The sequence below is a fragment of the Myotis yumanensis genome, unplaced genomic scaffold (genome assembly GCF_028538775.1).
Source record: "Myotis yumanensis isolate MYYU_CA2020_CCGP unplaced genomic scaffold, mMyoYum1.0.hap1 SCAF_5, whole genome shotgun sequence".
Taxonomy (NCBI): Eukaryota; Metazoa; Chordata; class Mammalia; order Chiroptera; family Vespertilionidae; genus Myotis; species Myotis yumanensis.
This window is the reverse complement of record NW_027223756.1, coordinates 90,429,241-90,704,697: the sequence shown is the minus strand read 5'-3', so window position 1 is coordinate 90,704,697 and position 275,457 is coordinate 90,429,241. Positions and strand designations below refer to the sequence as shown.

The 275,457-nt window shown below is 55.2% G+C and overlaps 13 protein-coding genes across 37 annotated transcripts; 6 read left to right on the top strand and 7 right to left on the bottom strand.

The window, feature by feature from the left end:
• Nucleotides 1-6,176: 6,176 nt before the first annotated feature.
• LSM4 (LSM4 homolog, U6 small nuclear RNA and mRNA degradation associated) lies at nt 6,177-17,208 on the top strand. The gene is made up of 5 exons (XM_070414061.1): nt 6,177-6,284; nt 10,223-10,264; nt 11,600-11,698; nt 14,770-14,953; nt 16,347-17,208. Exons 1-5 carry the CDS (start codon nt 6,282-6,284, stop codon nt 16,436-16,438), a joined length of 420 nt encoding a protein of 139 aa, XP_070270162.1. The 5' UTR covers nt 6,177-6,281; the 3' UTR covers nt 16,439-17,208.
• A 13,578-nt stretch (nt 17,209-30,786) lies between these two features.
• On the top strand, nt 30,787-32,608 carry JUND (JunD proto-oncogene, AP-1 transcription factor subunit). Its single transcript, XM_070416431.1, has one exon. The coding sequence runs from the start codon at nt 30,923-30,925 to the stop codon at nt 31,961-31,963; it is 1,041 nt and encodes a 346-aa protein (XP_070272532.1). The 5' UTR covers nt 30,787-30,922; the 3' UTR covers nt 31,964-32,608.
• A 13,221-nt stretch (nt 32,609-45,829) lies between these two features.
• Nucleotides 45,830-52,670, top strand: IQCN (IQ motif containing N). The gene is made up of 2 exons (XM_070414060.1): nt 45,830-48,982; nt 51,739-52,670. The coding sequence occupies exons 1-2, from the start codon at nt 45,854-45,856 to the stop codon at nt 52,654-52,656; spliced, it is 4,047 nt and encodes a 1,348-aa protein (XP_070270161.1). The 5' UTR covers nt 45,830-45,853; the 3' UTR covers nt 52,657-52,670.
• A 7,044-nt stretch (nt 52,671-59,714) lies between these two features.
• Nucleotides 59,715-91,808, top strand: PDE4C (phosphodiesterase 4C). Of its 5 annotated transcripts, none has more exons than XM_070416427.1 (17): nt 59,715-59,797; nt 60,819-60,879; nt 73,715-73,920; nt 83,586-83,765; nt 84,279-84,315; nt 84,406-84,479; nt 84,621-84,673; nt 85,028-85,140; nt 85,220-85,313; nt 85,778-85,941; nt 86,134-86,232; nt 86,645-86,809; nt 86,893-86,992; nt 87,638-87,792; nt 89,342-89,464; nt 89,820-89,900; nt 90,418-91,808. In XM_070416427.1, the coding sequence occupies exons 2-17, from the start codon at nt 60,838-60,840 to the stop codon at nt 90,802-90,804; spliced, it is 2,073 nt and encodes a 690-aa protein (XP_070272528.1). In that variant the 5' UTR covers nt 59,715-59,797; nt 60,819-60,837; the 3' UTR covers nt 90,805-91,808. The 5 variants fall into 5 exon arrangements, with proteins under 5 accessions (XP_070272528.1, XP_070272526.1, XP_070272527.1 ...); XM_070416425.1 differs by having other exon boundaries at nt 89,718-89,900; nt 90,418-91,807; XM_070416426.1 differs by lacking the exon at nt 59,715-59,797 and adding an exon at nt 60,394-60,454 and having other exon boundaries at nt 89,718-89,900; nt 90,418-91,807.
• A 3,906-nt stretch (nt 91,809-95,714) lies between these two features.
• Nucleotides 95,715-100,895, top strand: RAB3A (RAB3A, member RAS oncogene family). Its single transcript, XM_070416423.1, has 5 exons — nt 95,715-95,849; nt 96,927-97,154; nt 98,151-98,269; nt 98,962-99,086; nt 100,088-100,895. The coding sequence occupies exons 2-5, from the start codon at nt 96,927-96,929 to the stop codon at nt 100,276-100,278; spliced, it is 663 nt and encodes a 220-aa protein (XP_070272524.1). The 5' UTR covers nt 95,715-95,849; the 3' UTR covers nt 100,279-100,895.
• On the bottom strand, nt 100,401-103,735 carry MPV17L2 (MPV17 mitochondrial inner membrane protein like 2). Its single transcript, XM_070416424.1, has 4 exons — nt 103,467-103,735; nt 102,728-102,898; nt 101,996-102,072; nt 100,401-101,898 (listed from the first exon to the last, which is right to left on the bottom strand). Exons 1-4 carry the CDS (start codon nt 103,651-103,653, stop codon nt 101,713-101,715), a joined length of 621 nt encoding a protein of 206 aa, XP_070272525.1. The 5' UTR covers nt 103,654-103,735; the 3' UTR covers nt 100,401-101,712.
• A 5,413-nt stretch (nt 103,736-109,148) lies between these two features.
• Nucleotides 109,149-112,469, bottom strand: IFI30 (IFI30 lysosomal thiol reductase). The gene is made up of 7 exons (XM_070414059.1): nt 112,317-112,469; nt 111,256-111,438; nt 111,091-111,165; nt 110,781-110,873; nt 109,842-109,994; nt 109,608-109,661; nt 109,149-109,535 (listed from the first exon to the last, which is right to left on the bottom strand). Exons 1-7 carry the CDS (start codon nt 112,425-112,427, stop codon nt 109,473-109,475), a joined length of 732 nt encoding a protein of 243 aa, XP_070270160.1. The 5' UTR covers nt 112,428-112,469; the 3' UTR covers nt 109,149-109,472.
• Nucleotides 112,470-114,812: 2,343 nt separating this feature from the next.
• On the bottom strand, nt 114,813-127,026 carry PIK3R2 (phosphoinositide-3-kinase regulatory subunit 2). Of its 3 annotated transcripts, none has more exons than XM_070416420.1 (17): nt 126,587-127,026; nt 125,463-125,496; nt 124,194-124,968; nt 121,205-121,297; nt 120,887-120,937; nt 120,675-120,806; nt 120,380-120,593; nt 119,854-119,939; nt 119,594-119,702; nt 119,403-119,501; nt 119,090-119,270; nt 118,878-119,003; nt 117,481-117,623; nt 117,076-117,252; nt 116,484-116,555; nt 116,157-116,327; nt 114,813-115,886 (listed from the first exon to the last, which is right to left on the bottom strand). In XM_070416420.1, exons 3-17 carry the CDS (start codon nt 124,513-124,515, stop codon nt 115,679-115,681), a joined length of 2,184 nt encoding a protein of 727 aa, XP_070272521.1. In that variant the 5' UTR covers nt 124,516-124,968; nt 125,463-125,496; nt 126,587-127,026; the 3' UTR covers nt 114,813-115,678. The 3 variants fall into 3 exon arrangements, with proteins under 3 accessions (XP_070272521.1, XP_070272523.1, XP_070272522.1); XM_070416422.1 differs by lacking the exon at nt 125,463-125,496 and adding an exon at nt 125,078-125,128; XM_070416421.1 differs by lacking the exon at nt 125,463-125,496.
• A 1,140-nt stretch (nt 127,027-128,166) lies between these two features.
• On the bottom strand, nt 128,167-165,160 carry MAST3 (microtubule associated serine/threonine kinase 3). 11 transcript variants are annotated; one of them, XM_070416413.1, is made up of 28 exons: nt 165,118-165,160; nt 160,057-160,088; nt 150,533-150,621; nt 150,380-150,452; nt 150,192-150,212; nt 149,425-149,503; nt 148,857-149,017; nt 148,611-148,686; nt 148,137-148,346; nt 147,946-148,047; nt 147,589-147,721; nt 145,898-145,959; nt 145,440-145,525; nt 144,458-144,666; nt 143,620-143,758; nt 139,431-139,563; nt 139,047-139,212; nt 138,387-138,488; nt 137,627-137,749; nt 136,835-136,944; nt 135,502-135,635; nt 134,754-134,998; nt 134,153-134,359; nt 133,621-133,847; nt 133,115-133,237; nt 132,460-132,596; nt 132,150-132,331; nt 128,167-130,407 (listed from the first exon to the last, which is right to left on the bottom strand). In XM_070416413.1, exons 1-28 carry the CDS (start codon nt 165,154-165,156, stop codon nt 129,887-129,889), a joined length of 3,921 nt encoding a protein of 1,306 aa, XP_070272514.1. In that variant the 5' UTR covers nt 165,157-165,160; the 3' UTR covers nt 128,167-129,886. The 11 variants fall into 11 exon arrangements, with proteins under 11 accessions (XP_070272514.1, XP_070272515.1, XP_070272509.1 ...); XM_070416414.1 differs by having other exon boundaries at nt 150,380-150,449; XM_070416408.1 differs by lacking the exons at nt 160,057-160,088; nt 165,118-165,160 and adding exons at nt 157,644-157,733; nt 157,990-158,099.
• A 7,022-nt stretch (nt 165,161-172,182) lies between these two features.
• On the top strand, nt 172,183-188,874 carry IL12RB1 (interleukin 12 receptor subunit beta 1). 2 transcript variants are annotated; one of them, XM_070414058.1, is made up of 16 exons: nt 172,183-172,329; nt 173,391-173,456; nt 174,362-174,488; nt 174,982-175,151; nt 176,860-176,999; nt 179,521-179,554; nt 180,033-180,158; nt 180,906-180,988; nt 182,054-182,291; nt 184,627-184,794; nt 185,347-185,484; nt 185,772-185,927; nt 186,275-186,409; nt 187,231-187,336; nt 187,670-187,751; nt 188,428-188,874. In XM_070414058.1, the coding sequence occupies exons 1-16, from the start codon at nt 172,272-172,274 to the stop codon at nt 188,785-188,787; spliced, it is 2,187 nt and encodes a 728-aa protein (XP_070270159.1). In that variant the 5' UTR covers nt 172,183-172,271; the 3' UTR covers nt 188,788-188,874. The 2 variants fall into 2 exon arrangements, with proteins under 2 accessions (XP_070270159.1, XP_070270158.1); XM_070414057.1 differs by having other exon boundaries at nt 180,783-180,988.
• Nucleotides 188,875-216,042: 27,168 nt separating this feature from the next.
• ARRDC2 (arrestin domain containing 2) lies at nt 216,043-222,731 on the bottom strand. Of its 2 annotated transcripts, none has more exons than XM_070416407.1 (8): nt 222,238-222,731; nt 219,384-219,450; nt 219,026-219,173; nt 218,440-218,542; nt 218,095-218,351; nt 217,767-217,929; nt 217,360-217,514; nt 216,043-217,177 (listed from the first exon to the last, which is right to left on the bottom strand). In XM_070416407.1, the coding sequence occupies exons 1-8, from the start codon at nt 222,488-222,490 to the stop codon at nt 217,124-217,126; spliced, it is 1,200 nt and encodes a 399-aa protein (XP_070272508.1). In that variant the 5' UTR covers nt 222,491-222,731; the 3' UTR covers nt 216,043-217,123. The 2 variants fall into 2 exon arrangements, with proteins under 2 accessions (XP_070272508.1, XP_070272506.1); XM_070416405.1 differs by lacking the exon at nt 222,238-222,731 and adding an exon at nt 219,540-222,191.
• Nucleotides 222,732-224,195: 1,464 nt separating this feature from the next.
• KCNN1 (potassium calcium-activated channel subfamily N member 1) lies at nt 224,196-255,911 on the bottom strand. 6 transcript variants are annotated; one of them, XM_070414054.1, is made up of 11 exons: nt 255,644-255,911; nt 252,299-252,414; nt 252,006-252,159; nt 243,794-244,276; nt 242,913-243,008; nt 239,819-240,237; nt 236,567-236,708; nt 234,305-234,415; nt 233,814-233,941; nt 227,435-227,504; nt 224,196-224,760 (listed from the first exon to the last, which is right to left on the bottom strand). In XM_070414054.1, exons 4-11 carry the CDS (start codon nt 244,193-244,195, stop codon nt 224,512-224,514), a joined length of 1,617 nt encoding a protein of 538 aa, XP_070270155.1. In that variant the 5' UTR covers nt 244,196-244,276; nt 252,006-252,159; nt 252,299-252,414; nt 255,644-255,911; the 3' UTR covers nt 224,196-224,511. The 6 variants fall into 6 exon arrangements, 5 of the variants coding, with proteins under 5 accessions (XP_070270155.1, XP_070270156.1, XP_070270157.1 ...); XM_070414055.1 differs by lacking the exon at nt 252,006-252,159; XM_070414056.1 differs by lacking the exons at nt 252,006-252,159; nt 252,299-252,414; nt 255,644-255,911 and adding an exon at nt 248,523-248,684.
• A 5,125-nt stretch (nt 255,912-261,036) lies between these two features.
• On the bottom strand, nt 261,037-270,499 carry CCDC124 (coiled-coil domain containing 124). Of its 2 annotated transcripts, none has more exons than XM_070416403.1 (5): nt 270,432-270,499; nt 264,626-264,795; nt 262,138-262,327; nt 261,588-261,702; nt 261,037-261,491 (listed from the first exon to the last, which is right to left on the bottom strand). In XM_070416403.1, the coding sequence occupies exons 2-5, from the start codon at nt 264,782-264,784 to the stop codon at nt 261,284-261,286; spliced, it is 672 nt and encodes a 223-aa protein (XP_070272504.1). In that variant the 5' UTR covers nt 264,785-264,795; nt 270,432-270,499; the 3' UTR covers nt 261,037-261,283. The 2 variants fall into 2 exon arrangements, with proteins under 2 accessions (XP_070272504.1, XP_070272505.1); XM_070416404.1 differs by lacking the exon at nt 270,432-270,499 and adding an exon at nt 264,876-264,899.
• Nucleotides 270,500-275,457: the final 4,958 nt, after the last annotated feature.

The window sequence follows — 275,457 nt, the reverse complement described above, 5'->3', positions numbered from 1 at the left end:
TTAATAAGTTTTCTTAGGGAGAAAATGGAGGGCAGCAAGTATGGTGGTTAGAGCTGGCTTTGGTTCAAATTCTGCCTGACTCCTTTTGTGTCCTGTACCCTCAGATGAATTATTTTCCCATTTCAAGCCTCAGTTTCCTCAACTGTAAAATGGGGATTAAAGACTACTGAAAGCTGTTTATCCTATACTAGAGGCCCGGTGCACAAAATTCATGCAGGGGGCGTCCCCTCAGCCCAGCCCGCACCCTCGCCAATCCAAGATCCCTCTTGAAATCCGGAACCACTGGCTCCTAACCACTCACCTGCCTGCCTGCCTGATGCCCCTAACTGCTCCTCTGCTGGCCTGATAGCCCTAACTGCTCTCCCCTGCCAGCCTGATCCCCCTAACTGCCTATCTGCTATCCTCTCCTGGCCTGATCCTCCTAACTGCCTATCTGCTCTGGCCTGATTGCCCTAACTGCCTATCTGCTCTCCCTTCCTCTCCACGCCCTTCGGCCCCCTGAGCTCTCTGCCATGGCCCTGCTCCCATTCTGATTGGTTGTTACGTGACAGCGTCCTGGACAATTTGCATATTCCTCTATTATTAGTATAGATCAGTGGTTCTCAACCTTCCTAATGCCATGACCCTTTAATACAGTTCCTCATGTTGTGGTGACCCCCAATTTCATTTACAAATTGAACATAATTAAAGCATAGTGATTAATCACAAAAACAATATGTAATTATATATGTTTTCCGATGGTCTTAGGTGACCCTGTGAAAGGGTCGTTCAACCCCCAAAGGGGTCTCGACCCCCAGGTTGAGAACCGCTGGTATAGATAATAAAACCCTAATATGCAAATCGACCCAATGGCGGAAAAACCAGCGAATGACCAGTCGCTATGACATGCACTGACCACCAGGGGGCAGATGTTCAATGCAAGAGATGCCTCCTGGAGGTCAGTGCGCTCAGCCAGAAAACGGGCTCATGGCTGGCAAGCACAGGCGGGCTCCCTACATCTGCTGCAAGCGGGCAGTAAGGAGCAAGGGGTCCTGGACTGCACAAATTTCATGCACCAGGCCTCTAGTATTGTAATAAGTTCAGATCTACAGAAAACTTGCAAAGATAGTACAGAGACTCCCCTATACCCCTCACCCACTTCCTGGAATGTGAACATCTTACATTATCAGGTGTATTTGTATAACTAAGAACTCGACACTGGTGCATTGTTATTAATCAACCTGATGTTATCCAGATGTCACCAGGTTTTCCATTTGTGTCCTCTCCCTGTGCGAGGACCCTGTAGAGGAAACCCCATTGCATTTTGTGGTCACATCTCCCCAGCCTCCTCTGGTCTGGGATGACGCTTGGGTCTTTCCTTGTTCGTGACCTTGGCAGTCTGGAGAGAACTGGCTATGCATCCTGCAGGATGACCTCTATCCTGTCGGTCGGTCGGTCTAATGTTCCTGTCATGATTAGAATGGGGTTATGGGTGTTTGGGGAAGACCACAGAGGTGAGATGCCTTTCTCATCCCATTATATCCACACGACTTATCACCGACATGTAATTTGGATCATTTGGTTCAGGTGATGAATGTCCTGGGGCTGCCATAACAGATGACCACAAAGTCGGTGGCTTGAAAAGACAAATTTATCCTCTCAAAGTTTGGGAGGCCAGAAGTCCAAAATCAGTGTCAGCAGGGCCACATTCCCTCTGGAGATGCTAAGGGAGGGGTCCTCCATTGTCTCTTCTAGATTTGGGGGGTTCCTAGCATTCCTTGGCGAGTGGCTGCATCACCCCAATCTCTCCCTCTGTCTTCTCTGTGCCTCACATCTCCCTTAGCTTTTCTCTTAGAAGGATAGCAGTCACTGCGTTTTGACTCCATCCTAAATCCCAAATGATTTCATCTCAGGATCCTTAACTTAATTACAACTAAAAAGACTCTTTTTTCAAATAAGGTCACATTCACAGGTTCAGGGAGTTAGGACTTGGACAGACCTTTAGGGGGTCACCATTTAACTCACTGCATGTGGTATCTGCCAGGTGTCTCCACTATTCAAGTCTCTATCAACCTACTATCTTCCCCTTTCTCTATCGACACACAGAGTCCAGAATGGAAAATATTCTGTCTAGTGGATGAACCAGAGCTTACTCAACCAGTCCACTGTTATCGACCTTTATGTTCTTTCTGCTGGTTTAGGGTTGGCAACATTGCTGCAAGGTCTGGCAGAATGGTTCCCTACATTTGCAAGACCTCCTTAGTATAAATTGTCAGAAATGAATTACTGAGTGGGTGTGACGCTTTTACGGATTCTGACACATAATGCCATTTTCCCCCACTTAGAAGAAAATATATGTACACTGGTTTCACCATAACCTTGCTAGCACTGGGTTTTACAATGTTTCCCCCTCCTTTTTTTTTTAGTGGAGGGTAGGATATTTTTGTTAATTTGATAGGTACATTGGTCCTCACTCTTAAAGGTTTTGCTGTCAGAAATACAATTTCAACTGGAATGAAAAAAATAGGAGTATTGGTTCAAGAGATAAGAAAGCATAGGGATAAAATAAATAAATAAATAAATAAATAAATAAATAAATAAAAAGCATAGGGATTCACGAAGCATCGGGTACAGAATTAAACAGGGCCAAGACTCTGAAGTGGAGCGGTGGCCATGTCTGTACCTGAATGACGTTACTCTGACGCTGCAATTCCAGCACCAGCCTAGGACAGCCCTCTAATTGGCTGAGCCAGGGACATGTGTCCATGCGGAGAGGGGAGAAGGAACGATGCTGACTCCCTCAAATAGTGGCCCATGCAACCTCTCATGTTTTTGCTCCTACAAGCCAGAGTCCAGAGGCCTAAGTGTGCAAAAGCACAATTAAATGTGCCGCACACCAGGTAATAATGAAGATCTATGCAAGGTACCAAAGTTCAAAGTGTAAGAGAGGGAATGATTAGATTTTGGGGCCAGTCATTGAAGAGTCCACGAAGCAGCTACGCATCAGTGCGGGTTCATTGCGGGGGACAGAATCCAAACTCCAAGTGGATGAAGCAATAATGAACTTCTTGGGCTCACGTAAATGGGAAGTCAGACCTAATGGCTTTAGGCAGAGCTGGATTCAGGGGCTCAAACCATGCCACCCTGCCCACCAAGCAGCTGTTATTTATGTTGCAACCTCATGGCACTGGCTTTTCACTATCTCACTTGTAAATTGCACTATTTCAGTAAATAGGAATAGCTCACTATTTCACTTTTAACAACCTTCATGGAAAACACTCTTCTCCCTCCTAACCCTCAGTATCTCTCTCAAGGGAGATTCTTTTTTTTTTTTTTTAATGTTTTTATTGATTTTTAGAGAGGAAAGGAGAGGGAGAGGGAGAAGGGGGAGAGAGAGAGAGAGAGAGAGAGAGAGAGAGAGAGAGAGAGAAACATCAATGAGAGAGAATCATTGTCATTGATTGAGAGAGAATCATTGATCAGGTGCCTCCACCCCACACTGGGGATCAAGCCAGGAACCCAGGCATGTGCCCTGACCAGGAATGGAACCATGACCTCCTGGTTCATAGGTTGACCTCACCCACTGAGCCACGTCAGCTGGACTCAAGGGAGATTCTAATTGGCCTTGCTTGGTCATGTGCTTCCCTTTTAATCAATCACTATGCCCAGGGGAATGGAGAACTCTGGCCACCCTATGTTGAAAGGACCTACAAAAACCGCAGTGACCTCACTCTACCACACGGGGTCACCCAAGTAGAGTTTTCAAGGGTGAAGAGGAGTTTGCCAATTGGGCAAAAGAAGAAAGCCTCCCCCAGCTGTTGTAGCTGGGTGGTTGAGCATTGACCTATGAACCAGAAGGTCAGGGTTCGATTCCCCGTCAGGGCACTGTGTGGGCTCGATCCCCAGTATAGGGCGTGCAGGAGGCAGAGGATCGATGATTTTCTCTCATCATCGACATTTCTCTCTCCCTTTCCCTTCCTCTCTGAGATCAATAAAAATATATTAAAAAGAAGAAAGCCTCTGCATAGAAAAGTCAGAAAGGAGTAATGCAGCACAAGATTTTCTTCCTACTTCCACCACCATATTAATGCTGGGGCACTCCATGCACCCCAGTTTCTGATGTTTACATCAAGTAGCCTTTACCCTAACAAACCAAGTTTGGCAGTTCATCCTGATCCCTCTACCACAGTTAGGGCATCACTGTTGGCTGCCTGTCAACATCCTGCACACACCCCAGACTTCGCCAGCTCCCCTGGGGGAAGCCTTGAACTGATGATAGATGGGACTTGGATAATAAATGCGTCAGCTGCCCTGACCCTGGGTGGGACCACAATGAGCCATGAGCTCTTATGCTGTTGTCCCAGCTGGACTGACCTCCGCTTGCTTTCTGTGTCATCTTCTTATTGGTGCCCCCAGCAGGATCCTTCCCTTCCTGTATCAGGTCTCCACCCCCAATGGGGGCATCCGGAGTCACCCCCTGAACACACTATGTGACCTTGAGTACTCATCTCAGGACCCCTACACTAAAGTATGAAGGACAACTGTTGGCAACAAGTGTCTGGCACTTTATATGGGGTCAGTCATTGGCCAATCCACTAACATAATGACAGATATGTTCTAAGCCCCGGTACCTGTAAGTATGACCTCATTTGAAACTAGTGACCCAGTGCATGAACTCGTGCACAAAGGAAATTAATTAGAAGAAAGATTTGTGCAGTGATTACATTACTGCAAGAAACTACATATAAAAATAGTATAGATAGTATTATAAAATTAAAATACAAAATATTTTAATATCACTATTCACCCTTTCTCTATAATATAAATGTCAAGATGAAAGAAAATTAGTAAAATGTATATGAAAATAATAAATTGATTAATAAACAAACAATAACAACGATATAAAAACATTGACAAAACAATAATTGGTAAGTTGATTAATAAATAAACAACATGATATAACAACAACAAAGTGCCAATAGTTGGTCTTCAGATACATTCTGGCGTCGCATGCGATTGGCGAGAGCGAGAGCTTTATATGTATCGCACATGTGCGAGTCAACGTTTATTTTTAAATTGCCAGTGTGCATCATATGTATCGGTGGGTCAGACAATCGGACTTACGTACCATCAGTCACTTAGCCTTTTATATATAGAGAGATAAGGTCTTTGCAGATGTAATTAAGGATCTTGAGGTGACATTAACCTAGATTTAGAGTGGTTCTATTAAGAAAAAGGAGTGTCCGTGTGATAGAAAGGAGAGAAAGATTTAGACACAAGCACACAGAGAGAAGAAAGCCGTGCGAAGAAAAAGATATTGGAGGGATGTGTCCACAAGCCAAGGAACTACGAAGCTTGCCAGCTCGCAGAAGCTGGGCGAGCAGCATGGGATGAATTGTGTCTCTGCGCCTTCAGTAGGAAGCAACCCTGCTGACACCTTGCTTTCAGGTTTCTATTGTGTAATTTGTTACAGCAGCCCAAGGAAAGAATACATTTACCCACTCATTTTGTTTACCATCTGTCTCCCCAACCATCTCCTAAGCCCGAGGAGAGCCAGTTCTGTCAGGTCTGTTCACTTGTGTTTCCAAGAGTAAGCAAGTAGTAGGTGCTCAATAAATATTTATTGTATGCCCATGCATTCATTGTGCTTAGTATGTGCCAGATGTTGTCCAAAGTGGCTTAACTCGTTTCATTCTCACTGAAACCTTCTATAGAGCAGACTCTATCATTACACTGGTTTTATAGGGTGGATAACTAAGGCTCAGAGGGGCAATTTACCAAAATATGTGCCTTGGATAAGAACCAACTACAATAGTATCAGAAGAGTAGGAGCCCCCCCAAAACAAAACAAAAAAGAAAGAAGAGTCAGGAGCCCGAAGGCACTTCCTAATAACCATGGAGCCTCGGTTTCTCCAATTGCAAAGTGTAAGGAATAACCAGTTTTGTCCACAGTGTGGAGCCCACATCAGCGAGGGTTTCACATGAGCATGCGCTCTTACCCACAAGGCCTCCAGTGCCGGCGCACGTTGTTCCGCCCCGTTTCGCAGCACTCACCGCGGCACTTTACGGCTCTTTCCCTCATTCCTTCGGCGGGAATACGGCACCGCCCGCCCCTCGTGCCTAACAGGCCCCGCCCTATTCCACACGGATTGGTTGCCCTACCTTTGAGCCCCGTGCGGACTGGCTCTCGTCGCTGCCATTCCATTCAGTCTAGTGGCGCGCGGCGGGACGGCTACCGGCGGGCGCGTGAACGGAGGCGGCCGCGGCGGAAGTGACCGGCGGGCCAGGTGCCTGCCGCCACCATGGTGAGGGCAGGGTGGTGGCGTGTTCTCGCCAGGAGGCGGGGGCGCGGCCTCCAAGGCCCCTCGGGGCTAGCTCTGGGGCAGGGGCGACGCGGAGTGAGTGTGTAATGGGGCCCGCCCGCGGCCCAAGGAGGAGAAACTGAGGCCCGAGAGGGCAGGAGGCCCTCCTAGGGTACCCAGCGCGTCGGTCTCCGAAAACTTGGGCTTGAACGAACGTGTCACCATAGTATGGCGGCCTGGCCGCAGTCCTCCCACTTTGTAGATGGGGAAACTGAGGCTGGAGAGGACGGGGACCCGCTGAAGGGCCCGGTGAATGCAACAGAGGGAGTGTGGCAGGGAAGTGTCCCGAGTGCCCCCGACCACCCTAGCCTCCTGTTGGGGAGCTGGAATGCGAGGAAGGAGGGGGCCCGCCCGAGTTCTCACATTAAACCAGTTTTGGGGACTTCCGGGGGGTTTGCAAAGCCCTAGAATGCAGCGCAACTTCCGGTGCCTCGTATTGAGGCTGAAAAGCAGATCCAGAAAAGGGGTTTTCTTCTCCCCGGGTCACAAAGCAGGGGGGAGGGCATTCTGAGCCGGGAGCGGACCGACTGCGCGCTCTCAGTTCCCGGAAGGAAACATTGAGACCCGGACAGGGACACGGAGGCCCCGAAGACGAATTCCGAGCCGGGCTTCCTGGGGGAGTGCGTGGCCGGGAGTGCGTGGCCCGGAGCACCCGGGTCGCGCTGCGACTTGAGAGAAGGGACCAGGTTCCTCCCCGCTGGAAGGCAGAGTCCTCCCGAGGAGATGAGCAGCATGATCCCTCTTTTAAGCTCCATGGCGGCAAATCTTTGTACCTGTCCCTGGTACAGTCTCAGAGTCTAGAATGGAGCCCGTGCAAAGTGCAGGCCCATCGTTTCCACTGACAGCGCCCAGTAGACGGGGCATGACACCTCCCCAGTTCCCTGTGGTCCCGGCGCATGGAAGCAGGGGGCTGGGTGTGTACCGGGGATGGTGGTCCATGCCGGCTTTTTGCATTGGGAACCTCAGGAGCCCATTGGGTCTGGTCCAGGATTGGCCCGGACCTGACAACCAGACTCTAAAGGTTGTGAGAAAGCCCAGAGGAAGGAACCCTCTTTCCTTTCGCTTTTCTGACTTTCCCAATTCCAGTCTCCCCCGGAGCTGAGTGCTTGACCCTCTCCCATTTCTTTTGACACCTTCACGTATCTTTCTCTTTCCCGTTTTAAGTTCTCCAGCATCCCCCCCCACCCCCCCGCCCCCCAGTCTCCAGCACAGTTTGGGGATGAGGATGGAGATGGCAAGGCCTGGCCACTGCTCCCGGTCCTTGGTTGCAGCAGTGGAGGGCTGTCTGGATGCCACCTCTCCCTTGAGCGTCTCCTTATTTGAGGGGTGGGGTGAGCATTCCGCCCGCCCCGTGTGCCTTCCTGGGCAGTATGTGTATTTCCCTTGTATTTATTCAGCAAATATTTTCTTAGTCCACCTGGTGTGCCCGGCCCCGTGCTTGGCATTGGACGAAGCCCACACCTTCTGAGTTTTCCAGTCCAGCAAGAGGCGTGGTGTTTCAAGTCTAGCCAGGGAGACAAGTAAACAAGATAATTAGAGACTGGCTAAGTGCTATCATGGAAACAGCCGAGGGTGGCCCAGGTGGAAATCTCGTTTCCTAAATGGGGTTATTATGAGGTCCTGGCAGAGGGAGGTGATGTTTGAGTGGCCACCCCAGGCAGAGGGAATCGCAGGAACAAAGGTTGAGCAATAGGAACCTGCCTGGCGAGGAGCAGAATGGGCCTATTTGCTGGAGCCTTGTCAGGTCTGGCCCGCCTGGGGGGTGAGAGGGAAGTCAGGGGAGGGCTGGGAGCAAGTGCTGGTCCCTTATGTGTTTCAGGCATCCTCGGCTCCTCTGTGGATGGGGCACAGCCAGTGACAGCTGTGGAGGATGTGGGTCCTCCAGAACGGTGCTGCCAGCAGCCGTACAGCGTGGTGACCTGAGAGAGGCCATCGTCAGCCTAGGGCAGTGATGGCGAACCTGTGACACGCGTGTCAGAGGTGACACGCGGACTCATTTTTTTGGTTGATTTTTCTTTGTTAAATTGCATTTAAATATGTAAAATAAATATCAGAAATATAAGTCTTTGTTTTACCATGGTTGCAAATATCAAAAAATTTCTATATGAGACACGGCACCAGAGTTAAGTTAGGGTTTTTTAAAATGCTGACATGCCGAGCTCAAAAGGTTCACCATCACTGGCCTAGGGGCTGTGTATGTCGTAAAATACATGTGTGGGTCCCTTGCTGACAGGCGTCCGTCTGCTCTCACTGGCTTATGCCCTTGCTCTGTGCCCCTGGGCAACTCCTTCCTCTGACCCTCCCTCTACTTCTTGGCAACTGAGGCCATTTTTCATTGTCACATTCCAGGTCTAGCCGGACCCTGTCCCCTTTCCAGTGATCTGGGAGCAGAACCCGGTGTCGCATCACCTTGGTTCAGATTCCCCCTTGCCTGGAAAGCCCACAGCTTCTCCATAGTAAAGGCAGTCTGGGCGCCTGGCCCCAAGTGCCATTCTGGTCCTCCTGGGAGTTTCCTTCACGCCCGGGGCAGCGTCACACTGATGCACCCAAATGAGAGGGCAGGAGCAGTGGGTTGGCCATGGTGTCTCCAACCTGCCCATCCTCCCCAGAGCAGCTGCCTCTCCTCCACGTGGCTCGTTCTTCTTATCTTGCCCGTCCAGGAAGCCAGTGCAGGAAGTGGGCTTGGGCCTGGCTTCCTGTTGTCGCTGGACCTCCCTGGTGACTTCTGGGGAAGGTCTGTGGGATATTGGATTGGCCCCCAACCCAAGCCCTTCCATGGAGAGCCACCCTGCGGGGGTTGAGGGCCATTTCCACCTCCACAGGAGATGCTTTCCATTCTGCCACCTGGAGAAACGGCTGCCCATATCGAATGAGTAGTGTGAGGCCAGGGCAGGATGAAGCAAAACCTCTTGCTCCCTGAGGCAGTTTCCTGTCTGCAGGGTCCTTAGGCCAGAACCTTCCTCTGGCCGTACTGATTGGCTACCATTGGACCTGGACCCAAGCACCACACCTGAGTCATTTTCTGGAGAGCCGGGGGTGGCTCCAGTGTATGGGTCCTGATTTGTGTTTCCAGAGTGAGAAGAGCTGATTTTTTTCCAGTTGCACCATGTTTGTTATTAAAAAGAAATTCAGTAATGATGGAAAAAGAAATATCTTAAAAGCCCACCTATCTGGGTGAGCTTTAAAAGATTCCATCCTTTATCTGCCATCTCTTGCAATAACCACAAACTTTTTCTGGAATGTTTCTTCCTCTTACCTGGTGAACTCCTGTCTCTGAAAACCCAGTTCAGTGTGGCCTCCAGATCAAGGTGGACTCCCCATTGTGCTTGGCCGAGTAACTCTTGGTCCAGTTGGGGCTGCCCTCCGGCTTCAGAGAGACAGAGTCCAACCAAGCTCTCTCTCTCACTAGCTCTAGTGCTGGGCAGAGTTCTCTGAGCCTCAGTTTCCCCATCTGTAAAGAGGGTGTGACAATAGCCATATGCAGTGCTGGGAATGAGACCTGGAGTTGGGTGTATTCATCTTAAATATCAGTTGAGCAAAACAGCAGCAGAGGGACCTGTATGCTGTGATGCTGCTGATAAGCATGGTGGGTGTGAGGACAATGTACAGTGTGAGTTATAAAAAAAATACCAAATAAACAGCACTGGCCTAGGTGTCAGCTGCCTCTGGGAGGAAAGAGGGGCCTTGAGAGGGTTCTTTCCTAAACTGGGAAGCAGGTGTGTGTCCTGGGGTTGTGCAGAATGAGGAGACTGCCTCTCCCTTACGGGGTTAGGCATGTATGCTCCTGTACTCCTGGTGCTATTGTGGGACCCTCCCCAGAGGCCTGGGGCTCCCAGGAGCTGATTAAACAGACAGATCTTGTACTTTTGCTTGCATTTCAGCTCCCGTTGTCACTGCTGAAGACGGCTCAGAATCACCCCATGGTATGTACCATCTGGGACAGCGACTTTCAGTGGGGACCAGCCTTAGCTCAGGGATGGGGACACTGGGCCAAGGGTGAGGTGCCTCTAGCCAAACCTGCTTCCCCACCTGTCCACAGAACAGCAGCTTGTTCTCTTACTTCCCATACAGGTCAGGACCAGTGTCATTGTTGCTGCTTACAAAAGTAATATGTGCTTATTATTAAAAAGGTCAAACAGAAAGAAAAGTCAAACACAAGAGAGACTTATAGTGGAAGCTCCCTTCATTCATTTTCCCGGCGGGTTAACTAATATATGTGTGTTCTTTTTATTCAGTGTAATTCAAATACCACAGAACTCAACCCTTTAAAGTGAATAATGCAGTGGCCTTTAGTAAACTCACAATATTGCACAACCGTCACCTCTCTCTGGATCCAGAACATTTCCGTCATCCAAAAGGCGACTCCATGCTCATTTGCAGTTACTCCCCATGCTTCTGGCCCAATCCCTGAGAACCACAAATCCACCTTCTGTCTCTGTGGATTTGCCTCTCCCGACACTTCGTATAAACGGGGTCATATAACATGTGGCCTGTGTGTTTGGCTTCTTGCACTCAGCATGTTTTCAGGGTTCCTCTATATTGTGGTATTTTATGGCTGAATAATATTCCATTGTGTAGATGGACCACAATGTGTTTATCCATTCATCAGTTGATGTACATTTGATTTTTTTCTATCTCTTGGCTATTTGTGAATATTTGGCTACTGTGAATGTTCGTGTATGCATTTTTACACGGATGTATGCCTTCACAAATATCTGAGTTGATTCTTTTTTGTTGTTGTTAATCCTCACCCGAGGATATTTTTTTCAATGGTTGTTTTTGTTTGTTTTTAGAGAGTTTGTGGGGGGTGGGGGGAGAGAAACAACAATGTGAGAGAGAGACAGAGATTGGTTGCCTCCTGCATGCACCCTGACCACAGGCTGGGGATCGAACCTGCAACCCAGATATGACCGGGAATAGAACCCTCGACTCTTAGATGCTCAGGCTGATGCTCTAACCACTGAGAACATGGGCCAGGTCTGAGTATTCTTTTGTTTGTTTTGAAATCACAACCTTTATTGATTTTATTGGGTTTTGGGTCTTTTTTTTTCCTCACCAAAAACAAAAGGTTTCCTTGTAGAAGTGCCCCGCAAAGTGTACAGAGAACGCAGAACATTTCCCTGTAAGATAGGATTCTCTGGGGCCCTGGGTACTAAAAGGAGCTGAGGACATATCTGAATGAGGTTGGGGCTACTCTTACTGGCAGGGCTGCACCTCCCTTGGGACCCCTGGCTGACTTGGGACCCGTTTCTCTCCAGTTAGTGGAGCTTAAAAACGGGGAGACATACAATGGGCACCTGGTAAGCTGTGACAACTGGATGAACATCAACCTGCGCGAGGTGATATGCACATCTAGGGTGAGTACCCTTGAGCTGGAGTCTGTGCCTGACACCTGGGGGCATTGGGTGGGGCGGGCAGGCATGGGGAGTAGAGGCAGTGTGGCCAGCAGTGCTCGCTTGGACTGGAGGCTTACAGAGCTTCAGCATTCTGGCTTCCCCATGAAGTGAAGGCCTTTCCCTGCACCTTTTGGGAGGAGTAGGGGGGCTTCCTCAGCCTACCACAGGTCATCCTACCAAGGGTGGGGCCTAGGGGAGGAGCAGGGCCTCCCAGTGTCCTGGACTCTGCACCTGTGAGGACTTTGCACCTGTGGGGATGTTTCCTGATCAGGTACTGATCTGCTATCCCTCTCCTCCTGCCCCTGCTTCCACCCCTGACAAAGAAAGACTCAGGCCTGAGCGGGTGCTTCTGGATACAAGTCTACGGGCAGGCAGACCCTACCCTCCTGTCAGCCTTGGCTGCTGCTGTTCCAGGCTGCAGGCCATGGTGGTGTGGCGGTGGGGTATCTGGGGGCAAGGACAGCCCTGTGGCCCCAGAGGCTCGCTTACCTCCCCAGGCCTGAAGCCAGGAACTACAGGGCCAGAACCTGAGCTCCCAGGGCTGGGGAAGTGTCCCTGGGGTCACAGGCTGGGAAGACCCCAGAGCCATGAGGATGTGGACGGCGGGGGAGGCAGGCGCTCTCCCACTCATGTGCATGGGCTCTAGCCTTCTGCCTGGATTCCAGTCTTAGTCCCCATGCCCATAATAGCCCCCCGGGTTAAAAAGGAAGAAGCTGCTGGGGGCCTTAGCCAGGTTGGAGCTGTCTTGAGCCTGAGGACAGCATGCCCCTCGGGTTTGCCATGCCAGAGTACAGCACAGCATAAGACAGCCCCCTACCCCTGGTCCATCCTTCTGCATGGTTCACACTCCAACGGGCAGACTAGTGGGCATGACCCCTTCCCTCACCTACACGGCTCCATGACCTGTTTCTTGTAATGGGACACTGTGGAGCTTCCACATCAGCTAGAAGCTCTCTCCTGGTTTTCTTGCCACATGCCAGGCAGCAGGTGTAGGGGCAGCTCCATTATGGCCTCAGCAGACAGTGCTGCAATGCATGGCCTGGCGTGCATGTGTCTTTCTGCACATGGCCAGTAGGTCTGTGTCCACTTGTAGAACCAACTACGGGGTTCGGGGAAAGTTTGGTCCAGCCTCCAGAGTCAACTAAGCCTAGAAACATGGCTCCTCTGGGAGTTCCCTCTGTGACCAGGTGGTTGGGAGGAGAGGCTGGGATGAGGTTTGAAATCCCTTGGGCAGTGGGTGGGTGGCAGAGTCCAGAGACCCCAGGGGCTAAGGTCCCAGGGGAGCCCTGGTTGGCGGGCGCTAAACTGCCATGGAAAGCAGAGTGAGGTTCCTGCAGGGAGCGTACTGAGCCTGGTCTGTCCTTGGCTGAGGGAGAGCCAATCAAGGAGCAGCCAGCCCCAGCCCTGGCCTCCAGCTTCCATGGAATCCTTCTGTTTCTATCTGGCTGTACTTTGCATCCCCATGGACTTGGCCCCTCGCCCACTCTTTCTGGGAAAGGAATGTGCAGGGCCTCGTGGGGTTCCTGTGTGGGATGGGAGCTCATGTGCGTTCCTGGGAAGAGTTAGCCCTCGAATATTCCCTCTGACCCTCCGAGTGCTTATACTGGGCCAGACCAGACTGCTGGTGAGTGTCAAGTGAGAGGACTGGCGATTTCAGGGAGCCTGGAAGGCAAGCCCTGTCAAGGACCAGAATTAGCTGGACAAGGAAAGGCAGGAACGGTGTGTGCAAAGTCCTAGAGGCAGGAAAGCCCTCCTTGTGTGTTCCAGAAAGTTTCATCTGGAAGGTGTGTTGAGTACCCAGAGAGGGCAGCCAGGGTGGGGCTGGATCTTGGGCGTTCAAGAGCCATACTGTGTTTGGGCCTGGTCCTTGGCCAAGGGGACCCTGGCTGGGTTCTAAGCAGGGAGAGGTCTTGGTCTGATTTCTAAGGGTGTTGGGGGAGGAAAAGGCTACCCAGGCTTCTGGCTCTAGGCAATAGGGGTGGGGCTGGGAAACTAATATGAGGCCCTAGGCTCCTACCCAAGGGCAGCAGGAGGAGACTTCAGGGAAAGGCCTTGTGCTGGTTCCAGGATGTGGGGTTGCGGGGAGGGGTAGTCTGTATCCTAGGAACCACAGGGTTTTTTAAAAAACATACATTTCTTTATTGATTTCAGAGAGGAAGGGAGAAGGAGAGAGAGAGAAACATCAATGATGAGAGAGAATCATTGATTGGCTGCCTCCTGCACACCCCACACAGGGGATGGAGCCCGTAACCCAGGCATGTGCCCTTGGCCAGAATCGAACCTGGGACCCTTCAGTCCGCAGGCCGATGCTTTATCCACTGAGCCAAGCCGGCTAGGGCGGAACCACAGAGTTTTTACTTTGCAAGCCCCCTATCTCTCCAGCCTCAATTAGTTCCCCTGAAAATTGGCATCTTGGGGAGCTAACCCTGGCGAGCACCAAACCTGCCTCCCCATTCCCCTCCTGGACCTCTTCACCTGTCACATAGGATCTCTTCCTGCTGGCCTGTGTCCCACACCAAGCGCAGCCTCTGCCAGGAGACAGTTGGATGAATGAATGAGTCAGCTCTAGGTCCAGCCCAGCAGATTGATCTGGTGCCCACACAGACCTGGGCTTTAAGCCCTCGTCTCCATACCTACCTGTGTCTGGGCATGGCATGGCACCTCCCTAGAAAAGGTTCCAGAAGGTGTGTTCTAGAAGGCTGGGGACAGGTGCAGACAGGAGGTGGGTTGTGGCAGCACCTGGTGCATGGGGCAGCTCCCCACCCTGGGCTTTGGGCTGCAGGCAACAAACCCCATCCCACACTGGAGGACAGATTGACGCCATCTCCCATGTAGCTCTGCTGCTCTTCCTCTTGTGCCAAGGGTGCTGCGGGTCTGTTAAGACCCCCTTTAGAGAGGCCTCGTGTCATATCTGGGACTGTGAACTTGGCAGCCTACAGGGGGGATGCCAGAGATACAGGTGGCACCCAGCTGTCTGTACCCACTCTGAAGGGACCCGCATGGATCTGAGATCCCCACCCCCTGTTGTGCAGGATGGGGACAAGTTCTGGCGAATGCCCGAGTGCTACATCCGCGGCAGCACCATCAAGTACCTGCGCATCCCCGATGAGATCATTGACATGGTCAAAGAAGAGGTGGTGGCCAAGGGTCGTGGCCGTGGGGGCCTGCAGCAGCAGAAGCAGCAGAAAGGCCGTGGCATGGGGGGTGCTGGACGAGGTAGGTCCTACACACACACACACACACACACACACACACACACACACACAAGTGGCTGCAGCACGTGGCATCTATTTCAGCCCAGTGTTGACATTCTTGGCTGGTGCTCTCACAGTGCAGCAGGCCTGGCTCTGAGCCTCTCCCCTCAACTCCACCCCCACCACCCCCGCCCCCCGCAGCAGAGCCAGGGGAGCTGTGACTCACAGGACTCTTCTGTGGAGTGGCTATTGCTGCTGACTGCCATCTGTCCCAGACCCCAACCCGGGGTCCCAGCTGAGTCCTTGGTTGTCCAGTGGATTGATCTGGTGTCATGCAGACCAGGGTGTTCAACTCTCATCTCTGGGCATGGCACCTCCCTGAGTCTCAGTTTCCCCTCTGTAGAGAGGATCTGGCAGTGCCCACCTGCTCAGGCTGCGGGCAAGGACCCCAACTCAGGGCCTGGCACAGAACCCTTCCCTGCCCTGACTCCTTGATGCCAAGGTCACACCTTTTTTATAGACTCCCCTCACTGCTGCGACATGACAACTCTGGCATACAATTAAATTTGTTGTGCAGTCAGCTGGGGCCGGAGCCTAGAGGCCATCTGTACACCCCACCTTCCTGGTTGGGTTCCTGTTCTTGGAGTGGCCTGCCCTCTTCTCTTCTTATGTGTGGACCTTCTGAATGCCAGGCCTGGAGCCAGCTCTCAGCCAGACTCGGGTGACAGAGTGAACCACAGGAAGAGGGCACTCCAGGTGGAGGGTTGACAGAAACTGGGGGTTAGTGGGCCCTGAATTCTCAGGGCCTGTCTGATACCTAAGGCCAGGCTCTTTGCACTGGGGGGTACCACTGGTGACTAAGCTGCAAGGAGGGTGGGGGGAGTGGCCTGCGCAGGCCACTCTGAAGAGAAGCCACCTTGGCAAAGCTGGTCTTGAGCATGAGAGGTGATATGGGGCAACCCGTGCCAGCATTGGTCGCTGGGCCTACAGGATGGTGTTAGTGTGAGGGAGGTCCTGGGTCCCCAGTATACACCTTAGCCTCAGAGTTGGGGGGGTCTCTGCTCCACCCCTGGCCAGAGTCCTGCCCCTGTCCTGGCTCCTGCTCCACTCACTCCATAGCCCAAGCCCCCACCCCAGCCCCCGTCCCTCTCTCCCAGGAAGCCTGACCCAAGCCTCGATGTGACTTGTGGTCCTCCTCTATCCTTCCTCATACCCTTTGCAACCTGGGGGATCTGGTCTCTTCTGTCACACTGAGGAATTCTCGAGCACCACCCATACCCAGCTCTGGTCAGACACTCCACCCCAGATTTTCAGCCTGCTTTTCCCCACTTTACATAGGGGGGCCACGGAGGGAGACTCGGGGTTAGAATACCCTGGAGCCCGGCTCCCATGCAGCCCCCACTTCTGTCCTGCAGGTGTGTTTGGCGGCCGTGGCAGAGGCGGGATCCCAGGCACTGGCAGAGGTCAGCCAGAAAAGAAGCCCGGCAGGCAGGCGGGTAAACAGTGAGCTGGCCCTGCGTTACCCAGAGACTTAAGCCCTCCCCCAACAGGCTGCATGTCTGCTCCAGTCCATGAGTCTGTTCAGAACAGAAAAAAAGAGGCAGGTGTTGGGGGGACCCCACCTGTGCATTTTGTGGACCTCCTCTTTATGTTGTCTTTTTTAAAATTGATTTTTAATAGAAGAAGGGAGAGAGAGAGAGAGAGAGAGAGAAACATCGATGTGAGAAAAACATCATCATTCTACTGCCTCCGGCATGTACCCTGACTGGGGATGGAACCCGAAACCTGGATATGTGCCGACTGGGAATTGAAACTGCAACCTTTTGGTGTACAGGACAGTGCTCCAGTCAACCAAGCCACACCGCCAGGGCATTAAGTCCTTTTCTTAAGCCAGAATTTCTACAGTTGAAAATATTATTTGGTGGTTTTGATTTTGTGAAGTCGCAACCAACTTGATTCCTGGAAGGTTCTGTGTGTGAATGCATCTGTAGAGCCTTCCCCCTTGTGTTAACGGGGGCATTTTCCAAATAGGTTTGTTTTGTATCTCTTGTTGGATCCCTGTGTGGCAAACAGATGGGAAGTTTTCATTTTAAGGTCTTTGCACTGAGATTGACAGTCCAGGGAGTTTTCCTGAGACAGACCTGAAACTTTTTTCATAACAAACCCGCACAGATATGTGCCTCAGATGCTGTTGTGGGGCCTTGGTTGGGCCGTTCCTTTGCCTTTCTCCCTCTTTTGTGTTACAAAAATAAAAACAAAACAGCCACAGACCACCAATCCGAAGTTTCTTTTGAACCGCTGGGCATGCGATAGCATGTGGTTTCCTCGGTAAGTCACAGCCCTGTAGGAAGTTTCCTTTCTAGGCCTGCAGCACATCTCGCCGAGGGTAAGCGCTTTCAACAGGACTTTTACCATGTCCTACATTTTCTTATGAAAGGCAAGAGTTTCACGCATTGTGGATGGTGATGCCTTGGAGAAGAGGGGAGAAGCTTAAGAAAACCCAAACATTACTCGAGGCAGTCGCCTTCTCTGTTTGGGTGAACTCTGGTGTGAATGGTTCTTGCAAAACAGCGGAGTGTTGGTGGCAAGGCTGGGCCCTGTCAGTGCCTGCTGGCTCCCACCGCCACCTCTCCTAGCATCATCTCTCTCTACAGAAGGCCTCTGGGTTCCTGGTCTGCGGGGTTGGGAACAGGGCTCCTGCCACAGGTGTTCTGTCTGGTGGATCTTTGATGAAATGGGGGCTCTGGGACCTAGTGTCCCATGGGCTGTGATGGGGAGTCTTTTGGAGGCCTGCTCCTGGCAATTTAACTGTGATTTGGACTAAGAGCGTCCGGAGGCGCCCAGCACCTTGTATCCTTCTGAAGTTCAGGGATGTGAGCCTGTCTCTGCTCACCACACTGCCCTTAGCCCCAGCCACCTGGCCCTGACCTTTCCAAAGGGCAGCTTGGCTAGCTGTCCTGTCATCTTACCCCAGACATAAGCCACTGCGCTGGCCCTGCACTTAGGTGTCTGGGCTTCCTGAATGCCCTGTCTGGAGCTGGCTGTTAGGACAGCTCTGTTTGTCTTCTTCCTTATTGGTTTGAAGAAACCAGCCTCAAACCCTCAGTAAGAGAAACCAAAAGTAAGGGGCCTCACTCTTCCTGTCCTGATGGTCTGTCCGCAGACAATGCAGGATCCTCACATGTAGCAGTGACCTCCTCCCCCTGGAGTTGGCTCCTGGTGGCCATCTGGGAGCCTCCCTCGCTCAGGTGTGATTTAGCCTGGGGCCAAGAGCCCGTTTCTGGGACATAGACACAGCTGTTTGGGAGGCGTCTCTGTTGCTTTTCTGTATCACCCTTGCCTGCACACACCTCCAAGTCATCCTTCCTTGATGCCTGCACTGAACCCACCACCACCACCTCCAGGAGGTGTGACAGCAGCTGTCCTTCCCACCCTCCAATTGGACCTTGGTGCCAGGCACCTCCTGGCATTGGCACTAAGTGTCTCCGGTGGCTCAGCATGTGCCCCGGGGTCCTCTGCCACCCCCCTGTGGACAAAGGGCTGGCTGCTTAGCCAGGGGAGGGGGTTCGGGAGAAGGCCTGCTGCCCACTCAATGGGAGAGGCCACCTGCCACAGCAGGAGCAGAGGGCTGGCTTAGGACAGAGGAACAGGGACCACACCCCATCCAGGTGCTTTTGGAGGAGAAAGTAAAGGTGGGAAGTGGAGGTGGTCAGAGAAGGCAAGAAGGTGATGTGTGAGAAGGGCTTGAGGGAGGCAAGGGAGCCGGCTATCTTGGGGGAGAGTTCAGATGGAGGAACAGCCCATGCAGAGGCTCTGTGCAGATTGGTGATGGGAGCAAAGTGAAGGGGGGCAGGAAATGGGTTGGTGCAGGCCCTGACTGAGATGGGAAGCGACAGAGGGCTCTGGAACACTGAGGGCCAGGGTGAAGCCAGGAGACCAGGGAGAGGTAGTTCTGGGGACTTGGAACTTCTTTATTGGTTTTAAGAAACCAGTAAAGCCTCTCATGGAGGCCATGAGGTGGAACAAGGAGCAAGGCTGCCATGAGGACCCAGGCATATGAGCTGCCCATTCCACAGTAAGCTCAGGACACCGAGGGACCTTTCCACAGAGTGGGGGGGGGGGGGGGGGGGGGGGGGCCTCAATGAAGGGACACAGTCAAACCAGCTCTGGAAGGACAAAAAGGCACTGGTCATGGGAGGAGAGCAGAGAACAGGTGGTGGGAACAGCAAGTGCAAGCTCCCTGAGATTCTATGGCCTGCTGCCGTACTTAGGCACAGAGAGGATGGGTACCTGACCCAGGTCACACAGCTCCTCCGTTTCGTCCTTGAACTTAGGGGATCCGTTTACCTTCTCTCAGTTCTGTTGTGTCAAGCACAGTCAGGAGTCTAGAGTCAGTTGGGGTAGGGAAGAGGCAAGATAGCCTCCTGCTTAAAAATTCACTCCCCTTACTGTGGTTTCAACTGAGAGACAGGGTTCAAGGCACATAGGGGCCCTGCAGGTTTAACCATCCCCCCTTCCTCATGCCTGCTGGTAATGAGTCTGAGTCTACCTCACGGGGCTGTTGGGAGAGTTACTGGAGGGAATGCTTGGTATACAACAAACGCTCTATTCATGCTCGAAGCGCTCAGTGGTGCTTCAATGAGCACCTGTGGAGCGCCTGAACCCCCCCCCCCCCCCCCCCCCCCCCCGCCCCAGGACCCTCTTCATCCCTGTAAATCTCCAGGTCAGGATGATTGGCCCATTGTCGGGGGGGTGGGGGGTGGGGGCAAGCAGTGATGCCATCCGGTGGGCAGTGGCCAGGCCACTGTCCTCTATGCCCCAGAGGCTGGCACCAGATGCCTGGCCTGGTGAGCAGTCACCTCACAGGCCCCTTCCGGTCTAGGCCCAGTCACCCAGGGGTGACTCATCCTTGCCCCGCCTCCACTGGAACCAGGCACTGAAATAGTCACCCAGCTCACTCTCGGGAGTGGCCGTGGAAATACTTCAGGGCTACATTCAGTGCCTAAAAATACTCTGGGTCCTCATGAGCCTTCCCCTCCCTCATTCCCTTCTGTTCCTTTGAAAACCATTCCTGTGAGCACCCCAGGTCCTGTCCCTCCATGTTGTGACCCTCTAGCACATTGAGTGTCCCTGGTGACCAGGGTTGGAGGTTGTCTCTAAATGCATGTGGACTGTGGCGCAGTGGCTGGCCTCCATTGTCACCATGGAGACCAGGATGCAGTTTCCCCGGAACATTCTGGAAAAGCAACCTTTCCTGAAACCCTAGAAGTCTATTCTTGGAGGGGGATGTCTGGATGCAGCAACACTGTCCAGGGATATCTTAACTGTTTTCCTTAAAAATGAGAAAATTGTTTTTTTAAAAAAAAATATTTTTATTGATTTCAGAGAGGAAGGGAGAGGGAGATAGAAATATCAATCATGAGAGAGAATCATTGATTGGTTGCCTTCTGCATGCCCCCTACTGGGGATCAGCCCACAACCCAAGCCTGTGCCCCTGACTAGAAATGAACCAGAGCTGGGCCCCTTAAGTCTGCAGGCCAACGCTCTATCCACTGAGCCAAACCAGCCAGGGCGAGAAAATTATTCTTGCTGTTTGTGTCCACAAGTCTGCAGAAAGTAGGCTCCCCAAAAAGCCCTCAGCTGGACTGAACCCCATAGCCTCCCCTACTTACTGTGAGACCCCTCATAGATTGTAGGTCCTTCTTTCTCCCTCTCCCCTGGGGGGCAGACTGTCCTCTTTAAGGCACCCAGACGTCTTTGACATCATCCCAGCCATTCAGCCTCCTGTCACACTGTGTCCTAACAGAGAAGATGGGAGAGGGAGAGAGAGAAATAAGCGGCTACCTCCTGCACCAGGGATCAAGCCGGCAACCCCGGGATGTGCTCTGACCAGGAATCAAACTGGCAACTTTTGGTGCAGGGACGACACCCAACCAACTGAGCCACATTGGCCAGGGCCAGATTTCCTGCTTTTTCCCAATGTCCTTTTTATTATTTCTAAGTGGGTAACATTCACTAACATAAAATTAACCATTTTAAAATGAACAATTTGGTGGCATTTGGTGCCCTTCACAATATTGTGCAACCAGCTCTATCTAGTTCCAGAACATTTTCATCCCAAAAAGAAACCATATCTGTTCCCACCTCCACCAGCCCCTAAACCACGAATCTGCTTCCTGTATCTATGGATTTGGTTGTTCTGGACATTTCATATAAATGAAATCATACAACATGTGGCCTTTTGTGTCTGGTTTCTCTCAGCATCGTTTTCGAGGCTCATCCACATTGTAGTGTGTCACTCCTTGTTGTGGCTGAATAACATTCCACTGTGTGGATGGACCACATTGTGTTTATCCCTTAGCAGCTAGCTCATGGAACTGTTTCTAAGTGCTTATTGAACGTTTACTCTGCTAGGCACAGTTGTAAGCGATTAATCTGCACCTTCTCGATGAGGTCATACTGTGACCACCATGCCCAGTTGCCCATTTCCCAGTGAGGGAAGTGAAGGCAGAAATTGGCAGGCCTCCAGAGGAACCACAGACCATACTCTGGAGGTGGGGATAGAAACAGATAATAAGGAAGCCAAGAGAATCAAGCAAGATAAATGCCAGGTGAAGACCCTCAAGGTCTTCCAGGCAGACCAGTATGTGCAAAGGCCCTGAGGTGGGAGTGGGCTGATGTGCTGGAGGAAAAGCATAGGCTAGTGTGGCTGGAGAACAAATGACTGGGAGAGAGGAAGGTGGAATGGACAGCCGCTACAGGTTCTGGGATGTGTGGGGAAGGGTTTGGACTGTACTCTGAGATGGAGAGGCAGAGAGAGATGCAGGAAGAGAGGATGAGAGACTGGGAACAGGAGGGAGAGACTGTCTCAGATCTCACACCTTTCAGCAGGTGCTGGATGGATTGATGCAGGAACTGATCCAGCTACCCCAGGGTCTTAACCATCCTCCCAGTCTCAGAAGCCACTTCTAGAGTGGACCCTGCAGAGTAGGGGCCTGGCTGGGTGCTGTGAACACGGGGACAGGCCAGTTGGGTACCAGATGCTGCTACCTGCCTCTGCCTGAGTCAGCATCGCCATGGCAACGTGGATTCTACCAGATCCTCCTGCGGGCACATCCCCCATCATTGCAGGCATTGTCACGTCATTGCCGGGGGCAGGGGCACAGTTATTTTTACCCAGGCTGCTGACAGCACTCAGGGACCAAGATGCCCATTCCCCCATGCCTCTCAGCCCTTTTGCCTCCTAAGCAACCAGCTCCCTGCAGACTTTCCAGGCTCTGCCTGGAAGGGGGCAGGGACTGTAAAGCAGTGGGGTACTGCAGGTGAGGAAACATACTGTGCAAGAGCTGGCAGTGGACAGCTGGAGTGGTTAGAGCTAGGGGATGACAGGGAGACTGGCTGAAGCAGCAAGCCAGAGTGTGGGGAGGCCAGGGTGGCACTCAGAGGGAAGATGGCCCCTGAGCCTCCCGGACCATGGGCACTGGTGGGGAAAATGAGGTGGGGAGGGTAGTCATGGGCTCCACCTGGGTTGGTGAGGACTCCAACTACCCATCACCCCATCTGCTTATGACGGGTGCTCCTGTGATCCTCCCACCCTTACCTTCCCCCATCTCCCCTCTTCTTTCCCCACCTCGGGCCTCCTCCTGGATCCTCCAACATACTGTGCATTCCTACCTCAGGTCTTGCACGTGCTACTCCGGCTTTCAGGTGCACCCTCACAGCACCTGCTTTGAAGGTGGATCCTCTGCACTCGCTGCAATTTCTTCATAACTCTTAGCACTACTTGACATTACATGTTATCTGTTCTTCCAGCTGTTCCCACCCTAAGAATGTGGGCCTTGGTTTACCCAGCTTGTGAATGGCAGTAGCCAGTGGGCAGAGTGAAGGGGGAACCAGGCAATGAAAGGCCAGTGTCTGACCCAGAACTGCAAGGACAGAGTGGGACCTTGGAATGACCTACAGCTCACCGGGCAGGTTGGCCCTCAGTTCAAGCCCACAGTGGGAACAGCAAGTCAGTGGGCAGTGGGCAAGCCAGGCCAGGGTGCCTGCCGTGGAGCCTAGCCTCCAGGACAAGTTGGGGTGGCCTATGAGCCCCCCTCCCCCCATACACACACCATCGCCACATACTGATCATCCGTGCATGTCACCACCAGCTCCAATTGCACTGCCCTGGGAGACAGTCACTCCATCTTCACTGAAGACTGGTTCGTTCCAGTCCCAGCCAAGAACGATGGATCCCAGTGAAAAACATGATAAACATGTTCTTCCTGTCTCCAGCCTTTCCCAGCTGTCTCCTTCCTCCTTTCCTCTAGGTCGCGGGCCTTCTCCCACTGGCTCCACCAAACTTTTCTTCCCTCCATCTCTGCCTTTCGCTCTTTACATCAGCTACTATCTCCCCTTTCTTTCCCCATAGGTCTATGCTCCCGGTCCCCCAACCCCCATTAATCCAGCCTTGGAACCGGGCCCTTGGCCTTGGTCTATCTATTCATCAAATGGGCTTTCCAGGACCTTCAGTCCTGGGCGGGGGGTTCAGCACCGGACACTCATGCCCTCCCCAGAGCCGGGCAGGCTTCCAGGGACCAGCGGGGAAGGGGTTAACCGCATGGCTTCCCCTCCCCCCCCAGCCCTGCATTTAATTAGCGGCTCAGCGAGGCAGCCAAGCTTGGCGAGAGCGGGGAGAGGAGGAGAAGTGGAGGGGAGGGCAGGAGGGCGGAGGAAGTAAAGGAGGTGGATAAGGGAGGAGGGGCGCCGACGCCAGCCTGGAATTCGAGTCCCGCATCGCAGGGTCCCCACTCAGGATGTCTGGGCTCCCAGTTCTGACCTTTCCACACCCGCCCCTTCCACCCCACCCAGGACTTCCAAAGACCGAGCCGTGGTGCATGTAGGCTCTTCCTATCGTTCGGTGGAGGAAACAGGCCCACGCAGATGTGGCAACCAACCGGGACTCAGCCCGGCCGCCCAGCGCTTCCTCGGGCGGTTCTGTCTGCGCGCTGGGAGCAGGACAATGCGACCAGCCGGCTCCAGCCGCGCGACCTCGGGGCCGTCTGGATGTGGGCTTGGGCGAGCGGGGCCGGGGCCGGGGCCGGGGCCGGGCTACAGCCCTCCCCGCGCCTCCAGGTCCCTCTGCGGGCGGAGCGTCGGGAGCCTGGAGGGCGGACCCGACCCCCAACACACCCACAGCCTCCCGCGGCCCCGGTGTCTGGTTTGCACAGCCCCGCCTCCCCCTGACGTCAGTACTGACGCCCCCGCCCCCACCCCCGCCACCCGGTCCAGCAGCTGCGGAGTTAACGCTTCCGCTGCCGCCGGCCGCGCCACCCCCACCCGGGCCGCCGCGGAGGCTGGGGGGACGGAGGGAGGGCGGCCCCGGGCAAAGCGAGGCCACGCGGGAGGTGCCGTCCGGCCTCCAGGCCTTGCCTGCGCCGAGCTCCCCGCCTGGAAGGCGTCTCCCGCCCATCCGAGCCCTGTTTACTGCGCTCTCCCTCCCTCCCGTGGCCCAGAACCTTCCAGGCGGGGTGGGTCCCGTCCAGCTGGCCTCTCCGCCCCGCGGGAGCTCCCGGAGCCCCGGGCGGGGTCCTCTCACCCAGCAATTCTGTCTCGAGGTTGAGTGCCTTCCCCCCATTTCCCCGATGAGAACCGGGGAGGCCCGAGCCGATCACCCAGCTCCTGCGGCTCCCGGCCTCCCCCCCCGCTGTGGAGGGGCCCCCATTCCCACCGCGGGGGGGCCCTCAGCCCGCCCTGCCCCAGGGGAAGTGAGAGTGAGGGGCCCTCCCCCGTCCTCACCACTTCCTCCCCGGAGGCGGGGGAGGGGGACCGGGAATGGGGGTGGGGCGCGAGGAGCTTTGCAGAGCGGCCTCTGCTCGCAGGGTTCGTCCGCCCAAGCCAGAGGGGGGCCGAGCGAGTGTTTTACGAGTCTCCCTTCCCGGGGGCGGGGGCGGGCCCACTTCCCTCCCGGGAGCCCCTACGCGATGGACCCGGACTCCCTGCTCCCTCTGTGCTGCCTGCCGCGCCCCTTCCCAACCTCCTCCCTTACTGGGGCCGGGGCCCTTACCCTGAGGCCCGGGTCCGGCTGCAGCTCTGTCCAGGCCAGGCCCCGGGTTCCCGGCCTCCCCTTCTCCCGGAGAGATGTGCCTGGATTCCAGTCTGCCTTCCCAAGACGGGAGCCAAGCTTTGCTCAGAGCCTCGGTGTGTCCATCCGGAAAATGGGGGCAGGTGTCCCTCCTTGAGGGGCTGCTGTGGGGTTTTAAGGGGAAGTGTCGGGAGTGGGTTTGCAAACTTGGCAGCATTGCTGCAGCCGCTCATTAACTGCGTCATCCATTCATTACTTCACTAACTCATCCATGACTCCATCCACTCGTTCACTTAATTATTCATATTCATTGATTCACACAACCCCTCCCCAACCCCCAGATAGCCAGGGAAGGCCATCAGGGGCCCGCAGCTCCTGCGAGAAGGACGTCAGGGTTCATCGGGGGCCCACTGGAGCGTGGGTGGGGACAGCCCCAAGGCTCTGAGAGGAAGTGGGAGCTCTACTTCGCTGAACCAACCTGAAGCCTCCCTTCGGCAGCCCAGCGGGGTCGCTGCCTGCCACCACTACCTGCATCTGCCCCTGAAAGGGACTAAGTACTCCACAGGGCCTTGGGCGGGTGCTGGCTGGTGCAGGCAAACCTCAAACATAGTAGGTGCTCGTGTTGCTGAGCTGAGACTGGACACATTGACTGAGCGTCAAGTGTTCTGGGGCCTCTGGGACAGAAACCACCAGCGGGTCCTTATGGTCCCTCCTGAAGTTTTCTTTGGCTTGGTTTGGGGCTTCCCTGCCTTTCCTGCTCTCTGGACGTGTGGACATTCCTGATCTAGGCCTGGCCCAGAGTGTCCCTGAGCTGGTGGGGAATGCCTGTTTTGCTCTCATTTAATCGGTTTTTGGATTTCCTTCTATTTATGGCAAGGGAAACTGGTTTTCCATTCTTGGTGACACGAAGGTTCCCTTTTGAAATATACTCACGGAAGTAAAAACAGAAAAGGGGGTCAAAATAAAGGAAAAATAGCGAGTGCTTATGTGCTTCTTATGTTGTTTTCTGTCGATAAGAATAACAGCTCAGGTGGTGATGAGGGCGGCCAAAAACCCATGCCCAACACACAGGTGCTCACAGTAGGTGCTCAATGAGGGTGTGGAATGGATGGATGCTGGGTCTTGAGGTTAGCCCAAAGGAAAACAAAGAAAAACAAGTCAACTTCTGAAGCTGGTCTGATGAAAATGAATTCACCAACTCTCTGATCCCCAAACCCTCTGGTTCCCCCAACATCCACCCGTGAAAGGGCCTCATCTGGGCCTGGGAATACAGCAAGAACACATTACATGTACACTGGGTGAGCCTGTCCTGGGGGGTGGAAGTGGCTGGTGTGAGATGTTTTCTCTTTGCAGGAGCCCTTGCACAGTAGGTCAGTCAATCAACAAACACTGACTGGACTGAACGACTCTCCCAGGCCTGCAGGAGGCTGAGGATACACCACAGCCTCGGGGAGCGAGCGGTCAGCAGGGCCACCAGTCATACAGCCGGTTCTGCCAGATATCAATCTGGCCCCATCCTTGCGGCCGAGGGTTGACGTGTGAATTGCAAAATGGCCTTGTGAAAGACAGAAAGGTAGAGTGCCAGCCCAGAGGGCAGGGCCTGGGTCCTCTCCCTGCGGCCGGAGAAACACCTGCCCTGGACTGGGGAGGTGGCTGCCCATCAGGCTCCAGGCAAGGGCAGGAAGGGAGGGAAGTGCTGCGGTCTTCGCCAGTAACCTGATCCTCAGGAATGCGGCGGGGCCAGACGCACCCCCTACCCGAAGCCGGTGCCTCTCTTCTGGTTGCCCCCGGGGTCCTACCACCCGGGTCTCCGCCGTCCCTGCCCTCTCCAACCCGCGGAGCCTAAGCTCCCCGGGACCGCCCCTACTAGCCGCATCCAGACCTGCGGGGTGCTGAGCGCCCGGGACCATCCCCGGCTAGCCTCACCCCCGGAACGACCCTCACCTCACCCCTTTCAGCTTCCTGCTTAACTCCTTTTTTCCCGTTTTATTCAATAGGTTTTAAGTTTCTGGGTCTTCAAGTAAAGACCAAACATTAAAGCGAGTTGCAGGTTGCTTTAAACAAGAAAGCAGATCTCTCTGCGCTGGCCAGAGGCCAGAGCCCGGGCGATGGGGGTGGGTGGGCTAGGATTAAGCCTCTGTAGGGAAGCGGGGGGGAGGGTGGGAGGACCGGCTGAGTTCTGGTCAGGTATGGGCAGGTCGTGGACCCCCTCTGGACACTGCTCTAGGAAGTGGGATAATGTCCCCAGACTCTTGAAGCTGCTGGGAGATTAAAGCTGAAAATACAGCCCGGAACAAATATCACCCACCCCAGTTTTGGTGGAGACTCTGCCACCTCACTTTCCTTCTGTCCCTCTGTCTCTCTGGCGCCCCCCAATCCAGCTCCACCTTTCTCTGCTCTCCATCAATGTGGCCAACTGGCTTCTGCCCCAGGGCCTTTGCACTTGCTGTTCCCACTGGGACACTTCGCCCTTGATTATCTCCTGACTTGCTCCTTCATTCAGCACCACCTCCTGTGATTCCTCTCCCAGATTACTCAACTCTAAAAAACATCCTCCTTTACCCTCCATGGAAAAGCACCATTTATTCTCCAGGAAGCTGTTTGCCACCTTCTCTTCCTTCGGATCTTGTGCTGGGCGGGTGGGGTTGTTTGTGTCATTCATGTGTGTCCCATCACTGGGCTCACAATAGGTGCTCAATCAATGTACATGGAATGGATGAATGAAGGAATGGTAGTTATACCTAGTTCACTGGAAGGGGCTGGTTGATGGACTTAGGGCCTCCTTGATCTGCCCAGGAAGCCCCCAGTCTCAGGGACAGATCTGGACACAGCCCCTCTTCCCAGCCCTGTGGAGTCAGGGCTGGCCCAAATGGAGGGGCAGGGCTGGGGTATCCCAGAGAGCTCCCTGGTTGGAAGGAAGGAAATGGTAGGGAAGGGCATTAGGTCAGAAGGAATAGTAAGTGCACTGCAGAGGAGCCTGGGGGGTGGGGGGTGGGGGGGGTCAGGCCTTAGAAAGTGGGGCTGGCAAAGTCTGCCATTGCACTTAGAAGCCAAGGTCCTCCCCTCCCAGCTTCAAGGACCCTCCCCCCTCCTCCCCTGTTTGGGGTATACTGAGCCAGACCCAAATGGTGGACAGGGTTCAGACAGATGGAAGGGGTCTAGGGAAGTCCCCAGGGGGATGGCATGGTTAAAGAAGGCTTCTTGGAGGAAGGAATACTGGAAGTGGGTTTTGAAGGATATGTAGGAATTTGCCTGGAAGCTACGGAAGGGCACTCCAGGCTAAGGAAACTCCAGACCAAAAAACAGCCGTTAAATTTGGCTGCATAATAATAAAGTAAAACAATGATAGAGAACATTTGTTGAGCCTGTACTGTTTCTGCAAATCCAGTGAAAATCCCAATACACCATGAGATAGGTAGGAGTATTTGCTCCATTTTCATGAAGAGGAAACTGGGACTCAAAGAAGTAACCTGCCTTGGCTTCCATATGCCTCCATTTCTCAAGGTCTGTCTGCTGGTCAGTCTTTCAGCTCAGGCTGCCTCTGCCCACAGACCACCAGACATTCATCTACCTATTAAGGTAAAAAAAAAAAGCCCTGGCCGGTTTGGCTCAGTGGATGGAGCGTCGGCCTGCGGACTGGAGGGTCCCAGGTTTGATCCGGTCAAGGGCATGTGCCTTGGTTGCGGGCGCGTCCCCGGTGGGGAGTGTGCAGGAGGCAGCTGATTGATGTTTCTAACTCTCTGTGTCCCTCTCCCCTCCTCTCTATAAAAAACCAATAAAATATTTAAAAAAAAAAAAAAAAAAAGGTCAGGACCCACGGTCGGGGTGGAGCCTCCCTAGGCCACCCAATCACTCTCCTGCCTTGGAGAGAAGCATGGCCCCCTCTCTTCCGATCTTGCTCCAGAGAGGGCTCCCAGGATGGGGTTGGCTACAGGTTTGGCCTCTACTCCCTTCCAACAGGGGTCCCTTCATGCCCAGGCTGGGACCCAAGAGGACAGGTCAAGAGGGCACAGAAACTTACATGCCTGGAAACAGGCACGCATGTACACAAGGTACCCTGCTCCACACCTGCACACACACACAAGCACAGGTAGACAAGTGTGTACACAGACACACACCCACATGCCTGGCCCTCTGCCTGCCAGGCCAGTCCAGGCCTCTTGCTCATAATCACAGTCTCACTCTTTGCCTTTTTGCTCCAAGGCCATTAAGGGCAAGGCCAGGTGAGAAAGGGGGTTGGGGGAGGGTGCTCCTCCCCACAGGCTAGTCACACAAACCAAGGCCAGAGACTGCCACAGCAAACACAACCAGGCAGTGTTCTCCTTTAACAGTCTGCATCCACTGTATGCTAGGTAGGCCCTGTATAGGGAGCTGCGGAACTACCAGGCCCAGGAGAGACAAGGTTCTTCGCTTCTTGAGCCTTATGATCCACTCCATCTGGATAATTCCAAGGTAATGAGAACAAGGTGAGTAGGAAGGGCCTCTCTGAGGACACACTTTTGCACTGGGCCAAGGAATCACCAGAGGGCATAGCAGGTACAAAGGTCCTGGGGTAGTAAAGATCCGGGAAGCCAAGGTTCAGAGAGGGTAAGGGTGAAAGGTCAGAGGAGGAAGAAGGGTGTGGATTCGGAGCCTCCACCACCTGGCTGAGAAGTAGGCTCCATCCTGAGTGGGGTGGGAGCCAAGGAGGGGTTGTATGCAAGAGCTGTCTGTCAGACTCAGATATCCCAAGGATCCCTGGGGAGTGTTGGGGGAGTTGTTCCCTCCCTCCTTCCTCGTATCCCATCCCCAGCCAGCCTTTAGGGCGGCTCATTAAGCCCTAACAGTCATGATAATGGTAATAAGCAGGTAATAATTACCAGCTGGGATAAGAGAGAAACAGGGAGGGGGGAGGGGAAGGGGGGAGGGGTAGTAAAGGAAAAACTGTAGGGTACCCTAACCGGAGGACCCACAGCAGGCCTTGGCAGACCTAGAGTTAAAATGTATGCGGCTGCCCAGGGGCATGGACGCCAGGGTTCTACGGGCTGGTCACTCGCTGAGCCTGATTCGCATCTGTCAGGAATTTGGACCCCGTGCTTTAGAGGGTTCCTAGTGAAAAATATTAAGATCAAAGCGCGTCCAGCAATTTCTGGCAGCCTTCCTTTCCCCTCCTCTGTCTGTCTGAGGCACACACACCACCGGACATTGGAGTGAGGGTGGGTGAAGGCAGACTTGGCTCACATCTCCGGAGAGTCAATGGCCACCGCTCCCCATCCCTTCAGGCCCCAGAGCGCACAAAGACTGGCCGAGATACGTCAGGGGAACCACCGTCTGCGCAGTGGAACGGGAGGCGCCAGGGAGTTATTTATCCATCTGGGACCCCATATCCCGCACCCCCGTTCCCCGGGACCAGCACCGCCCCAGCCGAACTGGCCCCACGCGCAGACGCGGGGCGGGGCTTTGGAGCAGGCGGGCGCCTGGTGGCCGAGCCTATCACGCCACCCCGGACGTGCCTTGGCGGGAGGCGGCGCTGGGGGCCTTCGTTGTACACAGCGATCCCGGGGCGGGGTGACCCGGCCCAGACGCGCGGCCCACCCCCATGATGTCAACCCACAAGGCAGCGCGCTGTTGTGCCGTTTACCGCGTGTCACCGGGGCAACGGCAGCCGGGGAAGCGTCGATGGCTTGGCCACGCCCCTCTATGTAAATGAGATACGTCATCCGCGCCCAATGGCGAGCGGGGGCAATGAGCTCATCGCGCTGGGCCGAGGCTATAAGAAGGCGCGCGGGTTGCGCGGCGCAGGAGCCGCCGCCAACGGAGGGCCGGGCGCAGCGGCCGCAGCCTGGGCGGGCTCAGGGCCAAGCGGACGGGGGGGGGCCCCGGGCCTCTCGGGAGGCCGCGGCCACTCCCCTCCCCCCCGGACCGGCGCGGCGGGGGAGGCGGAGGATGGAAACACCCTTCTACGGCGATGAGGCGCTAAGCGGCCTGGGCGGCGGCGGCAGTGGCAGTGGCGGCGGTGGCAGCTTCGCGTCCTCGGGTCGCCTGTTCCCCGGGGCGCCCCCGACGGCAGTGGCCAGCAGCATGATGAAGAAGGATGCGCTGACGCTAAGCCTGAGCGAGCAGGTGGCAGCGGCGCTCAAGCCCGCGGCCGCGCCGCCCCCGGCCCCCCTGCGCACCGACGGCGCCCCTGGTGCGGCGCCCCCCGACGGCCTGCTCGCCTCGCCGGACCTGGGGCTGCTCAAGCTCGCCTCGCCAGAACTCGAACGCCTCATCATCCAGTCCAACGGGCTGGTCACCACCACGCCGACGAGCACGCAATTTCTCTACCCCAAGGTGGCGGCCAGCGAGGAGCAGGAATTCGCCGAGGGCTTCGTCAAGGCCCTGGAGGACTTACACAAGCAGAACCAGCTGGGTGCGGGCGCAGCCTCCGCTGCCGCAGCGGCCGGGGGACCCTCGGGCACGGCCCCGAGCGCCGCGCCTGCTGGCGAGCTGGCCACGGCGGCGGCCACGCCCGAGGCGCCGGTCTATGCGAACCTGAGCAGCTACGCGGGTAGTACCGGGAGCGCGGGGGGCGCTGCGACGGTCGCCTTCGCCGCGGAACCCGTGCCCTTCCCGCCGCCGCCCCCGGGCGCGCTGGGGCCGCCGCGCCTCGCCGCGCTCAAGGATGAGCCTCAGACCGTGCCCGACGTGCCGAGCTTCGGCGAGAGCCCGCCGCTGTCGCCCATCGACATGGACACTCAAGAGCGCATCAAGGCGGAGCGCAAGCGGCTACGCAACCGCATCGCTGCCTCCAAGTGTCGGAAGCGCAAGCTGGAGCGCATCTCGCGCCTGGAGGAGAAAGTGAAGACGCTCAAGAGCCAGAACACGGAGCTGGCGTCCACCGCGAGCCTGCTGCGCGAGCAGGTGGCGCAGCTCAAGCAGAAGGTCCTCAGCCACGTCAACAGCGGCTGCCAGCTGCTGCCCCAGCACCAGGTGTCCGCGTACTGAGCCCGCGCGCGGGGCGCATGCGCGGCCCCCCTCCCCGAGAGGCGGGCTCGCGTGGGGGGGGGGCGTGGGTGCCCCGGACTTGGAGAGGGCGTGGCCCCGGGGACGCCCCCGATGGTGCCAGGACTTGGAGCGGGCGCCTCACAGTCGACAAGCTGGAACCCCTGCTGCCGGGGGGCCGGCGCATGACCCCCCCCCGCCCCTCCCTCACGCTGCCTCTACCCTCTGCGCGTGGCCATCCCGAGTTGCACAAACCCGCGCGCCCGGCTGCCCCTTTGTATGCACCGCCGCTGAAGAGGGTTCCGAGGGGGCGCAGCCTGAAGCCCTGCGTTGCCTTTTCTTTTACTTTTTTGCATTTGGAAGAGAGAACAGTGTTCGATTCTGCCCTATTTATGTTTCTACTCGGGAACAAACGTTGGTTGTGTGCGTGTGTGTTTTTTTGTGTTGGTTTTTTTTTAAAGAAATAGGAAGAAGAAAACTACTCCTCCCTTTCCTTGCTTTCTGCCCCCGCCCCCCCCCCGTTCTTCCGACAGACACCCTCCCACCTCCCCCCCCCCCCCCCAGTTTTGTTTTGCTACGAGTCTACATTCCTGTTTGTAATACTTGGTTCGCCCGGTTTTCTGTTTTCAGTAAAGTCTCCTTATGGCAGCTCGGCTCTCCGCCTCCTCCTTCCCCGCCGGGGCCTGACGGGCTGCGCGAGGCCTGGCCCGCTCCCCTCCCCCCGCGCCTCCTCTCCTCTCCTTCCCGGCTCGGAGGGGGGAGCTGGCGCCGGGGAGGGGCCCGCACCTCTGGCGCGGGGCGAGCGCCATCTAGGCGGGCCTGGGCGCCGGGCCGACTGCTGTCCGGGCTGGGTGGGGGGATCGCTGGAGACGCCAACCGGCGATTGGAACTGGCAAGCTTGCGAGTTGTCCCCTTTGGGGAGGAATGACTGCGGGTTGGGAAGGGGACAGCCCCAGCCGGAGGCAGGAAGAAAAAGGCAGAAACTTTGACTTTCTGGGCCTGTGTTTCCCTGTCTGTGAAATGGGCAGAACAATCGTAAACCTCCGTAAAATGGTGAAAATTAAGTTTGTTTACAGAGCAATGTTTGGCTTACAGTCGGTGCTCAATCTGTTTATTATTGATTAGGGGCTGGAGAAGCTGAGTCTTGGGGCCGGAAGGAAAGTGGCACAGGGATCTGAGCCAGGTGGTCTTACCTAGAGCCGGAGGTGGGGTACTGTCTGTGGGACCTCCCTTTTATGGCACTAACTGGAAGCCCAGGATTTTCCACATACTTCCTGAAAGCACCTCCCCCTACATTATATTCTCCCATTTTGAGAAAACTAAGTGTTAAGAGTGGTTGAGTGACTGGCTTGAGATCGCACAGCCTTTTTGTTGTTGTTAATCCTCACCTGAGGATACTTTTCCCATTTATTTTATTTTTTAAAGAGGGAGACATTGATTGCTTGTCTCCTCCATGTGACCTGACTTGGACCTGGGATCAAACCTGCAACCAGGTATGTTCCCTTGACCAGGAACGGAACCTGAGACCCTTAGGTGAGCAGGCTGACACTCTAACCACTGAGCTCACAGGCCAAGACCACAGCCTTCTAAGAAGACTGTACAGGGACTTTTGGACCTGGGTTTCTCACCTCCAGAGCCCTGACTGCCAGGCTGCCCTCTTCCCTGGCCTCCTCTAGGCTTTGCTATTGTGTGGGCCAAAGACCTGGGCTTGGGCGTCTGCCTTGGGGCTACGGGGGGATGTGAGCATTGGTGGCCCAGGACACAGGGCAAGCTGGGCTGGTAGTGTGTGTTGGACACTGACTCTCCCCAGCCCTGCTCAGAAGGTGACTGAATTATGCCTGATTTGCAAGTACAAAGAAAGAATGGCATATGCCCACAGTCTCGGCTGTCGAGAGTGGTACCTCACCATCTACACGTTCCCTCTAGCCCTGGTCATCCTGTCTGCCCACTTCTTGAGGCTTTAAGAGCTGCTTTGGGGTTTGGTTTTAACCATGTGACTTCACCTGGCACCACCTTCTGGCAGACATTTCAGGAGGGGCGCCAGAGTGAGAAGACGGGTGATGCTGAGATGGTGTCTTGACACAAAGTAGACCAAGAGCCATGTTTTGAGGGTGCCAGTTTGCCATCTTGTGACCTCTGACAAGTCTCTCCACTTTGGCCTTTTCCTGAGGAGCTGTGATGTGGGTGTGTTCACATCCAGGTAACACCTCCCAGGGCAGAAGTTGGAACAGCTCGGGGCATGAACAACAATGACAGCTGATAATCACGTGTGCCCAGTCTATAGAGGAGGCCTGGGGAGGTTGCAAGATTTGCCTAAACTGTTCACTCACACTTCTGATGACAATTGTGTGTTTTTTCCCTCTACACGAACCCATTCTCCAACTCTCCAGACATCAACCGGTTCCCTCCAGTTTAGTTCTGACAGATTACCTGGAATTGGCATGGACCCCACAGGTGAAGGGCTCAGTCCCACAAAACTGCCCCCACTACGGACACCAGCACAAGACTCAGGTTGCCGCTGTACTTCTGACCAATCAGCTATAAATTGGGGGCTTCCACCACGACTTCCTGAGATTTGATCATTTGCTAGGACAGCTCACAGGACCCAGGAAAGCATTTTACTTACTAGTTTACTGATGATAAAGGTTACAACTCAGGAACAGCCAGATGGGAGAGATGCACAGGGCTCTAAGCTTCTGTGCCCCCTCTGGGCTGCCACCCTCCCAGCACTTCCCCGTGGTCACCAACCAGGAAGCTCTCTTGAATTCCAGAGGTTCCATTGTATAAGCACAACTGATTTCATCTTTGGCCTTTGGTGGTTAATTCAATCTCCAGCCTCCCTTCCCTCCCAGAAGGTTTGAAAGGTGGGGCTGAAAGTTCCAACCCACTAATTAAGCCTGGATCCTTCTGGAGACCAATCTGCAGCTGGACTCTTGCTCTGGCGACTCCCCTGGGAGGCCCAGCTGAGGCCCCTGGGCCTGGCTGTTGTGGCTTTGGCGGGACCCTGCTGAGCGGAGGCCAAGGTGTGTGTCAGCCTCAGCCTTGCCAGCAGTGATTCATTCACACCAGGCCTCGGCCGGCCTAGCCCCAGGAGGTGACGGGATGGCAGCTTCACTTCCTCCGCCAAGACTGTGGCTAAGAGTCAATGCCCATTTCCACCAGGCGTGTGTGGATCCCAAAGGGGCCTTGGGCCCAGCCCCACCCTAAGGTGCCTTTGTCCTCAGAGCCAGACACAGATACCAGCTTGCTTTCTAAGAAGCAAGCCTCGCCAGTGTGGCTCAGTGGTTGAGTGTCAACGTATGAACCAGAAGGTCACAGTTCAATTCTCGGTCAGGGCACATACCCAGGTTGCAGTTGTGGGCTCAGTCCCCAGTGCAGGGCATGCAGGAGGCAGCCGGTCAATGATTTATCATTGATGTTTATCTCTCTTCCTCTCTGAAATCAATAAAAATATATTTAAAAGAAGAAGCAAGTCAGAGTTTTCTTTGTTTTAAACCCTCATGGCTCCTAGGTGCCTTCTTAATAAAACCCAAACTGCCCTATCCTCTCCTAGGCCCCAATTGTGACCCCTCCCTGCCCTCTTCTCTTTCCCCTACCTCCATATCAGCTTCCTCTCTGTTCCCTCATTGTGCCCAGCTTGCTCCCACCTCAGGGCCTTTGCCTATACTATGCCCTCCACCTGAAACACCCTTCCCCCAGTTTGCGCAAGACCAACTCCTCCCCTGTGGGTCAGCCCACCCACCCCCTCTTTGATCCCTTCCTGAGTTTCACAGCCCCAAATTACTTGGGTTGTGTCCCCAGACTCACATCAGATCTCAGCCCAAACTAGGTGCTCAGCTAATGCCCAAGGGACAGGCTGCTTCCAGACGCATGGAGGTAGAGGTGGGTCACTTCTGTGTTCAGAGCCCTAACTTCTGCTCAGGATGGGCTGGTAATACATAGCAACCAACATGACTCTCGGCTCTGACCCAGGTCCGGCCCACCTACTCCTGAGACTGCCTTCTTGAACCCCCTCCTCCCAGGAGCTGGCATTGATTGGCCGGAACATGGCTGTGAGTCACAAAGCCACCCTGGCACCAAGGCCCCAAGGTTGGCCATTCAGGCTGTTGGGTTCAGCTTCAGGGGCAGGTGAGTGGAGCTTTTGGAGGGCTTAGTGGGGGTACATGGGGACCTGATCATTCTTCCCTGGTCCCCAGTGTCCTCAGAACCCCCTTGGGCCTTCCAGGCCTCTCAGAGTAGGGGTCAGCTCCCCTACCCCTCAGAGCAGAGCACTAAAGTCCCCCAAAGGCCTGATGGTGGGTTTGTCTGCCTCGGGGCCCAGCCTGGAGAGTCTACCACATCTTGGGAGCCTAGGGAAGTGGGCTGAGCTTGTGTGACACATAGGCAAACTGAGGCTCAGAAGAGTTTACTCAGAATTGCCAAGGCAGTCACTCAGCTTGTATGTTTGGGGGGCCCTATTCTTCCTTTATATCCCCTGTACTCCCCTTTCTCTTACTCTGTTGTCTGGTTGAATTCATCCAAAGGGTTGGACCATGTAGTTGCTAAAGCCCCAGGATGGTCCCTAGGATGGACCAATTCAGACCTTAAAGCTGCCAAATCCAAGTTTTGAAGGTTGGACTCCATCCATCTATTCATCCACCCATTTATCCATTTCACCCATCTATTCATGCATCCACCCATCTATAAACATCTATTAAGCATTCACTTTGTGGACTGTTCTAGGCTCTGGGGTCCAAAAGTAAACAAAAGAGACAGCTATCCCCACCGATGGGTAGCTCAGAGTCTTAATGGGGGAGGCAAACCAGAAACAACATAAAGAAGTAAGACACATAGTATGTTGGCTTCTCCAGACATCAGGTTCAGTGAAATGGGGACAATGGCTGGGCCCACCTCAGGGGAGCTGGCCTCAGCCCATTTACTCTTATGACTCAGTTCACATTGCCCCTTGTTCTCTCTTTTAAAAAAATATATAATATATAATGTTTTTATTGATTTCAGAGAGAGGAGGTGAGAGGGAGAGAGATAGACACATCAATGACGAGAGAGAATCATCAATCGGCTGCCCCCTCCTGGGGATGGAGCTGCAACCCAGGCATGTGCCCTGACCAGGAATTGAACATGACCTCGTGGTACCTGGGTCAAAGCTCAACCACCGAGCCACACCAGCTGGGCACCCCTTGTTCTCAATGGGCCTGGCTGTCTTGGCCTGGGGTGAAGGTTGGGCAGGGTGCTGGACATTCAGGCTATCACACTGGTGAAGCCAGAATATTCATCATGAAAGGAGGGGTTGGATGAGTCTTTGAAAATTAATTGACTCTGATCAACACTCTTGAAGTGTCTAGTCCATTATCATCTCAATTGATGACATGGCTGAATTTAAGTCTACCATGGTACTATTTTTCTTTCTGCCCTCTCTACGTTTTAGTCCTTTATTCCTCCTCTTCTGCCTCTTTTTGGATGATTTGAATCTTTAAATGATCCTCTCAGTATGTACTCTGTGATAAAGAAGTTCCTTGGTCTCCTTCCAAGTGAGTACAATGTTCATCTTCATCAGGAGAGGACACTGTTGAGACATTGTAGGAAGAAGAGACTGACCGGCAGGAAGGGTCCGTGGTGGAGGTGTGGAGACTCCACGTGGAACTTGCCTCAGTCAGGGGTACAGATCATCATCCCTCTGTGATTTTTCCGTCCTAACCTGGTGGAAATCTTTCTCCCGTCTTCTCGACCTCCAAACCGGAGCCCTCATGGCGGCCCATGCACTGTGGGCCTCCTGCCCCACCCAGCACCCAGACTCCCAGCGTGTGCTTACATCACCAGTTGCTGATCACCTGCTCCTCCCCCTTTTCCTTGCCCAGCAACTCCAGACCAGCTACGGCAGGGCCAGACCAGCAAGCATCTCCGCTGTTTGGTAGGCCAAACCACATACGCTCCGAGGAGGTCCAAACCTGTTCCAAATGTGCCCGTCCTTGGAAACCACCTGGAGTTTCATTTATCTTATGGTTTGTCTTTTATCATCATGAACAATTCTTTATATTAAACTTCCCTATTTTAAACCATTGTGTAGTTTCTACCTCCCGATTGAGCCTAGACTGCTACAGCGTGGCTCCACTGTCTTCTGGATTCTATACTTTCGGATGAAAACTTGGCTGATTCACAAAGTTGCTTGTGTTACGTATTATTTTTCTCTGGCTGCTTTCAAAACTTGACCTTTGTTTTTCAGGACATCGACTGGATTGAGCTCTGGTGTGTATTTCTTTGTATTTATCTTTCTTAGGGTTTTCTGAGCTTTTTAAATCTATAAAAAAAATTTTCAAAAAATGTTGGGCATTATTTCTTCACGTATTTTTTTATGCCCTTCTCTCTTTTCTGGGACCCAGTTACATGTATGTTAGACATTTTGATGTTGTCCACAGATCCCTAAGTCTTGCTTTATGGCCCAGTTTCCTCCTCTGTGTTCTTCAGATTGGACAATTTCTATCTATTTATATTCAAGCTCACTGACTCTTCTGTCATCAGTTCTCTGCTTGTTGGCCCATCCAGAGAATTTTGAAATTTCAGGTATTGTATATTTTCAATTTTAGAATCTCCACCTGTTTTTTTTTCTAATATATCTTTTTCTAAATGATTTTTAAATCTATTTTTTTTTATTGATTTCAGAGAGGAAGAGAAAGAGAGAAACATCAATGGTGAGAATCATTGATTGGCTGCCTCCTGCATGCCCCCTTCTGGGGATTAAGCCTGCAACCCGGACATGTGCCCTGACTGGGAATCGAACAACGGCCTCCTGGTTCATAGGTCAATGCTCAACCACTGAGCCACACCAGCTGGGCTCACTTGGACTCTTTACCACATGCATTGCAAACATTTTCCCCAGTCTTTTTGTCTTTGACCATGTTTATGGCATCATTTGCCATACATTTTTTTTTCTCTTTATGAAGTCTTTTTCAGATTTTTTATCTTTTTCAGAATTTTTGAGTTTCCTATTTAGTTCTATAAAAGCTCCCTAATTCACATGTTATGCACACATTCTAATATTTGTTCTCATAATTTTTAAATCCATCTGGAAATTTTTGGACTATGGGGTGAGATAAGGGTCCAAGCTGTGTTCCCCAGATGGGTTGCCTCATACATTTGTTTTGTTCCTTATACCATGACTTTTACCTCCTGAATTAAAATACAATGTACCATTGTTACATTGGGATCAAATTTGGTTTCATCCTTCTGTCTCAGTGGTTTGTCTAGTTCTGGGTGGGTACCACGCTGTGATTATGATGGCTTTTGAGTATATTTATATATCTACTAAGTCAGGGTCCTCTTTACTAGTCTTCCTGTTCATGATCTTAGCTACTCTCATTTATTCTTTTATTTGAACACTGAAAGCCTGCCTTCGTTTTCAAAAAGCTCCCTATTGGGATTCTAATTGGACGTGAATTGCTCTCTGTGAATTGTGACATTGTGTAATACTAAGTTATAGAAATTCTCTCTTCCTAACCTTGTGGTACATCTTTCAGATGGCTTTCGTCTCCTTTCTTGGCCTTCATATAACTCCTTTGACTTTTGTGTAAAATTTGTTTCTGTGACTTGTATAATTTTTGACATTACTATGAATGGTATTTCCCCCCTTCCCATTTTAATTTACAGCTCATTTTGCATCAAATGCAGAAAAGCTGCTGGTTTTTGTATGCAGCCATGTGCCTTAGGAAAGACAGAAGATAAAAACATATAGATACAGCCCTGGCTGGTGTGGCTCGGTTGGAGCATTGTCAGTGCACTGAAAAGTCGTAGGCTCAATTCCTGGTCAGGGTGGGGATCAGAGTGTGTACGGGAGGTAACGGATCCATGTTTCTCTCTCTCTTTTACTCTCTCCCTTCTGCTCTCTAAAAATCAATGAACATATCCTCAGGTAAGTATTAAAAATTTATGTATATATAGCCCTGTCTAGTGTGACTCAGTGGTTAGAGTGTGGGCCTGTGCACTGAAGGGTCAAGGGTTCAATTCCCAGTCAAGGGCATGTACCTGGGTTGCAGGTTCAATCCCTGTGCAGGAGCAACCAATCGATGTGTCTTTCTTACATGGATGTTTCTCTCTCTCTCACTCCCTCTCCTTCCCTCCCTTCCATTCCCTCTATAAAACAATGAAAAAAATATCCTCAGGTGAGGATTAACAACAACAAATATATATATGCTAGTGGCTCAGTGCATGAAAATCGTGCATGGGGGGGTTGTCCCTCAGCCTGGCCTGCACCCTCTCCAATCTGGGACTGCTGGCTCCTAACCGCTCACCTGCCTGCCTGCCTGATCACCCCTAACCACTCTGCCTGCCACCCTGCTCGCCTCCAACTGCCCCAACCGCCAGCCTGCTCACCCCCAACTGCCCCTCGTTGCTGGCCTGATCACCCCCAACTGCTCCCCTGCCAGCCTGCTCACCCCCAACTGCCCCCCACCCCTAACTGGCCCCCCCTGCCAGCCTGCTCAACCCCAACTGCGGCCCCTGCCAGCCTGATCACCCCCAATTGCCCTCCCCTCCTGGCCTGATCACCCCCAATTGCCCTCCCCTCCTGGCCTGATCACCCCTAATTGCCTCTGCCTCAGCCCCGCCACCATGACTTTGTCCGGAAGGATGTCCAGAAGGTCTCCTGGTCTAATTAGCATATTACCCTTTTATTAGTATAGATTTTTTGTTACACACACACACACACACACACACACAGGCTGTCCAAAAAAATATATACATACTTTAATAACTGTGTATTAAAATGAAATTTTGAAAATGAAATATATTTTAATAAACACTTTCTTTATAATTATTCAAAGTGTGTGTATACATTTTAAATGTATACACAGATTTATATAAATTACATTTCAAAATTAAAATATTAATGATTAATAATATATATATTTAAATATAGAATATATAAATATATATTTATAGATATACTAGAGGGCCAGTGCATGAATTCGTGCACGGGTGGGGTTCCTTATCCTGGCTGACGAACAGGGCTGATCAGCACTGGACGGCCGGGTGAAGGGACCGGGGGATGGCCAGGGGGGAGGGACCATGGGAGGTTGGCTGTGGGATCACACTGACCACCAGGGGGCAGCTCCTGCATTGAGTGTCCGCCCCTGGTAGTCAGTGCACGTCATAGCGACCGGTCAATGGGTCGTTTGGTCAACCGGTCTTAATGGTCACTTAGGCTTTTATATATAGAGATGTTTGTTTGGTTTTTTAATCCTCATTCATTGATTTTTCAGAGAGAAAGGAAGGGGGAGAGAGAGAGAGAGAAACATCTATCAGTTGCCTCCCACATGCCTTAACCAGGGCCAGGGACCAGAGCTGGGGATCAAACCTAAGACCTTAACATGTACCCTTTTTAAAAAATATATTTTTATTGATTTCAGAGAGGAAGAGAGAGGGAAAGAGAGATAGGAACTTTAATGATAAGAGAGAATCATTGATCGGCTGCCTCCTGCACATCCCCCAGTGAGGATGGAGCCCACAACCCGGGCAGGTGCCCTGACCAGGAATTGAACCATGACCTCCAGGTTCATAGGTCAATGCTCAACCACTGAGCCAAGCCGGCTGGAACATCTGTGCATCTGTTCCTTTAATGGAAACGACTTTAGGATTTCACCATTTAAAGTGGCATTTGCTGTGGTTTTGTGGTTAGCCTTACCATCTTTAATACTATTATATTTTTATAAGTTGTTATTAGAAATAGCCATTGCAGCCCTAGCCGGTTTGGCTCAATTGATAGAAAGTCATGGCCCGCGGACTGAAGGGTCCCGGGTCCTATTCTGGTCAAGGGTATATACCTTGGTTGCAGATTCCCTGGCCCTGGTCAGGGTGCATGCAGGAGGCAACCAATCAATCAATTTGTCTCTCACATCGATGTTTCTCTCTATCTTTTCTTCTCCCTTCCACTCTCCCTAAAAACCAATGGAAAAATATCCTCAGGTGAGGATTAACCACCCCCCACCCCACAAAAAAAAAGAAATAGCCATTGCATTTGATAAAACACCTTTTTTAAAAATATAGTTTTTAATTGATTTCAGAGGAAAGGAGAGAGAAAGAGAGATAGAAACATCAATGATGAGAAATAATCATTGATTGGCTGCCTCCTACACGTCCCCTACTGGGGGGGATCGAGCCTGTAATCCAGGCACAATGAATCGAACTTGGGACCCTTTAGTCTGCAGGCCAATGCTCTATCCAGCTCTATCCACTGAGCCAAAACGGCTATGGCCATAAAACACCTTTTTGACATTTTTTTTTTTGAAAAACCATAAGCTGCCCTTTTAATTTCTAGATATAATGAATTACCTTGGTGATTTATGCATATTGAGCCATTCTTACATCCTAAGACCTGCTTGCCTATAGTATTCTTTTGAGAACTGATCATGATTTTTTAGAATATTTGTATTTTATTCATGAGTTTTCATTTTCACAATCCACACAAACCCACACGACTATCTCTAAGGCCTCTTTTTGTCCCCTCCCAGCCACCCATGTTTTAACTGAGAGAGAGAGAGTGAAAATACCAACATGTCCCGCTTACGCATTCATTGGTTGCTTCTTGTATGTGCCTGACCAAGGGATGGCACCCACAACCTTATTGTGTCAGGGATGACACTCTAAACAACTGAGCTACTTGGCCAGGGCCTATACTGACTTCTAATCGCAGAGCTTAACTTCCGTTCCCTTTTAATTTCTTAGAGTTGGAATAACCAATTTTTTTTCTTTCACTCAAAATAATATATGTGAGATACATGTATATCGCTGAGCTCCTTTTTTGTAGCTGTGTTGAATGTGATACATTGATTTACAAATAAGTCAATAATTATAGTAATATTTATTTATATTGATACCAGAGGCCCAGTGCATGAAATTTGTGCACAGGTAGGGTCCCTAGGCCAGGTCGGTGATCAGGGCTGATTGAGGCCTTCTGGCTGCTGACTGGGGCCTTCCTTCCAGCTGCCAACCAGGGCCTCCCTTTCCTGGCTGCCAACTGCCAGCCAGGGCCTTCCTTCATTCTGCGCCTCCCCCTGGTGGTCAGCGCATGTCATAGCGAGCGATTGAACTCCTGGTCTCCGGGTCAAACTCCCGAGGGGACACTTTGTATATTAGCCTTTTATATCTATTGATTAATATGCAGTTTATTTATTTATTTTTCTGTTGATGGGTATAAACAGTTAGACCTCTTAAGTATATTCATCAGTGTGGATTATGTTGCCTTCAAGATACTGACAATTTCCCCAAGTGGTCCATATTAAAAATGTATGCATTTTCATTGATTACAGAGAGGAAGTAAGAGGGAGAGAGAGAGCCGAAACCGGTTTGGCTCAGTGGATAGAGCATCAGCCTGCGGACTGAAAGGTCCCAGGTTCGATTCCGGTCAAGGGCCTGTACCTGGGTTGCGGGCACATCCCCAGTAGGAGATGTGCAAGAGGTAGCTGATCGATGTTTCTCTCTCATCGATGTTTCTAACTCTCTATCTCTCTCCCTTCCTCTCTGTAAAAAATCAATAAAATATATTTAAAAAAAAAAAAAGAGGGAGAGGGAGAGAGATAGAAACATCAATGATGCAAAAGAATCATTGATTGGCTGCCTCCTGCACACACCACATGGGGGGTTGAGCCTGCAACCTGGGCATGTGCCCTAACCAGGAATCGAACCATGACCTCCTGATTCATAGGTTAACGTTCAACCACTGATCCATGCCGGCTGGGCCATATTTTTTATTTTAGCCATTCTTGTGGATCTGGATACTATTTCTAATGACTGGATAGCATACAAGTATTCTGTTGATGAATTTAAGCAACATCTTGTTGATAAGCATTTGGATTGTTTTCAGTTTTTAGTCTTCTAAATAATATTGTGATGAACATTCTGGGACACCCTTCTTCATGCATTTGTAACTGACCCCCTAGCAATCACCTCTTTGGTTATTTCCAGTTGTTTTTGTTTTACAAAATAACACCAGAATGCGCTTTCTTGTGCATTCATCTTTGTAGACTTAAAAGTTTTGGGTTTTCTTGAAATTTTAATTTTTGCTTTTAACATCTCTCATGTTGGTCTTGAGCACAGAGCCAGCCCAGGGCAGTGTTGTTGCATGTTGCATGGGATGAAGGGCTGAAGGCTGCTTACTCTTGCAAGCTGGCTTCTGAGATTGCACCTTCTCTTCCGGCTCCTCCTCCAACTCTATGACCCCCTAAGGCAGTGGTTCCCAAACTTATTTGGCCTACCGCCCCCTTTCCAGAAAAAATATTACTCAGCGCCCCCTGGAAATTAATTTTTTTAAAATTTTAATAGCAATTAAACAGAAAGATATATGTATTAATGTTTCTACCTTTTTTGTAAAATATAGTAAAGAAAGGTGTAAATTAGAAACATTGAAGTTTGAAATTATGAAACTATTTATTGAACTCAGAATAGAAAGGTAATACAAAAAAAGTTAAAACAAATGCACCTGTGGCCATCACCGCCCCCCTGGATCCCTGCAGCGCCCACCAGGGGGCGGTAGCGCCCACTTTGGGAATCACTGCCCTAAGTTATGAAGGTGGCTGGGCGAGGGTCTGACTGGTCCAACCAGAAGGGGGCGGGGACTTCAGCTAGACAGGCTCCAGGTTGTGCATCAGGATTGCTTGACAGCATCCCAACCCTCTCTGCACCAAGGTACTTCTGAAAACCACAGTCATTTCCTCATTCTTCTTCCACCTGCCATTAATCTATCCATTATCTGTCAGTCATGCACCATCCATTCACGGATCCATTCATCAGTCCACCAATACCTTCAGCTCTCTCCATTTGCACACTCATTATCTACTCAGATTTTACCTATCCATCCACAAATCCATACCTCTATCTTTCCATCCATTCCTCACTCCATCTACCACCCATCTATCCCTCCATCCCTCCATCCCTCCAAATATCTATCCATCTACCTACTCATCCATCCACCAGACACCCACTTACCCATTCACCTACCCACCCACCCATCTATTCATCCATCCTATACTCATCCTCCTACGTAGTCATACACCCCTCCATCCATGTGTCCATTTAAAAAAAATTTTTTTCAAATTGATTTCAAAGAAGAAGGCAGAGGGAGAGAAGGATAGAAACATCAATGATGAGCGAGAATCATTGACTGGCTGCCTCCTGCACACCCCCTACTGGGAATCAAGCCCGCAACCCGGGCATGTGCCCTTGACCGGAATCAAACCCAGGACCCTTCAGTCCGAAGGCCGACGCTCTATTCGCTGAGCTGAACCGGCGAGGGTGTCCATTTCTTTATGTATTGATCCGTTCATAAATTCATCAGCTTCATTTGCGCATCCATTCTTTCATCCAACCTTTCATCCATCCCTCCAACCGATCTACCATTCATTCACCCACAGATTTACCTATTCAGTATTAAGTCATGCATTCATCTATCCATTCGACTTTCAGTCCACTCACCCACTCATTTATTAATCAAGTTAGTCACTCACCCAACACCTACCCATTCACATCCTGAAACCAGACTCTATGACTGAGACGGGGACACAGAAGTGACTCAGACCTGTTTCTTGCCCTCTAGGAATTGATAGTCATTAGGGAGAGGGAAATAACCATCACACACACACACACACACACACACACACAGAGGAAGTTCCCAAAATAGTGTGTGATCAGTGCTGTACTCACAGTATGTTCCAGATACAGGTGGCCAGGAGGCCAGGATAGAGAGGGCTGCAATGGGCAGGAGAAAGATGACAAGGTACCAGGCACAGGATCTAGGTCCCGGGGCAAGCACTTGCTCCAGCCAGGACCCCTCCTGTCTGCACAACTCCTCTCTCTGACTACCTCCCTGCCACCCCACAGGCAGAGTTGATCCACCTAGGAACCAAGACAATGCCACAAGCAACACAGTTACAGTTTTCACCTAGTGGGCAGAGCTCCGACCAGCCCACCCCCAATTACCAAGACAAGGCAGAGACACCTGAATCCAGGGAGACCCTCCCGCAACAGCCTGACAAGGGCAAGATTCCACGCCTCCGGAAGGTGGTCGAAAGCAAGACCTTCAGGAACATCCTGGTGGACGAGATGGACATGATGCAGTCTCGCGCAGCCACCCTCATCCAAGCCAACTGGAGGCGCCACAAGCTCCGGCAGAAGCTGATCTCCCAAGTGATGACGGCGAAAGGCGTCCAGGAGGCCTGGCGGCACTTCAAAGCCAGGCGCCGCCTCAGGGCGGAGAAAAAAAAGTGTGTGGACGAGGAGAACATCCCTTACCACCCCCCTCAGCAGGTGCGGTTCCACCCTTCAGAGGAAGACAGGTATCTTCCGGCCCCACCTGTCATGGTGAATAAGGAGACCCAGTTCCCTTCTGACGACAGCTTGGCTGCCTGTGCCCACGAGCTGGCCCTGCTGCAGCCCGCAGGTGTTCCACCGCCTGGCATGCCAGCTCCTGGTGCCACCGGAGGCCCTAGCGTCACTTTCGTGCCGCACCAGACTGTTTCCGTCAGACTTCCGTGTCCAGTGAGTCTGAGTGCAAAGTACCACCCATGTCTGCTAACAAGAACCATCAGAAGTACCAGCCTTCTCCACTTAGAAGGGGACATGACGAAGACCAAGCCAGCGACTGCCAGAGCCAGCAAGGCAGGAGCCCTCGGGCCACCGTGTGAAAGGATTGCCCAGACACTTCATGGCCCCCCCAAGGCCCAGACCCAGGCCCATGTGGAAGCAGAGGTCCTCAGAGCCCCACCCCAGACAGGCCAACCGTCTGTGATGACCAAGACTCCGCTCAAGTCGTGCTTGGCATCCACGATGAACAAATCCATACCCCAGCCAGGCCCAACACCCACGGTAATAATAGCCAAGACCCCACCTCAGCCGGACTCAGCAGTCCCAGTGGCCAAGACCACACTCCAGTCATGCCTGGCAGCAATCTTGAACAAGATCCCAACCCAGCCAAGCCCGACACCCACAATGATAATGAGGTCCCCACCCCAGCCGTGCCTGGCAGCCCCGGTGACCAAGACCCCAGCTCAGATGCGACCAACAGTCTTGGTGACCAGCACTGCACCCCAGACACAGCTGGCTGCCATGACCTCAATTTCCAAGCCCCCAACACAAACCTGCCCAATTCCTGTGATGGCCAAGCCCCTGCCCCAGGTCCACCCAACAGCCACGATGGCCAAGTCCCTACTGCAGACATGTCCAGTGGCTACGACAGCCAAGACCCCATCTCAGATGCTCCCAGAAGCCTCAACGACCAAGACCCCTACCCAGACACGTCTGGCAGCCATGATCACCAAGACGCCAGCCCAGTTACGCTCAGTGGCCACCGTCCTCAGGAACCTCTGCCTGCCTCCTCCTGCAGATGGAAATCTGAAAGCTTCACCTCCAGCAGTTGTGGAGGATGGGATTCCCAATGCCTCGTCACAAACAAACCTAAACAGACCAAACGCCAAGGCTGTGGTGAGCGGGAGGCAGACGGCAGGCACGGTCAAAGTCTCGTCCCATTCACACTTGACTGAGGGAAAGGTGAAATGCTGGCCCCCACCACATCTGGGGGCTGGGGCTCCCAAGGCTCCAGCGAGGCCTTTTTCGGAAGCCGAGAAAATCAGGGCCTTCTCCCAGAAACAGGTGAGAATAGCAACCATGTCTAACACCAGTGTGGCCGAGGACAGGAGCAAGGTCTTGTCGCAGGCACGCCTGAAAACAGATGTCACGAAGGTTCAGTCCCAGGTGGGTGTGCCTGTGGAAATGGCTGTGGTTCTGCCCCAAGCACGCCTGGGCACCTGCCCAGCCAAGCCCCTGCCCCGAGCACAGAAGGCCACCTATTCAACCACAGCCTCGCCCCAGAGACATATGCTTGCCAAGCAGACGAGAGCCCCGCCCCAGGCAAATATCGCCCGGTGTCTGTCCAAGCCCCCATCCCAGGCACACCCACCTGCCAAGCTAACCACGGCCCCGTCCCTGGCCCATCCGGGCACGTGTCCGACCAAGACGCAGTCCCAGGCACATCTGACCACAGAAGTGATAAAGGTCCAGTCTCAAGCACATCTGCCTGCGAGGCTGACCAAGGCACAGTCCCAAGCCCAGCTGGTCACAGAAACAGCCAAGTGCCTCTATGCTGCCCACCAGGCCGCTGAGCTCAGTAGCAAGACTCGGTCCCAGCCACTCCTGGCTGGGTTCAAGGCCTCCACCCAGCCCCATCAACACGCCGGCTCTCTTGGCACTTTGTCCCGAGCAAAGCCAGAGGACGGATTTACCCAGCTCCCAGCCCATAGCTGTGCCCAGGGCAAAGCTACCAAGGGCCCATGCGAGGGGGCCTCCAAGACCCCGAGCATGCTGGTGCCTCTGCTGGCGTCCACTGGACCTTCCGCATGCAACGTCGAATCCTGCGGTGACAGGCGGGCCACCCTGGCCCCGCCATCGGCCACAAGCCCAGCCGCGCCCTGCCAGGAGGAGCTGGGGGCCGCCCAGCTTGCCTCGCTGTGTGCTGAGTTGGCCACTGTGCTGGGCTCCCAGGAGGACATCCGTGCTCTGCTGGAGAAAGCTCTCCCCCAGGGGGAAGTGAGGGCGGCACTGAACCAGGCCCTGTCCAAAGAGATCCTAGGCACCACGATGGCCAAGGCCCTGCCCCAGGGCATGCTGGGCACAGCACTGGTGAAGGCCCTGTCCTGGGGCGAGCTGGGCACTGCACTGTCCTGTGCCCTTTCCCGGGGTGAGCTGCAGGCAGAACTCACGAAGGCCATACAGGGCAGACTGGTGGATGTGCTCTGCAAGGCCCTGACAGAGGAAGACCGGGCTGCCCTGAGCCAGGCCGTGTGTCAGGGTGAGCTGGGCACCGTCCTGAGCCAGTCCTTGTCTCAGGCGGCCCTCCTGACTGGACTCGTCCTCCCTAAGGCCAACTCGAAAGCATTGGGAAGTGGGATGATGGTGACGCCGGTCCCAGTGGAGGTGGACTCCAGGGAGAGCCGGTCAACTGCATGGGGGCCCACCGTGGGCCGTGTGAGACCACAGCTCAGCAAGGTCAGGGTTCTCCAGGGTGGGGCCTGGGAGGGCGTTGTCACAGGCGGGCCAGCCGGGCTGTTGGAGGAGATGGGGGATGGGCCCGTGGTCAGGAGGTCACCCTGCTTGTCCGGGGTCTATGTGTGTGCCTCCTTGGTCACTAGGTTGATCACCACCATTCTCCATTTTCCCCTGATCGGGCATCATTTCTGGCACGTGCTGCCTCAAGGGTGGGGCCTGGCTGCTCTCAGGCTTTAGTGCCCAACAGACTGGGTCTGAGTCCATCCAAATTTTCCCTGGCCAGTGTGGGCTCCAGCATATCTCAGGTCAAGGTTGATCAATGGGGACCACCAGTGTCTTATGTCCACAGTCACCACATCCAGTTACCAACAATCAAATGCTTTCAGCCAGGAGCCTGTAATGGGCATGGCCCGTCTTTTGGGGCCAGGTTCTGTAGCCAATAGGGTGACCACAGCTGGGGCCCCAGGTACTGTGGTTCGTGGCAAGGCCTCCAGCTTTCCCACAGGGTCTGAGATCAATTGTGTGGCCCCCAGGCTTCCACGAGGTTATACGGTCAATTGTGTGACCCAGACCCTTCACCCGTGATCTGCGATCAGTGGCCTGGGCCGGGACCTTCCTCCAGACCCCATGGCCAGGGCTGTGGTCCACAGCCTTTCTCCAGGCTCTGTCATCAGTGGTGTGGCCCAGAGCTTTCCTCCGGTTTTCGTGGCCAGTGACGTGGCCAGGACCCTAGCTCTAGGTTCTGTGGTGAGTGGGGTGGCCCCCAGACTGATTACAGCACCTGGTACAGGTGGGAAAAGGCAAAGTCTCTTTGTAAGACCCTGTACTAGTACCCTCTCCAAGACTGCCCCAGGTTCAGGGGTGAGTGGGGTGGGCCGAAGTGTCTCTTCTGGTTTTGTGGCCTCTAGTGTGGTCGCAGAACTTATGACTGGGGGACTGAGTCAGAGCCTGGTCTAAGACCCATGGCTAGTGTGGCTAGTCCACCCTCCACAGTCAGAAGCATGACTCACAGCCTTCCCCAGGGGTCCAGACTCATTGGACTCACCTCCCATCCCTACCATGGAGGGCCCTGAGGACGGGTCTGCATCCCCCTTCCAGGCATCCCATGCCACTGGCCTGCCTCAAGCTCCTCCCCAGGCCTTAGAATCTAATGGCGGAGCCAGAGGAGGGCACCGAGTGCCCATGGTGGCAAAGAGCCTCACTGTTGAGCCACGTTCATGGGACAATAGCCTTTGAGACCAGAGATGGCCAGGCCATGATGAAGCCAGAGACCTGGACGAGGCGCTCTCCCAGGAGTCCTGTTCCAGTAGGCCAGTGATGGCGAACCTTTTAAGCTCGGCGTGTCAGCGTTTTGAAAACCCTAACTTAACTCTGGTGCCGTGTCACATATAGAAATTTTTTGATATTTGTAAAACAAAGACTTATATTTTGATATTTATTTTATATATTTAAATGCCATTTAACAAAGAAAAATCAACCAAACAAATGAGTTCGCGTGTCAGCTCTGACACGTGTGTCACAGGTTCGCCCTCACTGGTGTAGGGAGTCAATGGTCCTTGAGGCAACCCCATGGATGTCTGAGAGTCCCCGGCCCCTGATGGCGACTACGACCATGACTTCCTGGCAGAGGACAAGACTCCAAAGGCCGTCGGAGGAGGAGGCAGCTCCCGGCTGAGCCGAGCCTATGATGAGTGGCATCGCCCCTGCCCTTCCCCAGCCTCCAGGCTTTGCACACCAGGGCCAGCAGTGTCCCCCGAACTCTGCCGCAGAGACAGACACCAGCTGGAGGGCCCCTAGTTCCCACTTTGTGACTTCTCATGGGGTCCCCGGTGTGCAAATGAACACAGGGCCCCCTGAGCTCATAGGCGTCAGTGGCTCACATCATCCCCCAGAGCCTCTTGGCTGCTCACATGCCCGGGAGTCATTCCCATGGGATGGTGGCTTCTACAATAACATCAGGGTCGCCCGAGCTGGCCCACGACAGGACTGTGGCATCTAGTTTGCTCCTGAGGGCTGCATCTGGGATGGGGGGATCCCAAACACTTCCCAGAGGTCAGAGGCCACCGTGTGGCCTCGTGTGCTGCCGTACAGTGTAAGGCCAGCGGGACGCCATCCAGTGGTTTCCAGTGCATTTTGGAAGCCAGTGTCGGGGAACCTGGCTCAGAGCAGCCACCATGACCTCCTTGGCCCTAGAGCAGCGGTTCTCAACCTGTGGGTCGCGACCCCTTTGGCGGTCGAACGACCCTTTCACAGGGGTCGCCTAAGACCATCCTGCATATCAGATATTTACATGACGATTCATAACAGTAGCAACATTACAGTTATGAAGTAGCAACGAAAATAATTCTATGGTTGGGGTCACCACATGAGGAACTGTATTTAAAGGGCCAGAAGGTTGAGAACCACTGCCCTAGAGAATCCTACACATCCTTGCATAGTAGCTCTGCCTCCTGTGGCCAAGACCGAGCCCTCCCAGTAGGTGGCGGAGCTTGCCTCCAGGTCCCTCAGGAAGGCCCCAAAGGCTCCATGGGTGCGCTGCCGTAACGCCAACGATCCTACGGCCATCTGGTGCATGACATGGCCATCCCTAGGTTGCACGACGAGGTTCAGAGGGGGTTTCTTGGTTATGAATCTTCACCAAGTGGTTCCTGGCAGCCCCCTTTTAACGGGAGTCGCTACGGGGACCTCGGGATCTGCTTAGCACCATGGCTCCTGTGGACAGTCACAGGGCACCTCTGACTTCTGCTTTACTCCAGGGCCCCGTGGACGCTGGCGTGGCTGGTGGCCAAACGTGGAATTCCGCCATCCCCGGTGCTGCCGTTGGGCCCATGGAGGGGGCCAAGACCCCCTGTGGTGCATGGAAACCAGCCAGGTGCGATGTGCCATGGGCTGCCATGGGCAGGGAGGCGCTGGTGGATCCCAGACGGCGTGGGGAGCTGGTGACGTCAGTTCAGACTGTGGAGAAGATAATAGTGCAAGCCGTGGTCGTCATACAGGCGTGTGCACGTGGCTACCTGGTGCGCCGTACCATCAAGGTGTGGCACCGGTGGGCTGTCGTCATCCAGGCTGCCTGGCGTGGCTACTGCGTGCGGCGGAACCTGGCCCAGCTCCTCAAAGCTGCCACGGTCATCCAGGCCACGTGGCGAGGCTACAGCTTCCGCCGGAACCGAGCCCGGCAAATGCTGCTCCCCCGCACCTGGGCTGAGGCGAGTGGCAGGACCACGTCCACCTCCGACCACCGCTGCTTCCAGTCCTGCCAGCCGCACGACTGCACCCTCTGCCAGTCGCTGAGGCCCAGGCTGGGGAGCCCACCCAGCGCCGTGACGCTCATGGGTTCCAGCCCCCGCACGTGCCACATGTGTGGCCACACCCAGCCCACGAGGGTGGTGCAGGGCACGGGCCGGGGCACCGCGGGCCAGGCGGGCAGGCTGCGGGACCAAGACACCCAGCTGAGCCCCCAGCAGCCCCGTGGCCAGAATAAGGCGGCCACGGTCATCCAGTCCATCTGGAGGGGCGTCCAGGTACGCCGCCGGCTGATGGAGAAGCAGGCAGCGGCCAAGATGCTGCAATCCAACTGGCGTGGCCACTACACCCGGTCCTCCCTCACCACGGATGCGCTTTTGAGGCCAGCGGCGTGGGACAACCCACAGAACACGCAGTGGCCAGGAGTCTAGGACCTTGACCGCCCAACGGGGGACACAGGGGCGGTGCCATGTGGCTCTCTCGGTCTAATGAATAAAGTTCTCCACAGCCTGGGCCTTGGTTTCTCCGTGCTCAAAGCGGGTATCTTGGGCCTGGGTGTGGGGGGCGTGAGGGGAATCTGGAACACTCTGGACTGGGGGGACCCTAAAACTTTCAACCACTTAGTTGGCACCCAGGGTCTGTGTCTGGGAGAGGGACCCACGCCCTTCTCGGAGGTCAGGGGCCTCCCTGTGGCCGTGGAACCTGTCCATGACTAGAGGGGCCGTGTCCGTCCGCTCCCCGTGGAAGGTGTCCCTGACACACTCCAGAAGCCGGTGTCTGGCCCTCGTCCCTCGGCCCTAGAAAACCACATGGTGGCTGCATGGGGCCTAATTCAGGAAACGCTAGGGCTTCCCAGCCAGGTACTAAGTTGGTGGGATGCTGGGCGCACCCGCAAGAGGCTCCAGTCTGGGTGAGAGAGAGCTGAACACAGATGTTCCCAGCCTGTGGGTGTCAGGGACAGGGCAGGGAGGGGGGAGGGGCTACGAGCACCCAGAGGGGGCAGCCTGCTTGGAGGAGTGGCAAAGGGGAAGGTAGCATGGGTTCAGGTAGCTATGGAAGGGGCCATAGAGTGGGTGGGGGCTGCTGTGGGGAGGGGTCTGAAGGGAGCAAGGGGGTCCTGAAGGGATGGGCAGAATTTGAGGGCTTCTGGGTCATGGTTCAGGTGGGACTTCTAGGCGAGGTGGGCATCCAGGTGGAGAGGGGGCAGGTATGGCAACCCTGGGAAACGGTAGCACCCATTGGCCCTGTGTCCTGCGGCCCCACTTCCACCTCTCCCCTGGGCAGGTGTAAACACAGCCACCTGGCCACGCCCCTGGCCCCACGTCACACCTGTGCAGAGCCGTCCTGCACCCTCCCCACCCAGGAATGGCAGGCTCCCAGCGGCCGCCGCCTCCTGCTGCTGCCTCCGTGCTGCTGCTGCAAACTGATGTGAATTTCTCTGCTTCTGCGGACACCCCTACAGGTGAGAGCAGGTCAGGAAGAAGGTGGGCCTCTCGATAGCTGGAGGGGGCCGTCCTGCCCAGCCAGACACCTGGTGTCTGGGCCCTTTCCTCAGGCCAGGCTGGTCTGCCAGGCCCCCGCCCCCAGAAGGGCTGCTCCCCCCAGAAGCAAGGTGGGGGGTCATGAGGACAGCTGCAGCACCCCCACCCCTCCACCGCCCCCACTCCAGCCCTGAGGATGCCACTTCTGCAGCCCCAGCTGACCCGAGCCAGTGAGAAGCTGTGGCTGCCTCATACCCAGTTTGAGGTTCCATGTTCAACCTGTTCCCATTAGCCAGCCTGCAAGGGAAGGAGGACCCAGGGCCATGGAAGGGGGACACGGGCTCATTTCCTGGTCACGAAGCACCTGTGGCTCCCAGAAGCTCCTGGTGCCTGGTTGCCTTCTGCTGCCCTGCAGGACTGTTCCCAGGGTAAAGAACTGAACTCCTTAGTGAGATTTATTTTACAGTTGACATACAGTATTATTAGTTTCAGGTGTGCGACAGTGATTCCATGAGGGTTGAACTCTTGCATTGCCCTCCCACGAAACCATCACTCTCTCTGACCTGTGTACCTGCCCCAAACCTGTAATAGCAGAGTGGAGGCCACCACGCATATGACATGTTTTGCAGGCAAGGGCTTCACTCGGAAAGCACCATATTTATCCCCATTTTATAGCTCAGGGAATCGAGGCTTATGCTAGTCTCCCAGCCTGTGCCAGAGCTGGATTAGAACCGGCTGACTTGGCCCCGGCCAGCCTCCTGGTCTAGGGGTTTCTGGGCAAAGCAGACTCATGGCACAGTCCATAGAATAGCTCCAAGCCCTGGCTGGGTAGCTCAGTTGGTTAGAGTGTAGTCCTCATATGCCAAGGTTGTGTGTTCGATCCCCGGTCAGGGCACATACAAGAAACAATCAGTGAATGTATAAATGAGTTGAACAACAAATTCTCTCTCTCTCTCTCTCTCTCTCTCTCTCTCTCTCTCTCTCCCCCTCATCAATAAAAAACAAACAAACAAACTTCATAAAAATAGAAATAAAAATAAACCCACTTTACCTCTGATCAGCTCTCCAGTAGCTCATGAGCTCCTGCCTACTCTGTGCCAGGCCCTCAGCAGAGCTTGTGTCCTCCACTACCTCCTCTTTCAAGAATCACTAGTTTTCCTCAGTTCACTTTAAATTTTTTAAAAAATATGTTTTCATTGATTTCAGAGAGAGGAAGGAAGAGGGAGAGAGAGATAGAAACATCCATGATGAGAGAGAATCATCAATCAGCTGCCTCCTGCATGCCCCCTACTGGGGACTGAGCCGACAACCCCAGGCATGTGCCCTGACCAGGAATGGAACTGTGAGCTCCTGGTTCATGGGTCAATACTCAACCACTGAGCCACACTGGCTGGGCTTCCTCAGTTCACTTTAAAGGTTCAGCTCCCCAGAGTCCTGGCTTGGCTTCAAGTCCACAGTGGCCCTTGAGTCACCCTCATTTCAGCAAAAACTTCTCATCATCTGGATTCTTCCTCAAATGAGGTGAGAGGCAGTTTGGGAAGGCGGGCCTTTTTTTTGTTTTTAATATATTTTATTGATTTTTTACAGAGGGGAAGGGAGAGGGATAGAGAGTTAGAAACTGGAACACTTTTTCCAGATGGATACGACCAGCTGCCTCCTGCACACCTCCCACTGGGGATGTGCCCGCAACCCAGGTACATGCCCTCTACCGGAATCGAACCTGGGACCTTTCAGTCCGCTGGCCGGCACTCTATCCACTGAGCCAAACCGGTTAGGGCATGGGAAGGGAAGGCTGGCCTTTTAGTCCTTGACTCCTTGGAGGTCCTTGAGGGGCCCTCTTCCCACCTTCCTAGTTCCCTTAGGCCTCAGTTTCCCATCTGTAAAATGGGGATAAAGTTAGGCCCGGGCACAATGCCTCTCCTAGTCTCAGCTGTCATCCCCACAGGGCCTGGGAGACTGGACAGAGCAAAGTGGGTCTGCGTGTGGACCCAGACCCCTGTTGAGCCTAGTGCTGGAGGTTATTTCCACATCTCTGCCACCTGGGAGGTAAGAGAGGAAGCACGAAGATCCACTCAGGGCCGCGTGGACAGGGTCGATGAATGAACTTGCAAGCAGCTAAGGTGCCCAGCAGCCTGGACCTGGGAAGGAAGTAACTGTAGGAGGTGGCCCATGAAATATTTACCCACCCTCGGCCTGGCCCCAGGGCTCCGTGCTGGGAGGGTCAGGAGCCAGGGAGCAGCTGGAACAAGGTTGGGGGCAGAGTTTTTCAGAGCTTTGATCCCCTGACTATTCCCAGTGCCCAGGCCTCTACCCCCTCCCCATTAGAGCTCTGGGTTTGTCCTGACCAGAGCTGAGCACTGACCTATGAACCAGGGATCAAGGTTCAATTCCCGGTCAGGGCACATGCCCAGGTTGTGAGCTCGATCCCCAGCGTGGGTCGTGCAGGAGGCAGCCGCTCAATGATTCTCTCTCATCGTTATTCTCTCTCTCTCTCTCTCTCTCTCTCTCAAATCAATAAAAATATATTTAAATCAAACAACAAAAAGCTCTGGGTTTGGCCATGAGGACCTTCCGGGTACCTGCAGAAGATTAGGGATGATCCTCTCTGGGGAGCTCCGAGGGGCCTGGGCACCACATGCGCGGGCCTGTGTAGCTCTCAGAGGTGCTGGCTGCCGGAGGTGCCCATTTTACAGACAGAAAATCTGTAAAATTGAGTCCCAGAGGGTTTGAAAGAGTCACCCAGAGTGCTGCCTGGGTCCAGCCATTACTTGTACCCAGAGAGCTTCTGGGGCCCCAAAGCAAGAGGGGGGCTGGGAAAGTATGACCGGGACTGGAGCCCGCACTGTGGGTTCAGACAAAGAGCTCCCGTACAAGGGCACCGCCTTTCCCGCTGAGCACTCAGGTGGCGAGCGAACTCCCCCAGGCCCCCTGGGCGCAGGCTTACTCTCTGAGGGAAGAGGGAAGAGGCATCCAGAGAGGCTGGCCCGGGTCCCCCACCCTGGCCCCTCATCGTCCTCTCCCTGTGCCCACTGGCGTTTGCTTTCCGATGTTGGGAGGGAGCTGAGACCTCGACTTCCAAACCCTGGTCTCCTTTCCCCTCCAGCGGCAGCTCTCCTAGTTCAGTGGAACCCGCCACCACTCACTCCAGCCCTAGTTCAGGGGCAGACTCCCCGACCTCCTCTACAGCCTCTTAAATTCAGAGGTAAGCCCCACCATCCAGTCTAGCTCCAGCTCCACAAATTTAGGGTGGGTGCCCATCGCCCCACAACCAGAGACAATCCCCCACCCCGATTCTGGCTCTCCAGCTCAGAGCTCACCCCCACCTCCCACTCCTGCCACCCGAGTTCCACCTCCTTGACCCTGCACTCGAGCCCCACTTCCGGTGCCCTTGGCCACAATTGACTGTACCTCTGTGGCTCTGTGCTTCTGGGCAGTTGAGCGGGGAGCGGGGGCGGCATGGCTGAGGTTACCAGGCTGCAGTTCAGGGACCAGCCTCCAGGGAGAGACACAGACCTGAGAATGTGCTGGAAAGGGCCGCACCCTCCCCTCCACTCCCGGTATTGCTGAAAGCTCTGAGGCCTTCTTCATTTCACGCACATTTATTAAGTGCCTAGTGTATGTCACATACACTAGGGGACACAGCTGTGTTGGAAGATGGGTTATAAGTAAATTCCATATTTGTTTATCAAATAACAAAATAGAACAGAATAAAGGGTTGGAATATGAGTACAAATGGTTTAAATGTTTAAAAAAGTGGCCAGTAAAGGTCTCGATTTGAAAGAGTTGAGGGAGGAGCCACAAAGTTACCTAGGGGAAGAGCAGCCTAGGCAGCAGGCACAGTCTGTGCAAAGGTCCCTGAGGTAGGACTGTGCCTGGTGCATTTGAGGAAGAGTGAGGTGGCTGGAACTGTGAGTAGGGTACTAGCGGGGAGGCCGTGAGGGTGGGAAGATTGTACAGTGTGACCATCCAGGACCCCAGGGGTTCAACAGAGGCCAAGAATTTTTACAGACAGAAAATCTGTAAAATTGAGTCCCAGAGGGTTTGAAAGAGTCACCCAGAGTGCTGCCTGGGTCCAGCCATTACTTGTACCCAGAGAGCTTCTGGGGCCCCAAAGCAAGAGGGGGGCTGGGAAAGTATGACCGGGACTGGTGAGGCATCCAGAAAAATTTGTTACTCAAACTACCATGTTATCTCTGGAATGTTCAGAGAAGAGTGCAAGCACCAAGTGTGATGAGCTTTTGCTTAAAGTCACAGGATAGAAACCACCTTCTCAGGGTGTCCCATTTCCTAGGATTACCAGAAGGCCGCAGCGATTGTGAACGGAGTTCTAGATTTTTCTCACTTTGTAAGAACTCCTGAGTGGCCAATGAGAGCAGTGGAAACTGCTGAGCTGAGGCAGCAAACGGAATGAATTCCTCATAGACAGATATGTTCACAAGCAAAAGGATAAGAAGGCGCTTTAACAAGTTACAGCAGCGACCAGAGAGGGAAGTGAGCGCTTCTGGGAAGGGGTTTAAAAGGTTCTGGGCCCTGAGGGTATCACAGCCTGGGGAGGGGTGGGGTCCAGGGCTGACTCAGGGCTCCTCCCCTCAGCTCCCGGTGACACTGGGGCCTGAGTTGCACAGGAACCCGGTGGTGGGAGAGACCGTGTATCTGTTGGTGTCCTTTTTGCTCAGTGGGTCTGTGGTAATGGCCGTGAGGTGCTGCCACCAGGGTGAGCCTGAGTCCCAGAAGCCAGATGAGATGTCCATGGTGAGACGGGGGCTGGGCTGGGGGGCCGCCATCCCAAGCAGAGCAAGTCCCTGGTGCCTGAACACTCCCTTGTGTGTGTTCTTTTTCCAGGGAGCCATGGGCCAACGGTCATCCTTGCCCATCGCCCGCCAGAGCGATCCCTGTAGGGTGCGGACTTAGATGGGCCCGGGCACCTGGGGAGGGGCAAGGTTGGAAGAAAGCCCCTACTATTCCTCTGAGGCCTCCTGAATGATGGATTCCTGTCCTACTACACGCTAGGGTCACAGTGCGGACCATTTCTCTACCCTCATGGGGCCCACAGCCTTGAGGGATGGAGACAGACGACAGCCAAGGGGTCAAATAACATTTCAGATGGTTCCGAGGGCGAGGGAATCACATGTTGGGCCTGTGGCCAGATTCCGGTGGCCTGTGTGTCCAGGTTTGCTGACCGGGCAGGGAGGCTTCTCCGGGGAGGCAATGATTGAGCTGAGGCCTCAAAGGTGGGAAGGAGCACCCTGGGGAATGCTGGGCAGGTGTCACAGAAAGCAGGCACAGCAAGGAAAAAGGCCCTGGGGTAGGAGGAACTTGGGGTGTTTGGGAAACAACAAAGAGGTGTGTGGTCCCTGGGAAGGAGGGTGGGTTTAACCTGAGCACCTGGTGGAGTTTTCAGCCAGTCAGTGGTGGGGTCCGGTTGGTGTTTCTTCTGGTGTTTATGGGGCAGATAAGCAGAGGGAGAAGGCGTTCCAGGAGGCAGGGCTCACCCTATGCAAAGGCTTGAGGCAGGAAAGCCCAGACGCATGCGGAGAGCACGGAGTCAAAATGCCCCTCCCCTCATGCCCAGTCCTGCTTTTCAGGTCTGAGCTGGACCCCCACTCTTTCCCCTCCCATTGGACAGGAGGGAAAACGGAGTGTGGGAGGAGCAGGCCTGGGGCTGGGGACCCTCGGCAGGTCAATGGACTCCTCCTGCTGCCCACTCCTGTCCCCACCAGGGCCTGAAGGCTTCTCTAGCCGGGACATGGAAGCTTCGAGCCCCCTGGCCAAGACTGGGGCCTGGAGCTGCCCCCTCAGGGCTGGGTTTATCCTGCTGTAAAATGAGTGGTCAGAGAGCCTGGAGTCAAGGTCACCCCACACATGGGGGGAAAGCCGCTGGAGGGACAGTCATGCTCTAATGGTTCCTGGGGGCAGCAGGCAGCAGTTCTGGTGAAACATTAACTTGTGGCGGCTCAGGAGGCAGCAGCACCATAGGAACTCCTGTCCCTGCCACAGGCTCCCATGCACTTTCCTGGGGCCGGGTTTCAGCTGCAGCTCCAGCCCCTGATGTTTGTGGAGGGGTTATTGACCGGAGAGGCAGCACAGCGTGGTGAGCAACTTCCCCGGAGCCTCCAGGGACCCCTGAGGGCCACCCCCAAACCCTAGAGGGCTTTGCGGTGAAGCAGTTCCCGGACCCCAAGCTGATAAAATCTTCCTGTCTTACAGCACCTCTCTCTGTGTCCTCCTCTCTGTCTCTTTGTCTCTCTTCTCTATCTACATCTCTGTCTCTCTGTTCCTCTCTCTGTGTCTCTCCATCTCTCTCTCTCTGTCAATGTCTGTCTCTTTCCTCTTCCTTTCTCTCTCTCTCTCTCTTTCTCTCTCTCTCCATCTCTCTGTCTCTCTCCATTTCTCTCTCTGACGCTCTGTGTTTCCATCTCTCTCCCTCTCTCATAAGCAAACACAGGAACAATTAAACTTAACACCCACCTGCCCTGTTCTCCCCCACACTAGGTCAGCCTCCTGGCCACTCTCTCTCTTATACCCATCTTGGTGATACCTCCCGGTCACTCTGCCCGCAGCCTCCTGGCTAGGTCCTAAGGGTGGTATGCAGGTGTGTCCAGTCTGGGCCTGGTGCTCAGATAGTTAAAGGCCTCTGCTGAGGGAAGCCTGGACCGCCCTCTTGGGCAGGGCCCGTCCTCCCCTACCCAGCTCCATGGCAGGTCACAGGACTCCTCAGTGCCAGGCCTGCCTGGGCCTCACAGAGCCGGTGTGAGTCTGGAGTGCTCTCAGGTGGTGGGCTGGGGTCTCCAAACCCTCCAGAGCTGGTCTGGGAACTAAATGGCTCCCCCAAGGGACCAGGGGCCAGGGGACTTCTTCCTGAGGGACCTGATGGTCCCAAGCTGCTGACCACAGCAGGGAGCAGGGAGGGGGCTTGAGGAGTGTATGTGGGCACCCAGCCCCTGTCCCTGGACGAGGCCCCTGCAGAGGTCCAGGTGGTGTCCACACTGGTGGCTGTGCTGCGGCCTAGCTACCTCAGTTGAGTATCTGTGGGTCCCAGGAGAGGGTGCAGGGTGTGGGAGTGAGCTCCCCATCTAGGGGGCATGGCTGGGGTTTCACATCCATCTCCCCAGGTTCAGAGACGCCTGCAGCATGAGGCGCAGCGGAACAGCACTTTCCTTCCTGCTAAGTGAGGTGAGTGGTAGGAGATGGCCTTATACAGGCCATGGGGGAGGGGTGTCCCAGCAACCCCCTACTCGGAAACACCCAGAGCTGCCTGGAGACCCACTTCCAAGTGGGGAAACCAAGGCCCAGAGAGGCCACTCGAAGTCTGAGACTCAATCCAGGTGTCTAGTCCAGGGTTGCAGCCACTATCTTTGGGTACAAGGGACCAAGGGGGCAGGGGAGGCAGAGACTCTTGGGTCTGGAACCAAGGTTTTTTATTGCCCAAGGAAAGGAGGCCACACTTTTGGATCAGAGCCAATGGCTCCATTCATAGAGACTGGAGCAGGCTTAAAGGTGACAGTGAGCAGGATTTAGGTAGTGAGTTCATTCAGCAGGAGCTGGGTTTGAATCCCAGGCTGGTCACTGACACCTGAGTGGCTGATAACCTCTCCAGGACTATTTTCTTGTGTAAAAAAAAGGGGGGGGGGGGGGGCTAAAACCTTGAGAGAGGTCAGGATGAGCCAGCAGGCAAGTACCCACATATAGGTTTTCTCTCTTTACCATGACCAGCATGGCTAGAGAGTGGATGAGTTCCTGAGTAGGGGCGGCTGGGGATTGAGAAAAAGAAAGAGATAGACACAGAGACAATAGGGAAAGCTGGGACCGGGTGGGACAGCTGTCCTTGGATAGAGAGACAATGACCCAGAGCCAGTGCAGCACGTTTATTTTATACAGTATGATTCCAGGGAAGTTTTACTAGAGTTTAAAACAAAGGAAATTATGTGAAATCATAGTTAAAGATCAAGCTGTAATTCTTCATTCTTGTGACTTCTTTGTAATTGTCACTCCTGGCTGAGCCCGGATAATTGTGTCCGTTCCTTGCACCTGGCTGAACTTAAATAATGAAAGCCACCCCCTGGCACCAGAGCTAAGGGTTAGGCTGACAACATACCTGCATCTGGCATGGTATGTTTCCAGGACGTGGCTCTGCTGACGTCACTGGACTCAGCCGACAATCAGCTCAGGTGCCTTCCCAGGTGCTCTCTACATCTCCCCCTTTTTTATTTTTAAATGCAGCTTATGGACATCTAATTGGAGCCTTCAGACTTGAGATCACAGGAGCTTGCTGCTGACTGAAAGAAAGCAGGATAAAACTAGTAGTACACAAAGGAATCCTATTAGGTACCAAGTTGTGTGTTTTAACATATTCCATGGATTAAATCCTTTTAAATCATCCAGCAATTCTTTTGCCAGTTTTGCAGGAGATATAATTTCATCATGACTATTCTGAATGGCTTGCACATGTTTGTGTAGCCACACTAGGTCTATACTGATATTATTATGATGCCATATTCCCTGTAGGTGCATCTTAATTTTACTCCAATCCCATAGAGAACTGTTATAGCGGGCTGAAGTCACACAAATATGTGTAAAAGCAGCATGGTATTACAGTTGCTGTTTAGTCTTGACACTTTATAATTGATTACCTACTCCTATTACTACAGTTTCCAAAGCATTTAGCTTTGTTTCTAGCTTTTTGTTTATATCTTCTTGATCATAAAATACAGTCAAGGTGTTCTGAGCCAATTCATTGACAAACTCTGCATTCTGGATGCTTTGGGTCAATGCAAGAGAAGCAGTCACAACAGATGCAATAATAGTAGCTAGGGTAACAAGACCAAAAATAATAAGTCCCAAAGCACGCCTTTTCTGGGACAGCTGATTATGTAATTCCTGCAATGCCTACAGGCCCGCATCATGATACCATTTTCCTGTTATATTGGTAGGAAGCATAATAAAAGAAGGCTGCTTTAAAATTAATATATCTTCATTCAGATTACACCTGGAAACACAGCTGGTAAGGTTACACAGTGATGGTGTTGGACAGCATACTGGGTGTGGGACAGCATACTGGCTGTCTAATCTGGTGATGTTTACATTTCCAGTCACCAATACATATGGGGGCTGGACACAGGCTTGTATGCCATAGCAAGGGCTTGATGAACACGCTCCCTTAATATCAGCTAAGAAAGAGCCAGTAAAATTAAGAAAGTCAAGGTCAGCGGCTAAATGCCAAAGATCTTTCTGTAAATTTCCTGTTTTCGTGGTCAGGGTGTTACCCACAAACCCTCCTGGTGACATAGGCTCGTGATGGGGATGTTTAGCATCAAGCCTGTGAGACCAACCCAATACATACAAGTCAGAGCCAGAAATAGTATGTCTCACTGGTACAGGGTTGGCGCAATCTTGCCATTGAGGAAATGCTCCCAGCTCAGTAGTGGTGCTATCAGGACAGTAGGGAAGTGGGGGGTGCTTATCAGACAGCCATCGGGTGGTCTTAGGAAACCCTAGTTTAGTAGCTGTCTGAATATATTTTCCCACATCCCAGGGGCCCGAGACGTTAGCAACGTCTGTACCTCCCTCCGTAGGACGTCTTATTTTCTTGGCCAAGCTGCAAACGTTCTGAAGTCCCCTTTTTCCGTAAACAAATAGGGAGCTCCCCACTAAAGCCATTATAAGTATAATTACCATGGGAAGAAGGAGTTATGGCCTTGTCGGAGCTACCCCCAACCATATTGGTGTTGTTAGTAAACACTGGGACTGATTCCCCGGTCCAGGTGGCAGGATTGACCACAGGGGGGTCTGGAACATATGTCCAGTAAGTTTCTGCTGCAGCCATACTTAACCTGGCAGCTGACAAGTGCCATCATAGCAACAAAAAGGGTGGAGGGGGTTACCTGAACCCCCTGTTCTTTCACCACCTGCCGAGCATCGATGGTCAGCTTCTTCAGTTGACCCCATGTGGGGACACTAGCTTCTCGGGTGGCCTTGGTCACCCGCCTTCTGCTCTCCTCCTTCTTCAGGGCCAGTGGCTGAGCTGGCATCATCACGGGAGGTGTGACCTTCAGCTTCTTGAACGGCGGGATGAGCTGTTCTCCCAGGTCCATGGTCATGACGCACCACTTGCTCTGGCACCCAGATGGGGTTAGAAGCACCTTCTGGGAAGATACAAACGTGGCCCCTTCCCCACATCATTACGGATCTGGCCCTCTCCACGCCCTGTTTGTAAATCCTCCCATCGTGCCATACCGGCAGATGCCATGGCACCAGGAGCTTGGTGCCTCTCGGCTGCTGTGCGACCCTCATTGTCACAATTTAAAAATTTAAAGTATAAAGAGCATGATTTAACTGATTCTGTGGAGTAGGATAATACCCATCTCCCCCTTTCTGTTTTTGTAATGAGTCTTCAAGGTTCGATTGGCTCTTTCTATAATCGCCTGTCCCTGAGGATTATAAGGAATTCCTGTTTTATGTATTATTTGGAATTGCTTGCAAAACTGCTGAAAGGAGGAGCTAGCATAGGCAGGTCCATTGTCTGTTTTTATTTATAGGGGCCGTCCCATGACTGGAAAAGCCGCTAGGCAGTGGTTAATTACATGCTTTGCACTTTCCTTCATGAGAGAGAAAAGAAACATTCGAGGCCTCTTAGAGCCTATTGGGATGATGTAAAGTCAAATCTAGATCAAGGGAAAGTTTCTTAAAATTCAAACCCTTGAAGGATCGTCAAACTTGATTTTACCAAAAGATTATATATTCAAGTGTATTAGACAGGAACATAGGCTAGTAAACTTCAGTTCCTATGATTAAAAGATGTTTTTTAAAATACCTGATTAATATAACATAATTATTTTACTAGAAAAGAACTAACCAAAATAAGGTTTATTTTTTAACTTTATTTGTCCTTGGATATGGACAGCAAATGACACTAATTGGATTTCTGCTATCAATCTTCTTAAATATTTTGACATAAGTTATTTACTCTTGGTTTAGGGAGGCAAAATGTAAAAACCTTAATTTTTCAATGATGACCAAAAAATAAATAGCCAATATTTTTTTAGATTGACATTTATGAACACACTTTAAATGTACTCTTACTTTTAAGAAAATATACCTTTGGTGCGGTGGTGCGCGCGCAAAGCGGGCTGGTGGCTGAGGGCGCGGTTGTCGTTTTCACTCAGGAGTGAGTCTCAGACTCTGGGCTACAGATCCGGGCGAGTCTCTAGGGACCCAGACTCAAACGGGAGAAGCGGGACTGTCTGGCTACGGCCCCTCCGAGGTTTGCAGCAGTTGCAGGGACAGAGAGGCAGAGCCCCTGGGGACGAACTGAGAGCGGCCATAGCTGCTCCCTCCCCCCACCCTGTTGAGCCCGCCCCACCCAAACCCTGCGCACAGCCATTTGCCGATCGCCTCAGGCAAGGGCTGGACTAGCCCCTCCCCAGAAGGCAGACGCTTTCCAATCAGCTGATTCCTACAGCCAGTCGGCCTGGTGGTCAAATCCCTCTAGTGTTAACTACAACAATTAAGGCTTGGCTAGAACAAGACTGCGCACAGAGACCACAAGGGGGTGCACCAAGAAAGCATAAAAGATGCGGAGACAAAAAAACATGACAGAAATGGAGGATATGGAGCTAAGAATCGCAATTTTGAGGGCTTGCCATAAATTTGTGCAGAGCCTCACGAAAACTAATGAGACCCTCGATGCTACGATAAAGAAATTAGAAAGTAAGCATACACGGACTGAAATAAAGAATATTAGGGGGACCAAGATGGCGGCGTAGGGAGCGGACCTGTGTGTGCTGCTCTCTCACAGCATCATTGAAACTATCAACTATGAAGTAAACAACCGCCACTCAGAACCATGGGGAAGTTGGCCCAGTGGGAGATCTACAACTGGAGGAAAAGAAAGAAGCGCAGTGAGACTGAGTGGGAGCTACGGAGGCACCAAAACCAGAGCCTATCCCAACAAATTGCAGACTTCAACTGCTCGCAGCCATGAGAGACACACTCAAGAAGCAGACCCAGGAGAACCAGGATGGCGGCATAAGGAAGAGACCTGTGCGTGCTACCTCACACAACAACATCGAAACTACCAAATATCAGACAAACACCTATCATACAGAACCATGGGAAAGTTGGCCCAGTGGAAGCTCTACAACTGGAAGGAGAGAAAGAACATTGAGACTGAGTAGGATGTGACACCAAGTACAGAGCCCAACCCAACAAACTGCAGATTTCAACTCCTCGCATAGAAAGAAGCGCATTGAGACTGAGTAGGATGTGCAGAGGCACCAAGTACAGAGCCCATCCCAGCAGGCTGCAGATTTCAACTCCTTGCATCTGGGAGGGACGCAATCGGGGGGCAGAGTCGGGTCCGGGGCCGGCCAGGGCTGGGCCTGACTCGGCCGGCACTGTGGAACTGCTGTACCAGCAAGCGCACAAACATGCCCACTGGTCCCAGTCTCTTGTGGGGCGCTGGGGGACAGCAGACAGGCAGTCTGTGCACTTGGTGGAGGGCAGGAGTGCTGGATGTTCAACCACCAGGAACCCCTGGAGATTTTGTCTAGTGGGGAGCCGCCGGCAGGGGACAGAGGGCCAAACTTCCTGTTTCCCCGGTAAGGCTGGGATGGCCCCGGTGAGGTCGGGATGGCCCCGGTGAGGTTGAAACGGTCCCGGTGTGGTAGGGACAACCCCAGTCAGGTTGAAACAGCCCCGGTGTGGTAGGGACAACCCCGGTCAGGTTGAAACAGCCCCGGTGTGGTAGTGACAACCCCGGTGAGGTTGAAACGGCCCCCGTGAGGTAGGGACGACCCCGGTGAGGTCGAAACAGCCCCGGTGTGGTAGGGACAACCCGGTCAGGTTGAAATGGCCCCCGTGAGGTAGGGACGACCCCGGTGAGGTTGAAACGGCCCCCGTGAGGTAGGAATGACCCTGGTCAGGTCGAAACGGCCCCGGTGTGGTAGGGACAACCCCGGTCAGGTTGAAACAGCCCCGGTGTGGTAGGGACAACCCCGGTCAGGTTGAAACAGCCCCGGTGTGGTAGTGACAACCCCGGTGAGGTTGAAACGGCCCCCGTGAGGTAGGGACGACCCCGGTGAGGTCGAAACAGCCCCGGTGTGGTAGGGACGACCCCGGTGAGGTTGAAACAGCCCCCATGAGGTAGGGACGACCCCAGTCAGGTCGAAACGGCCCCGGTGTGGTAGGGACGACCCCGGTGAGGTTGAAACGGCCCCCGTGAGGTAGGGACGACCCTGGTCAGGTCGTAACAGCCCCGGTGTGGTAGGGACAACCCGGTCAGGTTGAAACGGCCCCCGTGAGGTAGGGACGACCCCGGTGAGGTTGAAACGGCCCCCGTGAGGTAGGAATGACCCTGGTCAGGTCGAAACGGCCCCGGTGTGGTAGGGACAACCCCGGTCAGGTTGAAACAGCCCCGGTGTGGTAGGGACAACCCCGGTGAGGTTGAAACGGCCCCCGTGAGGTAGGGACGACCCCAGTCAGGTCGAAACGGCCCCAGTGTGGTAGGGACGACCCCGGTGAGGTTGAAACGGCCCCCGTGAGGTAGGGACGACCCTGGTCAGGTCGAAACGGCGCCGGTGTGGTAGGGACGACCCCGGTGAGGTTGAAACAGCCCCCGTGAGGTAGGGACGACCCCAGTCAGGTCGAAACGGCCCCGGTGTGGTAGGGACGACCCCGGTCAGGTCGAAACGGCCCCCGTGAGGTAGGGACGACCCCGGTCAGGTCGAAACGGCCCCGGTGTGGTAGGGACAACCCCGGTGAGGTTGAAACGGCCCCCGTGAGGTAGGGACGACCCTGGTCAGGTCGAAACGGCCCCGGTGTGGTAGGGACGACCCCGGTGAGGTTGAAACAGCCCCCGTGAGGTAGGGACGACCCTGGTCAGGTCGAAACGGCCCCGGTGTGGTAGGGACGACCCCGGTCAGGTCGAAACGGCCCCGGTGTGGTAGGGACAACCCCGGTCAGGTCGAAACGGCCCCGGTGTGGTAGGGACAACCCCGGTCAGGTTGAAACGGCCCCGGTGAGGTTGAAACGGCCCTGGTGAGGCTCAGACGGCCCTGGTGAGGTTGAGACTACTCCAGTGAGGTTGGGACAAATAAAGGGGACCAGTATGGACTGATGAACAGGGGTAGATACAGAAGCAGAGCAACATTGAACAGAATGTTAAACTACAGTGGGAAGCCTGGGGAGGGTTGGGGGGGGGATTAAGAGACCAACTGAAGGACTTATATGCATGCATATAAGATTAACCAATGGACACAAGACACGGGGCGGGGGGGGGGGCGGGGGGTAGGGGCCGGGGGAATGTCAAGGGGGGGAAAAAAGGAGACATATGTAATACTCTTTGTAATACTTTAAGAAATAAAAATTATTAAAATAATAAAAAAAATAATAATAATAAATAAATAAATAAATAAATAAATAAAAAAAGAATATTATACCCAATAGCAGAGCAGAGGAGCACAAGAATCAAACCAAAGATTCGACAAAAAACACCCAATTGGAAAAGCAAAATGAAAAAAGAATCCGAAAGTGTGAAGATAGTGTAAGGAGCCTCTGGGACAGTTTCAAGCGTACCAACATCAGAATAATAGGGGTGCCAGAAGATGAAAGACAGCAAGATATTGAAAACCTATTTCAAGAAATAATGGCAGAAAACTTCCCCCATCTGGAGAAAGAAATGGACTTACAGGTCCAAGAAGCGCAGAGAACCCCAAACAAAAGGAATCCAAAGAGGACCACACCAAGACACATCATCATTAAAATGCCAAGAGCAAAAGACAAAGAGAAAATCTTAAAAGCAGCAAGAGAAAGAGGCTCAATTACCTACAAGGGAATACCCATACGACTGTCAGCTGATTTCTCAACAGAAACTTTGCAGGCCAGAAGGGAATGGCAAGAAATATTCAAAGTGCTGAATACCAAGAACCTACAACCAAGATTACTTTATCCAGCAAAGCTATCATTCAGAATTGAAGGTCAGATAAAGAGCTTCACAGATAAGGAAAAGCTAAAGGAGTTCATCACCGCCAAACCAGTATTATATGAAATGCTGAAAGGTATCCTTTAAGAAGAGGAAGAAGAAGAAAAAGGTAAAGATACAAATTATGAACAACAAACATGCATCTATCAACAAATGAATCTAAGAATCAAGTGAATAAATAACCTGATGTACAGAATGAACTGGTGATTATAATAGAATCAGGGACATAGAAAGGGAATAGACTGACTATTCTTGGGGGGAAAAGGGGTGTGGGAGATGCGGGAAGTGACTGGACAAAAATCATGCACCTATGGATGAACACAGTGGGTGGGGAGTGAGGGTGGAGGGTGGGGTGGGAGCTGGAAGGAGGGGAGTTATGGGGGGAAAAAAGAGGAACAAATGTAATAATCTGAACAATAAAGATTTAAAAAAAAAAAGGAAAAAAAAAAAAAGAAAATATACCTTTAACAAAGTACAAGAGACCTTCTGTAATAAAAGCTAAGAGCAGGTGAATTAAAACTTGTCTAGCAATTAATGCTTCAGTATTTTGTGTTATTTAAAAATATTTAGATGTTTATTATTTAACCTAGCAATGCTCCAAAGTCAGTCCTGGCTGGGCGGCTGCGAGCTAAACCTTTCTTATCATCTGAGTCACCCCCATCACGGTGACGCTTGTCCCGCTCTGCCTCGAACTCTAGCTCCCGCTCCTAATTAGGAGGTAAGTCTTTATCCGGCGGGCTTTTGACTGCGGCGGCAGGAGTGGCAGGCGGAGGAGGAGGTGGCGCAGAGGGGGGAAGTGGTGTTTTTTGAGATTCGCACCCCTCCACTGTAGGCTGTAAAGCCGTGGCCACATCCTGCTTAGACATTCTCAAACTCTCCTGCTCTGGATCAAGGCAATTACGAATTAAAGGCCATAGTGTGAATGTAGGGATAGGAATCTTCTCTGGACCTTCTGCTGTGTATCATCATGCAACGGCTTTCCAACCTTTTTCGAGGTGTGAAAGTTGACAGTTCCCTCTTCAGGAAACCAAGGGCAAGTTTCATTAACAAAACCTAAGAAATCAAGAATGTGACTATGCTTACAGAGCATCCTCTAGCTTTGAGCATAGTTTTAAGCATTTGTGAGTAGAGATCTCTTTCCTGAATTTCCCATGTTTACACCCAGCTCTTTCAATCCGCTCCTTACCTTACTTCTTGAATTCGTTGCGTGGCCACTCCTGGAGCATCCCCTCGCCTGACTTTTGAGAGTTCCCCTGTACTCAGGTCCCCGATTCCGGGCGCCAGATACAAGTTTTTCTCTCTTTACTGTGACCAGCACGGCTAGAGAGCAAACGAGTTCCTGAGTAGGGGCAGCTGGGAATTGAGAAAAAGAAAGAGACAGACATAGAGGCAGTAGGGAAAGCTGGGACCAGGTGGGACAGCTGTCCTCAGATGGAGAGACAGTGACCCAGAGCCAGTACAGCGCGTTTATTTTATACAGTATGATTCCAGGAAGTGTTACTAGAATTTAAAACAAAGGAAATTATGTGAAATCATGGTTAAAGATCAAGCTGTAATTCTTCATTCTTGTGGCTTCTTTGTAATTGTCACTCCTGGCTGAGCCCGGATAATTGTGTCCGTTCCTTGCACCTGGCTGAACTTAAATAATGAAAGCCACCCCCTGGCGCCTGAGCTAAGGGTCAGGCTGACAACATACCTGCATCTGGCACGGTATGTTTCCAGGACGTGGCTCTGCTGATGTCACTGGACTCAGCCGACAATCAGCTCGGGTGCCTTCACAGGCACTCTCTACACCCGCACACATTAATACATTTATCCACCCCCTATCTCTGAGCCACATCTTCCTCCTCTGTAAAGTGGGGACCTCTTGGCACTCCCCCAAACATTCAGTTTACAGCATCAGTCATTCCCTTTGCACATGGAGCACCTAGTGCCTGGCCTAGTGCTATGCATGGAGGCACAGGGACTCATAGACTCAGGAGACAGATGTTAAGCTAAGACCAAAAATAAAGCAGGTGAGTATGAGTGAGGCTGGGCTGGAAGGGCTTCTCTGAGGAGGTGACAATTGAGCTGAAGAATGGTTGAAAATAAGCAGCCAGGCCCAGCCTGCATGGCTCAGTTGTTGAACAATGACCTATGAACTTGGAGGTCATGGTTTGATTCCCAGTCAGGCACATGCCTGGGTTTCAGGCTCTATCCCCAGTGTGGGGCATGGAGGAGGCAGCTGATCAATGATTCTCATCATTGATGTTTCTATCTCTCTCTCCCTCTCCCTTCCTCTTTGAAATTAAAAAAATATATCATAAAGCAAATCACATCCCTTGAAAGCTCTCAATCCACTCTCAGAATTAATTCCCAATTCCTCACCCCACCCCTGAGGCCATGCCTCAACTCTTCACTCCACACCCACCTTCTGCTGTTCCTCTAACCCACCAGCTTATTCCCACCTCAGGGCCTTTGCACCTGCTGTTCCTTCTGTCTGGTGTGCTATCTCCCAAGCTCTTCTCCTCTTTTCAAGTCTCAGATGAAAATTACCTCCTCAGAAAGGCCCCCTAACTATGTCTGAGTGGCATTTATCCCCCCATCACTCTCCAGGTCCTTACGTGGTTTCATTTTCTTTCAAGCACCATGGGAACTAACTTATTTATCTGTCGACTAAATAAATGAATATGAATGTGGGCAGTGGTTTTGCCATCTGAGCTCAATTTCCCCAAGCAGAAAATGGGCAGCTGACGTCAGTGGGCTTCCTGTCCTGGGAGGGGCCTGCTTTCCACACACCCTCTGCTTTCCCCAAACACCATCCCAGCTGCTGGGAAGCCTCCCTCCTGGGGGAGGACAAGCATCGACTACTTAGATTTCTGCATCAGAATTCAGGTGCCTGTGGGAGAGGGTGGGGATGGTCAGTTATGCTCAAATGGAGGGGGGAGGCGGTCAGGAATCCTGGGTCCTAGAAGGATCAAATCTGTGCAAAGAGCTGGGGGAGAGGGTAGCTCAGCAGCCCCCAGCTGTGTAGCCCACAGCAGGTGATTTCTCTCTGAACATTAACGTTCTCCTCTGTGGCATGGAAAGAAGAGAAGAAAAGGAGCTATGCAGTTTCCCCGCACCTAGTAGAGGCTCTGAGGTGTGAACGGGTGTGCACTGCCTTCAGCTTCTCCCCTGCTCCCCTTGCCCTGGCTCTGGCCCTGCTCAGCCTTGCGGTCTTGGACCTCACTTTCTAAATCTGAATGTTTAGTCTGATGGTGGACACAGACTCATTGGTGAGGCTCAGGGGCAGAGCAGAACACGGCTGGGCCGCCCCTGTGAGCTCCACTTCTCCCGCGCCCCCATTTACCTCTTTGACCCCCCAGCACACACCCTCCGCTGTGGCTTCCAGTCTGGGTGCCACTCCCTGGGGTCAGCACCGCGGACAGCTCCCAGCCTGTGGCTGGCATGGGCAGCCCCCTATTCTTTTTTTTTTTTTTAAAGCAAAGGTGGAAATGTATTAAAGAACAAGCACAGACTCCCACGTGGGAGAGGGAAAGAGTCCCCTGTTCCTTTTTTTTTAATATTTTTTTTAATTTTTTACAGAGAGAAAGGGAGAGAGAGAGAGAGAGAGAGAGAGAGTTAGAAACATCAATCAGCTGCCTCCCGCACACCCCCCACTGGGGATGTGCCCGCAACCAAGGCACATGCCCTTGACCGGAATCGAACCCGGGACCCTTCAGTCCGCAGGCCGACGCTCTATCCACTGAGCCAAACCGGTTACGGCCTTTTTTTTTTTTTTTTTTAAGACAAAAATAACAGCGATGCAGAGGGCATGGGCACAACCCGGACGGTGGCCCTTGGCAGCAGCCGCAGCAGGAGCTGGGCCAGGAGGCCGGCGGGGTAGGGGCAGGATGCTGGCCGGGAGCTGAAGGGGGCCTGGGTGCGGCACCGCCCATGGGGTTATGGCACCTGTGGGAGTGTTCACTGTGAGCCGGGAGGGACCCAGGCGGGTCAGGGTGAGCGGGAGGCAGGCACACGGGCACGGGGCGGGGGGGGGGGGGGGGGGGGGCTCGCCGGCCCGGCCACCTAGATCAGCAACCTCTCTGAGTCCGGGAGGAAGGCAGGGTCTGGGAGGCCTCTGTGGGAAGCTCCTAGGGGTCAGGGCCCCCTATTCTTTTATCACCTACGACCCAGAGGAATTGGTGCTGTTTTCACACCACCACCCCTCCCCCATGGGGAAACTGAGGCATGCTTGCCCTAGACCAGGCAGCATCTGTTGGGCTGGAGAACTTACTTTCCCGACTCATTAACTGATCCTGATTCTGTTTGGTGTTTAAATGCCTCTAGTGTTTACTCGGAGCATGCTTGCAAACAACATTTTATTTAATTTCTCCTATCCAGTCCTTCCTTAAGAAATGAACTGAGGTTCAGAATCCAGAATCCCATCTCCACCACTTATTTACCAACTGTAACCTTGGGCAAGTTGCTAAAGCTCTGAGACTCGGTTTTCTTTTTTGTAAATGAAGGTAATGGTATAAAATGGCCTCACTGTGCCTCATGAGCTGACCCACAGGGGTGTCTTAGAACAGCACCTATGTGGAATGAGTGTGCAAGAAAGGTTGTCTATTGGTACTGCCATTATTATTCACTTGTTTAGTTACTGCGTGTTTTATTTTTATATTTTAATAAATAATATGACTTATGAAATACCTTTAAAGTGCCTATTATTATAACAAACAGCAGTATATATTACATGATGTTATAAGTAATGAATATACTGTGTATACTGTGTATTAATTGATTAATAAATAAATATTGCTGTAATACCTACTATAGGCCAGGCACTATTCACATCCGGCAAGGTTGAGGTCCATCTCCCCATTTCATAGATGAGGAAACTGAGGTTCAGAGAAGTAAATTCACTCGGGGGGGGGGTGTAAAACTGAGGTACAGCTCTCTGGGCCAGCCCAGGTTTCTGGGGGAAGGAATCTCAGAGCATCATGGTCCCAGGGAGCCAGGAAGGTCCGTGCCTGGGAACTCACTCATGTCTTGTTACTGTCTCCCTAGCAGGTCCGAGAGTCTGTGGATTCTAGCTCAGCCCCTGTGAGTCCCCGTGGCAGTGGTGTCATCTGGAGACGCTTCTCAGGGACCCCATTGCTGCCACCGCTGTCGAGCCGCCTCAGGCCCCCTGGAGAAACGGAGCCCAGCTCCTGTGTGGTGTTCACCATCGGGGCTCGAGGGACAGAGCAAAGCCATGGTCCAGCTTCAAGCAGGTGAGGAGGCAGATGGGGATCAAGGGGGTCAATCCCAGAAGAGGAAATGCCTCGTCTAGATGGACCTTTCTTTAATTTGTTCATAAAGCACTTATTAAGCACCTATTGTGTGCTGGGCCCTGTACTAGGGGCACAGCCATGGCCAAGTAGGTGCTCATAGGCTGACGGTGGAGACAGAGTTATGCCAACTGGAGAGATGAAGGTGCCCTGGAGCCCAGGGGGCTTCTGACCCAGCACTGGGGAGTAGAGGGTGAGAAAGGACTTCTTGGAAGGAGTGGCATCTAAGGATGCAGAGGTGGCTTAAAGGATGAAGAGAATCAGCCAGGAGGAGCACAAGGGAGGAACAGATTGTGCAAAGCCTCAAACTCAAGAGGATCAGGTGTATGAGGAGTTGAAGACAGATCAACATGGCTGGAGGGTGGGAGGAGAGCCTGGGGAGGTGGGTAGGGGCTGGACCACACAACAACTCAGGGTGTAATGGGGAGCCATGGGTGTGTTTTCAAGAGAATGAATTGATACAATTGGCATTTTAAAAAATGCCTTCTGGCTCCCAGATTGGGGGGGGGGAGCGGGGAGATTGTCAGGGGCAGGGTGGAAGCAGCAGGAGCCCAGTGAGAAGGCAGTTCTGGGCAGGAGACGGTAGTGTCTGAACCAGGGTGGGAGCCATGGGCTGAAGAGAAGTAGGCAGATTCGCATCCACTTCTTTTCAAAAATTGTATTTATTGATGAGAGAGAGAGAGATTTGTTGTTCCACTTATTTATGCATTCATTGGTTGATTCCTGTATGTGCCCTGACCAGGAACCCCCAACCTTGGTGTATCAGGACAATGCTCTAACCAACTGAGCTACTCGGCCGGGGTGTCCACATCTACTTCTCTCAATCATGATAGAAAATGTTCTCACCCTTCCTTTTCCACTTCCCAGGAAATTTCTCCTGAGATTCGAATGCCTGGCGGGAAGGGCCTTGAGTTTCTAGAACTGGGGAAGGGAGAGGCATGCCTGTGAGGTGGGGCCCATGGTGTGTCCCAGAACAAATGAGATTCTGCCATTTCCACTGGGCATTGGTGTGGCGATGAAAGGGTGCCCTTCTTTGCCCACTCCCACTGTTGGCGGCCCTGACCAGAGGCAGCTTGTGTGCCCGCCCCAGGCATGCAAGTTTTTCTGTTCTCCCCTGATCCCTACCCTGTGTGAGTGAGGAGTTTTCGGACTCCCAAGAGACCCCATGTGGGTCTGAATGGCTAAGCTTATCTTCCTGAGCTTGGTGGATAGATGGCTGTTTGTTACTACCTCTGAAGACCAGAGCCTTTGACTCTGCACCCAGACTCCTTTGCTACCGTCACTGGGGAGGGTTGAGGACCCGCCGCTGTTCAGCCTTCAGCACCGCCTGGGCGGACGGCGCCCTAGTCTGGAGGTGTTCAGGAACCCCGGTCTCCCTGGTGACTTCAGCACCAACAGGTCGAGGACAGCAACTCGCTGTCTCGCCCACCCTCAATCCACTACCTTCTTCCCTTTCAAAACCTAAAGAAGGGACAGTGCCTTCACGCTGGGGGTCTCCCAAGGCCCCGTCTCTCTGCTCTCCATTTGGCAGCAACCGGGAGGACCATTTCTGTCTTCTCCGCTCCAAGTCCGGTCTTACAGGAAAACTACAGGCCATTCTCGGCGCTGGGGGGTCTCCCCAGCCCCTGTCTCCAATCCCCACGCCCAGGTTTTCCACCCCCGACGCCCCGCCCCGCTATCCTTCAGCACCACCGGACACGGACAGCTCCTCGGTGTCCGCCCCGCCTTGAGCCCCTGTTGACCACCGCTGGCGCCAACAGCTCCTCGCCTCCACCCTCGCCCTGGCAGACCAGGGCGCAGACTCTGACAGTCCTCACTCCGGGACGGCTCCCTCCCCCTCCTCTCCCTGCTCCACTCCTCTGGCGCATGGAGACCCAGGGGGTACCAGAAGGGGCGCGGGCACCCAGCGAGCTGAACCGCGCTCTCGGCGGCCAAGGCTTAGCCAGATCCCCGAAACACCTGTGGTGGCAGCCGCGGCGCCCCATCCGTATCCAGCAGCGATTCCACTCGGACCCGGACAAGTCCGCGGGCCGCAGCCAGCAGAATCGGGGTCCGCGGCTGGGGCTCCAGAAGTCAAGGTGCTCCTGCCCCACTTCCTTCCTCAGGTGATAGGTGGGCGGGGCAGGGCCCTCCCGAGGCGTGGGGGAGGGGAGCACGGGCCTGTGGGAGTTGGGAAGGGTCCTTGCTTCTCCAGGGGGCGGGGTCTCTACTGTTTGGCTGAGGCCCGTGCTTTAGAGGGAAAAACTGTTTTTACATGGGGTGACGCTGGGGCATCGTGATTGTTTATGGGGGGGGTGTGCCTGGGTGTGCCAGGTGTGGTTGCATCTCAGTGTGTGTGTGAATCTGAGCAATTGTGACCCTGTGTGTGCTCCGACCTGCTGCGTGAGTGTGCACAGCCAGCTGTCTCTCTGTGGGTGACCAGGGTGCTCGGTTGTATGTACACCAGTTGTGTATCTGCCTGTGTGTCTTGCCCTTGTGGTCCTTGTGGGTATGTGGACCAGCATGGCTGTCCTCGCTCTAACACAACTGAGGTTCTTTAGACCCTGGAGTGTCCTCGGATGTTTGTGGGGTGTAGCCACCTCGAGCTTCTGAGAGAGCAGGTTGGGCTGTCCTCAGCCCCGGGGGAAGGAGCTTGCTCTGTGGCCTGCCTTGCCACCATCCCTCTCCCGTCGCCAGAAGCAGGGGAAGCCTCTTGGGAGCCTGAGCACAGGATGTTTCTTTCCTTAAGAAAGGAGGGGGTGGAGAAGGGGGTGTTGAAGTGGGAAGGGCTGCTCCTCCTGTTTCCTATAAAAGGTGAGTGGGACGATGAGAGAGAGATGGAGAGAAACAGCAGGTGAAACAGGGGCTCGAGGGAGCCAGAGGTGGGAGTCTCAGTGGCTGGGCCAGGGCTGGGGAGCCCAGGAGTCCCAGATCTTTCTTGAGTGGGAGGGGGAGTTAGAGGAGGTCAGATCTAGAGTCCTGGGCTTGGTCAGGCTGGTCACCTTGGGGGAGTCATTTTCCTCTCTAGATCGTCATTCTCCCACCGTGGTCCATGGCCCTCCTAGGGTTACTGGCTTCTTGACCTACAAGCCTGGCCTAACTCCCCAGCCCCAAGGCATCTGCAGCAGCTGGGATGGGAGCACCTCCCAGGTGACCTAGCAGGTCCACTGTCCCCTTTTCCACTTCCCAGCCCTCAGCTCCTCCTGCCTCCCCCCTCCCAGTGACTCATAATTTTCCATCTTCAAGAAAGAACAAACAGAGACTGGATTTGGGCCCGTCTAGGGGGAGAGCCCACGTGACTCTGCAAGGTTCTGGAACGGGTGTGTCCCTGTGAACGTGGACTTGCGAATCCTGTCCATGCATGTATGTGCTGACGTGGGGGAGGGGCTCAGCCCTTAGGCCAGTCTGCTAGGTGCTCCCCAGAGGGCAGAGAATACTAATGAAAGGCAAACCCACAGCTGTACTTCCTGTATTTTGTTGAGAACTCTCTGTGTGGGAGCCTGGTCCCCCACTGTGGCTCTTCTCCCCACTGTCCCGGGTGGGTCACTTGGGTCTGGGAGGGTCCTAGCATCTTGTTCAGCAAACATTTATTAGCTACCTACTGTGTGCCAGGGCCTGTCCTGGGGACACAGCCACGGGCAAGCAGGTGCTTACAGGCTGATGGTGGAGACAGACTCGTACCAGCTGGAGAGAGAAGGCCTCTGACCCAGCTGTGGGGGGTAGGGTGTGAAGAGGGCCTGCTTGGAAGAGGTGGCATCTAAGCTTAACCTGAAGGTTGAAGAAAAATCAGCCAGAGGGCAGGGAAGGGTATACCAATTAGACGGAACAAATTGTGAAAAGCCTCAGACTCAAAAGGGTCAGGTATATGAGGAACTGAATATAAATCAACTAAAGGCGGGGTGCATGAATTCATGCACGGTTGGGGTCCGGCCAACCCACCCTGATTGGGGCCAACTGGGCCGGGCTGGCCAGGGGGAGGGACTGTGGGTGGCTGGTGGGCCGGCCCCGCCCCCTGGTCGAACTGCAGTTCGAACTCCCAGTGGGAGGGACAAATTGCATATTACCCTTTTATTATATGGAGAGTGGGAGGGGAGACTCCCTATTCATCTCCCAAGCATTAATTGAGAACCTATGGTGTGTTGGGCCCTGAGGCATAGCTGCTAGCAAGGCAGACCTGGTCCTACCCTTGAGGGGCTGGTGGACAAGGCAGAAACAAATCAAATAATCATGACAATAAATGTGAAATTGTACTTGTGAGAGAAGGTGCTCTGAGAACATTTACCCAGCTGGTCAGGGAGGGCTTCCTGGAGAAATGATCTGAAAGATGAAGAGTCAGCAGGGGAAAGGTGTTGGGGCAAAGGCATGTGTGAGAAGGAGCCTGGCTGATTCAAGGAACGGCAAGGAGCAGGAGGAAGCCGCCACAGAGTGAACCAAGAGGAAGCGGGCGGGAGGCCAGCAGGGGTCAGGCATCACAGGGCCTCCAGAGAGGTGTGGATTCAGATGAGAGGGCAGTGAGGAGCCAGAGGAGGGTCTGGAGCAGAGGAGGGGGAGATCAAACTCATGTGAGCATCTATACACGTGGCACCGCCCCTACTCTCTTCTCTCTGTCTGGACTCCATGGAGACTTGGGAAAGTCATTTCTCCTCTCCTGTTTGTCCTTAAATGGGCACAACAGCACCCACATCCTGTCTCCCTGGGGCCGCCTGGTGGCAGAAGAGAAAAGTGCCTGCCCACAGCAGGAATGCTCAAATCGGGGGAGTGATGTGCTTAGGGCACCAGTGCCTGCCGGGCACCTCCTCAGGTCATGCAGCACCCAGGGACAAAGTCAGGATGGGGGCCCCCGGGTCCATCCATCCTTCAGCCTCTGCCCTTTACCCGGCAGGGCTTGAGGCCACCCAGGGTCAGGCAGGCCGGACTCCAATGCTGACTTTCAGCGATGAGTCTCAGTTTCTCCAAAAAGCTATTAATAACACATTACTGTTAAAACTGTTAATGAAATATTTAAGGTTGAATCTATTAATGAACATTAATATTAAACTATTGATAAAACATTAATGAAGTCTGGGACTTCAGAGGGGATGGAGCCAGTTAAGCATTGAGTGGGAGAGAGCACCGGCTGGGAAGTCTATGTGGCAACTGAACACACCGCTCTGTGCCTCAGTTTCCCCACCCCCAAATGAACATAATAGTCCTCATTTTCAAGAATTGCTCTGAAAACCAAGTGACTTTTAGGTGCACAGCCCTTGGCTCAGAGCCAGGCAAGTAGGAAGTGCTATTGGTATTGATGTGTTTAGTCTTAACCTGCCATTTCAGGTCTGTGACTTTAGGGGAAGGACTGAATTCTTCTGTGCCTCAGTTTCTCCTTGGGGACATAAGACTATTGCAAGCCCCTCTCATGGAGCTGGGATGGTGTCGAGGCTCCTGGGAGGGATCCTGGCCCCAGCGTCTCCACCAGGCCGATCCTGGCAGCCTCTGTCCCCCTGGGATCGGCTATAATTAGGTGCAGCCACAGCAGCTACAGAGGGTATTTTTGTCTTGGGGACAGCAAGTCTGGTTCCCATCAGGTGTCTGCTTGTAGGGCCACAGATGGCAGGAGGGGGTTCCCGGACAGACCCTTGAGACCCCTCATCCTCCTGGGCCCCAGCATGACCCCTCTCTGAACCTCCATTTTTCTCATCTGTACAATGAGGCCAATAGTGTGGTTAGGAGGTCAGGAGAGGGTCAGGATCTCCTCCCTGTGGTGCCTCAGGCTCCCTCCACTGAAGCCCTGATCACCCCAAGCTGTATCTCATATTTCCCTAGGTGTGCCAGAAATGTGGGTGCCCCACAACTACTGGTATAGTCCTCCCAGAGGCAAGGCCTAGACAGTGGGGAGGAGGGCGGGAGGTCCAGCCTCCCTGGACTCAGTGGCTTCTGCCTGTGATGTGGGCATTTGGGGTCCTGCCTCCAAGTGTGACACCCTCTGAGATGTGGTTTCCTTTCCTGCAGTTCAGGGCAGGGCGACCAACCCCAGCACCTGGTATAGGCCCCTGAACTCTCCCAGACACCAGCGGTGAGGGCTCCCTTTGCAACTTCCCCCCAGGTCCTTCCTGGTGGGGGTGGGGGCGGGTAGCTGATGCTTCACAGAACAGGAGATCTGGCTGGAATGGAGAGCGGATGTTTGTCCAGTGGAGACAGCAAGCGAGGGAAAAGGATCCAGAGACAGGGCCTGGGGTATGTCAGAGCAGGGGGGGGTCATGCGGGGACCTGTGGAGGGGAACTGGAGGAGGGGGAGCCTTGCCCAGCCCTCTGCCCTGCCATGAAGTTATGTGTCTGTTACCACCTTGTTGGATTCCTGTTTCCTCACCTGGCAAAGGAGTAAGGCTTTGTTGCTGCTGGGCAGGCCCTTTGTGGCTCCAGGCCTCAGGTTCTCCATCCGGAAAACGGGCAGAGTGGGACTGGAGTTTGTTGCTTCTGGGCAGCCCCTCAGCAAACTCCTGCCCCGGTGCTCTGCTCATTATGGACGGTGCTTCCCTTTCTGGCTTCTCCATTTCACTCTTTCAGCCAAGTTACCCAGACAGCTGCACTATGGCGAGACAGGTTGGCTGATGGAAGTAGAATAATATCCGGGTTCTAGGCCGCAGAGGGCCGCCCCGCAAGGGGGGGAGCAGAGAGTGGCACCCAGCTCCGTGCCTCAGTGTCCCCATTTGCCCGGGTGGGAACTGCCCAGAACGGACCCGTGGCGAGGCGGGGCGGGGCGCGCTGTCCCCTCTCCGCGGCCCCGCCCCCGCGGCTGTCCTGAAAAGGTTCCTCGGCCCGCGCTCCGTCCTGCCTGCACGCAGTCACGGCGATGCAGGGTCCCCCCGCGCCCGCCCCGGCCCCCGGGCCTGGCTCCCCCCGGGACTCCGCGCGCAGCTCCCCCGGGCTCTTCAGGAAGCTCCTGGTGAACCAGAGCATCCGCCTGCAGCGGCGCTTCACCGTGGCGCATCCTCTGTGGTGAGGGGACAGGAGAGCTGGAGGGGTCCGCGGGAGCGCCAGGCTGGAGGGGGGGAGGCCGCCGTCGGGGCGCGCTGGGGCCGGGGCCGGGGTCGGGGCCGGGCCGGGGCGTGGGCGCTCTGCCCCTCCTGCCCCTCCTCGGTCGCTGTCTCCCCTGTCCCGTCTCGGTCTCCCTCCACGCGGTCTGCACAAGCCGGGTCCCCGCGGCTGGCCCTTCCCAGCTGGGTGGCCCAGAGCAGGACGAGCTGAAGCTCACGTCTCCTCCCGACCCTCCCGCCTGGGCAGGCGGCCTGAGCGTCCCGGAGTGAGGGGAAGGGCGAGGGCCACCCCCTCCCCTTGGTCTGCGCTCCTCCCTCCGTCCCGGTGCCGGCCAAGAGGTGGCCTGGGGGCTTCCCAGGAAACTCTCCGTGTCCCCGAGGAAGACCCGGTTTTATGAGGCGCCCACAGCCTAAGAGAGGCATTTCGCGTCCCAGACGGAGAGCGGATCCCCCAGCGCCACTCGGCCGTGTCCTCCGAGGACGTCACCTCTCTGGGTTCGAATCCCGCCCCTTCAGGAAGCGACTGTGCGGGTGGGGGCGAGGCTAGGGGCGGATGGGCTTGTGGACGCCGACCCCGTCTGGCACCTCGCGCGGCGGGGTTCCTGCAGCGCTCACGCCCCTGGATGATTTGGCACCTGGCGGCTCAGGGGCTGGGGGTCCCGGTGACAGCTGGCGGGGGCGGGGCGGTCGTGGCCGTGGTCTCCGATGGCGCCACTGCAGCCCGGGGGGGGCGGTCCCAGGTCCGGGAAAGCGCCCCCTGAGCACCCACCCGACGCCTGCTGAGGGTGGTGCCAGTCTAGGGATCCGGAGAGAGCGCAGGGGCGTCGAGGGAGCGCCCTCGGGAGCCAGAAGGTGAGGCTAGGGGGTGGCGGGTCCCTCCGAGGCCCTCGTGCCTCCGTTTACCTGTCTAACCCACGGACAGACATGCGGCTTCCGCCGTCAGGGCGACCTCGCCCCGCGCCGCCGCGTCATGGAACCACAGCCTGACCCCGCCACTCCCAGCTAAGATTAGAGCAGAGAAAAACCAAAACAAAAACTTCCCCGGCTGTGACCGGCCTTCCACCCTGAGCGCCGGCTCACTGGATTGCAGCCCCGCACCCTGTTGGCCTCCCTCCGCTACAGCCGCCCTAGCTACCCATGGGTGCGCGTCCCCAGGCCTCTGGGAGAGGCGAGGAGGGAGAGGGGTGTGTCTGCCGCCGGCAGCCCCTGCGCCAACCCCGGGCCCCCAGCCAGGCCGGTCAGTGTTTGGAAGCCCAGCCCTCCTCGTGACGTCACGAAGCGGAAGCCCGGACGCACGCGCGGTAGTGGCGTCTCGTCTCGGCTGAAGCGGAACTGGCGGAGAGCGGCCGGACAAAGCCTAGCGCGCCCGAATTCTCCGAGTGTGGCCGAACAGAGCCGAATGTTCCCGAACGCATCCGAACCTGCCCGAGCGCGGTCGGACGTAGCCAAGTCAGAATGAACTAGCCCGACGGAACTCAGTTGGACCACGCCCAATAGAACTTACGCAAACCCGACCCCGCTGGACCGAATCCAGCCGAACCGGACAGAATCCTGCCGAATCCCGAACGGGTGACCTGGCGGAGGACCAGGTGGACATGGACCTTTGGCCAGAAGCCCCAAGTTGTGGGCGGCCCCCGGTGTCTACCTGTCTCCTGCCTGCGCTCTCAAAGCCCGTGACCTACGGCAGCCCCTCTCCGTGGCTAACTCCCCATTCAGAAACTCTGTTCTTGCTCACGTCCCCGCCCACTCTTTCTCTGACTTCTGACCCCAAGGAGGATGAGCACAGATTCTCCATTAACCAGTCAGGGTGTGGCGGGAGGAGGGACCGGGCTGAAAGAGCGAGGAGGGAGGAATTGAAGATTGCTCGGAGCAAGGAGTGCTGTGGGGAGGATGGTGCTCCGGGAAGCGGACATGGCCCCCAGCGGAAGCCTGGAGATGGAAGCGTACAGGCAGCGCATTCGCGTGGAAATAAAGCAGGAGTAATAGATCTGGGGGGTAAAGGATCTGGGGGCGTGGTCGACTACATTGGAGCGGGGCCAAGTGGGCTGAGGGTGTGGGCTGGGGGAGGGGACAGGTGACCCATACTGGCTGGGGCGGGGCCTCTCCCGCGGTGGGGAATCTTGGAACTGGCCTGATTTGGGCAAGATCCAGGCCCCTCCAGAGAGGAGAGCCCAGAAAGTCAGTTTCCAGTCTCTGTGACCTTACCACGCGGCCTGGACCTCAGTTTCCTTCTTAGTAATATGGAAGCCCAGTTGTCACTCTCAGGTGCTCAGCTGTAACTACCTAAAAGCGCCCTCGGAGAAGATTCTACCCATGCCTATATTACAGACAGGATAGTCGATGTCCAGAGAAAGGCTGAGACCTACCCCTGGTCACACAGACATTTGGGGACAGATCTGAAGCTCACGTTCTGGAGTCTAGACTGGTCCCAGTGGGAAGGCTGGTGCCAGGTCCCTGGGGAGGGGTGTGACTGTGAGGCAGGTGGACGAACTGTACGCTACTCCTTCATGGCCCACCGTTTGGCTCCCGGGAGGATGTGAAAGGACAGGTTCGAGCCACCAAAGGCCATCGGCTTGCCAGGCCCCTCAGCTCTGACCATGCCTCATCTGTTTCCAGCTTTGACCTGGAAAATGCACTCTCACGCGGGAGAAGCGCCCAGGACCCTCAGGTCGGGCCTGGCCCTGGCCAGGTCACCCAACACAGCCAGCGGCGTGAGTCCTTCCTGTACCGCTCCGAGAGCGACTACGAACTCTTGCCTAAGGCCATGTCCCGGAACTCTTCTGTGGCCAGTGACCTGTGAGTCTGGGGCTGGTGGGATGACACCTACTCGTCTCTTCCTCCTTTTATTATTCCATTCAGCACACCTCCTTCAAGTGGCTTTTTGTGCTGGGTTTTGAAGTTTAAGTAGGAGTTTGTCAAGCAGCCACTTACTCAGTTGAACTTGCCTAGAATGATATCTGGTGATCTGTGCTTGACTTTAGGCTTGGGTTGGGTGGCAATCCAGAAACATTAAGGACAATTAGTAGCAACTGAACAAACACCTTAATTAGACCTTCCTGATACCATAATAAAAGGGGAAATATAATAATATCCCTGCTTCCCCCGGGACTCAGTTTCCTCATGTGTGAGGTTGGAGGGGCTTCCAGAGAAGAGCCAGGTAAGGGGAGCCCAGGGACTAATAGGGCACCAGAAGGAGGAGTCCTGAAGGAAGGATGAGCTCAGCTGAGGGCATAGTGTGGGCATAGTGTTAGATGGGACCATGCTGGACAGCTCCCTGGCCACCCTTTCTAATGTCCTCTCTCCCCACAGACATGGAGAAGACATGATTGTGACACCCTTTGCCCAGGTGGGTGCCCACTCCTCCCCCTTCCTGCGTGAGGCAAGCAGGCGAAATCGATCCCCCCTTTTCCAATGCTGATCATCCCCCTCCCAACAGGTCCTGGCCAGTCTGCGGACTGTTCGGAGCAATGTTGCTGCGCTAGCCCACCTGCAAGGCCACAGAGCAGCCAAGTACATAGGGGGTTGGGCGGGGGTGGGGCCTGGCAGAGAGAAGGGCAGGGCCAGGAGGAGGGGGCGGTGGCCCACAGGTGGGCTGGATGGGGTGGGACCATTTGGGTGAGGTAGGCCACCCCAGAGCGGACTGTACTGCAGGCAGACATCCATCGGGAACCCTCCATCTGGCAATCAGCCCCCTCCTCCTCCAGGTAATTCTCCTGCTCCTACCCCTCCCTCACACTATGGGACCGCTGTCAATTTCTTCTCCATGGTGACCTCCCCAGCCCATGGACCCTTAGGCTGTGCTCATTGTCACCCTCCAAAACACCCTCAGGGCTGGAGTCTACCAGGCCCAAATGACAGATGGGGAGGCTGAGGTCCAGAGAGGGGCGGAGACCTGCCCATGGTCACACAGCCACTGGGGACAGATCTGGAACTCAAATCCTGGGGTCTGGAGTGGCCCCACTGGGAAGGGCTGTAGGTTCTAGATGCAGACATGGAGTCATGAAGGGGTGGGGTCACCGAGTGGGGGTGGGGCAGGATCCTGATGGCTCAGCCCCCAGAGGACACTGGGCAGAAGCTGGCCTTGGAGACACTGGATGAGCTGGACTGGTGTCTGGATCAGCTGGAGACCCTGCAGACCCGGCACTCGGTGGGGGAGATGGCCTCCAACAAGGTGAGGAGGGCCAGCGAGCGGAGATCACGGGCCGCCACCCGCAGTGCCCCCTCATCACTGTCCTCACCTCCCCCTGCAGTTCAAGCGGATGCTGACCCGGGAGTTGACTCACTTGTCTGAGACCAGCCGCTCGGGGAACCAGGTGTCAGAGTACATTTCCCAAACCTTCCTGGGTGAGCTGTGGGGGGCCACTGCCTGGGCAACATACGGAGGTAGGAAAAGACCTCCGTCAGGGGAAGGCAGAGCAGCCACCTGGGTGAAGGAAGGCCGGGCCAGCGGGAGGAGCAGGAGGAAGATCCAGGAGGAGGGGACATTAAAGCCGGGGTTGTGAAGCATGAGTAAAAGTTTTCCAAGAAGGAGATGGAGGAAACCAGATAGCTGGGTCTCCAGCTTGGGAGAGAGAAAGGACACTGAGCTGTTTGGGGGGGAAACACTGAGCCCCAGGCTCTCAGAAGAGGTTACTGAGATCAGCCACGGAAAGAGGGTAGATAGGGACTTTGCTCTGAGCTGACCGGGATCCAGGTAAAAAGGAAATAGGTTGATCCTGAGGCTTAGCAAAGTCTGGGACCCGAGATGAGGCAGGACAACCCTAGCAGGTGAATCGGCTTCTCTGAGTCCCACCCTTCCCTCCTTCCAGACCAACAGACCGAGGTGGAGTTACCCAAGGGAACCCCCAAGGAACCCTCGAGGCCTATGTCCCAGATCAGCGGCCTGCAGGGGCTCCCCCACAGTGCCAGCCTCTCCACAGCCACCACCCCATGCTTTGGGGTCCAGACTGACCAGGAGGCGCAACTGGCCAAGGTGGGTTCCCAGCTAGAACGCTGAGACCTGGGTTAGGGTTCTGGCTCTACCTGGATGCCCTATTGTGAGCCTCCGTTTGCCCACCTGTGCACTGGGCAAGTGGGGCTGAATGTAAGATCCGGGGGAGGGGCTCACAGGTTCAGAGTCTGGGGAAGCCGGGCCTGGGTCAAGCTCCAGTTCTTCACATTTTAGGAACTGGAAGACACCAATAAGTGGGGGCTTGATGTGTTCAAGGTGGCAGAGCTAAGTGGGAACCGGCCCCTCACAGCCATCATATTCAGCATCTTTCAGGTACCTCCCATGACCTTGCCCACCAATACCCCTGGATTTCTTTCAGCCCTTCCGACCTCAAGACCTTAGGGGACACATATCCTTCAACTCCTCCTTAACACCCCTGAATGAGATCATTTGAGCAGGGCATTGAAGGATGAATAGGAGTTCACTAGGCTGAAACAGGTCATTGCAGATAGTCAACAAGCCTCAGCTCTGGGTCCAGGCCTGAAGAGACCTAGTCTGGAGGCAACTGCTGTGGGGGTCAGAGATAGACCAGAGGGGAAGGTCAAGGACCCAGTGATTTCAGAATTGAGGGCATCCTGGAAGATGGGGCATGTGAGAGGTGGATAGAAGTTCAGGAGAGAAGGTATAGGAACAGTGGGTGCTGCCACCTGGAGGAAGTCCTCACTGGGGGCCTGTGGTGAACCAGAAACGGGACCTGCTCAAGACCTTCCAGATCCCGGTGGACACACTTGCCACCTACCTGCTGACGCTGGAGGGTCACTACCACGCCGACGTGGCCTACCACAACAGCCTGCATGCCGCTGACGTGGCCCAGTCCACGCATGTGCTGCTGGCCATGCCCGCCCTGGAGGTACGGTCCTATAGACAGTGGGGCAGGTGCAGGGTGCCGTGCAGAGAGCCCGCCCCTCAGCGCTGATGCCCATGCCTGCTCAGGCTGTGTTCACAGACTTGGAAGTCCTGGCTGCCATCTTTGCAAGCGCCATCCATGATGTGGACCATCCTGGGGTCTCCAACCAGTTTCTCATTAACACCAGTGAGTTAGGGGCCCTCGGGACAGGCCTCCACCTGTCAATCATGTGATCTCCAGTGGTCCCATCCCTGCCTTGAGCCGAGTCTGCCTGTTCAGGAAATGGCTGTGCAATCTTCCCCTCCTTGGGTATTCAGAGCGGGTCCAGGTGCATAGTACACACTCAATAAGTGAGAGGATAACAAATGTGGCAGAGCTCTTCTGAGCCCGCTGAGATGTTGAAGGTTAGGGACCTTTGAGGTATCTGGAACACTCCGTCAATAAGCAATTATTGAGCATCTCTTGTATACACCCCAGGAGAGCCCTCTCACTCGAGGATCCCAGAGTCTCATTGGATAAAGATTCAGATGTTCATCCAACCAGCACTTAGTACACACTCTTTCCTGCCACGCCAAGTGCCCAAGGAGTCCCCCGTCTCGAGGAGGCAGAGCAGACACAGATGCCCCCAGCCCCGTGGAGCCAGGGCCTGGCCAGAGAGAGAGAGAGAGAGAGAGAGAGAGACGGGGTCATAGAGGGCTTCCTGAGGAGGGGGCCTTAGGGTTGGAGCTTCAATGCCTGAGTAGGAGTTTGCCAAGAGTTCACCGAACCCGCCTTTTGGTGAGGCGGGTTGGTCGGGCAGACGGTGAGGCTCTCCACCGTCCTCCCCCACAGACTCGGAGCTGGCGCTGATGTACAATGACGCCTCCGTGCTGGAGAACCACCACCTGGCTGTGGGCTTCAAGCTGCTGCAGGCAGAGAACTGCAACGTCTTCCAGAACCTCGGCACCAAGGAGTGGCTGAGTCTGCGCAGGATGGTCATTGACATAGTGAGGCCACAGCGATGGGCGGGGGGATCTTGGTGTGCCTCCGCTCTGAGCCTGAGCTTCCTGGGCTATAAAATGGGGCAATGACCCTCTAAGCCCTGGGTGGGGTGACCAGGCCCTTGGTCCTGGCTGCGGTTCACACATACGCGGTATGGAAACTGAGCTTCTGGGGTTTCAGGGGCAACTGTTTTGAGCCTTTAGTCTGTCCGTTTGGTGTTTTCCAGGTTGGAAGACACCAATAAGTTTTGGAGTCTCGTGCCTCATTCAATCACTTCATGAGCATTTGTTGAACACCTATTGTGAGCTTGCCCTTTGCAATGGCCAAGACAGTTCTGGCCTTTCTGAGATTACAGTTTGTGAGGGAGACGGACACATGGGTGGGTGCGATGATGGGGACCCCGAAGCAGAGCTGTGATGGATGACTTGTAGGCAGAGCTGTGATGGGGCCATGCTCAAGGTCAGGTGGGGCTCCCTCAAGAGGAAACCCTGAGATTGGAGTCTGCAGGGTGGGGAGGGGAGGGGCTGGTGAGGAGTGTTGTCAGCAAAGAGAACAGCACGTGGGGAGGGCGTGGGGAGGGCTCCGAGGAAACGCAGGCTCCCAGGGAAGAGAAACTAAACATTTGCTGAGATGGAGTTGGGGCCTTGGGTGGAAGGCACCATTTGGGGGCCACCTAGAGGTTTGGGAAGAAGTTTTGAGACTTTTGTCTGATTCTCAGAGAAGCCCATGGGCTGGGTATTGGTTATTCCTGGGCTGGGTTCATATGGATCCAGCAAAGTTTATTTTTTTTAAAAATATATTTTTATTGATTTCCGAGAGGAAGGGAGAGGGATAGAGAGATAGAAACATCAATGATGAGAGTCATTGCTTGGCTGCCTCCTGCATGCCCCCTCCTGGGGACCGAGCCCGAAACCCGGGCATGTGCCCTTGACCGGAATCAAACCCAGGACCCTTCAGTCTGTAGGCCAAGGCTCTATCCACTGAGCCAAACCAGCCAGAGCCAGTGAAGTTGATTTTTAAACAATTATGTTTGGGGCCAAACTTTCCTCCAAATTGCTGAAAACAGCCCTCCCAGGCACACATGGCCATAGGGAGGTTTGGGGAGCACCAAGTCAGGTTCCTCCCAGCTTCAAGACCACCTATGGCTCCCATGGCCCTCTGGGTAAGTCCCCCACTCCTCCCCGAGGCCCTCTCCATTCCGGTCAACCTCACTTGCTCCAGCCATAAGTGCTTCCTCTATGTTCCCCAGCTCATCCAGCCCCAGGGCCTTTGCACAGGCCATGTCCTGGGCTGAGCCTCACTGCTGCCCTCAGCCCCCACATTTAATCTTTAACATGTGGAATGCATCCCATGAGCCTAAAGACCTTAGAGGTGGAACCCTTGACTCAGCTCCTCTTGTGAGCTGGGTTTGCAGCCAATCTCATGACATCCCCCCATTTCATAGATGAGGACGCAAACTCGGAGGGCTGAGGGTCTGAGGGGTGTGATGTCTGGGAGGAAAGGGTGGGTGGGAGCAATGCTCATACCTGTCATCCCCCCCTCACCTGCCCTCAGGTGCTGGCCACTGACATGTCCAAACACATGAACCTCCTGGCTGACCTCAAGACCATGGTGGAGACCAAGAAAGTGACGAGCCTGGGAGTCCTGCTGCTGGACAACTACTCGGACCGCATCCAGGTGTGTGGCTGGGCTGGCCCTGGCTTTCCACGCCTCTCATTTAGCTGCACTCATGAAGCGCCGCCTGTGTGCCAAACTTGGAGAAACGGAGGCAGAAAGGCTCACGCAGCTGTGCCTTAGCCACTCCTCCCCCTCCCGGGCCTCAGTTTCCCCACCTGGAAGAGGGGTGTGTCCATGGTACCGGCCTGGCAATGGGGGTTAACCGGGCCTGGGATGGCCTGGCCCGAGCCCTCCCGAGCTTCGGTCTCCTCAGGTCTTGCAGAACCTGGTGCACTGTGCTGACCTCAGCAACCCCACTAAGCCGCTGCCCCTGTACCGCCAGTGGACAGACCGAATCATGGCTGAGTTCTTCCAGCAGGGAGACCGTGAGCGGGAGTCGGGCCTGGACATCAGCCCCATGTGTGACAAGCACACAGCCTCAGTGGAGAAGTCCCAGGTCAGAGGGTGACCGGGTCAAGCTGGCAGGCACTGGGGAGGGGGAGAGAATGGAGTAGCTGAGCCGACCCCCTGAGTTCTGGCTGGACCCCTGGCTGGTCAGTGAGGGAGTGTGGCCTAAGGGCGTGGTCTGCCCTGGGCTGGGTGGGGTCAGGCGGGGATGCATTCTGTCTGGGCTACAGGGAAACGGATCTGCACTCAAGGGGGTTGAAAATGTCTATTCTGAGTGATGTGGGGCCCCTGGAGGGGGTCTTAGTCTGGGGGCACATACACCTAGCCCTGAGGGGTCTGTGCTGGGTGGAAGGAAAGACTTAGGGGTTGAGGGAGCCCAGAAGGGGCAGGGGAGACTTTCTAAAAGAGGGGTTGTTTGAAGAAGGTTTTGAAGGATGAGTAGGCGTTGGGAAAGGGCATTCCCGGGAGAGAGAACAGCCTAGGCCTGGAGGCTTAACTGGGTCTGGGTTCCATGGTGCCTCACAGCACAGCCACCCCCCTCCCCCCAACCCCGTATCACCCCCCAGGTGGGTTTCATTGACTACATCGCCCACCCACTGTGGGAGACCTGGGCTGACCTGGTACACCCAGATGCACAGGACCTGCTGGACACACTAGAGGACAACCGCGAGTGGTACCTGAGCAAGATCCCCCGCAGCCCCGTGGATCCCACCAGCCCTGAGCAGGGCGGCCTTGACAGATTCCAGTTTGAGCTGACTCTGGAGGAGGCAGAAGAGGAGGAGGAGGAGGAGAGAATGTTGGCCCAAGAGGCCTCAGAGTCACCTGACACTGACCTCCTGTCCCCTGAGGCCAGCTCAGACCCTGGGGCCTTATGCCTAGACAACCAGAGAACCGTGGGCAAGCCCTGCATGGACCATGAGGGCAATGTCACGGCTGAGCCATCTGGCTCCTAATGGCCCCTAGTGAGTGGGTGGACTTTCCAAGAAGATGTCCCAGATGACTCATGCCTTACCTTCTCCACACATTGAGGGGGACAACCTTAGTTATAGGCAAGTTTCAGGATTGAAGCTAGCTGGGGTCCACTCTGACCCCTGGCTCTGCTGAGCTCTCCTCCTCCAGCGTCAGCTCTGACGTTGGGGCTGGGTCAGGCCCAGCTTCTCCAGCGGTCACTCTTGAGCCACACCCATCACTTACTCTCTCATTCTTTATCAGATATTTATTGGGCACATCCTGTGTGCCTGGCCTGTGCCTGCTATGTGCCTCTGGGGCAGCCCTGTGCGACGGGTGAGGAGTCAGCCCCAAGGAGATGCCCCCCACAGGCACCTCCCTGTCATCTGCTGGGGACCTTGATGGGGAAAAGCTTTGTCCAGTCCCAACTCTGGTTCTGGAGCTCTGGAGGGGGTGGTAGGGGGCAGCAGAGAGAGGGCTCTGTGTGGGGACATCTCTGAAGACTGAAGTGGCCTGTTGCTGCTTGTGCATCAGTTATTGCCTTAAGTAGCTGCGATTTCTTCTTCAGGTGCCTCTGGGTGCACCTGTTCTCTCTGACCTCAGGACCTCCTGCTGGCCATCCCCCCATTCTCCCTCTTATAGAACAGCAACAAAAGCACACAATTCCTGTCACCCCTACCGTGGGCCTCTGTATCCCCCAATTCCGAGGGTGCCCCAGACACCTCCTAGGGAGGCCTCCTGGGCCTCAGTTTCCCCTCTATGGCCTGATCCTAGTATTTGGGTAAACTTTGGTTGAGAGGTAGTGTCTGTGAGCACCCTGAAATATCTTAGAAATCTGAGGCGTTGAACGTTTCTCTGGAGTTAAATAAACCTTATTAACTTAAACTAGTATGTCTATTTCATAGATGGGGAAACGGAGGCACAGAGCAGTCCTGTGGCCTACTCTAGGCCACGCTGCTGGGTGCTGGACATTAGCTCGCGGCGCCCCCTGGCGGCGGGAGGCGCGGCGAATTTGGGGGTTCTGTTCTCCTGGCTGGCCTCCCCTATGGCATCTCGCTTGCTGGATCAGCCTAGGGCAGGGGCGGATAGGCCGCTCTGTGCTCAAGTGTCAGTTTCAGTTCCTGTCTCCGGAAGGCTCAGTATTCCACCCTGGAACTTGCCTCCTTCCCAGCGTGCCTGAAAATGTATGTGTGACACAGGTCCTCCCAGCATCCTCTGGCTTCCAGAACAGCTCCCTTCATTACTAAATCACTCCACTGATAATTCATCATCACAATCAATGATGAAATTCCACAGAGGGAAAATTAAACGTCATCTGGGTCATGAACTTGGTGCATTTGCTTCTGGATCTTTAAAAGGCAAATTTTTTTAGGGAATGATTATTTGCAATTTTTCTCCCTGCCCCTTGACTTACAAGTAATGCATGCTCACCTTAGATAATTTGCAAATAATGGAAAGAAATAAAGTTCAGTCATAACCTCACTCATAAACCACCTGTCTTCAGCATTTCACCTTATTTCCCTCTGGATTTTTCTTCACCCATTCATAAGAATGCTAATATATTCCCCTTGAATTTGTGCTACAGGCATCCCTCTCACTCCCCGTTACTGACTGCACTCTACCCACTCTGGCCTTCCACACCCAAGCACATGCTCTGCCCACCACCTGGAATGCTTCTTTTCTCCTTCATCCTCACCGTTGGGTCTCAGCTCAGCGACCTCTCCTCTGGGAGACCCTCCCTAATACCCCACTCCAGGCTGGCACTGGTGGAAGCTCTGGGGAATTCTTTGATTCATGTCCGTCACTCTCTCCAGACCATGATCCGGGATGCCTGGGCCGGGTCCACTGCACCATCTTCAGTGTCCCCAAAATGGACTTTGACAACTTCAGCAAGTCCCTTAACCTCCTGAAACCTTGGTCTTTTCATAGATAAAGTGGGCTCTTGGTGAGGGTCACATAATCGCAATAACAGGTAACATTTGAGGAAAGCATGTCCTGAGCTAGGCACTGAGATACATGCTCAAAGTGCAAATCGACTTTGCCTCTTTCTTCTTCCATTTCACAGATGTAGAAACTGCGGTCCACGGAGGGGGTGACTGAAGTCACTCACATGCTCCAGGTCCCCCATTTCATGCTGTTCAGGGTCCTTGCCTTGGTGGCCCACCCTAAACCCAAAGAGGAGGGTGGGAGAAAGTCTTTGGGGCCCCTTGGAACGTTTAGTTCTTGTGACCCCCTAGGGCAGCGGTTCTCAACCTGTGGGTCACGACCCCTTTGGCGGTCGAACGATCCTTTCACAGGGGTCACCTAAGACCATCCTGCATATCAGATATTTACATTACGATTCATAACAGCAGCAACATTACAGTTATGAAGTAGCAACGAAAATAATTTTATGGTTGGGTCACAACCTGAGGAACTGTATTTAAAGGGCCAGAAGGTTGAGAACCACTGCCCTAGGGTGACTCTCAGGGCTTTGGTTTACCCTCTGTTAAGGGGAAAAAATTGCCTGCTCCACCTCCCTCCCAGAACTGGAGAGGAGCTGTCCCTTAAGCTTGTTTAGTGAGTTCCAGCCTCAGGACTGTTCCCTCGCTCACCCTGTGGCCAATTCCTCCTCCTCCTCCAGGTTCCTGCTCAAACGTCACTTCTCCAGAGAGGTCTTCCCTAAACTCCCTGGTCAAAGTCACCCTCCCTCCCTCCACTCATTCATTCAGTCATTCATTCCTATCATACCATCATAGGACACCTACTGTGTCACAGGTGTAGGTACTCTCAGACCTCATAGGTGGCTAATGGATAAACACATCAACATCATCATTTCTGATGTGTCAGGAAAGAAAGGTGTGATAGGAAGGACAGGGTGAAATTGGAACCTCTGGAAGGAGATGGTGGGGTTGGTCACGCTGAAGGGGATGGAAGAGCAAGGGGAGGGAACAGCTAGGGGGAAAGTGCTCTAGGGAACAGCAGGTGCAAAGGCCCTGAGGCCAGATCACATCTGAACCAGTGAAGGAGTGTCTGACTGGAGGAGAAAGATGAGATGGGAGTAACTGGTGGGGACTTTGTGGGACCTGGGTTTCAGGGAGGAGTTTGGACTTTGCTGAGTGGGGAAGGACCTGGGAGGGTTTGGGGTGCTTCTCCCATCCAGCTCTGTCTCTTCCGCCAGACAGGAGACCACCCCAAACACAAAGCTCCCCATCCCCCTGGTCAACCATCTCTAGTTCCAGAGCCAAATTCTGATTCTTAGTAATAAAGGCCTTCCGTTATTTTTATGTTAAAATACAAATCTGGGCAGAAGCTGTGGCACATTGTTGTGGTGTTTTCCTTGAGGAAAAAACAGGTATTTCCAAGTGCCACCCACAGACGAAGTGGAAAGAAGGGGGGTCAGGGAGCCAAGGGGCCTCACGCTCCTCGCTCCCCCTGGGTGCCTGGACCAGCCGCACCAGAGCTGGGACTCTACTGCCATCTTTGTGTGCGGGGAACCTGGGGTGGGATTCTTTATTTATGTATTTATTTCCTGAATTTTCACAATTCCCTGCAGTGGGTTTGTGATACTCTCATAGTCTAAGTGGGGGAGATGGACAAAAGTGTTACCCAGAAGTAAAACAGATTTCCCAAATGCAAGCAGAGCAGGAGGGACCCTCTGCACGTCCAGGGCGCCGGGGCAGGCGTGCCTTGAGGGGCGGCCTCCAGGCGCCGAGTTATTCTGGTTTCTCGTCGCCTGCGCAGCTGGAGAGCTTTTTATAAACAGGACGCGACTCTCCCCCATCCCCGCTTCCTGGGGGCCATTCGGGGAATCGGATCCTCCTGGGGAGGGGAGGGAGCTGGGGCCGGGACCTGGAACCTTCTCCCGCCTCCCGCAATGCTGACTCCCCCGCCTCAATATTTGGCGGGGGGGGGGGGGGGGGTGGACGATGGAGCATCTCAGCCCCCAGAGTCTCACTCTGAGTCGTTTCCCCAGGAGTCGGGGCGGGGGGGGGGGGGGGGCTCTCCGGCCCTGGCTTTAACTCAGGAACCAGGGAGGGGAGAAGCCTAAGCCCCGCTGGTACCCTCCTTGCTTCCGGCTCTTTTATCCTAGGCTTTGCAGGTTTAGGGGTCAGGCGGTTTCTCCGCCCTACTTCTGCCTTTTCTTAGAATATTTCTCTGGAAAATGGGGGTCGGCAGGAGCGGGGTTGTTGGAGCGTCCATCAGCCCCTTCCCTTTTTCTGGGAATTGGTGGGGAGGGTGACTCTACTGGTCCCTGTTTCTTATTTCATCGCAGAAACCGGGTGGTGCATCTATCAGCCAGGCCCACTTCGGGGTCTTTCATCTCAGAAAATGGACGGGGTCTCCCAACTCCTATGTCCGCTTTTTCTTCTTTTGTACTTTTTTGAACCCTATACATAGGAGGTATGGAGCAGCTCTCGACCTCTGTTTCTCTTTTCTAAAATTGGAAAGGGGGGCGTTGGGGGTGACAGGAGAACACAGCTTCCTGGTCTGGGTAGGGGCCGCCAGTGTCCCACCTGGAGAGAGCGGTGGTGGGGAAGGGGAACGCCCCCCAAACACCCAGACCCCCTCCAGGCCTCGGCCTCCTGTCACCAACGGCTCGGGAGCCACTAATGGACCGAAGGGGGAAGATAATAATCACTGATTGGCTGCTCGGCCCGTCGCTCGGATGCTTAGGCCAGTTAGAGGTTGCTGCGCAGCCCCGCCTCCATGACACTTACAAGGGGCGGAGCCAGAAGGCGATTCCTCCCCTCCTGTTACGTTCCCGCCCGCTATTGGATGTGCACACTGGGCCCCGCCCCATTTGTGCGTCAATCTGCGCAAGAGTCCCGCCCCTTCCAGCTCTGAGGGCATCAGTGGGCACCTCTTCTAGCGCGGCTCCTCCCCAGGATGGCGTCACGGCCGCGTCTGCATGTGAGGCCCCGCCCCGCTCTTTGCAGGACGTCACCGCAGACTGCAGGGGCTCCAGCTGCTGCCGCGCAGCCCTCCATCCTCGCACGGGAGGCTCGTCACCGTCACCGCCAAAAAAGTCGCCGTTGTTGTGGTCGTCACCGCATCGGTGCAGGGCAAGGTGAGCTCCTGGGAGGCCTGGTGCGCTCCCGCTGAAAGCATCTAAATAAACTTCATTTGGATGATGGATTGGCAGGGTTAGGGGACGAGGTTGGTGGGGGTTAAATGGAGGGAGGATGAGGTAGTCGCCGGCCTGGGGAGGAGTAGGGCCCTGGCTCCCCTCACCTGCCCTACCCTCATCCCTCTTACCCCCGCCTCTGCGGCGGAGGGGGAGGGGAGGCGAGTGCCTTGCGGGAAACTGCGTGCGCGTGCGCGGGGTGTGCACACGCGTGTGCGCGCCCGCCTGTGTGGGCGGGTCTGTATGCACCCTTGCGTGTACCTGAATATGCTCATGTGACTCCGTGTGGGTCCTGACCCAAATATGTCCTTGCTGCACGCTTGTGGAGAGAAACGCATGGATTGTGCGTGTGCGTGCACGGCTGTGTGCATACGTACAGGGGAATGCGTGCCTTGTGGGTTACGTACACACACTTGCATGTGTGAAGGGCGCCGCGTGCACGTCTGGATTTGCACCTTTGTATATGCATGCCGGTGTGCAGACAGGTATCTGCGTCTCTGTTCTGTGTTCCGAGTGTGTTCGACCCTCATGTGCACGCACGTTTACCGGTGTGTGCCCTGCTGTGTGCACGTGAGCGTGTGCACGCTCCACCCCTATCACGTGATGCAGCTGCCTCAGCTTGAGCTCCCCCGGCCTGGAATTGGGGCTGCAGATTTGCATCCAGGCGGACTGTCTAGGTGTGCTCGCTTTGGGTTCTGAGGAACATAAATGATAGATGGGGGGCGGGGCCGGCCGCAGTTACCCCCTCTGGGCACAGCCCTAGGGTGTAGGGTTACAGCCTGGCCTGGGGCACAGGTCTACTGGAGGGGGCTTCTCTGAACTCCTTCCTGAAATACACTCCCCTTCCCCCACCTTTCAAGGTCACATCAGGCCCTCTGCCCTGGGTTCCACAGTTAGTAGTACTGGGGCTTCTGGTGGAACGCTAGTTCCTCTCTGTGGCTCTGGAGTTTTCTCCATCCTGTGCCTGGGCCTAGGGATGGCAGAGGACCCCTCACACTAGCCTGTGCCCCACATTCCCAGATGGCGTCAGCCACAGACTCTCGCTATGGACAGAAGGAGTCCTCGGACCAGAATTTTGACTACATGTTCAAGATCCTTATCATTGGTAACAGCAGCGTGGGCAAGACATCATTCCTCTTCCGCTATGCAGACGACTCCTTCACACCTGCCTTTGTCAGCACTGTGGGCATAGACTTCAAGGTCAAGACTATCTACCGCAATGACAAGAGGATCAAGCTGCAGATCTGGGTGGGTCCAGCTGGGGGGCTCCTAACTCCATCACTCTCCCTCCCTTCCCGGAAAAACAGCCCCAGCTTTGCCCATCTCTTTCATTCATTCACACAACTGGGCATTTACCAAGTGCCTACTGTGCACCCAAGGCACAGAAGAGAGAGCCCCTCCTCTTCCACTGGAGCTTAGTCAGTGCTCTCCAGGGCTGAGGGATGAGCCAATGCTGGGTTCTTCCTGCACCTCATTATCTGCAGGAGCATCACTGGGCTGGTGCCTGTTTCCTCGTCTGCAAGTTCTTCCATGTGAGTCTGAGGTTTCACCAGATGTTGGCCCCCCAACCTCATTGCCTGGGACCGGCACCTCCCAGGGTCACCTGGCTGCCTCCCACAACCCCACAGAGATCTGAAGGAGCCTCCGTGGGCTCCCACCTCACACAGGGTAAACCCCAACCCCACCCTGGCATAGGAGACTCTGCCTGGTCTGTCCCTGTGATACCTCCACCCTGTCTCCCATTGCTGCCTCTGCCTTACTATTCCTCAAACTCACCAAGCAGTCCACGTCAGCATCTCTGGCCTGGCTGTGCCCTCTCACTTCCTTCAAGCCACACTTTATTTTCCTCCTCAATCCTAACCGCCCTCTGACAGAGTATACATTTTCTTCCATGTGTTTATTTTGTTTCCTGCACTGAGCTGTCAGTCCCACAAGGGCAGTGATTTTTATCTACTTTTACAGCTGTGCCCCCAGTGCCCAATGTGGTATATGGCGCAGGGCAGTGCCCTGTACACGTGTATTGATGAATGAGGGGACAATTCTGCAGGTGCTGGACTCTATAGGATGATTGAGCACCACATTCTTGGTGCAGGTGGCTGGCTGGCTCTCCCTGGCCCGCCCTGGCCCCCTGTGCCTCTGGGCAAGCTCTGGGTCTTGCGAGAGCTGGACTGGACTGTCTCAGAGCTCATTTCCACGGAAGAACTCCCATGTGGGTCCTCTCTGACCCTGTCTCTTCTTCCTCAGGACACAGCAGGGCAAGAGCGGTACCGAACCATCACCACAGCCTACTATCGGGGTGCCATGGGCTTCATCCTCATGTATGACATCACCAACGAGGAGTCCTTCAACGCTGTGCAGGACTGGTGAGCGCCCCCTCACCCCCTCTCTCAAACTGTCTTCTGAGCTGGGTTTGTTGCAAAGCCTGGGGGGTAGGCTGATGAGGGATCCACAGTCCCCTGGCAGAGATGTAAATAACAATATTGGGGGCTCAGACCTGCTGTCAATCTATAATCATTAAAACAGCAGGTCTGTCCCTGTGATACCTCCACCCTGTTCTGTCCCCCTCCACTGCTGCCTCTGCCTCACTATTCCTCAAACTGTCTTCTGAGGAGTAATGAGGCTCAAAATAACAGGGGGAAAAGATTTCAGGTGGAAAAATGAAACGAAACATATGGAAAAATATCTGAGGGTGTGGGGGGAGAACAGACAATATAAAGACAGTTAACACAGGTTTAAGGACTTACACATTTATATTTCTGCCCAGAAGTAATGATAAATTTTAAGAAAATTTCTGATTTTGCTGAGGAGAGAGAAATTCTCTCTGGGGGCAGGGATCTGGGAAGGTGAAAGAGGTTGCTTGAAAGAGAGATTTTGAAGAGCAGGGAACTGCTGAAACAGACACCCACAGACAGCAGAGTGTTTCCCGAAGGACAAAGTCTGGAGGAGAAACCGAACCTGCCAGGTTCAAGGGAAATGGGGAGCTGAGGGCTGGAGAGGGGGAGGAGTGGAGCTCAGATCCTCCAAGCCCTAACCTGCCCATTGCCTTCTCCTCCAGGTCAACCCAGATCAAGACCTACTCGTGGGATAATGCCCAGGTGCTGCTGGTGGGGAACAAGTGTGACATGGAGGATGAGCGAGTGGTGTCGTCCGAACGCGGTCGGCAGCTGGCTGACCACCTTGGTGAGTGCCCGGAGGGGCTGGACACCTACAGGCCAGAGGAGGGACGCTGAAACCCTGAGGGGAAGGGACACGCCCAAGGCCTCACAGCAAAGCCAGATGAGGTCTGGATGCAAATCCAATCTACTCTTTCGGCAAACTGGCCGTGACCCAGGAACCATGTACGGTGGGTCTTGGTAGATTCATTCTGACGCCTTCACTGCCCAGCCTCATGCTGGGTGTTGCTGGCCTCCAGCTTTGTGGGATAAAAGCACTAGGGCTGGGGAAGTCCAGTGGGGATTGCCTCAAAGGCTTCGTGGAGGAAGGACATTGCATCTGGTTAAGACAGGGTGGTCCTTTAGGCAGAGGAAACAACTTGGGCAGAGGCCAGAGTGGGAAAGACCCTATGCATTTTGGCAAAAACTTTTACAGTTGCAACATGAGGGTAATTGGGATGAAATGTGGCCAATGATGCAGGGTCTGACCACATGCTGAGGAGCTGGGCTCTTCCTTAGGGCAATAGGGAGCCACAGAACGTGAGCAGGAGCAGGCATGGCTGGATTTGAATGTCAGATAGCACCAGGGACAGTGTATGGGACGGGGCCAGGTGGTGTCTTACCAGGGCCTCGGGGACGATGAGAAGGGGAGTTTTTTGTTTTATTTTTAAATTTTTTATTTAATTGATTTTAGAGAGATAGAGAAACAGCACTTGGTTGCCACTTATTCATTGGTTGTTTCTTGTATGTGCCCTGACTGGGGATCAAGCCCACAACTTTGGCATAGCAGGACAACACTCTAACCAGCTGAGCGAACCAGCCAGGGCCAAGAAAGGGACAGTTTTAGGGTGAAGAAAGGAGTGCAGAAAGCACAGCGCTGACGCAGTTAAATGTCACTTCCCCACGTTACTTGCCAGTGCCTTTGTGGTGCAATAGGCACTGGGAACCTCCAGTGATTTCTGACCTCAGAGAAGTGTCTTGGGGAATGGGGGGGCCCAAGGTCTTCACCCCTTTCTTCCCTGACCACAGGGTTTGAGTTCTTTGAGGCAAGTGCCAAGGACAACATTAATGTCAAGCAGACCTTTGAGCGCCTGGTGGACGTCATCTGTGAGAAGATGTCCGAGTCGCTGGACACAGCTGACCCTGCTGTCACAGGCGCCAAGCAGGGCCCACAGCTCACGGACCAGCAGGCGCCCCCACACCAGGACTGCGCCTGCTGAGAGCTGGCCCACCCATCCCCGCCCTGCCCTCCCCAACCACCTCCGGGCCCCTCCTGACCACGGGCACAAGACCCTGCCCCGACTAAGCCCTAGCCCGTCACCCTTATTTATTATTGTAGCTATTTATTTATTTATTTATTGGCGATATCCCCTGGGGGCTTGGCACCACCACCCCCTGCACCCCACCCTGTACATACAGCCCTGTCTCTGCTCTGCCGTGGCGTGTTGTTGCCCCGAGAACTCACCGCTCATCCTCTTCTCCAGACCCCACCTTTTTAAAAATTCACCCCATCTATAGCTCTGTTTTGAAGAGGGGGCCAGATGACACCTGAGGGCAGCGTGACCAGGTGATGTAAGGTAGCCAGGCCTGTCAGCCCCTTGGCCACAGTGGGATCTCAGCATGGACCACAGGATGGGTCAGAACCTGACAGTGGCCCACCTGGCTCCTGGCCCCAAGTTTTACCTTCTTATTTTTAAGCGGGGGCTGCAGTGGTTACTCACGAACCTGGGAATACCCCCACAGACCTGACGTCATGCGTGTCAAATGTGCTCCCAGTTCTCCCAGGAGATGTCATGACAACACTACACACACCCAATAAAATGGATGGACGATGCTATGTCTATGAGTGCTGCCTGCCAGCGCTGGCTATGGTCATCTGTGAGACTTTCAGTTACAGAGAGAATTTAATGAAGTTTCCACAGCCCACAATCAGAACATGACCCTGGTGCTGCTCAGGCTAGGTAGGCCCTGCTGAGTGGACAGGCAATGTCCCCACCTTTGTTCCAGGGCCCAGAGCCCAGCCCAGCAGTTTTGAGGGCTTGGGACTGGCTGGGTGGCCGGGGCCCAGTGCTGAAGATGAGACATCCTGGTCATAGAGGCTCCCAGTGAGAAGACCTGGGGGATGACTGTCCATCTTCATGGTTATGTTCCAGATGGGAAGACTAAGGCCTGGTGGTGGGCTTGGAAGGGGCAGCCCAGCCAGATGCCCAGGAGTGGGGGTGGGGCTGGAATTCAGCCCAGAACCCTGCCCTGCTTTGGGCTCATCCCCCTTCCCACCCAGGTGGGTGGTCTGCTGGAATCAGTTTTGCCTCATCTGGCATCTAGTCGAGGGGGTGGGGCAACTCCGTCCTCACCGGGCCACCCAAGCTGGGGTGTCAGGGTGCCTGGGGTCTGTCCACACAATAGGGTCTGGTCACATGCCACCTTCATCCCTTCCTCCGGCTCCTCACCAAGCCCTCTCTTGTCTGGGGGTTGAAGTCAGCCTCACTGAAAAGATGAGGCAGGGACCTGGCTAAGGTCCTGTTGGACCGCTGAGAGGGGCTCGGTCTTCCCCCTGCTGGTGATCTGCTTCCCGCCTGCCAACCGTGGGGTGCGGATTGTCAAGGGCACAGAAGGCCCTCACCCTGGAGGGGAGCTGTACTGCCATTTGGGGCTCACATGTGTGGCCCCCGAGAAGCTTCCTGGGTGCCTGGTCTGTCCACTGCGTTCACCCGGTACTTCAGGTAGGAAAGGTACGTGTCCCAGCCCAGTGTCAGGCCATTGATGTAGGTGACTCGGAACTGGGGGGGCACAAAGAGGAAGTTCACCAGCTGCGCCGCAGGCCACACGCACCAGTCAGCCTGTGGGGAGGGACAGAGCGTGGTAAAGGGTGGGGCCAGGGAGCCGTGGGGGGAGGAGAATGAACGGGGCGGGTGGGGCTTCGGGTACCATGCCCACCTTGTAGAATTCCCAGAACTTGTCCCGAAGCTCCTGGGAGCTCTCCTCCAGGGACTGGCCCTCTAGGCTGCCAATACCTGGGGAAGAGATGAGAGTGTCAAAGGTTAGGGAGTCCTGATGATGGAGCCGGAGGGGAATGACCGGAGAGACACAAAGTCCCGGGCAGAGGAACCTGACATTTAAAGGCCTGTAGGCGTGTGGTGGGTGTGGAGAAACCACAGGTGGGGGGCCGGGGGGGGGGTCACAGTGACAGGTCCACCTGAAGGACAGGAACACACCCTTCCTGATGCTGAGGCTGTTTTATTACCTGTCCTTCACCGATGAGGAAGCTAAGCCTGTGGGGTGGGGAACAGGTGAGGACTTTCTTCCTAGAGGCAAAGGCTGGGGTGACTGACCCATCGGCTCTTCTTCCTTCAGGCTATTCCTCTACCTGCTGACTCCTTCAAGTCTCAGCCGGAGTTCTTCTCCTCTGGGAACCCCTTCGACCCTTCCCCCCAGGGCAGCCCCATCAGACCCTGTCCCCATCCCTCCTACACTTAGCACCATTGTCTGTGCTCCTGCCACTCACACCTGCCCCCACTAGGTCTGTCCTGTGACCCAGCCTCCAGTCCAGGACCACCCACCAAGGGAGGGGCATCCGAAATGTCCCCGGCGTCCTCCCTAACACAAGGCTGGCTCTGCCCCTCCTGGCCTATGAGGGTTTGCAAAGCTCAAGCTCATGGGGCTCCTTACCCAAGAAGTACCAGACACCCAGCAAGGGAGAGGCCACCAGCTGGTCGACGAGGACCTTCCTGAGGACGTTTGGAAGTCCACGGAGGCCAGCCGCAGGGAACAGGCGGTCCAGCCAGAGGTACCAGTAGTGTAGGAAGGGGCCCATGCTGCAGCCCACAGCAAACATGCTCACTGAGGGCAGTCCAAGGGGGGGGGGGGGAGGTCAGTACCTTAACCTCCCGTCCACTCTCCCTGGGGAAGCCCAGCGCCCCTCCAGAGACCACCCAGATGGTCTCCCACTGCCAGGCTCCACCCAGGGGCTGCTTTTACATCTCACCGCCCTGCAGAGGATTCTACCATCGCCCCTATTTCCAGAGAAGGAAACCGAGGCCTGGGCACACGCCCAGGCTGCCGGGGTCCACCCGCGGGTGCAACGTCCCAGGCTGAGTGCTCATCCCTCAATGCAGGAGGCAGGGAAGCAGACGAAGGGGTGGGCGGGACGAGACCCTAAGGGTGGGAGTGGATGGACACGCTCCGAGTTGGAGGAAATGGGGCCTGGGGAAGGGATGGGGTGAGGCCCGGGTGGGAGGGGAGACCCGGATAGCGGCTGTCAGGTTGTAGGGTGCTCGCGGAGATCAAGGGTCCTGCCGGGGACTCGGCCCGCGGGTTAGGGGTCATGGCCCGCGGGTAGGGTCCAGGGGTTTCAAACCTGGGGTCGGGTCAAAGGTTCCCTGGGGTCAAGGACTAGCAGCCTTCTCACCTGAGCGCTGGGGGTCGAACTTCTGGCCGGGCCGGGCGCGGATCTCCCAGGACTGGCGCGCGCCGTCCCCGGCCGCCATGAGCACGCCACAGCCCAGCGTGTTGGTGAAGAGCAGCGCGCGGCCCTGGAACATGGGCTGCCCCGCTGCCCAGAGGCCGCGCAGCCAGCGCCAGCCACCCGACGCCATCGCGCGCGGGGATCCAGGGACCGGCGCTCCGGGCCACCCTGCCCGCGGCGACCAATCCTGCGACTCGGCTGCGCCCGGGATGCGCTGACTGCTCGGTGCTCCACTTTGCCCGCCCTGAGAGGTGTTATCCAATGAAAGGCCGACATCCTACCCCTTGGCAAATCCCTAAACGAAGACAGGCATAGCCGTATGGACCAATCACAAGCGTCGCACCACACCACGCTTGCTAATTGCTGACGTATCACTTGCGTTTCCCCGCCCCTTTCTGCACTGGCCTAAGGGTAGCTGTCGTCACATTATATTTTTTAAAAATATGTTTTTATTGATTTCAGAGAGGAAGGGAGAGGGAAAGAGAGATAGATGAGAGGGAATCATTGATCAGCTGCCTCCTGCACGCCCCCTACTGGGGATTGAGCCCGCAACCCAGGCTTGTGCCCTTCGCTGGAGTCGAACCCGGGACCCTTCAGTCCACAGGGCGACGCTCTATCCACTGAACCAAACCAGCTAGGGCCCGTCGTCACATTCTTACCAGCTCAGACCGCACTGACCAATCTCAGGCCAGCATTACGCCTGTCATCCCGCCTCCCGCATTGAGCTGGCCAATCTTAGACAGGCATCACGCTCTATGGTTTTAGCCCTCCCTACTTCCAGATTCTCGCGAGATTCCTGAGCAGGCATTCAGACCAGTGGCCATGTCAGCTACCGGGGCGGAAGTCTAATCCCACAAAGACTCACGGTGTTGGAGGTGGGGCTACAGTTCCGCTACGCGCAGCCGCGTAGGAGCCGCAGGTTCAGAACGTGACCTTGGTCTTGGCTGTTAGCTGGGCTTCTGACCTTAGTTCCACAATAGTAATGAGAGTGGTAGGCACTATTCCAAGCACACTACGTGCAGTAATTTATTTGGCAGCAACTCTGCTGCTGCACAAATAACTGTATACCCATGTTACTTCCCGTGTTACTTACTGTAAGGGAAAATGTGAGTTTCAACGGAAACCTATGCATTCACCTACAGGAATAGGGTGTCACAAACTACAGCCTGCGGGCCAAATCCTGTCACTGCCTCTTTTTGTGAAGCCCACGAACTAAGAATGTTTCTTACATTTTTGCATTGGTCAGGGAAAAATCAAAATAATATGGGGCGCCAGAACCGGTTTGGCTCAGTGGACTCAGTGAGCGTCGGCCTGTGGACTCAAGGGTCCCAGGTTCGACTCCGGTCAAGGGCATGTACCTTGGTTTCGGGCATATCCCCAGTGGGGGGCGTGCAGGAGGCAGCTGATCGATGTTTCTCTCCCATGGATGTTTCAAACTCTCTATCCCTCTCTCTTCCTCTCTGTAAAAAATCAATAAAACATATTAAAAAAAATAATATGGGGCATGTGAGAATTATATGAAATTCAAACTTCTGTGCCTATTCGTTTGTGTTGCTTACTGTCATTCCAATGAGGTGTTTCAACAAAGACTTTGGCCTGTAAAAACTAAACTATTTATTATATGGCACTTTACCAAAAAAAATTGCCCTTCGGCATATTCTGATTCTGATTCTATGGAAACTTTTGTTAACTTAAAAACATTTAATCCTGTAAAGAATTTTTGTGAGTTTATTTGAGCCAAATTGTCGACAATTGCCAGGAAGCAGAGTCAACGGATTGAGAATGGCAGTTCTTTTCATCTATTTTATACATTGCAATCAAAGAAGGGGACATAGATGGGTTACAAGAAATACCTTGGTGATAGACTAGAGAGGAGGGAGAAAGCAAAGAGGGGGGAACCTCTGGGATTGGATAAAAAGTAAAATGATAGACAAGTACTTAGGTGGGTGCAGATAATTAACAGTCAACAATTAACATGATAACAAAAACAATGAAGGAACTTGTGGTATCTGTCCTGGCGCCCAGACACATTAGGTTGTGCCCCAAGGGCTCCAGAAAAAGGGAAGTTACAAGTTACCCAGACATTTCAAGAGTATGTTATCTTAGATGCAAAAAGACAGTTAAGCTCAGTTAAGGTAAAGGTTGACCTTGCCAGTGAAGATACTGGCCTAGGAGGTGACTACCCACCATAACTGCTTTTAGTTAAAAGTTTAATTCAAACCATCCTTTGTGGTTACTTTAGGTCTTTGAGTTTGCAAGCCCACCTGCAGATCTTCCCTGAGCTTGTCAGGTTAGCATGTGGCCCCTTTCGTCCACATTTCTTATAAACTGTAGTTATAACTAGTAACAGCAAAAAATAATTGTTAGGTCGCCAAAGGAGGAACACACGAGGCAGAGTAGTGAGGGATTTTATTCGCTCATCCGCACAGCAGATGGGTGAGCTTGCATGGCTCCAGCCCCAGTGAGGGGAGTCAGCGGCTTTTAAAGGACTTTTGGCTGGATTTTCCCCTGGGCGGAGACTTCTTTATGCATACCCGGAGGGGAGAGAATGGAATGTGGTCACCACAAGTGCAATGTGGTCTTCAGCAAAGGGAATGTCCATAGTGAAACAACCTGGAAAGTCAGTTTCTGGGGGAGGGGTAGCAACTCAATTGCTGGGTCAAGCCTAACAATAATTTTTGCCTATGGACATGCAAATGAGTTCTGCCAGGTGGAAAGACATTCTTCCCCCGGTTATTTTTGCTGTACTTTGCATATCCATTTTAATATGTTTGTTCTTTGGACCTCCTTTAAAATGGTGTTAACACCTGACTATTTGTCCTCATTTATAATAAGTTAACAACAATTTTAATCACATGCTCATTTTTACATCTGTTTGAGAGTCACGATTTTACCTTTTTTTGGTAAAATTATCCTTCAGCACTTAACTGCTGTCAAGTACCTCAGCCTGGTATTACAGACTTTAGATTTTACTGCATCTTGGTGGAAATCTTCCAACATGGTTAAAAAAGTCAAATTTTGGCCCTAACCGGTTTGGCTCGGTGGATAGAGCGTCAGCCTGCGGACTCAAGGGTCCCGGGTTTGATTCCGGTCAAGGGCATGTACCTTGGTTGCCCGCACATACCCAGTAGGGAGCGTGCAGGAGGCAGCTGATTGATGTTTCTAACTCTCTATCCCACTCCCTTCCTCTCTGTAAAAAATCAATAAAATATATATTTTTTAAAAAGTCAAATTTTGGTTCACAGGACAGTCAGGTAAACTTCATCAACAACCACATTCAAGAAATCAGGTTTCACTTTGGGGAGCTGATGTTTACAAAATCTTCACAGGAAAACTGGTTCATAACTGCCTTGCAGGTTCAGTCTTACAGGTCGATCCTGGCCCACCATGATCCTTGTAAAATCTGAGGGATGTAGGCAATAGGCCTCTGTGATCCATCCTCAGCACAGTCAACGTTTAATGGAAAGGTTACTGAATTTCCCCAGGGCAAACGGAATGGAGAGAGGAGGGAAGAGGATATAAGAACAAAGAACTGTGTACCTGAGCCAGCATCTTGGTGGAAATCCCCGAGGCGCTGCCTCCACTACACAGGGGTAAGTGGAGACAACTAGAAAAGGCCTCAGCCCTTTTTAAAAAAAAATAAATAAATAACCCAACAAGACCTAGGAAACTGTAAACCCCATAGTACTCAACCAATGAGGAACCGGAGGAGGGACTCTCACACCTTAGGGATAAATAAGCTGTGATCCCTACTCCATGTGTGTCTGTACACCTGCTCTCGAGAACGAATTAAAGACCTCATTTTCGCCATGCTTCTGTCTCCTAGTTCACTGTTTTAATTTAGACAGGTGAGCATTTCTCACAGAGGCTACCAAGAAGAAAGAAGCCTTGCCCGGCCAGCATGGCTCAATGGTGGAGCATCAACCTGTGAACCAGGAGGTCATGGTTCTAGGTTCTATTCCTGGTCAGGGCACATGCCTGGGTTGCGGGCTCGGTCCCCAGTAGGGGGCATGCAGGAAGAAGCTGATGATTCTTTCTCATCAACGTTTTTATCTTTTTCTCCCTCTCCCTTCCTCTCTCTGAAATCCATTTTAAAAAAAAGAAGAAAGTAGCCCTGGCTGGGTGGCTCAGTTGATTAGAGCATTATCCCAAAATGCAAAGGTTGTGGTTCTATCCCCAGTGAGGGGACATACAAGAATCAACCAGTGAACACATAAATAAGTGGAACAAATCAATGTTATTTTTTTCTCTCTAATCAATAAAATAATTTTTTTTAAAAAAGAATTTGCAACCTAACCGGTTTGGCTCAGTGGATAGAGTGTCGGCCTGCGGGCTGAAGGGTCCCAGGTTTGATTCCAGTCAAGGGCATGTGCCTTGGTTGCAGGTACATCCCCAGTAGCGGGTGTGCAGGAGGCAGCTGATTGATGTTTCTCTCGCATGGATGTTTCTAACTCTCTATCCCTCTCCCTTCCTCTCTGTAAAAAAATCAATAAAATATATTTTAAAAAAAAATTTGCCAAGAGGCATAGATACTGCAAGGTGAAACCTGGTCCAGTTTCTCATCTTTAGTTAACCAATGATAGAGGCTTTTCAAAGTCCAACCTGAGATTCCTTACAGAAACTTCCAGCAAAGCAAACTGAATGCCTGCTGCATCCTGGTAAATTATCAGGGAAAATCTAATTAGACCTGCCAAGGAAGTTCTTTATTTGATATTCTTTTTAAAAAAAAAAAATATTTTATTGATTTTTTACAGAGAGGAAGGGAAGGGATAGAGAGTTAGAAACATCGATCAGCTGCCTCCTGCACACTCCCTACTGGGTATGTGCCCGCAACCAAGGTACATACCCTTGACCAGAATCGAACCTGGGACCTTTCAGTCTGCAGGCCAACGCTCTATCCACTGAGCCAAACCGGTTAGGGTTCAGAGTGCTAACTTTATATGAAGAGGGCAGTACATATATTTCAGACCCTAAGGCATTATTACAGGTGCTTCATGGTTTGCTCAATTAATGCCTAGGTAAAAAAATAAAATAAAATAAAATAATGCCTAGGTAATTAACAAACATTCATTAACATTTACCAGATGTTAGCGGCAAATGAGGTGAACAAAAGGGACATGATGGATATGACAATTTGGGGTAGTTTTCGTGGCTTGCCACATAGTCCTACATACCTCTCCAGCACCACTCACCTGGAGAAGTTGCCATGGATGCCAGCTAATGTTTTTTCTCCCTTCCCAAACAGATACAGCTTGGTCTATAGCTGCACTGCCCCATCATAAGGAGACGATATTCTTTTTTTAATATATATATTTCTTATTGATTTCAGAAAGCAAGGGAGATAGAAACATCAATGATGAGAGGGAATCATTGATTGCCTGCCTCCTGCACGCCCCCTACTGGGGATTGAACTCACAACTGGAGCATATGCCCTGACTGGGAATGGAGCTCTGATCTCCTGGTTCGTAGACTGACACTCAACCACTGAGCTACACCAGCTGGACATTATCCTTTTTAACAAAAGGGACAACACAAATATTATTCGACCATAAAAAAATAGAAGGAAACCTTGGTATTTGTGACAATATGGGGGAACCTGGAGGATACGATGCGGAGTGAAATAAGTCAGAGGACAAATATTGTGTGATTTTATTTATATGTGGAATTTAAAAAAGTAAAACTCATAGAAACAAAAGAACAGCAGTTGTCACAGGCCGGGGGGTGGGGAAAATGGAAGGATATTGTCACAATGTCTAGAAGGGTTTATTAAACTAGTTTCAATGTAGCACCATTCTCAGTGGTAGATTCTTGATCTTGGGGTAAAATCTGGACTTCAAGGAATGTGTACGTTATCTGGATGATGAGCTATAGCTGCTAAGTCAGGGATCAGAAAAATGAAGGCAGGTGGGAGCTCATTCTTCCATCAGCTTCCTCCAAGGGCAACAGCGGTCACTTGAGGCAGACGTCCCAGTGGGAGCTGGCCTTGGATGGGCAGAGTTCTGGCTTCTCACCCTGGAGGAGACAGTCGTGAGTTGGGGGCCTGAGAGAGACCCTACCCCCACTTGATGAATCACTCTGGCTTACCTGGTACAACTGGCACACGACGGTTAGGAGCTGGCTAATGTCTTTCAAAGGTTTCTGCACAAAGCAAGACAGGAGGTCACAAGTGCTACCTGCCCTGACCAGCCCATGCCAGGCCCAGAAGAGGTTGCAAATGGCCCAAGTCTGGCCCCTGCCTCCCTGTCTTCCAGACTGGTGGGTACATCCATCACCCTGGTCCCTGCCCGAGGGCCAACCTGAGGGCCACTAGATTCTTACCCCATTGACGACGACCCAAGGCACATACTCATGGGGCGGCTCCAGAGCGTCTGTAAGTTGGGCGTTCATGTGCAAGAGCTGTGTGCCACGGTCCCCCATTGCACAGTCCATGATGGCATCTGGGGACACCTTCGGGGCATAGATCTGCAGGCACTGAGGGCAGAGGAGGGCCAGTGAGCCTTAGCTATCTCCTTGTTATCTCCCCAACAGTCCCCCTAGGGGCCCCCCAAGCCAAGTTTCTGTTTCCTCACTGGCAATAAGGGACAGTTGAGTCCACAAAAATGTAACAATGCATGTAAACAGCAGGTGCTTCATACATGCCTGAGTGGAGGCCCCTGAGGCAGAGCTTAGGCTGCTCCTGAGTCCACTATGACCAGACCTTCAGCCCCTGACCTCCTACATTTTCCTCAGAGCTTTTATCTGTGCTGTTCCCTCTACCAGGAACACCCATCCTCCATCTTCCTCGGCATCTCCTCAGGGCTCCCTCCTCCTCTGTACTCTGCTAGCCCCAGTACGGTTCCACAGGGCTGGGGTGTCTCAGGGTGAGTCCTCCTGGGCGGCCTGAATATTTGATGAATGAATAATTGATCAGGGCAGATGAGTCATTCCTTTGGGAGCTCTTTTTCGTAATCTTCCAGGGAGGTGGACAGGCCCGTCTTGTCACCCCCATACCCCAGAGGAGGGTCATCATCTGTGTCCCTGCACACTCCTCTTCATGGAAGCCCAGCTCAGAGGCTCCTCCTAGAGAAAGCACTCCCTCGCCTACCCATGCCCCAGAAGATCTTCCTTCCCTTGATTCACAGATAGAGGCTTAGAGAGGAAAGAGCATTTCCCTGGGGCCATACAGAGAGTGGCTGTTGAGGACAGGACTTGAACCTGGGTCTGAGTGTAGGGAAGGCCAGGGTCCCCCAACCCAGGCCAAGTAAGAGTATCACTCACTGGCTTCAGATTGCTCTCCATGTCATCCAATTCCTCTAAGCAGACAATGGTTAGGAAGGCTGTGCTCCACTCCAGCTGGTCCAACAGGCAGGCCTAGGGGTGGGCAGGCAAAGGCATGAGAAGGGCCCAGAGCACGCCAAGACCACTCTGGTAATAACCATGGGCACCCGTTAACAGAGCAATGAGTGGAGACACATCGGCAGGGGAGAGAGCTGGTTCCAATCCCCTCTGAGCCTGGATTTTACCCTCATTACCGCCTGAAGCCTCCCCGGCCTCCGTGTGCCCCACGTGGGACTCTGGGGCTGCTCACCTCCACCTTGTTCCACTTGCACTCCTCCTCTCCATGCTGGCATTCAAACTCCCACCTGCCGCTGACATTCTGTTCCTGAAAGGCAGTGAGGTGAGTATCGGCCAGCTCGCCACAGGTGTCTCCCAATCCTGGCCACCGGCCTCAGCTTCCCTGGCACCCATGTACCTTGGCGTTTCCATAGGGCACCAGAGTGACATTGAGAATCTCATAGACCATCAGCCACGTGGGGAACAGCTCTCGGACCAGGAAGAGCCTGCAGCCACCGCACAGTGCCTCGTAGTAGAGACTCACGTTGACAGGTGGTGAGGAGGGCTTTCCAAGGGGCACCAGTGGGCACGGGTAACCGGCCTGTGCGGGAGGAAGGGGTATGAAGCAAGTTGTAGCTCTGCTTGGTTCTCTTGCAGAAAGAGAGATGCAAATAGTAAGTGCTCCATCCTGAGCGCACTCTCGACTCTAAGGCTTTACTGCGCCCTTAAGTCTGTTTGGCTGCAGAACAGATGGGAGAGACGTGTATACCGCAGGCAATTAATTCATGCACAGCTCTTGCTTTTCTCCAGCTGAGGTGAAACCTCTGGCCCAGGGGAACCGTCTACGGTAAGGACTCAAGGCAAGCACATTTCTGGTCCCTGACCTCAATCCTGCCTTCCCAGAGGTGCATACCACAGGAGACTAATGGATGCTCATTTGGTGTCACTTCATGCCCAGAGCCTTGCCCCTACACCTGCTCTGACTCTTCTTCCTCCCAAGGGGCCCACTGAACCCTCCCACGCTCCCTGCGGAGGTGGCACCTAATAAGTGCTGACTTCCGGCTCCAGCCGAGGGGCGCAGGCACCTCGGTTTGTGAGCAAGTCGCCCAGCCTCTGAGGCAGGTGTTGGCTGGGCGCTCTTCCTTGGCCGAAGTGCATCCGGTAGGGATGCGTGTGCCACGGGCAGGCTTGTCTGGGCTTCCCCTGGCCTCCAAGGGGAGACCCTGATTCTCACCCCAGATACACACAGTAGGTGCTCAGTGCACCCTCGGGCGGGGCGGGCGGGGACGGAGTGGGGAACGCCGCGCCTCTCGGCTAGAGATGGGAAAGCGAAAGTACTCCGAGTGCGGCCAGTGCCTGGAATTACAGGGGGGATTTCGGCACCGACGGGCGTGTCCCCTCCAGATCGCGGGCTGCGGGGCCAGGTCTGGGGAGGAGGCGAACCGCCCGCCCGCCCACCCGCCGAGCTGTCGTCCTTACCTTGCAGGGGGCCGCCCCCTCGAGGACTGTGTCCAGCGGGGACGCGCGCGCCACCGCGGCGACCTGGAGCAGCAGCACCAGCAGGAACGGCAGGAGTGGCGACCAGGCCATCACAGCGTGGGCACAGGCGCGGCGACAGGAGCAGTCCGGGGGAGGGAGCGGCCTTTAACCCGGTCGTGGCCCTGCCCCTAGGCCGGACCGCCTCCCGGGGCCCACGCCCCTCGGGGCCGGGCTGGCGTCTCTGGTGTCTGCAATTCCCTCGGGATCTCCCTTTGCAACCGGCCCCTGTACCCCCTTGCCCCAACCCACCCCCTCACCCCCCACCCCCCACCCCCCACCCCGCGCCACGGGGACAGCAATCACTTGGCCATCCGGCCGCTCAGCGGTTCACCTCACCCTCATCCCAGCCCCTCATCTGCCCAGCCCAGACACGTGAAGCTGGGATCAAGCTCCTGGAGCGCACGTGGGGCGGGGGCTTCAGAAACAGACACAGAGAGGGAGACGGAAGGGTCTTCTCGCACCACAAAGCCCTCTGGGGCAGCTAGGGTGGTCTAGGCCCCTGCACCCAGCCGGGGCACCCCTGCACTATGGGGGACCAGGGAGGGCGGTGCGACTCCCTACCTGGGAGTGGGCACTGGCTGCACAGCCGGGACCCTTTCCCTAGCCTGGCTCAAGACCCCTGTTACTCCTAACCCATGGGCCTGCCCCTCACCCCAACCCCAGTCCACTCCCCAGCCCAGATATAGTCCCGAGGGGTTGACTCAGACTTGGCCACAGCTGGGCCAGAAAGCAGAAGCCAGAGCAGTAGGGCCGCTCACTTCTCCTGGCCCCCCCCTGACTCTAGGGCGTGGGAGGAAGCTGGTGGTCATTCTTCCCAAGGTTAGGGGTTTTGGGTGGTGAGAGGGGGTTGCCGCGTGCATCCTGGCTCTCAGCAAGCTCCCCTGGGGTTGGAGCAGTAATTCCTGAAGCCTGAACTATGTCCATGGGGTGGGGGTTGGGGATGCCCATGTAGGACCCAAACCAGCAGTCAGCCAGACCAGGTTAGCCCCAGGACCGTGCTGGGCACCTCAAGTGATGGAGCCTCAGTTTCCCAGTCTATAAAATGGGAGAAGAGGGAGGTTTGGGGAATAAAGCCACCGTGGAAGGCTCAGAGGCAGAGGGAGAGTTGCCTGGGAGGGGGAGGGGGCAGCTGGGCTGTGACCCTGGGAGGGGGTGACACAGGACAGCAGTGAAGACAGACAGAACAGCCCTGCTGAAGGACTGGAAGCTGGGAGTACTGGGAGAACGACTGAGACAGTCACACTTTGCAAGGTCTCACATTCCAGTCGTGACACGGAGTCAGACCTCACAGGAGGAAACGCGCACAGCCTGGCCTGGAATACAGCCAACACCCCACGGCCACAGCTCCCACAGCCCGCGTCACACACACGCACGCTGGGGAAGCGCCAGCCTGCACACACACACACGCTCACGGCAACAGCTTGGGAGCCAGGCTTTGCCTGAAGTCCCCGTGGCTGGATGATCCACCCATCCCATCCCTTTGGACCCTCAGCAAAACCCATTTCCTTCCTGAAGTCTCTGCCAAGCGAAGCAACACGACTTTGGGAGCTAGTTGGGTGCTCTCTGTGCTGGGCAGGATGGAAGAAACAGATAAATACAATTGTTAGGGTTATAGGGCAATGCAATCCTTATCGGCCATTTGTAAGCTTCCCGCCACAGGAGAACAAAAGAACAGGAAAAACTCGCTGGACACCAGGAGTCAGACCACACAAGGAATGGAAAGTGTCCTGAAGGCACCTGATTGCACACCTGCGTTCTATACCCACCAGCTCAGCCCCCAAACCTACTGATGTTTCCCACCAGTGACTGCATATAAAGATGCAACTCTAGCTACTGGGCGCTGCCATCGTCTACCCAATGTCCCCTTGGCTCAGCGCTGTGCGGCCCTTCCCTTTGGATAGCTCATCCCCAACCCCTCCCCTTAAATAATTTGTTTTCTTTAGTCACCATCTGAGATGGCTATTTAGCCGGCCCACGTGCACCATCCACCATGCTCACCGTTCAATAATTGCTCACAATGCTGGATGGACTCATACACATAACCCCAGCTCAGAAAGAACTCTTGGGGTGGCGTGGTAGGGGTTGTGTCTATTGACCGCACTTGGCATTGGGGAAGTTGCACATCGTGGTATGGCCGGTGGCTGAGTGCTGGGCCTCAAACCGAGGGGGCCAGTAAAGAGCTGGGTTGGAGTCTGGGGTCCCTTGATTAAGCCAGAGTTCAGGGTTTGAACCTCTCTGCTGTGTGACCTTGGTCAGGTCTCTCAGCTTCTCTGGACATAAGCAACTACACTAGGGGGAGGGGGCTGGGGTTGTAGGCCCCCACGGGCAGCCTGAGTTAAACTCAAGCCCCTCTCTGTGCGACCACGCGAATGCCAGGGCCCCAGCACACAGTGGCCATGGAGAAGCCCCGCCAATAACAGAAGCATCCACTGAGTTCAATGTTTTATATCCACATCAGTATCAACGTACCATACAAAACCCACCTGCCAGCCTAGCTGGGCAGGCAGGGGCGGCGGTGGGGGTCCATGGCAGCATAGAAAACCGGGGTTCTTGTCCCAAAAGAGGAGAAAATGGGTTTACAGTCAAGGAAACAAAATCAGAACCCAACATGATCAAGGAGAAGCCTTGAAACTGCATCGAGCGGAGGTGCTGTGGGCAGCGGTGCATCTCGGCTGGCCCAGCAGTCCCTGCGGCAGCCTCGGTTCCTGGGAAGCCTGGGGTCAGAGAGGGCCCCGCTCTTGAGGTTATTTTTAATCATTTTGCTTTTAGGGGGGGAGGGCTTCTGGGCAGCAGCTCCATGAGGGGGTAACCGGTGCGGGTTTCACTTCAGGGTTTGGAGGGGAAGTTGGGTCTGTGGGGCATCGGGACCCGCCCGGCCCCAAATGTCACAGCTGAGGTTCTTGGAAGTGGCCCAGCGAAGTTCCTTCCTGCCTTCTTCCTGCCCTGACCCCAGGTCTATGGCTTAAAAATCAGGGCACCAGGCTGGGGCTGAGCACCCCAGGGGCCTTTGTAAACATGGCAGGTCCAGGCAGGGGGAGCTTGGGGGAACCGTAGGAACTGGTGGGGGCAGCCAGAGCCGGGGGAGGGCAGTGCCCATGGGGAAAGGAGCATGGGGTGGAGGAGGTATGCTCCTCTAACAGAGACATAGAGGTACAGAGACTAAGAGAGAGAGAGGACAGAGATGGGGGTAGAAAGAGTGACAGGAAGAGAGAGACTCAGAGAAAGCAAGGGAGAGATTGAGACAGAGAAAGATTCACAAAGAAGACAGACAGACAGATAGATGGAGTCCTGCTCTGTATGAGTCAGCGGGCGGCCGGGGGTGGGCCGGGGCCCGGGGCTCGCACGGGATGGGCCAGTGTGACGGTAAGTGCATCGTTGTGTTGCACGAGGGAGGTGTGCTGGTAATGCAGCACCAGCTCCTTCAGAGACCCGTACAGGTTGTAGGGCTCCGCAAAACCCAAGCCAGTGGCCGTGCGGTAGATGACACAGTGCTTGGTATCGCCGTCCACCCTGCGGTGTGAGCAAACAGGTGGTCAGGTGGGCACCTCAGGGGCTCCCCCAGCCGCTCCCTCAATTCTCAGTCCCTGACCTGGTCCAGACCCCAACATCTCTGGCCTGGACACTGTCCCCGCTTCCTCCCCTACCCCCAGTAATCCCTTCTTCCTGTGGCAGCCATGGAGATCTTCTTCCCAACTGTCTCCCCAAAGTCTAGCACACAGTAGGTGCCCAATAAGAGCTCTTGGCAGGAACATGTGGCTCCTCCACCCCCAAGGCACTCACACCACAGAGCAGGCGTAGCAGCCCCGCTGGCTGCTCTCACGGATGAGGAAGGTCCCATCCCGCTTGCCGTTCAGCATTTCCTCAGCCTGCGTGCGGTTGATCTTGCCCACATACCAGGTTCGTTCCTCATGGTGGGGGAGGTCATCCTCATCCTCCATCAATGCGTACTGGCTGTGGGGGAGGCAAGGAGGGGCGCTGGTCACTTACCCGGCAGCCTCTGAGGCCCCCCTGCCCCCCGGACAACACTCCCTTCCTGGTGAACTCCTACTCATTTTGCAAAACCCACCAAAAATAGCCCTCCCTGCCACCCTTCATGTGGTCACTCACTCTTCAGTCTCATTTTTGATTCCCAACCACTCGTTGATTTTCTTCTGCCGGGCGCCTTTCTGGGTGAGCCATCTGGGAGGAGAAGGAAAGGCGGGTGGTGCAGCAGAGGCAGGGCCAGACCACAGGGGTCGAGTCTGGTCCAGTCCAGCCTGCTGGGAGGCAAGGGCTGACCAAGGAGGGTGGGTTTGGGTGCAATACCACCGGTTGCCACAAGGGGCCAGCCTGAAGGTGGAAGAGCCTGGCTGGCTCTGCCAGGAAAACCCCTATTTATTCTGTTTCTGTTAACACTTGTGGAGCCTCCAGAACCGGCCACCCCGCGGGGTCATATCACCACCAGAAACTCAGTCTTAGGGGCTGCACACAATGCTGCTGGCCTTCGCACCCACGGCGCAGTGATCTGTTCTGCGTCTCAGTTTTCCTAGCTGGAAAGGGGAAAGTTTACAAAGGACTTGGAGACGACAAAGTATGTGCATGGTGGCTCAGCACAGTGCTGGCATACAGCAGGCGCAGGTAAGCATCTAAGGCCCAGGTGGGGAAAGAGCCCTTGCCAAGGTCCTCATAATGGGGTCCTAGGAGAGCGTAGGGCACTCACACCAGGTACTGGTCTCGGATCTTGCGCAGCTGCATGAGGTCTGGCTTCAGGCTGTTCATGCGCTTATCGATCTCCCGGTTGTCCAAGGCCTGTGTCCGCAGCTCCTGTTCCAGCTTCGTGCGGCTCTCGTGGATCTCGGCGATGCGAGACTTGAGCCGTTCTGAGTTCAGCAGGATCCTGGGGGAGGAGTGGCTCAGAGGCCGTGGATGGCTCCCAGCCTCTAAGCCTCTGCACATGCTGTTTCCCTGATTTCTCCTCTGGTGAACTCCTATTCAGCCTTCCAAGCCCATTTCAACTGACCCTCCCTCCCCCTGGAATCCCAGCTGCCCCCTCTATTTCTTTTCTTTTCCCACTTGCATTGCACTAGATAGGGTGGGAAGGGCAGGGCAGAGGAGCAGGACTCACCTCTGCATCTCTTTCTCATTGCCCTCACGCCGGAAGCGCTCCAGATACTCCTTGCTGCACTTCTCTTGAGTCTGGCCCTGCTCTTCGAAGATCTTGATGGTTTCATTGAAGGCCTCAATTGCGGTGCGCTTCATCTGCAGCTCCTGGAGGAGGGGGTGAATCTCAGCATCATCTGGGACCCCCCTGCAAGTCCCTCATGAGGGTGATGGCAGATCCCAACTCTTTGTTCAAGCTGTTCCACCCTCTAGGGATGTCATTCCTCTAGCTCTTACTGCACCAAACGAACTCCTATTCAACCTTCAATCCCCCATATCCCCAAACTCACTCCTCTTTTACAACCCCTTTGGGCACCTTACAAACATCTAGACTTGTTAGCACTGCTGATAATTAATGATAAATCTAGTTGCTACAGTTCATGCGGTTCCTTCTCAGAGTAAATGCTGTACCAAGCATTTCCCGTGCACCATCTCACAGAGCCTGCCAACAGCCTCCTGCAAAGTCAGAAATAGTAATGGGGAAGCTAAGACTCAGGGAGCCTAAATCTTGTCCAAGTCACGATGTTCCCAACAGATCCCAGGCAGGCATCTTGTCCACTCAGAGCCTCAGCAGACGCATCAGTAAAAAGAGGACAAGAAAGAAATCCTTCAGGGACCACAGGGGAAGCAAGCCATTCCCAGCCCGAGAGGGACATTTGATCTGAGTAAGGTGCATCTCAACTTGCCAAAGGAATTTTCAACACAGTTCCCGAGTAAGAAAACCTCCCCTTCCCTGTTTTAGAAGATGCTGTTCTTTAATGTGACCTCCTGACTGTCTGTCTAATCCCACGTCAGATTATTGTCATCACTATAAATGACCTCTAGGTTAAAGGAATTAAAACACACAGTTCCAGTTTGCAGATGGGGAAACTGAGGTACTGAGAGATGCACAGGTTAACTGAGACATCTCCCAGGTCCTAGCCCAGATGCTCCTGACAGGCTGACTGGCATCATCTCGTTTGTTCTTAAAAGAAAAGAAAAGAAAAAGAAAAACACGTACACCCTAGCTGGTTTGGTTCAGTGGACAGAGCGTCAGCCTGCAGACGGAAGGGTCCTAGGTTCAATTCCGGTCAAGGGCACATGCCCGGGTTGCAGGCTCAATCCCCAGTGCGGGGCGTGCAAGAGGCAGCCTATCAATGACTCTCTCATCATTGATGTTTCTATCTCCCTTTCTCTGTCCCTCTCCCTTCTTCTCTGAAATCAATAAAAATATATAAAAAACACCACGCACATATATTTCTATGTTTTTAGGGCAGTTCCTGGTGCTAAGTGACTGCTTTGTGACCCGGAAGTAGTTGTCTGTCCCCACGGCCTAGCCATGGCCTCCACGCCTGTCTCCCCATGTGCGCAGGCCCGAGGTACCTGGGAGGTGCGTGTGTACTCCTCGTAGAGCTGGTCGTACTCGCGGCTCTTGTCCTGGTACTGCTGATGGTAGACTTTGAGCTGGGCACCCACTGCCTCCACGCTATCTTCCTTGACAATCTGGTCCTGAGGACACCCAGTGCGAGCAGTGAGGCCCCCTGGGCAATTCAGGCCCGGGGCCACCCTCTCTGGTTCCTGCCCAGGCTCCAGACCTGCTGGTACTTGGACACGGGGTACAGGAGCCGTGTGTCTAGTTTGGCATTGTACTGGGCCAGGGACTCATGGCGGTAGTGGGTGATGAGGTCCACGACGGAGCAGAAGGTGAGCGGCTCCGAGAAGCCGTAATGCCCATCGCGGTGGAAGACCTTAATTAGCTTGTTGTTTCCACCTTTCCTGGGGGTGGATAAGAGGGAGTGTCACCATCCAGTAGGACCCCAAGCCTGACTTCCAGGTGTCCTGGCCCTGACACAGCACATGTCCTCCTCCCCCCCTCACCCCAGTAGTCCCCAAAGGGCAGGCCCCCACCTAAGGGTCAGGGTATACTCTCCCTGAATCTTGCTGGAGGCATCTCGGACCAGGAAGGTGCCGTCAGGTGTGTCCCGGAGTTTGTCGTTCACCTCCTCCCTGTGGGGACACCCAGGATTGGAGCCTCCCATTGGAGACCCTGTCCTTCAGGCCTTGCCTACCAACCGCATGACCCTACCCCACAACCCTACCTGGAAATGTCACCCCAGTACCACTCAGCATCCTGCAGAGAGGGTGGGCTCCCCCCATTAGCCAGCCCTGCTGGGGCGGGCTTGACTTTAGGTGGTTTAGGTGGCAGAGCTGGAGGACAGGAAGACACAAACACAATGAACACCAATTCTATGCTGTGGTCCGCTCCCCCCTGCAACCGAACCTGCTGATGCTGGCAGGGCCTGGAGTCTTCACTCGCGGCCTTCCAACAGTAAGAGAGGATGATGCAAAAGGGGGTCACCTGGGGGTGCGACCTCCTGCTCCTCCAGGTGCTCCTGAAGCAACTTCTCCACCAGCAGAGCTGGGAAGTCGGGGTTGGGCTCAGTCCTGGGGGAGGGGAGTGGAGTGAGCAGGGAGGGGTATCTGCACACGCGTGTGCACATGGTTCTGGGTGTGCTTGCACACCTGCGTGAGCACACACGAAAGCTGGGAAGCAGGGCAGATGACCAGGCAGGTGTGGGAAGCCAACTGCTGCTTATGTATGTGCAGTGCACGCTCAGTAAATACACCCGCGCTGAGGAGTCCAGCACCTGGAAGGGAAGGTACAGGCACCACACAGGTGCCTCTCCTCCGGTCCAGGCCCCAAGTCCTCGGAGGGGGGGTCTTCCTGAAGCCCAGGTTCACTCCTTGTTATCCTTCCTACCACCCCAATCACGGCAGCTGTGCCTGCTACCCCCTCTCCCCCGCCAAGTCTCGGCCCTTCCTCCATCTAAACCGCCCCCCCCACCCCTCCCCAGGCCCCGCTCCCACGGGCGCAGGCTGCTCACCCGACAGGTGGGACCCCTGGCGGTGGCGGCGAGGGAGGCGGCGCGCGCAGCAGCAGAGGCCCGAAGGCGACGCCCAGGGCTCGCACAGCAGGACCTGGGGCAGGGGCGCGCCGGGCCACCCGGCTCAGGTGCTGGAGCAGGAAGCGCAGCGTGAGCGCGTGGTGCAGGGGCAGCGTCGGGGGCTCAAGAGTTGGCCCCACGGGCCCCGCGGCCTCTGCGGACAGACGGCAAAGCGGGGTGAGCTGGGCTGTTCCGCTCTGGCCCCTCCGCGCCCAGGGTTCCCCACAAGGCTCACCTCGCAGGGCACGGCAGGCCTCTGCCGCGGCTTCCAGCGTCACAAGGGGCGCAGGCAGTGCCAGCAGGAAGCCCTTGATGCCATCGGCCAGGGCTGCGGAGTCCCACTGCTCTAGGTCGCTCAGGGACCAGTCTGTGGGTGCAGGAGGGCGATGTCTGTGGGGCTGTTGGGGTCCACTCCCTGTCCCCCCATCTGTGGAAGCACACCCTCACCTGTGCACGGGGGCGGCAGCTCGGGCCGGTAGAGGGATTCGCTGTCTAGCCCTGGTGGGGGAGGAGTGAGACATCTGTCAAATGCTGCTCTGATCCCATATAGGGGTGGGGGAGGGGGAGGGGGGCAGAGGACGCAGCACATGCCAGGGCGGCCCCATCTCCCCTGGGAGCCATTCCTTCCCCTGTTCAACAAGGAGGCCCAGAGCATGTGCTCAGCCCTCTCCCATGCAGAGGGAGCCCAGCAGCCGTTAAGGGATGAGTCGCCCATCACCAGAATTAAGCAAGCAGAATGCAGGGGTTGCGTCACGGCCCACTCACCTGTCCGCTCAATGGCCTCCACAAGCTTTACCAGCAGTGGGGGAGCCACATCAGGTGGGGAGAACTGCTCAGGTAGGTCAGGGAGTGTGAGGCCTGGCAAGAGGGGACAGCATGTTGGCAGGATCCCCAGAAGGACCCCGGCCCCTTTCCTGGCCGGCTGCATCTCGGCCGGGGCAGCTCCAGGCAGGGCCCAGCTCAGCCAAGGGCCTGGCATCTGGACCACTACCCCGGGACAGCCAGAGGCCCTGTGGCTGAGGCTGGGAGGACCAAGTGAACGGCAAACAATTTTCTGGGTCAAGATATCAGTCACACAACCTCAGACCAGGTGTCGTAGTTTGATTAGTGTCCCCCCGCAAAATGATGTCCACATCCTAATCCCTAGTACCTGTGACTGGGACCTTATTTGAAAATAGGGTCTTTGCAGGTATAATTAAGGGAAGGACTTTGAGATGAAATCATTGTGAGTTTAGAGCCCTAAATGCAATGACTGGTAGCTATAAGAAGAGAGCCATGTGCCCAGGCCAGTGTGGCTCAGTTGGTTGGAGTGTCAACCGGAACATCCTGGGTTCGATTCCTCGTCAGGGCACATACCTAGGTTGTGGGTTCAATTCCTGGTTGGGATGCATACGGGAGGCAACCCATTGATGTGTCTCTCTCACGTGGATGTTTCTCTCTTTCCCTTCCTCCCTCTCTAAAATCAATTAAAAAAATAAAAGAGAAGCCATGTTACAACAGAGGCAGAGGTTGGGGTAACGTGGCGGCCATAAGCTAAGGATGTTTGGAGCCACCAGAAGCTGGAAGAGGCAGAAAAGATCCTTCACATGGAGTGTGGCCCTGCTGACACTTGATCTTGGACTTCTGACCTCCAGAACCTTGAGAAAATACTCTGTGGTTTGAAGCCACCTGGTTTGTGGGAGTCTGTTACAGTGGCCCCAGGAAACTCACACAACAGGTTTCAGTCCCTGCCACTGCTCACTGTGCAACCTCAAGCACAGGAACCGCGTTCTCTGTGCCTCAGTCTCCTCAACTGAGAAACTGGCATTATCTCTTCCTTTTTAGTGGAATAACAACGTGGTTGGCAGAGTCTAAAGAGAAAATATCCCCATCCAGGCCAGGACACCTCACTCCAAAGACATTCCTCTACTTTCGAAGTCATTTTGCCTTGAAAAAGTTATCTCCCTCCCCCCCACCCCCCGCCCCCCATTTAAAAATGCTGAAATCACCCCCAGAGGGAAAGGGGCCTCCCTGGCCCAGCCCCTTCAGGCTCTGAGCTTCCCAGGGGGCCCTTTGTATTCAGCAGCTCCGCCTGCACGGACACCATTTGATGCGGTTCTGGCCCTCGGCAGGGACGCCCTGGCACACAACAGGGGCAAGCCGGGGCCTGTGGGGCCTCCCTGAGTGATGGGCCAGGTGGTGCCTCAAGCTGGAGAAAGGCCCAGCTACAGTGAAAAAGCCCCAAAAATAAAAAAAGTGAAAGAACAAGGGGAGAGAAGGTGGGGCTGCCACGGTTCTGTGACCAGTTTGTGAAATGGGGAGGGAGGTTCCATCAGAACAGCCATCACCCCGTTTTATGGACGAGGACCTGAGGCTCAGAGAGCACAGCCCAGGTGACACTGGGGTGCTGCACTCGGCACCCGGCATGGGACATGGGACGGGACGGAGGAAGCAACGCAGCCCCAGCATGCTCCCCAGGGGTGGTGGTCCCAGGATCCCGCTGGGGCAGGGTCTGAAGGCACAAAGAGACCAGTTCTCCCTGTTTTCAGATGAGGAAACTGAGGTTTAGAGAGTCCCCTCCCCACCAAGGCACCCAGCCTGGAAAATCTGGAGGGCTGGGCTACCGCCCTGAGCGGGGATGTGTGTGGAGGCTGGACCTGGGCCAGGCAGAGGAGGGAGGCGGCTGTTACCAGGGAGAGAGGCAGATTCTGGCTGGGAGCCCGGATGGGGCCACCTCCTGCTCTTCCAGGCCAACACAGGACAGAGGCCCAGGCCCAGGCCCTGGAGACACCAGATGCTGCAAGTCCCAAGCTAGCAGCACCCTGCCTTGGTGCCCCCATTCCGCCCTCTGTGGGCACCAGTGTCCCTATGGCACAAAACCAGACAGGTCGTGGGCGGGGGCCATGGTGCGTCCCAGGGCCTTCGCCTTCACTGGGTGGTCCTGAAAGAGTGATCTGACCCCCTTGCACCTCAGTCTCCCCATCTGTACACGGGCTTCCCTGGACTGCTGTGCGGTTAGAGCAGGCCATGCTGGGCACTCAGCGCTCATCTATCTCTTCCCCACAACCTGAGCCTTGATTTCCCCCCACCCCCGGCCCAGCATACAGCAATTTCAACTCGGGGTCCATGAGTCTCTACTCCCAGCACACCTTTGAGAAGGGGGGATGGCCGAGGGTCTTTTGGGAGAGGGGGGTGTCCCCACACTGCACCTGCTGTATGGCCTCCATTGAGTGTCCACCCTTTCTGGTTTCATGGCTCCCTTCGTTTTGGAAACCAGGTAAAATCAGGGTAACAAAGGGGGTGCCTCAAGGAACCCAGGCTACAAACCATAGAATGAAGCTAAATGGAGCCTCTGAATTCTACTAAAAACTCCCCACTGTCTTCAGAATTCATCCCATGAGGTCCTCGGAGCATGGCCCCTGTTCCCTGAACCCATTACATTCCCAGCTCATGGACTCTGTCCTGTTAGGCCCATTGCCTAGAGCCCGTCACCCCCAGCTCCTTCCTTACAGCCTTTGTTGTCAGCTAATCACAATCTTTTCATTTCTTGAACCAGGCCCATGAGGGCAGGGCCAGGCCTGTGTCTACCCCTGTGTTCCCAATACTGTGAGCTGTGTCCAGGCCTTGACAGCAGCGTAGTCAACACTTGTCAACTGACTAAACGTCCTTATTCCTCCTTCCCCAGAAGAGGCACCATTGCCTACTGAAGAGAAAACGGAGGGTCTAAGGGGACCCCCCCCCCACATCCCTGACAGAGTCCCTGCCTACAGCTCACCTGGCTCAGGGGGCCCCTCTTGGGGCCTGGCAGGCAGTGGGCGGGGGCCGCGGGGGCGAGGGCCAGGCCGGGCCAGGGTCACAGGCCCCAGGAACTCCACGTAGGTACCAGGGAAGTCACCGCGCTGCCGAGTTCGCTCATTGAGGCCAGGTATCCAGCCCACGTTCTGCGGGCAGCGCTCACTGCCCTCGGCCACACCCAGCCCCTGCAGGGCTGCCCGGCTCACCACCAGCACGTCACCGGGCAACAGTTCCAGGTCTTCTGGCCGCTCCCGGCGGAACGGGTACAGTGCACGGTATTGGAAGCCCTCAGCGCCAGCCATGGTGGGCAGGGGGGGTCAGTGTGGTCAGGTGGCTGCGCGGGGCCCCAGTGGCCCCATCAGCTGGGTGGGGACAGGTGGGTCCACTGGGTGGGCTTGAGGTGCTCAGACCTCTGTTTCCAGCAAGAAGTTACAGGTGACTACAGGGGATGCTCATGCCTTGTCTTCTGTCGTTATTCCATAACCCTCACAAGGGTCACTCGTTGCTCCGCCCATCATTCACCAACTGGTGGGAGGGGATCGGCAGTGTGTTCTCTGGTCACTCAGTTGTTGCGAAGCCCCCTCAATCCGAAGGGCTGGACTGGGCCAGGCCACTCACTCACTCACTCACTCCCTCACTCTCTCACGTGGTAGGCCATAGGCGCCCGAGGCTGGCGGTTCTTCCAGCTGTGCCACATGAGGGGGCTGAGGCCACAGGCTGTCACCATGCTCGGCTGGGGACCAGGGGCTGCTGACCTAGGGGGAGACAGGCAAGGCAGGGGCATGGCAGCATAAGCCAGGTCGGACTCCTCCCACCCCCAACTCAGAGAGAGGCCCAAATGCCGGTTGGAATCCCCTGACTCACTTGGTAACCTTGGGCTATTTTCTGTCTCTCTCTGGGCCTCAGTTTCCCCAGCTGTAAAGTGGATGCAATAATAGCTGTTCCTTGGGGTACCTGGCCCAGATGTACTGCATGCTGGGTACACAAGCTTTGTTAGAGATGGGAAAACTAAGGCTAAGGGCAGGGAGGTCTTTGTCCTGCCAGGAGGCCACGACTCAAAACCCCAGGCCTGCCTAACTTCAGGCCCTGGATGGATGAGAGAAGGTAGCAGCCACATGGCCAGCTAGTCAGACTCAGCAGGTCGTGCTCAGGGTGCCGTGGGAGTCCTGAGGAGGGGTCGGGCCAGTTGAGCACAGGAGGCAGTAGGGGCACAAAGAGGTAGGAAAGGGGGTCCCAGCAGATTACTCACCCCACCTTCCCACAGGCAAAAAGATCTCTGATCTCTGCAAAAGAGACATGAACAGATGAACAGGAGTCCTGGCTGACTCAGTGCAGGGCACACAGTAGGTGCTCAGAACATAAGCAGGTCGGTGGGAGGTTGAGAAGACCTCAGCCCCACGGTGAAAGGTGGAGGGCATTGCAGCTGCCCGGTGAGGCTGCTGTGTGCAGGGTGACCAACCCCCAGGAGTCCCCAGTCAGGGAGACAGAGCTCAGCAAACATTCCCAGTCTCAGCTCTGCAGGTTCAGTCCTTCTGAGAGGTTGGGGTGGGGGGTGCTTTTCTAGAGGGCAGGACCCCACTAAAGACAGAAGCAGGCACTGGCCACATGCAAAGGCCTGAAAGTGGGGAGATGCTTGGATGTCTCTAAGAAAGTCACCGACCATGCAGGCCCTCTGCCCGGCAGAGGGTTAGAGGGTAGGAGCATTACACCACCATCACCACCACCACCACCACCACCACCACCACCACCACAGCCCTAGGAGGTAAGGAAAAGAGAGCAGAGGCTCCACATTCCGGGGCCCCCCAACTTACCCACTCCCTGGCCCCTGTATCACCATGCTACAGGTGGGGAAACAGGTCCAGAGAGGGGACGTTTAGAAAACCGCCTGGATTCGCTTGTCTGCACTCGTTTGCACACGCCCGGTGAGCGCACCGGGGACCAAGGCTCCCCTAATCCAAGAGGCGGGGTAGCGGAGCCAGGCCTGGCAGGGGCTCCGCGGCTGGACGCAGGGCCTGCGCGCTCATGAGTGTCCAGACGCACACTCAGGCCTGCGTGGACCCCCGGAAGTGGAGCCGAATCCCGACCCTCGTACCTCACTATGCTCACATAATGCCTGGAGCCCCTCATTTCTGCTTGACGCCCCACTCCCAGCAGGGCCTCCCTCCATTCCTGGCCAAGGCTCCAGTCCCTTATCTTTGCCTGGAGGCCCCCGATCCGCCCCCTCCGTTCGGGTGGCTGCACGGCTGCCAGGTTGAGTCCGAGGCCTCCCGCTTTCTGTGGTTCCCCCAGGTCCCACGGGCTGAACTCAGCCTAGGCGCCCGCATTTGCACGCACCCCCAGCCCCGCCTGTCACGCCAGCCGGCCCGGACTTACTGGTCGTGGCCACTAACGCCGACGCCGAGGCGGCCGTAACGCAGAGCCGAGCCTGACCCGTGGCTCCACCACGGTCGCCGTCAGCGCCACCGCGGGATCCCCGCCTCCGCCGCCGCGGTTCCGAATGACCGGGCCCACCCCCGGCGGAAATGGCCGAGCATATTCGGGTCGGGCGGGAGACGGGAGGCTAAGGAGGAGCCTGGAGACGGCTGAGGGCTTCCGGAAAGAGCCGAACGTACTCCCGCGGGACTGGAGAATGTAGGTAGGGTGTCCCCGAGATAGTCAATATTTCCGGAAACAGCCGAACGCGATCGGGTCAAATGAGCGATCCGGAGCGTAGCCTGGGTTTAAGGACACCCGAGCGATTCTGGAAATAGCCGAGCGCAATTGGGCCAGACGACTGATCCCGAGACTGGGCTCAGCTAGCCTCGCCTGAGCTTAGAAGTCCCCGAGTGACCCCGGAAATGGCTGAGCACCATCGGGTCAGATGAGTGATCCCGAGGCTGGGTTCGGCTGGGTTCGGCTGGGCTCGGCTGAGCTTAGAGACGCCCAGCGATTCGGGAATTGGCCAAGAGCGCTGCAGTAGGACTGGCGAAGAGGCTGAGCCCCGAAACCGCGGAGTTTCGGGAAAGAACCGAGCGTCCACGGTCCCAAATGAGGCCCTAGGAGTTCAGAACCAGAGACGGCCAACCAGCTTCCAGAAATTGCGGAAGAATGGACTGCTCCAGAGTGGGTGAGGGGGCCCCGAGTTCAGGAAACACGAGCCGGCGGAGTCGAAAAGAAGCTACTACAGAGAGCTGCGATCTGAGGAGCCCGGGTTTGAAGGCGTTTCCATGGCAACCCAGGGCGTCTGGAAGCAGCTGAACCTACTCCGGCCCAGCTAGCGCGAGAACACGCCCAACACCAGACCAAACGCAGACAGACAACTGTTTTCTGCGAGTGGCCGAGGACGCTCGGGAACGGGGGCGTGGCCAAAGGTTTCTGACCCCGGGTAGAGCTCAGTAAGTAACCGACGCGTTTGGCAGAGCTGGGTTTGGGTGGAGATGGGGTCATTTCAGGACACAGCCCAAGCAAGTATAAAAAGGACACAGAGCCCTAGCTGGTTTGGCTCAGTGAATAGAGCGTTGGCCTGCGACTGAAGGGCCCCGGATTTGACTGCAGTCAAGGGCACATGCCCCCGTTGCTGGCTGCATCTCCAGTGTGGCCCCGCATGAGGCAGTCAATCAATGGTTCTCTCTCATCATTGATGTTTCTCTCTCTCCCTTCCTCTCTGAAATCAATAAAAAAAATTTTGAAAGGATGCAGAAATGGCTTATTTATTAACAGAGCTCAGGGCCCCGGACGGGTGTCTGAATGAAACTTTTAAGGGCAGAGCCCAGGATGGATACTCACAGGGAGAGGGCAGCAGGCGGCCAGGACCAGAGGCGCCATCAGAGAGAATCTCGGCGAACTCCTACACAGCATTCAAAACCCACTTTAAATGACTTTGAGCCCAGGGTCTGTTTTCACCCCGCCTCCACCCCACTCTTTCCTTACTCGTTTTTGGCCCCGGGTCACAAATTCAGACATTGGACCTCCTCTTTGTCAGTGTGGATTTTATTCACTGTCAGCTCCGTGATGGAAGAAAGAAGCAAGTCATGCACAGCCTCGGTCTAGCTCCAACACTTAGGCAGTGCTGGGGAGGGGCGGGAGGATGCCGAGCAGGCTGCAGATGTGGGGAGAATGCCTGAAGCCATGTGGGGCGCAGCGACCTTGCCAGCCACCTCCCAATGGGAAACAGGCTCCGAGATGCCCCCATGGGTCACACAGCGACATGGCTGGCTGGAGCCAGCTGTATCTGACATCAGACTGCACTCAGGCTCCCTTGCTGACAAGGCCCACAGCAGGGCCTGGCTGCATGACTCTCACCAAGCAGTTGTGGGACAAGTCTCTGCCCCTCATCAGGCCTCCGTGGTTTGTCTGTAAATGGGGGTGATGACACCAGCTCCAGCCTTCCCAAGGCTGGCTGAGGGACAAGACATGAGTAAAAGACCTTGGCACATAGTAGGTGCTTAATAAAGTTACTGGGATTAGTTTTGTAAACACGAGGAAACTCAGGCACAGAGTGGAGCAATCATTTTCCCAGAGCCAAACAGTGAAGCCAAGGTTCAAACTCAGACTTCACTACCCCCGTTTGGGTTTTCGACTCAGTTTCATCCCAGGGAGGCTCTGACACATTGAGGGAACCGTCAGAGGGTGTTTCAGACACAGCATGTTCTTGTGCTCACTTGATTAGCATCGAACATGTGAAATCTTGTCCAGGGTGGACATTCTTCTGCCCTGGCAGTGCCCTTTGAAGCCTCCGCCTCCTGGGGCATTAGTGCCCCCCCAGTGGAGTGGATGACTCCTCTGCCTAGATGTGGTGAACTCCTATTCATCCATTAAAGCCCCAGTTCCCACATCCCCTAAGCCCAAAGGACTAGAGGCAGACTCTAGCCAGGCTGGCCTACAGATGGAGGCTGTGATGGTGGGAAGCAGCCTTCAGCATCCAGATCATCATGGGGATGACTCTGTTTCATGGTGGAGGGGAATCAATTAGACTCTCCAAGTCACATCCAAGTTGGGCCCAAACAAGCATCCCCATCAGTGAGTTTTGGGCCAGGGATGGGATCAAGTAAAACACAAAAAAACTTTAAAAACAAACAGAAAGATATTAAAAATACAGAAAAACGAGAAAACACACACACGTGTGACTTGTCCAAAGTGCTTCCTTCAGAGCCCCAGAGGCAGGGCCTGCAAATAGGGTCCCAGATGCCAGGGGTGGCAGCCTGGCAGCTCCGTCTGGCTTCCGGTGACAGAAAGCAACACATTAGGTTTGCTCTCCCCCCCAGGAGCACGCCTGCCCCTTCCCTCCTCTTCTTCCCTCAAACAAGTTACCTTTACCTTTCTCTCCCAAAGGCCCTACTTTTGCCTCTGTAACTTGTTCCCTGAGCCCCTTTCTTTCAAGGACCTTTCTTTTGCCTCTAACTTTCTGAACCAACTTTCTCTTATACTTAAAAAAAAAAAGTAATAAATTACTCACAGGGATTTGCTGCTATTTACAGTGCCACCCTTGTCTCCCATTCCTGCCCTACAGCCCCTGACTGATGGCACCGAAACATGCAGGTGCTTGACTCCACCTTCCAGCAAGAAGCGTGATGCTCCCTGCCTTCTGGAGTCCCAGGCTGGTGGCTTAGTCTCCATCCAGGTGTCACCTGACTGGACAAACCTTGCACAAAAAACGCACAACTTCCAGGCCAGAGTGAGGCCAGGTGGGAGGGATCAGTCCTTCTCAGTGGGCCCCAGGGCTCCAGGAACAGCCTCAGCGCCCTCGACTGCGATCTGAGGCATCACAGCAGGCAGCCTGGCGGCCTCCTCGAGTGGCTCGTCAAAGCTCACCTCTTGCACAGCCTCCTGCTTCTTGAAAGAGTCCCGGCGCTCAGACAGGTGCAACCTTCGCATGACTACCAGCTCGGAGTCTGGCCCGCGGTTGCGACGCCCCAGCTCCCCCTCCAGCCGCTCACCCGCACCCAGCTTCTCCGCCGACTGGCCCCGGCGCAACCTTGGGGACCGGGTGGGTGCGGGCAGGGGTGAGGGTGAGCGGGGTGGAGGCGCAGGCACAGGCGGGCAAGCGAGTGGGGAGGGTGGGATGCTGCTGGTAGACTTGCGGCGGCCGGACTTGGGACGGGGTGGCCCGAGCTTGGCGGCCAGGCCATGAAGGGAGCTGGGGCGGGTGTGGCCAGCAGTGGCTGGAGAGGCAGGGCTGCTGGAGCTTGGAGATGCATTGGGTGGAGACGTGGTGTCTGTGGATGACAGGTAAAGGTCAGGCCATGGCCCTTAAGTCCCTAACCTGGAGGTGGGGCCCTGGAACTGACTGTACCTGCCAAAGCCCACATTGTTTCATGTGACCATTTATGCCTGCTCTTCCTGCCTCTTGTTTGCACAGGCTGTTCCCTTGGCTTAGATCTGGTGAACAATTCCTACCATGCATCAAAGCCCTAGTTCTTTCTTATTAACTCACTAGAGGCCCGGTGCATGAATTTGTGCACGGGTGGGGTCCCTCTGGGTGGCCTGCAGGGATCGGGCTGAAACCCGCAGTCCAACACCACCTGCAGCTCCTACCTGCTGCTCCCGCTCATCCAGGCCCCACTGTGCCTGCTGCGGGTTCGTGCCCAATGAGTCAGATCGATCGGGAGAGGCTCGCACTGCTGCAGCAGCAGCGGCAGCAGCATTCACCAGCCCTGCATCTGGCACCCTTCTGAGGGGAGTGGCCTATGGGATCGGCTGAAACCAGCTCTCGGACATCCCCCGAGGGATCCCAGATGGTGAGAGGGTGCAGGCCAGGCTGAGGGACCCCATCGGTGCATGATCGGGCCCGGGAGGGACCACGGGAGGACTCCAGGGCATGTCCAGCCCATCTCGCTCAGTCCCTGACTGGCCAGACCCCAGCAGCAAGCTAACCTACTGGTCAGAGCATCTGCCCCCTGGTGGCCAGTGCAACTGGTCAACCGGTTGACTGTCTGCCCCGTGGTGGTCAGTGCATGTCATAGTGAGCGGTTGAGCAGCCTTAGAATACCATTAGCATATTACGCTTTGATTGGTTGTTCAGTTGTTCTGCCGTTCGGTCTATTTGCATATTACCCTTTTATTATATAGGATTTTTTTTTTTGAGAGAGAGAGAGAAACATTGACGTGAGAGTAAAACATTAATTAGCTCCCTCCTGCATGCCCCCTACTGGGGATTGAGCCTGCAACCCAGGCATGTGCCCTGACTGGGAATTGAACTGGAAATCTTTCAGTGCACCAAACAACATCCAACCAACTGAGCCACACCAGCCAGGGCCAAAGCCCTAGCTCTTATTCACCCACTTCTCATCTGATGACTCATTACTCACTGGGCTAAAGATACCCATTCACAGTCCATCTGTCCACTGGTCCCCAGAGTTATCCAACAAGGGCCCTCCTCCTTGCTGGTGCTCACCTCTCCACTCCCAGGCCTCAGCCCCAGGGGATGCTTGGTCTTAGGAAGGCAGAGATGACACAGATAACCCCTGTCCCATGAGGTCAGGGGGGGCCAGAGGAAGAGAAGAAGTAGGGGCTCCCAGGGGGCAAGGAGGGCTTCCTGGAGGAGTAGATCTGTGGTCCTCCAGGAGGCCTTCCCGGCCTCTCCTTAGCCTCTCTCAGAGCTGGGGGCCCTACACTAAAATGAGCTTTCCATGCCCTTTCGGGCTCACATACCCTCTGTTTCCCTGCTGCCCACCAATTTAGCCCTGATCCACCCTCCAATGTCCTCTCTTAGCCGCCCCAGCTTTCACATCCCTCCAGTCTAGTCCCTTTTACTCATGACATTCCCTCTGCTGAGCACAGTTCCCTGTCCCTGCACCTGTCTCTGCCCACCTCCAGGTTGCCTCTTGGACTCCAGGCAATTGGAAAGGCTCTTCTGATCATGTTTCCTACGTCATGTCATTCCATCTTCCCATCTCTGCTCGCTCCCTCCTCCCTCCTCCCTCCTCCCTCCTCCCCAGGTGGTCCTGGGTGCACCCACCTGCCAGGGCATCAGAAGCGGGGCTACGGGAGGGCATAGTGGGGCTGGGGGAAAGGCTGTGGGTGGGTGAGCCTGGGAGGCTCTCGCTGGACGACAAGGAGTGGTGGAGGCCGGACGAGAAGCTGCGGCTTGTGTGCAGCACCGACGACTGTTTCGAGATCTTCTTGAAGAGCGACTTCCGCCTGTGGGTGAAAACCCCAGTTGCTCTGGTACCCCTGCCCTCAGCGGGAGCTTCCTGACTGCTACCCCAGTGCCCCCGCCCCCTGCCCCAGCTGACGCAGGCTCCCCCTGCACACTCCCTGGCTCTCACCGGTCCTGTGTCTCACGCCGGCGGCTCCGCTTGCTCCTGCGTGCCATGCGGCCCTTGGCCACGTTCTTCCGGGCTGGGCCCACCTTGATGGACGTGTTCTCCAGGGCTGTGGTCCGAAGGGTGATCTTGTTGCTGCTCTGCAGGAACGATGGCAAGAGGTCTTCTGTGTGCCTCCATCCCATGAGCACCCCCACCCACTCATCTCCTATTCATCCTTCAAAGTCCCAGATCCTATCCAGCCCCGTCTCGCCTAACGATCTACCATTCACTGGGCCAAAAATACATGCCCACTATCTGTGCCCAGCCAATGAGCTGTCCATCCATATGCTGGTTCCAGGAGCTACTCAACCTGAGGCCTACCTCCTCCCATGTTGCCACCCCCAGGCTTGAGCCCCTGAGGACCTCTGCCTGGTGGAGGCAGAGATGGCATAGACCCCATGGGATCGGGAAGGGCTTCCGGGAGGAGGGGCTCTGGGGGTGATGTTAGGAGCCCAAGAAGGAAGCACATTCTAGTCCGAGGGGAGGGCGAGTGCAAGGCCTGGACTTGGGAAGAGCAGTGTGGGTAGAGGGGAGACCCAGGGAGAATCAGCAGCAGAGGCCAAGGGGTGGTGGGGATACTGGGAGCCCTGAGGGAGGACAGCGGTGGGGGTGGCACCTTCAGCAGCAGCTCCACGACGTCCATGTGTACCAGCCCCAGGACCGACTCCCCATTGACGTGGGTGATGAGGTCTCCGGCTCGCAGGCCCGCCTGGTGGGCAGGACTCCCCTCCTCCACGCTCTGGGGGAGACGACAGGGTCAGCAGTCCCACAGCCGGAGACACCAGCAAGCTGCTGCCTCTCACGCTGCCTCAGTTTCCCTGACCTTGTGGAGAAGGGAAGTGCCAAGCCCTGGACTGGGGGAGGGAGGACAACCCGCCCACTGTGCATTGCTAGCAGGAGCCGTTAGCTTCATGCTCATGAGGGCCTCTGTCTCCCTGTCCAGCCCTGTCCTTCTTGCCCAACCCTCTCCCTATAACTGACAGGGACGCCAAAGGCCCAGGAGGCACCAGCTCTCCGTCCTGGGCCCCCAACCTCACAGACTAGAGAGGGCACCATGCCAGGGCACAGCCAGCCCCAAACAGAGTCAAGCTGTCCGTCCCCCCCACCCCCAAGGCAACTCACCCAGACAACATGGTGCACAGTGTAGACATCACTGTCGCCCATGTAGACGCGGATGGCCCGCAGGCTGAAACCGTACTTCTTGCCAGAGCAGTGGATGACAATGGGGGGCCGCAGGCTGCCACACACAGGGGACGGGTCCCGGCTGGGAGAGGAGTCACGGGATGACGGGTTCGAGGACAGTGAGCGTGGGGATAGGGGGCTCATAAGGGGGCCGCCGCTGCCATCATCTGCAGGGACGAGGGTTAGGGTGTGGGTCACTCTCTCCTGGCACCCCCTAAGGGAGCCTTCCCCTCCCACCACGCTGACCACTCCGGTGCTTCACTGCTGCTCCAATGTCCCAATGCCAGGCCTTTGCACATGCAGTGCCCTCTGCCAGGTCTCCCTGGTTCTAACCCCCTCTCCTGGGGCGCAGGCCAAACATCACCCCGAAGGACCCTCCAGCTCCCGTCACCCCAGCCAGAGAAGACCCCACCCCATGATTAAAATGGATATAGACAGACAAGCAAAGACAAGGCAGGGCCATGGACATTACCGGCCGTGATGATCAGCGACAGGGCGGACACTGAGGCTGACTTGGGCATGCAGCCCCCGCTGGAGGCGGCCCTGGACTTCTCAGGGGCCAGGTCTTTAGGGCCCCTGAGGCGGTGGCCCCGGCTGGCGTCCAGGGCCCGTGGCGTGGAGTGTCGGGCACCGGTGCTGTTGCTCCGTAGGCGCGTCTGACCGAGGGCGGCGGGGTCGGCTGGGAGGTTAGCAGGGTGAGAGGGTCAAGGTCGACAGACGTGGACACGGTGCAGCCTCCTGGCTTTTGCTCAGGCAGTTCCCTCTCCCTGTGCACCTTCCTGCATTCCTCTCCCTAGAAAGCTCCACTCTTCAAGTTCCCCCTTCCCGGAAGCCTCTCCCCCACTCATCTGACCCCAGCTCCCCCTCTTGGAGCTCCCTAGCCCCGTCCCTCTCTCCAGTCCCGTCCTGACCCAGGGAAGCTAGAGGCTCCTTGAGAGCTTCTCCAGAGCCTTGGCCTCTCCTATCTTAAATGTTCTCTGAAGAACATGTCACCCTTCGAAACCCATCTCAAATAGTCCTTCCTCTGGGAAACATTCCATGATACCTCTCCTTCCACCCCGGGCCCCACCTACCAGAGAGGCTAGAGGGCTTGGGCACCCCTGGGGTGGCTGCTGGGGGCAGATCCGGCTCCCCCAGGATGAAGACAGGCCTCTTGGGGCCCACAGGGCCTGGGCCAGCTCCCTCGTCCTCCGACGAGAAGGCGAACTTGGGCATCGTATCGAGGCTGATGGTGCTCATGAGAGACGGGCTGGGTCCCCGCTCAGGCTGGGAAGAGGATGAGTAGCAGGAAGAACCTGAGGATGTCCAGGACCTCAGCCTGAGCAGGAAAGAGTCCAAGTCACACCTGCCAGATGCCCTCGCCCCAGGACACCCAGACACCCCCAGCCGTCACATCTTACTAGTAACTCTTAGCCCAGAGCCAGGGGCAGTTGTAAATACAGGGTGAGTTCCCTTTGCCTGCTCCATTCTCTGGGTCGACCTAGAGAACTCCTATTCGTCTTCCAAAACCCAGTTTCCTATGCCCATTCTCTAGCAGACATTGGTTATTTCTGCTGAGTCTGGACTTTGAAGAATGAAAGGTGTTCTGGGCCGAGGGAAGGGTGCAAGCAAAGCCTAGCAGCAGACGGTGCTACATGTTCAATGTGGTTAGGAATGCAGAGCCAAGGGCAGTGACGATAGGAGCCAGGTCGGCAGAAGTCTGACAGGTTGGCCAATATGTTTGACCCTTTTCAATTGGGCCACTAGGAAGCTCTTTCCAATGTTAGATTTTGTGGCTCCACCTCCCAAAAGGCTTGTGCTTATACGGCCCAGCCCACCTACCGGACCTCAGTGCTCAGCTGGCGGCCACACTCCCCTTCGCCGCGTTCCCACCCTTCCTCCCGGTCCTCAGTGAAACTCCGCTCAGTGAAGGGGAGGGTGGGCTGCACGGCCAGGAACTCCGAGCTGCTGTAGACCTGGGAAGTAATAAATAGCAGCAATGGAAACGGAGGCAGGAGCCGCATCCGCTTTCTACACGCCCAGTGCTTCCCTGCGATTCACTTTATTAGATCCTTACTCAGCATGTCCCTAAAGATAGCAGAATCTGGAGCCCCCTATACCGGTGAGAAACTGAGCTCAGAGGGACCAGATACCAAGGGGGCCACAGCCGGGGCTTCTGCTGATGATCAGGACAACCTGGCCGGGGCCCAGGCCCACAAGAAGCGCAGAGGAGTTTTTGAGCAAATTATAAACAAAGGAAGGCACTTAAGTTAAGCTTGTGACATTGTAAAATGACGCGCAGCCCGGCCAGCGTGGCTCAGTGGTAGAGCGCCGACCTATGAACCAGGAGGTCATGGTTCGATTCCAGTCAGGGCTCATGCCCAGGTTGTGGGCTTGGTTCCCAGTGCAGGGAGGAAGGGAGAGGGAGAAAGAGAGAGAAACATCAATGATGAGAGAGAATCACTGATCGGCTGCCTCCTGCACGTCCCGCACTGGGAACCAAGCCCACAACCTGGGCATGGGCCCTCACTGGGAATTGAACCCAGGACCTTTCAGTCCCCAGGCTGATGCTCTATCCACTGAGCCAAACCAGCAAGGGCTATATATATATATATTTTTAAATGAATAAATAAAATGATACGCAGCATAGGAGCCCTAGTTACAATATCCAAAAAGTAGAAACAACCCAATGTCCATCGGCTGATGAAGTAAAAGTACCTTGTGGTCCATCTACATGATGGAATGTTACTCAGCCACGGAAGGACTGAAGCACTGGCACGTGCTACCACGTGGGTAAGCCTTGGACACATCATGCTGAGTGTGAGAGAAGCCAGACACAGAAGCCCCTATGTGAGTCCCTCTATATGGATTGTCCAGAAGAGGCAAATCCATAGGCAGGAAGCAGACTGATGGTTGTGAGGGGCTGGAAGGGTGGGCGTAGGGAGTGACTGCCAGTGGGGACGGGGCTTCCTTTGGGGTAATGGAAATGTTCTGGAACTAGATTGAGTTGATGATTGCACAGTATTGTACAGGTGCTAAATGTCAGTGAATTGCACACTCTAAAATGGATAAAATGGTATATTTTTATGCTGTATTTTACCATAATAAAAAAAATGCAAACGAACATCTTGCAATGTTTCCTGAGCACTAGCTATGCCCAGGGCCCGGGCCTCACCTTGCTGAACCGGTGAGAGCAGGACGAGAACTGGGGGATCTCCGTGGATGACTCCTCGTCGTTGGTTTCATCGTCCTCAGAGCCCAGGTGCCGGTACCGTTCTGAGCGCGCTGCAGGAGGGAGGGGCACACACAGCCCACGTGAAGGGGCTGTGAGGTTCGTGGGGTGATGTGGACAGGGTGCGGCAGGGGCACCACTACGGCAAAGGCTACCAAGTGGGGCTACGCCCTGTGTGTTTAGGGACAAGTGGCTGGGGCACCAGAGTGCATATCGGGAGTCCCTCCGAGCTGTGTCCCTGAAAGCGGTGGGACCGCTGGTGGGAACTCTTGTGTCCATGTGTTAGTGACTTCACCCTTGAGATAGGTCACCCAGAATTAGGAAAATGGTGCACCTCCAATGTAAAGTATGTTCCTTGTCTTACAGAGGAAGAGACAGACACTCAGAGAGGACCTCTGACATGCCCGAGATCACACAGCACGTTCTGAAGAGGCGCTGGAAACCAAGGGCACTGGCTGTGTGTGGCCAAGCCCTCTAGAGCAGCTGGGCAAGGTGCCCCGCCCTGTGCGACAGACTGGGTTCCGTGCCGGAAGGCCAAACCTGCTGCAAGACCCCCGGCAAGGATCTTACTGTCCTCTCCACAACGTGAGGGGGTGCAGCACCTCCTGAACCCAGAACAGGAACCAGCTGGCAGACCTGCCTCAGCTTCTCGGGAAGTTCAGGAAGTTGGAAGCTCTAGGCCCAGGGTGAGAGGGCAAGCACACACCCCTCTCCGCTCCTGGGACTTGTACTCACTGTCGAAGTAGCTGGTGTCGTCCTCGGCTTCCAGCTGTGGCACGAACTCGGCCTTGTGGCGCAGAAGCCCTGCCCAGTCCAATGTCCAGAAGAAGGGGTGCTGCTTGACCTCATGGGTGCCACCTGCAGACATGCCAGCTGAGCACTGCGGGCCCTACCCCAGACTTCCCAACACAGAACCAGAAAGATGGGGGCTGGGGCGGGGGGAGCCGGCCACCGTTTAAGAGCCCGGAGAGGAAGAGCTGGGGCTTGAACCCAGGCCCGGCTCTTCCTTTTGGTGGATTCTGGGATCCCACCACCCGTAGAAGCCCCAGGGCCTTAGAAGGGCTTCCTTCCTGGGCCGTTCCCACGTTTCTACTCCCTGGAGTAGAGCGGACTGCGTGAAGGCATCCTGTTCCCCAGCCTCAGCCCCACTGTCCTCTCCCATGGCCAAGCTTCATTATGAACATGACGCCCCATGTTAATGGGTGGCTGTATACGTCTCAAATGGTTCCTTAACCATCCACTAGGTGACTGTGGGAGCCACTGGGCTGGGCCATTGAGGACCTTAGGGCACGGCCCCTGGTGATCTTGCAGGCTCACACACTCACTTAGCCTCAGAGTTCTCCCCCTGCACCGGAACCAGCCACCTGCTATTCCTTCAAGGTCTTGTGCTAATTCTTGGCAAACGCCTATGCGTCCTTCAAAACCCCAGCTCCCAGCCCCTCTCCTCCATGCAGCCCGTCAAGTAGTTCTTATTGACCCCAGCCTCCACACATACCAGTGCCAAGACGGTCCAGGGGGCTCTGCCGAAGGAGCCTGGTGATGAGGTCCTGGGCGTCAGCTGGAAGGGCCTCCTCCCCCTCTGGCCACATGATCTCATCTAAAATAGGGGGAGGGAGGGAGGGGGCTGGGATGGTCCTGCAGAGCATCTCCCCTGAGCCCTGTGCTCCAGGCCATTAGCCTCCTCTGCTCCTTCAACACAGCAGGCTTGGTCCCGCCTCCCAGCCTTTGCTCTGGCTGTGCTGCTGTCCAGAGCACCTTCCCATCTTCTACGTGCGTAGCTCCCTCTCACCTTCAGGTCTTTGCTCACAGGTCATCTCTGAGGCCCCCACAGCTCTCTACTTAATGCAGCGCCCCCAGCACCATGGCCCCTCTCCTTTCTGCGCCTTCTCCTTCTTGGCATTTTTGGCATCTAATTGCTCCATAATTTGCTTATTTATCTTGCTAACTGTCCTTCTTGCCTACCAGACAGTGAGTGCCAAAGCGCTGTCCATAGTGTCCTCAGCTGTGTCCCCAGTGCCCAGCTGGGGCCAGGCATACCACAGGTGCATGGCCCACACCTGGGGCGGCCCCCTCTCTCACAGGTGGGCAAACTGCTGCCCTGAGCCCCAGAGACTCAAACCCGTGGCCCCCCGGGAGTCGGGGAAGGAGAACGTACCACTGACCACCTGGCCAAAGAGTTCCTCGGGGGTATCTCCAAAGAAAGGCACACAGCCCACCAGGAACTCATAGAGGACGACGCCCATGGCCCACCAGTCCACCGGCTTGCCGTAGCCCTGGCGGAAGATCACTTCAGGTGCGATGTACTCGGGCGTCCCGCACACCTGGGATAGGACAGGCAGAACGGGGAAACTGAGGACAGCCCCCAGCCTGAGAGAAACCCCGGAAGAGACAGGGAGGCGGGGCCAGGCTTGGAGTAAGGGGTGGGTAGAAGTTCAGGGGGCAGTTCATTTTCTCCTTTTCTACAGCCAAGTCTCGCCATGTCCTGGGGTCAGGCTCCAGACGGAGGGGGCCCAGCACGCAGGGGCGCCTGCCCACCCACCTGCTTGTCCATGAACTCCCTGGTGTCCTTCTCAATGTGGCCCTCGTAGAGGTTGGTGGCCATGCTCATGAGCCCGATCTTGGACAGGCCGAAGTCGGTCAGCTTGATATGGCCCAGCGAGGTGATCAGCAGGCTGCGGGTGGGCAGGCGGAAGGCTCAGGGCTAGGGGCCCAGCGGCCCTCGAACTTGGCTCCACCCAGGATGGGCCAGAGCCCCCCAGGGGATTAAGAAATCCTTCCAGGGCACAGCCACATCATCACAAGAACCAACGGGTCTCAGGCAGTATTACAAATCTGGCCAACGTCTCTGTGCACCTATTGGGTACATTTGGTGTTGCTATTGAGCACCTACTGTATACTTTGCTGTGCAAAACTAAATTTCCTGGGAATCACAGCATCTTCCAACTGTGTGTTACACCATCTCCTGAACACCTGCTTGGGGTGGTGGTGGTATCTAGTGTATTTTTGTACACACATCCATTACTGTAACAAATTAAACACTTTGTAAGCACCTATTTTTTACATTCCATGTTGAAAATTGAGCCCGGGCAGTGCAGCTTAGTTGTTGAGCGTCAACCTATGAACTAGGAGGTCACAGTTCAATTCCCAGTCAGGGCACATGCCTGGGTTTCTGGCTTGATCCCCTGGGTGGGGGGTTGGGGGAGCAGGAGGGGAGGTGTATGTATGCAGGAGGCAGCCAATCCATGATTCTCTCTAATTACAGATGTTTTCTATTTCTCCCTCTCCCTTTCTCTCTAAAATCAATAAAAATATATTTTTAAAGAAAAGAAAATATCTCAAGCACCTGATGTACACAGAAATATATCTGTGCACCTCCTGAGTGGAACTATTTTTTTAAAAACTTGCACATCTAGCCCTGGCTGGGTGGCTCAGTTGGTTCAAGTGTCATCCTGTACACCAAGCATGTCAAACTCGCTGCCCACAATGGATATTTTTGCGGCCCAGACAATATAATGAATGGTATATAAGAAATGTTTTAATAAACATTTCGTAACTTAATTTTTACAATATTGTTATACATAATTATTAATAACGAACTACAACAGCCGATGGCCACGTCATTAGTCTTGTACTGACTTGTTTGGTGTGCGCAACAGGAAACATTTCACTTTCGGAGAACAAGAAAAATATATTTTTAAAGAAAAGAAAATATCTCAAGCATTACACTTATTAATTTGTGCAGTTATTCAGTGTCTGGTAAGTTAATGTTCAAAAAAAATACTAATTTTTATTAAAATGTTCTATTATTTTGTATAAAGATGACTCATTTATTTCAACCCTTTGTATTCAGCATGTCTATCGAAATAAATCTATATTTCTATGAAAATTGAAGCTTTTGTTTTTTTGCGGCCCACATAAACTTAAACCTTGTTTATTTGGCCCGTGTCAGCCTTTGAGTTTGACATGCTTGCTGTACACCAAGAGGCTGTGGTTTCGATCCCCAGTCAGGGCACATACGGGAGGCAACCGATCTATGTTTCTCTCTTACCTCGATCTTTCTCTCTCTCTCCCTCTTGCTCTCTCTCCTTCCTTCTCTATAAAAAAAAAAAAAAAAAAAAAAAAAAAAATTCAATAAAACATATCCTTGGGTAAGGATGAAAAAAAAATAAAAAACAAACTTGTACACCTACCACGTATACTGCAGTATTTGCTAAATGATCAGATCACATGCTCCATCTTTATAGTCACATTTTCGTGTACCTCCTAGAAACCTCTGCTGCTTAAAAATAAATTCCAGTAGAACTCACTGTATATAGCCAAGTTGTTGGATGAGCCATCTATTTGGCACCACTTGTGAACCTCAACTCTGTAAAAAAAAATTCTGTGCACTTGTTTTTTTTTGTGTTTTTTTTTTTAATATATTTTATTGATTTTTTACAGAGAGGAAGGGAGAGAGATAGAGAGTCAGAAACATCGATGAGAGAGAAACATCGATCAGCCGCCTCCTGCACATCTCCTACTGGGGATGTGCCCGCAACCCAGGTACATGCCCTTGACCGGAATCGAACCTGGGACCTTTCAGTCCGCAAGCCGACGCTCTATCCACTGAGCCAAACCGGTTTCGGCAATTCTGTGCACTTGTTATATGTACTCGCTGTTTTTTAAAAATAAGGTTGAGCAACCACTGTGTGCAACAGCTGCATAAAAAGCACTTTGGTGTAGCTGTCAGGCGCAGCCACGTGCTCCAACACCTAGGCCGTGCTAAGACGACCACCATTTCCTGAGCTCCTACGGCACACTGTCTAAAATACGTTCATTTTGTAAATATGTATACATATATATATAATTGATTTCAGAGAGGAACATCAATGATAAGAGATAATTCCTGATCGGCTGCCTCCTACATGCCCCCCACTGGGGATTGAGCCTGCAACCCAGGTATGTGTCCTGACCGGGTATCGAACCATGATCTCCTGGTTCATAGGTCAACACTCAACCGCTGAGCCATACCAGCCGGGCAAAATGCTGACTGCATCTGCTATTTAAAAATTTTTTTTCTTCTTATAAATGAAATGATACGATGCCTGGGATTTCCTTCAAATCCTCCAGCAGGGAGGGAGGAAAGGATTGGCCAAGTGTTGGCGGCTGTGGAACCTGAGTATGGGGGTGGGCACCTCTGTTATGGGCTGAAGTGCGTCCCCCCAAAATACACACGCCGAAGTCCTAACCCCCAGTAACCATGGACGTGACCTCACTTGGAGAGAGTTGTTGGACATGTGATTACTTCTAATAAGGGAAAATTGGGGCTGGGCAGCCTCTAATCCAGTATGACTGGTGTCCTGTAAAAAGGGAACATTTGGACACAGACATGCACAGAGGGAGATGTCATGTGAACACTGAAGCGACACTGCCACAAACCAAGGAACTACCAGAAGCTGGGAGAGAGCCTGGAACAGGTCCCTCCCTGGTGCCTTCAGAGAGGGTGTGGCCTGCTGACACCCTGATCTTGGACTTCCGGCCTCCAGATTGTGAGAATAAACTTCTGTTGTTTAAACTGCCCAGTCTGTGGTATTTTGTTATGGCAGCCCTAGAGAACTAATGTACCTTCTCTTGACTTTGGGGTGCATTTGAAATTTTCCAAAGATTTATCTGAAGCACCTACTGTGTGCACCTATGCCTCCCTCAACCCTGCAAAGCTGGGCACCTTCTAGCCCCGTCTTGCAGGTGAGGATGCTGAAAGGGGCAGGCCCTTCGTTGGGGTCTGACCTCAGACACTCAGAAGACCCCATCCCACCCCACCCCACTCCACCCCAGGATGATCTCAAAGAGGCCTGTTGGGCACAAAGCTTCCTTAGAGCATTGAACACAGGCCAGGTATACAGCAGGAGCCAAATACACATTGGTTTTGTTTTCTAAGCCATTGCAAATTACAAGGTGCTCTGAAAACACACAGGGCTCTTACCACTTACGTCCACACCTCCACATAGCAAGTACCTAAGAAACATGTGGTTCTTGCCTCATATCCAGAGGGCACTCAATACATGGGTGGCCTTTTCCTTTGTACACAGCAGGTGCTCAATTAATGCAGGGGAGAGTGCTTGGAAAATTATGTAGGGACTACAGAGCATGAAGGATTATTCACATTCACGCTCATGTCTCCCAGCCACCCATAGAGAACCTGGCACACAGTAGGTGCTTACTGAATGCTAGAATAAAACAAATATCCCAAGACTCAATAAACATGGTCTCTTCCTTTCTTTCCTGAACTAAAACACAACACGTGCTAAAGACATGCACAGTCCCTTTCTTCACATATAAGGTCTTGCAACATGCATGTTCCTTTTCCCTGTATATAGCTGGCGCCTCATAAGTGCATGTTCTTTCCCCTTGTGCAGTAGCAGCTCCGAGTGCACGCTCCCATCCCATGTACAGTTCTGCATCCTAAGTGCACATTCCCTCCCCTTTCCTGGCACCACCTCCTAAGTGCAGTCCTTTCCCTGTATACAACAAGTGCCTATTAAGTAACTGCTCTCCTCTGTACTCACCAGATACTCAAGATGTGCAAGTTCCCTGCCTTCCTGATGGTAGGGGCCCCATGTTGCCAACAGAATCCAGATAGGTGGGGCTCCTGAGCAGCCCCAGAGGCCACTGATGCCCCGCCCCTCTGCGTGGCTCCAAACCCCACCCCCAACCCTCCGGGGACCCGCCCTGCGGCCTCAGCTGCTTACTTGTCAGGCTTGAGGTCTCTGTGCACAATGCCGTAGTTGTGCAGGTATTCTAGCGCCAGGACCGTCTCTGCGAAGTACATGCGGGCCATGTCCACGGGCAGCGGGCCCATGTTCTTCAAAAGCGTGGCACAGTCACCGCCTGCAAGGGGCAGACGTGCTCAGAGGCGTAGTCTCTACAGCCCTGCCCCATGGCTCTAACTCCCCGCCTGGTGCATAAGGTCCCCAGGGGGTCCTGAATGCGGGTGGGGAACCAGGCAGGGGTTTGGGGAGGACAGACCCTGCCTCCTGATTTTCCCCGGATAGAGGAGCAGCTGTGTCAAGTGCACAGTGGTTTCCCTGTACACAGCTGGTGCCCCCAAAGTGCATGCTCTCTCCTTGCCTGGTAGCGCCTTGGTGCCCGTTCATGCACTTCCCTGAAGGTACTGCTCTATTCTGAACTGCAAACCTGAAGCCGAATCTCCCCCGCACCCCACCCCCCCGTTCTTCCAGCCTCCAGGCCTCTGTCCACCAGTCTCCCCTGCAAGGATGGACATCTTTCCCCTCCAGGGATCGCACCCTAACAACGGCTCCCAGACACAGATAAACCCTGGGGTTATAAGGAACCTACACATGCTGTTGCTGCCCTTTGGGGCTCTCTGACCCAAGGACTCCCCACCTAACACTCTTCTTTGGGCTCCCCCAGCCCTGATCCCCCATCTTAGGCTGAGGGCTTCCGAGGCAGGCTGGGACCCCCTGGAGGACAGAGCAGATCCCAACCCGGCCCACGGCAGGGCTCTCTCCCAGGTAGCGAGAGGGTGAGCTCCCCGCTGCTGGAGGCATGCCGCCCCCGGGACCGCACCTTCCACGTACTCCATGACCATGCACAGGTGGCGCCGGGTCTCAAAGGAGCAGAACATGCTGACCACAAAGGGGTTCTCCGCAAAGGTGAGGATGTCGCGCTCCACGAAGACCTGCTGGATCTGGTTGCGCAGGATCAGGTTCTGCTTGTTGATCTTCTTGATGGCGAAGCGCTGGCGAGTGTCCCGGTGCCGCACCAGGTAGACGGCCCTGGGAGAAAGGCCGGGCTGGTGAGGCCTGCGCTCGAGGCCCTGGCAGGCACGGGAACCAACCTGGGCCCAGGACCCAGCCTGCTGGGCGTTGGCCTGTGCTGTGCTCTCCATCTGGGACACCTTTCCCCATACCTGGCCCCTCTCCCAAAGCAGCCACCATAGGCTTAAGCTGCCCGCCCTGGTGTCCTACAAATGAACCAGATATGGCCCTGGTGTGCCGGCCCTGAGAGTATTTATTCATTCACAGCAGGCTGAGACCCATGAACTCAAACACCTGCACCCAACTCAGGGGTTTAAATATAATCCAAATGAGCAGATTTTTAGCCATTTCGTGCCTGCTGGCTTTATAGACTTGATGAAACTGTACCCAACGGCTCCCAGACACAGATAAACCCTGGGGTTATAAGGAACCTACACATGCTGCTGCTGTCCTCTAGGGCTCTCTGACCCAAAGACTCCCCACCTGGCCACTGGCCCCCTCTCCCATCTTGCTCTGATGGTCTCATCCACGCCCACCGCTCTGCGAATCCGTCAAAGTGGCCAATAATGCTCACTGCATGCTACTACCACCATGTGGTCATCTTTTTTCCTGGCCAGAACCCCCTACACCTGGATCAAGGATGGACACATTCAAGGTCGTGTCAGCTGTGTTGCATCTCCATATCCCTCTGCAGGCCTCAGTTTCCCTGCCTGTGCACTAAGGGACTGCTGGGCCTTAGCCATCTCTGTGGGCATCTGAGAAATGGGTTTGTGGGGGACCTGAGGACTCACCCATAGGCCCCATTGCTAATGAGCTTGATGGTCTCGAAGTCACTCTCACATGGCTTCCTCCGTGACGGACCAACCAGGGCACGGCTCTGTGGGACAAGAAGGGCTCAGGGTCCTGACTCCCTGAGGAGTGGTTTGGGCTCCTCTGGCTCCCAAATCTTGGTGCCTGATGCTACTTTCTCTCCCATCTAAACCCCAACTCAGTGTCCAAGTTTCTGAGCTTTTGCTCAAGATGTGCCCTTTACCCAGAAAACTCCTACACATCCTTCAAAACCTTTCCAGTGCCCCCTCCAGCCCTGCCCAACCTACACAGCACAGCAATCTAACTTCCCCCACCTTCCCCTCATAGTTACAGGCATTTATTAGGCACCAGTCATGCAAAACTTCTGCAAACCCAGCCCCTCCCACAGCTGCCTGGAAAGAATAAGACAGGTGTAGGGACCCAAAACTCTATGCGTCACCTCCAGGGACTCAGGTGCTGGGGGCTGTCCTTTGTCATCAAGGTGACTCAGAGGCACCATCTCTGCAAGACAAGGGAAGAAAGAGCCTTGAATGGGGCTTCTCCACCTTGCCTATCACCCAGATTTCCTGAGGCCTCCAAGGCTCATCTGGGGCTAGGGCTGTGGCGCCTCCCCTGCCCAGCTCCCATGTACTGCCAATGGGCCCTGACCGTGTCCAAGTCTGAGCGGAACTCAGGAGGCCGGAGTAAACAACTGAGGAGCTGTCTAGAAGGACGAGCAGGCAGCCCAAGCTCCAGCTACTCAGCTTTCATCAAACCCTGGCTCCTAAAAACCTCCTAACTCAGGGTGTGGCCAACGGGGAGGAGCCCCCTTACAGTCCCGCCCCAGGTCTTGGCAAAAGGTTGGACGCGGTGGGTGGTCCATGAATTGTGAGCTGTGACAGTGCCAATGAAATCTCACGGTCCCAGAGTTAGTCTGGAATGGGGTGGTGGAGCCTCAGGGGTGAGAGACCAGTTCAAATGCAGCCCCTTCCACTCTCAGTGGCCCCCCCAAGGTATTGGGTAGGTGTTCTGCCCCCACAGCCTCAGCCGCCATCTGCCTCACCACTTCCTACACCCTCTGACAGCAGGCCCACCCCCAGCACTACCTGAGTTATTTCCACTGGACAGACAGGAAGCCAGCTTCGGCCACAAGGCCAGTCCACCAGCGGTCTGGGCTCGGCATACCTGTGTCTGATCCCCTGCTCTACCTCATCTGCCTAGAGCAGTGATGGCGAACCTATGACACGCGAACTCATTTTTTTGGTTGATTTTTCTTTGTTAAATGGCATTTAAATATATAAAATACCAAAAATATAAATCTTTGTTTTACCATGGTTGCAAATATCAAAACATTTCTATATGTGACACGGCACCAGAGTTAAGTTAGGGTTTTTCAAAATGCTGACACGCCGAGCTCAAAAGGTTCGCCATCACTGGCCTAGAGCCTCAGTCTTTCCAGCTTTGAGTGGGGACAATGGGAGCCCAGTCCCATGTTAGCACAGCAAGAACGCTAGGTGAACACTGGCCACTGAAACCAGGCCCTACTAACCCCCTTGCCTCCAGCCAGCTCCCCTTCCCTGAGCTATAGCCCTCTCCGCTGCTCTTCCGACATGCCAGTCAGTCCCACCTCTAGGCCTCTGTAGTCCCCCTGCCTAGCTCCCCCTTTTTCTCTCCCAGACCTGCATCTGGTCACCTCTCCATCCTCAGCCTGAACATCACCTCTTCCCAGAGCCTGCCCTGACCACCCCAGGACAGGCCATTCTCAGTTCCATCTTGGCTCCCCCATCCTGGCTGTTTGGGGGAGTTCTTGTCTGCAGGTGGCCTGAATTGGCTCCGAGTCCACCCCTGGGGCCACCGTATGAGGAGACTGGAAACAGGCTTTGTGAATTTGCAGGACGATGTGAATGTCAATGCCAGTGGTGGTCCCCTGGTGCCCTGGCCCATTGCACTTGGCGTTTGAGAACACAGAGGTCCCAAGGCCCTGGCAGGTCAGGGGGTCCAACGTGCAGCCACCTGACCCTGAAATCTCCGGCCCTTTCCCCATAGTGGGTCCCATAGGTGACCAAAGGCAGAGAACAGAGAGACAAAGATAATACGACTATACCCCTGCCTCTCCTGTCTCCTTTACCTCCCTGCCCTGCGTCAGCTCACCCTCAAGAGGGTCCTTCGTCAGGCCCAGCTGCCCAATGATGTACTGCGGCAGGTCTGTCTTGATGCCCTGGCCCTCTCGAGCCTGGCCCTCGGCGGCCTCCAGCAGGTGGTAGAATTCTTCAGGGTCAAACTCCTGGGGGTGCAGAGCTCTGGTCAGCCCAGGCTTGGTCTCTCCTCCAGGCCCTTGCAAATGCTGTTTCCTCTGACCTGTGGGTCCAACTTGTCCCCGGGGCCCCCTCCTACAGGAAGCCCACCCCAGGCTGGCAGCCTCTCCGGGTCCTACACAGTGAGAACTCTGTCTTGTCTCCCGGGGACCTGGTCTGAGCTCTGCTCGACCTCTGCGCTGAAGAGACTCACGAGGCACTCGAGGAGCCTTGCTGGCCGTGAGATGATGATCAGCAGCTTCCGGACCAGCTGGACAACGAAGCCGACCTCCTCACTGTCCGAGCGCTCGTGGGCCTGGAGGCGGGTGGGCGGGACATCACTCACAGGCCCTGGCCCCTGTCCTGCCCCACCCGGGGCCCCCCCAGCCCCCAGCCTCCACACACATCCTGCAGCAGCCTCTCCAGCTTGTCTTGCATCTCCAGGAAGTAGCGGGAGGTGACCAGGGCCTCTCCAGACTTGGCCAGGCAGTCGCGGGCCAGCTCCACAATCTGGTGGTGGATGAAGCCCAGGACGCCATCGGCTAGTGCCAGCTGGGCACCGGGAGAGTAGGCCATGAGGAACTCCTGCAGACGGCCCTCCATCTGGGCCGTGGCCTGGCAGGGGGAGATGGGAGACCTGGTCATCGGACGGGACTGGGGAACAGCACATGCAGATGGAGGGCAGGAGCGACAGTGGGGGGAGAGAGGTGACCATGAAGCTGATGGGGTCGGAGGACTGGGGGAACATCTGAGACCCGGAGGGAGAAACAGAAATGGACAGATGTGGGGACACAGCCAGGACAGAGACTGCCTGTCTGTCACAGAGGGGCAGCAACGTGGAGGGGTGTTGGGGCCCATCCAGCCACAGGCACTGCCCACCTTTGGGAACCTCTCCCGGTACACATGATTCATCATGACGATCTCATTGTCGAAGGTTCCTGTTGTGCGTCCAGGGCTGAAGGGGGGTGATGATCAGCTTGTGACATAGGACCTGAGACCCAGCCCAGGGGAAGGGGGCTGAGCCAGGCTAGGACAGGGTCAAGGCCAGCAGGGAGGAGGAGCCATGTTTTCATCCAAAGCCAGCCCAGGGAGGTGCCAGGGCACGGGCTAGAGGTCAAAGCCCACCTGAGGCTACGGGAGCGGGGTCGAAGGCGGGGCGAGCGGTGGCCACCCTCCTCATCAGCCACACTCTCCGAGCTGCGGAAATGCTTGGACAGGAAACGCAGTTCGTCTGGCGTCGGTTGGAAAGGAAGCTGGTGGAGATGCTCCCGGGAGGATGAGCTCGACTGGCAGGAGGGGGTCAGAGTCATGGGTTGATGGTCAGCCCACAGCCAGGACCCCAGCACTATTCCTACCCCCCGCCCCCCGCCCCCGCAAGGCCCAGAATGCCTGGCTCCTATCCCTTAATACCCCACCTTGATGCCCCCTCCTCCAAGAAGTCCTCTCTGCCTGTTCCCCATGGCAGCGCCAAGATCCCCTCTGGCCAGGCCCTGTGATAACCTGTGCACCCTAGGGGAGCTCCTGGGCTAAGTCTGGGTTCTCTAGGGTCCCCCACATCGCCTAGAACACAGCACAGAGGCAGCGGCCAGGAATCTGCTGACTGCACAGCTATCTGACTCCTTGAAAAACACAAAGACATGTCCCCCCAACCCTGCACCCGCCTGTCTGCCCGCCAAGGTGGGACTGTAGGTACCGAGACGGTGGAGCTGGGCGTGTTGGTTCCATAGCCAGAGGACGGGAGGGATGCGAGGGACCATCTTCTACCATCAGCCCTGGAAAGGAGAACCAGAATTGGAAGGAAGACAGGGCCCCTGTGGTTTGTGGCTGCCAGATTCTGGCCCCACTGGAGGAAGGACTCTATAAGGCCGAGAACAGCACGTCAGGGTGGGCAAGTCCACTATGCTTCTTCCTCGTCCTTTAGACCCCTCCTCCAGAAGTCCTCCCTGACTCCAGCAGCCAGTGACCCCCCCTCCCCCCGCAAAGCTGCCACCCCTCGGAGTTGCACCTGCTGGGGTACATGCTGGCTGCCTCCACCAGACTGAGGACTCCCCGAAGGCCAGCCCCCCATTCCTCAGCCTCCCAGCGGGCACTCAATAAACGTTGAATGCATAAGTGACAGATAAAAGCCTGGCACACACGCCCTGGCTGGGGTAGCTCGGTGTGTTAGAGCGTCGTACCAATCGCCAAGATCGCGGGTTCAATCCCTAATCAGGGCGCACATACAAGAAGCAACCAATGAATGCATAAATAAGTGGAACAACAAGTTGATGTTTCTCTCCCCCACCCCCCTGGAATCAATCAGTAAATTAAAAAATAAAATAAATGCCTGGCACATAACAGATCCTCCATGAACTCTTGCTAAACTCCTATTAAATGCGCAAATTGCTTTCAGTGAATTAATATTTCTTAGACCGGGTGGCGTCCCCTCTCACCCCCACCCCTAGAGCTTGTTGACATTACCTGTCTGTTCGAGAGATGTGGCTGCAGAAGACCGAGGCAGGGGCAGAAACCAGAGGGAGGGACCAACACAGGGCAGGGCCGGGGAGGGGAAAAGGCCAGTGAGGAGGCAGGTCCATCAAGCAAACACACCCTGCCTGTCCCCTCAGCAGTCACGAGGACACCATCCCCCAAAGCCAGGGACCACTCACCTCCGGGCAAAGGGGAAGTTGACGGCTGACACAGCTGAGAAGTTCCGGGGACTGTCCAGGGGGCTGTTGCCTGCTGATCAGGAGGCCAGGGGAAACTGAGTCATCAGGGGTGGAGAGAGGACACAGCACCCACCCGCTTGCTCCCATGCTCACCGGTTGGGACTGACAATGGTGACAGGGGCCTGGAAAGGGTTGGTGAGGGTGTTCCTACCACGAGGCTCTTACGGTTCCCGCTGCGGCAGCTGTAGGGGCGGGTGGGGATAGGGTTAGGCCTTGGCCCAGGCCGGAGCACACATGCAGCTGGCTTTGGGGCAGGACAGGAAACTGGGCGAGACCACTCCCGCTCCGCCCTTAACTGGACTCCCCCAGGGCCCTTACTCGGAGGCCCAGTGGGAGTCCTATTTTCCAAATGTTATTTTTATTAAGTCTGCCATTACTGTTATTATCAGTGGTGGCACGAAGCACTTCCGGCCTCCTGGTGGTCACTGCACACAGCCAGGAGCACCCAGCCTGACTTTGCAGGCTTTGGTGTTCACACTCCCACCCCCACACCTTTCCCATGCTGTGGCCACTGCCAGGAGCTCTGGGAAGTAAGGCAGAGGGTGGAGAGGACCCTGGAGCCCACAGGTGGGTTAAGGCAGGCCCCCACCCCACTCCATGCACTTTTCCCCAGGGCCTCTGCCCCATCTCTTGGCAACACTCCTCCCCCATCACCCCCCCCCCACACACACACACACAAAAATGCCAGCCTGACCCTTAAAAACCCTAAAGTCCCTGGGCCGCCGTGGCTCGGTGCTTGGGTTATGGTTTGATTCCGGGTCAGAGCACATGCCCAGGATGCACATGCCAGTGTGGGGTGTGCAAGAGGCAGCCGATCAATGATTCTCTCATCATTGATGTTTCTATCTTTCTCTCCCTCTCTGAAATCAATAAAAAATATTTAAAACAAAACAAAACAAAAACCTAGAGTCAGGATCTTGTGCAGTTGTGCCCTGTCTTCTATTCGGCAACACATTGCTTGCCTTCCTTCCTTCCTTCCTTCCTTCCTTCCTTCCTTCCTTCCTTCCTTCCTTCCCTCCCTCCCTCCCTCCCTCCCTCCCTCCCTCCCTCCCCCCCCAGCTCCTCTGGCCACCAGCCCCCTGCTCAGGCTAAGCCCACCTGTACCTTGCGCCCTGGCCCCAGTGCCCACCCCGAAGTTGGGAACGACATTGTCTCCAGCCACCCCCCCACCCGCCACCCGCCAACTCCCCCAGAATAGTCGCCCAGCAACAGCTCTACTTGCTCGGCAAGTGCATCAGCCCACACACCCCAGCTGCCGACGCAGCTCAGCCACAGCACTGTGCACAGGGAGGGAGAAGGAACCTCCAGCTTCACAGGGACAGGAACCGTGTCCCGGGGAGAAGGCACAGAGCAGGACAAGGTGTGGGAACGCGGGGTCAGCCACTAATCCAGGCGACAAGCAAGGCGTGGGGGCTGGTGTTTGGATCCAGCCTGCTCCCAGCTGTTCCTCTGAGCCTCAGTTTCCCCGTCTGTACACCAGGCAAGGTGCTGGGAAGATCTGATAAAACCAATACGCCGAGCTCAGCTTTGGGCCAGCGCTGGGTAAATAAATGGTGGTGGGGACACATAGTACTGTTGGCTTGCAGGGCCTGCTGCATTGTCAGTGTTAGGTTAGGTGGCTGATCCTGGGCTCTCTCCGACCTAACAGTCAGAGAGCAGAGCATGCCTCCCCAGATAATTAAGTCACCATTTGTCAATTCCAACAGGCCAGGAGGTGGGAGAAACCAGATGTACCCATTTCCCAGCCTGGGGAAACTGAGGCCATAGAGCAACAGCCACAGGGATTGTCTTCTCGACTGAGGTGCCGAAGCAAAAGTGAAACCCACAGGTTTCTGCAAAACTTCCTGCCCACCCCCACCTTCACACACAAACCAGTCCCACATCCTCTCCCTGCCCCTCACCTGGTTCTTACCCCCACCTCCACTCCCCCCATTTGTCACTTTCAATAACATTTGGGAAAAACACTTGGCGGCCTATCTCTTACTCTCAGGTGGGGTCTTTTTGAAAACAGCCTAATTGCAGATGTCAATGGGGAAGTGGGCACGATCTGCTCACTTTGTGAGCATCTAGAGTGCTGACCATCTGCACAGCCCTCCCTGGAGAAGCCCAGGACCCTGAGGTTCAATCATCACCCATGTGGTTCAACAGAGAATGAGAATATGGCAGAAAACAGGGGCCTGGGGCCATTTTCTGCACCCAATCCCTGAGGTGCTCATAAGCCCTCTAGGCTCTCCAGGGTTTGGGAGATGAGCCTAAACCCCTGGACTTGACATTCAAGGTTCCACCGCCCAGCCTCTGCCTGTCGTGCCCCTTTGGGAAATGTCCCAGCCCAGCACCCATGAGACACCCAAGCGCAGAGAGATAAAGGAACGGGTTGAGGTCACACAGCCTGGCAGTGGCCGCGCTGGCATTTGAATCGAGGTCCGGTAGAGCCCATGGCCCTCGCTCAGTCTCTGGTTTTCAGAAGGGGAAACTGAGACTCCAAGCCAGGCCAGGCTTTGTTCCAGGTTAAACCCGGCCATTGGCGCTCCTGACACACGCTCGCCAGCCGCGTGCAGTCAATGTTTGTTTGTGAATCAACATTTCTAGCTGGGCCCCACGGAGAGATCAGCGTCAGTTTTTCCAAGAAGCACCTCCCCAGTTCGGCCCGGGACGAGAGCCCTGGGTTCGAATCCCGTCTCAACTCACTGCTGCCTCATCAGTACCCCAGCTGCGACCCTGACCGACACACACCCACCCCAGTGCGGGGAACGAGGGACGCGGGAAGGGTGTCGGGGACACCCGCGGATGCCCCGATCCCAGAGCGTCCTCCTCCGTCCCCCTGCGGTCGCGCACAGTGGCCCTCGCCACGCCGCCCAGACACACTCCGGGCAACTAGTGTCTACTCCGCCGGCCGCCGCGCCTGTACCCCGCCTGCCCCCTACCTCTTGGAGCGCTGCAGCAGCGCGCCCTTGGCCAAGCGGCTCCGGTGGCCGGGAGCCGCCACCGCCGTCCAGTAGCTGGGGTCAGACATGCTGCTGCTTCCCTTTGTGCCGCCCGAGGCCCGGGAGGCGCGTGGGAGCAGCCGGCGGCGGCCCGGGGCGAGCCTCCGCGGCGGGATCGGCTCCCGGGGCCCGGTAGCGCGGGGAGGGCATAGGGTGGGAGGGCGCCGCGGGGCTCGGGTGGGGTGGCGAGGAGGAAGCGCGCGCCCGGGGACCCCGCCCAGCGGGGCCTGTCGGGGCGGGGTGAGCGAGGCGGAAGCTGTGCCGGCAGCCCCGCGTGCGGCCGAGTGGGTGGAGTGTCGCGAGGGCCGCGGGCGGAGGGGCGGGGCGTTGCCTGGGCCCCGGCGTGGAGAGGTCCGGCCGTTGCTAGGACGGGCGCGGCGGGGGCGGGGCGTGGGCGGTCCTCGGAGGTTGGGCCTTGGAACACGGCTCCTCGCCCATAAAATGTTAATCTGATCACGGCCCGCCCTGTCCTTCTCTCCGGCGGCGCGAACCCCTCCGGCTCGTGCGACACTCAGGGCCCATCCAGCGGCCAGGCCGGGCTCATGCTACCACGCCCTCGCGGGCTCCACTCTTTGGAATACCCTTCGTGTCTGGCAAAATCCAGCGTCCCCTCCTCCGGGAAGCCTGCCCATATGTCTCCCGGCCTTTGTCTTCCCCGGGCTTGGCCCTTGGTTTCCAGCATCTCCCGGTACTGGACTGGCACAGAGGGATTGTTTAGCGAACTGAGTGAGTCAGGGCCTCTGACCTGCTATGCTCTCTGCCTGTCTGTGTGACAGAAAAGACCAGCAGCCTGGCTACAGCCTGGCTTGATGTCATTTTGAAAGTCTCAGTCTTTTCAACTATAAAATGGGAGGAAAACAGGCTGACAAGATGATTATGCAAATTATATGTAAATGAGCCTCAGGCGCCGAAACCGGTTTGGCTCAGTGGATGGGGCCTCCGCCAGCGGACTGAAAGGTCCCGGGTTGGATTCCCGCCAAGGGCATGTACCTGGGTTGCGGGCACATCCCCGGTGGGAGATGTGCAGGAGGCAGCTGATCGATGTTTCTCTCTCATCGATGTTTCTGGCTCTCTATCTCTCTCCCTTCGTCTCTGTGAAAAATCAATAAAATATATTTAAAAAAAAAATAAATGTAGCCTCAAGCTAACTTCCAGGCCTCTGTTTCCCCATCTACACATATCCCTCGTGAAAATGGAAAGAATTGGAAGCACAGAAAGTGACTGTTACCCGGCTGGGGGTACAGTACGTCGCGTTCACTATGGAAGGAGCAATGTATCACACAGTAGGCAGTAAATGAACGCTTCCTCCTCTGGTGACGGCCCCAGTAAGTCAGGGTCAGCATCACCGAGGGTGGCCCCTTCACAGGCAACATGACACTTGGGTAACTGGCCCAGGGCTGACGCTGCCACCCAGATCACATGTCTGCGAAGGGAGACTGAGGTATAGGGGGCATGCGGCTGCCTAATGTGTAGCCCTAACCTGCTCGTCTCTCTCACTACTGATTTTTCTTCTCAAGTCTTTCTCAGGCTCCCCATCCTGTCCCCTCATGTCCATGGCACCCTCAGTGGCCCACCTTGTCCAGCTATCTATTGGGTATCTCCCCAGGAATGCTCTCCAGGTTACCAAACCAAGCCATTGGGAGCAGGAGCTGTCTCGGGCAAGAGGAGGGTAGCCCTTCCCACCTGTCCATGAGCTGTTCTCACCCCTCTCAGTCCCATTCTCTGTGTGGCTTCCAAGTACCCTGGGTAGAAAATCCAAATTCTTTCTATCCTTGGCATTCAGGGCCTCAGAGACAACACTCCTCCGACGATGCTGTTCCTGCCTGGAACAGCCTCTGTTGCCCCCTTGTCTGTGAGGGCCCAACTCAGGACCTTCTTTAACTCGTCTTACCACCACCACCACCACAGGCAGTGCCCTCCCAATTGCTTCCCTTTTGTCCATGCCACAAGCATTAGCTGAGCACCTGGTGTATACCTGGCTTGCCCTGAAGGTATAGGATGGCCAGGACAGATCCAGGTCTGGCCCTCAAGGTTGCTCCCAGACCTCTGGGAGAGAAAAATAGCCCAACAGTCATACAAGAAAACATGGAAATCACACCCATGATGGGATCTGGACGAGAGAAATAGATGGGTGTAATGGCTGTAACCAGGGCTTGGGCACCTTTAAGTAGGAGTGTTCAAGGAAGGCTTCCTTATCTGTGGGCTTGATGGATACTTGAAAAACGAGGAAAAGAGGAAATGGAGAAAATAAAGCTCTGGGCAGAAAGGACAGCGAGTGCCAAGGCCCTGAGGCTGTCCTAGCTCACATGCTGGCCTTTCAGGAAAGTTCAGGAAGCTGCTTGGCTAGAGCAGGGTGAGTGATGAGGAGATGAACGAGGAGGAGGCAAGGGCACCAAAGGGGCCAGACCCAAGAGCCCCTGAGGCTGAGGGGACAAATGGGGGCCTGTTTCTAGGGTGTTTAGAGGCAAAGACCCATTTCCTTGCCTGGCCCAAGGCAATGAGGATCTGCTGCCCCCTGGTGGCGAGTGAGGCAGTCCCATGACTTAAGCACACGCCCCAGACTCTGCCTCCATTTCCTCCTGCTAAAACTGGCTGGTCTCTAACACTGCCTCCCAGGTGCCCCTGGACAACATAATCTGAGGTCCTATGCCTCTGAGATCCTGAATGTTCTCCTTTGCTAAATGGGGGCTACAGTAGTCCCTGCCTCTGGACACCCAAAATGGTCCAGAGACACCATCACCTACCCAGATGTTGACCTAGCCACCTCCCTGCCTCTGCCATCTCCATTCCTGTCCTCTGTCCCAGAAGACCTTTCTGCCCTTTAAGGCAGCCACAGAGGTTTTAAAAATCTCAGTTCTGCCCCAGGACCTTTGCACATGCAATTCCCTCTGCCTAGTGCAGTGGTTCTCAACCTTCTGACCCTTTAAATACAGTTCCTCATGTTGTGACCCAACCATAAAATTATTTTCGTTGCTACTTCATAACTGTAATGTTGCTCCTGTTATGAATCGTAATGTAAATATCTGATATGCAGGATGGTCTTAGGCGACCCCTGTGAAAGGGTCGTTCGACCGCCAAAGGGGTCGCAACTCACAGGTTGAGAACCGCTGGCCTAGTGGTTCCTCCCTAGTTCTGTCCACACCTCAGCTCAAACATAACCTCCTCCGAGAGGCCCCTGTCTGAATGCATCTTGTCTGTCCACTCACTTTCATTGCCCACTTCCTGAGCCCTGTGAGTGAGGGACTATGTTCATTTTGCTCACAGCTATATCCTTAGCACCTGGCACACAGTGGGTGCCTAACCAATGCTGTTGACTAAATGAAGGTGTCTGCCTATTGCCCAGTACCCGGTATGGTTTCCAAATTGTTCTCCCCTTTAAAGGCCTGTGGGAGGAGCCTGAGCAGCTCATTCACGCTAAGGTGCAAAGGACTGATGGGCCACCAAATTCTAGACACCACTGACACTCACATCGGTCCCGCCCTGAGCTGTACAAGGAGCCCATGATCACCCTGGTATTCTGTCCTGTCCTGGGCAAGACCCTGAGCCCCATCAGTCACAGCGGGTGGCTCAAACCCTTGGCAGACTCTGGTGGCCACGCTGGCCCTGCGGCTTGGCACCCACACACACTGGACCAAGAGAACTGGTGTTTCCTCTCTGAGCCTACGCTTCCTCAGTGGGGAAACAGGGTCAGGAAGGGTGCCCCCCTCCAAGGGTTGAGGAGGGAACTTAAGGCTGCTGCTCGGTCAAGCTGGTTTTTTTCTGCCTACACCTCTTTACCTGGTTAATTCAGTAGTTGGGGCTGTAATGGTGAACTCTTAACCGTGTGTGTGTGTGTGTGTGTGTGTGTGTGTGTGTGTGTACATTCAAAGGGAGGAGCTTTCAGGCCAGCCGAGCTGGTTGTGAGGAGGATCTCTGGGGTCACCCTGGGAGCCAGGCCGATTCAGCAGGGAGGGTTCTGAGCAGGCTGGGAACCCAGCACCTGTCTCAGGACCTTGGGCAACAGCTCAAGTCCTGGCCTCACCTTGGCCACCTGTCGGACAGGGGACCTGCTGGCTATGGCTGTGTGGTTCACAGCGCCATTTTATGTAGGGGTAAACTGAGGCCCTGAAGGCGAGGTCAGCAGCCCACAGTACCTGGGGGAGGGAGCTGGGTTTGGGGAGTACCCGAGGCTTTGGGGGACCAGCGCATGTCTGAGCCCTGCCCTGCTGGCTGTCACTTACCTCCAGGGGTGCAGTCCCAGGGAGGGGCTGCAGGGGCTGCAGGGGCTGCTGGGGCTCAGCAAGGACGGGCTCTGGCTACTCGGAGACAGACTGCAAAGAAAGAGGCCCGGACAGTGAACCTGGCCGCGGCCCCTGTGGGTGGCCCAACCCGAAGGCCGGACTGGGAAGGGGCCCAAGGCCCGGGATTCTGGGTCTCCAGCAGGCCTCGAGGGCGGGGCCGGACGGATCACCCAGGAAAGCTCCCTGGAGGCAGCGGTGCGACTCTGAATGACTTGCATAGAGACGCGCGGGAAGGGTGGTGGTCAGCCTGCCCTCCCCCCTGCTTCTCCCTTCCCCTGCCACTCACTCGAGGGTCAGCGCCGGGATGTGCAGCTTGTCCCTTCGGGACTTCATGGCGAGGCCGGGCCGCGTCTACACGGTCGGGTACCGACGCCCCCTTTGTGGTCCCCAAACCCGCTGGTGGCGGGATCCCACAGGGACCGACAGATGCGGACGCGGGGACAGCACCGCAGGCAGACGCGGCGTGCGGGCTGGGCCGCAGGGGGTGTGGGGGGCGGGCTCTCTCCGCCTCAGGGCGGGACTCGGAGCCCCGCACCTGCGCGCAGGCCCTGCCCAGCGGCAGAAGCGATTGGGGTGCGGGCTGGAGTGGCGGGTGTCACTCCCTCGTGGGAAGGGACGCCGGGGCTGCCATGTCCGAGGCCCGCGGGCTGCACGGAGGGGCAGGAAGGGCTGTCACTGCATCCCCAGCCAGCATCGCAGCCCCACCGCCTGGCCCCGCCCCTCCGGCCCCGGCGCTTTCCCAGCTCTCGGGGGTCTTCGGGACCCAGGATCCGAGCAGGCCCCGCCCCTGTCCTCCAACCCCGGCACTGGCGACCCCTGGCGGCGGGTCTCAGCCTCTGTGCGCACACTCCAGGCCCCGGCCACGCCTCCAGGCCCTTGCTCCGCGGGTCCCTAGGCCATGAACCCCCGTCCCGCCCCACATTCAGATTCGACTTTGGCCCCACCCGCCCTTCCTCTGAGAAGCCGTCCCTACAAGACCCCGAAGGAGGGGATCGTCTGTGGCTCTGGCCCCCTTAAATCTCTGGGCGGACCCGGTCCGGCACACCGCAGGTGGCAGAGACTAGACAACCCTGAGGTCTTTGCTCTGGTCCTGCCCCGCGATGTGGGACTTTGCCCTCCGAGGTTCGGACTGATTCACTGTCCACCACCCCACCCCCAGCCTGGGCAAAGGCTACTATCCGAACAATGTCCAAGACCCAGCCCCTACTGGGCCATCAGGCTCTCCCCGCCAGCTGCATTATCCCCAGTCCAAGGAGAGCAGATGGTCTGGGCTTGAGGGCCACTCTGTACTCGTCCCCACCATGAGATTTCAAACTGTCATCCAACACCCCGGACCTCTCCTTTCTTTTCTCCCTCCACCTCCCCTGTGTTCACTCCAGCTACCCAAGCTGTTCTTCCAATGCCAAACTGGCTCACACCTCAGGACCTTCGTCGATGCTGTTCCCTCTGTCTGAAATGCTGTTCCCCTTAGACTTTTCCCCTGGCCTCTTCCTCCTGTTCCAGATTTAGGCTCAAATGTCACTTCCTTCAAGGCTAAAGCCGCCCCGCAGTCCCTCTGTTCGTCTCTGTTTCATTTCTCCCCTTCAAAACATCACTTCACCATCCCTCTCCCCAAGAGAGTGAGAGCTGCATGGGCAGGGCCCAGCAATGGCTAGTCCCTGTGTCCCCTGTGCCTGGAACAGGGCCTGGCACACAGGAGGGGCTCAGAACAAGTCTGTTAAGTGACTGACTGCCCTGGTGGGCAAGAAATTTGTACTCCCAACTTGGCTGAATACAACCTCCAAAGAAGGGGTATCTGCACGCATGCACCTCCAGACCATCAGCACGAGGTAAACCCCTCCCCCTCCAGGGCTTTGCTTCCCCATCTGTTAACGAGCAACCTTACTGAACAAAATGTTCTCTGAACTTTTGAGGATCCAGAAATGCCAACCTACAGGACACTTATGTGACCCGGAAGGATACAGTTTTCTACCCATGTTCCCTGAAAGAGCTCCCCATCATGGGAGGCATGTAAGCGGCTGCCAGGACATTAGATTGTAATTCTCGAGAGTCTGGACTCCGGATGCCAGAGAAGTTTGTCCCTTTCTGGGCTGGGTGCCTTTGAGCCCGTGATGCAACCTCCTTTACATCTCCATTTCCTCATCATTTGCAAACTAGCCTGGGCCTCCCAGCCTGTGGTGAGGCCAAGTGAGGTACTTGTGAATTACTTTGCAAACACCAGGCATAGGTGGATCAAGGTGAGAAGCTTTGTTGTAATTATTAAATAAATTCACAATTTGGAGGTTGCTGCCGAAATATCTGTGCCCAGCACCACAGGACCCCCACCCAGCCAACCGGCCCCCGGTAAACTCACCCCCGTCCACGGCGAGGCAGGCTCAGTTCCTTCTGAAAGAAGATGAAAATGGGTCATTTCCAGAGAGACAAGCCCTTCTCACCCCTGGCCCTCCACCCACCTCACACCCCAGGGGCCCCATGCTCACCCTGCCCCAGCCTATGGCTTCTTTCTGCTTTCCCCTCATACTGGCCTCAGCTCTGCCTCAGAATCTTTGCACCAGCTGTGTCCTCCGCCAGCTCTGGTGCTACTTAATTGCAGCTCACATCTCAGGTCTCAGCTCAGTCACCCCTTCCTCCTGAAAGCCCTCCTGGACTCCCAATCTACCTCCTTGCCCAGCTCACACCCTATTTGTATGACAGATAACTCCATTGTTTAAGATAAACTAGTTACATTTTAAAAGACGTGTGTCAATAGTGGCTAACTACTAACAGTCTGTTGAGAAAAGAGAGGTTCCCGAGTCAGCCTCACTCCGCCCCTCTCAGACCTGAAAGCCATTCCTCCTTCACCCTCTGCAGAGCCTCTTCAGGTCTGGGTCCTGGGCACTGGTGGGAAGCAGGGCGCTGACCAATGACTCACCACTGAAGACCCTTTTGGAGCTTAGCAAGCTGACCTGCCTCACCCTGGGTGCCCTCACACATGAAAGGCAAAAAAAAAGCCCTGTGCTTGGGGTCCATTGTGACCCCAGAGTCCACCCTCAACTGTGGCTCACCCAAGAGGGTTTTTAAATTCTCAGAAGACGGTGTAGCACAAGTTTAGAATCTGGGGACACTGAGACCTGGGTGATCTGTTCTCTCCTGGCTGTGGGACCTGGAACAAGTGGCCTGTACCCCTGCTTAAGTTCTCTCTTCTGCAATTTGGAGATAACATCAGGAGGGTTGGGGTAAATCACCATTTTTATTTTTATTATCATTGCTGTTGTTGTGTGTTGTTGCGCTCAGCAAGAGTCTCCGCAGACTATCAGAATAATCAGTAAATTTTACATTTACCGAGCTGCCTACTGCGCATCAAGAGCAAGGTCTGTTCTTGTTTTTTTTTTTTTACAGGCAGAGAAACTGAGGCGCGGAGGGAAGCCAGCCGCCCATGCCTCTCGGCTGAGAAGGCGGAGATTCCAGGTCTCTGGACACCTCCCGTCCCCCCCCCCTCCACACACATAGAACACGCCGGGGCGGTGGCGTCCAGGACACATGACTATTTTTACCTAAGGTGGGCTCGGGGCTGCCCACGTCCAGAGTGGAGCGTTCTCTGTGGCAACCAGTGACGTCATTAGCCCCCCGCAACCAATTGGAGGGGGCCGGAGGCTGCCAGGCGCCGGGGTTGGGGGGGGGGGCAACCCCGTGGGAGAAGTTGGCAGGGTTTCCAGGGGGAAGAGGAAGGTCGGTGGGGGTGTTACGTGTCGCCCAGCTGCCTTGAGCTCAGAAAACCGAGCCGTTCAAGGTGGGAGGAAGCTGACCTGCTACCCTGAGGTCTCCGTCTGCTTAAATACGTCTGCTTAAATACCTCTGGGGACAGAGAGCTCACTACCATTCAGGGCAAGAGGTTATAGACCCAGAACCACCACCGCTACCACTAGGGTCTCCTTCTGCCCCTATTGTAATGGGATCTTAGGCCAGCTCCCCTCTCCGCCCCCCAACTCCTACTACCTGGAGAAACAGGGAGGAGCTGGGATCTGAACCAGGGGTACCGGCTGCATCCTTCCCTGTCCCAGCCATTTCCTTCCAAAGCCCCCGACAGCCCTGGGTTCCAGTCCGGCTACCCCCCATCTGGACTGTGTGACCCCCGCCAAGCATTTCACCCCTCTGTGCCTTCGTTTCCTCGTTTGGAAAACGGCCCCATTACATAGGGTCCTGAGAGGAATCAAAGAGCAAGCTCAGGGGTGGCTTCTATAAATCGGAGTCAAGACAAATTTGTGAGGTTAATAATAACCACAGTTTATTAATTTGCTTCCAAAACACAAAAAGATGTGAAGTGGCAGCGAGAGGTAAGGGGAAGATGAGCAGCCCCCCTACCCTTTCACTCCCCCTCCCAAAGGCTTGGCCTACACAGAACTCTCCAGGCACCACCCCCAAACCTTGGCTCCCTGCATCATCTGCTTCCGCCCTCAGGCCCCTCTCTATATATATACTAGAGGCCCCAAGCGAGAAATTCTTGCAAGGGGTTCCGCCCTCCCGGCCCTGGCTTCATCTGGAAGGTCCTCCGAAATTATGTCTGGTCTAATTAGCATATTACTCTTTTATTATTATAGATTTTTTTTTTTTGACTTCAGAGAGGAAGGGAGAGGGAGAGTTAGATAGAAACATCAATGGTGAGGGAGAATCATTGATTGGCTGCCTCCTGCACCCCCCTACTGGGGACCAAGCCCAAAACCCAGGCATGTGCCCTTGACCAGAATCAAACCTAGGACCCTTTAGTCCACAGGCCGAGGCTCTATCCACTGAGCCAAACCGGCTGGGGCCTCAGGCCCCTCTCAACTGGCTGTTCCCCCCAGAGTGGAGTGGCTCCTGCCTAGAGGGAAGTAGGAAGGGGACCATGATTCACTGGAACTGCCTTTTAAAAATAATATTTACAGCCCAAGCTGATTGGCTCAGTGGATAGAGTGCCGGCCTTCAGACTGAAGGGTCCGGGGTTCAATTCCGGTCAAGGGCACATGCCCAGGTTGCAGGCTCCATCCCCAGTAGGGGGCGTGCAGGAGGCAGCCGATCAATGATTCTCTCTCATCTCTGATGTTTCTATCTCTCTCCCTCTCCCTTCCTCTCTGAGATCAATAAAGATATATTTTTTAAAATAATATTTACAGCATCTTCTGTGCTTGGCTGGGCTTGGCCATGCTGCCTCCCCTCCAGAAGTCTCAGCTCCACCCTGAGGAATCCCCAGTCGGGAGGAGACAGAGCAGGACATAGATACCCCATCTGGAGGCGTTAGAGGGGACCCAGAGGGAGAGAAGGGGCTGGAGGGGGTGTCAGGCTGGGCCAGCAGGCTAGTGGGAAACAGGCCGGAGGTGTGACAGCAAGGTGGACACCAAGCCCCGTGGGGAGTTCTCCGCTGGAGCCGAGCGGGAGAGATGTCATCAGGGACCACGTGGAAGGAGCACTGGGGCTTCCGGGGAGAGAGTAAGTGGAACTGGGCCATGAGGAAGCAGGATGGATCTTCCCTCAGCAGCAGAGACACAATCCAGACACAGGCTCTAGCCAGCTTCTCTGCCCCTGGATACTCTGTTTGGGGACCTGGTGTTTTAACATTTTGTCGTTTGCAAGTGGGAGATGCTGGAAAAACAGTCGTGGTGGTAACAACGGCTCCTGGTCACTGGCTCCTATACATGCTCCACAGAAGTCCGAACTTCACCCAAACCAGGAAGGTCCGGTCTCCACTCCTCCCCTGACCCACGGCCAACACAAGGCGGTGGCCTCCAACCCGGTGGCCCATAACAGGTGGCCCATGGGCCAGTGTGGGCTGGTTTGGAGGAGAAGCAGGACCTGCCTGGATTTAAATCCCGATTCTATCACCTACTTGATGTGACACCTCAGCAGTGGCTCCATTTCTCTGAGCCCCCATTTCCCCTTTGGAAACATGGGACTCATGGGGGACGGGTGCTTCCTCACAGTGGAAGAGGCCCCCACTTCCTGACGTTAGCAGCGCCCCCACTCGCCTACCAGAAGGCTGTTTCTCTATTTTAAGAGGCCGCGGGCGGGGCTCGAGTCTAACTGGGGCTTCAGGCGGAGCCTGTCCCTTCGCAATACCCCACTGCTCACCAGCCCTGCCCCACCCTCTCCTCTACGCCCAGGCCCCCCACTCCAGTCTCTGGCCTCCGCCTACCCTTCTGCTCCCCACCCCCACCACGCCCTGGAGGGGGGGTTCTGCCCCGCAGCCATGCCCGCACCCTCCCTAACACCTCCTCCCCTCCCCCCGCCCCGTAACGCACCGCTCCTCATCACCTTCAGGAGTTCGCAGTCCTGGGACTCCTGTCCCGCAGCAGCCTGGGTTCCAGGCGCGCCTTCCCCCTTTGCCAGCCTCAGTGCCCGCCACCCGCCATCCTTTCTAATTCTAGCTGCCCTCAGCTTCTTTCATTTTCCCAAACATCCTGTCTCCTCTGCCCCAAGGCCACCAGCAGCGCTTGGTCAGTCGCCATGTCCTGGTGTGCCTGAGCGCCCCCATCGCAGCTGACCACCGCGCAGGGTCACTGCTGCCCTGGCCCTCATCTTTCCCGCCAGGCGGGGAGGTCCGGGAGGAGGGAGCCAGGAGGCGCGCAGGGTCCCGCTGCCTCTGCAGAACCGGGCACACAGAAGGCACTCAATACATGCTTGTTGGGTCAATGACGACTTCCAGGTTCCCCCCCTGCAACCTGGTGGCTTCAAAAAGAGTGTGGCCTAAGCCCTTAGGGAAACGGGCAGATCCTCTTAATTCCCACGGAGCGCAAAGAAGTTGCCGCCACTGTGCAACCTCCTGAATGCCAGCCCCGGCCAAAAAAGGGGAGCTCTTATGGCTCACAGGGAAACTGAGGCCCGAGGAAGCAAGGGTGCCTTCTGCACCCTCTGCCCACCTCCTACAGAGCTCATCACCAGGGTCTGAGAGCGCTGGCAAAGGACTCCGAGTTACATCCCTGCTGGGCGACCTCGGCTTAGCGACATTCCCGGACTCCGTTTCCTCATCTGACAGGTGGGCACCTGGACAGCCCCAACCTCCCTGGCTTGCCTTCGGGGTGAGCTGAGGCAGGAGCAAGGGGGCAAGTTTTAATACCCATTAATTAATGACTGTATCGCTCTAATGGGATTAATACAACGATGAACATATGGCGAGCGCTCACGGGCTGCTGTTGCTCCTATTATGATTAGAGCAGCTGGTGGGGGAAGGCGAATCTCTCAGCCCCTTTCTCTCGGGCGAGCGCTTGCAGCCTCAGTTTCTCCATATGTCAAAGGAGACATATCCCGTTCCCACCAGGCGAGCACTTGGAGAAGCAGGTGGGCAGGAGGGAGAGATCAGAGCGCGCCCCGCCCTCTGCCTCAGTTTCCCCTGGCCCGCCGAAGCCCCGCCCCCGTCCCAGGCCAGGTCCCCTGGGCCGCGCGCCCGCCCACGCAGGGGCCTCACCTGGAGCCCTCGGCGCCGCAGGAGGCTCGGCTCGTCCATGGCTCGCTAGTCTGTGCATCGGACACGCCCTCGGCTCCGCCCCAGCGCGCGAGGCCCCGCCATTGATCAAGCCGGTCAGCTGACGCGGACTGACCCCGCCCCTCCCGGGGAGCCCTCCTTGGAGGCCCCACCCCATTGGGCGAGCCTGCCCTGCCCTTCCAGGCCCCGCCCCATCCTGAGCCCAGAAGTAAACATTTTTCAATGAATCCTTCTGAAGGGAGCATTATCATCCCCATTTTGCAGATGAGGGAGCTGCGGGCCCAAGAGGTTAATCTGTGTGCCCGGGGCACACAACGAGGCTGGTAGGGTGAGGTGAGGCACTCACCTTCGTGCAAAATTTAAAGCTCTCCCCAAACTCAATATTTAAAAAAAATCAAAACTAATACAATAATGCATGATCTACAAAATATCAACATTTTAAATCAAGACAGGATCAAGCTCTGCCCTTGCATTACCTTGCCTCTTTTGTCTCACCCTAATCCTGATCTTAGTCCCAATAAAATTTTATTTATAAGAACAGGCAGTCTGCCCTGATCGGTTTGGCTCAGTGGATAGAGTGTCGGCCTGGGGACTGAAGGGTCCCGGGATCGATTCCGGTCAGGGGCGTGTACCTTGGTTTCGGGCACATCCGCAGTAGGGGGTGTGCAAGAAGCAGCTGATCGATGTTTCTCTCTCATCGATGTTTCTAGCTCTCTGTCCCTCTCCCTTCCTCTCTATAAAAAATCAATAAAATATATTAAAAAAAAAAAAGAACAGCCAGTCGCCCTGGCTGGTTTGGCTCAATGGATAGAGTGTCGGCCTGGGGACTGAAGGGTCCCGGGTTCAATTCCGGTCAGGGGCGTGTACCTTGGTTGGGGGCACATCCGCAGTAGGGGGTGTGCAAGAAGCAGTTGATCGATGTTTCTCTCTCATCGATGTTTCTACCTCTCTATCCCTCTCCCTTCCTCTCTGTAAAAAATCAATAAAAAAAAAATATATATATATATAAAAGAACAGGCAGTCACTGTAGTTCTGCCAGTTTCTTTTCTTTTTTAAAAAAAAATCTTTACCCAAAGACATGTTTTTTTTAAATTTTTACTTACTTTAGAGAGAGGAAGGGAGAGGGAGAGAGAAACATCACTGTGAAAGAGAAACATGGATCAGTTGCCTTGGGCAGGCACCGCAACCTGGGATGGAACCCTGAACTCAGGTGTGTGCCCTGACTGGGAATCGAACTTGCGACCCTTTGGTGCTTTTGGAGGACCCTCCATCCAACTGAGCCCCACTGGCCAGGGCTGCCAGTTTCTTTTTTGAGGATGGTTGCCTTTGAAGAGTGCCAAACTGGGTATCTGGCTAAGTGCCTTATGAGAACAACCTCCTACAAGTATCTGAGGATAACTGTTCAGCCCTGCTTTGCAGAAGGCAAACTAAGGCTGGGAAAAGCCTACAGTCCCAAGACAGCATCCATGTTCTCTGTTTTCCTGGGCCTCCCACGGTCCCTGCAGCTGCAGGCTCCCTCGGCTGCCCCACTGTTGGATCCGGTCATTAGAGTATGTCAGGCCGAAGGGGACCCTCAGGAAGTCACCCACCCAACTGCCTGTGAGGTTCTGTAGGACTCACCAAGTTATGGTGACCAGATTGGGCAAATAAAAATACAGGACTCCCAGGCAAAACGTGTTCTCATACACATTTTTAAATTGACATATAATTCACATACCATAAACTTCTCCTTTTAAACTGTACAGTTTTGCCTGGCCGGCGTGGCTCAGTGGTTGAGCATCGAACTGTGAACCAGGAGGTCACAGTTCAATTCCTGGGCAGGCACCTGCCCGGGTGGTGGGCTCGATCCCCAGTGTGGGGCGTGCAGGAGGCAGCCAATCAATGATTCTCTCTCGTCATGGATGTTTCTATCTCTCTTCCCTCCTCCTTCCTCTCTGAAATATATTTTAAAAAATAAAGTGTACAGGTTTGAGATTTTTAGCAATTCACAGTTGTGCAACTATCACCACTGTTTAATTCCAGAATGTATTTGTCACCCCCAAAAGAAACCCTGTACCCATGAGCAGTCATTCCCCATTCCTCCTCCCCCAGCCCCGGGCAACCAGCAATGTGCTTTCTGTTTCTATGGATTTGCTTGCTCTGGACATTTTATATAAATGGGATCATGCAACACGTGACCTTTTGTGTCTGGCTTCTTTTACTTAACACCATGTTTTCAAGATTCGCTGTAGCAAATGCCAGCACTTCATTCCTTTCTCAGGCCGAGGAATATTTGTACCACTTCTTGTTTATGCATTCATCTGTTAATAGACACTGGGTTGTTTCCCCTTTTTGGCGTTGCAGCTAGTGCTGCTGTGAACATTCATATACACGTTGTTGAGGGGGGCATTGCTTTCAATTCTTCTAGGTACATATCTAGGGGTGGATTCCTGGGTCATATGGTAACTCTATATTTAACTTTTTCAAAAACTTCCAGACTTTTCTCCAAAGCAGTCTGTGTTCCCTCAAAAGTCTTATGTTGAAATCCTCACCCCCAGGACCTCAGCATGTGACTGCATAAGGAGAAAGCACCTTTAAAGAATTAGTTAAAGTAAAATGAGGTCACGTGGGTGTATCCTAATCCAGTAGGACTGGTGTCGTCATAAGATGAGGAGATTAGGATGCGGACATGCATAGAGCGATGACCATGTGAAGATACAGAGAGAAGTCGGCCATCCACAAGCCCAGGAGAGAGACTCCAGAAGACACCTAACCTCCTGACACCTTGATCTTGAACTTGTAGCCTCCAGGAATAGATTTCTGTTGTTGAAGCCACTCAATCTGTGAAACTTTATGTCAGCCCTAGCAAACAAAGTCAGCCCAGCAGTTAAATTTAGTTTTAGATAAACAATGAATAATTTTTCGGTATATGTCCCATGCATTACGTGGGGCACTGTTATGCTGAAAAGTTATGTGTTGTTTATCTGAAATTCTAATTTAACTGGGTGTCCTGTGTTTTATCTGGCAAACCTACACTAACTGGACTTCAGGTTGTGGCTTGCATATCCCAGGTGATGGAAGCTCATGCCCTATAATGGCCAATTGTTCTGTTTCTGGCTAGTTCTGCTTTAAAATTCTCCTGTAGCCTGGCAATGTAGCTCAGTGGTTGAGCGTCGTTCCATGAACCAGGAGATTCCTGGTCAGGGCACATGCCCAGGTTTCGGGATAGGTCACCAGCAGGGGGTGTGCAAGAGGCAGCCAATCAATGATTCTCCCTCATCATTGATGTTTCTGTCTCTCTCTCCCTCTCCCTTCCCCTCTCTGAAATCAATAAAAATATTAATAAAATAAAATAAAATAAAAAGCTGTCCTGTAGTCCAGGCTGGGGTGGACATGTGACCTAGAGTCTTTATTCACTTCAGCCACTGTGATTAGTTTAAGGTGGACATGGGACTCAAGCTCAGCCAATCAGAGTCTTCCCTGGGACTTAGTCTGGAATCTGGGGAAAAGAGATGTTTCCTGTACTGGAGGTGGTTGGGCTGGACAGATGGTGAGCTGCTGGATGAGGAGCCACCAGCGCAGTCTCAAATTCCCCTGCTTTATCTGGCTAACTCCTACACAGAACTGCTTCCAAAATGACCCCTTCAAATGTCCAGCAGGAAAAAAAATGTCCAGCAGGGAGCACTTACTGACTGACTGACTAACTGACTGATTGAATGCAATTTTTCCATGTGAACACCTATGCATCCTTCAAAACCCATTTCAGCCCTTTGTCTCATGTACTGAAAGGTTGCCGGTTCTATTCCCAGTCAGGGCACATGCCCAGGTTTCAGGCTCAATTCCCAGTAAGGTGTGTGCAGGAGGCAGCCAATCAATGTTTCTATCTCATTCGTGTTTCTCTCTCTCCCCCTCATCCTTTCTCTCTCTCTGAAACAAAACAAAACACAATAAAACACATGAAAAAATCCACTTCAAATTCTCTTTAAGAAACATCAGATCCCTAACCGGTTTGGCTCAGTGGATAGAGCGTCAGCCTGTGGACTGAAGGGTCCCAGGTTCGATTCCGGTCAAGGGCATGTACCTTGGTTGCCAGCACACCCCCAGTAGGAGGTGTGCAGGAGGCGGCTGATCAATGTTTCTCTCTCATCGATGTTTCTAACTCTCCCTCTCCCTTCCTCTCTGTAAAATATCAATAAAATATATGTAAAACAAAACAAAACAAAATCAGGGAACATTTATTAAGGAAATATATTTTTTTGCGAATTTTTACACATCCATCAAAACCCTACTCGGATGTCTCCATAGGGACATCAGGAACTGGGATTGTTGAATGCAAGAATGAATTTTTTTCTTGGTAACCAATGTATTCTTTAAAACATCCTCAAATGATCCTTTGCAGACATCAGAAAATCTTGGTTGAGTGAATGAAAAATGTTCTTACGGGTAAATGATGCCTGCTAATGTGTTTGTTAAATAAATTGATAGATTTTTCTCCTTGCAAATTCCTTCTCATCCTTAGCTGAGCTCAGGGCTATGAGGGTTTCTTGACCACATGGAGGTAAGTAAGCTCAGCCTTCCTCAGAGTGAAGGTTACTCTCTAGGGCAGCGGTTCTCAGCCTGTGGGTCACGACCCCTTTGGGGGTCGAACAACCCTTTCACAGGGGTCGCCTAAGACCATCGGAAAACACATATATAAGTACATATTGTTTTTGTGATTAATCACTATGCTTTAATTATGTTCAATTTGTAACAATGAAAATACATCCTGCATATCAGATATTTACATGACGATTCATCACAGTAGCAAAATTACAGTTATGAAGTAGCAACGAAAATAATGTTATGGTTGGGGGTCACCACAACATGAGGAACTGCATTAGGAAGGTTGAGAACCACTGCTCTAGGGGAAGAAAACGGAAGCCAAGGGGGTAGGGAAGTTCTGTGGTTCCTCTGACAAGATTTCTGATTTCCGGAGGTGGGGAGATGCCTGTAACCTGCTCCTTCCTGACTCCCCTCCCCCTAGTTTGTGGGGCATCTGAAAGTGGGGCAGCCCTGAGGGTATATCCCAGCAGTGCTTCTGGGGCACCCAATAGAAGTTCTTCAGGGCTTCCTGGCAGGCAGCAGGCAGGCCAAGGGAGGTGGGGTGTGTGCACAGATTTGAAGGTGGGCTGTGGTGCACCTCGGGGTAAACCTTAGACTGTGACCTCGATAAAAGTAGAAACATCACCTCACGTGTGGCTAGGGGCCTGCCCACCAACCCCCATGGCTCCCCAGTGCCCTTGGGAGAAAGCCCAGCCCTTCAATCCGTGACTCCAGGCCCTGGTCCGCTTCACCACCTTCACCGTGCTCCCTATGTCCAGCTCTCTCTCACTTATCTCTCTTTCTCTCTCAATGTTTTTCCAGTAGCTGCTCTGGTGTTGGGGGGATGGGAAAGAGGTACAACAAAAGCAGAGCCAGTGGGGAGGGAAGGTCCCAAAACAAGCATCCTCTTTATCTTTCTTGCAACCCATTGTGCAGATGGAAAAGCTGAGTCCTGGAAAGGTCAACTTTGGTGGGGAGGGAAGTGGGCGGGGTAGCCCTGGGACATGTGCCTTACTCTTAAAGGGGCAAAGCTCAGCCACACTGTTGGCTCTGTCTTCCTGTTTCTTCACTTCCAGCCCAGGCTTTGAGTGGTCAGGGCACCTCTGGCCTCAGTTTCCCCATCTGTGAAATGGGGCACATGATGGCATCCCCGGGGAGGGGGGGGGGGGCGTGTCTCAGATTGTCAGGAGCGGGTCCATGTGTTTGCCTGTGTCTCCAACCATCTCTTCCATCTTTTTTAAATGTTTCTCTCAATCCCTGTCTCCTTCTCTGTATCTGCCCTTCCCCCAGGCCTCACACATCAGTCCTTGAAATCCACTCCGCCCCCTGGGCCCCACGGCACTGCTGGTGACACTGTGTGGGGCCACAGGGTCCTGGTCCCTGCTGTGCCAGGCCGGGAACACTGCCTCTTTGTTCCCGGGGCTCTGACCTCATGGCCTGCTGGACGCCTGACCCTGGCTGGCCCGGCTGGCCCTCGGGACGGAGATCCTCAGAAAAGGGGCCTCCTTTCTGCCCACCTGGGCCTCAGTTTCCCCAGATGATCTCCCCCAGCAGAGACCCTCTCCCTGCTCCTCAGTCCCACGGGGCTTCGTGAACTTTTTTTTTTTTTTTAGCTGAAAATCACATAACATGAATCAAACCATTCTAAAATGTATAATTCGGTGGCATTTAGCACATTCACTGTGTTGTGCAACAGGCGCCTCTGTCTAGTTCCAGAACATTTCATCACCCCAAAGAATAGCCCGTCCCCAGGAGCTTTTGGGGGTGCCCCCTCCCCCAGCCCCTGACAACCACTCATCTTTCTGTCCGTGGATTTGCCTGTTCTGGTCATTTCATACCAATGGAATCATACATGTGGGCTTTCGTGTCCGGCTTCTGTCACTCAGGGCCGTGGTTTCGAGGTTTACCCATGAACCTTCTCCACCGACATTTGGGGTCTTTGTTGACAGTGGGGAGAAAGGGTGAAGCACTGAGACCCCCAGGGGCCCAGAAACAGACACAGAAGAAAGACTAATCTGAGTCTAGAAGAAGCGAGGAGACTCTTCAGAGCGGAGACCCCGGGTGCCCTGAGGCTGGAGTTTGGGAAATGGGAAGGTGAGCATTTTGGGGGGCTGCGTGTACAGCAAGCACCTCATAATTTGTTGGGAGAGCGACCTCAGACATCCAAGGGCACTGGACTCCATTCAGCTCCTGAGTCCCAGAGGTTGTCCAGAGAGGGCGAGAGACCCGGCCAAGGACACAGAGCCCAGGCCACCCAGGGGACGAGCACCTGGGGTCCAGCTTGGGTCTGGGGCCAGCAGAACAGAGCCCCAGACCAGGGACCCTGGGTCTGACTTGCCCCAAAAGTGGGTTGTGGCGGCATGAGGCCATGACCACCCCTGAGCTGACTTCCTGGGTTTCTCTTTCATTTTGACTCGCCCGGGAGGGGCCATGACACCTAACTTTTTTTTTTTTTTAACCTTTTTACTTTTCTTTCATGCTCGGCTTCAAAGTGCTCTGGGGTGAGGGCAGGGCCGTTGGGGTCTCACTGGCAGCGCAAAAGCTCTCCGGAGGCCACAGGCCCCTGCGCGGACCCGATGGTGTGGCCAGTGGCCAGGCTGGTCCCTCTCCTCCTCTTGCTCCCCCGGCCGTGTGGTGAGTCGCCCCTGCTTGTCCTGCTGGGGGGCGTGTGTGCGGAGGGCCAAGGACCTGGCTCCGGGGCTGGCTTTGCGTCTCTGTGCCTTTCTCTCTCTGTCACATGGGTGATCGGTGATCATGGCTTTTGGGGTCAGACTTGGGCATCTCCCCTTTCAGCCTTGATTGTGTCTTATGTAGATTGGGCTGATGTTTGAGTCTTCCCCACCTCCCATAGTTCAATGAGAAATGGCCAAGGAAGGGACAATGAGCAATTTGTATATGATAGACATACCCACCATGGCGTTATGTGGAATCGGTGGGGAGGGGCCCGGCCTCCTGTGGATGACGGGGTTTGGACTCCTTTTTCTGTTTTGTTATATATTTTTATTGATTTCAGAGAGGAAGAGAGAAGGAGAGAAATAGAAACATCAGTGATGAGAGGGAATCATTGATCGGTTGCCTCCTGCACGCCCCAGACTGGGGATCGAGCCTACCAGGCATGTGGCCTGACCAGGAATCGAACTGTGATCTCCTGGTTCACAGGTCAGGGCTCAATCACGGAGCCACGCCAGTCAGGCTGGGTTTGCTCCGCTATTCCAGCTGTGTGACCTTGGGCAACATTTTGCCTCTCTGTGCCTCAGTTTCCCTCTCTGTACACTGGCGGTTAGCAAGGTTTCAGGGCTTCTGGGTGTCAGACAGGGCTGGAGACCAGGGGACGCTGGATTGCTTTGGAGGAGCAGCCTGAGAGATTGAGGGGTGGATGGGTGGGTAGGGAGATGGATGGATGGATGGATGGATGGATGGAGAGTTGGATGGATGGATGGATGGATGGATGGATGGATGGAGAGTTGGATGGATGGATCCATGCATAGATGGGTGGATGGGTGAATAGAGGAATAGATGGATGGGTAGATGGGTGGATAGAGGAATAGATGGATGGGTGGACGAGTGGGTGGGTGGGTGCATAGATGGAAAAGCGGGTAAGGGGGTGGATGGCCACTTGGCCACCCCCGGGCTGAGCCCCGCTCCCCAAGCAGTGAACGGCTCGGACTGTCATTCTCTCTTCATTGTCTTTACAGCTGAAGCCTGTGGTACCACCATCAGGTGCCGTTTTCAGGACCCGCCGTATCAGAACGCAGACTCAGGTGGGGCAGCTTCCCATCGGGGTCGGGCTGGGCTCTGACTGACAGATCCCTAGCAGCCCTTCCCTCGGCTCCCCCTGCCCAGCCAGAGACTCGGGCCCACCCGGGGCCTCAGGAGCTCCTGCCTGCAGCCTGCCAGCTTGTCCTCACCAAGCTTCGGTGTCCTGGAGCAGTCACCCTCTCTGGGCCCCGTCTCCTCCCTAGCAGGGTCGCAGGGTCGCAGGGTCGCAGGGTCGCAGGGTCGCACGGTCGCAGGGTCGCAGGGCTGGGGTCTGCCTCCGTTCAGATGGGTCAGCATGTGGGGCAGAGTATCTGTTAAATATTTTGAATTTTTAATCCCCTCCCCGGCAGGCACTGCTGGAATATTTAGGCTGGCAATGCACCCCCACTAAGGTTCTGCCACCCAATCTTTTGTTCAAGAGATATTTATGGAGCACATACTATGTGCTCACACAGTCCTAGACATGAGGGAATCAGCTGCCAGCCCAGTCGCCCTCCTAGGGTCACAGCTCATGCGGGAGGTAGACAGCAGGTCCACAAATGCATGTGCAGCCTGCAATGACATGCACAGAGCTGGCTGAGGGGTGGAGGGGGACGGGGCTGCTTCCAGTTGGCTGGTTGCAGGAGAGGTGACACTGAAGGAAAACCTGGAATGCCAAGATCTGGGGGAAGGCACAGCATGTGCAAAGGCCCTGTGGTAGGAGTGAGCCTGGTGTGTTTGACGGCCCATGAGGAGGCTGGTGTGGCTGGAGCAGGGGGAGCAGGGGAGATGGCAGCAGACAGGAGTGAAAGCACAGGAGGGTGATGGGAGCTCGCTGTTCAGACTGTGGAGGCACTGGATTTCATAAATGTCACCAAGACTCATCTTGAGACTCCTCCCCTACTCTGGTCTGTTCTCAAACCTCCAGGATTTCCTCCAGGCTCAGCCGCAGGCCCCAGAGCCCTGAGCTGCTACCGGACGTTTGGCGCCTGTTACGAATGCTCCTGGGAGTATGAGGGTCCCGCGGCTGGAGTCAGCCACTTCCTGAGGGGCTGGTGAGCACCCCTTCCCAGACCCCAAGCCCGCAGCCACATCCTGCTCCGGCTCCTGACCCGGTGCCCCTGCCCTCAGATGTGTGACCACAGCGCAGGGCTGGTGCCTCCTCCTGGGCCTCAGTTTCTCCTGTGAGCAGGAGGGTGGGGAGCTCTGTGTTGTGAGGGGGCACCCTGGGTGGGCATCCAAATTGGGCAGCAATCAGGGTCTCTCTGGTCCTTCTTTCATCCTCACCCTCTCACTCATTTGTTTGTTCATCCGTCCATTCACCCATCAATTCATTTCCTCCTTCTCTTTTGAAAGCTCATGTTGGGAGACCTGGGGTCCCACAAGCCCCTCGATCCCAGGCTGATCTCCGAGGGGCCCCAGGCTTGGGAGGGGGAGTCAGAGGGGAAGAGAAGGAGGCAGGGGTGTGACGCACGCTGCCTGCTGGGCTGAGACGTGGCTGGGATCCACCAGGACTCCAGCTCAGCACCAACGCCCTCCTCCCCGCAGCCTCAGGCCCGGCCACTGCTGCTACTTCTCTGCGGGCTCGGCCACCAAGCTGCAGTTCTCCGAACAGGACGGGGTACCCGTGCTCGACAACGTCACTCTCTGGGTGGAGTCCAGGGCCAACAACCGGACAGAGAAGTCGCCCGAGGTCACCTTGATCCTATACCGCTCTGGTCAGCACCGCTCTCCTCCTCCTCTTCATGGCCCCCTTTCCTCACACAGAGATGCCTCTGGTCCCCAAGCCTAGACCCGGGGGGCGTGTTCTGGGGCCCTGACAAAGGGCTTGAAAATCCCAGCCACTTACACATCTAACACTGTTGCGTGACTTGGCAGAGCCTGTCATGGCTCCCTGACCCTGACCCTGACCCTGACCCTGACCCTGACCCTGACCCTACTGCTGGACACTCAGGTTGCTCTGGGTTTCTCCCTGACACTGTAATGGTGCCAGGACCCTGTTGGGTTTTTAAACTGTTGTGTGTTTTTTTATGAGTCAACAACATACATTTATTTATTTTTTTTAAAAAATATATTTTTATTGATCTCAGAGAGGGAGAGGGAGAAACATCAATGATGATAAGAAAAAAAGAGAAACATCAGTGATGAGAGAGAATCATTGATTGGCTGCCTCTGGCACGGCCCCTACTGGGGATTGAGCCTGCAACCTGGGCATGTGCCCTGGCCAGGAATCGAACGGTGACCTCCTGGTTCATGGGTCAACGCTCAACCACTGAGCCACACCAGCCAGGCAACAACATGCATTTATTTATTTATTTATTTATTTTTAAATGTATTTTTATTGATTTCAGAGAGGAAGAGAAAGGGAGAGAGATAGAAACATCAATGATGAGGGAGAATCATTGATTGATCCGGATCAAGTCCACAACCCGGTCAGGTGCCCTTGACTGGAATTGAACCTGGGACCCTTCAGTCCCCAGGCTGATGCTCTATCCATTGAGCAACACCAGCCGGGCAACAACATGCATTTAGCATATAGTTGTGGAGCTGCCCCTGTGTACCACCCTGAGCCATAGGGGCCATAGGCAAGGCTGACAGAAGTCGCAGCCTGGGTCTGGGACTAGAATGAGGCCAGCAAGGGCACCGCCTTGGGTACACAACTTTAAGGGGGTGCCAAAAACCCTTGGTGGCTAATAGAAACAATGCTATAACGCAGTATTTTTAAAAATCAAAATTAATGTAAAAATCCATGACGAACAAAATATCAAAATTTTAGATAAAGACAGGATCCAGCCCTGTATTTGTACAACCTTGCCCCTTGTACAACCTTCATGGAGCCCAGATTCAAGTGGGGGTGATGGATGAGGTGTGATCAACACACATGGTGAGATACTGCTGGGAGGTCAAGGTGTTGCCTCCGGCTCAAGCTGAGTCCTGAAGGATAAGGGAATCCAGCAGGAAGAAAGGTTGGAAGTGTGTTCCAGGTGGAGATGTGTGCCACAGCAAGTGCAAAGGCCCTGGGGTAGAATCGGGCATGACAAGATGCTGGATGTCTCTCCTTAGGTCAGGCTCCTTGAAGTGGGCCTAAAAAAATTAGTAAGATTTCCCTAATAGTCCTCCAGAAAACAGAATCAATTAATTACCCTCTTGTCAGCAATGGGTCATCTCACCACAGCTTTGTGAGCAATGGGTGTTAATATTTTAAAGATATTTTTCACTAACACGATGCTGTCTGTGTATAAATGTTGACTCCTTGACTCATAGAATTCTAGGCTTAGGCTGCAAGGGTGTCCCTGATTCATGTTTGGGGGACTTGGCTGGCGACCCTGGGCTGGGCGAGGTGTGGGCAGATTCTTTGGAATTTTGGGGACCAACGGCTCCCACCAATGTCGGCTTCCCCTCCCCAACCTCCGCCTCGGCTTCCAGTTAAATACGACCCGCCACCAGAAGACATCCAAGTGTCACGCTCAGCAGGGCAGCTGCACTTGCAGTGGGAGACCCCCGCCCGCCAGGATGGCGCTGAGGTGCAGTTCCGGCGCCGGATGCCTGGCAGTCCGTGGAAGTTGGTGAGTTTGCTTCCCGGGTCAGGGGTGGGCACAGGCCTCTTCCAGGGCACGTTCTCCCTTAAATCAGTGTCATCATCTCTACATCCGTTACCCCTCCCGCCGGGCCCCCCAGCTCGCCCCATGTCTAGCCTCTGAGGTTTTTCTGGGGAGCAGCTCTGATGGTGACCTCCCTGTCCCCCCCCCCCCTGCCCCGCCCCATGGCTCCCTAATGCCTCTGGGAGGCATCCTTGTCCCCGGCAGCCCCAGGGCCTTCACTTGCCTCCGGCCTCCTCTGGCGCCCTCCCCAAAAGGCCATCATTCTCTACTTACCCCTGGGTTTCCAGCCTCCGCACGTGGATTTTCCTCCACTTGCTTGACCCCCTCTCCACATGAGCACGTGAATCCAGGGCTGCCTCTTCCAGGAACTGCCCTTCCACATATTCCTTCTTCTCTCCCACCCTCCCTTCCTTCTTTTTTAAAAATTGAGATATGCCTTGGCGGGTGTGGCTCCGTTGTTAGAATGCCATCCGTGCATCCAAGGGTTGCAGGTTCAATTCTTGGTCAGGGCACATACCCAGGTTGCAGGTTGGATCCCCGTTCAGGGAGTATGTGTGACATTTCTCTCTCACAATATTTCTCTCTCCTCTCTCTCTCTCATCAATGAGAATTGAAAGAGAGAGAGAGAGGGAGAGAGATAACTGACATATAACATTCTATTAGTTTCAGGTGTATAACATAATGATTCAATATTTGTACATATTGCAACATGACCACCACAATAAATCTAGTTAACTTCTGACACGATGCATAGTTACAGATTTTCTTTTTCTTGTGATGAGAACTTTTAAGGTCTACTCTCCTAGCAACTCCCAAACATGCAATACAGTATTATCGGCCACAGTCACCATGCTGCACATGACATCTCCATGACGACTGATCTTGTAACTGGAAGTCTGTTTCGTTTGACCATCTTCAACCATTGCTCCTACGCCCCGCCCCCGATTCTCTGGCAACCACTTATCTGTTCCCTGTATCCGTGAATTTGGTTTTCTATTTTGTGTTTTTTTGGTTCCACATATAAGTGAGATCATATGGTTTTGTCTTTCTCTGTCTAATTTATCTCACTTAGTACAATGCCCTCAAGTTTTGTCACAAATGACAGAGATTTCTTTATTTTTTATGGCTGATTAATACCCCATCGTAGGTACATATACCACTTTACTCATTCATTGATCAGTAGACATCTCATTGTTCCCATGTCTTGGTTATTGTAAATGATGCTGCAATGACCACAGAGGCGCATGTCTTTTCGAGTTAGTGTTTTTGTTTCCTTCGGATGAATACCCAGAAGTGGAATTGCTCCATCGTCTGGTGGCTCTGTTTTTAATTCTTTGATGAACGTCCACACTATTTTCCATGGCGGCCGCAGCAATTTACAAGCCCGTCAGCAGTGCACAGGGCCCCCCGATCTCCACATTCTCGCCAGCATTTCTTATCTCTCCTCTCGTAACCGTGTTAACAGGTGTGATGTGCAAGGTGGCTTTGATTTGCATTTCCCTGATGGTTAGTGATGTTGAGCATATGTTCATGCACCTGCTGGCCATCTGTGTGTCTGCTTTGGACCTTCATTCATTCTTCAGCTTCTGTCTGTTCCCTGCTCTGTAGCCCCCCTGCCCCAGCCAGACAAGCCTGCCCCTGCAGAAACCTCACCCCAGACCCAGTCCCCAAGGAGCCCCAAGTCTGAGGGAGGCAGAGACCCCCCCCCAGCCTCTTAATTGTGGCCAGTCTCCTCCTCCCTCAGCCTGGGAGCATCCCGAGGGCAGGGGGTGGCCTCAGCTTCAGCCCCATCTTCCCTCCAAATGTTGTGTCCCTCCCGAGCCTCAGTTTCCCCATCAGATGTCTAGGTTCGGATCCATCAGCAGCAGGTGACATGGGAGCCTGCTGGGGAGGGACCTCGCTCTGTGTTTTATCTCCAGCCCCCTAAGCACACTCGGCAGTAGGTCCTCTCAGACCCCTTTGTGGATGAGGAAACTGAGGCTCGGGTGGCAGGAACTTCTCAGGGTCCCCAGGGAGTGGGGGGCAGGCTGGGCAGGGCTCTTCTGATCCCCAACACAGCAGACAGGTAGGTTTTGCCTCCTAAAATATATATTTTTAGGAAATTATAAAATAAAATTTGTCTCCTAAAATAATTCTTTTAGAAATGTTTAAAATTGGAATCATCTTAGATTTTCAGAAAAGTTAAAAATAAATACAAAGAGTTCCCATAGAACCTTTGCCCAGCTTTCCTCCTTACATCCCTAATGACAATGCACAGGGCACGTTACTAGGAACCAAACTCCAGAGATTACTGGATGCTACTCATTTCCCCAAGAACATCTTTTTTGCTCTGGGATCCATCCCAGGGTTTCGTATTGCACTTAGTAAAATCGTATTTTAAGTAAGATGTTAATAATAAATGAATAATATTTTTACTAATAATATTAGAGCTAATATTTTTCAGCATCAAAATGTAAAACAATATATGAATATGGTCTTGTCCTAGGGCGACTGTGGACATCAGGATGATGCTGGCTTTGGTGAGAATAAGAATAGTAACAGCAACAGTTGCAGCAAATTATCATGAATCAAGCACCTCCTGTGTGCCAGACAAGTGCTAAATTCTTTGTATACCTGTTGGTCTGCCCTGTGGTTCTGTATTGGATTAGTCCCATTTTACAGGTGAGAAAACCAAGGCTGGGATGTGTGTGAGAAGCCCATAGGCCAAAGTCACATTACAAGGGGTGGCCTTGCCGGGACTTGAACCAGGGACAGAGAAAGAAGTAGATGGTCCTTGAGGCCCCAGGAGGACAGGCCATGGCCTGTTCCTGCCATATCCTCAGGGCCCGGCACACAGTTGGCTCTTAGAAAGTGCATGTATACAATTGGCACCCAATAAGTGCATGCACACAGTTGGCACTCAATAAGTGCCCAATGGCTACGTGACCAGTGCCATGCCCACTGCACCCCCAAATGTGGGACAGCCCCTTGGTCTGATGTTGGATCTCTTTCCCCCAGAGTCCTGCCTCGGCCCGCTGGAGAGGAACTGGGCCCAGGAATTCCAGCTGAGGCGCCGGCAGCTCGGGCCAGGCTCCCTGCAAGGTCCCTGGAGCGGCTGGAGCAGCCCCGTGTGTGTCCCCCCTGGTGAGAGTGCCCAGAGCTACAGGAACAGGGGCAGGCGTGAGAAATATGGCAGCGGGTCTTAGAACTAAGGCAGCAAGTGTTAGAAACAAGATGACAGATTTTTGAAATGAGGCAGTAGGAGAAATTACTGAACATTATGAACAGGTGGCAGTAAGCGAGTTTCACTTTGTAAGTTGTGGTGAATCCATAATCCAAAAAGAAAACATTTACCAGTCTTCTTCTCCTTCCAGTTTGGTTGGTTGGTTTTGTCCTTTAAAGTCGCAGGAGGAATAGACAGGTGCAGGGGCTGTGTCAGGAAGACATGTTCCCAAATAACACAGGAAGCTGGAGCCTGGGCAGCTCAGAGGAGATGTGCGCCCCCCCCCCACTTCCCCGCTCCCCTCCAACCCCCCGCAGGGAGCGGGGAGGGAGGGAGGGAGGGATGGGGGTGACTGTCAACATTTGTCCCCAGCCCTGCCAGCCGGGGCCTCCTCCTTCCCAGGGCATATCTGCTGGGAAAGAACTCTAAGAATTGCTTTCTGGTTTTTACTTAAATTGGGGTAAAGAACACATAACATAAAACGCACCATTTTACTCATCGCGTTATGTATATTCATGCCGTGGAACGTGGCTCTGTGTTTGCAGATTTGGAAACGGATTTGGAAACCGAGATCATCCCGTGTTCCCTGGGAGGGGAGGGAGAGGGTTTGCGGGAGGTTGTGAGGAAGGACAACCCTGCCTCCATGACTGTCTTACGTCTCCTGACAGAACCTCCCCCGCAGCCCGAGGTGTGGCTCTCGGTGAAGCCGCTGGGCCCGGACGGGAGGAGGCCAGTGACCCTGCAGAGGCAGGTAAGGAGGCTGTGTGGGCGGTGCCCAGGGAGGAGAGCGACCGGCGGGGGTTGGGGGTCGGTGCACAGGTGGGAGATGCAGGGAAACAAGACGTGGAGGTGGCAGGGACGGGGAGGAAGGTGGGGTTAACGCTGAAGGTATTGGGGAACGGCGGAGGGAGGGTAGTGAGCGGAGGAGGGATACGGCTGGACTCAGGGGCTCACAGGCTCCCTCTGCTGGCCATCAGGGGGACAGATTGTGGGGGGCTCCTGTGGACACGGGAAGGCCAGGAAGGGGTCAATCGTGTTGGTCTGCGTGGGAGATGATTTCTTTTAAATCCCCCCCCAAACAACCCTTGTATTACGGACAGTCTAACTAACCCCATTTGACAGAGAAGGAAACTAAGGCACAGAGGGAAAATGTCTTACCTGCCCCGCCCGGTGTGGCTCGGTTGGAGTGTCGTCCCATACACTGAAAGTTTGTGGGTTCGAGTCCCGGTCAGGCCACATACCTAGGTTTTGGGTTCAATCCCCAGTTGGGGCGCACATGGGAGGCAATCGATTGATGCTTCTGTCTCACGTTGATGTTTCTCTCCTCCTTCCCCTCTCTCTAAAATCAGTAAACGTATCCTCGGGTAAGGATTAAAAATTTAGTTCTAATACCCTGAGTCAGGGCCAAAAGCATGACACATCTCACCATCACTGACTCAGCAGGTCCCCAGGGGCCGTCACAACACGTCTACATGGGACTCCCTTGCTTCCCGGGTTTCCTCTCATTTGAATCCCTTTTCTCAGGAAAAATTTCCAGGGTTGAGGTCACTGGGTCCAAGAATGGAAACTTCCTTCTCCTGGCTCTCAGTGGGTTTTTCCAAGTCACTCCCCCACAAAGCAAAAGCAAACAGACAGAACCATCGTGCATGGGATGCGAACGCCTTGCTGGCATTGAGGTTGAATATTAACATTTTGGCCCGTGTCACAGGCTGTGGCCATGGAGGAGGCTGTGCTCACAGGCTCTGCCCTGATGCTGGCCCATGAGGACATTGAACGTGTTCAGATCCCCACACGCCGTCTCTCCCACTCCTGACAGACGCCCCGGCTCCAGCTCCCCGAAGGCTGCCGTGGGCCCGAGTCTGGCGCCGAGGTGACCTACGACCTCCACCTGCACATGCTGTCCTGCCCGTGCAAGCCCCAGGCAACCAAGACCCTGCGCCTGAGAAGAACGCTCAGCCTGTCGGGTGCTGCGTACAACCTGACCGTCGTCTCCCGGAATCGCTTTGGCCCCGGCCCCAACCAGTCGTGGCACGTTCCTGCCCACACCCCCCCAGGTGACTCCTCTGCTGGGGAGGGGGGGGGGCCTTGGAGGGAGCACCTGCTCTGAGCCTCAGCTAGACTCGGGTGAGGGGGATGAGGAACACACGGTTACGGGGGTGTCTATCGTAGGGGTGTGTCTGAAGTCAGTAATCGAGATACAGAATGTTAAAATGCAACATTTAAAAAAAATTCTCACCGCAAACTACAGCCCAGGTGAACTGTCTGTTTTTTAAATCAAGTTTTCAGGGGACAAAGGCTGGGATCAGGATGTGGTGAATGAGTCAGGGTCATGCAAGTACAGGTTGATTCTGTTTTCATTTAAAATCTTGATATTTTGTTCTATATATATACACATATATACATATTTATACATACATATATACACTATATACATATAAATATATACATGTGTTTATATATAAAATAAAAAAATCAAGATTTATATTGCCCTGGCTCAGTTGCAGTGTCATCCCACACACCAAAAGCCTGCAGGTTCGATTCCTGGTCAGGGCAAATACCTGGGTTGCAGGTTTGGTCCCTGGGGTGGGCAGGAATCAACCAATGGATGTTTTTCTCTTACACTGATGTTCTCTCTCTCTCTCTCTCAAAAAAAAAGAGAAAACATATTCTTAGGTGAGGGTAAAAAAAAAATTAAGACATATATATATATATATATATATATATATACTATTATATATATTCTATATAATAAAACCTAATATGCAAATCGGCCGAATGGTGGAATGACCAGTCGCAATGACATGCACTGACCACCAGGGGGTAGACGCTCAACACAGGAGCTGCCCCCTGGTGATCAGTGTGCTCCCACAGGGGAAGCGCCACTCAGCCAGAAGCTGGGCTCACGGCTGGCGAGCGCAGCAGCAGTGGTGGGAGCCTCTGTGATGTCTGACTGCTGGCTTAGGCCCGCTCCCGCTGCCCTGAGGGCTCCCGGGCTGCGAGAGGGCACAGGCCGGGCTGAGGGACCCCCCTGAGTGCACGATTTCATGCACTGGGCCTCTAGATTGTGTGTGTGTGTGTGTGTGTGTATTTGGGGTGAAATTCACAGCAAAATTAACCATTTTAACATGTGCCATTCAGGCATTCACAATGTTGTGCAACCACCACCTCTAATTCCAGGACATTTCCACCCCCCACCCCCAAAAAGAAACTACATCCCATTGGCTGTGGCTCCCCCCTCCCCGCTTCCCCCTCCCCCAGCCCCTGGCAACCACTAATCTACTTTCTGTCGCTATGGATTTGCCTGTTCTGGACATTCATTTAGATGGAGTCACACACTAGGTGCCTTTTGTGCCTGTCTTCTCACGCTCAGCGTGATGTCTTCGGTTCATCCACATTGTCGCGTGTGTCAGTGCTTCGGTCCTTTTCACGGCTGAGTAACGTTCCCCTGTCTGGATGGACCACGTCTTGTTCATCTGCTGATCCACTGACCAACATGTGGGCTGTTTCCACATCTTAGTGACTATGAATAGTGCTCATCACATATTTTTGCATTCATTTTGATTTTTAAAAAAGATTACATTAAGACAGTGTTTCCCTTGATGACTGAGTTCTCCTCCTTTCCTCCTTAAATTTCATGCTTGAGGTGAGTGCCTTGCTCAGCTCCACCTGGCCCTGTAGAGCACTCAGCAACCCTGTGAGGGCAGGTCTGCTACCATGATGCCCATTTCAGAGCTGAGACAATCGAGGCTGCGGCAGGCAAAGTCACTTGCCAGGGCGGCACAGCAGTGAGTCTGCCAGCTGCTGGCCTGGTTTGGGCCATGGCCTTGCTGTGTGACCCTGGGCTGGTGACTCTCCCTCTCTGAGCCTCAGTTTCTATATCATTGGGGTAATCATGGTCCCATTTCCTGTAGCAAAGTGGTGCCTGTAAAGTACGTGGCACTGGCCTGGGGGCACAGCTGGTGCTCGGAAGCCGCGCTTGCCTCTCTGAGGTTGCTGCAGGGGCCCTGGCTCTAGGGAATGGGAGCCATGCTCCCAGGGGACTGAGTGGGCGTGTCCTCGGCCTCTGAGATCTGCTCATGCCCCACCCCACTGGGTGAGGTGGGTGGGGGCTGGCCAGGCATCTGCGGGAGCAGGAGACGCCCACCAGGCTGGTGCAGGGAGTGTGTCAGTCCAGGTAGCACTGATGCGGGTGTCAACTCATTCAAACAGCCCTCTGTCCCCTCTGTGCCCAGCCTCCCACGGGGCAGCTCCCAGTGTGGGGAGACAGAGGTATAGACGCTCTGGGCCCTGGGGTAGAGCTGGGCAAGAGGGGGTGGGGCTCCAGGAGCCTTGGTGGGCTGCGGACTGAGGCGGCTGTCCTGAGGTGCCCCCCCCCCCATCTCCTTGCAGAACCAGGACCTCTGAATATCAGTGCCGGAGCCCACGGGACCACTATGAGTTGGCCGGCCCGGGCCCCGGGCCTCACATACTGCATTGAGTGGCAGCCCCAGGGCCAGGACGAGAGCCCTGCCAACTGCAACCTGACTGTGCCCCAGGACCCGGATTCTTCTGGAACGGGTACCAGGGTGGTGGCTGCCCCCTGCCTCCTGCCTCCTCCAGTGGAGCTCCCGGTCCGCTCAGACCTGCGGGGGTTGTACACGGGCGTGTCTGAGGCCTAGAGAGTCTGGCCACTTGCTTGAATCATACAGCGGTGGGGAGAGGCCGAGACTCGCAGGCTGGCGCCTCCTGCCGGAACCTGGGGTGGTGACAGGGCTCAGCCCTGGGCAGATGGCGCCCAGGTGGCTAATGAGTCTCACATTCCAGGGTGTTTCTTAAACATTCACCCTCATCAAGGAAGGTGGCAGCAGGCAAGAGGCTGGTGACAAAGTAATGAGGCCTCTGGAGGGAAAGAGGGTGCCCTGCGGCCCAGGCAGCCTTTCGCTCCCCACTTCCTGCCCTGGGCCTGGCTGGGGCCACAGGAAGCTTTAGCCTCAACCTGTCCCTCCAAGAGCTCCCAGGCTGGGCAGGAGGAGCGGGACATGGAGACTCTGCCCCCTGGGGTAATGGCTGGGCTGGAGGGGCGGGGGTGGGAACCACTGCTGACTGGCCTGCCCTCGCTAACCCTTTCAGCCACCCTCCGCTGGAGCCGAGCTGCTGGGGTGCTGGGGCAGCGGGCCTGCTACCGCGTCACCGTCTCTTCCTCGGCACAGCCCAGGAACCCCACCTCATGGTCCACCGTCTCGTCCGCCTACCACTTCGAGGGCAATGGTGAGTGGCCCAAACTTGCAGGGCGGTCTCCCTGCAGCCTCAGCAGCGGCCCCAGGAGTCAGGAGGAGGAATAAGCGTTTAGAGTTACCGGCTGCTCAGTCAACTCCTAAGACACCTGAGAGGCGTTGCCCATCTCATAGATAAGAACCCGGAGGCTCAGAGAGGGGGTGTGGCGGTGCCCGAGTGGTGGGGCTGGGGGTCGCGGCCAAGGTGCCCTGGGCAGTGCCGTGATGGAAGTGCCCGGCCGGGGCTCTGGGGGTTGACCATGGCCTTGACGCTGGTTGCAGCCTCCGAGGCTGGGAGCCCACAGCACGTTTCGGTGAAGATGCTCAGCCCGGACTCGGTGTCTGTGGACTGGACACCGTCCCTGCTGAGCCCCTGCCCTGGGGTCCTGCAGACGTACGTGGTGCAATATCGGGACGAGGACAGCAACCAGGTGACCGGTATGTGGGGCAGCGCGGGCCTGGCTGGGGGAGGAAGGGGTCTGGGCTTGAGTCCTGCCTCGCGATGTGACCCAGAGCACCTCACCGCCCCTCTCTGGCCCTTCGTTTTCCAACAACGCAAGGTAATTGGACTCAGGGCTCTTGACGGCCCCCGAGAGGGCCTGGGGGGCATTGCCAGGTGCTCATAGTGTGCCAGGTGTTTGAATGGCAACCCCTCACTCATATCAGCAACTCCACTCCCACTGGGTGTGACAGCCCCCCGGTGGGACCAGGCACATCCCACTGCCTGAGCCCAGCCTCCTGGGAGTAGAGGGGGTCCAGGGACCCATGGTTGCCTCCCCCTGCAGAGCTGCCCGTGAACCCCACAGAGACCCAGGTCACCCTCGTTGGCCTGCGGGCTGGCACAGCCTACAGCGTGCAGGTTCGAGCAGACACAGCAACACTAAGGGGCGCCTGGAGCCAGCCCCAGCGCTTCCGCATAGGTGAGTGGGGGCCCGGGGCAGGGCCCAGGTGTTACCCAGCATGCACTGCCCCGTTCCACATGAGTCCGCCAGCGGCCCTGCCCTCCATGCATCACCTTCAGGAGAAAGTCCCAGCCTGATCTGCTCCCACCGCCTCCACCCACCTCATCTCCTACAGCTTCCCCGTTTGAACCCTCTCTCACACTCCTGTGGTCTTGCCCAGGAGGGCCCCTCAAATGCCTGGAATGTTAGTTTTCTCTGCTGTCAAACTCCTACTCATCCTTCAAAACCCAGTGCCAAAGCTTCTTCCTCCAAGAAGCCTTCTGTGCTTCCCTCTGGGCACCCTCCAGCTGTGACCGCCCCTCTTCCCCACCTGACACCTTGGGGATGGGTGGGGGTATCTGTGTCTGGCTCTGCCTTCTCCAGCTGGTATGCGGGCAGCACAGGAATGCATATGAATGAGTGAGTGGGGAGGTGGGCTCCATTGTCTTGGGGATTGTCTCTGTGAGAGATTTGGAGACTAAATGATCCCCGTTCCTGCCACGATCCCTGCCTGCTGTCCTCACAGTGAAACCTGGACAGAACCAATAGTCAGTCTCAGTGTGGTGTGGGCATCCCAGGTCCAGGGGCGCAACAGAGCACTTCCCGTGTGCCAGGCCTTTATCCCGCCGTCACAGCCAGGAGACCCCCTGGCCTCCCACTTCACAGATGAGGAAACTGAGGCGTGGTGGGGCCGGTGGTGTGCCAGGGTCCACAGGGAGTTGATGGAGGGCTGGCCCACCCACTCCCTCCCTGAGGAGAGGAGGTACCCCTCCCCCAACCCAAGCTCTCTCACCCCCAAGACGTCCAGCTTCCGGAGCTGTCTGGTTTGTCCATCTTCCTCGCCTCCCTGGGCAGCTTCCTGAGCGTCCTCCTCCTGGGCGTCCTTGGGTACTTCAGCCTGAACAGGTAACTCACAGCCTCTCCCTGATACGGCCCCCACAACAGCTACCGTAGCAGTAGCAGTAGCAGTAGCAGTAGCAGTAACAACCACTCACTCCAAGTAGAGATTTGCGCTCACTTAACCGATGAGAAAGCTGAGGTGCGGATGGTCAGGGCCGGCAGCAGCGGGGGCAGGGCCAGGTTGCGCCCCCGGGCCTGTCAGACTCCTGCCCTGCCCTCCCCAGTCCACGTCCTCACTGCCTTTGTAACCTAATGAAGATGAAAGATATAACCCAGAACAACAGAACAGGAAGAATAGACAGAAGCGCTGCCCTCTGATCGGCTCCCCTGTCTCTCCAGGGCCTTGCCACACCTGTGCCCGCCCCTGCCCACACCCTGGGCCAGCACTGCTGTTGAGTTTCCTGGCGGCCAGGGGAAGCAGGTAAGGGCTCCTTTTGTAATTCTCGGTCCTGTTTATGGGTCTATACTCTGGGCAAGGGCTCTGCTGAGGAATTAGCTCATTTTATTCTCCTCCAACTCATATGTCAGGGTCTCTAAAAACCTGCCCCATTATACAGATGGGAAAGCAGAGGCCCAAAGAGAAACCTCCTGTGGGCTATTCCTTAACAGCAGAAACAACTCAGAGTGACTTTGACCAAAAGGGAACCTGAAAGGAAAAAAAGAAATCCCAAGGTGAGGGCTTCAGGCACGGCTGGATCCAGGAACTATGGATTCATCTTTCTGTGCTGCTGTCCTCCCTACACACTTCTTTCTCAGTCTTCCCCCATTGAAGAGAATGCTCCATTCCCCCATTGACTGGAGCAGAACTCTCAGGGCCATCACTGATTGGCTCAGCATGGGTCACATGCCCCACCCCTGAGCCTCCAGCACTCCAGGAGGCTGGAGTGCTCTGATTGGCTGGGCCAGAGTTACCTGCCCAATCACATCCACTATGAGAAAAGCAGGCCAATTTCCCAAAGAGAAGTGGGGGTCATTCCAATGGATCTTCAAAGTGGCCTCAAGTTTTAGAGGATGAAGCCAGCGGGGACCTGGTCCACCCCTTATGTGGGTGGGAAATAGGGCCCCGCCCACAGCCTCACCGTGTCCTCCCTCTCCAGGTCTGGCAGTGGATCACCCCGGCAGACCTCCAGAAGGAGGAGGAAGAGTCCCTGAAAGAGGCCCTGGTGGTGACCATGCCGTGCGGAAAAGGCGAGGTGGCTGACCCGCACGCACCCAGCCCGCTCCGGGGCCAGACAGAGCTGCCTTGGGGCACCCTTGAGCCAGCCCTAGACGCAGAGCTGTGCTTGGAGGACAGGAGACAGGGGCAAGGACACCCTGAGGCCGGGGTTCTGGAGCCCAGTGGGCAGGGCAGTCTGGAGGGCAGCTCTGCCCGGGCGGCCGGACGGTCCCTGCTCCTGGGAGATCAAATGCAGAGTCCCAGGTCTGACGGTCCTCGACATACGGGCCTGGAGGCCTGAAGGGGAAAAGGGAATGTCCACCTCACCTATGGACAGCACAGAAAGACTGACGGTTGAAATCACAGCAGCTGGTTATTAAATGCTATTGCACACCCAGCCTGTTCTGTTCAGACACTCGCGTGATGCCTGGGGCACATCCTGTCCTGTTTTACCATTTTACAGACGTAACAACTAAGTCAAAATCCAGCCAAGTGTCCCATACCCCACTTCCCCCTCCCAGGTTCTGCCACCATCGCCCCTCTCCCCACTCTGTCCAGCACCTGTCGCCACATGTCCTGTGAGGGAACCCTAAAAACCTCCGTGAAACAGAAGTGGCTGCACCAGGCTGGGCTTGACATTTGGGGGAGGGGCAGGCACTGCCATTGGCCTGTTGGGGTGGAATAGACTGGAGCGTGGCCCAGGAGGGTCTAAGCGGATCCCAGGGTCCTGGGCTGGGGGTTCTGTCCCAGGAGCACTGGGTGGGGAGTCTGGCCACTCAGCTCCGCCCTGCACTGCAGGGTCTCCAGGCTCAGAGGATCTAGGTGAGGGGAAAAGAAGGGGGAGGTGGTGGCCCCTTTCTAACCTCAGTCTCCTCCCCTGTAGGAGGAGAGTGAAGATGACATAGACCTCATAGAGCTGTTGGGGGAGTCTAAGCCTTAATAAATGAGCCTTCTCTTGGGCTCTTGGGATTGTCTCCCCCTCCCCCGCCACGACTGAAGCCTGAATTCCTGCTCAAAATCCCAATAGGAGCCCGATAATTCAAGTATTTATTCATTCATTCCACATGCACTTAATCTTTTCTGCTTCCTCCGAGAGCACCCCGCGCATTCCCATCATGGCCACCAGGTGGCAGCAGCGGCGCGTGTCTCTCAGACCCGGTCTGCCCCTCCTCCTCCCACCTCCCACGGAGTTTGCAAAAACAGACTTTTCCGTTTTAAAATATGGAAACTCACAACCACTGAATTTTATGGCAAAAGGAGATGAGGCCAGTGAGTGAGGAACATCAGGAAGCCCGTAAAGCTGGGAGGCAAGAGGTCCAGGCCCTGCCCATTTGAGGGGCCACAGTTTCCCATCTATGCATGTAGATGGGGGACACAGAGGCCTTAGTCCCTGTGCTCCAGTGACACCTGGCTGTTCACTCTCCCCTCCTTGGATTTGCCACCTCCCAGCTTGTGCACAAGCCTGCCCTCCACCAGGCATGCATTCACTGGAGGGACCCCCCGCCCACCCCCATTCCTTAGGGCTGGGCTCCATCCTGAGAAGGTGGCTCAGACAGGAAAGGATGCGGGGTCAGCAGCCTCATGAAAAAGACCAGAGTGACCTGACTCCCCTCAAGTCTCGAACCCTCCATTCCACTCCCCACAGCGGAGCCTCCCTGTGGGCAGTCTCGGTCTGGGGCCTACCCAGTAGCACAGGACCCAGTTTGGCCACAAACCTACCCCCAGGCACAGCCCTCTGGGTCCAAGGAGCAGGAATTAGATGTTTATTGAGCACTGCCTATAGCTCCTGCTGAAGTGAATGGGAAAAGGAACACCCTACCTACTTCCATGGGGGAAGGCTGAGCCTACCTCAGAGAGAAGCGGCAGGAGGACAGTGGTACAGAAAGATGGGTCCCTAGTCCCTGGATCTAGCCGTGCCTGCAGCCCATCCCCCTAGGATTTTTTTCATCAGGTTCTCTTTTCGAGGAAGCTACCTTGAGCTCTGTTTCTGCTGTGAGGAAAAGTCCCACAGACCCCTGTCTGGGCCTCTGCTTGCCCGTCTGTGTGATAGGAAGGAGTCCAGAACACTGGTCCCTACCGTAATGGGTTGGGCAGCCCTGCTTAGCAGAGCCCTGATCCAGTGTTTATTATTGAGCACCTGCTGTATACTCATTAACCTAGGCTCTTCTGAGTGTTCATCCTTCTTCAGATCCTCCCAGCAGCTCCAGAGTCAAAACTGTGGTAGACCTCATTTCACAGCTGCATTCATTGATTCAGGAAGTCAGTGTTGAGCACCTACTGTATACCAAGTCCTGTTCTGCACAGTTCCCGTCCTGAGGGGCTCCTGGTTGGGTGGGAAGGCAGATGCCAATCTAATCATCACACAGAGTTACAATCAACCTTAGAAGAGTGATAAGTAACAACATGAAGAACGGGCATGAGGGAGGGCTTCCCGAAAGAGACGGTGCTGGGTGAAGAGAGGCCAGAGCAGCAGGATCAAAGGCCCTGAGGCAGGTGTGGCTGTGAAATGGGTGACGGGGAGACAGAGGTCACAGCTCCTGGGCTGGGGGCCTGTGGGTTTATTCTAAGGGGCGGGGGGTGAGAATGTCTTGGAGCAGGGACTCGAGACTGGATTTGTGACTTGTCCCGATTCCTCCTGCTGTGTTCAGCCTGGAGCAGGTGACGGGCCTTGGTGTTCTGGCTGTGAAATGGGTGAGGTGACCACACCAGAGCCCTGCCCCCGCTCACCTCCTCCCTCGACCTCTCTGTCCAGGGCCGACTGTCCCTTTCACCATAGTTCCCACGGTGAGTCAGGAAGCTTGTCTCCATCGGGCAGACAGGCTGCCTCAGTTTACCTCCCCAGACACTTCCCTCCTCTGTCTCTCTTGTGGCTTCTGGGTTTGGTCGGATAGGGGTTGTCTCTGCCTCTGCCCTGGAGCCAGGAGGAGGCTGGGTGTTGCGGCCTCTGGAGACCAGGGGCTGCCGAAGGTGACGGGGACCAGCCCCGGCCGGGCCTCTCGCACTCCCGGCCTGTGTCCCCCAGACGCCAGCAATGCCCGCCCCCAGCGGTGCTTTTGCCTGCCCCCCCGCCTTTGTGTGACATAGACGTCCACATGCCGTACATATCCTCCTCGTAAAGGGAACAGTTCAGTGGCATCTGCACTTTCACACTGTTGTGCAACCGTCACCTCTGTCTAGAACATTCCAACACCAGAACATTCCAACATCTCAGAGGAGACCCCTCACCATGAGCAGTCACTTCCCACCCCTCTCCCCCTCGCCCCTGACTACTAACCTGCTTCCTGTCTCTACGGATTTGCCTTTCTAGCCATTTTATAAATAGGATCGTACCCTGTGTGGCCCCTAAAAAAAGTGTTTATTGATTTGAGAGAGAGAGGAAGGGTGAGGGAGAGAGAGAGGAGCATTGTTGTTTCCCACAGGCACCCAACTGGGGATCGAACCCCAAACCCAGGTATGTCCCCTGACCGGGAATCAAACCGGCAACCTTTTGGTGTAGGGGACGACGCTCAGCCAACTGAGCCACGCCGTCCAGGGCCTTAGCGTGATTTTTTTGCAGTTCATGCATGTTGTAGCGTGTGTCAGTGCTTCATGGCTTGTGTGGCTAAGTAATACTCCACCGTGTAGATGTGTTACTATGTACTCATCCCTCCATTTGTCGCTGGACCCCGGGGTCATTTCCACCTCCTGGCGGCCGTGACTAGTGGCTGTGAACACTGTGCACACGTGTTGGTGCGAACGCGTTTTCACTCCTGTTGGTCTCCTCCTGGGCGTGGAAGCGCGGGGTCCTATGGCGATGCCATGTCCCAGTTATTGGGGGGAACCACCAGGTTGTTTTCCGCAGCAGCAGCTGCACGTTCACCTTCCGCCCGCCCCTGGACCCGGTTTGTCCTCACCCTCATCACCAGCCTCCCCGGTGGGTGTGAGGGGGCCCCTCCCTGCGGTTGGATTGAAAAACTCATTTTTCATCGGGTTTTTTTTTTAATCTTTTTATTAATGAGTCATCAGAGTTCTTTATTCTGGATACTAATCCCTTATCGCATATAAGATTTGCAAGTATTTCCTCGAATTCTGAGGGCTGTCTTCTCATCCTCTAAAGAGTGTCTTTTGTCCAAGAAAAGTTGTAAATTTGATGGCGTCCAACTAATGTGTTTTTCTCTGGTCTCTGAAGGCAGCGTGGCTGTCCCGTCCTCCCGGCACCCAGCTCTCCCTCCAGCCGCCTCGAACCTGAGCCGCCGGTGGCTGGGACATCTGGCTCCAGCTCTGTCCTGCCCCCCTCGCCCCCCCTCCCCGCCCAGGGCAGCATCAAACGGCCTCCATCAATGTTTAATAACGGAGCACGCAGGCCCTTGGCAGGGACGTGGGAAACCGCGCCCGGGCACCTGCCCCTTGGTCGGTGGCCACGCGCGGAGGCCGCGCCCACGCGGGGCCCCACTTTCCAGGAGGAGAAACCGAAGCCGGGGGCGCGGGGGCGGCACCTCCCCGTCCCGGTGTCACAGCCGCAGGTCGTGGCCCCCGCCCCGGCCCGGAACAGCTCCGTTCCGTCCGGTCTGGCCAACCCAGCCGGCGAGAACCGCCCGCTCCGCTGCCCCGGGCGGTTCCTGCTGAAACCAAAACACCCGGGAGCCGGGCACACGCTCCGGGCGGGAGGGCGGGGCGGGGGCGCTGCTCCGCCTCTCCCTCCTCTGGGGGGGACAGGCCACAGCCATGGGTAATGCTGGCAGCTCTGGGGCAGGCACTGGCTCTGCCTTCGGCTGCCCTCGGGGTCCCCCCGCGGGAGAAATGGGGGTGTTTGACCTCCTTGAGGGCGGGGGAGGCGGAGGGAGCAGGACAGGGAGCCCACACGGGCGGCCGTTGCTGATATTATTCCATAAAATATGAGAGCCGCCTTGTTCAGGGGTCTGGAGTCATCCCGCCCTGGTCCACCCCCCGGGGCTGGTCCTGCACCCCCGGATTTTCTAGGTGGGGGGCCCCTGTCTCCCTTGATTGACGTCTGTCTTTTTGTCTCTACTCTCTGTCTCTCCCAGTCTCTGTGTGTCTCTGTCTCCTCTCTCTCCATCTCCTTGTCTTTTAGTCCCTGTTTCTCGCTGACTGCCTCTCTCTCTCCCTCAGCCCTGCTCCCGGCCCAGCCTGGCCTGTGTCTTTGGCCCAGGCCTCCTGCACTGACCCAGGTTCTGATCTCCCCCAACCCCCCAAGTGGAGGCAGCCTGGGGTCCTCAAACCACTTGGAGTTTCTTTCTAACCCTGGCAGCCCAGCAGCTCAACACCCAGTCCTCCCACGCAGGGAAGTCTTTCCCCTGCAGCTTGCATTTGTTTATTTATTTTTAATCTTTCTTACTCAACCTTTATATATCTATATATATATTTCAGAGAGGAAGGGAGAGGGAGAGAGAGATAGAAACATCAATGATGAGAGAATCATTGATTGGCTGCCTCTTGCACACCCCCTACAGGGGATCAAGCCGGCAACACAGGTATGTGCCCTTGACCAGAATCGAACCCGGGACCTTTCAGTGCACAGGCCGACGCTCTATCCACTGAGCCAAACCGGCTAGGGCTCCCCTGCAGCTTGTAGATGGGACACTGAGGCCTCTGTCATGAAGACCATCACTGGCCCCCCTGGCTCAGCTTCCGGCTCAGGTTCTCGCTGCCTTGCAGCCTCCTGTTCTCTGGGCCTGCCCGTGAGCAGTCGGCACAGATGCGCCACGGGGACAGGCTGGGCAGTGACTCCCAGCCTCCTGAGCTGGTTTCCCAGCTGCCAGTCTGGCAGCTGGCCCAGGGCATGTCCCAGTGGCACTGATGGCTATCTGGTGCCAGCCGGGAGTGGGGACCAGAGGGTGGGGTTCGAGGCAGGGCCAAGGGTCAGGAAACCCCATAGTGTCCCCACCTTCCCTGGCTTTCATCATGGTGGGGGGCAGGGAGGGAACCTCAAGGCTTCTCAGGCTGAGGGTCTCTTCTTGAGAAAGCTCCCCAGACTCCTGAGGCCCCCCCAGCCCCCTGGCTTTGGATACCTCCCTCTGGCCTGACCTTAACTCTACAAAACTATGTCAGGCCTGGACCCTCCCAAGCTGGGGCATCAGCCCACACAAGCAGGCCCCGAAAGTGACCAGGGAGGAATAAACAAATGAGCAAGCAAAGGCGTGACCTGCAGAAAGGTGAGGTCATAGAATAAAAAACCTGAGTTCTTAGCCCACCGGGGCTCCAACCCCAGCCCCCATGGGAAGCTGGGAACTGAGCAGTGCATTCCAGGGTGGGGTGTCGGATGGCCGGAGTCCCCACAGGCACAGTGCGGCCAGGAACCTGCTCGGGAGCCCGAGATCCGGGTTCCGACCCCCCTCTGCCACCCGTCGGCCTGGATGACTGCTTCACCGCCCCGATCCTCAGTTTCCCCATCTGTAAAACAGACTTGGAGCCCGTGTCTCTGGATTGCTGGGGAAGTCAGGGGATCTGTGTGAAGCCAGGTCAGGCCTAATGTCAACCGTGAGTGTGAGCCTTCTCGCTCTGACAAGGATTTAAATTATAGAGATAAAATCAAAGAGAGAGAGAGGATGGTGGGAGCATCAGGAGGGAGCTGACCGCCCTGATGACTCAGAGGAGCCCCCGGGCCTCCCTCCCTTATTTTGGCCACCTGCCCCTTTGGCCGCGCTGTTACCCCGATCCCACTGCTACCAGAGCCTCAGGGTTCCTCCCATGAATTGGGACCAAACGGGTGTCCTTGACTCTCTTCTCCATCCCTGCCCATCCACCAGTGACATTTCCCCAAATCCAACCCCTTCTGGTCACCTGATCCAGCCCCATCATCATCCCGGGGACCAGTGCAGGCACGGCCTCCCTGGTCTCCTCGCTTCTGTTCTCACCCCCCCAGACTCATCTCTCCATGGTCGCTGCAGTCAGACGCATCCTTCCCCTCTTCACAACCCCCCATGGCTCCCGCCTCCATCAGGGCAAAAGCCAAAGTCCTCCCCTTGACTCCAAGGTCCTGCTGGTCTTGCTGCTCTTCCTTCCTTCCCCCTCCCACTGCTCCACTCAGGCCTCCTCGAAGCTCCTCGGAGACAGGCACTCTCCTGCCTCAGGGCCTTTGCACAGGCTGTGACTCTGCCTGGGACCATTTTCGCTAAATACATCTCTCGCCTCCTTCAAGTCATACCCACCCATGTGCCCTTTCTTCCTCTCCTGCCACCAGGAATCTGTATTTTGCTCTAAGCAGTGTCAAATCAATGTACTCAAAATAATCACACTGATTATAAGAGTCGTTTACCTGGGCTGAGGGCTGGAGACACAACTGGGGACCACTGAGATATATCCGTGCTGTTGTGGGAGTCACGGTCTGGGGCAGGGAGGAGTGGGGCAGTATGAATACATGGGACACATGGCCAGACGTGGCGGAAAGAGAGTTTTCCAGACTGGGCACTACTGAGGGCCGCCCGGAAGAGGTGGCATTGGGACTGAGGCCCTGAGGAGGCCGTGGAGGGAGATGATGTGTGTGTGTGGGGGGGGCAACAGGCCTGGACCTCGTGGGGTTTGGGGGGCCGTGAGGAGGGCCTTGGTCTTCACCTTAAGAGCACTAGGGCACCCTGGGAAGGTCTCAAGGTGGGTGATAAGGTTTGATACGTGTCTCAAAGGAAAGACACGACCCCATGTGGCCCGTCTGGTGGCCATGCATTTCCTACCCATTCACAGATGGAGAAACTGAGGCTCAGAAAGGTGCAGCCACTGACACCACCAGCGGCCTGTGCTTTTCTTCCCCCTGTCCCATGGGGCCCAGTTGCAGACAGGGAAACTGAGACAGCTTTTATCAGGTATTATCAACTCTACTTCATAGCCAGGTGCTGTCGCTCCTCAAGTCCCCTGGGAGTGGAGCCAGGCCTCCTCCACCCCCTCTGCCACCTCGGGCCATGTGTCTCTCACGTTCTCACCCTGTGCACTCGGGGTTCCTCCCCCACGCAGCAGCATTACTGGGGGACTTTCTCACAGGAAGGAAATAGCACAGCCAGTTTCACAAGCGGGTGGCCAAAGCCACAGGCTCTGGTTTTGGTTTGCAAATAGCATCCAGCTCCAACCGCCTGCTGCAGCCCTGGGAGGTTTGCTGGGCCAGGAGCCTGCTGTCTAGTCAGGGAGGGCCCCCCGGGCCCAGGGGTGGTCAGGATCGGGGGCAGGAGGTGCACTGAGCCCTCGTCCCCACTCAGCCTTGATCACTTCGGTCCACAGCTGATGCTTACTTCATGCTTTGCTGAATTAGCACATTTTTTTAATTCAGAATTTTTAAAATTTGAGGTATGCTTGTTCTTCTGGAATTAGCACATTTTATTCTCCCAGTGAGCATATATTAAGTGCCTACTGTGTACCAAGCTGTGTACCACGTATTTCCTCATTTACTCATCCCATTAGTTTTATAAGTTAACTAGAGGCCCATTGCATGGTGGGGGCCGATTGGTCAGGGGCGGGGTGTGGGGGGGGGGGAGAGGGCACGGGAGGCTGGTCAGCTGGCCCCGCCCCCAATTGGGGTAGGGGGGGCTGATAGGGGCTGGGCCGGCCGGGGGAGGGGACACTGGAGATTTGGGGTGGGCGATCAGGGCCCCGATCAAGCCAGTTGGCCGCCACAGTGCGTGTCATAGCAACCGGTCATTCTGGTCATTCTGGTCGTTCTGTCATCCTAGTTGCTGGGCTTATATATATAGATAGATGAGTGAGTTTTCCTGAGGCTGTTGTAACAAATGACTGTAACCTGGTGTTTAAAACAACAGTTAAGGGACCAGAAGCCTGGAATCAAGGTGGATCCTTCTGGAGGCTCTGAGGGGAAGTCTGTGCCAGGCCTCTCTCCCAGTTTCTGGGGGCTGCCAGCAACCCTTGGCTTGTGGCCTCATCACTCCAATCTCTGCCTCTGTCTCCAAATTCCTGCCTCTCATTGTCTCCTTTTCTCTCTCTTAGAAGAATACCTGCCACTGGATTTAGGATCACTATAATCCAGGGTGATCTTTTCTTACGATCTGTAACTAATTACATCTGCTGTCACCCTTTAAGTTCATGTTCTAAGGTTCTGGGTAGACGTATCTTTGAGGGGCCACAATTCACGGCTCCCTGGCAGGTATCACTAGGTCTACTTCACGCAGGAAACAGAGGCACACAGGTCAAGTCACTGACCTGAAGGGCTAGGACTTAAACCTGGATTTACTCAAGTCACTGCTCCACCTGTGTGCCAGGTCCTTGGGACGTGGAGGGGACCAAGAATTGTGGCATCAGGAATGTGGCCTTTGAACCTCAGGCTGCTGGATGCGCCATGCACGCAGTGGTTCTCAACCTTCTGGCCCTTTAAATACAGTTCCTCATGTTGCGACCCAACCATAAAATTATTTTCGTTGCTACTTCATAACTGTAATGTTGCTACTGCTATGAATCGTAATGTAAATATCTGATATGCAGGATGGTCTTAGGTGACCCCTGTGAAAGGGTGGTTCGACCCCCAAAGGGGTCGCGACCCACAGGTTGAGAACCGCTGCCTTAGAGTCTGATCCTAGGGTCAAGGGTCTCCCTGCCATGGGCTGTGCGGTGTCCTCCAAAAGACACGTCCATCTGGAACCTGTGACTGTGACCTTATTTGGAAATAGGGCCTTTGCAGAGGTCCTTAAGGTAAAGACCCTGAGGTAAGAGCATCCTGGGTTTAGGGCCCTAAATCCAACGACAAATGTCCTTAAGATAGGAGAGAGGAAAGGGAGACCTGACACAGAGGAGAAGGCCAGGGGATGACGGAGTAGAGATGGGGGTGGTGCTGCTACAAGCCAAGAAACGCTAGGAATTCCCCAGAGGCCAGAGAGAGGCCTGGGTGGACTCTGCCCCGGAGCCTCCGGAAGGAGCCAGCTCTGTTCACGCCTGGGTCTCGGACTTCTGGCCTCCAGAGCTGGAGGAGAATAACTGTTTGTGGTTTTGAGCCACCCAGTGTGTGGCCCTTTGTTTTGGCAGCCCCGGGACACTCCCCCCATCCCTCTCCCGTCCCAGATAATGTCCCCTGCCCTCCCACCGGCGCCCCAGCTCAGAGAGGGCAGTGGCTACACCCGGACACGCTGGCCAGGAGGAGGGAGGCATGCATTTCTCTTTTGGGCATTTGAGGGGGATGTGGGAGTGGACTCTAATGTGCTCAGAAACTCCAGATGCTTTTCAAAGTGGGGGAACCATCCACCCTTCCCAGCCATGCGTGAGTTTCTTGTGAACCTGTGACCTGGAAAACACGGTGTTGTTGGAGTTTGGAGTTTTTGCCAATCAAATGCATCTAATTGGTGTTTCCATTTGCATCTTATTTCCAATTGGTGCTAAACATCTCGCTGCACGTGTTTCCTTCTCTGGGTTCTTCACAATAAGTTAGAGGGGCTCTTTCTATATATTTGCTACTATTCCTGTCAGTCTAGTATATTGCAAATATCTTTCCCTGGTTTTTGTTGTGTTTTTCTTTTTTTAGTTTGTTTTTGTATCTTCCCTTAATTTGTAACTTGCCTTTTAATTTTCTTCAAGGTGCCCTTTTTTGTTTGTTTTTGTTAATCCTCACCTAATAATATTGTTTTTCCCATTGATTTTTAGAGAAAGTGGAAGGGAGGGGGAGAGACAGCTAGAGAGAAGCATTAATGTGAGAGAGACATATCAACTGGTTGCCTCCCGGCTGGGCAAAAATATGTTTTTATTGATTTGAGAGAGAGAGAGAGGAAGAGAGAGGGAGAGAGAGAAACATGCATGAGAGGGAACCATTAATCAGCTGCCTCCTGCACACCCCCTCCTGGGGATCAAGTCCCAACCCGGGCATGTGCCCTGACTGGGAATCAAGCAGGTGACCTTTCGGTGCATGGGACAATGCTCAACCAACTGAGCCACACCAGCCAATATCTATATATATAAAAGCCAAGCAACCAGAACGACCGGAACAACCGGTCGCTATGACATGCACTGCGGCCCTGCGGCCCCTCCCCCTGGCCGGCCAACTGCCCGAGTCCCCTCCTTGCTGCCGGTGGCCTAATGGGCCCCCATTGGGGGCACCGGCCAGACCTCCCCCCTCCCCCATGCACGAATTTGTGCACTGGGCCTCTAGTTTTCTTATATAGATTATGCCTGTTGGCTCTTGCTTGGGGTCTTGTTTTCTGATCCTTAGATTGCCTACATTTTCTACCAAGACATTCAAGCTTTATTTATTTTATTTTTAAAGATATTTTTATTGTTATTTTACAGAGAGGAAGGGGGAGAGATAAAGAGTCAGAAACACCGATGAGCTGCCTCCTGTATGCCCCCTATTGGGGGTCGAGCCCACAACCAAGGTACATGTCCCTGACCAGGACCCTTCAGTGTGAGGGCCGACGCTCTATCCACTGAGCCAAACCGGTCAGGGCTCAAGCTTTATTTTATTATATTTTTGCACATAACCCCTTTACCCACTTGAGATGGAGTTTTGTGTATGATGTGACATAGGATCCAATTTAATTGTTTTCAAAGTGGACTCTCACCCCCAGATCCTTTTATGAGATTGTCTCCCTTCCCCACTGCTGGGTCAGACCCTCTCCGTCTTGGAGAAACTCCAGATGCTGGAGCTCCATGCATGCAACCGAGGTCTGTAGACATTGAATTCCAACCCATTGGTCTGGTGCCAAGTTCCGCTGACTCAATCGCAGGCTTTGTAATGGGTCCCGTATCTGGCAGGACCAGCCACACCACCCTGTTTCTCAGAAGTGTCCTGGCTGTTTACAACCTCTGCTCTTCCAGGTAAATTCTGGAATCATCTTATCAAGTTGCAGGGGAAACAGCAACACCTTCTTGTGTTAAGACGTCAGATGGGGAGGACCAGTATCGTGGAGCCTCCTCCACCTCCTTGTCCATGAATATGGTAAACCCACCACCTCCGCTGCGTCCTGAGTGTCTCTGAAAGCTGTGCCTGTTTCCCTGAAGGGTTGAGCGCACCACTGGCCTCATTTCCGCCTCTTTCCCGAGGGGAAATGGTACAATGCTCAACCAACTGAGCCACACCGTGGGCTGTCCCTAACTCACAGGACCCAGGGGACGCTGACCTCGGTTCCATGACACCCTCTCCCCTTGACCTTATTCGGTTCCTTTTATATATATAGATATTGTCCCCAGGGGGGAGCCTCCACCCCAGCTTCTGTCTCACCAGGTCATTCTTTCCCCACCACGTTCCTTGCTCCAGCCAAGGTTTGTTCAGAGGTTTTGGATGGACCCACAGCTGGCGTCTCCCCTGCCTGGCTTGGCCTGTGTGTCGAGTTCATTGTAAGCTCCTGGCTTACCTGCCCTCCTGTTCTTGCTTCTGATGGACCCTGTGGTTCAGTGATGTTTCCTGGTGAGATGATGGGTCTCTCCAGATCTGATCACTTGGGTTTCAGCCCGTTTGCACTGGGAACTCAATGACAAGGCCAGTGCCAGCCCCCCAGGCTCAGGGAATGGAGTGAAGCCGCAGTTGCCCTAACACCTCAGGCCGCCACTTCTCCCTCCCCGGGCCCCGCTTCCCTCAGCGTCCCCCGGGGAGGCAGTTCCTGGAGGCGGTCACTCTGTGGACGGCAGGTGCCCCTCCCAGGGCTGAGAAGGGGCCAGTCCCTGTTCCCGCCTCGGTGCCAGCAGGGGTGTGGGTGTGGACAGCGTGTTCCCACAATGGCATGGGGCAGCCGGGAGCAGAATTCCCCAAGGAGGTCAGCCCCAGGTGCCCAGAGGTCATTTTAAAACAGCGGGCATCATGGATGTTTTCAAGTGTGTCCTGCAGCCGAGAACACACGGTGACCCGTGGGCTGTCCCCAACTCACAGGACCCAGGGGACGCTGACCTCGGTTCCATGACACCCTCTCCCCTTGACCTTATTCGGTTCCTGCTAATCCCAAGGTCAACTGAGACCCGAGATGCTTTTCACAGGACAAGGCAGCTGCAAACCCCTGTCATCCCTGCAGCCCACAGGAAACGGTTCCCTGTCACTCCTCAGCACCCAGGCCCAGCCTCCAGGGTCCCGCCTCTTCCTCTCCGTCCTAGGGGTCCCACTGGTGTCCCGTCCTTGGCAGCTGCAGGTTGGCTGTCTGGACCTCAGTTTCCCCGCCTGTATGCCAGAGAGGCCCCCGTCGGAAGGGGAAAAGGGAGGAGTCCATGGGCCAGATTTGGGGCCCGGGAATTTTTTCTGCTTCTCTGTGTCTCTTTATTTCTCCTACTGTCTCCCTGTCTCTCTGTGTCTGTCTCCCTTTGTGCTATTTCTGTCCCTCCACGGTCTCTGTCTGTCTCCTATTTCTCTCCCTCAGTGTCAGCCTCTGTCTCCCACTGTCTGTCTCACAGGTAGATTGGGGTCCCTGTCTGATCTCCCCCCCGACCTCCGCACCTACCCCCGGGCCTCCAGTCCGAGTGGGCTGAGCTATGTTGAACTTCCAGTGAATGGTTGATGGGCTGCACTTGCAGGCGAGGCCCGGCCACCTCGTCCGACTCTGTTCATCCCGCCCCCAGCGCCATGCTGCTGAGCCTCCAAGCGTCCCGGTCCCAGGTCCAGGTGTTCCCGGTGTTCCAGGTCCCGTTGTTGAGCCATAAGCTCCCCCATTGGTCACCCCGAGTCCAACGTTGGCGACCAGGGACTCCAGGGTGTCAAGACACTGGTGTGGGTTCCTCACCGCCCCCAAGATTGTTCTGGAATAGCAGCTGTGCCCCAGACCGTGGCCGGGACAGCGCCGCTGCCGCACCGGGTGGCCCCAGCAGAGCCTCTCCGGCCCTGAAAAGTAACAGCGCAAGCGTCTGGACAGTGACGTACCTCAGCGTAAAGCAACGGAACAGCCGAGAGTCAGAAGATACCAAACCAGCTCAGGGTTTACTCATCCCAGCCCGACAGCCGCTACGGCAACACCGGGTCCCCACCTCAGGCCACAGCAGGGGCTGTCACCCCACGTACAGAGAGGGAAACCGAGGCAGCGCCTGTGTGCACGTCCGGGCCAGCTATAGTACCTCCACTTCTCCATGGACTGTTTCACCTTTTTTCTTTATTTAGATACCATTTCACACACAGTATATTAATAATTACACAATTTAAAATACAGATGTGTTTTATTTTTTACTTTTTTATCTTTTCAGTTTTGAATCCTCACCCAAGGATATGTTTTTATTGTTGTTGTTGTTGTTATTTTGAGAGAGAGAGAGAAACATTGATGTGAGAGAGAAACATCGATCTGTTGCCTCACATATGTGCCCCCCCCGGGGATCGAACCTGTAACCCCGATATGTGCCCTGATCAGGAATGGAACCCACAGCCCTTTGGTGGACGGGATGATGCTCCAAACAAGTGAGCCACCTGGTCGAGGGCTGATGTGTTTTCCTTTGAAATGAGAAAAAGAGCATTACAGGCAGCCTGGACATTGGAGAATAGAGTTTCATCCTTCCAGAGCTACAGTCAAAAGCAGGAGTTTCCAAAACAGGAGAGCACATACGCAGCACTTAGATTTTGCTCTTATGTTGCCTTTTCCCCAGAGTCTCAAAATAAAATACTCTAGAACAGTGATTTTCAACCAGTGTGCCGTGGCACACTAGTGTGCCGCATAGGTTTTTATTATGTTTTTATTGACTTTAGAAAGAGAGGAAGGGGAAGGATAGAAACATCGATGTTTCTCATTGGCTACCTCCTGTACACTCCCTATGGGGGATCAAACCCGAAACCCAGGCATGTGCCCCAACCCGGGAATCAAACCCGGGACTTCTTGGTTCATAGGTCAACCCCCAACCACGGAGCCACACCGGCCGGGCATGCTGCAAGAATTTTTAAAACATGCAATCTGACTCTTTAGTCAGGGACACTGACCTCTTTTCCCTTAGATTGTCAAGTGAAAAATGACAATAGCCATCTGGTGTGAATGAACCAAAATTATACCTATCATGTTGTCAGATCAGCAAAAAATGTATTTTTGTGTGTGTGCAGAACTTTAATATATTTTATATTTTACAGAGAGGAAAGGAGAGGGATAGGGAGTTAGAAACATCGATCAGCCGCCTCCTGCACACCCCTCACTGGGGATGTGCCCGCAATCAAGGTACATGCCCTTGACCGGAATTGAACCTGAGACCTTTCAGTCCGCAGGCCGACGCTCTATCCACTGAGCCAAACCAGGTAGGGCGTGTGCAGAATTTTAGTAGTTCGTCTATGTGTACCATGAGATGAAAAAGATTGCAAATGGCTGTCCTAGAACTTCTTTAAGGATCCGGTCGGCCGGAGTATAACTCACATGAAACAGAGTACATTTGGATGTGCCTGTGTCCAGTCCTGGAACTGTTAACCCAGATATAATGTTCCCATTGTCCAGAAGGTTCCACTGTGGCCCCTGTGCAGCCCATCCCCTCCCTCGCCCCCAGCATCCAGTGATGAATGCAGCGAGTTACGGATTCCAGGGGCAGGGAGCTGGGGACTCCTCCTGCCTCACTCCCCCAGGGCCTGGCGGCGGGTCAGCCCATTTCCCGCTGCAGTTGGCCGAAGTGCCACCATTTTGGGGCCAGTGCTACCGAGATTAGAGGCAAACGGACCGGCAGTTTCAATGGACCCCATCCTGGCCTGGGGTTCTGGGCCTCCTCCGTCTTCTCACCTCAGAAGTGAAAGAAAGATGGGTGTTGTTACAGACTAAATGTGTCCCCCCAGATTTCACAACCTGAAACCCTGACCCGATGTGATGGTGATTAGAGGCGGGGCCCCTGGGAGGCGATGGAGTCATGAGGGTGGAGTTCCGTGATGGAATCAGTGTCCTAACAAAAGGCACGCACGCACGCACGCACGCAGTGCCTGTGCCCTGTTGCTATGTGAAGAGACACAGTAGCATCCAGAACTGAAGGACATGCATGTCTGTGTTTAAGTCGCTCGGCCTTCGGGATTTTGAACGAACACCTGCCACATCCCGGGTTCACCACAAGCGCCCGGCCAGCAGCTCATCCTCCGGAGCCTCCGATTCCCCGAGATGCTTATGGAACGAGCCTGGAGGGGCTTTGGTAGCTGTTGAGTGAGCTCTCCTCCAGCAGCGGGTCCCGGCTGGGCATTCACGGGCACTGGTGGCCGTCAGTGTGTGGTGGTGGCTCCTGTGCCATCTCAGCCCTGTTCGAGTTTCCGGGGGGCATCCCAAAGCTCTTTGCCTCCTGACCCCGCCCAGCAGCCTATGGCCACATCCCATGCCTTCTGCTCTGTGCCCCCAGCCCCCGCCAGGTGGCCATGGCAACATGGGTTGGAGGGAGCACTGGGCGGGCAGGCAACTTGGGAAATTCCAGGGCCCGGGTGGTGCCAGGCACTGTCTCGCCCCCGCCTGGGCTGAGGATGTGCTGGGGCTTTTGTCTTTTGTCCTGTGGGCGACCGAGAACACTTCTTCCCGTCCGACTGGCCAGGCAACCCTGGCCACTCAAACTTAGCCTTGTCGGCTGTCTGCTGGAGCCTGCAAACTGTCAAAGGGAGCCGGGGGTGGCACCAGGACAGCCCCCGAAAGCATCCTGTTCCCTCCCACCCTGTACCCTCTGTCTGGCACTTGCGGCCTCCTGTTTATACTTACAAATCTCCTCTCCCATGCCCCTGTCAGATGTCACCTCCACTGGAAAGCCCTCCTGGACCACATGCAGGGGTCCCAGCACCGGGAACAGGGGGTTAGTTCCCTTTGGCAGGGCTTGTCCAAGTTGTAAGTTTGTGTTTATGGCGATGACTGGATTGATAGGCCGCTCCCCTGTTGGTGGGGATCCGTGGCGGGCAGGGGTGGAGGTGCCTGGCACACAGTAAGTATTCAATAAAGAGAGGTAGGATCGATCATTGAATTCGATAACTATTGATTCCCACCTTTCACTCACTCAATCACTCTTCACTGAGCAGGCTGGGCTCGGGGCCCTGGGCACACGCTGTGAAGGAAGGAAGCAGGCCCCTGCCTCCTGCGGGGCGGGACCCCTGTGGCCAGAGGCTCCTGCTGATGTTCCCGTGGAATTCCTGAGTCAGGGTGTCGTTCTTGTCACATCAGCCCTGCTGCTGTTCACCGGAGACAGATGATGCATTTAGGGGCCAATCACCAGACCTTACTTGGGCCCGGCTTTCCCATGTTGGGAAAGGCGAGGATGATGGACCCCAGGCCTACGAGAGAGACATCAGGTACTTTCTCAGAGCCTGGGCTGGGGGCCCCTCAGGATCTTCAAACTTCCTTTGGGGGCTTCAGCCTAGGCAGGGGCTTGGGGGGATGAGGGGGGGGCGGGGAGGGGATGGGGCTCAGAATTAGCAAATAAACATCTAGGCCCTCAGTTGACTTTAAATTTCACATAAACAACCAATACATTTTATTTTTTTTATTTATTAAAAAAATTTTTTTTATTCATTTCAGAGAGGAAGGGAGAGGGACAGAGAGATAGAAACATCAATGATGAGAGAGAATCATGGATCGGCTGCCTCCTGCATGCCCCTCACTGGGGATCGAGCCTGCAACCCGGACATGTGCCCTGACCGGGAATCGAACCGTGACCTCCAGATTCCTAGGTCGATGCTCAACCACTGGGCCATGCCGGCCAGGCCAACCAAATCCATTTTAACCTTATAAGTATATCCCAAATGTTGCATGAAATACACTAAAACAGTCTTTTTTTATTGTTTACCTGAAATTCAAAGTTCACTGAGTAGCCTGTATTTTCATCTGGCAACCCTGATGTGTCATGCTGCCCATTTCACATATCAGGGAGAGGAAGCCCAGAGGGTTAAGTGCTGTGCCCGGGGTGGCTCAGCCAGGGGTGAAGAGAGGGAGGATAGAAGCCAGACCATGGGACCCAACGCCTTTAGCATTCGATTTCTGCCTCCAAGTAGCCCAAGACCGGTCTGAGGTTCCTGAGTGAGCAAAAGTGCCCTCTGCCTGGGTCAGGAGCCCCTCCCTCATTCTCACTCTGGTGCTGGCGGCCGCTGCAGGAGCGGGGCTCCGGGACCAGGCCTCTGGGAAACCAGGAGCTCATTCCCTGGACCATCTGGACTCTGGCGCCTGACACAGGGAGGCCAGTCCCCTGTAAACAGCTGGTCTCCTGTCACTGTAAACAGCTGGTCCAGAGCCGTTGTCACTGTGCCCAAATCTAGGTGTGACTGCCCTGCGACTCGATACCCTGCCACCCGTCCCTGTCACTGGATACTCGGTAAACAGCGCTCGGAGAACGGGCAGCAGTGCCCTGCCTGGTTGGTGAGGTGCAGGGCCAGGGGCTGGTCAGACTTCAGTCCAGGCCCTGACCCCCTCAGCAGCCAATGCTTGCTTTGTTCTGATACTAAAAATAAACATCTGTCCAGATACCTGCTACCTGTCGATGGTCCCTCTGAGTCATCAACCTGCCCTAATATTTCTCAGCTGGTTACCTGGAAGGTCTTTTAACAGCCTTGCGACTCTCCGATTCTTCGTAACAATGAGTCTTGATACTTTGATACCTCACCCAGCGGCTGGCCAGCTACAGCTCTGCTCATGACCTAGAAATAGCGTTCACACCATTTCAGACCAAAAGACAATGTATTGTGAGATATCAAAACCATATGAAATTCAAAGTTCAGCGTCCACAAGTAAAGTTTTTTAAAAATTATTTTTAAAAAATTCTCACCCAGGAGTGAAGACATTTTTTTCCCCACGAGAGTGAAAAGGGGTGGGGGGAGGAGAGAGAGACACACATTGATTGGTTGCCTCCTACTCTCGCCCCAACTGGGGGCCAGGAATTGAACCTGCAAATGAGGTATGTGCCCTTGACCGGGAATCAAACCTGCGACCTTTGGACCAACGCTCTAACCCAGTGGTTCTCAACCTGTGGGTCGAGACCCCTTTGGGGGTCGAACGACCCTTTCACAGGGGTCGCCTAAGACCATCGGAAAACACATATATAATTACATATTGTTTTTGTGGTCAATCACTATGCTTTAATTATGTTCAATTTGTAACAATGAAAATACATCCTGCATATCAGATATTTACATTACGATTCATAACAGTAGCAACATTACAGTTATGGCCCTAACCGTTTTGGCTCAGTGGATAGGGCGTCGGCCTGCGGACTCAAGGGTCCCAGGTTCGATTCCGGTCAAGGGCATGTACCTTGGTTGCGGGCACATACCCAGTAGGGAATGTGCAGGAGGCAGCTGATCGGTGTTTCTCTCTCATCAATGTTTCTAACTCTATATCCCTCTCCCTTCCTCTCTGTAAAAAATCAATAAAATATATTTTTAAAAATTACAGTTATGAAGTAGCAATGAAAATAATGTTACGGTTGGGGGTCACCACAACATGAGGAACTGTATTAAAGGGTTGCGGCATTAGGAAGGTTGAGAACCACTGCTCTAACCCTTGAGTAAAACCAGCCAGGGCCACAAATAAAGTTTTATCGAAATCCAGCCATGGCCCCTCACTTGTGTGTTGTTCAGGGCTGCTTGCCAGTGAGCAGAGTGGAATAGTTACAATCAGAGACAGCATGGCCAGCAAAGCCTCAGGTATTGCTCATCTGGCAATTTATAGAAAAAGCTGTTGATTCCTGTTCTAAGTTCTTGGGCAGCCCCTGGCCCCCATACTGCGTTCAGGATCCTGTTAGGGGTCAGTGGTCCCTGGTGTCATACACGGTGCAAACAGCGAGTCCCTGGACTTGGCAAGAGTCACATCCAGCCCGACATGCTGACAAGCCGGTGCAGTGAAGGTTTGGTCTCTGGCGGGAGTCAATTAGGCAGAGGAGAAAGGACGGCTCCCGCCTCTTAGGCAGGACCAGGGACTCTGAGCTGAAGAGCTGGACCTTCTCCCGAGGGAGATGGGGAGCTACGTCTGGGTGGGAGCAGAGCATGGCCACGGGGACAGGGCCTCTGTGACCTTGGACGTCCATCCATGCGGCGGGGGAGGGGCCAGAATAGGGGCCTCTCTAGGCCTGAGTCTGGGAGAACAGCGCTCCAGGCCGTGATGGGAGGGTTTCGTGGGAGAGGCCGGTGCCCGGATAACGCGTGGGGCTGTCTGTTCCCCCACCACTACCCCAAACACCAAGCAGGCTCCGGGGGAGGGAGGCAGCGAGGATTTGGGGGCCGGGGGTGAGGCAGGGATCCCCTCCCTTGGGGGACATGCTCCAGGTTCCTGCCATCTCATTTGTTGTGGTGCGTTCATTGGACTCTCACTGAGGCTCTGCCCTCAGGACACCCTTTACAGAGGGAGGCAGAGGGCAGCAGTGAACCCAGCAATCTATTCTATTTATGAATTCTAGAAGCACAGGGAGGAGCTGAGAGAGAAACTGGGGCAGCTTTGGTCGGGAGGCTGACGGGCCTCTGAGGAGGGGATGTTTGGACTTGGACCTGAAACAGGAGAAGGTGAGGGCTTGTGGGGAGTGAAAGAAGGGCTGTCTGGGCAGAAGGAACAGCATGTGCAAAGGCCCTGAGGTAGGACTGAACCTGTTGTGATGGAGGCTGTGGGGGCTGCGGAGGGTGTGTGAGGGATCTGAGCCTCATTTCACAGTCCCCGGGGCTGCCCTGGGTTGGGGCACTGAGATACCAGCAAAAAGTTTCCACGGCACTGCCTGGGCCTTAGATTATCTCTGGTCCGTTCCACCGGTGAACCAGCCTGGTGTGGGGCTGGCGTGAGCCGAGGCCAGAAGGGCCACTGGCCTGAGCAGGAAAGTTCCCCCAAACACACGGGCCTCTGGGTCAAGTGGACTGTCTTGCCTGCCCTTCTACACCACAGAGCTTGGCAGGGCCGGAGGGTGATACGCCAGCAGGAGGCACCTCCTGGGGTTAAGCCTGGCAGGGGCACCGGGGCCAGATCCAGAAAGTCTGCGTGTGGAAAACATGGTCTCATGTTTCTGGCTGGGTGTTGTTGGACTCCTGAGAGGCCTCAGCCCTGGCAGCCAGACACAGATGCCCTCAGCCCCTGGGGTCAGGACTGGGTCAGAGAAAGAGGGGTATTAGAGGTGAGGTTTTGAAGGATGAATAGAAGTTTGCCAGCAAGATAAAAGGCATCCAGGAACGTGTAGGAGGCTCCAGTTTGGCCTCATCTGGCCTCCAAGGCTGAGGGACCCCAGACTGTCCCTGACCCACAAGTGTTTCTCCTACTTGGACAAGGTAAAGGCTCTGAGATCAGACCAGCCCAGGTTTGAATCCAGGCTTTTCCACTTTCTGGGTGACTCTGGTCAAGTGAGGCCACACCAAGATTGGTCCGGTTTACAGAAGAATAAACTGAGGCTCCACCCATCTTAGGATGCAGACGAAGTCAAAGCTGAGGCCTGTGGTCCAGACTGGGGGTGGGGCAGGGGTGGTTGAGAATCATGAGGGGGTGAATCATGCAAGGCCATTATTCTGAGGCCTGAGAGATGGAGAGGGGGGGAGGGGAGGGGGGAGGAGCAGCCTGGCCAGTGGGCATAGCAAGTTCAAATGCCCTGAGGCAAGAACCTATTTGGGAGCTTCAAGGGACAGCAAGGAAGCAAGTGGGCTGGAGGCCGGTAAGCAATGGTAGATGGGCAAATGGAAGGAAAGGAGATGGGGCCATGCAGAGCCTTGGGGACCAAGAGGAGCCATGGTGGGTTTGGAGCAGGGAAAAGATGGAATCTAGAGTGACCACTGGCAGCTGAAGCAGGGTGGGCCTGGGGATAAAGAGACCTGGGGTGGCTCCCATCTGCCAGCACCGGGCAGTACAAACCAGCCCAGCCCAGCACAGGCCGGTAGTGGCCGGCACACACCACTACCCACTGCTGACAGACACCCCGCCGACACCAAACCCAGACTGGCCATGCACAGAGCAACACACGTCTGCTTCCCGCATCGGCCGAGATGTGTAAACCCACATTCGAGGTCCATATAACACGTGCGCACACACCTCTGGGTGGCTCCACTGGCAAGGCCGACACGCAACACAGGGGTGCACCCTGTTAGCACTACCTCTTTCCAGGCCGCCTGACCATCCGTCCCCCCCCCCCCCCCCCCCCCCCCCCCCCCCCCCCCCGCCCTCGCCACATCATGAGGAAGCTCAGGAAGCGCTGCTGGGGGCTCCCTCGAGAGCTAGCTTCCTGTTTTCAAAGAGGCTGAGAACTGCTGATGGAATGTCCTGGAGGCCCATCCCCTCCTCCCCCCCACTGTCTCCGCACCCCCATCCAGCCCCACAGACCTTACGTCCTCTCATGCCCACTATTGGCCCCTATTGACCCCGTCCTACAGTGAGATCAGGTTCCAGATGAGGAAACTAAGGCTCAGAGAGGTGTTGCCACTAGCCCAGGGTCACACAGGAAGAGAGGGGTGGAGCCCAGAGTCCAGCCGCTGAGCTCTAACCTTCCTTCCTCTGGAGCACCGAGCCTGCCTGGGGTCAGGGTTTATAAACAGAGAATCACCCTCCTGCCTGTCCTGTGGCTCCCAGGCTCCCAGGCTCCAAGCAGCTGCAGGCCTTCCTGCTGGTGGATGTACCCTCCCCGTATTCACCACCCCCAGCCCATCTCACCCATCTGTTCCCCAAAGAAGGGCCACCCACGTCACAAACATTAACCGAACGTCAGCTGCAAACAAAACAGCCCCGGTCACACACTCAGGGGCTGGGCTGCGGTGGGGGAATACCCAGCCAAGGAGCAAATAAACAAACAGTGCTGCTACGCCCTCTCGGTATTCCAGCCCAGCCGGCTCTAGCTTGCCTGCTGTGGCTGCACAGTTATTCCCTCTACCTGAATGCCTAGCTCCCTGGTGAACTCCTCTTCATCCATCAAAGCCCCAACTCCAATGTCCTCCTCTCTTGGAAGCCGCCCCAGCACCTACCATTCCCCATCCTTCCCTATGACTCCACTGACTCCATGGGGCTGGAGGTATCTGTGGATTCCACCACAATGTCCTTGGGGTTCTGTCCCGCTATCCTTGCCACGGCGGCAGGATGGCCCATCCTCACCTCCAGGGAGCCCCCGTACTCCCAGGGTCACATGCCCATCCCTGAACCAATTCCCGAGTCTGTGGTGAAAAAAGGCTCTAATTGGCCAGATTTGATCACATGTCCACTTCTGGACTTGGCTCCTTTTGCTCACTGAATCCAGGCAGGGAGAGCAGATGCCCTCAAGGCTCGGAGGTTCCTGCCTGCCCCATCCTGGCTGGTGGGCCTGGGGCAAGTCACCTGTTCTCTGTGCCTCAGTTTCCCCACCTGTGAATGAATCCGTCAGGGCTGAGGTATTGGAGCACAGAGGAGTCCTCCCCTCCCCCACCCGCTGTTGGGGGCAGGGCCCTGTTTACCCTTTGGCCCCCATCCTTCATTGTTCTTCTCTGTGAGTCTCCCAGGCAGCTGCCCAGGGTGGCAGGCACCAATGGCCACCTGCTGAGTCACCCATTCTCCTGGGCCCCTTGCCCAGCCTGAGGCTTTGTGGGGACTTTCCTGGCCTTCCTTTAACACGAAAAATAAAGTGGTGAAGACTCCGGGACAGGGAAACCAAGGGCAGAGACCGCGCGGATAAGTCTGCGTGCACCCGGCTTAGATTCAATCCACATCCTGTTCCCCCTGGACCAGGAGGCCACGGCCACTTCCACTGGAGTGGGGACTGCATGTGAACACCCTCAAGCCCTCCGCCGGGGCTGCGGGCGCCCAGCGCTGGGCTGAGCCTGGTCATCACTGTTGTACCTGTTTGGACAGATGCTAGCATTCTTGGTGCCTGCTCACTGGTCCGTTTCCGAGTGTCTACGTGTGCACGTGCATGTGTGTGCTTCTGCACGTGTGTGTGCATTAGGGCCGTCCTGTGTGCGGGCCCTGGGGGCCTAAGCGACAGAGACTCAGCCCCTTGCTGGAAAAGGTGCATCTCGTGGAGGATTCCCTGGGCAAAGGCTGGGGGGCAGGGAGACTGTGGGTGCAGGGAGCAGCAGGGGGCTGCAGGGAGCAGCAGGGGGCTGCAGGGAGCAGCAGGGGTGCGCGGTCCGGCAGGCTGAGGGGGAGGGGAGTGAGCGAGTGAGCCTGGGCAGCTTCAGCAGAGCTGAGCTTTGCGGGGAAGTGACATCAATTCTGAACTATTCACTGAACACGTACTCTGTGTGCCTGGAGCAAGGACCCCGCACCGCAGGGCTCCGGGGCAACAGAAACCACCACAACAAACAACTCTGCAGCTATGTGACTCTGGGGAAGGGAAAAGATCAGGAAGCAAAACACACCAGGCCAGGGTAGGGGACCCCCAGGGCGCTCTGGCCTAGACACCAGGAGAGTGTCCTGAGGAGGTGGTGTGTGGCCTGAGGCCCCGCAGGAGAGAAGGTCCCGGGCAGATCTGGGGAGAGGAAGCTCCAGGTAAAAGGCACAACAGGTGGGGCTGAGCAAAGGCCCTGAGGTGGGGATGAGCTGGCAGAGGGGCCCAATCCAGGAAGATCTAAGCCCACAGCAGGGAGGGGAGGCAGCAGGGAGCATCCCCACCAGGACAGGCTGTCCTGTAACTGGAGCCCAGCAGGGAATTGTCCCCCCTCCTGTCTAGCCTCAGCACAGCCTGCTCAGAACAGAATGTGCCGGGAGGCGAGGCCAGTGGTGGCTGTGTCTGGTGGCTAGAGCAGGGTGGCGGGAAGATTCCTGAACAGCAGCCCTGCTGGGCCCTCTGCCAGCGAGGGTGGAAAACAAGCCGTGGAAGCTCTGCCTGCCTCTCACCCCGGGCCCTGGGCCTGGCCCGGCCACAGCGGGGGGACAGAGATGGCGAAAGGGCCAGAGACCGACAGAGACAGAGCGATGGTGACCGTGAGAGAGATGGCGAGCTAGAGACAGAGAGATAGTGAGAGAGACAGAGATGGTGAGGGACAGAGGTAGGGGGACACAGAGACAAGAGAGACAGAGTGAAAGAGTCAGAGACTGAGAGAGACAGTGAGCAAGAGACAGACCCAGAGATAGTGAGAGAGACTGAGACAGCAGTGAGGGCCGCTGACAGACTCTGAACGGGGGCCAGGTCTGAGTTGGGGGTCCTGGGAACCAGTGCGAGGCCGTGACACCCCCACCTCCACCAGAAACTCTGTTTACACCAGAGCAGGGAAGGAGTCCCCTCCAGGCACTCAGTCAGCAAGGCCTGCCTGTCCTGGAGCCAGGGACACAGATCCAGCCCAGCCCTGCCCTCCGAGGTTCAGACCAAGAAGTGAATATCTAGATAGGAATTTCAGAGAGTGATGAGGGCTATGAAGGCAACAGGGGCAGGGAATGACGGGGGGCTGCGTGGCCACATCAGCCAAGAGGTTGGCTTGTCCCTGAAAAGATGCGGCTGGGTATAGAGAGGAGCCAGCCATAGGGAAGAGCCTGCAGCAGAAGGAACCTGTGCAAAGGCTCTGGGGGGGGGGAACCAGCTTCGGGTGTTGGAGTAGCAGCCAGGGATGGAAAAGGAGCTGGGAGGAGAGAGGTGGGAGGTCTTAGGAGCCTGGGGAGAGGTGGGATTATGTTTTAGGAGAAGATTTGGCCACTCTCCTCTAGGCCCTAAGGGCCGCTCCCTGTGTTCAGGAAGTTCCCTGGATTCTGGACTGCCTGAGCCAGCTGCATCCTGGTTATCAATGATCTGAAACAGAAAATCCATCTCCTCTAAGGGTCAGGTTCCCCATAGCTGCAGATGCAGGACTCCCGGGGACACGGGTGGCTTGCCCTCCCGAGCCTGCTGGGAGAACCTTTTTGAGAACTGCACCCACATCTGCTGTTGCAATAAACACCTGGGACTCGTCTCAGTTTGGGAACTGGGATCTTGTGTCATGCACTTCTTGGGCAACGGGGAACTCATCCTCTAGAGCAGCGGTTCTCAACCTGTGGGTCGTGACCCCTTGGGGGGTCGAACGACCCTTTCACAGCGGTCGCCTAAGACCACCGAAAAACACATATATAAATACATATTGTTTTTGTGATTAATCACTATGCTTTAATTATGTTCATATTTGTAACAACGAAATTGGGGGTCACCACAACATGAGGAACTGTATTAAAGGGTCGTGGCATTAGGAAGGCTGAGAACCACTGGTCTAGAGGCTGCCACTCTGGGGTCTGGGCGCCTCTGCTGTGGAAAGACCTCCCCCGGTCCCAGTCTCAGGACATTCAGGTCTGGCGCCCTCTGAGCTGGGTGCCAGGCCCGCTGCCCAGAGCAGACGCTGCTGGGTGGACCCCAGGGTCAGGAGCAGCTGCAAATCAGGGCCCAACCTCAGGTGAAGGAAGGAGGTGATGGGGGCTGTGAGAGGAGGTGTCCCAGAGCCGCCGATGGAGTAACTGAGGCTCAGAAGCAAGTCCCTGACCATGGTCACAGCAAAAGTCCAACCCAGCTCTCCCAGTGTTGTCCCTACGTTCCCACCCCCCACCCTCCACGTACCCATCCCTGCCCCTCAGCCCCACCAATGACCATCCCGAGTGGCCAGTTAACTTTCACGGCCTTAGGCCCTTAGGCTGGCTGGTGGACAGTCTAGGATCAGACCAGGGCTTTAATTGGGCCTTGCCCCAAGGGGCAGGACCTCAGAATCTGAGGCAGAGCCTGAGCTGCTGGCTCTGCGGGAGGAGCAAGTGGGGCGTGGCCTCCTAAGTTCCAGGGGCTGTTTTGAGTGGCGGTTCCCTCAGTCCCTACTGGGGGACCCTGGGCAAGTCACCTCACTCCCTTGGACTCACTTTCCCCACCTGCAACCCCAGGAGAATGACCACCTCCCACCACGCGGGCTGCCTTCTAACGCCTTGTGAGTGTTCAAACAAACCCTGTGCACATTGGTCCACATAAGCCCTAGTCACAAGCGCCAATCGTGGAAATGACTCAGGTGTCCATCAGCTGGTGAATGGATGAACACACAGTGGAGTATTGCTCAGCCATGAGTGAAGCAATGACACGCTACAATGTGGGTGAACCTCAGAAACACGCTGAGTGAGAGGCCACACAGTGTGTGATCCCATTGATATAAAATGTCCAGGACAGGCAACATATAGACAGAAAGCAGATTAGTGGTTGCCAGGGGGTAGGAGAGGGGATAGGGTCTCAACGTGGGGTGATGAAATGTTCTAGAACTAGATAGAGGTGATGGTTGCACAACATTGTGAATGTGCTAAACACTAAAGAATTGTTTACTCTAAAATGGTTCATTTTATGTCCTGGTTTGGCTCAGTGGAGTGAAGGGTCCCAGATTCGATTCCAGTCCAGGGCACATGCCTGGGTTGCGGGCTCAATCCCCAGTTGGCATGCAGGAGGCGGCTGATCAATGATTCTCTCTCCTCATTGATGTTTCTCTCTCTCTCCTTCTCCCTTCCTCTCTGAAATCAATAAAAATATACTTAAAATGGTTCATTTTATGATGAGAATTGTATCTCAAAAAAAGAAGAAAAAAGCCCAGATTCAGACAGTCAGGACCTCCTGCAGCCCAGAACCCCATCCAGCCCAGCTTCTTCCTCTCCATTTGCTGAGAACAGAAGCTTCCTGTCCTTCACCGTTCACGTTACTAGCACCTGTGCCCGCACCAGGGGAGAGGTGAGGGCTGTGGGGGTCTGGCTCCAACCTGAGCTCAGCCTCCCTGTGTGTCCCTGGGCCTCAGTTTCCCCTTCTGGACAATGGGCCCCTCAACCCTCTTTGGCCTGGAATCCGATCAGGACGGTAGTCAAGGCTACCCCAGCTTCCTCAGCAGCTGGGGGAAGAGAAACCAACAAGCCTCGTCTCTTCCTTCCAACACTTTTATTTAAAAAAATAATTGTACAAAAGAGAACAATTTAAGGCTTAGGAATGCGGAGACCCAGGCCAGGACTCTGCCCGAGCTGGGGCCAGGACTCTGCAGTTGAGGGCTTATTTAGCCACTCCCTCCTGCTTTGTCCCTCTGGACACAGGGGTCTCCAGAAGCACACTGGCCCTGCTGTGTCACCCCAGGCTGACCTCTGTCCCAGGGCCTGGCTAAATGCTCTGCTATCATTATCTTGAAATTCTTAATCCTCCTTGAACAAGGCCCCCACACTTTCATTTGCAAGTTATGTAGCACATCTTGTCTGTCCCGCCCGGAACCTGGGTTTCCGGGCCACACAGCTCTGTGTCTGTGCCTGGAGAAGCCCTCGGGGCGGTCTCAGCCTGCGGTAGAATCTCCAGCTTTCAGAGCCTTCAAAGGCTGGAGCCGCTGCCCCTACCACCCACAGGTCCCACACAGCTCCCAGGACCTGCTTCCCTGAATGACTCATTTCTGGGCCCTCGCGCGACTGCTGGACCTTGCAGCGTGACTTCAACAGAAGCACCTGCCCTCTGAGCCCTGTTACTAAGATGAAGGGGGCAGTCTCCAAACTTCACTCAGCTTTGACCTTGTCTGACTTCTCTCTCTTGCTTGCCTGTCTCCTGAGCTTATTCATATGCCAAAGCTTTGGCTAAAATGCCCTTTTCTCCAGGAAGCCTTCCCTGATTTCTCCCTGGACTCTCTCAGGCCTTCCTCTGGTCCCACTAGATTGGAAGTATCTGTGCCCGGCTGTGTCTCTCCCAGACTGGAGGCTCCTGGGGAACCCAGCCCTGTCCACAGGCCAGCACAGACAGCTTGAACAGTCACTCGGATCCTGCACCAGCCATTTGATGCCTTACAAGGACCAGCTCAGTCAGATGCCAGACTGGCTCTTCCTCTGTCCTGTGTGAACAGCCGTGCCCTGTTCCAAGACTTGATTTCCCAAACTTCAACCACAGTCAGGCGGGTCTCTCCTGGGCCAGCCACTCCCCATGTCCACGGGGGCTGGAAGCACATGTGCAACCTCATCCCTGGAGGTGTCCACTCCCACTCAGCAGGTCATGCTGCGTGGCCTCATGGCTTCAGAGGCGGGGTTTGGATCCTCCTGAGGAAAACAAACCCATCAAGCCTCAGGGGGCACCAGAGAAACACGCCGCCCTGCCCTGATCGTCTCCAGCCCCTACAGCAGACTGGGCTCAAGGCTGGTTCAGGCCCTATGTTTCCCACCTCCCTCTCGGCTCCCAGGGCCCGGAAAGGCGTGGGGGCTCCCTGGATCCCCAAGCTCACCTCGGAGTACAGGGGTGGCGGGCGGTAGCGGAACTCCTGGATGTAGGCGAAGAAGGGGCCTTCGAGGCTCATGTCGGAGTCCTGAGGCAGAGGCAAGGGGCTCTGGCCCCCGGCTGCCGCGTCACCTGCCACCACCTCTGAGTACTCTGGCGGGGCTGGAAATGAGAGCCGAGGGGTGAGGGTGGTGGTGGGCGGGGAGCCCTGGAATTGGGGACAGTGGCCAGGAGCCTGCTTGTGCCAGTTCTGAGCTGCTGGGCTGTGTGTCCTCAACTGGGGATTCGTGGGGGGTCCGTGGTTGTCAATGTGATCATTACGGTGTGCTATTCAGATGGGGCATTCACGTTGGGGAGGGCATGTTGGCCTGGCACCTCTACCCCTCCCCGGGGGACACCAGGATGGGCACTCACCCTCAGGCTGCTCTGGCAGGGCCCCCAGCCCCCAGTCTAGCAGGAAGCTGGCATGACTGCCCACGCTGGACGAGCGGCTGCCAAAAGGGTGCAGGGGGACAGTGCCGATGACCAGCGGCAGCTCCAGGAGCAGCTTCGATGTGCCCGGAATGTCCACGCAGACCTGGAGGAAGGAGCCGCAATGAAGGGTGCCCAGGCAGCCTCTCACACCTGCCGTCCACAGAAGGAGCCCTGCCTGTACTCAGGGGCCCCAGCTCCAGCCTTGAGGGGGCCCTACCGGGGGAAAGGGCAGATGCAACCCCCCCCCTCCGCCTCCTATGATACTCACCTTGAGGGCGTAGTCCACATGCAGCACCCGGCAGTGCAGGATGGAGGGGCCCACCGGGGGGATCCGAAGTGCCCGGCCCTGCCACAGCGTCCGCTGCCCTGGGCCCACGGGCTCGCCCGAGAGACTGGCCACCACCGCGTGCTTCTGCTTGCGGGCGCCTCGCGCCATGAAGGTCTGTGTCTGGACCACAACTGCTCGCGGCAGCACCGGGCGCGTGGAGCTGTTGTCAATCTCAGCGAACACAGGGATCACCTCACCTGTAATGGGAAGCGGCAGGGCCTCCGTGTCCCCACCTGCAGCCCCGACACTGGCCCTCCTCCCAATCGGGCTGCCGCCGCCGGCTACCTGGTGTGTAGCCCTTGCGGTCGATCTTGGCCGAGAGGGAGACCAGGCCGCGGTTACTGTACCATGATCGGGCGATCTTCTCCCGGGCTCCTGCTTGAGGGGCCTGACGGGGTGGAGGAAAAAGACATAAATGGGTCACCGTGTGGGGGTTCCACACTATCCCCAGCGGAGGGAAGACCTGAGTTTGGGCCCAGTTTCCTGGTCTCTTTTCCACAATCTAGGAAATATCTGTGAAATGGATCTAGGAACATGACCCAGCTCATGACGCTAAAATTGAAACGAGCAAGCGAGTATGCAATTAGTGCTCAGCAAGCCATTATTATTTTGTGCCCTGGCTGTGCCCTATTTCACAGAGAGGGCGAGACAATCGCTCTGAGCCACAAGGCAAATCGGTGCAGCTGGCATTTGCACCAGGCTGCACTGACTCAACAAGACACTCCCTTGCCCGTCTCCCTCCCAGCCCGGACCCAACTGTGACCCGAACTTTGTGACAGTTTGTGAAGGGGGTGAGGAGCCAGCTGGAGTCACCGGGCAGCCAGGGCCCTGGGCTACCATCCCACCTCCCCAGGGGCAGCCAGCCACACACCAGCAGGGTAGGGGTGTTGATGTCCACAGGCTCGATCACAGTAAACACCTTCTTTGCCCGGCGGGCTGGAACCCAGGGCCGGTGCAGGGTGGCCTTGATGCAGTAACGGACACTGCCGTGCTTGCCCTCGAAGGACGTCACCAGTGTCCTGGGGTGGAAGGAAGGGGCTTCAGGGGGAGGCCATCCAGAGACTAGCAGGTTGCGGATTCCCAAGGACTTAGGCTTGAGAGACACAGAGACACTCCTGAGGGCCTCCCAGCGGAGACAGTCTTGGGGCTCATAGGTCCCCAGATACGAAGCAGTGGAGCCCCAAACCTGAGGGGTACTCCCCCCCAATCCAGCACCCCAGATGACTTACGGAGGCAGCTGGAAGCTGAATGGGAACTCGTGGCGCCCCGCAGGCAGCGTGGTTGTCTCTCCAGTATCTGCAGGTAGGAGCAAGAGGGGGTGGCTCAGGGGCTGAGGGGTTCGCAGGGCGCGAGCACTTGCGCCACGCGGGGGTCCCTAATTGTACCTGGCCCGAGAAGCGTGGCACGGTGGCTCAGGACCTCCACGCGCTCGCTGTAACTCTGCGTGTACGCGGTGCTGGAGCCGGAGCTGCGTGACTCGCTCCAGTGCACATGGGCGCGGCCCCGCGCGCGCAGCCTCAGGGCGCCCACGCGCGCCGGGCCCGCCAGCTCCAGCAGCACCCGGCCGGCTACGGCCTGGCCGCCGCTGAACACGGGATCGGCTCCCGCGCTCGCGTCGTCCAGCTGCACCACGAATGCCTTCACCTTGTGGAACAGCATCGCGCCGGGGATGCAAACCCTAGGCAGGCACGGGGACCCTGGCCTCGAATCCCTGACGCGGGGAAGCGAGGTGCCGAGGCCACAGCTTCTGGACGCGACCCCACCAGGCTCGCGCGGGAGCACTTACTGAGCCAGCCACAGGTTCCTCGCCGCCGCCGCTGGCACCGCTGGCGCCGCTCTTATAGGCAGGGCGGGGCGGGGCGAGACTCCTGCCCCGCCCCGGGATGGAATCCGCCAATGGCGCGGCGAGGGGCTTGGCTCCGCCCAGGCGTGGAGCAAAATAAACGCCCAGGCTCCCTCCCGTTCCGGAAGCCCTCCACTCTCGTGGACCCCGGGGTGAAACTGAAGCACTGGACACCAGATTCGGCCTCTCGCGGATCCCGGGGGTAAAGAGGGGAAACTGAGGCCAGGAAGCGGGGCCTGGGCCTCAGGTCACTCAGAAAGACCATTCGGTCCTTTGGCTTAATCATCAACCCGCCACTATATGTAGCTATGACCGGGACATGTCCAGCCAGAGCTGGAGGGGTGTGCAATGGCCTGGCGCCGATCGGGGCGCTGAGAGCCTAGGTCACCCGGGCCTCAGATTCCCCCTCTGTGCAATGGGGAGGGATGAGGAAGTCAGTGGGGCCTCCCCGCCCCCCGGGTATCTGCTGCCCCCCTCTTCTGATTCAAACCCCGCTCAGCTGGGTGACCCCGGACTGGTGACAACCTCTTGGAGCCCGCGTTCCCACGTGCGCGGTGCCGGGAGAAAATAAGCCCCCCTCTCAGAGGGCTATGCACGAACCAGTGTTGCCCCTCCTGGACCCTTCCCAGAGCCTTGTTCCCGGGTCACCAACGCGCCGCCACTCGTTGCGCCAAAGCACTTAAGCCCCAGCCGACATTTCTTTTTCCAATTCCAGCCCCGGGCAAATGCCTTCTAGACTTTTAGGCCTAGCCCTTGTGCCCGCTTTGGGCACCTCCAGCCCTGGTCCCCTCACAGACAGAGCCGGGTGCAGAGGAAGCTCCAGGCACCCCCGGGTCCAGGGCTGCGAGGTTACCTCGGGGCGGGGATGACCCTTCTCTGGGCCTCAGTTTCCCGAGAGAAGAATCGTACGTAGGAGTTTCTCGCGATCTACGGGGGACCTGCGCCCTCTCCTGGCAGCGAAATGCACTGCCGCCCGAAGCCATGCCTACCTCGGCCATCCCTTTGAGTCTGGCTCAGGCCACGCTGGGACGCCTCCCCACCCCCCAACAAAGGCCTCCGCACCCCCAGTGGGAGACGGCCATAACCAGACGGGGTCAGCCCGCGATAGTGGTGAGAGCAGGCCCAAAGGGTGGGGCAGAGGCTGTCCCCTCAGTGATCAGTCTGGGGTCTGCTTAGAGGAGGAGGCTCTGGGGCTGAAATACGGGGTTGGAACCTTCTGTCACCGCCAAGTGGAGCCAAGAGAGGACCGGAGACCATAAGCCAGGAAGAGGTGGAGGATGAGGTGACTCTGGCAGGACAGGAAGGCTCATAGTGAGCAAGTGGCAGCTGCTGCTCCATTTTATAGGTGGGACATTCACCCACCGACCCAGAGATGGGCAGGGTCAGACAGCAGATGAAAGCTTCACCTCTCCAGTGAGTGAAGAAGCCACCTGTGAGTGGGACCAGGGGGACTGTAGGGTGAGAGCAGCCCCAATTTGGCTTGAGCTGCAGGAGAAAGGAAGTTCCTCTGGGGCCCCTTCCGGCCACACCCCATGCCTGCTAGCCTCGGTTTCCACAGCCGGTCAGGCCCGAGTGCCCCAAACCTGGGGGCTGTTGGACGGGGCCGCAAGGCCAGGTCTGAGCTGCCTCCTGCCTGGCATATTTTACAGATGGGTATAGGGAGGGATGGAAGGGTCACCCAAAGAGGCCCATGCACCCCAAAGCCCTTTCTGTGGCCCCTGTTCTGCTCCTGGCCAGCCATTGGGCCTGAGAGTGGGAGGCTGAGGTTTGCCAGGGTGAGACTCCCAGCCTAATCTGACCTCACCCCAAGTCTCCTTCCCCTCACCTGCAAAGCCACCAGAACTCCAACCCAGGGAAGAACTCGCCCCAGCAAACACTGTGGGCTAAACTTCGGGAGGGGGCACTGGCTGAGTAACACAGTGGCCTTCGTTGGAATCAGGGATCCCAGGCTTGGGGCTAACAGGGGTCCTGGGGTGCAGAGAGAAGGATCTCCTTGCCCCACCCAGGTATTCCCCCAGACAGAGGCCCCCACCACACACCACAGCCTCTAAATCGAGGGCGTCTGTGCTCTGGAAGGTGGGTGCCCAGATACTGGGGGGGGGGGGGGGGGGTAGGAGGGAGGGCAGTAAAGAGGGTTTTGGAAGGGGTCGGTGAGTGAATGTCCCAGTGGGAGAGTGGAGACACTGGGGAGAGGGTGCTGAGGGGATCCTGGCTATGGAGCGGGAGGGTGAGCGGCTCACCTCGGAGCAGCGGCTGCCGCCGCCGCAGGTATGTCTCGACGGCCGTGAAGTCGCTGGAAACCGCGTTGATGCCCACGCTTCGGCCCTGGAGCCAGTGCGTGGTCGCCCCGCCGCGAGCGGCCACCTCGAGCGCTCGCACCCGCAGCGGCGCCGCCGCCTCCAGCAGCACCCGGCCGCACAGCAGCTCCCCGCCACGGTACGCGCCGCCCCGCTCCAGCTCCAGCGCGAAGCTGCGGACGCCCCCGGGGCGCATGGCGCGGGCCTGGCCGCGCAGCGGGGACAGCGCACCTGGCGAGGGGCACGGCCGGGGCCCGCGGCCACGAGGCGCACCGCGGGTCTTTCGGGTCTCAGCCTGGTCCCTGCCGCCCGGGGCGCCCGCGCGCTTTCTCCCGCTTCTGCCAACTTGTGCAGATGCCCTGGGCCCGGGCTGACTTCCTGGTTCTCCCCGCCCGCCCCGTGACGCACCCGGGCCCGCCGGGACGTGCTGCCCGTGTGCCCGTGTTGTTGACTCTGCCACCCCCCAGCGCGGGGCGGGCCCTGTTTTTGCAGGGTCGGCGCTGAGGAGTCAGAGGCGGGCGGGGCGGGGGCGGATGTGGCTGGATGTGTGGGGGCAGCCCCGAGCTGTGCCTTGTGGTCTCACGGGTCCCCCACCTGGCACCTTTGGCCCTGGGTGCTGCTCCAGCCCCCTGGCACCTCCTCCGGCCCCTGTCACCTACTGGTTGTCCCCCCACACACACACCAAGCTCAGGTCTTGCCTCCTGGCCTTTGCACTGGCTGTTCTGTTGCTAGGAATGCCCTCCACAGATCCACCTCCCAGTCCCCTAGTCATGCTCTGGCCGTGTTTACTTCTTTATGGCTCTGATCTCTGTGTTTGTGACTGCCAGGTGTCACTGTGGCTCCTCCATCAGACTGGCTGCACCCAAGGGTGGGCACCCTTTTCTCCTCACTGGATTTCACAGGTAAGGAAACAGAGGCCCCCAGAGGGGCAGCCACTGCCAGAGGTACCCAGGGCCGGCAGAGTGGTGAACTCGAACCCAGGTCTGACAGCAGCCCACTGGCACCTCTCCACTCCCTTCTCTCTTGCACCCAACCTATCTCCCCCAGCCAGGTGCCAATGGCTTATCGGAGGCTGCCAGGGCCTGGGCTGTCTGCTGGGCCCAGATTAGCCTCTGCAGGGGCCAGGGTTTCCCTCTCTACCCCCATCAGGGCCCAGCATCTGCCTAGTGCCTGCTGCCCCCTGCCTGACCCCAGCACCCTGAGCCCAAGGCCTGGAGGGATGGTTCTGATTCTACTTGTGTCCAGAACCTTCCCTTCCCGCCCACCCCAAATGGGCCACTTTAACCCCACAATTGCACCACACCTTCCCCAGCTCACACCAGCCCCCCACGAAGTGTCCTCCCCCAAGTCTGGGTTCTTCGTGGTGGCCACTGGGTCTCCAAGTGTGAGCCCTGGCTCACCACTCCTCACTTTGCAGCCCAGGCAGCTGGCTTCCTTTCTCTGAGCCTCAGTTTCCCTATCCCACCCTGGTCAGCTTCTGGTAGAGTCAGTGTGATCATTTACCTCACATTCCCTGTATACAGCAGGTGCTCAATACATGTCCAATGAAGACTGAATAGCCCTCCTCACCCGTGTCAGCTCCCTTATTGGACTGTGCTTCCTTGGCACCCGGCCCACAGTGGGTGCTCCAGCAAAGCCAGCTGGTCAGAGGGAAGGATGCCTGACTCTCCAGTGCCTCCTGTGGGGGCGGGGCCACATCCTCGGCAGGCCCCTCTACCAGTGCCAGGGGGGATGGGCGCAGCTGTCCTCAGGCTCGGGCTCCGGAGGCTACCAGGCTCGGAAGATGATGGAGATTGGCTCACCTTAACCCCCATATCCATTCTGGGACCCCAGACCAGGTGTCCACCTCCCATATTGTGACGACGAGTGTCCCCCAGCTACACACGACAGGTGGCAACTGGATGGGTCCTGCTTTATTAAGAACTGGCAAGGACCCCCTCTCCCTGCTGTTCTGAGCCCACCGGGGGCCTGGGGAGAGTTAGGGGGCCAGGGAACCAGAGGAAGCCCTGGGCTCCCTAAGCTCCACTCAGGGAGAAAGCAGGCAGCAGCCACCCCTGTCCAGACAGTCTGGGTGGGACGGGCCCCTGGCCACTCAGCCCAATTCAGCTCTGGCTCCTTAGACTCCAAGAGGCACAACTAGACCGGCCTTCCTGGATGGTGTGGAGGTGGCGGCCACACAATGGCCAAGATTGTGGGGTCCGGTGGTGGGCATGGCCATCACCCGCAGTCTGAAGGGGCCACGGGTGGCCACCGGCAGGGGGAGCTCTGGGCTGCCTGGTCTGGGGCGCCAGGCTGGGGAGGCAAGGGTGGGGGAAGTGGGTGTATGGCTTGGGTGATGAGGCTAGGCAAGGCCTGCAGGGAGGTGCCCAGCGCATCCAGGCGGCTTTCGAGGGCAGCCAGGCGGGCCTCGAGGTCCTCGTGCTGGGCGTGCAGCTCGGACATGAGGTCGTACATGGCATTCTGCGTCTGTGAGAGACAGAGGTGGGAGAAGAGGCTGAGTGAGACAGACGTGACAGACACACACACACAGACAGTTGCAACAGTGAGGACACCCCCAGCCCTGCAGGTCTCCTGCTAGATCCCAGGAAATGGTGTGAGAATAGGTGAGGGACAGACCAGTTAGATGACAAGCTGGGGCCAGCAGGCCTGGGAAAGGCCAAGGGCTGTACTGGGGAGGGTGGGTGTGACCAGAGCTGCCCTGAGGGATTGAACTGGCCACATAACACATACATTAGACCAGGGGTTGCATAGGGGTCTGGAGGGAGGTGGGTATCCAGAGGGTCTGACCCAATCACAGACCCAGGAACACGGCAGCCATAATCGCTGTTTGATGGGCGACAGGTGTCCCCACCACCTTTACTCCACCCCACAGGGCAGCCAGCACGGGCCAGTTCTACTGTTCAGAAGGACCCACTCTCGCCACCAGGTGGCGCTACAACATCGCCCTGCTTCTCTCACCCCAGCTCTCGGTGACCAGACCCGCAGGCGGAACCGGAGTCCTCCGCCCCTCCTAGGCTTTGGAGGGGAGGACAGACTGAGGGGGGAAAGCACCCCCAACCCCTCGCTCCGCGGGAGAGAAATAGGATGAGGCGCCGATCACACACGTGCAGACTCTCCCAGCCTCTCCACACCTTTGCCCTCCTCCGTGCCCTCCACCCTTTCTTCTGTTCCCAGCAGGCTGACCCCCCTGGGGGTAGGGGAGGCGAGGGGTGGGGGGTGGGGGGGGGACAAATCCCTCGGAGCCCCTCCTAGGGCCACTGACCTTCACCCCAGCCTGCCTCAGGAACCACAGTCCCCAGGGTCAGATGGAAATATCTGGAGGCATCCAACACTGGGGTGGTTCATTTTGGCCCTCTCTGAGATTTAAAAAAAAATTGTTTTAAATTTAGGATATACAGGATGTCCCCAAAAATGTATAAACACTTTGAATAATTAATTCCAATGGGTTAAATCTGAAAAGAAAGAAACACCATTGAGCTATTAGCTGTAAAGAGTGTATACATTTTTATGGGCCACCCTATATATTTTATTTTTGCCAGAGAAATACAAATTAAATTAGCAACCTTGGAAAGGCAAGCAGAAAAATTTGATTGGAAAACATTTTAATCTTGTTTAATTAAAAAAAATTAGAAACCCATATAATCCAATCTAATTAAAGACTGAATTCAAAGAAGCTTTTGTACAATGTATTTTGAGAGTATACCACCATGATTACAAGGTTTATATAATTTAAAAATTAAAATTTCAATAATTTGTGCTAAGGAAGTGTAATATGGATAATTCAAATGATAATTCCTAGTATCTGAGTTTTTCCAAGGCATGTTATATTTATAGCTATAATCTCATATGACATCAAATTAGTTGGCCAATGATTTTTATATTCTTAGGGTTATGTTCTAGTTTCTACTAGCAATTGATTTATTTATTTTTAAAACATGTTTTTATTGATTTCAGAGCGAGGAAGGGAGAGGGAGAGAGAGACAGAAACACCAATGATGAGAATCATCGATCTGCTGCCTCCTGCACATCCCCTACTGGGGATCAAGCTTGCCACCGGTCATGTGCCCGACGGGAATGCAACCACTCGCTGAGCCACACCAGCCGGGCTGAATTATTTCTTCAGGGTTCTAGAATTTTTTTCCTCTGTAATGTTCCCTTCCAAGTTAATTTTATGTAGGTTAATATTAAATCAATTTGCAAGCTCTTGAAATGAGGAAGAGAGCGAGTCCACAATGAGCTGGGTATAAGAAGTGAAATAGAATAGGACTTAAGATCTTCTAAAGATAACATTAAAGTAGCTTCTAACTGATAATTGACTAGGGAGTGGGACCAATAGGCGAAGGTCACACATGAACTATTTATGAAGTATGCAACATTGTCAGGAGCAAGTTCTGAATCGTGTGAAAACATTCTAGGAGAAAAGCAGGAAAGAGGGTAGGACTTGATGTTTGAACCAACAAATAGATCCATTTATGACACAAACTGATCTTACTGAGCTTGTGGAATCAACTTTAATTTCCTAAAAGGTGTTGAGCTTTCTGTTGGTGCTATTATTTGAATTTATATCCACAGCAAAAGTACCACATCATCAATTTTGCCCATATATACTATTTTCTTAGATATTAATTTTTAAAAAAATAACACTAGCCCGGCCAGTTTGGCTCAGTGGTTGAGCATCAACCTATGAACCAGGAAGTCACAGTTCAATTCCCAGTCAGGGCACATGCCCAGGTTGCGGGCTCGATCCCAGTAGGGGGCATGCAGGAGGCAGCCGATCCATGATTCTCTCTCATCATTGATGTTTCTATCTCTCTCCCTCTCCCTTCCTTTCTGAAATCAATAAAAGTATATTTTTAAAAAATGAAGCTACTGCCGATGTTAAAGTAGCTTTTACAGATGTAGATTCCCGGAGTTCCTCTCACAGTTGAGCTTCTGGTCACGATGGACCCTTGCAGACAGGGCTGGTGTTCCCTGGTGGCTCTTGCTGCCCTGCATCCCTTGCCGGTGTCACCTGCCTGCCCTGTCCCTCCCTCGGCAGGAGCTGTGCCCTGTCCTTTACGGAAATGCCCCCTTTTCTCCCCAGACCCAACCAGCCCAGACCGGCCCAGGGAGCCATCCCACCTGGCCCCACCTTGCTCACCTTGGCCAGCTCTGCGAGTGTGTTGGCCTGGTCGTTCAGCTTTCCCTGCTCAATCTTCACACTCCGGAGCCTGGGGACAGGTGGGTGGGTGGGGTTGTGTGGAGGATGCATTGTTGGGGGGGTGGGGGAGTCCTTCATGCACTTGCCCCACCCAGGATTGCCCTGTGGGACATGCAGTGGGGAGATGAGGTGGGGGTTGGGGTCTGGCCCCCTGCAGCCCACTCCCTCCCCACATGTAGGGGGCAGCAGGGTATGGGAGGCAGCTCAGCCACCACCCAAGTGACCACCGTCCGGCTACGTCCACAGGGCCCGAGTCAGGATGTCTCGGTAAAGCCTGCACTGGTCTGCAGGGTGGACACAAGCCCTGGCCGCCTCCAGGAGCTGCCCCGGGGATGCACCCTGACCCATGACCACCATGCACCCCTGACCCTCAGGGAGAGACTTACTTCTGAGCTCTGGCAGGACCCGGTGGAGCAGAGAGAAATCACAGGGCAATTTTAATCTCAGCACTTGCTGGGCAGCTCATGCCCAATGCTGCCATCCTCCCACATGCTGACCCCTGGACCCGAGGGGCTGTTGCCCTTGCTCTGCAGAGGGGCTCAGCTTCTGAGAGGGTAGTGCCAGCCCCTGAGAGATGCATCTGTCCTCTGCCCCCTCCCTCGAGCAGTATCCCCCCAGCCCTGGCCAGGACTTTGCAGCTGCCCTCGCTCTGCAACTCTGCTGTCTGCCAACCTGTGCCAGGCACCTGGCCCTAGAGGTGACTTTTAGTCCAAGAAACTATACCCATGATGTTTCCTAAGGGGGAAACTGAGGCTCATAGCGGCAAAGCAAATGGCTGGTAACACCTTGGCAGGGTCTGGTCAGCCTCTATGCCCTTGGCCTCCAATAGCTGCCCGAGGCGTGGGTTATGGGCCTGTGTCCTAGTCCTTCCTCTCCATGCCTCTGTAGTTAAACTGGCCAGGAAAATGGTTCCAGGTAAGACTCTCTTCTTCACCGGTTCAAACACAGCCCGTGTGCCCACATGCGATGGATGCCTGGGGAGGCCCCTCAGGGCCCACCATGCTGAATACTGCCGGGGCCCCCAAGACCCAGCCCTCAGTCTGGAGAAACGGAGGTGAATACAGAAGGCTGCTGAGGATCCCTGGCGTGCCTTCCCTGGGGAGTCATTCTTGGCTTCCCTAGAACCTTTCTGTCATATGGGTTGAATGGTGTTCTCCACACAAGATATATTGAAGTCCTAACCCGTAGAACCTCAGTATGTGACCTTGTTTCACCAGGTTAAGATAAGTCACTGGGGGGAACCCTAACCCAATATGATTAGTGTCTTTATACAAAAAGATAGAGTCTGTACACAGACACGCACAGATGGAGGACAATATGAAGACGCAGGAAGAAGCACATGAAAACGATCATTGGAGAGAGGAATCGAAGATGGCGGCATAGGTAAACACCGGAGACTGCCGCCGTGGACAACCACTTCAAAAATACAACTAAAAGTCGGAGCGGACATCAACCAGAACCACGGGAAGGCTGGCTGAGGAGAGTCTCTTCAACTAGAAGCAAAAACAACAGCATTCCGACGCTCAGCGGAGGCGCAGTGTGGAAAATTTAAAGGTACGGCGGTGCGGTGGTGAGGGTGCGAGCGCAAAGCGGGCTGGCGGCTGAGGGCGCGATTGTCGTTTTCAATCAGGAGCGAGTCTCAGACTCTGGGCTACAGATCCAGGCGAGTCTCTAGGGACCCAGACTCAAACAGGAGAAGCGGGACTGTCTGGCTACGGCCCCTCCGAGGTTTGCAGCGGTTGCTGGGACAGAGAGGCAGAGCCCCTGGGGACGGACTGAGAGCGGCCATAGCTGCTCCCTCCCCCCACCCTGTTGAGCCCGCCCCGCCCAAACCCTGCGCACAGCCATTTGCCGATCGCCTCAGGCAAGGGCTGGACTAGCGCCTCCCCTGAGGGCAAGGGCTGGACTAGCGCCTCCCCTGAGGACTGAAGTTTTCCCACAGCTGATTTCCACAGCCAGTCGGCCTGGTGGTCAAATCCCTCTAGTGTTAACTACAACAATTAAGGCTTGGCTAGAACAAGACTGCGCACAGAGACCACAAGGGGGTGCACCAAGAAAGCATAAAAGATGCGGAGACAAAAAAACATGACAGAAACGGAAGATATGGAGCTAAGAATCGCAATTTTGAGGGCTTGCCATAAATTTGTGCAGAGCCTCACGAAAACTAATGAGACCCTCGATGCTACGATAAAGAAATTAGAAAGTAAGCATACACGGACTGAAATAAAGAATATTATACCCAATAGCAGACCAGAGGAGCACAAGAATCAAACCAAAGATTCGACAAAAAACACCCAATTGGAAAAGCAAAATGAAAAAAGAATCCGAAAGTGTGAAGATAGTGTAAGGAGCCTCTGGGACAGCTTTAAGCGGACTAATATCAGAGTCATTGGAGTGCCAGAAGATGAGAGACAGCAAGATATTGAAAACCTATTTCAAGAAATAATGGCAGAAAACTTCCCCCACCTGGAGAAAGAAATGGACTTACAGGTCCAAGAAGCGCAGAGAACCCCAAACAAAAGGAATCCAAAGAGGACCACATCAAGACACATCATCATTAAAATGCCAAGAGCAAAAGACAAAGAGAAAATCTTAAAAGCAGCAAGAGAAAGAGGCTCAATTACCTACAAGGGAATACCCATACGACTGTCAGCTGATTTCTCAACAGAAACTTTGCAGGCCAGAAGGGAATGGCAAGAAATATTCAAAGTGCTGAATACCAAGAACCTACAACCAAGATTACTTTATCCAGCAAAGCTATCATTCAGAATTGAAGGTCAGATAAAGAGCTTCACAGATAAGGAAAAACTAAAGGAGTTCATCACCGCCAAACCAGTATTATATGAAATGCTGAAAGGTATCCTTTAAGAAGAGGAAGAAGAAGAAAAAGGTAAAGATACAAATTATGAACAACAAATATGCATCTATCAACAAATGAATCTAAGAATCAAGTGAATAAATAACCTGATGTACAGAATGAACTGGTGACTATAATGAATCAGGGACATAGAAAGGGAATGGACTGACTATTCTTGGGGGAAAAGGGGTGTGGGAGATGCGGGAAGTGACTGGACAAAAATCATGCACCTATGGATGAACTCAGTGGGTGGAGAGTGAGGGTGGAGGGTGGGGTGGGAGCTGGAAGGAGGGGAGTTATGGGGGGAAAAAAGAGGAACAAATGTAATAATCTGAACAATAAAGATTTAAAAAAAAAAAAAAAAAACAATCATTGGAGCGATGCATCTGTCAGCTAAGAACGGCGGACGCTGCCAGAAGCCAGGAGAGAGCCCTGGAACAGATCCTCCCTGGCACCTTCAGAGGGAACACGGCCCTGCTGACACCTGGATTTTGGTCTTCTGGCCTCCAGGACAGAGATCATAAATTCTGCCGCTTCAAACCACCCACTTATTACGGCCAAGGAGACAGGCACACTCCCCACCCCACCTTCTCAGAGACCACCTCTTCCTTTCCTCTGGCTCTGCACACAGCGCTCCCTCCGGGGGCCTCTCCAACTCGAGGACGTGCCCGGCTGCCTCCTGTGTGCAGAGCAGACCTCGTCTCCCTGGCGTGTGCTCGAGCCCACCGCCTTGCCTTCCTCAAGCTGTGGGCACTCCTCAGTATGCAGCCTGACTCCCAGTTTCCGACTCAGATCTTATCCACCCTCAGGTCCTAGTGCACACTTGCTTGACTTCATCATCTGTTCTTACATGGCTACTGTTCTTGGTGGGGGTGGGGTGCAGGGGGATCTAAAGGTGAGTGGAACAGTCCTGCCCCAGAACAGATGGTCACAGACCATTCACAGAGCAGGTGCCTTCTCCCCAGACCTGGCTCTCCTCAGTTCTCATACCCCTGCTTTCCCCAAAGAACTTTCTGGAACATCCCATAGGGCAAGATCCAGGGCGGGGCCAAGTCTAGTGTCCCCCACACCGGCTGGTGCAGGAAATGCTTGTGGAATGACAAAACGACCAGATCGAGGGCGGAAGTAACCACAATCCAATTCCTATATTTAGAAAACACTGTGTGTCGGTCAGGCCCAGGTGAGTCATCGCTCATCCGGACTGTGTTCGATCTGCATCACACTCCAGGGAGAGAGGCACATCACCATCATCTCTGCTTTACACATAAGATACTTGGAGCAGTGTCGTCACCGGCCCAGGCCCCACTGTTCAGTGGGAGAGACCGGATTGGGAACCAGTGGTCAGATAACAACTATGGGAGAGTCAGCAAGGAGAGGTCCCTGTCCTCAAGGGTCTCAAAGTCTAGTGAGGAGGCAGGACTAACGCCTGGGCACAGTGAAGTCAATGAAATACCAGCTCCTCTCCTGGGTGTTCAGATGGTGGTGGAAGCAGAGGTGGAGAGCAGGGGCTGGGGGTGAGGTGGACGCTCTGTGCTACCAAGAGGTTGCTCTGTGCTGGGGACCATGCCAGGCATTTCTGCGAATCATCTCATTAGACCTCCCGAAGTCCTGGGGAGTGGGGATCATTATCATTAGGAAGCAACCCAGTTATAACAGCAAACACGATACATGTAAGTGAACTAAACTCCCCAGTTAAAAGACAAGGATGGTAAGCGGCATAAGAAAACTTTTGGGGGGATGGATCTGTTCATTATCTTCACTGTGATGATCGTTTCATGGGTGTGAATATATGTTCACACTCATCGAACTGTACACTTTAAGTTGGTGCAGTTGACTATGTCAATTATACCCCAATAAAGCTGTTTCTAAGAAAGAGGTAAACATGATTGAACAGAATTAAACAATTAAAGGCCAGCTGGCGAGCCTCTTCTCCCATGGCCTGGTCTCTCCCTGGTAAGTGGTCTTTCTCCTTTACCTCTGGACGCCCAAGCTCTGGGCTGCCCCAGCTGCACCTGGGCTCCCTGCTCCATCCACCTCCCCATCACACCGCTCACAGTGGTGTTCCCTGTGCGGCCTCTTGGTTATGGTTGAGTCGGTTGCCTTCCTGCTGCACTAGCTCAGACCCTAACCCTGTTCATCTCACTCTAACTCATCAGTGAGCTCTGGGGGCAGGAGCCTTCTCGGGCACCGAGGAGAAGCCACTTGTGAATGGGTTTTCTCGTGATCTGAGACTCGGGAACTCTCTTCAGAGAGGCTCATTCTGAAAAGTGCCTAAGAACATGCTTTTACTCTTTTAAAAAAAATCAGGTGCCACATGACTCAACCCCGCAGAATTTGGAGCTGTGTAAATTCTCGACAGGGTGCTGTCTCATGCATCCTATATGTGGCACTTGAAGTGTGGTTAGTCCGAATAAAAACAAGCTGTAAGTGTAAAATATGCAATGGACTTTGAAGATTTAGTACAAAAAACTGTATAAAGTATCTCAATGATTTTTTAAACCTTAATCACATGTTAAAATAATAATTTGGATACACTAAATAAATATATTAATTTTATTTTACTTGCTTCCTTTTGCTTTTTTTAAAAAAAAAGTGGCAACTAAGAAATTTAAAATTATATATGCAGCTCATATGATATCTTTAGTGGACAGTAACTGGCATTTCCTATCCTGTGAGATTTCATATCCTGTGAGCCAAACCTGGCAGATGCCTGCTTTGGGAAATAACCTGTAGCACAGACACACCCGTTCATCTCCACTGCCTTCCTGTCACAACAGCAGAGCAGAGTAGAGACAGATGATCTGGTCCACAACTCGGGGAATATTTACTATCCGGCCCGTTACAGGAAAAGCTGCCAACTCTGGCTGCACATCTGACTCACCTGAGGAACTTAAGCTTAAACCCAGGCTAATCCCAGACTGTAGTGTAACTGGTGCTGGGTGTGGCCTGTAGGACTTTTAAAAGCCAGTTGAGTGACTCCAAAGAGCAGCCAAGGATGAGAACTACTTGAATAAGTAATTCTCAGGACAAAGGGACAAAAGAGGAAATGAAGTAATTTCTAATTCCACACGAGCTTATAGATCAGACCACAGATTCTGAGCTTCCTGCTAGCCAAAGCAAAAGGGGACGTTGCTTCAGTGTCTAAGGGGTACAATCATTTGGGCTATTCCAGGGAATAAAATATGCTTCTTTTCATTTATGTTGGATGGACTGCATGCCTTATCAAAGGTGATTTCCCTGGACGAATGCTGGGCCCATCACATATCTCCCTCTGGCCATCCCCACTATCCCATCCAACAGAAGCTGCTGGCCCCAATCAACTGACCACCTAGCATAGGAGAGCCGTGATGAGGCCAGGCTGGGCTGTCTGGCCTGGCCCTCGGCCTCTTCCCGTGGGGGGTGTCACGCTGCCTCCGCCCCAGGCGGACACAGAAACGTGAGTGGGAAAGGTGCTGGACTTACTGATGGATGGCTTGGAGGAACTTACGCTGGTGTTTCCGAACCCGGGCGTAGTCTGGCTTCTTCACCAGCCTGGTGTGTTTGTAGATGAGCCACGTCTCCCTGAGAACGTTAGCAGCGGCATTTTTCACCTGGGGCCAGAGAAAGAGCAGTTCCCCATTTCACACTGGGGAAACCGAGGCACAGTCAGGTCAATCTGCCAAGGTCAGCTGGTAAGTTGCACGTGGCTGCCTGGTCCCATCATTCTTGCCTCTCACTGCCTGGCCCGTGGCGGGGCTGTGGCTGGGCACACAGGTGGACACCCGTGGCCTTCACCACGTCTCTGTGCACAGCTCACGGGCGTTCTCACACATGCCCAGTGCGGTGTGGGCATGCACAGGGAAGGGAGGTGACCTGTGGGCACATGGGTGCGCCTACAATGGGCAGAAGGCGGGGAGGGTCTGCCCTTGATGGTCAGGAGCAGAGGCGGCCGTGAGCGGGGCTGGCACCCTTACCCGCTTGGTGAGCTGTGTGTCCATCATGAAGTTGTGCACGTGTTTCTCTGCCTTGGTGAGCTCCAGTTTCCGGGCCACCACAGCCACCACGAGCGCTGTACAGCCTGCCCCCTGCGTGAGGAGGGTGGGAGCACATCAACATCTGCTTTATGTGGATCCCAGGCCAAAGCAGGACACGCTCCTCCTCCAGGAAGCCTGTCCTGATCCCACCTTTGACTTTACCCTTCACGCCTGCAGTGTTGGCACAGGGTTCCCTGACTCCCGACCCCATGTGCTTTCTCCGTCAAATGTCAGGGGAGCGTGTCCCACAGATCAGCTCATTTTATCCCAACAACTCCATTCTAATCTCCATTGGGCAGAGGGGGAAACTGAGGCTCGGAGATAAGAAAGGGACGAGGAACAGCAGGACCTGCAGGCAAGTTTGGGGCCGATGACCATGGAAGTGGGAGGATTTAGAATCTGCCAGGGCTTTGGGTCTGGGTATTGGGGACAGAGACTGGGCTAACAGGTTATTGAACGGTAACAAGGATCAGCTGACAGCGAGAAGGGAAGTGCCCACAGTGGGGCATCTGCAGAAGGAAGAGGCAATGCACAGGTCCCAGCAGGCGGGGAAGTGGGGAAGGGTGCCTCCGCATGTGGGTTCCCTGGTGGGTGCCACCACTCCCCTCAGGATGCCCTTAGTGGCAGCCCAGCCTGGAAAGGAGGTCACTGGGGACTGCCGGGAGGGACAGGGGGCAGGAGTGAGGCGCCAAGGAGGAGGGAAGGGCAGGTAAGGGAGGGGCAGCAAAAGGCAACACAGGAGGAAGGTAGAGGGGGAGAGGGGAGGTTTTGCCACTGAGAAGTGGGGTCCAGGGAGCCTAGGACACTCAGCAGGTGTCATCAGCCTCAGAAGTGACCAGGAAGTAGGCGGCAGGGGCTGGTGATGGAGCCAGAAGTTGGTTCTCTGCCTGCGCTGGAGGCTGTCCCTGGTGCTTCACCTGCCAGCTGCTTCCTCCTGCGGCTGCTGAGTACAGGGTGGAGGAGGGAGAAACCCCGGCTTGGGCCCTGAGGGCTGGGGCTGGGGGTGTGGCTGGCACTAGTTCAATTTTTCTCAGGGGTGGGAGGAAACACTTATGGGGAGGAGTGGACAAGGGCCAGGGACACTGTCAAACTCTCCTGGTTGGGCCACCATGCCCGGCTTGGTGAGGTGGGCACCAAGGTACGCTCCAAGGAAACCCTGAAGAGGGTTCCTGGTCAGGGCAAGGGCGTTGGGAGGACCCACGAGCCTGTTCTCAGGAAAAGCCCTGTGATTAGGGGCAAAGTAACAGGCTGGGACCTGCACGTGGCGGACGACACGGCAAGGAAAGAGAACAGATGACCGCTCTGCACAACAGCACAGCTGCCACGCTGAGCAAAATACCTGGGCTCAGAGGCAGCCCCGCTGGGAGACCTTGAAGTTCAAGAATAGGGAAGCACGTGGTTGGTGAGACAGGGACCGGGACCGGGATGAGTCTGTGAGCAGTGACCAGGAGGGGGCGCGCTGGGCACAGATGGAGCAGGAGAGAGCTAACAGAGTAGCTAAAGGGACCCAAGCATGACCTGTGTGCGTGTGTGCGCGCGCGTGTGTGTGCGCGCGCGCGCATGTGCATGTGTGTATGTGTGTGCGCTGGGGGCGAGGGCTGGGAGTGAGCTGTAGGCTGGACATGAAACGGTTTTCTGGAAGGAGCCGCATCCCAGAAAAGAGAACACGGCTTTTCCATTTCACTGGGGGTTTCCTGGATTTGAACTCATGTATCTGAGTGTTTTTGTTTGTTTGTTTAGAAAGTTCATTTGCTGGGGGGGGGGGGGGGGGGGGATGGATTGTGGCTGAGCGTTACTTTCCCCCCTTCCACTGTCACAAAATAACATAAGCAAAGTGCACGATGCCCTTTCACCGGAGAGGGGGCCGCTCAGCTCAGCCAGGAGGAGGGCGGCCTGGTGGGGGGGCAGGAGGAAGCCGACCCCCAGCGGCGGCGTCCAGACAGGAGGGAGTGAGAAGTGAGGAGGAACAGAGCAACTGGGCTTCAGGTGTTAAGAGATGGTGACAAGTGGGGACAGTGCGTTCGGAGCAGGGGGCTGTGCGGAGCCTCTGTGACGGCCCTTCCTCCTGCAGGAGGACAGGAAGTGGTGGTGGGGATGGCGTCATGTTTTTGCAAGAACAAACGCCTGTCTGTGTGGTACAGCTTGTGACGGTGGCCTCCCTGTCGGGGTGGGGGGCGGGGATGTGCAAAGGCCCGGCCTTACCATGATGCCAGTGAGCAGGCACACGCCTTTCCCGCAGTAGGTGTGTGGCACCATGTCTCCGTAGCCAATGGAGAGGAAGGTGATGGAGATGAGCCACATGGCCCCCAGGAAGTTGCTGGTCACTTCCTGTTTATCGTGGTACCTGGGGAGAGTAGGGAGGGCTGGTCAGCCCAACTGGTCCCTCCGCCTTCACCACACCCCCAGGGGCAGTGACTTGAATCAGGGAGCCAGTCACTCCGAGGGCTCACATGATAAAGGCGTGGTTGGGGGGGTGCTTCCGGGGCAGAGGGCACCCAAATCCTCCTCCCGGGCTCCCTTTCACCCTCCTCCCTTCACCGACCCCAAAGCTGCTGCTCCAGCCCTGGTCACAGAGCAGAGAGGGTCCAGGTGAGGGTATGTCCACATGTGTCCACGCATGTCCACCGGATACCTTTCCCATAGACAGACATACAGACAGGCGCGGACACGGGTGGCCATGGGCACCAGAAGCAGCAGGGAGTGGAGGTGAGGATTCACATCAGACACCAGGAAGAACTTCCCTAGCCAGCCAGGCCCTGAGGGAGGGGTCTGTCGGGGAGATGGGGGGTTGAAGAGTCATGCTCCAGGACTTGGGTGAAGAGGGATATGTGGAGGGCAGCACCAGTCACCCCAACCCCAGGCCTGGGTTGACCTGGGGGTAAGGAGAGAGGGGACAGCATACTTAGCCCTGGGGAGAGGCCTGGGGCTAAACTTTTGATGTGTGTGTGGGGGGCGGGGGGCACAGGCCCCAAGGCCTTGCAAAGCACACTGCTTTGTCCCCATCACAGCCTGGCCTGGAACCCTGGCCACACAGACTATGAACAGGTTCCACCTATGTCAGCCCAGGCTGGGGGCCGAGGGGCTGGTTCTCTGGGTCAGGGGGCAGCTCAAGGTTCTGCTCTAGGCCAGCCCCCAGCCTGCAAGGCCCCTTCAGCTTGGGGGAGCCCTTTCCAACTAAACCCCTCCTCAGCAGGCCTCAGGCCATCTGAACCCCGCCAGCGGGCGAAGACCTCCCCTGAAAGGGTTCAAGGTAAGAGGCCAACCATGGCCGAAACCGGTTTGGCTCAGTGGATAGAGCGTCGGCCTGCGGACTCAAGGGTCCCAGGTTCGATTCCAGTCAAGGGCATGTACCTGGGTTGCCGGCACATCCCCAGTGGGAGATGTGCAGGAGGCAGTTGATTGATATTTCTCTCTCATCGATGTTTCTAAATCTATCTCTCTCCCTTCCTCTCTGTAAAAATTCAATAAAATATATTTTAAAAAAAAAAAGAGGCCAACCATGGCACAAAGAGGTGGGCCCCTCACTGCGGTGGGCAGGGGGCTGGGGCCCGGGGTTCAAGGTGGGGAGGAGATGGAAGGGAAGCCCCAGTGGGAGCAGGAGGGATGGAGGCCGTCACAGCAGGTCTGGTGTTTGGGAGTCTCCGCCCCACTGGGGGGCTCCCATGCTGCTTGCTGGGTGCAGGGGACAGAAACTGACCCCCCTCTTTCACTGAGTTACCTGAACCCCAAGCTGTCTCAGCTTCCAACTCTGGGGACACCAGCACCCCCAACTCAGGAGGCAGGAGGGGGGCTCTCCAGCCATGGTGGGTGCTGCAGAACCCCCAGGACCAGGGAGGGGGGCATGCGGGAGGTGAGGTAGGGGTGGGACCGAGCTGCGGGGCAGAGGGAGGCAGGCGAGGGGGTTTCAAGCAGCAATATGGGCTCAGAATTTAGGATTGGCTGCCCCCCACCCTGCCCCATTCCCCACCCCCACCTGCACCCCTGAAATGATCCAGCCTGGACCTCAGGGATGCCCGAGGAATGCCCCTCTCTCATTCCCCAGACCTTGATCCTGAGCCTGCCCTGAAGGGTGGGGAACGGGCTGTGGGAACTGACATTGGGGCCTATCAGGGGTCCAAGGAGGCCCCGTGTGACCCCCAAATGGTAAGCCTTGATGACAAGGAGGGGAGCTTGAAGACTGAGGACTGAGGTCCTGGGGGGCAAGTCCAGCCCAGGGACCCCTCCCCCAGGAAGCCCAATCATAGCACCACCTAACAGACCCCTCCAGAGCCTTCCGCAACCAGGCACGAGGCAGGAGAGACCCCTCCCGGACAAGGTGTCCCTCCGCCCTGAGAGGCCCAGTGGAGCCCCTCCCTCCCTGGATCCCCGGGGGTTGGGAGACAACCAGAAACAGGCTCTTAGAAATGTCCCTCTGCCCTGAGAGCCTCAGTTTCCCCATCTGTAACTTGGGTTGATGGCCTGCCATCCTCCAGGACGGCTGAGAACAAAACCCAAGTAGGGGTCCTAAAGGCTGGGCCAGTTTTCCTTCACCCCCGACTCCAGATCCCTGGGTCAGCTGCCCAAACAAGATGCTAGAGCTCAGCCCTTCTTCCTCCCCTCACCTTGGACAAAGCCCCCGAGGACCCCAAGCGGACAGAAGCTGAGAATGGCCTGCCTCCCACTGTCCACTGTCCTGAGCCTGACTCAATCCTACCTGCCCGCCCCGCCCCCCACCCCCCGCCAGGGATGGACTCTCCCCACCCCGGCGGGCTCCTGCCAGTCCTGGCCACCCTGCCTCCCCTCCCCATCCCCTCCCCTCTCGGCAGCTAATCTTAAATTCCTCACGGGCAGCATGGTGGCAGCAGCTCTGCACACACAGCTTGGCCAAGGCTGGGACTCACATGTTTCCCCTACAGTCCAGCGGGGCAGGCAGAGGGGAGAAGGAGAGCAAGTTACACTGGGGTGGAGATTGGCAGATGGGCGGGCATCCCTGTTCCTGCTGCCTCCGCTGCCTGGGCCAGAGGTCAGAGGCGAGGCCGGCTGCCCGCAGAGTAGAGGGGCTGGGAGAAAGAGGAGCAGGAGTCCCCCTGGAGGAAAGTGGGAGGAAGGGCGCTGGGCTCGCAGAGGGGTGTGGGTCAGGGGTGGTTGGGGACACAAGGCTGGAGTCCCAGGGTTATGGACAGTCACTGAGGCCAGGAACTGGACGGGGCAGGGTGGAGGAGATCAAGGGGATGAAAGAGCTGGCGGGAGGAGCCTTGGGTCACGGAAGTCATGGATGGGCCTGGGGTCATCAGGGTCAGGGTCAGGGTCAGGCGTGATTGCTAGGGAAGCCCTGGGCACCCGAGATCATGGGTGGGCCTGGGGCTCACTGGGATCAGGGGGACAGAAGCGACGGCCGAGGGAGCTCTGAGCCACTGAAGTCATGGGTGGGCGGGCCTGGAGCTCACGGGTTAGGGGTTGGGGGTCAGGACACACCTCTCGCAGACGCGCACGGTCCAGGCGGCGATGATCCAGGAGGAGATGCTGAAGACCAGCAGCACGGTGCCCGGGCAGATGGTCATGAGCGTCTTCATGACGAAGCGCGTGTTGAAGGTGATCTTGTTGAGCGCCCCAATGCTGCGGGACGAGGCGTCCGTGAAGATCTTGCTGTGCAGCAGCATGACGCGGCCCAGCAGGTAGAGGCGCAGGAACATGGGCACGGACAGCAGCACGTCCACGTCCGCCTCGGCCGCCGCGGGCGCGTACGTGAAGGCCAGCCGCGCCGTCCAGGTGAAGCGGTAGTGGCCGGGCACCGGGTGGATGGCACACACGGCCAGCTCCAGGGAGATGAGGAGGACGCGCTCGCACGTCATGGCAATGCGCCAGTCGTCCGCCCCGTTGTCCACCATGAACAGCTGCGGAGGGCGGACAGGCAGCGGCGGGTCTCAGACACATATCCAGGCCCCCCGGCAAGACCCGCGATGAAATCCCTCCCCCTCGACTTTTACCAGGAACACGCCTCCTCGGCAAAACTCCTTACATCCCAGGGTTGGCCACACTTCAACTAAATATGGGGCCGGTGGTCAACAAAAAGTTAAACACGGAGTGGCCATGAGCCAGCAACCCCAGTCCTAGGTGGGATCCGCAAGAGAAAGGAAAGCAGACACTGGAACAGATGCCCGTCCATGCGCAGCCACAGCCGCACTGCTGACAGCGCCGAAGTGGAAACAGCCCAGAGTCCATCCAAGGACCAGAGGATGAACACAATGTGTCCATCCACAGGAAGGAGTGTTACTCAGCCATCAGGAGGAATAGACGCTGGCACACCCCACGGTGCGGGTGGCCCTCGAAAACATCAGGCTGAGGCGCAGAAGCCAGACACAAAGGCCTCCCCAGGGCCCAGGGGCCATGCTGCCACCCCAGTGGGTCTGGAAGGTGGGGCCCTCAGCTCTCCTGGAATCTGCCTGGCGAGCTCTGAGGCTTGATCAGAACCCATGCCCTTTGCTTCTTTTGGATTCTCCCTTTTGGAAGAGGAATGTCTGTCCGATGCCTGTGCCAGCTCTTGTCTGAGTCACTGCTGGAGAAGCAGCTTACCTTAACCTCACCCGGATCTCACTTAGATGACATTTAAATGAGACTTTGGACTTGATGCTGAAATGGCTTAAGACTTTGGGGGCTATTGGGATGGAATGAATGCATTTTGCATGGGAGAAGGACATGAATTTGGGGGATGGACCAGAGGGTGGATTGTTATGGCTGAATCGTGTCCCCTCAAAATTCATATGCCGAAGCCCTAACTCTCAACGGGACTGTATTTGGAGACAGGGCCTTTAGAGGTGATTAAGGTTAAATGAGGTCATGAGGTCATAATACTATAGGACTGTGTCCTTTTAAGAAGAGGAAGAGCCCTGGCCGGGTGGCTCAGTTGGTTGGAGTGTCGTCCCGTACACCAGATGGTTCGAGCCTCGATCAGGATGTGTGCGAGAGGCAACCAATCGATGTTTCTCTCACATAGATGGCTGTTTTTTTCTCTCTCTCCCTTCCTCTCTCTCTAAAAATCAATAAAAAATCATATCTTCAGGTAAGAATTAAAATATAAAAGAAGAAGAAGAGGAAGAGACACCAGGAATACATGTGCACAGGGAAAAGGCCACGTGAGGACACAGTGAGAAAGTGGCTGCCTGCAAGTCAAGGAGAGAGGCCGCACCAGGACCCAGTCCTGCCGGCACCTGGCCTTGGATTTGCAGCCTCCAGAACTGTGAGAAAATAAACTTCTGTTTGTTGAAGCCACTCAGCTGTGCAAACGTCCTTCTTTCTTTTTAAGGTTGAATAGTAAATAAGTGAATAATATATAAATATATTAATAATACAATGAGCCCTGGACGGTTTGGCTCAGCGGATAGAGCGTCGGCCTGTGGACTAAAGGGTCCAGGTTCGATTCCAGTCAAGGGCATGTACCTCAGCTGCAGGCTTGATTCCTGGCCCTGGTCAGGGCTTGTGAGGGAGGCAACCAATCAATGTGTCTCTGTCACTCTGATGGTTCCCTCTGTCGCTCCCCTCCCCTGCACTCTCTCTAAAAAACCAATGGGAAAATATCCTTAGGTGAGGATTAACAACAACAAAGTAATAATACAATGAAAAGCAACTCCACTGTATGAATAGACCACATTTGGTTTATCCATAAGCCTGTTAGCAGACCTCTGACTTCTTTCCACTTTCTGGCTATTGTGAAGAGGGCTGTTGGGAACATCTGGGTGCAAGTTTTTGCGTGGATGTTTTTGTTTCTCTTGGATCTATACCTAGGAGTGGATTTGCTGGATCATTTGGTAACTAACTCTGTGAGTAACTGTTTGAGGAGCTGCCAGGCTGTTGTTCCCAATGGCTGTACCCTCAGAACTGCTTCCTTTCAGCTCAGTTCTCACTGCCCCTTCTCTGCGGCCCTCAGCCACATCCAGGGCCCTTCCCGTGTGCCCGACCTGGTGTCTTCACAGACATCTACACATGGTGCGACCCCGGTAGGATTTTCCTCCGCCCACTTCCTGCCAGACTGTCAGGGGTCAGAGGCCAGAGGTGAGGAGCCAGATCTGACAACCTTTGGTGTCCCTGGGACCTGGCACCAGGCCCAGGGGATGTCCACCCTCTGTGGGCACGCCTGCCTGACATGCCCTGAGCTGGACTCCAGCCTGGCCTGGTTTTGATTAATCCCCAAAGGAAGAACAAACTCCCTGGCCTGGGGTAAGTCTTTTAAATGTAGGGTCCTATTGAATACGAAAGGAGCCTAGTGCTAATAACACTGGTTTCCACCACTGTCAACCCTCAGAAGACCCCAGGGCTCCACATGGGCCATGTGTGCCAGACCCTAGCCCACCCCCACCTCCCACCCTGTGCTCTGACGGACCCTTTCTCAAATAATCAATAAAAATTAAAACACAGACACACGTTCTAGGAAACTTTAGAGTGGTCGAAAGGGTGTGTCTTCACAGAGATCCTTTTCTATAAGGAAGCTATGGGTCCTCTTATGTTTAGGGGACGGGGTTCCAGGTGGCTGGTGTGGAGGGAGAGGGGGTACCCCAGCCCAGCGGGCACTGACCTGGATTTCCCGGGCATGGTAGAGGATAACCAGACCCAGCAGGATGACTGTGGAGAGGCTGATGAGGCATTTGAGTGCAAATGAGTACAGGGACTCCTGGGCAGAGAGAGAGCAGATAGCAGGACGATGCTGAGGGCGGGGGCAGCCCTCTGACCCTCATACCTGGGCACTTCACTCGGAAGGTGACACTCCTGCCCTCACTCTTTAGGCCTGGGCTTAGAGTAAGATGGGTCAGTGCTTTACAGTTTGTGAGGCCTGGCTTCATGTGGGTATAGGACTTCCGAAGGCGTAAGGCCTGGCCTCCTGTAGGCTCAGTATGTCACGGGTTATAAGGCCTGGCCTCATACGGACATAGCACTTCAGCGTCTATCAGGCCTGTTCTCGCACAGGCACAGCATGTCACAGTTTACAGGCGGACAGCCTGATCTCTCTCTGTCCTCACACACTCGCAGGCAGCACTAAGGGGCCCACAGCCAGCTCATAACCTGGCCCCAACTGCTGGGGGGCGGGGGGACGCTCTTTCCCTGCTCTCCACCCAGGCCTTGTCTGGAGCCCCCCCAGCCCAGGCATATCCTGGGGGACATCCTCTACCCCACCTTGAGCCAGGGAATGGCCCTTGGTGCAAGCGAGGGAATGGACTGGAGTCTCCACCCCCATCTGCGGTCTCCCTGCCACCCCAGGAAGTGGGCACAGCAGGATCCCCAGGAACCCCCCATCTCCCATCTCCAGGGTCCCCTGTATCCCCCATCCTCCTCTCCTGGGGCCGATGTGCCCTGATTCCATTCCCCAGGGATGACAGGGAGCCAGGTGTGCCAGGCAGGGCCTCTGTGGGGTGCTGGGTAGAGTTTCCCTGAGGTGTCAGGGGGAAGGGCCATGCCTACCTTTGTGTAGACCCCCCAGGACAGCTCCGTCTCTGTCACCATGACAACGATGCCAAACATGCCAAAGATGAGGGCGTAGTCACTAAGGCGCTTCCGCTTCTCGAAGAGCACCCGCCGGTGGCCCAGGCGGTGGCCCACGTTGGGGGGCCTCTTGGAGCCCCTCTGCCCAACCACCTCATCCTCCTCATCGTCTTCCTCCTCCTCCTGGTCCTGGGGCTGCCCTCGGGGGCTGCCGGGTGAGAGCCCGCCCAGCTCGTTCTTGGCCACCACGACTTGGAGGCCTGAACTATGTGGGGGCTGCAGGGGGCAGCTGGCCTCGGCGTCCGGAGGGTCTCGGGTCAGGGCCCCCAGTCCGCCTCCCAGCGGCCGCCCCCCACAGCCATTGTGGCTGTGGTTGTTCATGACTATGTGGGTGCCGGGGTTGGACTCGCTGCAGGCTGCCTGGGGCCCGGCATGGCTCAGCAGCTGGGCTCCCACGCTGACCTGCAGGGGCATGAGGGACATGGTCATGCCAGCTGATCAGAGGGCCCGGGACCACTGCTGCCACTCCACTCTGAGACCTGGGAGGCCATGAACTCAGAGCAGCTGACACATGGGTTTGCCATCCTAGAAACATCCAAGTCAACCTACTTCCCTCCCCTGCTAGAACCCTCAAACCCGCTCGTGGCTCCCCAGTGTCATTGCGTAAAAACCAAACTCCCCACCGTGGCCAGGAGGCCTCTGGGGTCCAAGTTCCACACCATTCATCCTTCTCAGTCTCCCCAGAATCACTGTCTTCCAGAAACACTGGCCTCCCTCTCACCTATCCCAGCCAGCTTGGCCCTGCCTCAGGCCTTTACATGTGCTGTGCCCTCCGCCTGGAAAACCCTCTATCTGACCTTTGCCCACTGACTTTCTGGGTCTCCAAGTACCTCGACAATGCCTAGCACCCAGCCAATTCCCAGGAAACACGTCTGTATGCCCTGGGACTGAACTGGCAGTTTTCCTGGGAGGAGCAGAGGTCGTGCAGGGGCACAGTCGGGAGGTGAGTCCAACCGGGGCTAGTCTCCCACTGACCTTCAGGCTCTCGGACAATTTAACCTCACTTTGCTGAGCCCCCAGTTCCTCCCCTCAAGTTGTTCCAAGGCCTTAACACACGTAGGCAGGTACAGGATATGGTAGGGTAACGTTAGGGACTGAGGCTGGGGCTAGATAGAGACCCCCAGCTCCCTCCTGCCTGGGTCTTAACTCGAAGATCCCAGAATTGAATCTATAGGGCCTGTGGGACATGCTCAGCCTGGCCCTGTGACCCTGGGCCAGCCTCAGTTTCCCCGTCAGGCAGAGGAGCAGTTGATTGCGCAACATCCTCAGATACTGCCGCAGCATAGGGCAGTATTGTGGGTGTCATGTGCAACAGCAGGGACCTCGACGATTCTGTCTGCTGGGTTCTGACTTGGCAGACCCACCCCAGCCGACTCTCTAAACCTTGCACGCCCCCTGCTGGTCACCCCGCCAATGTTTCTTAACCATCTGCACAGTTTATATGGGCTGGTCTCCTGCAGGCCTAGCGCTTCACAGTGTATAAGGCTGTTCCCTACCCCGGACATTCCCCACCCCCGGTCTATTACATACTAGTCTCTGTATTTCACACAAATTTTCTCTTAAATCTTCGAAATATCCCCAAGAAGGGGGTCCTGGGATTTGGCCAGTTTATAGATGGGGAAACTGAGGCACTATGCTGTGATGGGACTGTCTCCTTAAGGGTAGATTCTGGACCACGCTGCCTGGTTGAAATTCTCCCAACAAGCCTGGCAGCAGTGTGCCAAGGGTGGTCCCCTTTGAAAAGGCTAAGCCAGCATGCACTGGGGGACTGGGAGAGGGACTGTGGGCACAGACAGGACATCTCCCAGGCCCTGAAACCATGCTCCGGGGGTGACAGGTGCAGAAACTGTCATGTCAGGACACGCCAAGATAAGCCATGCTGCTGGGCAGGGCATAGGTGACCTTTACCAGAGCCCAAGCATCACAGGACCACTGTGTCCTTGTCCGTTGCCCTGAGACTGGGTATGTCCTGCTCACCGTGAGTCCCCAGATGCTGGTACCAGCACACAGAAGTGCAAGAAACATTCCTTCCACGGTGAGTGACCTCATGAGTCTTAGAACATGTTCCTCCCTCACCACTACCACCCATCACATCAACCGGGCTGTGGCCACCTGTGGCCTGACACTCCGCAATTTATAAGGCCTGGCCTCTCATGTGGGCCCAATATATCACAGTTTATAAGGCCTGGCCTTCTGCAAGCTTTGCACTTCATAGTTCATAAGGCTGACCTTGGCCCTGATCTCTCTGTGTGTGTCTCACAAACACTGGGGTGCTACGCTCCTCCTGCCTGCCACCCTAAGGGCTTTTGGCTGCTAGGCGGGTCTGGGAGCTTGTCAGCACAGCAGCCCCAGACCCTGCCCTTGCCTGGGAGAATAGGAAACCCCAGGCACCCCTCTCACCATCTTTCCTGAAAGTGCAAATCCTTGCTGGGGGTTCTGGGGACACAGGCAGGAGAGTTGGGTGGCCTGGCAGACAGGACCAGGAGGGGGTGGGGGCCCGCAGACGACCTTCGGAAATGCACCAATGAAGATGCAATTTGGGGATGTGACTCAGCCACCCAATACACAGGCCAAATTCAGCCGTTTGTCGGCCATGCTGCTCGTGGCCTGACAGCTGAGTCCTAAGGTGCCCTGGGCAGCGTGAGAGTGGGGGAGTGGGCTTCCATGCGAGCAGAGGGTGGAGGCATCCCATCATGTTAACATGCCCCTGGTGCCTACTGTGGGCTGAGCCCTTTATCAGAATGATCACATTTAATCTCCATCGCCACTCGGCAAGGCAGGTGGTATCCCTGACCCCATTTTATAGACAGGAGACAAGGCTCAGAGAGTGTCAGTACCTTGCCCAAGGTCACACAGCCAGGAAGGGCAGGAACTAAGTCAGTGCCAACTGGGGGGAGGGAGGGTGGTGGGTGGCAAGATCTGCCTGACTCCCTCTTGATGAGCTACCATCTGGAGAGGGAGACAGCCCAGCCCTATCCTTGAGGGCCCCCAAAGCTCAGGGCACAGGCTTGATGGGTGCCCGTGCCCTACCATGACCTCCGAGAAAACAGAACGACAAAGTGGTTTGCCTGAGCACCCAGAGGAGGAGAGCAGTCCTTTTCTAAAGGATGCGTGGGACCGGAGGGACCTGGGGACAAGAGGCCCCTCCCCTTCCCAGGTAGACCTCCCCCGCCCCCACTGCAACCTGGACCTAAAGCTGGGGTCCCTAGGACCCTCAGGGATTCCCAAAGACCCAAAAGCCCCTCTGAGACCCTGGGCAAGGTTGGGGTATCCATTCAAGGCTGTGTTGTTTTTTTTAGTGAAGTCTCTCAAGTTCTCCAAGGAGCGCCCCTAAATGGTGAGTAACACCCTATGGGTTGCATTCGGTTTTGAGGGATCCTGGAATGGCCCAAACTGTCAAATGTGTCTGGAGCTTGAGCCCGCCATTCGCTGACGGCCAGGGTCGGAGGGTGAGCAGAGCTCCCTTCCACGCCATCCCAGAAGACACTGTGGGAACCTTGTGAGCCAGTGGGACAGGGGGCACTCAGGGGGGCTCTTGAGGGACTGAAGAAGGCGGGCAGGCAGCCGGAAAAGGAAGACAAAGAAACCCAACAGACCCCAAAGGCGCTCCAGTGAGCCTTTTTACAAATGACAGGCTGGTTGCAGTAGCTGCCGAGGGACCCCCCAGCATCCCAGCCGGGGCGAAATCACCTCCTCAGCTGCCTCTTCGGTGAAGCTGCATCTTGGTGTCCACCCATCAGGGTGGGTGGCCAGATCTCATGTGGACAATCTTAGCTTGTGGCCGTGGATACACCTGCCACAGTGCTGCTGCTCAGCACCAAGCTCTGTCCTTCACAGTGGGCCAGGAGAAGGTGCCCTGGACCCCTCGGTTCTCCAGGCAGAGCCCCCTGTGAGGCAAAATGCCCACCACACTGTTTCCAGAAGCCACGGCCAGAGCAGCACATGGTGGAACCTTCTGGGATGTGTGGACAAGTCGTGGGTTGTGTGTCCCTGTGGAGGGTGGGGACGGACCCCGGACCCCTCTCCCATCCCAGCACCCTGGGGCCCCAACCCTGTAGGGTGGACAGGATTCACTCGCCCTCCCTCCCCATGGACTGCCCAGCACCGGTGCAGTGAGGTGCTGGCTGGCTGCCTGGTCCCTCAGGCATTCCCCCCATCACCACCATCAGGGACCTGCCAGCAGCCAGCAGGGTGCAATTAGCCTGCTCTGCCCTCCCCAGGCTGCCTCCACCAGCGCCCTCCACACGGCTCCATCTCCATCAGCGCTCACATCTACGGGCCACCCTCCAGGAGAGCGGGCCGTGCCCTGTGCGGGGTGTCCCAACCAATGTCCAAGGTGAGCTGGGCGTGCTGACCCCTGCCTGCTGGATCCAGGGGCCAGCAGCGAGGGTCTCCTTGCTCCCATTCCCAAGTCAGTCTCGGGTCACTGCCTCCACCCTGAGAACACCCCCCACCGTACCTATGGAGTTCGGAGACTCACCCCCAAAGAGAACCCAGCACCCGCCCCATCCGGGATGGGGGTCCGAGACTCGTCACTCAACCTGGCAGTGCAGGCACACATGCCCTTCCCCGTGTCCCCAGCCCCAAACCGCGTCGCCCTCCCGGACGTGCCTCCCTTCCCGGCACCCCTGCCCACCCTACCCCATACCTGCGGGGCTCGGCTCAGGCGGGCGGACGAGGCTGGAGGAGACAGGGTCCCGTGCGGACAAGGACCCACAGGACGGGGCCGGGGCCGGGGCCGGGGTCTCGGCGGGGCCGGGCAGCGGCGGCGGGACGGTGGGCCCGACGGCGGCGGGGCGGGGGGAGGCGGTGGCGGCGGCGGCGGCGACAGCGGGAGCATCCCCCGCCGCCCGGTGCACCGGCGGGGGCCGGGGGGGCGGTGAGCGCCCGCCGGGGCCGGGAGAGGAGGGGGCGGTGCGACGCGGGCGGTGCAGCCAATTGGCTAAGCCCGATTGGCCCCGCCCCCAGCGACCCCGCAAGCCCCGCCCACATTTAAAGATCCCTTATTCCGGGTGCTCGGTCTTCCCCCCCCTTCCTCCCTTCTCCCTCCCGCCCCCCCCCCCCCCCCCCAGCGCTTGGCGGCTCCTCAAACTCGCCCTCTTGCATCGCGCGACAGAGGGGACATTAGACATTAGCCAAACCACTACACCGGTCGCTGACAGTCCTCAGGAACTAGCCACCCCTTCCCAAAATCAGGTCCCCCAAACTCCAGCTACCCCTCAACCTCTGTGCTCCGGGACAACTTTGCAAAGCGCCTGGACACCTGTCCCCACCCCTAAAATGACCTTTTCACACAGCAGCTCCTCCGGCTCTTCCCCAGCCCCACACCTGTTTTCTTCCTGGCCTCAGCTTTGTACCTGGTCAGGATCTGTTTTGTTTCCTCTGAGGCCCAGAAAATAGCTGGATGGAATGAATGAATGAGTGGACCCGACAGCTTGGGCAGGGGGTGGTCCCATGGGTGGGTAAGGGCAGGGAGGCTGAGCAGGGACAAGTGACAGCCTTGGGCTGGTGACTCCTTTCCCCTCCTCTCGAGAGCCTGTTCTTCGTTCCAGCCGGATGGGGACACCCCTAGGAAGGCCTGGTTGTGGTGGCAGTGCCCAGTGCGTGATGGTTGAGAAAGGGAGGCCTGGGGAACACCCATCCCCTGCCATGTCCACAGGGCATCAGGAATGGGGTTGTGGTGACTCTAAAGGGGTCATTCCCTGCGTGCAACATCCCTCCTGCATCCCCCCCATTTATCCACCACTCCCACCAGGTCTCCCATCTCCCCTCAGCTGTTCCCACTTCCAGGCCTTTGCACTGGCTCTTCCCCGGCCTGGGCTGCCAGGGGCTCTTTCTAAACTACTGATGAAGCCAACCACACCTCCCTTGGGGTCTGGCACACATCCTTGCACCACATTCATTGTCCCGGCCCACATACGGGTCCCTGCCCCACAACAAGCATTCATATCATGCCCACAGGCTGACCCTGGATACACAGGCTGCTGTAAGGGCCGTGCAACATCTGACACTTTCTAAATTCAAGTCCAACATGTAACCATCCAGAAACTTACAAAAGCACCAGCCACCCCCACCCCCACGAGAGGCCTCTCCAGGCCTCCCCTGGAAAAACCTTTTTCTCCTTTGAACTCACCTGTGCTTGAGGGATCAGGGACTCCCTTCAAGGGGCTGAACTTAGGATGGTCAACCTGGTGACTGATCACATCCTGCCCAAGTCTGCCTGCTGCCTGCTTGGACCTCACCTCTCAAAGACAGGGCTGGTGGCAGACAGGAGTTGGGGGAATGGGTGGTGGTCGGGCAATAGGTGGGGTCCACCTGGGTCTCCTTTCCAGACAGAGCCCCTCAGTCCATGGTTGGCCAGAAGGGACTGGAGTATGGCTGGGTGTCCCAGGACCCATTCCCCCAGGAAATGGCCTACAGACGGGGCAAGGGAGGGGCTGGTGGCTGAATAGGAAGCCTCTCCTCCAGGATGTAGGTACAGGAGAGCTGGAAGAAGCTGAGGGACCCAGAGGGAGCCGCCTGAGCAGGGATGGCCTGGCCACCCCCCAAAGCTCCCAGCTGTGCATCCACAGAAATCTCAGCCTTATCCTAGGTCTAACTGATGGCTACCTGGACAGAGGTGAGGCTGGATGCTGAGTCCCCTGTGAGTAGGGTGGGATGGAAGAGTGGGAAAGGTATTCATTCACTCATTCATTTACTCACATATCCACCAAGCCCCTTCTCTGACTGGTGCTGGGGACATCTAGTCTGAGATAGATACAAACCTGCCCATCTTGGAGCTGAAGTTCTAGAAGAGGGGAACAATCCTCTCCAAATTAAGAACCAATAAGAATTCTAGATAAAAGTATTGGGAAATGGGATGGGGAGACTTTAACTGGGGTGATCAGGAGAAGCCTCTCGGAAGAGGGAGCATTCAAATGGGCCCAGGAGCTGCTCTGGACGAGCTGGGAGAAGGGTGCACCTGGCAGAGGCCACGTCAAGGGCATAGGCCCTGAAGTAGGACCAAGGGCATTTGGGAGACCATTTGGGAGACCAGCAGGGCTAGAGGGAAGAGGCAAACGGGGTGGGGCAAGTCAGGGAGTGGGGGTAGGGGTCACACCAGCAGGGCTGTGTGTGGGGTGACTCTGAGCAGAGCAAAAGTCATGGAGGGTTAAGCCCCCTAGGGTCCTGGAAATTGTTGGGGCAGGATGAGGAACAGGGGCAAGCATCCTGGAGGGCTTATTCCTAGGGTCTCCAAATTCAGAGACTTGGAGAAGCTTCCTTTGTTCTATCAGCATATATTGAGCACCTTCTGTATGCAAGGCTTATACCCTGAAATGGGGATACTGTGGTGACAAAAGCACACAAAAAAACCAAACTTATGGTTTCAGGCCAGTGGGCAAGATAAAAACTTGATAAATAAATAAATACAGCCCTGGCCTGTGTATATCAGTGGTTAGAGCGTGGGCCCCCGCACACTGAAGGGTCGCAGGTTCAATTCCTGGTCAAGGGCACGTACCTGAGTTGTGGGTTCGCTCCCCACCCCGGGTCAGGGCACTGCAGAGGCAACCAGTCGATGTGTCTCTCTCACATCAATGTTTCTCTCGTTCTCTCTTTCTCTCTCCCTCCCTCCTTTCCTCCCTTCCACTGTCTTTGAAAAGCAATGAAAAAAATATCCTCAGGTGAGGATTATAAATAAATAAATAAATACAGGGTGGGTGAGGGGGTCAATGGGGAGGAAAGGGGGACATCTGTAATACTTTCAACAATAAAGATAAGTTTTAAATAAATAAATAAATTCATAAATAAATAAATAAATAAATACAGCTGATTCCTGCAGAAGATACACGGAGGAAATGAGGCAAAGGAGGGGGTGGGAAGGAGCTGCACCTGGCACCCCCTGGTTCTCCCCACTGGGCAGTCCACCGGGCCCTCACTCCCTGCTCTGGAGGAGGAGATGAGAACCTGGGGGTGACAGGAAGGCAGGAAACCACCTCTGCCATAAGCACAGAGTCCCCTCAAAGCTGCTGAGGTCCAGGAGCCCCCCGCCGTACCCATGGGCCCTGCCCTGAGCTGCCTTGTCCATTCAGGGAAAGAAAGAGCAAAGAGCGGCTCCCTGAGGGCTGTCTCCAGGGACTGAGACCACAGAAACCTGGTGGTGAAGAGCTGGTAGGAAGTCAGGCCTTGCCAATCCGGGTCAGCTTCCTCTTTCCACTGTGTGACACCGGGTAGGTCACCTAGTCTCTCTGCACAGGCTCTCCACCACGAGTGATCAGAGAAAGTGGACAGTGATGCTCAGGGGGGCTCTAGAGAACATAGTCATCATCATCATCATCATCATTATTATACTGTTACTATTATTTCAAAGGTTGGCACTTTTTCTTAAGTCATCAGTTTTTCTGTCCAATCTCTGGGCCACCCCCACCCCCAAAGGGATCCACTCACCCTGGGGTGTAGGGATCTTCCGGACGAGCCACCACCAAAGGGACTGTCTCCTTCAGTCCTGCTGGGTTACCACTTGGCTGGTGGGGGGCTGTGGCTGTCTTTCTTTCCCCCTTGACCTGTAAGGACGAGACATAGGGGTAGGGTGGAGGCAGGGCCCCAGAAGGACGGGGTGCAAACACCTCCCAGGCGGCAATGGTCTTTACAGCAGATATGAGGTCTGGATCACCTTGAAAGTTTTAAGGAAACTTAAGATTGGTGGCATAGTCCATCCAGTGTAGCCCTGTTTCCTTCCTCAGGCTCCTCAGTGAGTCCCTCCATATACCCACCTCATGCCAGGCCATCTCCCTGGAGGCCCCACCTTCTTCCACTGGACACTGCACTCTTAAGGCTCTATCTGACTTCCTCCATATTGTTCCCTGTCCTTCCCCCCCTGCCCCATTCCTTTCTCACGAGGAGATCTGAGTGGGTAAGGTTGGAGCGGGCTGGTATGAGGATGAAGGCATCAGGCATCAATGGCTCGAGCAGCTCTGTTCTTGGCTACCCCCAAATCCCACCCCTGTCCACTGCTGTCCTGGGCCTGTAGCTCCCTCATGGTATTCCCTCTGTCTATACAGGATGGTCTGCAGAGTTCCCATAGGAGCACACAGTGCCCATCCTGGAGGAGGAGGAAGAAAGGAGCACCGAGCAGCCCCATGGTGGGAGGAGTGGGAGGGCACAGCCAGACCTCAGAATGAGGCTGAAAGGGAAGCACAGTTGGCTGTGGATGTTCCAGCTGCCCTTTCTCGCATCAGGGGTCTGGGGTGGGGCCAGTGGCCACCTACATGGCTCAGGGGCTGCTGCCTGTTCCTGCCAGGTGCACCCTGGAGCTGACTCTGACGGGGGCGGGGGGGGGGGTGTGTGTGTCAGGGGGCCAGGATCATTCACTGGGCAGGTGCATCAGAATAAGTGTTATTCCACCAGCTCATGATGCTCTGGCCCACCCATCAGGAAGATGCCCCCCAGGGATTTCCTTTGAGGTTGGGCAGCCTGAGGATGGGCTGGAGATATTGGGGCAGGGGGACTAGAAACCTGTGAGCCTGGAGGAGGAAGCCAAGCAGGGCAGTCCTGCCTGAGGCTCCAGCCCCTGAGACTGGGGGAGAGAGGAACCCTCCACCTCCCAGTTCTGGGGTCCCCAGAAAGCTCCTCACACCTGCAGTGAAATGCAGGGAGCAGAAAACCCTAATGCTGATACCAGACTGGGTTCTGGGGTTAGTGAGTCAGCCACAGTCCCAGCTCAGCCCCTGCTCGTCTGGGTGACCTTGGGTAAGCACTAACGGGTCTGCCCACGAGGGTGTTGGGAAGGGGGAGCGGAGCAGGGAAGAGAGCTGAGCGGCAGCTCCGAAGCACAAAAGGCTGGCAGGTGCGTGCGTGTGGGGGAGTTCCCATCCACTCTGCCCGAGGCAGGGAATCCCGCCTCACTGAGAGCGATGACTGGGGGTGAGGGGCTGGAGGGGGGATAAGGCCAGTCCTCCCCTCTCCCTCTCCCCCACTGAGGGCTGCCGAGGAGTCCTCAAGTCCTCACTTTCACCGGGGGGGGGGGGGGGGGGGGGGGGGCGGGGATGTCTCTGCGCCCCAAACTGCAGTAGCAGGAGCCCCCTCCTCACAGGGGTGTGGGGTTTGGAGCTGACTCGGGGCTGGGTGTTGGGGGGTACGGAAGGGGTTTCTCTCCCTCCCGCAGCTCCCCCTTTGAGTTCCCCGAGCTGGGCACGCCCCTCCCACCAATAGCCCCTCCCAGGAAAGAGGAGCGCTGCGGGGACCTCCACCCGGGACCCCGGGACACCCCGCCGCACTGCCGACTCACTGTCTGGAGACCGCCGGCCGCTGCAGCCGGAGCCCCGCGCCTGGCCGGAGCTCGAAGGCAAGTGCCAGGCAGGGCAAGGGCGTGAGAGCCAGAGGGTGTGAGCGCGCCGCCGCAGAGCGCCCCCTCCCCGTGGTCCGGGCCCCACCCCACCGCCCCGGCTGGGAAGGGCCGCTGCCTGACCGCCCTCCCTCCCACGTTGCTTTGTTGGGGATCCCCCTCTGGGTCTCCAGCAAGCTCCCTCCCCGCACGAGCGCGCCTGCCAACCTCAGAGAACGGCTCCAAGAGCTGGAGGGACCCTCTGCCGCCTCAAAGCGCTCATTTCACAGATGGGGACCGAGATCCTGAGAAGGGGTGTCCCTGGCCAGGGCCCAGCACCCCAGCAGCACAGATTACCGCTGTCCCCCTACCTCTGAGGGTTGCTTTCCTGTGTCAGAAAAAAACTGGAGCCAAAGAGCTAGGGGAAAGCAATTACGCACCCCCCACACCCTGAGCGGGCTCTAGGGCCTAGCGGGGGGGGGGGGCGGGAGGGGGTCCAGTGGGAACCCTCGCGGACAGCTGGTGATGTTGCCCAGGCTGGAAGGTCCCGGTGAAAGTGGGGGGCACCCTGGATGGCCAGAAAACAAACCACGGAAACTTCTCTACGCCATTGTTGGACCATGAAGTCTCCCCTCTCCCCTCACTATTGGGGTACCCCGCTGAGCGTGAGTGACAGAGGCCTGGGCAGCAGATTGTGAAGGTCACTCTGCCAAATTAGAACAATGCGGCTTCCCTGTTTTGGGTCGCTAAGGGCTGAGCACCTGCGGTGACCTTGGTCCTGCCCAGGCTGCCTGAGCCTGTTTCACTTCAGCACCTGGACAGCGCCCACTTCGGGGGTCCTTTCTGCTCTGGGGAGTCCGTGAGGGTGCCTGCTACGTTTCGCTGTTCCCCTCCAGCTCCTCACCCCCATGAAACGTGGTGCCCTCCAGATCAGAATTCTCCCCACGCCACCCCCTGCCCCACCCAACCTGTCTCTAATCCCCACCCACCTTCCGCCTGGGCCTGGAGAGAGGGGGGTTTCCTCTTGGGAGCAGAGGGCCGCTTCTACAAACCTCCGTCCTTTGTTGTTGTTGTGATTGTGATTTCCCCCTCTTTTCTTCCATTCATTCTAAAAATAGCCCTCTCCCTTCAAGCTCCCCCCCACATCCTACCCCCAACTAGTCGGGAGCCAGGTCCTGAGGCTGGGATTCCAAGGCCAGGATTCCTTGGTGAAGGAGGGGCTGAAGGACTGGAACCTGGGGTGGGGTGTGGGGTGGGGAGGGGAGGGCGGGCATTGGGAGCGCATTCCCTCCCATTGTGTGAGACACACTCAGAGGGCACTGCCAGCGTGACCGTGACCATGTACAGGGAAAGAGAACAAAGAAGAGAACAAAGTGGGGGTTTGGGGTCTATATTGAGGAGACAGAAAGGGAGAGAGAGCTGACAGTACCTCAGGTACCCCTGCCAGCAGCTCCGTGGGGGTGACTCACCACTCCTGGGGGTAGGCTGAGGCCCATGCTGTGGTCAGACACCGTGATGGACAGTCGGGAGTCAGCAGTCACAGAACGCACATCATTGGGAAAGGTTCCCTACCCTTGAATCCTCGCAATTGCCCTTTGGAGCCCCCAGAAGGCCCCTCCCAGTCCTGCAGCTTGTCTCCACTGTCTCCCCAGTCCCTTCTCCATGACTCAGCCACAGAATTCTATTCTCACCCAGGTGACTGATCCAGTCCCTACCTACCCCTAATAACTGACACTCTCCTGCTTGAACCAAGAGAAGGACCCTGGATTACCCCCCCCCCCCCCAAAGTCCCACATAGTCTGGCTCTCCCTCCCCTTTGTCCAACCCCTCCAGCTGTCTCCCTGGACCATACATTATGCTCTGGCCATGCCCAGCATCTATCCTAACCAGCCCAGCCTCAGGACCTTTGCATCTGCTGTTCCTCCTGCTAGAATTGCCCTTCCCTGGCTCTCCTCACCCGCTATTGTCTTTCAGAGCCTGATCCAACGTCACCTCCTATCTAGAGTCATCCCTTCTCTGGGAATATCACCCTAGTTCAGTGATGGTGAATCTTTTGAGCTCGGCGTGTCAGCATTCTGAAAAACCCTAACTTAACTCTGGTGCCGTGTCACATATAGAAATTTTTTGATATTTGCAACCATAGTAAAACAAAGATGTATATTTTTGATATTTATTTTATATATTTAAATGCCATTTAACAAAGAAAAATCAATCAAAAAAATGAGTTCGCGTGTCACCTCTGACACGCGTGTCATAGGTTCACCATCACTGCCCTAGTTTATTGTCCTCAACCCCTGGTATGGTCTATTCACTTATTCACCTTCCTGCCCCAGAAGAATGTGGGTCCCAGTGCACTTGGGCCTGGCTGATGAGAAGAGGGGGTCACTCTGAGCCAGCGCCACCTCAGAAGCTACCCAGCTCCAAATAAAGGGACAACACTACTCAGCTCGCCACCCTGGAAAGCATCCCTAGGACATGCAAAAAAGGTACAGGTCCTGCTTCTGCAGGCGCACTGCTTAGGACAGCGACACTGAAAACATGTGTTCCTCACCTGGACCCACTTAGCCTGTTTCCAGAATAACAGGCAGCTGGGGACAGGGATCCACAGGGACCAAGCTCCCGAACTGTGAAGTAGAAGCCAGGCCAGAGGAGCAATTGTTGAAGTGTCCCCATGGCAAGTAAGTCTGAAGAGCAAAGATGAGAATGGGGGGTGGGAGGGAGGCCCTGGGGACAGCCCAGGGCCAGAGGCCCTCAGGGGCTGACCGTTCCCATTATTATTTTTTCCATAAAGCTTTATTATCTGACATTTTTTAAACCAAAGGGAAAGATAGAAGGAAAATTGCTTTGTTGAAGGGTATAAAGGTTCAGAGAGGGTATCCCCCTTTGGGACAGAAAACACTCTCAAATGTTTTTCAAGCACCTTCTATATGCTATGTGCCCAGAGATTGATGGTGAGCCTGGCTGGTGGGGATTCCTGGGTAGCAGGCAGACAGTAGGGAGCCCTGGAGGTTCCAGGAGGGGATGGCTGTTAGGATGAGCTGGGACATTTTGCCTCAGCAGGGCCAGGCCCAAGCCAGAGGGTTTGGGTGGGGGGAAGAGAGAAGGCCCTTGAAGGTGCCTGTTAGTGCCACACCTTTGTGAAATTCACTACCTGGCCACGACTCCACCTCAGGCTGGTGTTGGAATCCAGGAGGCTGGGAGAGGGCATAGGGAATGGGCTGGGGGCGGGACCCGGCATGCAGGGCTGTAGGGAACCGGGGAGGTGAGAGACAAAGACATCATCTGTTCCCGCGGCTTTCAGAAAGACTCAAAGGACGGGGGAGGGGGGGAGGAAAGGGGGGACGCCCGACCAAGATTAGGGCTGCCAGATAATATATTGGGCACGAAATGGAACCTATTTATAATCATATAAATTATATTCATTATTTAACTGGGCATCCTATACTTTTTCCCCTGGAAACCTTAGGCTGGGACCTTTTGGGGTTTGCTGGGGTAGGGTTGGGGCTCCAGAAGGTGTCCGTCCCAGTCTCTCTTCCCATCACCCGCACAACACCCCCACCCCCGTGCTACCTTCATTGGCTTCTCTTTGTCCTCACATGGTCCCTCTTCCTTAACTGCTCCCCAAGGTCCCCCTCCCCTCCCTCTTCCTTTGTTGTCCGTCTCCCTCTGCGCTCTCCCCTAGCCCCTCCTCCTCCTGCACCCCTCTCCCTACCATCCCCACCCTGCGCATTTCCCCCAACCTTCCCCGGAACCCTTCCCTCCTCCACAGCCCCTCTCTCCTCGCTCACCCTCTCCCACAGCGCCACCCTCGCCTCTCCTCCCCGCATCCTCCCCTGCGAATCCCCCGGGAGCGCGAAGGGAAACCCCGGCCACCGGCGCTGAGCTCCACGCAGGCGCAGAGCAGTCCGGCTTCCCCGAGGCCGCCTCCGCATTGCAGCCGCGCGCCAAGTTGCCAAGGCAACGGCGAGGGCCGGAGCGGGAACCTGGGGAAGACCCTGCTCTCTCTCCCTCCGCCCGCCACCTCCTGGACTAAGGCGAACCCCGCTCCGGTTTGAGCCGGATTCCCCGCCCCGCCCCCCGGGCGCACTGCGGCGGGTGAGGATTCCCTGGCCCACCGGCAGGGCTCGACGCATGCGCGCTGGACGCGGCGTTCCCTCCCCGCCGCTCGCGCGCAACGGGAAAGCCCTGAAGCGTGGAGATTCCGCCCCCCAACCCCGGCCCCGCGCAGGCGCAGTGCGCACTCGGCGGCCCCTCAGCCCCGCAAGGTCGTCCTGGCTCCGCGCTCTGGGAGGTCTGAAAGCGCTGGGAACTCCCAATTCACGCTCCCTCCCCGCGCACCGCGACAGGCCGGGGATTCCTTCCTGCCGGCGCGCACGTGCGCGCTCGGGATTTCGCGGGGCGGAGAGAGAAGGGGCTTTTCTGTCTAAGGCAGAGGTTCTGAACCGTGGCTGCACATTAGAATCACCTGGGAATCTTTTTAAAATCCTGGTTTCTGGGCCTCATCCTCCGGAAATTCTGGTTCTTTCAGGTGATTCTAATGTGCAGCCAAGGTTGAGAACCACTGGTCTAAGGCCGTGGTCGGCAAACTGCGGCTCGCGAGCCACATGCGGCTCTTTGGCCCCTTGAGTGTGGCTTTTCCTAAGCCTTAGGAGTACCCTAATTAAGTTAATAGCAATGTACCTACCTATATAGTTTAAGTTTAAAAAATTTGGCTCTCAAAAGAAATTTCAATCGTTGTACTGTTGATATTTGGCTCTGTTGACTAATGAGTTTGCCCACCACTGGTCTAAGGGAAGACATTATTACCAACATTTTTACGTTTAGGGGCTGACGGCGGCGGTCCTCTCAGCTCCTGCCCTGAATTTTATCATTACTCTCTAGCTGGCCAGCCGTCCTCCTACAGGTCCCCAAGCCGGGCTTGCCGAGCACAACTCCTCAGCTCCATAGACTTCCTCCCCTAGTCACACAACTGCCTATGGCCCTCGGGTGGAGCCCCATTCCTCAGGGGCTTCCTTCCTAGGGTTAATCATCATTGGTCCCTGATCTTCCCTTATCCCAGGCCCCAAAGACCCCATCATAGCCATGCAGGAGGCTCCCTTGCCAAGCCTTCAAGATATGCCCTCCGCACGCACCATCTTGTTGGTTCTCAAGATAGCTCAGGGGTAGGTACTGTTTTAGTCTCGTATACAGGAGTTAACAGGCTCAAACCCACTAAGTCCCCGGCCTAAAGTCCTAGAGGTAAGAGGCAGAGGCCTCCATTCGTGGGGAGCCATCTGGACTCCTGCACTGCTTATTGGCAGACACCTTCCCCCCTGATTCTTGGCCCCACCACCACCCTTGCTGTTTTCCTCACAGCTCTGGGCACTTCCTGGCTCTATGACACAGGCAGGTGACAGTTCTCCCATCTGTAGAGGGGACCAACACCTCACAGGGCTGTCCTCTGGGCTCAGTGAGATACTACCAGGGCCCAGCATTCAGGGGATGCTTCTGACAGCTGGTCTAGTCCTCCCATTCCCTGTTAATGGGCACCCTCTGCAGGGCTCCTTCCCCCATCTTTCTTCCCTAACCTCCACAGGTCTTCCTGAATCCTTCACATGCCTTCTAGTCCTTGTCTCAGGGTTGGCTCCTGGGGGACCCCGGCACTAAGCCAGTGCTCACTATATGTTGGTTGGTTTTTATGCCAGCTGCCATTGTTTCAGGCACCCTACATACTGCACTTCAGCTGTACCCAATTATTAATGGCACCCCTCCTTGAACAGTAGAGTTGTGACCTCCAGGCCTTTGCTCCAGTGGCTCCTTTGGCCTTTTCTGTTCCTTGTCTGTGGAGAACTTCTATGCATCCTTCAAGGCCCTCCCTCCCTCTGGGCAGAGCCTGGCCCCATGTGGCCTAGCCCTGACTCCACACAGTTGGGGATATCTATGAGGATCAGCATCTGAGACTTGCCATTTGAAAGAATAGCCTATTTGGCAGGAAGAACCAACAAGGCATAGGCCCTGAGGGGCAACAAGCCTGCTGTGTTGGAGCCAAGATCAAGGAGGCAGGAGGAGCTAGAGCTGAGAGGGGGTGAAGAATGGGGGGTGGGGTGGGGACAGGAGGACTCGGGGGCAGCCTTGTGGGTGCAGGGAGGGTGTCACTTCAGTGGGAGCCATAGCAGTGACTTGGTAAATGCTTACACCCCACTCCTCACCTGTGGGCCCATCTCCAAGCTGCCCTCCCTCTCTGCTGACTCCCTAAGGGTAACTGAGCATGTGGAAGCAGAAACCAGGTTCAGAGTCACCCAGCCCTTCCCAGTCATGTGGCCTGAAGGGATGCTTATTGCTACGCAGACCCACCTGCCTGCTGCACCTCCAGGCTTTTGCCTGCCCAGTGCCCTGCCTCGGTGATGGAATCTGACTGATCTTCCACTAAGGCCTGCTCTGGAGGATCCCTCCTCTGGGAAGCCTGCCCAGGCCTCCACCCAGATGCCTCCTGTGTTGGAACAGCAGAGCAGCCAGCACTGCCTGACCCCAAGCATAGCATGTGACTTGGCCGCTGACTCTGACCCAGACTTAGGATGCCAGCAACTTGCCTCTCCTCTCCTCTGAGTCATTCCCTAAAGTGACCTGGAGCCAGAGCCTCCTCAAGCTCTCTGAGTCGCACTCTTGCAGGAGCCCATCAAGATTCAGGAATGGCGGTACAGGCTCTTCACTGGGCAAATGGCCCAGCCAGGAGGGAGCACCTTCGGAGCTGAGGCACAGGTCTCAGGTAGCTTGCTGCAACAGGAGTGCTGCTAGGAGCTCTTATCATCATTGGCTGTGTATCGCATATCCCCCCTCATTCCAGCCGTCATCCCCCGGCCCCCCAGACTTCAAGTACACACTCTGCCTCACCCACCACCTTTATTGGGCATCAGCCCAGGACTGCACACGGGAGGGCGGTGGGTGTCACTCACAGCAGGGACCCTGGGCGGGAGGCATGGCTGATGATGCCAACTAGCCCCCAGGACACGCACTGGCCCGGGCCTCTCTAACCCTGGGACCTGACCTGGTGACACGGCAGCAGGATCACGACCCTGACCGCCCCTAGGGCGGCTCCCCCAGTTAGTGGGGCTGCTCCCCCAGTTCGGGGCTCACTTGGGGGTGTTGAAGGGCACGGCCCGCTGGTTCATGGGGTTGTCTGGTGAGCGCAGCCACTCCTTCTTGAGTAGCTGCTTCAGCTGCGACAGCCGCATGTTGGGGTTCTCTTGCTTGAGCCGAGGCAGTTGTTCCTCCTCAAAGGCGGTGAAAGCAGCCCGCATGCGGCGCTCTGGGTGCCTGTCTCCGGCCTCCTCCACCACGCTGCAGGGAGGACACAGGACTTCAAAGGGGCCCAGGGGCGACCTCGCCCTAGAGACTCAGGCCCCGCCCCCAGAGGCTCAGGCCCCGCCCCACTACCTGAGCACCGCGATGGCGTCCTCGATGGTGCGTGCCTCCAAGCTGCCCTCCTCCAGCACTCGGCGGTTCACGTTTTCCTCCAGTGGCACCTCCAGGTGGCTCTTAACTTTCTCGGCTGGGGATGGGCAGCCAGCCGGGTGACAGAGACATATCCAGAGAGACATAGTCGGGACAGAAGGGAGGGGAGAATGATGGCAGGAACGCGACTTGAGCTGAGAAGCCCTTCCAGGACCGACCTAGGGGGTGGTCCTACCCTTCCGGTGCCCAGCCCTCTGCCCTCTTAACTCCCCTGGAGCTGGGCACAGGGAGGAGACACACACGGCTGCTCTCTAGAGCAGCCTCGGGCAGCGTCCCCCCATACTGGGGAGGAGTGGCGCTCAAGCCGAGGTCCGGTGCCGAGCAAGTACCCAGGGTGTGCCTGCGCTCAGAGCAGGCCTTCCGGGCCACCGCCCACCCATGCTTCCTGCAGAGCCCAGGCTTCTGGGGTGGGGAGGGCCGCTGCCTATTCTTTAACGTGTAAGAGGGCGGCGCACAGGGGACCCTGCCCCACCTGGTTCTTGGGCTTCCTTGTGCTGATGGTCTCTGCGGAGCGTCTCCTCAATCTGGGCGCGGGTGACTTTGCTTGGCACAGCTACCCGGGGGGCCTTGCTGCTCTTGAGCTTCGAGTCCTCCTCCTCCAGCAAGCGCTGGGCCTCCTTTTTGCGCTCCAGCTGCTCCAGGCGCCGCTTCTCCTTCTCCTCCTGGGGTGATGGGGCAGTCAGGGGTGGACCCCACCCTACCACCAAGGTGGACTGAGACCCTGCAGTGTGCCAGACCCTGTGTTGGACATGGGACATGGCTGGGAGCACGACGGCCCCACATATATGAAGATAGGAACAACACAGGTGGGTGGGTAGGTCTGGAAGGAAAAAGTGACCCCTGGGCAGAGGAGGAGCCAGCCAGGAGGAGGGGGGGGAGAGTGGTGGGAGTGACAGGTGTAAAGACCCTGAGGCAAGAGCCACCCAGCACGCCGAGGAGAAGCACAGAGAACCGGTGTAGCTGACCTGGAGATGGGAAGTGTAGAGGGAGGTGTGTGTATGTAGCAGCTTAGGAGCCTCAAGGGCTTGAGGAGTAGTTTGTATTGGATTCCAAAGGAGACAGGAGCCACAGAGGGTCTGAATCCATTTGCGAGCTGGGGCAAGCGTTCTGCCCTTTTGGGTACAGAGACCTTGGAGGAGGCACTGTCCCCAGTCTAGCATCACAGTGGATGGGACTGATGGCACCGAGGCTCCCCACGGAGACCCAGATGCCAGTGGGACGAGGGGACATCTGGCCTACAGAACTTATCCTCGGTCACTGCCCTTCCACTGCTCCAGGGGACAGAGTGAGGTCCCATTGTAGTGTGTGTGGCCTTCGGCTGGGTTCTGCACTGCAGGCACCCTCACTTGCCTACAATTCTGCCATCTGCCTCCCATGCCTCCGGATGGTCCGTGCCTGCAATTCCCCAGGACACCCCCCTGGCTGGACTAAATGTCCCAGGAGAGGGGCTGATGTGCCTGAGGACACCCACTGAGCTTCCATCCTGCCTGCGTGGCACAAAAGTGTGTGTGGGCAGGTTTAAAGGTCAAGGGTGTTTGAGTATAGCTTCTGGGGCTCCCACTTCTGTGCTCAGGCACCTCAGGCAAGGCCACTGTGTTCTGAGCCTCAGTTTCCTCATCTGGAGGATGGGGATGACCCCAAGGCCCAAAGCGAAGGCCTGGGGAGGGCTCCTGGGGCCCAGACTGTCAAAAGGTTTCTGGCTTTTCTGTCTGCATAATGAATCCTTGGCGGACACTGATTTTCCCTTTGGGTTTTCAACTTTGCTATGTTGTCAAAATGCTGATAATCAAAAAGTTTAAAGACCCCCGCCCCACAAACCCAGTGTAGCATGTGAAGAGGAGTGGAGGGAACCAGTGACATTCAATCCTAACAACAAGGCAGGATCCAGTCCTGCACAGAAAGACATGGGAAAACTCTCAAAAGTGCCCAGGCACCCCATGATCTAGGTGTGCAGGGACTGCATCAGCACTGCTACTTTCCACAACCTTTATGTTTTCCAACGGAGGAAACCCCTGTTCTCTGCCTGGAGTCACCAACGCATCCCCCAGGATCCTAGGCAGGTGGAACCAGCCCAGGAATCAGGATGTGTTCCGCGGGTCTCTGGTGCCACCTACTGGGCTGGACAGGTAAGCACCAGCCCTCAAACATTCCCAGACAATTAAGCACCCGTTGTGTGCCTGGCACTGGGGCCCATCAGGGATAGCCAGCCATCTCTGCCCTCTTCTGTGTTTTTATAAACTCCTGGGAGATCCTGCGGGCCCAGGTCAGCAGGTCACAAGTGGGAGTCTATCCAGAACGTCCCAGCCTCGGTTCTGCTGATGTCTGGGCTGGCTCATTCTTTGCTAAGGGCCCAGTCGCATGCCTGGCCTCACCCACCAGATGCCAGGAACACCCTCCACCAACCAGTTGTGACAACCAAAAATGTCTCCATGCCCTGGCTGGCTTGGCTCAGTGGAGAGAGTGTTGGCCTCAGACTGAAGGGTCCCAGGTTCGATTCCAGTCAAGGGCACATGCCCAGGTTGCAGGCTCGATCCCCAGTAGGGGGTGTGCAGGAGGCAGCCGATCAATGATTCTCTCTCATCGTTGTTGTTTCTATCTCTCTCTCCCTCTCTGAAATCAATAATCAATATATATATTTAAGTCTCCAGATGTTGTCAGGTGTTCCCTGGATGCAGAATCACCCCTCAAGTGAGAACTGCCAGTGTAACCTGACCCTGGCATCACATGAAGGAGAGAAACGAGCCCATGGAGGGCGGTGGCTGCCTTGCTGTTCTTCCAACGTGCCAAGTCCTGGCCACCCCAGGACCTTTGGACGAGCTGTTGCTTCTGCCTCCCTCCCTGCCCTTGCTCCGGGTTTAGTGCCTCCTTGCCCTTCAGGCCAAAGCTCCAGAGGCCTCCCACCACCTTCTACCATGAATGCCTGTCTCAGTCACAGGCACAGCAGCCCAGGGCCCCCCAACCTTGCGCTGCTCCTTCCTCATGACGTGTTTGTCCTCATCCTTCCAGTAGGCATCCTCCAGCTCCTTGTGCTTCCGGGCATCAGCCGCCGCCTTAGCCTCAGCCCTCCGTGCCCGGGCTGCTGCTGACTTGGTGTTCTCGCCCTGGAACTTCTTGGGCATCCCTCAGCAGGCTGTGGGAGGAGAGTGGGGACCAGTGAGTAGGGGGCATCCATCTCCAGGAGCCCCAGACTCACCCCTGGGCAGCCAGGACCTCCTTGGGGCCTCAGTGGCCTCGTCTGTAAAACAAGGGCTCAGACTTAGTGATTTCTCTTTTTAAAAAATGTATTGAAGTGAAATGTACAGAACATAAAATGAACCATTTTCAAGGTACAATTCAGTGGCATTTCATGCGTTCACAATGTTGTATAATCACCACCTCTAACTAGTTCCAGAACATTCCTATCACCCCACGTCCCTCCTTCCCCCAGCCCCTGGCAACCAATAATCTGCTTTTTGTCCCTATGGATCTGCCTGTTCTGGACGTTGCATAGAGATGGAATCACACATGTGGTCTCTGCATCTGGCTTCTTTCACTCAGCATGTTTTCGAGGATCATCCACATTGTAACATGAGTCAGTGCTTCATTCCTTTTTATGGCTAAATAACACTCCCTTGTGCGAATGGATATTTTGTTTATCCACCCAACCCCTGATGGACATCTGGTTCTCTCCACTTTTTAGCTCCTGTGAGTCATATTAGTGTGGATTCTCCAGGCCAGTCTGCCACCTTCGAGGCTTCAGTTCCTGAGTCCCACAACCCTGAGGCTCAGTCCCCCCCCCCCCGTCCTGGGTCAGCAGCGCCGTGAACAGCAAAGAAGGACCCAGCCCCGGCTCACACGGCTGGGAGGTGCTGCAACAATCATGAAGCTGCTGTCTGCGGGGCACATGGTCTGTGCGAGTCCCAGCTACTTCCCTGTGCCCAGCCCTCTGCTAAGCACTTTATATGAGCCAATTCAATGAATGCCCCAAAGCCGTAAATGTGGGGACTGTTCTTATTCCCGTTCTCAGACAGGAAAGCCGAGGTACCTGGCCAGGTCACACGGGGCTGAGCTTGGAGTGTCACCTCCGAAGTCTGCCTTTCAGGTGAGGAAGGGAAGGCTGTGCAGTTGAGACATTAACAGCACTACTTCCTCAAGTGCTGACTGAGGACCAAGTGCTGTGTGGCCCAGGGCACATGCCTTCCGGGCCTCAGTTTTCCTCATTTGGGAAATGGGCTGATGCACGTCCCTCCTATGTCATCCTCACTCCTCGCGGAACCTTGGAGAAATGGGCCCAGCATCCAAGAATAAAGGGGAGGGGATGTGGGGCCATCCCGACTTAGGACAGGCAACCTCTAAGTCCAAACTCTCAGCGGTGTGACTGGTGGGAGGAAGCTGCTATCCCTGAACCCTCAGCAGAAACTCTAATATCGGCTCCTGTTTGCAGCAGTTGTGCGCACTGGGCCAAGTGCTTTACAGGCAGCGTCTTAGTGAGTTCTCACCACCCTAGTGGGTGACAGCCCGGCTGAGCCATGAAGGATGGGTTGAAGGCAGCCCTGTGAGGATAAAGGGGTGAGGATTCAGGGTGAAGGGTACGACACATGCAAAGGCCTTGAGGCAAGAATGAGGCTATGTTCAGGCACCAGGGAGTTACAAGGCAGCTCTGAGCAGGGCAGGAACACTTTCTGATTCGTTGGTTCCAAAGCCCTCCCTGGCTGTCAGGTGGGCGGCACCGAACACTGAGGGAATGATGATGATGCACTGGTGGGCGGAGCCGGAGGTTTGATCGGATAAAGCTGTGTGTGTTCTAAACCAGCTGTGTGTGTTCAAACTGCGGCCCCTTGAGTGTGGCTCTTCCACAAAATACCATGTGCGGGCGCGCACGTACAGTGCGATTGAAACTTCGTGGCCACACTCAAGGGGCCAAAGAGCCGCATGTGGCTCGCGGGCCGCAGTTTGCCGACCACTGTTCTGAACCATTTCATCCCCAGCAGCAGCAAAGGCATCCTCCACTAAGCACTTCACATGGACCAGCTCAAACAAATGTCCCACAACCTTCATCATGGGGACTGTCCTTATTCCCATTCGAAGGTGGCGGCGCTGAAGTACCTCATCAGGTGCCCATTTACACGTGAGAAATCTGAGGCTTTGAAAGGTTAAGTGACAGGCTCAGAGCCATACAGGGGGTTAGTGAAGGGGCCTGGATTCCAACCCAGGCCTAGCTGCTCAGTCCCAACTCCATGCTCCTTTTTTAAAAATTGATTTCAGAGAAGGGAGAGGGAGAGAGAGATAAAAACATCAATGATGAGAGAGAATCATTGATGGGCTGCCTCCTGCAGGTCCCCTACTGGGGATTGAGCCCGAAACCCGGGCATGTGCCCTGGCTGGGAATCGAACCATTGACCTCCTGGTTCATAGGCAGATGCTCAACAACTGAACTACACTGGCCAGGCAGGACTCCATGCTCTTTATCACTGCTCCACCCTAGGGTCCTGGCAGGTCCCTCAGGGAACACCAACACAGATCAGGACTCAGAAGCCACTAGGGCCCCTCACTTGACACAGAAGGACAGTCTCTCCAGGCTGGGATGGGAAGCAAACCCCATGAGGAAGAACGGGACAGACTGGGGATCAGTGGATCCAGGAGACTCAGGGTTGAGTCCTCGGCTCTGTAATCGTAATTGATGTATTTCCCTTCAAACCCCAGTTTTCTTATTTGAGATGTGGGGGTGATTCTAGTCCTTCCCCACACTAAATCCAGCATCCATTACTGAGCATCTACAACAGAAACCCTCTCCAGATTCCCCAGGAAAGCACCATGGAGTGGGGATTACAGTCCAAGTTACAGATGAGAACATGCCTCACCCCCTACTCCAGGGTGAGTCCCTCCATTTCTCCCTTATGAATCCTGCAGCAGACACACCAGCCTCCTTGCTATTTTTCAAATATGTCAAGAGGGTCCCCACCTCAGTGCCTTTGCACTTGCTGTGCGCTCTACCTGGCTATTCTTTGTTCCTCTTTGTACCTAGTTAACTCCTATTTAAACCTCTTGCAGCCTTCAAGAAGCCTTCCCTGGGTCCCCTTGACTCTTACACCTCAAACTTTTCTTTGAGATCCTTGTCTGGGTTGCTTTCCGTTCATTTATATGGTTAACAAATCTCCCTTTTTCTCACCAGGCTGGGAGCTCCATAAGGGCAGGGCTGGGACTATCTAGGTCACTACCGTGTCCCCAGTACCCTCATTCATTTGCACAATAAATGTTTTTCTTTTCTCTCTCAATAAATGTGTTTTTTAAATTTTTATTTATTGACTTGAGAGAGGTTGATTTATTGTTCCTCTTATTTATGCATTCATCGGTTACTTCTTGTATGTGCCCTTACCAGGGAGTGAATCTACAACCTTGGTGTATGGGGATGGTACTCTAACCAACTGAGCTACCAGCCAGGGCTCAATAAATGTTTTAGGCAAATGACTGAACAAGTGCTGACTTCCAGGGTTCCTCCAGTATTTACTTCATGCTGGGTTGTGTCCAAACTCAGGTTCTTACTGTTCTTCCCACTCATCCCCTCCCCTCCTGCCACTGGGACTCTGCTCTTGCTATGCCCTCATCTAATACACCCCGCCCTAACCCGTCCTCCTGTGAAAACCCGGCCCACTCACAGGGACTCTGCCCCAGCATCTCCTCATCCTCATCTGCAACCCAAGGCCTGACAGGGCTTTTCTGACCCCCCCTTCAGAGAGAACCCAGGACTGATTGTTTGTGTCCTTCTAAAATTCCCATGTTGAAGCCCTAACCCTCAGTGTGGCTGTATTTGGAGACAGGACCAGTGAGGAGGTGATAAAGATTAAATGAGGTCAGTCCTGGCCGGTGTGGCTCAATCAGTTGAGCGTTGTCCCATGGACTGAGGTCCCCAGTTCGATTCCCAGTCAAGGGCATATGCCTGGGTTGAGGGCTCAATCCCCAGTAGGGGGCATGCAGGAGGCAGCCAATCAATGATTCTCTCTCATTGTGTGTTATTTTTTTAAAAATATACTTTTATTGATTTCAGAGAGGAAGGGAGAGGGAGAGAGAGATAGAAACATCAATGATGAGAGCGAATCATCGATCGGATGCCTCCTGCACGCCCTATACTGGGGATCAAGCCCACAGCCTAGGCATATGCCCTTGACCGGAATCGAACCTGGGACCCTTCAGTCCGCAGGCCGGAGCTCCATCCACTGAGCCAAACCAGCTAGCGCTCTCATTGTTGATGTTTCTGTCTCTCTCCCTCTCCCCTCCTCTCTGAAATCAATAAAAATATTTTTTCAAAAAAAAGAAGACATTGGTGGAAATCCTACCTTAAAAAAAAAGATTCATGCCGAAACCGGTTTGGCTCAGTGGATAGAGCGTCAGCCTTCGGACTCAAGGGTCCCGGGTTCGATTCCGGTCAAGGGCATGTACCTGGGTTGCGGGCCCATCCCCAGTGGGAGATGTGCAGGAGGCAGCTAATCGATGTTTCTAATTCTCTATCTCTCTCCCTTCCTCTCTGTAAAAAATCAATAAAATATATTAAAAAAAAAAAAAAAGATTCATGTGGTCATAGGGTAGGGCCCTAATCTAATAGGGTTGGTGCCCTGTAAGAGCAAAGGACACTAGAGTGTACCCTCCATCATGTGAGTACACAAGGAGAAGGTGGCCGTGGGCAGGTCAGGAAAAGCCTGCACCAGGAACTAAATTAACTGGCACCTTGATCTTGGACTTCCCACCTCCAGAACTGTGAGGAAATCACTGTCTGTTGTCTAAGCTGCCTGGTCTGTGGTATTTGCTATAGCAGCCCAGGCTGACTAAGACAGACAGCTCTTCTCTGGCACACAGCCCCTCACTCTGTCATTCAGCAAGCATGTACTAAGCACCTAAAACAAGGGGGACGCTGGAGAAAGAGGTGGAGCCAATGGGCTTCCTGCCCACATGGGATTGCCAGGCTGTCTGGGAGATAAGCATTAAGAGTGACAACTTGAGATCTGAGCTGTGATAGGGACCTGCAAAAAAAAGGGGGGTGAGGGGCTGGAGGGGGCTTCTGGGAGATGTGTGTCAAAGGACTTCCTGGATGAGATTTACAGGAAAAAGTCTAAAGGAGAGGAAAATCCTAGCCCCCAGGAATGTGGGGCAGGCAGGCTAGGAGGAGGGATTTGTACTCCAGGGTGATGGGAAGGTGAGGAGGGTGCTAGAGCCCCGAGGCGCAGACCTATGGGAAGGAACCCTCTGAGGTTGGTGAGGAAGTAAATTGGGATGGGGAGTGGGGAGGAGACAGAAGCAGGGAGCTCGAGCAGGGATCCGGGGAGTGGCTCTGGCTGGACAGGGGGGACACTCAGGTGGGAATCAAGAACCACATAACTGCTTGGATGTGAAAGTAAGAGAGAAGAGATGAAGCGCAACGCCTCCTCCTCCAAGAAGCCCTCCGGCCCTCCCTTCTGGGCTCGCCCAGCCCACCGTCCCTCGCTCCCGTCCTGATCCCACTGCAAGAAGCCGGGGACGGAGCTCTGTCATCCCCCAGCCTGGGAGCTGCTCAAGGGCAGGGCCGGAGCTGGGCGGGCTCGAACACGCCGCTGTCCCTCTGGGTTTCCGTCGCGAGCTGTGGTTAATGGGCACAGCCCCCGCGGCAGCCTCCGCGACTGGGCGCCGGAAGTGCGCCCGCCCCGAGCACCCCACCTCTCGCCCTCCTGGGGAACGGTCCCAGGCCCAGGCGCCCACCCGACCCACCCGCACCCCGCCCCCCGAATCCCAGCTCCGCCCGCACACGGCCGCTCCTACCTTCTACCGCCGGCGCCGGTCAGGTCGCTCCTTTGTGAAGTCATCGCGGGGCTTGCGTGCTGCGCTTCCCGGCGGCGCGCGCTGATGACGTATCGGCGCTGCCGCCATCTTTGTAAAGGAAGCCCCAGCCGATCTCCGGCCCAAGCCGAGGTTCATTTATTCGTTTTCTTCAAGAAGCGTATAGTCCGCCCTAACCGGTTTGGCTCAGTGGATAGAGCGTCGGCCTGCGGACTGAAGGGTCCCAGGTTCGATTCCGGTCAAGGGCATGTCCCTTGGTTGCGGGAACATCCCCAGTGGGGAGTGTGCAGGAGGCAGCTGATGTTTCTCTCTCACTCATTGATGTTTCTAACTCTCTATCCCTCTATCCCTCTCCTTCTCCCTTCCTCTCTGTAAAAAATCAATAAAAAAAAAAAGAAGAAGCGTATAGTCCATAAAAACTCATCCCTGGTGCTCACTGTAGATATTTGCGAGCCGGGAGGGGCAGGTACAGGCAACCTAGAGCCTTGCCTTTACCAAGATGGCCGCTGGCACCTCGCACTTGGTCCGGTGGCATCAGCCGGGGGCTGTCCCGCTGCCCCCGCCAGGGCGCGCCAGAGCCCACAGCCCGTGCGCGGTCTGTAGCCCCAGGAGGCGGGGAAATAGTCTTGAGCCCAGCGCTATGGCTTTTATTTTTCCAGCTCTCTCCCGTCTCACATTCCCTGCCTCCCGTTTGCGGAGCTGGGGAGGGAGGAGGCAGGAGAAGCGGGCAGAAAAGTTAACACCGCGTTGTCCAGGTGGGGAAACTGAGGCCCATCAAGGCCAGGAATTGAATTTGGCCAAAATGTAACCGCGAGGGGCTCCAATTTCTCGCCGGCCCCTCCTTCTGGATTACTGTCCTCCCCTACCCCCTTGCAATGTTATTTATTATTTTGTTAAACAGATTTGGAGGTCATTTTGAAACCAGGTCTGGGCTGCCTGTCACTCACTACTTGAGACAGTTAAGCAGAGGCAGGGTTGAATCCTGTGAGTGTTTATTCCAATAATGAGGGCAGTGTGGGAGAGCAGGAGGCCATCCACAGAAATCTGCTCTGCGGACACCCCCCCCCGCCCCCCCGCCCCCAAACGCCAGCTGCTTATATTGGGAGGCAGGACAAAGATGAGATGGGGAAGTAGGCGAAAGGAATAAGAAAGGGTGTAACGGTTACAGGTTACTGGCAGTGCAGGCTGGGGTTGCAAAGGGGTGGGGGCACCTCCAGGACTCCATTGTTTCATGGAGTTAATCTTTCTTGGATAAGGAGAATGGACCACATTTTGAGGTTAATCCCCAGGTCCCAGGATGTACAACTCCCAGGCAGGTCAGAATGTGCTTTCTTTTTTTTAGATATTTAAAATAAATAAATAAATAAATAAATAAATAAAATATATATATTAGGGGCTCAGTGTACAAATTTGTGCACCTTGAAAGGAACTGTGGACCGAGAGGTGGGCACAGGGGCCGGTCTCAGCCCATCCTCCAGGCCCCTGCCTGGCCCTTCCTGCATGCCCCCAGTCCCCTGTCTGCCAGCAGCCCCGCTCCTGCTGCCTCTGATCCCACACACTGACAGGCGCTGAACCCACTCACACCCACTGACAGCGCATGGAGTGATTGAGGCTGGTGCCAGGCATTGGGTGGGACCGTGGTGCATGGGAGCAAGGAATTTTTAGTAACCACCAGAGGCTCGCCCTGATGACAGTGACCGGCACCCTGCCTTGGTCTGGCGCCCCAGCTCACCTGCTCCACCATCCTGCCATGGCCGATGCCTGCCATGGTCTGCATGCGCCCCCTGGTGGTCAGCGCACTTCATAGTGACTGGTTGTTCGGTTGTTCCACTGTTCAGTCTATTTGCATATTAGGGTTTTATATATATATATAGATTTTTAAAATTGATTTCAGAGAGGAAGGGAGAGGGAGAGAGAGATAGAAACATCAGTGATGAGAGAGAATTGTTGATTGGCTGACTCCTGCATGCTCCCTATTGGGGCTCGAGCCCGCAACCTGGGCATGTGCCCTGATCTCCTGGTTTGTATTTCGGTGCTCAACTACTGAGCCACATGGGCAGGGCAGAATTACTTTCTTTAATCAGAACAAAACAATCACAGTTAACAGAGCATGATTACCATCCTATATAATAAAAGCCTAATATGCTAAGTGTCCGGTTGTCTGGTCGTCCATTCAACCAATCAAAGCATAATATGCTAGTGATATGCTAAGGCCACTCTACTGCTCGCTATGACATGCACTGACCACCAGGGGGCAGACAGTCAACTGGTCGACCAGTTGCTATGACATGCACTGACTACCAGGGGACAGACTCCGACAGGTAGGTTAACTTGCTGCTGGGGTCCAGCAGATCAGGACTGAGCGAGATGGGCTGGACACGCCCTAGAGCCCTCCTGCATCCCTCCCCGGCCCCGATCGTGCACCAGTGGGGTCCCTCAGCCTGGCCTGCGCCCTCTCGCAATCCGGGGCCCCTTGGGTTCAGGAAGCCGCCCATTGTCTTCAGTAGCAGAGAAGTGCAAACAAGGATCCCGGAACGCTGGTGAACCTTGAACCCATGGCAAGGGCCAGAGTTATGCACCAATTGTCTAGTCCAGACAATGGGGGTTCAAGTTATTTCCTGATAACTGATCCTTCTAATATTTACTGACCTTTAAGATAGTCTGTCTGTGGCCGCAATTACCTGCCTGACTAAGAGCTAGATGTGTATCCAATATTGAATAAAAGGCTGGCGAGGCCTGGGCACCAGTGAAGTCCTTCCCCTTGAGTTGGGCTTGCCTGCCTGGACCCCAATATTTCCAAATTATCTCTTGTCTCTTTCATTTGCATGCGGCCCCTCCTCCAGATCCTGAACCCTGAACCATGCAGGATGTGGGGGAACATACACACTTGGGGAATGTTGGAGAGCTGCTTTAGGCCTAATCCTGCTCAATGCAGGAGCTGCCACCTGGTGGTCAGTGCGCTCCCACTAGGGGAGTGCCGCTCAGCCAGAAGCCAGGTTCATGGCTGGTGAGTGCAGCAGGGGTGGTGGGCGCCTCTCTTGTCTCTGCGGCAGTGCTAAGGATGTCCAACTGCCCTGGGGGGAGCGAGCCTAAGCTGTCAGTCAGACATCCCCCGAGGGCTCCCGGACTGCGAGAGGGAGCAGGCCGGGCTGAGGGATCCTCTCCAAGTGCACGAATTTCGTGCACCGGGCCTCTAGTTTCTTATAACTACAGCTAGTCCCCACTATTCTATTTCTCCCCCCACCCCTAACAATATGTACTAGGGATCTGAGGATGGTTACACTGGGCCTGGCTGTGAGGAGAAGCAGTGAGTGAACTTGGGAGTCAGTTCACAAGAGTCTGATTTGACCACAGAGTCCAACCCCAGTGACACTGCTGGGACCTAGGTCAGACCATGGACCTCTCCTGCGTTAAAGCCTCGCCTAGGTCCTTCCTGCCCCCTTCCTCCCATCTCCCCACCTCTTCTCCCTTGCCTTCCCCATTCTCTCTCAGCCCCAGCCACACCAGCCTCCTTTCTCCAAATGACTAGTCACTGTCCTGCCCCGGGGAGTTCACCTGTGCTCTTCCCTCTGTCCTCACCCAGCATTTCCCGTGGCCAGCTCCTTCCCTTCCTTCAGGCCTTGGTCCAAATATCCCTTCCTGAGTAAAGACCTCCCTGGCCTCCTGAGTAGTTGGTGCTCCATCTCCAGCCCTCTTTTTTGTCTCCATCATAACATCAACTTGCTTTGTCCATTCAGTGACATGTTTGTTTCCTGTCTTTACCATGGAATGGTGTTCGTCATCAAGAAGAAGGGGCTTAATGTAAACCGAGCATGTCAAACTTGTGGCCTGCGGGCCACATGCGGCCCACAACGAATATTTTTGCAGCCCAGCCAATATAACGGTATGTAAGAAAGGTGTTTTTTTTATAAGAGTTTGCACTTTTTTTTAAATACATATTTTATTGATTTTTTTACAGAGAAGAAGGGAGAGGGATAGAGAGTTAGAAACATCGATGAGAGAGAAACACCGATCAGCTGCCTCCTGCACGCCCCCCAGTGGGGATGTGCCCGCAACCAAGGTACATGCCCTTGACCGGAATCAAACCTGGGACCCTTGAGTCCGCAGGCCGACGCTCCATCCACTGAGCCAAACCGGTTCGGCGGTATGTAAGAAAGGTTTTAATAAAAATTCCGTAACTTAATTTTTACAATATCCTGTTGCACATAATTATTAATAACGAACTACAACGTTCACTAATGACTGATTACTATAATCGTGTTGCATTCATTTCTCTTACGCACCTTACAGGCAAGCGCACCATTTCTCTCCACTAATACTGGCAGCGAACGTTTTAGCAGCCGATTGCCACGTCATTAGTCTTGTACTGACTTGTTTGGTGTGCACAATAGGAAATATTTCGCTTTTGGAGAACAAGAAAAATAGGTTTATTTGCATTACGCTTATTAATTTGTGCAGTTATTCAGTGTCTGGTAAGTTAATGTTCAAGAAAACATATTAATTTTTGTTAAAATGTTCGATTATTTTATGTTAACGTTTACTCATTTATTTCAGCCCTTTGTATTCACCATGTCTCTATCGAAATAAACCTGCGTTTCTATGAAAATTGAAGCCTTTGGTTTTTTCCGGCCCACATAAACTTACACCTTGTTTGCTTGGCCTTTGAGTTGACGTGCTTGATGTAAACATTTATTGTTGTTCACTATCAGGGTGTGAAGGTGTGGAGGTGCCACAGGCAACACCTAGTTAACCTTGCACTGAACCGGTTCGTACCAGGTTTATTTTTTTATTTTTTGTTGATCCTCATCCAAGGCTATTTTTTCCATTGATTTTTAGAGACAGTGGAAGGGAGAGGCAGAGAGAGAAAACATCGATGTGAGAGAGACACGTCGATTGATTGCCTCCTACAGGCGCCCCAACCTGGGCTGGGATGGAGCCTGTAACCAAGACACATGTCCATGACCGGAATCGAACCCAGGACCCTGCAGTCCAAGGGCTGACACTCTAT

What these genes read in the sequence shown, in the direction of transcription:
- LSM4 (XM_070414061.1), top strand. An exon ending in CGGCTCAGAATCACCCCATG is followed by an intron (nt 10,265 to 11,599) that starts GTATGTACCATC and finishes GTTTCTCTCCAG; the next exon opens with TTAGTGGAGCTTAAAAACGG. An exon ending in AGGTGATATGCACATCTAGG is followed by an intron (nt 11,699 to 14,769) that starts GTGAGTACCCTT and finishes CCTGTTGTGCAG; the next exon opens with GATGGGGACAAGTTCTGGCG.
- JUND (XM_070416431.1), top strand. Translation starts at nt 30,923, where the DNA reads ATGGAAACACCCTTCTACGGCGATGAGGCGCTAAGCGGCCTGGGCGGC.
- IQCN (XM_070414060.1), top strand. Translation starts at nt 45,854, where the DNA reads ATGCCACAAGCAACACAGTTACAGTTTTCACCTAGTGGGCAGAGCTCC. An exon ending in TGAGACCACAGCTCAGCAAG is followed by an intron (nt 48,983 to 51,738) that starts GTCAGGGTTCTC and finishes GCTTTACTCCAG; the next exon opens with GGCCCCGTGGACGCTGGCGT.
- PDE4C (XM_070416425.1), top strand. Translation starts at nt 60,838, where the DNA reads ATGAGGCGCAGCGGAACAGCACTTTCCTTCCTGCTAAGTGAG. An exon ending in TGGCCATGCCCGCCCTGGAG is followed by an intron (nt 86,810 to 86,892) that starts GTACGGTCCTAT and finishes ATGCCTGCTCAG; the next exon opens with GCTGTGTTCACAGACTTGGA. An exon ending in GCAGGATGGTCATTGACATA is followed by an intron (nt 87,793 to 89,341) that starts GTGAGGCCACAG and finishes ACCTGCCCTCAG; the next exon opens with GTGCTGGCCACTGACATGTC.
- RAB3A (XM_070416423.1), top strand. Translation starts at nt 96,927, where the DNA reads ATGGCGTCAGCCACAGACTCTCGCTATGGACAGAAGGAGTCCTCGGAC. An exon ending in GGATCAAGCTGCAGATCTGG is followed by an intron (nt 97,155 to 98,150) that starts GTGGGTCCAGCT and finishes CTTCTTCCTCAG; the next exon opens with GACACAGCAGGGCAAGAGCG. An exon ending in TTCAACGCTGTGCAGGACTG is followed by an intron (nt 98,270 to 98,961) that starts GTGAGCGCCCCC and finishes CTTCTCCTCCAG; the next exon opens with GTCAACCCAGATCAAGACCT.
- MPV17L2 (XM_070416424.1), bottom strand. Translation starts at nt 103,653, where the DNA reads ATGGCGTCGGGTGGCTGGCGCTGGCTGCGCGGCCTCTGGGCAGCGGGG. An exon ending in GTTCGACCCCCAGCGCTCAG is followed by an intron (nt 102,899 to 103,466) that starts GTGAGAAGGCTG and finishes GACTGCCCTCAG; the next exon opens with TGAGCATGTTTGCTGTGGGC. An exon ending in GGGTGTCTGGTACTTCTTGG is followed by an intron (nt 102,073 to 102,727) that starts GTAAGGAGCCCC and finishes TCTCTTCCCCAG; the next exon opens with GTATTGGCAGCCTAGAGGGC.
- IFI30 (XM_070414059.1), bottom strand. Translation starts at nt 112,427, where the DNA reads ATGGCCTGGTCGCCACTCCTGCCGTTCCTGCTGGTGCTGCTGCTCCAG. An exon ending in TGCCCTATGGAAACGCCAAG is followed by an intron (nt 111,166 to 111,255) that starts GTACATGGGTGC and finishes ACTGCCTTTCAG; the next exon opens with GAACAGAATGTCAGCGGCAG. An exon ending in GCAAGTGGAACAAGGTGGAG is followed by an intron (nt 110,874 to 111,090) that starts GTGAGCAGCCCC and finishes GCCCACCCCTAG; the next exon opens with GCCTGCCTGTTGGACCAGCT.
- PIK3R2 (XM_070416420.1), bottom strand. Translation starts at nt 124,515, where the DNA reads ATGGCTGGCGCTGAGGGCTTCCAATACCGTGCACTGTACCCGTTCCGC. An exon ending in GGCCTGCCGTGCCCTGCGAG is followed by an intron (nt 120,594 to 120,674) that starts GTGAGCCTTGTG and finishes GTCTGTCCGCAG; the next exon opens with AGGCCGCGGGGCCCGTGGGG. An exon ending in AATGAGAAAGAGATGCAGAG is followed by an intron (nt 117,253 to 117,480) that starts GTGAGTCCTGCT and finishes CTCCTCCCCCAG; the next exon opens with GATCCTGCTGAACTCAGAAC.
- MAST3 (XM_070416408.1), bottom strand. Translation starts at nt 158,036, where the DNA reads ATGAAGTCCCGAAGGGACAAGCTGCACATCCCGGCGCTGACCCTCGA. An exon ending in CTTTGGCCAGGTGGTCAGTG is followed by an intron (nt 138,489 to 139,046) that starts GTACGTTCTCCT and finishes CCCCTATTTTAG; the next exon opens with ATGAGATCATGTGGCCAGAG. An exon ending in CGACACCAGCTACTTCGACA is followed by an intron (nt 136,945 to 137,626) that starts GTGAGTACAAGT and finishes TCCCTCCTGCAG; the next exon opens with CGCGCTCAGAACGGTACCGG.
- IL12RB1 (XM_070414057.1), top strand. Translation starts at nt 172,272, where the DNA reads ATGGTGTGGCCAGTGGCCAGGCTGGTCCCTCTCCTCCTCTTGCTCCCC. An exon ending in CCCCGTGTGTGTCCCCCCTG is followed by an intron (nt 180,159 to 180,782) that starts GTGAGAGTGCCC and finishes CTGTGTTTGCAG; the next exon opens with ATTTGGAAACGGATTTGGAA. An exon ending in GCCCCAGCGCTTCCGCATAG is followed by an intron (nt 186,410 to 187,230) that starts GTGAGTGGGGGC and finishes CTCACCCCCAAG; the next exon opens with ACGTCCAGCTTCCGGAGCTG.
- ARRDC2 (XM_070416405.1), bottom strand. Translation starts at nt 219,813, where the DNA reads ATGCTGTTCCACAAGGTGAAGGCATTCGTGGTGCAGCTGGACGACGCG. An exon ending in TGCCACGCTTCTCGGGCCAG is followed by an intron (nt 219,451 to 219,539) that starts GTACAATTAGGG and finishes TCCTACCTGCAG; the next exon opens with ATACTGGAGAGACAACCACG. An exon ending in CCTGCCAGAGCAGCCTGAGG is followed by an intron (nt 217,515 to 217,766) that starts GTGAGTGCCCAT and finishes TCTCATTTCCAG; the next exon opens with CCCCGCCAGAGTACTCAGAG.
- KCNN1 (XM_070414052.1), bottom strand. Translation starts at nt 244,297, where the DNA reads ATGTCCCTCATGCCCCTGCAGGTCAGCGTGGGAGCCCAGCTGCTGAGC. An exon ending in GCCTGCTCACTGGCATCATG is followed by an intron (nt 234,416 to 236,566) that starts GTAAGGCCGGGC and finishes CTCCTCACGCAG; the next exon opens with GGGGCAGGCTGTACAGCGCT. An exon ending in TTCCTCCAAGCCATCCATCA is followed by an intron (nt 227,505 to 233,813) that starts GTAAGTCCAGCA and finishes ACCTGTCCCCAG; the next exon opens with GCTCCGGAGTGTGAAGATTG.
- CCDC124 (XM_070416403.1), bottom strand. Translation starts at nt 264,784, where the DNA reads ATGCCCAAGAAGTTCCAGGGCGAGAACACCAAGTCAGCAGCAGCCCGG. An exon ending in TGAGGAAGGAGCAGCGCAAG is followed by an intron (nt 262,328 to 264,625) that starts GTTGGGGGGCCC and finishes CCATCACCCCAG; the next exon opens with GAGGAGAAGGAGAAGCGGCG. An exon ending in GACGCCATCGCGGTGCTCAG is followed by an intron (nt 261,492 to 261,587) that starts GTAGTGGGGCGG and finishes TCCTCCCTGCAG; the next exon opens with CGTGGTGGAGGAGGCCGGAG.